The sequence below is a fragment of the Gopherus evgoodei genome, chromosome 7 (assembly GCF_007399415.2).
Source record: "Gopherus evgoodei ecotype Sinaloan lineage chromosome 7, rGopEvg1_v1.p, whole genome shotgun sequence".
NCBI classification, from domain to species: domain Eukaryota; kingdom Metazoa; phylum Chordata; order Testudines; family Testudinidae; genus Gopherus; species Gopherus evgoodei.
Window position 1 is genome coordinate 118315735 of NC_044328.1, and position 288358 is coordinate 118604092.

A 288358-nucleotide genomic window follows, 5' to 3' on the forward strand; every position below is an offset into this window, starting at 1 on the left:
TCTTTGGCAGAACTACAGATTACAGCGAAGTTTAGGGCCAACACTATATACGAAGATAGTTAATTAAGAAGAAGGAAAACAGCTTTTTACACATTACACATATTATGGCTGAAATGTATGGCAGCAGCAAAGGCTCTTCTGCTTGCTGCTTCATTGTTAGAAATTGCTTGTTTTTCCTTGTGAATAATCATAGTGAGAGATGCAATCTTGGCAATTAAATCAAAGCTGCAAGGTCAGCTTCTGATACCTTTGCTCACCATGAGGTGTTCCTTACTTTGCAAACAGTCCTATTTGATTACAATCGGATTACTCATGGAGTAAGGTACCATTCAAGGAGAGTATGACTGGCAAATTGAAGCCCTAAGTGAATAAATTAAAGGACAGTAATACCGGAGTCCCATATACAGGAATAAATGATCAAGAACTCAGTTAGAAGATAATTGCATGTCTCCTTTTATTCTTCACTGAAGCAAAATGTAAATTACATGCAGTGCACTTTACAGCAGTGTTTCCCAAACAGTGGGTCATGAACCAACCAGTGGGTCATGGGCACATTGTAGACAGATTACAGAAAGGGGTTGGTGAGAGAGCCTGCCCTGCAATCACCCCACAGCAGTGGCTTCTGTCCCATGGGACTGGACTCACCTCCCTGCTCCAGGTGTTTTGACCTGGTTCACAGGATTGCCGCTCCACTCACTCTGTTTTGGCCAAGCCATGCCTCTCTTATGACAGGGGGTGACTAGGCCAAACCTACAGCCCTGTGCAACACCCAAAGCAGGGAGATGGGTCCTGCCCCTTACGACAGTTGCTATTGCAGGGTGAGTTTGTTCTCTAAACTCACTCCCCCCAGTGACATTCCTCTGCACCAAGCCAAGATTCTGGCTGTGCTGCTGGGGGGAGGGTTCTGCTGTGGATGGTCTGTGCCCCTTTTGGCAGGGTGATAAGGAGGAAGCAGTCATTAGAGGAAAACACTGGCCTATGAGGTTGTGGCCCTGACCATGAATTTGGACCCTGAGAGGGTTGCAAAACAAGACAAAATGAAGCTATGGTGGGTCGCCTTATTAAAAAGTTTGGGAACCGCTGCTTTACAGGATTTATAATTTTGTACCCATCAAGTATTATTCAGCTGGTATCATTATTTGTCTTAAATATAGTGGTAACACTGGTGGAAGATTTTCTGTAGATGATATTTAGGTATCTTTACATGCTACGTCATCTAATACTTTTAGCTGAGCTATTGTCAGGCTGCATCTAAAGGTAATGTAATGCTAGGGGATGCCTGCAGAAGTTGGCCCCAATCCTGCAACTGTCAGCACATGCTGAGACCACACAGATCCCGAGTGAAGCCAACTATAGGAGCAAGGCTTTATTATCCAAAAATAGAAGGAGATGCAAGAAACTGTGAGAGTTGAGAGGAGAAATTGGAACTATATGAAGAGAAGGGCAATAGCATATGCTCAGATATTGCTTGCAAGAAAGGGGCAATTCCATCACAGAGATTTTTAAAACCAGGGGTAGCAGGTTGTTGTCGTTTTTGTTTTTAAAAAAGGTTGTTTTAGGATTCTTTTTATATTATTTAATTTCTATGTATCAGTAGTTTAAACTTCCAGCCTGGCAGACCACATGGAACTCACAAATGTGACCAGCACATTCAAATGTGACAAGGATGACAGCAAAGAGAGATTATTATTATTTTTCAGGGAGAAAGTTTTTAAAATAAATACTGGAGGCTATATTACTGAATTCAGTTCAGACTTTCAACTCTGCATATTTTCTATGGATATTATCGATAAAACATTTTCAAAATGGTTGTGTGTGTATTTATATATATATTATTCTAGTCCTACAGTTAGTAATTTGGGCTCTCAATGAGTGTTTCAGAGTGGGCATATCATATGATACATCATTTCATTTTAGAGCGTTCCAAATCCCTGTAGCATGAAGCTACATAATCCATTTTGCCATGATATCAGTAACATATTACAATGTTCAAAGCAGAGTCCTTTACACACACACTGTTGAATATCCCTGGCTATCCTCAAAGGTATTTAATCTTAAAATTTAGCTAGAAGATGGGGAGTGGGTTCATGTTCATATTATTAATGAATATTTCCATTCTCCAGCGAGCCACGCTTGTACACTATTTCTAGCAGGTCGGTTGGCACAATTCTACATTCTGCATTATTAAACTCTAGATGCATATATCATAAATAAATGTTTGCAGTGCTCATTCGATAATCAAACAATTAATGACGGCTTGGTTAAGGGGCAGAGGAGGACAGTTGATAATTACATAGTCTATTATAATAATTTAAAATAGCATGCAAATATACAGGAAAATGTGCAAAGCATGATTATAAGGTGTTTAGGGCAGTACCTTGTCTTTGTCAGCATTTGTGTGACAACTAGCACAGCCTCTGAAACTTCATGGGGCCTCTCCACATTACTGCAGTATAATACAATTAGTTCCCAGAGATAATGTTTAGTGAAGAATCCTAATTGTTGATGCATGTGAGACAGAATGGGAATCAATGCTTTCAGCAATAAGCAGAAGACATTTTTAATGCCACTCCATTAATTTTCTCCAAATCTTGTCCCTGAACTAGTTATAATTTTGAAGTTGGTACAAGAAAGTTTCTTTTTTAATTAAAATTATTGAGAGCTGAAAATTGCATTGAGTTTTGTCTTATTGGCCCAAAGGCACAAACTGAGCTGATCAGTAATGTGCTGAAATGAAATGGCCAGTGTCTTTCCCAGGTTAGAAGAGATCTTGAGAATCCCCAGGGAGATTCAGTCACCTGTGAACATAGAGGTAAGATCTCATCTTCTATAAGCTACATTCTTTTCTTCCTCCGCTGTCATCGGGCTGACTGGCACTTCTAAAATGCCATCTCTTCACAAGTCTTCCCACTTCCCTACAAAAAATGGCTGATTCAGTGGTATTCATAGAATCATAAACTTTAAGGTCAGAAGGGATCATTATAATCCTCTAGTCTGACCTCCTGCACAATGCAGGTCACAGAATCTCGCCCACCCACTCCTGAATCAAACCCCTAACCTATGTCTGAGCTATTAAAGTCCTCAAATTGTGGTTTAAAGACTTCAAGGTGCAGAGAATCCTCCAGCAAGTGACCCGTGCCCCACGCTGCAGAGGAAGGTGAAAACCCCCCAGGGCCTCTGCCAATCTGCTCTAGAGGAATATTCCTTCCCAGCCCCAACTATGGCGATCAGCTAAACCCTGAGCATGTGGGCAAGATCCACCAGTCAGACACCCAGGAAAGAATTCTCTGTAGTAACTCAGATCCCACCCCATCCCATCACAGGCCATTGGACATATTTACTGCTAATAGTCAAAGATCAATTAATTGCCAAAATTAGGCTATCCCATCATACCATCCCCTCCATAAATGTATCAAGCTTAGTCTTCAGGCCAGATAGGTCTTTTGCCCCCACTGCTCCCCTTGGAAGGCTGTTCCAGAACTTCACTCCTCTAATGGTTAGAAACCGTCTAATTTCAAGTCTAAACTTCCTGATGGCCAGTTTATATCTATTTGCTCTTGTGTCCATATTGGTACTGAGCTGAAATAGCTCCTCTCCCTCCTTGATATTTATCCCTCTTCTATATTTAGAGGGCAATCATACCTCCCCTCAGCTTTCTTTTGGTTAGGCTAAACAAGCCAAGCTCTTTGAGTCTCCTTTCATAAGATAGGTTTTCCATTCCTCGGATCATCCTAGTAGCCATTCTCTCTGTACCTGTTCCAGTTTGAATTCATCTGTCTTAGACATGGGAGACCAGAACTGCACACAGTATTCCAGATGAGGTCTCACCAGTGCCTTGTATAACGGTACTAACACCTCCTTATCTCTACCGGAAATACCTCATCCGATGCATCCCAAGGCCAAATTAGCTTTTTTCACGGCTATATCACATTTGGGGCTCAGTCATCCTGTGATCAACCAATACTCTGAGGTTCTTCTGCTCCTCTTACTTCCAGCTGATGCATCCCCAGTTTATAATAAAAATTCTTGTTATTAATCCCTAAATGCAAGACCTCGCACTTTTCACTATTAAATTTCATCCTATTACTATTACTCCAGTTTACAAGATCATCCAGATCTTTCTGTATGATAACCCGGTCCTTCTCTGTATTGGGAATACCTCCCAGCTTTGTGTCACCGCAAACTTTATGAGCATATTCTCACTTTTTGTGCCAAGGTCAGTGATAAAAAGATTAAATAAAATTGGTCCCAAAACCGATCCCTGAGGAACTCCACTAGTAACCTCCCTCCAGCCTGACAGTTCACCTTTCAGTATGACCTATTGTAGTCTCCCCTTTCACCAGTTCCTTATCCACCTTTCAATTTTCATATTGATCTCATCTTATCCAATTTAGCTAATAATTCCCCATGTGGAACCGTATCAAATGCCTTACTGAAATTGAGGTAAATTAGATCCACTGCATTTCCTTTGTCTAAAGGATCTGTTACCTTCTCAAAGAAGATCAGGTTGGTTTGGCACGATCTACCTTTTGGAAAACCATGTTGTATTTTGTCCCAATTACCATTGACCTCAATGTCCTTAACTACTTTCTCCTTCAATTTTTTTCCCCAAGGCCTTGCATACTACCGATGTCAAACGAACAGGCCTGTAGTTACCCAAATCACCTTTCCCCTCCCCCTTTCTTAAAAATAGGAACTATGTTAGCAATTCTATAGTCATATGGTATAACCCGAGTTTACAGATTTATTAAAATTCTCACTAATGGGCTTGCAATTTCATGTACCATTTCCTTTAATATTCTTGGATGAAGACTGTCTGGGCCCTCCAATTCAGTCCCATTAAGATGTTTGAGTTTGGCTTCTACTTCAGATGAGGTAATATCTACCTCCATATCCTCATTCCCATTTGTCATCCTACCATTATCCCTAAGCTTCTCATTAAAGACTGAGGCAAAGTATTTGTTTAGATATTGGGCGTAGATTATCCTTAACCTCCACTCCATCCTCAGTGTTTAGTGGTCCCACTTCTCTCTTTGTTTTTTTATTTATATGGCTATAGAACCTTTTACTATTGGTTTTAATTCCCTTTGCAAGATCCAACTCTACATGGCTTTTGGCCTTTCTCACTTTATCCCTACATGTTCTGACCTCAATAAGGTAGCTTTCCTTGCTGATCCCTCTCATCTTTCACTCCTTGTAGGCTTTCTGCTTTTTCTTATCCTCCTCCAGCTTGGTCTACAACTGTTGCCTATGATTTTTCCCCCTTTATTGGGATGCAGGCTTCTGATAGTTTCTGCAACTTTGACTTGAAGTAATTTCAGGCCTCCTCTGCCTTTAGATCCAAAGTCTCTCCTCTGAAAGTGTTGCCTTTGAGAGTTAATATTTAAGCACAATATTACAGCTGGCAAGGTACCTCCTGACAGAAAGAGAGACAGAAGTTTGTCAGCCATGGATAGATGTAGGTAGTAGATATTCTTAGTACCAGCATCTCTCTAATTGTAAAATAGTAACACGGCACAAAAGAGGGCTGCCATCAATCTGCTATGTTGGGACCGGTCCAGGAGCACATAAATCCTACCAGTTGTTAACAAAATTTGCAGACAAGCTTCTATGATCCATTTAAAAATGTGTAAGGTGTAATCTAATTTCCATTCCTATTAATAATTAGGGCTGATCAGTTAGAAAGACTTCCATTTTGTTACAAATTTTAGGCTAACTTTTTTTATTCCTTTTCAGGATAAGAAAAAATAGACCTTTCAAAGTTTTTTGTGAAAAAATAAAACCAAGAGAGTGGGAGACCTACCTCAGAACAGCTAATAGTTTGATGGACTACTAAGGGACTCACATGGGAGTCCCAGATTCAAGTCCTTGCTCTACCTTGTCCCTGTCAGTGTGTTGTAGTTCTGGAGTGGGGCAGATCTGGAGAGCCTATATGCACGTCACAGAGCCCAGGTCATAGGAGTGTGCTTGTATAACATTGGAGGGTGAACACATGTACCCAAAACTCCTGTGCCACTGCGGGTAGGTAGTGGCTGTGATGTGGTTTCATTGCTGTAGATTCCCTCACATCCTCAGTGAAAATCTTCAGTGCTTAAACAAGTTGCTTGGGTCACGTGGGCTCTCTGAGAAGTATATGGGCCTAAGAGCATCATTTTTGGCAGTCTTCCACCTCTTAGGCTATGTCTATGCTACAAGGAGGAGCATATTCACACTAAGTATAAACAGCAGTATAATTGTGGCAACATGGGTAATGGTACCAGAAGCACAGCAGAGACTTGCCAAGTACAAACAATGACAGCTAGTGCGAATGAGGCCTGGTCTACGCTGGGGGAGAATCAATCTAGTTATGCAACTTCTGCTATGTGAATAACATAGCTGATGTTGATGTACTTAGAGCTTCTTACTGTGGTAAGTCGACAGCTGATGTTCCCCTGTCAACTCCGCCTGCGCCTCACTCCGGTAGAGTACTGGAGTCGACAGGAGAGCGCTCGATTTATCACATCTTCACTAGACACAATAAATTGACCCCTGCTGGATTGATTGCTCTGGAGGTAATTGTAAGTGTACCCAGCAAGGAAAATCGCACTCCTACCTCATAGAATAGACATAGCCTTAGTCAAAAGCAGCTGTCCTCTATCTCTTTACCTTCCCTTCATTGTCCACCTCTCTTTTCTCCATCCCCTGACCTTTCTCTATCACTTTTTCCTTCCAGCCTCCCAATCCCTTCCGCCTTCCCCTGTTACTCCCCCTGGGCCCCTACTAGCGCATGAGTTTGTAAAGAGAACAGCTAGTTTACCATATGCTCCTGAGTATGGGATCCTGGTCTTCTAGATAAAAGGCTTCGTCTTATAGTGAAATTCGTCCCCAAAATCAGTCCACACCCCAGTGCAAAATAAATATGGTGGCTACATAACCAGTAATAAGCAGGTCTCAGTATATTACGAATGAATGTTGCCAAAACATTCCTTTTTGGGAGAGAGAACGACAGTATTAGTGGGTGAAGGTATTTAGATGCTGTTACATATTGATCTATTACTAAGGCTTGTGAAACAACATCTCAGGCACTCCGTCTCTCAAAAATGAAGTCTCCATCTGGGCTGGAGAGGGAATTGGCACTGGGAGAGCAGAAGTGAGACCTACATGAAACCGTGTCAGGAGGTGGGTCTGGAGTAGAGCGAGGTGAATTTTTGGCTGAAGCATTTTTTGCTCCCCTTCCCCCCAAAAAATAAAAGTGCAGATCCTGGTCAACCAAAACATTTTGCTACTTCAAGATGATTTCAGCAAATTGTTTCAGTTGGAAAAAAAAAAGAAAAAAATGTGAGGTTAAGTTCATGAAACTGAGGTGGAGCCCTCCTTTGCACCCAATAGCTCAGTGGTTAGGATAGTCAATTAAGATGTGGGAGACTCAAGTTTGAATCCCTCCACTAAAGCAGAGACTTGAATGTAAGTTTCCTGTATCCCAATGAATGCTGTAATCACCAAGCCATTGAGTATTCTGGGGTTGTTGTCCTTCAGTCTCCCCTCTTGAAGCTGTTTCACTTTCTATGACATATTTCAATATTCACTTGTCGAGTGAATGAGTGAGAATAACTCTATAGGCTGGTGCTTAGGGGACTCATCTTGGAAGAGGGTTCAGTCCCTGCTCCAGTGACAATACACAGGAAGTGTCACCTGACGAAATTGAGCCTAGCCCCGCTCCAGTACACAGCACAACTTGGTGGTTAGGCCGCTTGCCTTCGATATGGGAAACCTGTGTTAAGGTTTCTTCTCCAGAGCAGAGATTTGAACCTGTATCTCTAATATCCCAGGTAAGAGAACTGAACACTGAGCTATTGAGTATAAGAAACAGATCATCCTTTTCCTGGGTTCTATGAACCTAGCCCTTTGTTTGTTTTTAAATAAAGGCAAATTAAATTTGGAAACATTTAAAAATGCCTGAAATCAAAAACCAATATATTTTTTTCAGTTCAAGCAAAATGTTTTGATTGTCCCCAAATTAATATTTCCAAATTTTCAATTCACCAGCAATTTCAAACAATTTTTGGCCTTGGGTCATTTTGTTTTTCTTTTTTTTCGGAATTGGCAGTGAACCAGAAAATCTGTTATTCTGACAGCTGTAGTCTTGAGTGAGAAGTTGGAGCTAGAGTGATTCCATCCTACGAGTCATGCCCAGAAAATGCCTAAGTGAGGTATTACACCATCAAGCCTCCTATGCCATCTTGTAGGCATCATAGCGGTTATCAACGTGTGGGTGCTTCATAGGGACTTGCAGGGAACTGAACTGCAGGAGGGTTTCTGTCATCTCTGTAGGCTGGGATATTTTGGATAAGATTCTGAGAGGCAGTACTTTAACTGCATGACAGTCTAAACGTTAGGGCTTGGTTTACATTATAGAGTTAGGTCAAGGTAAGCCTTGCTTCTGCCAATGTAAGTGCCCTACTACACCGACATAATAACTCAACCTCCACTAGATGCGTAGGGCTTATGTTAGCATCTATAGGGTGACACAGTGTCCCTGTAGACACTGTTACTTGCATCAGCTGTTGGCTGTTATTCTTGTAAATTTCAAGGCTCTGTGCTGGAGACATGAAATTGACAAGAAAGCTGGGCTTTCACCAGGGAGAAGGTGGGGGGGCTCCAGCTAAAGCCTGGATGCCACCCCCTCCACCCCAGACTCTCACTCTGAGCTGGGCTGCTGCAAAGCCAGGCTGCCCCCGACATTCCAGCTCCCAGCTTTCAGCCAGGCTGCTGCCCGGAGATGCCCCACTTTCTATGGAGTGAAATCCTAAGTGCACCAAAATCAAATAGTTTTGTCATTGACTTTAAAGTGACCAAGAGGTCATCCTAAAATAATGAGTATGTATCTCTGCTACTTTGCAGCTAGTTTCCTGCATGCTCTCATTCACCCTAGAGACATGGGGCCCACATTTTACTCATGTGAGAGGTCTCACTGAAGAGTAAGTAAGGGTTTTCAAAAACAGGCCACAGCTCCCCATCACAAGCTGAAAAGTAGCCACTTCACTCCAGCTGAGAACGAAAAATAGTTTGGAGGAAGGTGAAGACATAAAATTCACATTTTGGAACTCATCTGATTTCCAGACTTTTATAACCTGGAAGGCAACTAGCAACCTAGCAGTTCTGGAATAAATACAATGTTCGGAATGAACAGGTTGTTTCAGGGGGAGCTAGCTCATTTGGAATGTGAATTTTGCTTGCTGTTGGAACCTGGGTGAGCCTGGGGAAGGGCTGGCAGTAATCAGACTCTGTGCTACAGCTGCAGAAGGCAGAAGCACTGAGAAAATGAGAAAAGTGGCAGAGGATGGAGACGAGTTAGACTGAGAAACTAAATCTGCACAAAACAAACCAGAAAACATGAGGACAGATTGGAATAAGTGGGGGGAGCTCAATAACAGGATCTGGCCCAAATTAATTCACATTTCAGTTTCTGTTGCCCTCCAAAACACTTTTTTTTTTTTTAAACGGAGGAGTTTAAAATGAAGTTCATGACCTGGCAAAGTTGGAGATCAGATTTTTATTTATTTAGTATATCTGATAGCTAGTTTAATCACATGAAGGGAAGGAGAATAGGGGAGGAAAATGCATGTTAGCCAACAGAGAGGTATGTATCCCTATGTTCACCCTTCTTAAGAAACTATAATGGATTTTGTGCAAAGTATGCCTTGTGAGGTATCATTTGAAAACTCATAATTTGCTGATCATTATTGTCCTGGTAAAATGTGTGTGGCAACACTGTATGTCAAGATATAAGATTCTATTTATGACATTACTGAGACGTGTTCAAGGTTTAGAAAAGCAGGTACAAACTAGTTCCTCAAAAACAAAAGGCATTGATCCCTCAGCCAGGCATCAACAAAATCAAGTGCACTATCACTTGGTTAAGTAGCTATTCTTCAGAAGGAAAAAGGGCATGAACGAGAAATCTACATTTTGTGAAAGAAATAGCTGAGGTTCCCCCGTCCCAGACCTTCTGTCTCCTGAACCTCAGCTGGAGGTGATTTTCAAGGAAAAAGAACTCTAAGAAAGGGGAACAGATGCTCCAAAATACTTTTTCCTTTCTCTCTGCTTATATCATCAACACCACCTGAAGGACAAGGAAGTAACAATGAACTGAGGAAGGGGTACTGGAGGAAAGGATTCCAGCTAGTAAGTACATGCTGGTAGAAACCTTTGCTTTGGATTCAGTTAGCTTGTTAAGTTACATATTATTTGTATTTTACCTTTTCCCAATTCTGACATTTATACATCATTACTTGTAATCACTTCAAATATATCTTTTTGCGATTAATAAACTTGTTTTATCTAAATGTGTATTTGGGAAACTCCATTTCAGATAACAGGATTTGTGCATATCATTTTCTATTAATGAAATGACGGTCTTTATATGAGCTTGCGTTGCCTAGAAGGGTGCTCGGCAGTACAAGACACACATTTCTAGGGGACAGTCTGGGAATGGGAATTTGCTGGTATTGCCCTGCACTGTAATTCATGAGTGGCTGGCTATAGCACTTATACAATATAGCTGGGAGTGATTTACACGCTGGAGGCTATATATAAGCAGACCAGGAGTGGTTCCTTTCACCTTGAAACAATGAATGAGGCATCCCAGGCTTGAGAATTGAGAGGACACACCTGTTCAGATTGTACCTTGGGTCAGTGGTTTTCAAATCCAATCCACTGCTTGTTCAGGGAAAGCCCCTGGTGGGCTGGGATGGTTTGTTTACCTGCTGCATCCTCAGGTCCGGCCGATCGTGGCTCCCACTGGACGTGGTTCGCCATTCCAGGCCAATGGGGGCTGCAAGAAGGGAGGCCAGCACATAGACTCAGACTCACAGACTCCAGGACTGGAAGGGACCTCGAGAGGTCATCAAGTCCAGTCCCCTGCCCTCATGGCAGGACCAAATATTGTCTAGACCATCCCTAATAGACATTTATCTAACCTACTCTTAAAAATCTCCAGAGATGGAGATTCCACAACTTCCCTAGGCAATCTATTCCAGTGTTTAACTACCCTGACAGTTAGGAACTTTTTCCTAATGTCCAACCTAAATCTCCCTTGCTGCAGTTTAAGCCCATTGCTTCTTGTTCTATCATTGGAGGCTAAGGTGAACAAGTTTTCTCCCTCCTCCTGATGACACCCTTTTAGATACCTGAAAACTGCTATCATGTCCCCTCTCAGTCTTCTCTTTTCCAAACTAAACAAACCCAATTCCTTCAGCCTTCCTTCATAGGTCGTGTTTTCAAGACCTTTAATTATTCTTGTTGCTCTTCTCTGGACCCTCTCCAATTTCTCCACATCTTTCTTGAAATGCAGTGCCCAGAACTGGACACAATACTCCAGTTGAGGCCTAACCAGCGCAGAGCAAAGCGGAAGAATGACTTCTCGTGTCTTGTTTACAACACACCTGTTAATGCATCCCAGAATCATGTTTGCTTTTTTTGCAACAGTATCACACTGTTGACTCATATTAAGCTTGTGGTCCACTATGACCCCTAGATCTCTTTCTGCCATACTCCTTCCTAGACAGTCTCTTCCCATTCTGTATGTGTGAAACTGATTGTTCCTTCCTAAGTGGAGCACTTTGCATTTATCTTTATTGAACTTCATCCTGTTTACCTCAGACCATTTCTCCAATTTGTTCAGATCATTTTGAATTTTGACCCTGTCCTCCAAAGCAGTTGCAATCCCTCCCAGTTTGGTATCGTCCGCAAACTTAAGAAGCGTACTTTCTATGCCAACATCTAAATCGTTGATGAAGGTATTGAACAGAACCGGTCCCAAAACAGACCCCTGCGGAACCCCACTTGTTATACCTTTCCAGCAGGATTGGGAGCCATTAACAACTACTCTCTGAGTACGGTTATCCAGCCAGTTATGCACCCACCTTATAGTAGCCCCATCTAAATTGTACTTTCCTAGCTTATCTATAAGAATATCATGTGAGACCGTATCAAATGCCTTACTAAAGTCTAGGTATATCACATCCACCGCTTCTCCCTTATCCACAAGGCTTGTTATCCTATCAAAGAACGCTATCAGATTAGTTTGACACGATTTGTTCATCCCTTGGCCTGCACCGCTTCTCGCAGCCCTCACTGGCCTGGAGCGGTGAACTGCAGCCAATGGGAGCTGTGATTGGTTGAATCTGGGGACACGGCAGGTAAATAAACCAGCCCAGCCTGCCAGGGGCTCTCTCTGACCAAGCGGCAAACCAGCTTTGAGAACCACTGCCCTGGATAATGTCACAAGGGGCTCCTGTAGCAAACCCTGGTTCTAATATTTTTCTCCCTCTAAAATTTAAAATAGATTGTTATAAGAGTCAGTTTCTTCAGGACCTGTCAGAACATTTCTCACAATATTTTATTTAAATGTTGAAATTCACCCATCAGTAATGAGAGTTCTGATGAAAAAATGGAAGAGAACATTTAATAGACTAACAGATGTCTCCCACTCTAATTTAAGTTCTGTACATTTTAGGGACAGATCTTCAGCTGAAATGCATGTTGCTTTATTGATTTTATTGCAGCAAGGTTGATTTACACTGACTGAGGATCCACATTTTTGAGGGTTTTTTTATTCTTAATATTCAGGCTAAGGAATGTGGTCTTGAAATGTTGTGGTCAAAGTTCTTCTGAGAAGTTCTAGTTTTGTTTTGTTTCCAGGGGACCATGCATGGTCCCTTAGAGATGGTATATGAAAATTGGAAGGCTGTTTGCAAAGGAAAGGGTGAAATCTGCCAAAGACGTCAAAACCCATAATACTGTCTATTACAGCAATCTGCAAGACAGAATCCCCTGAAGGAAGAGACTGAATGAAATCAGGAGTTGTTTCTCTGTATGACAGAGACAGGATTGACATATACCATCTTTATTAAAAAGGCCTAACTAAGCAGCATTAGTCACCCATCATCCATATTTCTTGCCATAAATGAGACTACATGCAGTTATAGCATCTCTGGAGAAAGCAATTACAATATAAATTTAATCTAAGTGACAAGTGGAAAAAACACTAACTAGTTTAAGGAGTTGAGCTCTCAGAGTCAGACTGTGAAGACTCCTTCGCATACATAGCACACCATGGCACCCCCCATCATCTTAAATGAGCTCCCTGGAAGGCACGGTGGAGAGCAATAGTGGTGAAGGAAGACATTTCAGCAGTAATGAATGTCAGAGGCTTCAACTCTGTCAAGCCACAATTTTGCAAACAGGCCAGATCCCCAAGGATGGCAACAACAACAAAAAAACAACCCACATGGCGATATCCTCCACTGAAGTCCCTGGAGCCTAGGTGTTGACACCACCTAAGGATCTAGCCTGTATAATGCAAGCCAAAGGATGCTGGGCAAAGTTTTAAAAAACCCTCATTTTTGCACTGCTATAATAATCTGGGTATGGCAGCTTCCCCTGAGTTGAGTTAGAGCAGCCCCCAGACCTCTCTAACTCACACCAGTCTTGCATGACCTTTGGGAGCAAAAGATACAGCATAGAGTTCACATGGTATAGCAGTGCTCTGGCCAGGCCTCCTTATCCACATGATTGTCTTTCCATGCTGCTGCTATTAGCCCACAGACTCCTATGTCTGCTTCACACTAATGCATGATGACACTTATGCTGGGTTGATCCTCTCTGGGCTGGTTAATTTAAATTTAGGGCCAAATTTTGCCAATGGAATGGCACAAAGTGTTCAAACTACACCAAGGTTTTGTCCCAGTGTCTGATGACAATGACAATAATAATTTACCAAAATATGTTCTTGTAAGACATTCCTCATAGCAAATAAACCTACCACAGACAGTCTCTTCTCCCTCTCTAAGACTTGTGCAGAGCATTTGTAGCTCCAGTTATACAGCTGCCAAATTCATACTGAGAAGTGCTCCTGGGAACCTCATCTAGGTCGATGAAACACTCCACCTTACTATATTGACTGTTTTTGTTTTTTATCAAGAAAGTGCTATCAGTCAAGAAGTGTGATGGTCCTGAAACAAAAGCTTAAAAGAAACACCAATCAATCAATCAATCAAAAAACAAAAACAAAAACAAACCATTGTTCTGAGAGACTTCCTGTTCCCAGCCAGCATCTTAGAGTCCCTCAGTGATGGGTAGGGTGACCAGATGTCCCAATTTTTGGGTCTTTTTCTTATATAGGCTCCTATTATCCCTCACCCACTATCCCGATTTTTCACATTTGCTGTCTGGTCTCCCTAGAGATGGGGGAATCATAAAGGCCTCTGCAGAAGCATTAAAAACAACCCCTCATGTAAGTTTTATAAGCTCATAAATCTTTGAAAGCTGCCAAGGGATCTCTGTCTCTCTTTAGAGTGAATCTCGGAAAGGAGCTACATGAAGCGTGCATGGGATATTGTGAGTCTCACCATGCTACATCTGGGAAACAAAGAGTGACACCATTTTACTGGAGTTTGTAGCATTTTCAATACTTCAACAGGATTGGAAAAAAAGTGGAAATGCTGCTTCTCTGTCTGCTGTCTTTTTTCATTGCCATTTAGTATAATACAAAAGATTATACTAACAAAAGAAGCCAAATAAGAATTGTAGGTAGAAGTTCAAGAAACTAGGTACATCTTCAAATCTGACTGATCCAAGATTCTGACCCCAGTTAAAAAGCCTCATCGCTAGACTTCAGCCAAACAAACAAATAGCTAGAATGGTCTACCATATGGTTTGATTTTCAATTAATTAAATCCCTCATTGCACAAAACTTTTCAAGAGAACAATAGTACCAAAGACAGGCAAAGCTATTTTTTGGGGATTGTTTGGAAGAATCTTATTAAACACTTCCTCCAAAGAGAAGCAGCATGACATTCAAATGAATTATTCATGCAAAGCTCTGCAAGATAGGCAAGTTTCCTGCAAGGCTAGCACAGCAAGGGGTGTTATAAAACTGAAATTGGTGTGTGGAGAACTGATGGAGAAGATTTTAAAAGATGATCTCTGTTGAAAAAACTTCAGACGTTTACATTTGCTTCTTCACAGCAGAGGGCTTCCTAAAATGTCCTGCTTCCCTGCCTGACCTCAATTCCTTCAGCTCTTAAAAATGTTTATAAAACAATATGCTCTTTTAAAATTAGATCATTTAGTGATAAGTGCAAATTGAAAGAATTGCTGCTAAAAACTTTTTTTTTTTGTAAATGATCCTCACTCTCAGCTTTCCTTCATGAAACTAATGGAAAGAAGTTTTAAACTGATGTAATTCCACTGAAGTCAGTGGAGTTACTCCTGATTTGACTGGTGTAAGAACTCAGAATCTGGCGCAGTGTTTTTAAAACTGTGAGAAGTATGTGCACTCATTGGCACATCTTGAGAAAACAAGCAACCAACTCTGAGCAGCAATTGCAAGATTTGTATGTTGAGTCTAATTCCACCACTGCCATCTGGCAGTAACACAACGAAAACTGACAGTTCAAGGATTAAAGCCTTTAAGTTTTACCCATATTTGCAGGACTTGATACTTTGAAGCAGCATTCTGCATCAGTAAATGAATAAGGCTTATGTCATTGATGGTTCATCCCACTAGGCAGGAATACAAAGCCTGGGGCTAAGATAAAAAGGAGCAAGACACTAAATATATACACATAAGAATAAATACAAACGATAGATATTATCTATCTGTTCATATACTGCAGCTCCTCCCCCCCTACAAGTTATTCAATGCCACATAACTCAAGAAAGAGACATTATACATATTGTAAAAGGCACAAGAGGGATGCAGTCATTAATGCAAAGTTACTCAACACCACAGAAAATTGCTTTGGTGACATTTGTGCTAAAATAATTATAAACATAACAGATTAACAAATTATTGTTGAGTGCATTTTAAAATTAATTCAGCAATTAATTTAAATCTATTTTAATTTCACCTTAGAGAATCATTTTTTCAGCACTATTTCTTTTTCCCTTCTCAGTGACGTGCTAGGTTCCTTTTGTTATTGAGCACTGACACTTTGGAAACATTACCAAAACAGCAGGAAAATAATGAAATACACATAGTGCTGAGATTTCCAAGATATCCAGAAGGCTCTTAAAGATCCTGCAGATAATCTTTAGAGAATATGCCAAACAACTCTGTCATATAAAGTTACATTAAAGTCTGTACTTCATGCTGTGTCTGAAAAGTCATGCCCAAAAAACCACTCTCAGCTTGATTAGACATGGATTCACTGCCAGCTACTGGGAAAGAAGAACTAAAGGGAAACGTAAATCAGCAGAGTGATCATCTTTTTGTATTTCAAGCTGAGATAGACATATTTAGCTGTGAAAGAAATGCTAAAAACATCAGAAATACATTTTGGGACCTGTGCCCCTTTTGAGCTAAGCTGCTCTGTCCTGGCTTTTCACTTCTCAGGAGTATCACCCTTGAGACTAGCATGCATCTCCATGACCAAAATTGTTCTGCTAAGCCAGAGATATACTGATACTTTGGGGAAGGACTCACCCGTTGTGACATTATGTGATAAAATATGACCATGCAGATCATTGTTGATACCACTGTTACATAATTGTAACAAATCTTATACAAAGGTTGTCAAGTAAGGTGTCTGTGGAAAGGTTATGATTTGCTGAATATAATTATGCTAGTTGTATGCACGTATTTTTTTTTATTTGAAATACAGGTATAGAGCCAATGCTCATAACTTCAAATATGTTTTCTCCTGTGGTAATGCCCACAAGGCATTTAGCCTGCGCATCTTGAAGGGACTATTCAAGTTAAGTGGCCCATCAAAAGAAAACTTATCACACAATGGAAGGCACCCATCTACACTGAATGGACTGTCCTGTGAATGTTCTGTCTGGGGTATAGGTAATGATTTCCTGCTATGACTAAGCAAAATTATTCATGGACATGTGACTTGCTCATGTGACTCCAAACTCCATCTTTTACCTGTAATTTTCCACTAGCTATGCTGAGGGCTTTGTTTGAAACAATGGATTTCCCTCCACATGGCAGAAGTTATAAAAGGAGCTGGCAACATCTCCATTTCGCCTCTTTCCTGTTCAAGCCTCTTCTGCTCAGACCTCTGGACTATGGATTTATACGAATAGGAGCATTGTAACCAAGGGATTAAGGACCTTCCAAGCATTTGGAAGAAACCAGAGACTTGACTTAAGCCAGCACTTTATTCCATCACAGCTACAAGCCTGAACCAAGAACTTTGCAATTATTGTATGTATTTAATTCCTTTCACCAATTTTAACTCTCAGCTTGCTTTCTTTCTATAAACCTTTAGATTTTATATACTAGTGGGTAAGATCTGAGTGATACAGTGACCTAGGTGTGTGGCTGGTCCTTTGGGAGCAGAAGAACCCTTTATTTGATTAAACTGTTTTTTAAGAAACCACTCACCTGTAAGTCTAGAATTTTGGTGGTGATACAAGAACTGAAATACCTAAGGAAACTGCTTTTCCGACTTCTTGTTAGCCAGTGTGGTGGGAAAAAACAAGAAAAAAGCTTACTTTTGTTGCTGGTTTGGTATATCTCATGGGGGGTAATAACCACCAGCATTGGGGTGTGCCTGCCCTCTTTCTCAGCAGTTTATCCTGAATTTGGTATTCAGCTGTGATCCACTGAGGCACAGTTACACCCATACTAAAAGAAACAGGTAGAGAGCTCTTCAGGTGAAATATCAAACGGCGCTATCAAGCTCATGTAGTCAATCCAGCTGTCAAGGCACTTTTTTCAGAAAAAGCATGGATATGAATCTCGACGACTTCCCGAGTTATAAATTTGGGGGTGAAATCCCGGGCCCATCGATGTTAACAGGAGTTTTGGTCTTGATTTCACTGAGGTCAAGATTTCCCCTGGGAGCGATTCCATTCTTCTTAGCCTCCTCATGTTGTTTTAATGTTGTGTAAAATGCTGTATAGGAACCAAGTCTTACTTTAAAAAAATAGTTCTACTTTACTAGACAATTTCTTGTCTTCAGAGTAGAGAAGGTGAAAGACTGGAGAAACATTGAAAATATTCATGAGTACTATTTCTGCACTTTCACACATTGATGTTTAGGCCCTGTAGTACCTGTGAATATGTGAGACTTCAAAACTGGTTAGCATGATTATGACAGATAGAGATATTGAACTATATGTATACATGCTCTTGATCCTGAATATGTGCATTCAATAATAAACGAAAATTAATCATGTATGGATGCTATACTCACAAGGAGACTTGAGGGATCAATTCTGGAGCTCAAGTACCAAATATTAAGATTGTAGCCATTGTAAATAATCTGTAGACCACCATTGATTTGTTTGTGATACTGTGAATATATGGAATGCTGAATTGATATACAAATAATGGGATGGATTTTCAAATATTTTGTGAATCCAAAAATATAACATTTGCTGAAAATCTTATTTAGCAAACTCTTTAACAGGTCACCCCAGCTGTCCACCAATGATTTGAATATAATTTCGCTCCAGCTTTGCTGACAGATTTTCTTCATTAAGCAAATAATTTTTGTCAGACCCTGAGGGGTTTTTTGGTGGGACAAGAGATACATTTATACTGCATGTGAACATATTTCTCTGATTTCAAATCACTTTATCATATATCATGAAAAGATTAATTTGGTATTTATGTATGGCAACAGGATCTATTATTGGTCTGGTTTTTTTTCCATTTAATTCAAATTTGATTGAATTTGAAAAGTTATGCACATATCGACTTTCTCCAGAATGAATTGTGGTCTAATAAGCCATACAGAACACATTTCTATTTTTGGAAAACAAAGATTAAAACTTGGATGTTTGGCACACTTGGATGTTTGGCACACTTCTCAGCTAGTTTATGCTCTTTTAGTTGACCATTCTTTTCAGTGACTTGCTGACCGAATTAATAATGTTTGTCCACACACACAAAAAACAAAGTAAATTTGGTTATATAGGCTTGGGCTCAAAATGAAAGAGTTTAAAAAAACATTTTCCGAGAAGAAATTGACACAATTGGTAAGGAAATATTGTGAGCTTGATTCTCCAATGCATTACACTAGTTTTATCAATATATAGTTATTATTTGCATTATCATAGTGTCTAGGAGGTCTAGTCTTGGATCTGGACACCAGTGTGCTAGGTGATATACAAACAGACCAAAAGATTGTCTCTGTCCCATAGAATGTATAGAATTCCACCATTAGAACACTGGTATAATGGATTGGGAAATTAAGCTCATTCAGTTTAAAGGTTCTAGTAGTATATTTAAAGTATTAAGGGGGTTTTGGAGGGTTTTTTTAAATGTCTACTTGACCGTGTCCATGGGGCAAAACCTTTAACGTGATATTGACAAAGTTGCTAATATACATCACAGAGGATGTACACAAAAATAGATAAAGTGCAACCTTTTGTATTGTCTCCTGGAAAGCTCAGCTCTTGCCTTCTCACTAAAATTCAGATAGCATCCCTGATATATGTGTTCCCCTAATAAAAACTGCCATAAAGTTCCCTTAAATCTGAGGCAAACATGGCAAAAAGAAACTTGGGAACAATAGAGTGGAGATGATTGACTTGATATACTGTTTGTAGTGTTGCTGTAGCTGTGTTGGTCCCAGGATATTAGTGACAAGTTTGTGAGGTAATATATTTTATTAGACCAACTTCTGTTGACAAAGATAAGCTGTCGAGCTTACACAGAATTCTGTCCTAAAGAACTCTCTCCTGAAGATCTGTGTTATTTCAAAGCCTATATAGGTGATAAACAGGCCTTTAATCCTACAGACACCAATATTATGTGTATATAATAATGCTTCAGATTTCATTCTATTTTCAAGTATTTTGTATAGCAGAATACTTCTTAGCTTTTGGTAGCCAAATGTGTTGTTCACAGACTAAGACTTTGCCATCATACTCTGAATAGATAGCCTGAAAAACATCTTATGATAGAATAATTTGTAGATTTTGTAGGTTTGTAGATTTTGTGGATTTGTAGAATAATTTGTAGATTTTAAATGGTAGGTGCTTCCAAAACCACCTCAGTGCCATGTAGGACAAACTAAATATAGAATGAGTAAGTTTTTAGTTCCTTCCAGTGACAACACATTTCTCTATGATTAAATATCCATATAAGTTCCAGAGTAAACATGCACAGTGTTCTAAAAGCCATAGAATAAGACAAAATCATGTCCTGAGAAAACCATGGCCTAGGGACTCAAAGACTAATCTTGCTCTCATTGAAGTTCATGGAAGTTTTGCAATTGATTGCAATGGAATCCAGATGAGAACCCTGATTCTGCAATCTTATTCACATGAGTAATTTTTTCCCATGCAAGTAATCAGCAGAATAACTTGTGAAGCATGAGTTTGCAGATAAAGCCCTTACAGACAAACTGCAGTAGAGGACCAAAGTTCTGGAAAAGGAAGCAGTGAGGAAATCATAGGTGAGGAGATCAATATAGAAAGAATTTGTGAAAAATGGATTTTATAGAGATTAAGTGCACAAAATCCTCTCAGTGACTGCACATGAGAAAGCCCAGACCGACTGGTTTCTGGAGGATAAGATGGTTTGCTCTATATTATAATAATAGTTACTAACTAGCAGTCTGATCCTCCGCGCACCTTCTGCAAGGGCTCAACACATGCAGCTCTCCTGCACTTTGACAGAAGTTGAGGCCACTCAGCACCAGTTTAAGGTTAAGAAATCTGGGTTACATGTTGCACAATAATAAATTGAAGCCGATTGAAGATTGGTGCAAAATGCCACAAATTTCACACTTTAAAAGCTCATTTTAAGGATAAGCTAATAATGAAGGATCACTAAAGGGAATCTTTTTGCTCATGTTTCAGTGTGTGGTTTCGACAGCAAGTGATTTCACACTTTTTTTGCACTTTGTATTCTCCATATAAGCGATACTCAACTGAATAAACTGTCCCTCAGACCAGTGTAAAACGTGTTATATGACAATAATACATATGGGAAATTTGCATTTGATATCAGTCAACTGTAAGACTCAAATGTTAATCTCTTGGGTGTGCAACAGTACTCTATTACCTGACTCTATGTTACTGCATAAATATAAAAGCTAATGAAGGCCATTATCTCAGATTAGATGATATGCCTAACTTATTTGTATATTATTATCACTAAAACATTTAATCAATATACAATGCTGCTGAACCTGTCTACTGCAAACATACCTACTTTTTTACAATGAAAGCTAATCAATAACATTTCTGATAGCATAATTCAATTTGCCTTTTAGACATGAGGTAGTTTATGAACCACGTGCTATCTGAGCCATCCCCTGCTAAACTAAACCCCATGCTGATTCTTGCTGGAGATCATATTGTACTTTAATATCATGCAGGAGGCAATTATTCTGAAAATGGCATCTGTCATAAACAGATAAGTAAGAGTTAATAAAACAAAAGTGCTTCATATCTCTTTTGCCTGGAAAGGGTTAACAAGATCAGTGAGCCTGGCTCTCACCTGACCAGAGGACCAATCAGAGGACAGGATACTTTCAAATCTTGAGGGAGGGAAGTTTGTGTGTGTGCTGTTAGTTTTTGGTTGTTGTTCACTCTGGGGACTCAGAGGGACCAGACGTGCAACCAGGTTTCTCTCCAATCTCTTTGATACAGGCTGTTATATGTCCAGAATAGTGAGTACTAGTAGATAAGGCAAGTTAAGTTATGTTTGTTTTCTTTATTTGCAAATGTGTATTTGGCTGGGAGGAGTTTAAATGTGTATATGGCTGGAAGGATTTTAATTTGTACTTATATACTTAGGCTGGGAGGGTATTCCCAGTGTCTAGAGCTGAAAGACCCTGTACCTATTCCATTTTAAATTTACAAAGATAATTTTTACTGTTTTTCTCTCTTTAATTAAAAGTTTCTCGTTTAAGAACCTGATTTTTTTTTATTCTGGTGTGAGACCCCAGGGGACGGGGTCTGTATTCAGCAGGGAATTGGTGGGGAGAAAGGAGGGAAGGGGGAGAGAGAGAGGCAAATTTCTCTCTGTGTTAGGATTACTGTCTCTCTCAGGGAGAATCTGGGAGGGGAAGAGAGAAGGAAGGGGGAAGGTGCATTTTTCTCTCTGTTTCAAGATTCAAGGAGTTTGAATCACAGTGATCTTCCAGGGTAACCCAGGGAGGGGAAGCCTGGGAAAGGCAACGGTGAAGGAAAGGGTTTACTTTCCTTGTGTTAAGATCCAGAGAGTCTGGGTCTTGGGGGTCCCCAGGCAAGGTTTTGAGGGGGACCAGAGTGTACCAGGCACTGGAATTCCTGGTTGGTGGCAGCGCTACAGGTTCTAAGCTGGTAATTGAGCTTAGAGGAATTCATGCTGGTACCCCATCTTTTGGACGCTAAGGTTCAGAGTGGGGAATTATACCATGACAGCATCTGTCAATAGCCTGATTTTTTCCCCCAGTGCTGGATGACTTCAGCTTCTGAGAATCACAGAAGGCAATTCAGATCAGCACTATCAACAAGGTAAATGACCAAAAAAACCAATCTTGCTGTCACCGTGCTTACTGTCATCATAGTAACAGGGCCCTAATCACAGTTTCCCTGTCACCAAATGAAATCGATCATTCTCTCTCTTTCTCTGGCTACAAGAAGAATTCCACCATGCCCATGGTAAGAAATGTTCGCAGTCCAGTTTAAACAGACAAAATGTGCTCCCAGTCTTCTGGGTCACAGGATCTCCACTGAGGTGTGTGTAAATATGCACTCAACCCTCTCCTAGAAGCTCCAGGCACAAGTCCCTCAAAAATAGCAGAAGTCCGATCCAGGCCTCAAGCCCACTCTACTTCCTTGAACTAGGTGTCTTCCTTCATTTATTGCCATCATGTCTCACCTTCTCTGGGATTCCTAAACAAAAATCTTAAATAACTTCTCCTGGGTTTCTTCTTGAGCCTACCCAGCTCTCTCAACAGTTAATGCCCGGGATCTTGCACTGGCCTTCTCTCACTGGAGAGACCAATGGATCCTGTCTTTTCCCAGTCTCCTACTCTGAAGAGACCCATAACTTGCACTTACCAAGGAGGAGGAAAACCCTCCAACCTTCCTTCCCGAGCTCTCTATACAATCAAAAGGAATTTTGTATACAAATTCCCTCTTTCCTATCTGTTCTTGCTATTCTCTACCACTTCTGGTTTCTCTCAACTGCAAGTTTTCAAATCCTACTGTTCTGGTCTGAACCAAAACCATGCTGGGGCCAGCAGTCAGTCTTAAAGGGCTGGCAGGGTTTGACTACATTCCCATTCTTTAAATACCTATGAAAATTATTTGCTGATAGTAACATACTTTTCTACCAACACATTTCTGTTGTAATTGTTTGCTTGGGCTGCAGTTCCTCATGTGTACTACAGTAAACAAAATATGAGGAAACACTTTTGAGCTCTGAGACCAAAATTCCACATCAAGATTCTGGTGTTTTGCTCACAACTCATTCATTTAGGCACCAGAACTCTGAAATGAAATTATAGCTCCATATAAGTCATATGCTAAGTAATGTATATTAGTGATAACACCAATGGAAGACAGCATGCTGTACACTCAAAACATGTCCTTTATAACACTGAAGCCTTCATTAGAGACCTTATAAAAAGTAACGTCCGTATGTTCAGCAAAAATTGGATGTTATCTTCTCATTGATTTTTTTCCTCAATTGTGAAAAGCACATTTACAAACATTAAGACAGCAAATGACATTTTATCTTTCTCAGAAATTGCAGAGGCAGCAGACAAGATAAATGTCAGATGGTGAACAGGACTTAAAACGTCTACCTTCATAAACTCAAATTTGGCTATTACTTGGCTTAAACTCGGTCAATAACTGTCTAATTGTTGATAATATGGTTGATCTCATTAAAGAAATTCTGCACTTTTTAATGTAACAGACCTAGTAAAAGAATAGAGTTTCAGGCATAAAGGCAAAAATATACACAAATACGATTAAACAGGCTACCAAACACTCCTAGACATTATATTGCAAATGTTTGAGACCTTAAGGTAACATTAATTGTTAACAGATAAAAAAATGGGCCAGTTTTTTTCTCCTGAAAAACATTCACAAGCCCTCTTGATCTTAGTACCACTTGAAATATTGTTTACACAGACAAAGGATCACTATAATAGCATTGGCTGGGATTTTTTTCTCTCCTTACCAATTTTACCCTGTAGAGCTTGATTATGCTGTCACTTACACCAATGTAAGCCAGGAGAGACTCCACTGAAGTCAATGATGTTTCACTGGTGTAATACCAGTGTAAGTGACCTTAGAAGCAGGGCCACTGACTTTGCTTGGATGGCAACTGATTTACCATGTGTAAAGGGGAACAAAATCAGGTCCCATATATATTTGCTGACATTCTCTCTCATAAAAATCTTGTTATGGATATGTATTACTTGCAGGTTCTTAAAGAAGCAGTTCCAGTAACCTTTGTAATAGCTTTAGAAATATCTCAACTAAATAAAAAAGATTCCAGGGCTAATCAGAAAAAATCAATACAAATATATGTTGGGGAAGGAAAATAAAATCATATTTTAGAAAAGAGGAATCTAAAAGCTGAAGAAATGAGAATTCCTGAAAGCAAATATATTCTAGGGGCAGGAGTAAAAAGTAAACTGAGGCATAGCAGGGGTTAGAAAATGAGCTGTCAAAACTGTCAGAGGCTGCACACTACAAACATAGAAGTGTGTACAAGCATGACTGTCTGATATGCGTAAGGATCTCAGCATACTAACATATGTTTAATGGTAGTGCAGTTTTATAAGTGTAACAGGGCATCATGTTGTAGCTTAGGGGGAAGACATCATTAGTCTATTGAAACTCAGCAGCGGGGCGTTATATTGCACAACAACATATAAAAATCCCTCATCATAAAATTCAGAGAACTTAGCTTGCTCCTCTTACTCTACCTCAACTAATTTTATATGTGAAGCATGCTTTCACAGTACCTTGGCTTATCCCACGGAATCTAGATGTCATCCCGTCGAATGGGCTTATGGCACCGGTTTAGCTTTTGCTTCTCTCTTCTCCATGGTACAGAAGTACTTCATTCTTGTGGGCACTCATTATATTCTCCCCCATGCTATACGTTTGTTTTTCAATAAGTGTCCCTTACTGTGAACCAGTGTTCTTCAGCTTTCATTTTACACCTCACCTATCTGCTTCATCTCTCTCTAGGAAGTATAGTAACACTGGTACTATAATTTGTGTTAGAGTGACCAGACAGCAAGTGTGAAAAATCTGGACAGGGGATGAGAGGGTAATAGGAGACTATATAAGAAAATACTCAAAAATTTGACCCGTCAATTTATTCACCGACTATTTGGATGGTCAACATCTATTCAAGAAAAGGACAGAGGCTTCTGGGATTCCCACAGATGGTGGGGAGGAGAGGAGAGAACAATGAAGGAAACAGAATCACCAGAGAGGCAGGAAAAAAACCCAAGAGGATGATGTCATGAAAGATAAGGGAGAGCAAGATTGCATTAACTGAGCATGATCTAAGTGTTAAAAGCACTTCAGTTAAAAGCGATCAGGGATGGTCATTGTTAGAGACAGAACATTGGACAGGGAAGGCTAGGGCTCTGAGGTGACACCAAGCATTCTCTCTAGAAGGTGCTTGGCTGACTGGTTCTTGCTCTTGTACTCTGGGCCTAACTGATCACCATATGTGCTGTCAGGAAGGAATTTTCCATCAGTCAGATTGGGAGTGACCTTAGTGGTGGGTTTTGTTTTGTTTTTTACCTTCCTTGGCACCATGTGGATATAATCACTTGCCAGGGTTATCTGGGTATATCTGACAATTTCCCTGCCATTTCAAGGTCTTGGGCACTGATTCACCGTGGTCCCTTCTATTCTCTGCCTCTGACGTATACAAAGTATCCTGTGGGCTGTTATACTTTGGTCTAATTACAGTTTTTGGTTTTAGTGTGCAGGGGCCAGATGGTGTTGGTGACCTGTGATATACAGAAGGTCAGACTAGACAACTAGCCCCTTCTGACTTTAAGCACTATGAATAATAAGCACGGGAGTTGAGGGCCCAAGATTTGGTCATTAAAGGTATGTCTACCCAGCAGCTAGAACTTGTAATTCCCATACATATATTAGCTCTGCTCACGTTAGTGCCTAAAAATAGCAGCATGGTTGAGGCAGGATGAGTGGCAGCTAAGGCTAAGCCATCTGAGTACATACCAAAGGGTTGGGCAGGATTGTGCTTGGACAATTGCTAGTGGCAATTTGCCACACTGCTAGCTTGAGTGGAGCTAGCTTGTGTCTCTCCACACTGAGAGTCACACCTCCTGGCTTCTGTGAAGACATACTTTGAGAGGACAGGCACTCAATGAGATCACCATAAAGAGGAATGGAATCCAGGCTGGAAAGGATCCAGGCTAGAACTGGCAGAGAGGAAGCCAATGTGGACAACTTATTCAATGCATGCAGAGGTCAAAGTAAGGAGGTAACATGGGCAATAATTAGAGAGGCAGGTAGAATCAGAGTATGATTTTATACTGGAGGAATAATAGGTGAGAGGGTAAGAAGAAGAGAGGAAGGAGTTGAATGGGTGCACAGGAGGTCAGTAGCCAGAAGGAAAAAGATTAAGGGAGCAGTCACAGATAAAGACCAAGCAAGAATCCTCAGTGGCTGACAAGAGAGTTGTAGGTGAGGATGGAAATAAGGGATGGTTTGACTGATCTTGTCAGATTGTGCTTTGAAAGGGAGGAAGGTATGGACAGAAGACGTCAGAATTGCCAGAGTGAGAATAAATGAAGGAGGAGAAATGTTCCATTTTGCAAGGAATGCGGTAGAGGTGAAGAAAGGTAGGATAACTTAATCAAAGAGCTTGGGTCAATATGGAACCTTCCCCATAAGCATTTAGCAGAGCTCTGGGAACTAATTTCTTTTCTCTTAACGATCCATTATATCTGAGTGGACATTGTACCACATGAACACATTCAATACTGATTTCTTTATTCAGGGCTCTGTGACTACCTTTCTGAGAGGTATTAGTAGGAAATGCAGAACATTTTTTTCTCCAGCAATTTTTCCGATAGGGAATGTTGAAGAGGAACAAGCAGTCAGCTCTCTACCATGAGTAATATTCGCATCAGAGGAAACAGGTGTCCCAAACTTCCTCATTTTTCACTTCCCACATTCTTATGCTTGTGGTGTTCATGTTGCCAGTGGAGGTAATTTATCTGAATGGGATTTATTTAGTTTTGTGCCATGTAGGTTTGAAAATCTTTTGGGGGTAACCATGAAGCCCTTTTTCTTTTAAAAAAAATACACAAACAAAACCATCAGCCTTTAAAACCTTTATATTCCAAATCCTGGAACCCTTTTGATACCTTCAAGCTGCCTAGACAGAGTTATTGAGGCCTCAGATATTGAAAAAAAAATGCACATGCTTAACTTTACTGCCCCAATTAACACCTGGTAGTAAAATTAAGCACATATAAATCTGTTAGCAGTATGGGGGCCATATTTTGTAAATGGTCACAGACATAAGGGAGGACTCATTATACTACACAAATGATGTGTATGAAAAATCACAACTTGCAAACTTAGAACTAAACTCAAAACTTTTACATGTGGAATCCCACTTGACTCTAGTCAAAACAGCTATTCTCAGCTGCATTTCTTTATTTTGTTTATGGGAGACCCCTAGGAGAAAAGCTACACATTAATTTGTAGTAAGAATAATTCTTGTTTACATAATACAAGTTTGCATTTAATTAGAAAAATATTATGGGTTTTGTTAAGATTTTCCCTCAGAAAAGTTTGAGAAATTATATTTTTTGAAATTTGGAAGAGTTCTGCAAATTAAATTTGTAACTTGTTTGATAAACTCCACAAACACCTCATCATTCTCCAAACACTAGCAAGGAGTAATGCAGACAGATTTTAATTAGATTTTACACAATGTCTTCACAAAATATTTTTACCCTAGGGGTGGCTATTTAGACAGTTATAATGAATACAATGGCATCTGTAGGTGTCATCTGAGAGGTCAAACTCAACATCTATTGAACTTGAAAGATCAATTTTACATTTTTTTTCTGATGTGCATTTTTCAGTTTGCTATGTTAGCAACTGTCTTCATCTGTAGCTTTGTAGCACTCTTTAGGCTTACATGGTACACTGAAAAATGCCTCCCAACACTGTGGGCTCAATTTTGCTCCCACTGAAGTCAGTTGCAGAAATGCCATTTACTACAATGGGTGTCAAGTGAAACCCTATACATTTGATCAAAGAATTCCAACAACTTATTGGAATAAGAGATCTGTCCCAAAAGATTAAAATAAAAAAAAGATTAGAATTCAAGACAACCTTGCAAACTTGGAGAATTGGTCTGAAATCAACACAACAAAATAAAAAAAAAAGCACTTTGAAAAAAATCAAATGCATAACATCACAGTGGGGAATAATCAGATGGGCAAAATAGTGATAAAACATCTGAGGGTTAGAATGGATCACATAGCGAATATCAGACAACAATGTGACAGTTCAAAAACAACTAATATTTTGGAGTCTGTAAGACATGGGAAGCAACTGTCCTGCTCTACTCAGCAGTGATGAGGCCTCAGCTAGAAGTATTGTGTCCAGTTTAGGGTACTACCATAAGAAAGTCAAACAAATTGGATAGAGTCCAGACGACAGTGACAAAAACGATAAAAGGTTTAGACAACAACATGCTATATGGGGAAAGACTGGGAATGTTTAGTCTTGAGAAAAGAAAACTAGGGCTGGGGTGTGTGTAGAGGGCGGACTCACCCCTGCGGCGCCTCCTGCTGGTGACTTCTGGGAATTAGCTCAATTCTAGCTCTGGAGCGCCCTCTGCAGGCTGGTGATCTGCCTGTCCTCTGGCCCCCATGTCCCTCCCTGGACCTGGTGCCCTTTTACCTGGGGTGCTGTGCCTTGGCAGTAACCTCTCAGTCTTAGGGTCTCCCCTCCCCAGGGAACCCCCACCCCCTATTCCCATCTTGCCTCAGTATAAGGCTACTGCCAGTAATTGTCTAGCCCCCACACCCTGGCACAGACTGCAGTATCAGCCTACTCATCACTGGCAAGGTGGGTTTGGACCTGCTGCCTTGGCCTGTCCCTGGGCTGCCTTCTGCAACCCCCAGTACCTGTTAGCTCAATGCTAGGCTGCAGCCTGAGGCTTTCCAGGCTGGAGCTCCCCAGCTCCTCTGCATTTCCCCAGTGCTGCTTCACGCAGGTACCCTATGTCCAGCTCCCTGCAGCTAGGCCCATCTCCCTCTATAGCTAGAAAGAGACTTCTGTCTGCCCCGGCTTCTGTCTTTATAGGGCCAGCTGAGTCTGTTTGGGGCATAGCCCCAGTTGCAGCCACTTCCCCCAATTAGCCCAGCCTAAAGGCTGCTTTCTTCAGCCACAGACCCCTCCCAGGGCTGTTTTTAATCCTTCAGGGCAGGAGCAGGAGACCACCCTCTTACGGGGTAGAACCTGATAGCTGTTTTCAAATACGTTGAAGGTTGTTATAAAGAAGACAGTGATCAATTGGTCTCCCTGTCCAAAGAAGGTAGGACAAATAGTAATCAGCTTAATCTGCAGTAAGAGAAATTGAAGTTAGGTGCCAGGGTTTAAAAAAAAAGACTTTCTAACTATATAAGGACAGACAAATATTGTGATAGGTTACTCATGGGGCTGTAGAATCTCCATCATTGGAGGTTTTTAATACCAGGTTAGATAAACACTTGTCACGGATGGTCAGAGTATAGTTGGTCCTGTCTCATTTATGTGGGGTTGCAGTATATGGCCTTGAGGTCCCTTCCAGACCTAGATTTCTATGATTCTATGTGGGCATTCAGTTTAAAACATGCTCATCTTTGTTGTCATTTGGTTTGTTTCCTTGTTGAATGTGTCCTATAGGCATGGTCAATTCCACCCCCATCCCGCCCATACATGTTTTATGAGAAAATTTTACAATTTTTCTACCAGCTCTCTAATAAAGAACAATAACTGGGACTTAAGGTACTTTTTGCCTGTGGATTGTAAAGTGTTTGACAAGGGAAGAAAGTATTCTTACCATGTAGAAACTGAAGCACAGAGATTGTGTGACACTGGCAGGGCTGGTGTTATACCAATTATATTAGACCAGTAAAAACCAGCAGGATATTATTAAAGGGGACAAGACAAAGATGCCACATTTATTATGATAATTTGATTTATGACTAATAACTAATATTTTAATTCTTATACACACACATTATACCTAATACCTATACACACACACACATCCATCAGATGTTCTGCAGCTGTTGCATAGTTACCAGTCCTGAAGATAGCTTAAGTTCATAGCTTGATTTTGTAGCTTGGGTTCATAGCTTGTGGCGGCTAACTGGCCAGGAAAGCCAGGCACAAGGACAAGCTGGATCTCTGTTGAGCAGGCACTGATGTCCTTCCATGTTGACAGTAGAATGTTACCCGGAGTCTCTCATCTCACCCTTCTTTTTTATAGGCTTTTAGTTTGGATTCAAAGTCTATAGGTCTTGCTGTGTCACGCTGCCTCTGGGTTTGGATTGATTACCCATCAATTGCAGGCGTGACTTTCAGCCTTGAACCTGGGTTTGATCTTCCTTCTGTTGTTCTGTTGTCCTTTTCTTTTTAGGATGGATGCTTCTTACTTTGTTTAGGGCTGTTGTCTAGGTCTTCAGCCGTTGGTATTTGAACTTTATCTCATCAGGACAGGCTGGGGCTGGAGGTTGATTCCATCATCCACACATACCTCATTCACACATCTAAACTAAACTAATAAGATTACAGCAGGGTTTGCAAAAATGAAGGTTGGAGGAACCTTTTACAAAATGGAGTGAGTGTTTTAAAATGGGATTTGAATTACAATATGGAACAGAAGTTACAGTGTAGGCAAGTGTAGTGTGGATGGTGAACAGAAGTTACATTAATAAATTAAAAACAATTTCATTTATCAGTTCTACACTGGGAGCAGAACCCAGGGCTCCTTAGTGCCTATCAAAGCCCTCTCCACTGGGCCCCACTGTCTCCTAAAGTCAAGGAAGAGGAAGGTAACTAAAGATTATGCTAAAGAATATTATAGATTAACTTGGTCAATGCAGGGTCCATAGGGAAAGTGAATTTTCAAGAGGTATTTAAGTGAGAGGGACCTGATCTTCCAGCTCAGGAAGGGTGTTTCATTTATAGAAAGCAGCATGAAAAGAGGCATAGAGGTGCCTGTAGAGAAGCAGATGAGCAGGAAATCAAGGCCAACATGATAGGAGGAGCCTAAGGCGCATGAAGCAATGCAATAAAATAAAAGGTTGATGGAATTGATCTACTGCCTGGGTAGTGCTCCATGGCCCGTTTTATTCTGTACCTCCAAAAGCTAATGATAAAACATTCACTTCTTTATTGGAAAGTATGAAACATCCTCACTTCTGCTTTTTTGTAATAGAAATTAAAGAAATAAAGTAAAAAATAAGCATCTCTTTATTTTGAGCTTATGGTTGATTTTGTAGTTCACATGGATTTACCATGACTTCTGGTAAAAAAGTCCATGAAGCCCATGGTGACCAGGAAATGATAGCAAAACTACTGGGGGAAAAAAAACAGACACTCCTGGGCTGAGCTGCACTGTATGACAATGACAGTGCAGTGTGAATTCAATGAACCAGATGCATTTATTTGAGGTTTGTGTCATCTCCAATTCACCTTGAAATTGAAGTCATCACATTTTACTCTTCATCAGAAGTGTAAAGAGAGTTTGTCTCCCTATGAAAATAGGACAAATGGGTAGCACAAAGGTAAATGATTTCTTACTCATTTGAAGAGAGTCATAAAATAGACGTGACATGAAACTGTCAAGTAAAATTCATCTAAACAGCTCTAGAAATCTCAGAGGGAAAACTTCCTTTTCTGTAAAATATTTTTTACCAAGAAGTGGGTCAGCTGTTTAAATCTAAATGTAAATTCTGATTTCAGCTTGTATAAGTTCATCAGTCAAACATCGCTACTGTGAACAATCGGGAAGCCTCCATTTACGCACCTGACTTCGTTTGACTTTAAAAATATAGTTTTGGTTTTCTATATTTACCCTGTGATTTCTCAGTTCCTTGTTTCCCTTTAAGGTGTTCATAACAATGAAGTGACTATAAGACTGTGGGCCTGATTCTAAATTCATATTGTGTAAATCAGAAGCATCTCCATCTAAATTATACTGGTGTTAGACCAGTGGGAAAGATCAGAACCTAGTTCCCTGTCTCTTACGGCAGAACTTTTCACATGAACTCTCATGCATAAGCAATGCTCAGAATCTTCCGCATTCCATACACAACTCTTTCCAGCTTAGCTTACTGGGCTGGATCCTGGAGTATGGCTCACAAGAGCCCAGTTAAGGGAGTTTTCATGCAAAGACAGTATACAATGCTTTTTTTTTTCCTGCTGCAATGAGCCTGCTGCAGCTCTCCACAGAGCCTGCCCTGTGTTAGAGCAACCTTCAGGCTGCTCTAATTAATATTGCCTGCAATAGACCACGGGGGGCAGAAATTGCCAAACAGCACAGGAGAAACTTAACTCTGGCCACTTTCTTTCTACCAAACTCCTTTACCCTGCTATGCCTGTAGCAAGGAGGAGGTTTGGTATAAGAGGCCCAATGCTGGTGCAGAAAATCCAGCGTATATGTATTTGATTCTACCTGGGCTGGTTACACTGGCTTTAGAGTATACTACGTCAATGGTAGAGCTCAGATCAACCAAACAAGAGACTCTGGCCCTGTTCCTTTTACTCCCCATAGAGGGATTCAGTCGGAGACTCAACAAAAGCTAATATGTTTCCCACTTCTTCTCCCTACTGATTGTTAATGTGTTGAGAAGTTATCATCTAGGAGCACTGTTTAAATGTGTTTTCTGTATAAAAGCTTATTTGGAAGCTCTGATCCATACCTTTAAAACAGAGCAAGTGAAGTGTGGGCAAAGCTATCGGGGGAGGAGCACCTGAAAAAAAAAAGAACCAATTTCATAAATAAATCAACCAAATCCTTATATGGTCTGGAACCTAAAAATGTCAAGACAGTGAAAACAGATGTTGCGGTACAGTTAAAAACCCAACAACCAGAGACTAGAGTGTTAGATCACATTTTATTATGGATGGGGAAAATTGTCATTTAATCTGCGGGGAGAAAACACAAAATAATAATGCTCGGGTGATTTCTTACAATCAATGTACCCTTAAAACTTTATAGATGACATAGCCAAGGAGATCATACAAGTTGTTATAAAAAATGGATCAAGCAACATACCTGGCACAATCAGTACTTGTAATAATCTTGAAACATTTTCCAGAAGAGTCATACAGTCTATTTGCCCCATGTAACTACAGTAACTCTCTTTTCTGCTGTATATGGCAAAAGAGTAGAAAGGATTTGGAATGGCTGAAATAAATCTGTGGGAACTGAGGATGACCATTAGGGAATTTGAAGGTATCAAATCATAGTTTAGTTGCATTTCTCTCTCCTTCGCAGAAGAAAACCTTCAAGTTGTTCGTGCATCAGAAACTAAGAAGCTAAAAGCGATTGCTGTTTGCATCATGAGGGGATGTTTTGTTTTGCAGAAATTTAAGTGGAAGATAGACATATGTCACACTATGCTCCTTATTTACCTTCAAAGATTTGGGTTTAAAAATGTAACCTGATGCTGCTTCAGGATTAAACTCCTGAGAAAGGCAAGACAAATGGCAGGACTTCATGACAAAGTCTGATTTAAAGAACTATTTTAAAAATATGACAGTGTCCAGGTATCTGTTCCATGCTAGAGTTTTCTTTTAATTATTTTCTCTCCTATGGTAAAAGCTGAAAACAAATCTGTTCACTTTACCCATTGTATTTCCTCCATTGTGTATGCGCATGCATGCAGACATGTAAAATGGAAGATGAAAAAGTTGAGTCTGACCAATGCCGGTCTTGTGAGGTAGGGTGCACAATCAAGCAGCACAAAGAACCATCACTCCTTCTGTCTCACACACACATACACACAGTTTGAGAGAATCAGTAGCAGCTGATGGCACTTAGCAGCACTCAATTGGGCTTGATTTCTCAGGCAGAGAGCCAACGCTGACCAGACTCAAGTGTGATTTCTTTTTCTTCTTTCATCAGTTTACTAGTATGTCTTTGTGCCTAAAATATACTCCTTAACTAAGGTCTAAGAACACTCTGATCCTGAAAAGTCTTATGCACGAGTAACTTTACTTACATTAGCGAATTCAGTGGGACTCTTCATTGCATGTACAAGCAGGGGCGGGTCCAGGCACCAGCACGCCAAGCACGTGCCAGGGGCAGCAAGCCACGGGGGGTGCTCTGCCGGTCGCCACAAGGGCAGCAGGCAGATTGCCTTCGACGGCATGCCTGCGGAGGGTCCGCTGGTCCCGCGGCTTCAACGGACCTCTCGCAGGCTGCTGCCGAATCCGCGGGACCGGGGACCTCCCACAGGCAAGCCGCCGAAGGCAGCCTGCCGTGCTTGGGGCAGCAAAATACCTAGAGCCGCCCCTGTGTACAAGGTTACTTTCATGTGTAAGTCTACAATACCAGAGCCAAGAACCAGTCTCTGAACAGGCACTTGGAGTTGGATATTTAAGCCACGGTTCAGCAGAGCATATATGCACATACTAAGTGCTTTGACAAACTGGATTCTTTGCTGTGAAAAAAGATTATACACTGTATATACACACATAGAAAATGTCACATCTAGGAAGTGATATCATTTAGTAAGACTACAATTAAAGTGGGATATAATTTTTTCAAAATGTATCTGATTGTGTCAGCCTTGCTCCAATGAGCTAATAGGCTCTTTTTCTTAAGGAAAGTTTCATTAAAGGAAGAGAGATGGGTGACTAGCCCAAGCAGCAGCATAAAGCTTGTCAATATTCACATCAAAACCTCATCAAGACAAATATTAAATCAGTTAAAAATCAAACTATCAGGCAGTCTAAGAAAATGAGCATAATTGATCAATGTTCATGGTAACTTCCCTGACCACCTGGGAGACTAAAGTGTCTTTAAAAGAAAAGGAATTGTGCTTTAAGGATAATTGAACCAATAATCAAAGTCTGTCTCTCTAAAACCTGGACTAGGCAGTCGATTACTAAAATAAATTTGACAGCAGACAGATAATTATATGCAATTACTCTGTAAAGACTTGATAATTATGGCAAGAATTAATCTGCATTTTCCATTGAAGTGAAAGATATCAATTTTTAGTGGTTATCATCTTGATTATAAGAAGAAAGATTCTTGTCAAGCTGTCTAGAACCTGAAAATATAGCGTGGGTTAAAACAGGCTGATGCAATGAGCCAAAGTTTAAAGTTTCTTTTCCTTGGCTGGGAAGTTAAATTAGAGATGTGAGAGCATTTCAGCATTCAGAAGCACTGCTGCCTGTGAGCAGCGCTGTTCAAAAGCTATTTAAACATGTAGAGAGACTAGAAAAAGTGTATATATTTAATGTGTTTTGCAAAATTGGAGCCATATTGTGTACCCCTTGCTAACGCTGCCAGTATTTTCTAGCCCAAGCATTCAGAAATCATGAGTCAGGCCCCCCTAAATCATGAGATTTAAAAAAAAAAATTCTTAGTTTTGGGTTCTTTCATATGCCTTCCAGTTTGAGCCTTTAGAGTTCATACTTGCAGTGTCTTCTCTGCAGTCATGAGAGAGACTTCCTTTTTTCTTTTTAGTATGAAATCTGAGTCTTATGGGATCACGAGACTCCAGAAGCTGGGGATTTAAGAAAACCAATTAATATTGCAAAATTTGTGATAAAACGCTGAGTGTTGGCAACAATGCACTGGTGAACCATTACTCACTGACATGAGCTTAAGGGAGAACAAAGATAAACATTGGGCTAAGATACACATTGAGGGGGCCAGAAAAAGGTGGAAGCTTCAGAGAATTAGAGTCCCTGTAGCAGCAGTAGTGACAGTGTCAGGGCTAGGAGTCGCACCATTATTGCAAGTAACCAGCTATAGAGGAGGGGGAAAGCTGTTAAATGAATTCTTGCCAATGTTTCTATAATTGTTACACATTACATGAATTAGTGTGTTAAATTATCTGATTTCACTGCACTTTAAGTTGATTTACTTACTTAATGGCATCTCAGTTCCATGCTGAGTTTGGCTAAATGTAATGCGTTTATTAGAAAATTAGCTAGCGCTCATGCTTTTTGGTAAATTACTACCACATTGTCAGTTTAAATAGCGTAGTGATTTTTATATATTACACAAAGTTTTATAAACTGCTGCTTGGAGAAAAATAAATGCACAGAATGACTACCTGAAGTAACTTCCCCCAAAAGGATAAAGCAATTGTTACACAATTGTTTATTTGACACTGTATTTGCACTTATTTAACAAATCATCATAAAAATAACTCACCCTAAAACATAAGTAACATCTTTAGACACCATGTGCCCAACCAGAGATGGTGCATGTCACTCTCACAACACCATAGAAAATGTTAACCTGTTAGCTCTGCAGTGACTCAGTCAGACAAAAAGAGCTTTATTATTCTCCCTTTGATGCCATTATCATATATTCAGGGTGGATGTTCTATGATGCAAGCAGTGCGATATAGTGCTGATATGCAGAACACAGAAGCAATCTGTACCTCCCACAGAAAATAAAGTGGCCTGGGTGGTGATAGGCACAAGTCTTGATACCTCTTATTCTATATATGGCTTCTGTGTGGAGGTCGGGGGTAAGAAGCACTCATATAGTTCTGACATGGGAGAGAAGAATGACAGGAAGGAAATTCTAGAGTAAGTCACAGGAGTTCTTAAAAGAAGAGGGAAGACTCTGGGGAGGGAGGTACACACTGCATAGATGGGGAAGAACCAAAATGGACATGAAGAATGAGGCTGGACAACTGAAGGGTTGCAGTGGTGGTAAAGTAGTGGGATGGAAGGGGACCAACCACCAATGACAATTCAGCAAATGAGGGAAAATGTATTGAGAACCTGAGTTTCAGAGTCTCCTCCCATTGTTGAGTCAGTTACCCATGAATAAAGGGGAAGGGAAGCATTGTTCAGGTGTCCCATAAGGGAGAGAGCGAAGGAAGGGCTGGACAGCCCTGACTCACCGGGGTTGCTGTGTATCGAAAGTAATAGACACTTCATTTAAGTTGTGAACCTGGAGATAACATGAAGTATATGGGATCTCAGTTAGCAACTATAGAAATATCTTTACTTCAGAATAGCAAATGATTTTGACCTTACAGCTCCTTCTACAACTATGAAGATTGTGAGCTCAGTATATAATGAAGAGGAGGAAGTGGAGGTTACAAGCAATAGAGGGAGAGGACTTATCACTGAGGGTCCCCGTTAACTCAGACAGTACCCCACTGGGTACAGTGGAACTAGAAGCTAAAGAATCAGCCAAGAGGAGGACTCCTGATGTGCAGTCAATAAGAGAGAATAGAAATTAATCAGCAGTGTGGAGGAGGCATTAAGGGCTATTTTGGTGATATAGAGGTGTGGGATGGAATAAGAAGTGATTGGAGGTATTGTTTCAAAGCGGAGGTGATTCAAGAGACACAGCACTTCCAATTATACTCAGTGGGTTCTAGAGACAGACAATAAGCAAACCATTATGGACTTCCTTAACTGAATAGCAGATTAGTATCCAGCAGTAGCAAAACTGATTTGGAATCATTCGTAATGAAAGGCCCATTTGCCACCATAGGAGTCCTGGGAAAATTGGCTATTATTGTTCGATAAAGGGTTCTCCGTGAAGATCTCTAATAAAAGATGTTTTTGTTTTTCTTTATGCACAGTTAAAAACAAAGCACAATACAAACTCTACAAATCTCTGACCACCAGAAAACATCGATGGATCTGGAATAGTTTTCTAATTGCCTTCTCTTATGAAGAATTAAATTAGATACCTGAGGGATGCATAGTGAATAGGAAGTGAATAATCTCTAACCACAGTGAATTAAGTTTAATCTCTCAATAATTTGGAATGCCAGCTGCTAATGAAAAGTTGTTTCAGCCATCTCTAAATTCAACTCTGATTACCAGGGCAATCCTATGTCTTCATCTCTTCAAAGTCAGCATGTTAAGAGTGAAACATAAGAAAGAATGTTTTTGTCTCCAATCCTACTCTGCAACTGTGTGGAACTCCATTAATTTCAACAGGGCCTGTTTTCCTTTAGACACATGCAGAATCAGGGCCTTTCAATTACGCTGATTTATATTTCTTGGGGCAGGGAGGGGATTAGATACAGATTTATTCATCTGAAACCAGTCTGGGTTGGTTCTACTGGGAATTTTTCCCCACCCAAGGTTTGGAGAGACCTGAATACAGGTTATTACATATACAAGACATTATATGCTTGGGTGAATATTTCTGTGTTACATCACTTTAATAAGGTGAGAGTTAGCCATATTATCCCATATTCACATGTGGGGAAACTGGGGCACATTAAGGCAAAGTAATTTGCAAGGCAACAGCAGGTCAGGGAATAGATCCCAGCTCTCCTACCACCTCATCTAGTGCTCAAGCCACTGAATTACAGTTTCACAGTGAGAGGAAGGAAGTGTATTTGGAAGCCTAGTTCTGGAATACTATTACCATTTTTTTCTATGAGGCAAATAATAAGGTAGATTTGTTCTAGAAAATTTAGCAATCCATTACTGATAATTAGGACCCAGTCCTGCACTCCTTATTCAGACCTTGCTCAGCCAAGCTGGGTTTGGGCCCATGCAGGATTTGGCCCCTAGAAATCAGCTGATAATTGTCTACTACTGTTCCATATGCACTGGATGATTTCACAGCGGCTGATGCAACGTGTCCTATGGAATGATAGAAAGTAGTTAACACTGTGGGCCTCTGCCAATCTGCCCTGGAGGAAAATTCCTTCCCAATCCCAACTATGGTGATCAATTAAACTCTAAGCATGGGCAAGACTCACCAGCCAGCACCCAGGAAATAATTCTCTGCAGTAACTCAGATCCCACCCCATCTAACATCACATCACAGACCACTGGGCATATTTACCTGCTAATAATCAAAGATTAATTGCCAAAATCAGGCTATCCCATCATACCTTCCCCTCCATAAATTTATCAAGCTTAATCTTGAAGCCTCATCTGAAGCTGGATAAGACAGTCATCCACCACAGCAGGAAGAGGAAGCTAGACAGGTGGGTTCTCTGTGACAGTGGGGCCTCTTTCCTGTCCCACATTAAATCACACCTCAAGCAGAGTTCCCAAGGGTGCTGTCCATTGACATCTTGGATGCCTTTGAGAAGTATGTCAGAGGGGTAGCCGTGTTAGTCTGGATCTGTAAAAAGCAACAAAGAGCCCTGTGGCACCTTATAGACTAACGGATGTATGGGAGCATAAGCTTTCGTGGGTGAATACCCACCGCATCTGACGAAGTGGGTATTCACCCATGAAAGCTTATGCTCCAATATGTCTGTTAGTCTGTAAGATGCAACAGGACTCTTTGTTGCTTTTTGAGGAGTATGAATGCTATCAGGGATTCTTTGCTCTGGGTTCCTTTCTAGTTCCCTGATTTTTAACCTTTGACCTCACACCTGTTCCTGTTTTTTCATTTGTTACCCCAAGAATTCATTTTGGGCCTGGGTTCAGTGATTCCTCCCCGTCAGTTGAGGAGGCCTAGACCCACCTTTCTCAGTATGTGCATTAGGTACACCTCGCTATCTTTGGACGATCTTGCCCATCTCTAGTATTTCTTGGGAGCTACCAAGGAAAACCCCTCAACTCTGAATGGTCTTTAAGAGGCTCAAGGGAAGGAACAACCCCATCCTGACAGAGAAGCAAGGAGCAGCACTGAGTCCATCTATTGTTTATTTTCAGAATGGCTCCTAGAGAGCACACAAAGTGCATCTGCAAAAATGAGTCAAAATGCCTCTGCTGGCTTTCCAGATCACATGGGTGGGCTCAACCAATAAGGGAATCAGGACCAACACAATCCTATGTGATTCATGTGACCAAGAGCAATCGACCCAACTTAAAATTCAAGAGTAGCCCAAAAGTTTGTTAAAATAAGTATTGCACATGCACTCTTCCTAAGAGATGAAGCAAGAAGAATGTCCCAGTGGTCTAGCACTTGGGAGACCCAGGTGCAACTTTCTGCTCTGCTATAGCCCTTCTGTTTGACCTTGGAGGAGTCACACAGGGTGAGATACACAAAAGCACCTCTCTTGTCAGAGCCTAGAAAACTACTGAGATTCACACAGCCTGAGTTAGATGCCTGCAACAGATGGAGGGTGTATAAAATGGGATTCACAAAAGCTAGCACACTAGGCAGCTCCCAAGCTAGGCTAGCCAATACGAAAGGTGTTTCCTAAATCCTGCCCCTCAGGGAGTTTGGCACCTATGTCCCCTATCTCTGCTTGGATTTTCAGCTGTGAATACTCCAGTGGAGATAGTTGATTAAGGTTTTTATTGCAAGAAGCTTGGTAAGGGGATGGAGGGGGATCTCCCTAATAACAATTAAACCAGTAGTTGGTTAAGTCCGATCCTTTATCTGATGGGTAGAAGAATCTGAATAAGACTTGGCCACTTCTCGGGGTAGTAACTTAATCACTGAGCAATAGGATAGTCTGATGTGGGATTCCCTCAGTCTCTCCTGTTGAAGCTATTCTACTTTGGATTAAATAATTAACGAATTATTGGGTCAGAGAAAAAGCAAGCATGAGAATGATTCTATTGTCTGGCACTTACATCACTTACCTGGGTTGTGGGAGCCCCAAGATCCAGTCTTCCTGTTCCATTGAAACTTTCATTATTAATCCAAAATGAAACAGCTTGAACTGGAGAAACTGAAGTGACCCCACATGAGAATAGCCCAGTGCTTATGGCACTCACCTGAGAGGTGACAGATTGCTGTTCAACTCCTTTATCTCCCCACACATTACAAAATAGGTCCCTTTTGATTATAACAAATTGTTTCACATATTCTTCTCCAATCTGCTGTCACTGTCTGCCTTGTCACCATCATCTTCTGAGGTACCAGGAAGGTAAAAAACATAAACATTATGGTGCAACGATTGTATAATGTTTGCTGTGTAACAATGTAATGCAAGAAATGTAAACTTTACAGACTAGTTTTTAACAAAAGTGAAGACTTCCCTAGTCTTGTGGCTAGACAGTGACATTACCTCCCGAGAGCCTGTGCCTTCATCTCAGCAATTAAAAAAAAAGGGCAAATAACAGGAGTTAAGAGCTAGAAGACAGGAAGATACTACAACCAGTTGCAGAATGACCACTAGAGGGCTGCTTGTCTCCAAAACTTTAAAATGCCATCTCCAGAAAGCCACACTGGGAAAAAAAAAATTCTGTATGAAGGACACTGGGGAGAGCTACTAAGGGTCAGCAAATCTCTGTGGGAGGTACAGATTGCTTCTGTGTTCTGCATATCAGCACTATATCATACTACTTGCATCATAGAACATCCACCCTGAATATATGATAATGGCATCAAAGGGAGAATAATAAAGCTCTTTTTGTCTGACTGTCACTGCAGAGCTAACAGGTTAACATTTTCTATGGTGTTGTGAGAGTGACATGTAATCCATCTCATGAGCACTGGCCCACATGTCTGCAGTGAAATGAACATGACTCCTTCAACTTGCTTTAGATCTCACATTGCTTTCCTCAGAGAACACTCTTAAAGAGTTTAGTGCACTGTGGGTGTGGATATGCAGAACCAGCCTACATTGTAGTGGAGTTTGCTCCCTTCTTAGTGTGGGGGCAAGAAGGTGAGGTCATTACCCAACCTAATTCCATTCTACCATGTCCTCTTTAGCATGATGCATGACCTGTAGTTGTACTTGGAGGGAGCAGTCCCTTCATTCCCTTCTGTGCCTGGACTACAGATGTGACCTGTCTTTGTACAGGTGTGCCAAGAGCATAAATCTGTGTGCCCTCCACTCTGCCACACACACAAGGATCAGTCACAATCTGGCCCTTCTTCATTGCCTGAGACCCACACTAAAAGAGAAACTCAATCCACAAGAGCATCGGATATGGATGAATGTTTATTTACTTGGGAGACAAGGTGGGTGAGATATCTTTTATTAGACCAATTTCTGTTGGTGAAAGAGAGAAGCCTTTGAGCTACATGGAGCTCTTTTTCAGAGCTTACTTGATTTTCATTGTTACTCTTTTCTGAAGAGCCATTTGATTTGGTCTCTCACCTCCCCCCAGTTCCCTATCCCCTCTTCCCACCATGAACTACAGAAAACCAATATGACGCTACAAAATAAAATAATATAAACAGCTGCTAACTGTTGGGACTCATACAATCCATATATAAAGTGTGATTAAGCTTTAGGGGAACACACAAAAAACTCCAGGCTTTTTATTTAGAGCCAGATTGTGAGCTCTTTCACCTAATAGGGAGAAATTAGACACACAAGGGATCTCACTGACTTCAATGAGCTGCTTGTATGAGTAACTACTTACCAGAATAAGAGGTTCACAACTTGGATCTTCCTCCTTCCAACTCCAGCTTCCTTTCCACACAAGTTTGTTATTCCATAACTTTGCCACAATTGACTTGTATGTCCCCTCTCAATGATATTTCAGCACTGATATGCATTGTCCTTTCCTGGCTTTAAATCTACTTGGTAAGTTACGAAAATAATGAACCCTAGACAGTTTGTGCTGGATCAGTGTTAAAAAAAAACAAACAACAAAGAAGACAATGCTGGCATAGGCCCCAATCCTGCAAACATGCATATAAGACGTTCCAATGAAGTTAATGACACAACTCACTTGAATACAGTTAAGAACATGAGTAGGTGCTTGCATGGTTAGCATCTTATTTAGCATTGTGCTGTGTGTTTGTTCTTCCTATAGTTATTATTTTTGCATTGCTTTGCTTCTTGATATATGCTCTAGCTACAGCACAAATTCAGGAGAGTTGCTTCCAGAATTTATTTCCTCAGTGGCTGTTTCCTTCTCTTCCTATCTTTCTTTGATAACTGAGAGCTGGCTCTGGCAAGCCTTTCCTGACTTTGAATATTTGTCCACAACTGAATGCATCATGTTTTTTGCCTGCAGCTGAAATGGAATGGGTGCTACAGCAAACAACATTGTATGCAACTTTTACAATTATTGTAATGGATTTCTACAGGAGACGCTAGTCTCTTCTAATTGGTACTTAGCACAGGGAGATGAAGGAGACAGTGGGTGATACCATACTGTGGGTGAAACCATACTGCGTATACTAAGAGGACGTATTTAATAATGTTTAATTATATAGCACATGATGTCTATTAATCAAATAGAACACATTTCATCAGTTATTTCAATAAGTATACATATCTTCATGTGGATGCTTATTGGACTAGATCCTTAGTGAGTGTAAATTCGTGTAGATCCATTTACACCAGCTCTGGTTCTGGCTGTTGGTACAGAGAAAGAACAGCACAGGACTAACTGAAGTTTGATTTAAAAACATGAGGAGCTTGCATATTCAGGGAAACTGGGATCCATCACAATGGCTTGGTGACATTTTTATCTTATGATCGACTTTTTTTCAGACTGAGCTTCTTTTCAAGACTATTAGCAAAGGGCAGTGGTCAGGAGAGGTAAGATGTTATTGAAATATTGACCATACAGAGCAATAAGGAATACATTGAACATCAGAAATAAGATTGTTGGGGTCCTTTTAGCTTGGCTATACAGGACATTGAAGGAATTGAGGTATCATGCTCTAATTTAATAGGTTACCACTCTATCTACTCTGAACTTAAAAATAAAAAAATCTAATAAAAAAGTTTCTCCTCCTTTTTCTCCTTTAATTTGTGTTAAGGACCTCCAGGCTTGGCATCGGTGGATTGAAGTGAATCGAAATCTGTAGCTTATGCATCTGAGGGTGGCAGTTGCATCTTATTCTCACTCCACTGGAGCACATGATTGTCAGGCTTTTCTTCTCCATTATGTTATTGAAAAAAAGTGTAATTCTCATTATATTGGAATATGAATAATAATAACAAAACTTTGAATGTCCTTGATACCTTCCTGAAAGGTTAATACTAGTTATTATATTCCTAGCTGTATTCATATTTGCATTGAAAGCTCTCTGAGTTTATGCAGCTGGAAAATGTGTTAAAAAACTCCTGAATTCCTCCTATTAAAATGAAATAGCTGAAAACCCAATGGGGAGAAAACAAGTGAGAATTTTGCTTTCACTGAACCAATACATTCATAACACAGATTAATGTGGAGAATATAATCTTAAAATAGTATGATGAATATCCTGGAGACTAGAACCAGTGACTATTTGTTGCAAGCAATTTATTAATCAAATTTGGCTATTAAATCTGTCATTGTTCATGAACAGATTTATTTTTAATTAATTGGTTTATTATTTATAATTGTTCGACAAATAAGTTTTACATTAATATTAGAGTCAATGAGTTTTTTGCCAGCTGTTAGTAATTAATACTCTTTTGAGTATCTACTATTTGGAATTTGCTATTTATGGTGCGTAATTGTCTAACTCAGGTCACATAGTACATTTTTTGTCCTCAGATGGGATGACCTATCCTCTTTGAGGATTTCTGAAGAAACCACTGGGCACTGAATCTTTAAAAAAAAAAAGAAGGTAAGGATAACTTTATGGAGTGGTTTAGAATAGGAGAGAATAAGGCCTGGGAAATTTTAGGATACTTTTAGTCTTTTCTGCCCAGATCCCCAAAGGTATTTAGGCTCTGGATTTCCCTTGCTAGGAGCCTGAATACCTTTGGGAATCTGGGTCTTCCTGTCCTCTTTTGCAAAGAAAGAGTGTTCATTTCAGTTGGCTTTGTACAGGGACTCAGACTTTAGAATATCTAAGTTTCTTCCTGAGTAAAGGATACAAAGATGAAGGTAAGAATTATTGACTGTCTGGTGGACTTTACATTCAAATGTCTTTTGAAACATTTACAGAAATATTTGTGCATGTGCACAGTCCTAGTGAACTTTGTTTAAGCACTGTCTAATGTGACCCATTCGCCCTACCTCTGTTCCACCAATTCTGGATGGATAAAGTATTATTTTCTTCCTTGTGTGCAGGTCTGATATGTTCTGTTAAACAGATATACTGTTTCATACTATAGATGAATGCATTTCTGTCTAGGTAAAATGACATTTCTGAATAGTTTGCTCACCACTTTGTTAAGTTAATAGGTGCTTTGGGGGACATATAACTTTGGTTATGTTATATAAGAAAACTTTTAAGATATATTATTTATATGTGCTAGGTTTGTGTGTGACAATTGATTTCTCAATACTTTGCCTGTGGACACCATTCTTGAAGCTGCATTATGAATTAAATGAGCCCACTGAACTTCAGGAGTGAACAGATAGGCTTTTTCTGGTTCAGGTTTATCTCCAGTTTTGAGTAGCTCACCTCTAGAATCAATGGAAGATGCAAGTATTAAACACCTTGAGAAATTCGGCCCAAAATGAGAAGACAGAAATGTTGGCCTGTATGCTGGAAGCTAGGAATTAAGGGCTTTATCTCCCCACACCACATCCCTGTTCACTCTCTTGATGTTCAGTTCTTTTGAAAACACTGATCATATTTTCTTGTACCTCATCATAACAACTTACAGTGCATTTATCATACTGTATAATGTACTATGATGTACAGTAGAAGTAAGGCAGAGTTATGACTTTGAATGTGTCTCTTGTTGAGACATTCCTTGTTTTTCATGGCTTGGATGCACCACTTTACACCAGCTGAGGATCTGGCCTTAATTAACAATCAACACAAAATTCCTGACAAAAATGTAAGAGCAAAACAATAAATGTGCCGATCACAGGTTAGGCATTTGAAGAATCCATCAAGTCAAACTTTTATTAGCAAAGTTGAATTCCATGTATTAATGAAAATATCTTTTAAAACCATACATGTACATAGGCATGATACAAACAGCAACTACAGTACAAACACATTTTTCTAAACCTTAATAAATTTCCATTAACATTCATCTAGTTAAAAAAAAAAAGAAATGGTGTGAACTTAGTAGCACATTTGTCTTGATCTTTTCACATGAAGTAACAAAGTATCTTGTGTAAAATAAAAAATACAGTATGCTTTGGCTCATACCCATATATTGGTTCCTGCATGAAAATGGAATTACTGCAGATAACAAAGCTTGATATGATAGGCAAAACTTTTACATGAAAGAGATGGTGCTCAAGTGTAAACATGTACCATAGTCAGGAGATCAAATGGCAAACAAGTATATGCTTTATTCTGAAACACTAAACATTAAAAAAGATGCTTTTGAGGGCATGATCTTTTTGTCAAGTTAATGGAATTTCTGCCAGCAAGCCCTAACAATGATTTCCCTTCAAATTTCTCTCTTCTTACATGGTTGTTATTTAAAATAATTGAGATACACTATATACGGCATGTCTAAATATCCTTTTTATTTGTATAACTATGACTGCATGATTGAAATTACAATGAAATGCCTCTTCAGATGTATACGAGGTTTAGAATAAAAGTACCCAATGAACTAACTTTGTTTTCCAAGACTATGTGTAAAATTATTGTCAAAAGCCTGGAAAGATGCACCCTGCTCGTTTTTATTTAATTCACTTGGGGAAAAAAATTCTGATCCTGCAAACTTTTATTTACATGAGACTCATTGGCTCACATGGTTTGTCCCATTAGGTCAATGGGAGATGGGAGTACTCATCTGAATAAAGGATACTCATAAGGGTTTGTATGATCAGTCCAAAACAAAGTGACAAATCATTGAATCACTGCATCATATTGAAAGCTGACTTACAGAAGATATGATTTCCTATTAATTATATATACTAAACAACCTAACTACTGTAATTTTAATACATTTATTAATGGAGTTATATGATGGGGTTGCTGAACTGAACTCCATGACTCAGCAGGTCCCTTTCAGTCCTATGGTCTATGTTCCAATATATTGATTTATTCATAGGGGAAAATAACTTGTCTGTTGTCTTAATTGGAAGCAGACCATGACCAAGACACTTATCTTGTATTAGAATCCAGTAGCAAAGACTCCTGGGGAATCCCACTGATGTCAATAGGGGAGTGCACAGAGATGGGAATATGGACTTTAAAATGCATTAACTACTTTGGACTTTGTGCCCTTGAGCTCATAGAGACTACAGTCAAGAGGGAGGCCTTTCCTAAGAATACATCATTATGCAAGCTTTCTTTGTTGGGTGGATTGTGCATATTTTAAAATGTATTGCTCTAAATACACTAGGGCCAGATTCTAATACGCTTACTCATGGAGTATGGCCCATTCACCATGGGTATGTAGTATTAGAGTAAATGGGAAGACCAGTAGAGGCTAGGAAAATCCAACATGCGTAAAGAATTTGGTCCCTATTACCAGGGAGTTGTAGTGACCCCCTATATTTTCTTTACCTAAGACTTTTAATTATAAAATATTTTTGCAACCTTTTCTTTGAGTTAGCGCCATCACCTCCATTGTTTAAAGTGGGCCTTTGAAATTCATCAGGGATAAATCCCTGGGGCCAGAGAAGTGCCTTTTCTTTGTCAGATGAAATTCCAATCACATGTGGCTGAGATATAAGCTTTGGAAAATCATCATTACCCTTCTGTGACTTGTGCTGTCAGTAAAAATGTTGGCAGCATGCCAAAATAATAATAGTATTAACATTCTAATCTAAGCTTGATCCCATGCCACCACCAAAGCAGCAGCAGACAGAACAGGAGTGGGGAGAGAGCGCCAAGCTTTTCTCCTTTCTAAAACCCCTTCCCTCTGCTTCCCCCAGGAATACCACATCTGGAAGGAGCTTCCCTCACCTTAGGAAGGTTGAAAAGAGGAGAGTTGTTCCACGCTCATAGTAATCTCTTCATTTTCCTTAGACCCACCCAGCACATGCCTCCAGTAATCTAGTCCCACCTTTCTATGGAATATCAGTTGTCTCTTACTGCCAACTAAAATGGTTACTGTAATTGAGTACTCAAGCTGCGCTGGAAGTTTAGTACTCAAACTGACTGGTGATGTATGATAGGGGAGCTGTTCCATTTGCATATAATAGAATTTGTTTTTACTTTTTTCCTGAAAAAGAAACTCAGGCAAAGATCTATGTGTAAAAATATTAGTTATGGTTGTAAAGTCCAAATCAGAAAATTTAGGAAAGGCCAGAATTAAGGTTGCAACCTTAATTCAGCCTTCGTGTGTGTATGTATTATGATATATATATTACACGCTCACATGGCATTTTTTTCACTAGTCCCCTATCTCATTCAGTGTGTGCAGTTTTAATAAGTAGTTAACGTAGGAGGGGTTTTTTGTATGTAACAAATGAAAACCCATTACAGATTTACAAAATGTTATTTGATTAAGAGGATTTCAAGCACTACTGAAAAATATCAGAAATACCTGTGCTCTTAATTATGGTACTGTATTTATGGTGCTAATACTTTAAATGCAACGTAAGTGTCAAAATTCCTCCCTCTCTACACCAAACCCCACTGAAATAAATGGAACTGGCCTGCTTTGAACAAAAGGAAAAATTGGCTCCAAAAGTATTTGCTTTTAAAATGACATCTCTCTTGGAAGCATATTTTAATCTTCTGCACATTCCAGGATATAAAGTAGACATAATGGTGCCTTTAAAAAAATCCCTGCTGAAAAAGAATTACTCAAGAAAGAATGGAGCTAGACAGAAACAAGTGTCTCTGGGAATTTCAGACATTTGTTTAATATTCATTGGGCAGAGTCCTAAAAAGTCGGTGCACATTTAAAAAATTTCATTGCACATCTTTTTGTCACAGTGTGATTTTTAGGCCCTGAGGCATAATGAATCACAAACATTAAGATTTAAGAGTCTGAATAAAAAAAAATTGAAAAAGTACTCATACTGACACAGATGAATAGCACATCGTAGGAATGTCGTCAGCAACTTTAAGCTGCAAAGGAGCAAGTGATAGCACAGAATGTTTATTCATTATTTGATAAGAGGACGGCCCACTAACATGATTTGAAATTTGTGTCTGTTTAACATAGATGTTTCTGGGACAATGACGCCAGTTAAACCAAACAGCCTGTAAATGCAAGAAAAATGCATATCGTTGCTGACTTTTAATGGGCCACATCGTGCCTAATGTGTGAGCAGCCATCCAAACTTGTAGATGGCAGTGGCCCACAATCCTAAAAGGTTTGCCCCTATAAGAGGTCCAAACCCTTTGCCCAGAGGAGTAGCTATGGGGAGCAGAAGGAGAAGGCAGACTCCTGTAATTGAGTTCTTACCTAAGACACTCTAACACCCTACCCTGGACCTTTCCCTCCTCCATAATCAAATTTCTCTCTGAGGATTTTATGCCATCTGCAGAAGTTGGTAGGGGAAAAGAAGAGAGTTTCTGGCTACTCAATGGACCATTAAAAACAAACTAGAAAGAACAGTAATTTGTGGATGGGAGCTGTGGTGGTTGGGAACTTATTACTCCGGCTTGCCAGATAAGGCTAACTAGGGGATCTCCTTGTCCTATTAAGAGTTTCTTTAGAGGATGGGAAGAGATAAGACGAAAAGACTAAATGTAACATTTACAAAATCCAAAGCAATAGAAACATTTCAATTTTTATTTAAAAAAATATATATCCAGTGGAAATAATTGAGAAGGCAAGGAAACTTTCCTCTACTAGTCAAACATTGCAGTTATGTGCTAGTGCAGAGCACCCTAAAAGTGAAATGGATTAGGAACAGACTAGCAACAAATTGAAGATTGTAACACAAGACTGGTCAGTTCTGATTATTTCACTTTCAGGTTCTCATGCACTAGTGTCAATGGGCACTCATCCTGTTGGGTAATTTGGAGTAATCTGGAGTCCTGAAAAAAGTCACCTTATGTGACTTGGAACAGGATGTAAGGTTTCAGTTTCCTGCTAGATGCTATGTGTGTGAGACTCTTTTTTTCCCCCCCAAAGCTGACCAGTCCCTTTTCAGTGATCAAGTTGAATTAACTGTATAAAGTAAACAAACACTGCAATAGTGAGACATTTGTCAAATTATCCCAGCTTTAGGGATCTGAGGTGCTAATAATACAGGATATTGTGCTATTTTAACCTATGACCATATCATACTCCTACAAGCCACATATAAGTAGTCCAATTGGCCTTTATTCCAAATAGATGGCAGATTTCGGGACACGTTTTCAAAAGGATTCAGCACCCAACAGCTCCATTGTTTTCAATGGTTGTTGAGCATTTTAAAACTCAAGCCACTTCATTTAAGTACATGAATGTGAGCTGGTTCCTTAGGTATTGTATAAAATTAAAACCAGTGTTATAATATAATAATGTGCATCGTGCAGCTCATAACGTTGTAATTCTGGGTCTGAGCCTGCAAACCCTTACTCATGTGAATAGTCTTTACTTAAACTATATTTCCACTGAAGTACTTGCAATGAAATCAATGGAGCTATTTGTCTAAGGACTACTCATGTATAAAAGATTTTGCGGGAATTAGCTTTTATATAGTAAGATTCCTCCTTCTAACGATGGCTGAAATGTATTGTAATTGCAGATACAACCATTCAAAAAGAACAACATAGAACTGCAAGGAACATTTGCACTGTACTGAAGTTAACAAAATATAAAAGCAAAAACCAAAAACGTTTTAAAATAATTGGGAGACAAAATATAAAAAGGCCAAACGTGCACAGTGCAGCTTTGCTGAGTTTGTAATGGGAAGAGTAGCAAAGAAAAGAACAGTTCCATTAGGAATTTTAAACCTTATTCAGTAAACCATGTAAAAAAGAAACTCTAATGTAATCCATTTTTTAAAAAAGGAACAATGCAGGATGTGAAAATAATTAAAAAAAAAAAACCTAAATATTCAGGGTTTATTTTTTGAAGAAACAATGATTTTTTTAAGTATTATCCAAAAGAAAGAGGAAAAGCTAATCTATGACTATTTTATACCCAACTTGTCCCTCTTTTTCTGCTTAGCAATACAGACTCATGCTAGGATCATTTCTCACTTCAAAATAAAACCAGTCTGTGTTTTCAGTTATGTAAATATTAATATAATATGTACAAGAGAGACCAGGTGGATTGTCTTTTATTGGATCAACGACTTCTTCTGAAGAACTCTGTATAGCTCAAAAGTTGGTCTCTTTCCCTAACAGAAACTGATACAAAACAAAGATATTACCTCACCCACCATGTCTCTCTAGTATCCTGGGACCAATATCACTACTACAAAATTGCAAATAATATGTACAATGCATTCCTGAAATGTATGTTGGCATACAAATATACAGACAGAAGGCAGACAAAAAACAGTTGTTTAGAAATGCAGCTTTCAAGGATCTTGGGAGGCAGATTAAGGTGGCCTTTTTAGTAGACCTGATCCTGCTTCTTTGACACATAGAGCAGATGTGAGATGAGCCTCGTTATCCTCTGCCAAAGGAAAACTAGTGTAACTGAACTTGTTTAAGGAAAGAGTGACAGCTACTGAAGAGAAGACATAGATACCAGATTGGAACCTGTTTCTTTTGAGAGCAAGTTTGAGATCAAATTATTTTTGGATAAAGCTGTTTCTCTAAGTAATTGCAATTAGCTCTAGCCATTAATTCTAGAATTACTTAAACAGACTTTCTTTTTCTTCATGAACATTAAATAATATATGGAATATATTTCTATAGTGTTTTCAATTATTTTTTCTTGGTGTTAATTTTTAAAGTAATCTCCCTTCTCCCACTCCCACTACCTTCTGACCTCCACAATGTTAAGGTCATTATATATTAGGGAATACTGGATGTAAATGTATATACAAAGTGACAAAGCATACATGAAAGAGAAAGTTATATAGAGAAACACGTAGGGTAGCAAGTAACTATATACATATGTAACACTGAGACGCTATGGTTTTGGTCAGACTGAGTGGTATATATTGAATCTGAGAGTATTATTCACCTGTTCTTTAAGAATGAAAACACCTGAACAATCAGGACTGAGGAGCTCAAAAATCATCTTTTGATAGCAGTGACTAATTCCCATATTACCTGGAGGTTGGGGTCCTGACTGATTCATTCTGCAACCTACTTCTGATCACATATGGTAATAGTTGATTACTAGTCAAGATAAATATGGAAATTTGAAATTAATCATTTATTTTAATATTTTATGCATGGAGAGGAAATGTTGCTGTAGAACTTCCAGTGCTTTCGACTGATCCTTTTTCCTTAGATCCAGCGTAAGCGCCAATAAATGAACCGTCTTCATTAAACATCCCTTGGTCCCCTTCTCCATAATCTACCAAACTATCAGCACTTTCCGTAGCTTTAATGTCCCCGTTAAGTGACTGGAGGCTGCCTTTGAGTGGCTTCTCATCGCTGTCACTATGAAATAAAGAAAAATCTTCCCAAAATCTAGCTTTGTATTACAATTACAACAGCAATTGTTCACTTCCTTTGTCAAAATAAACAGATATATTGAGGGAAGAGGGAATCAGATACATTTTGATTGGGATACAGTTTCAAAACATTGCACAGAACACACTATTCACTTGATTCGAGGTCAAGACAATGGATGTAGTGCAGCTAATGCACCCTGCTCTGTGCATTGTTTGCATTTTGCGTTTTTTGTAATTTTGAAGTTAGTGGAATAAGTCAAAAAAACAAAACAAAACAAAAAATGCAAACATGACTGAAAAGAACGGATGGCAAACAGTTCTTAGTTTTCCTTTTTTGTCCCCTTTCCTTTTTTTGCCATTGAAAATGGAGGAAGGGGAAAAGAGGAAACGCTGAAAACCAGCTCTACTGGTTCATCATATCTTATTTTGTATCTTAAATAGAGGCATAAAGAGACTGATTTTACAAAACAAAGAGCCATTTGTATTGCCCAATGCAGAGTCCATTTGTTTCACCTAGTCTTTGAAGTGGGATAGGTGGATTGAGGTAAAGGCCGATGTTTGGGGGTACTGGTATTTTATTGAGTCCTGCTGCTTTTTGGAAGGGATAAGCACTTTGTTTTTGGAACTTTAAATGACTGGCATGGTGCTGGGTGGGCACTGTTATTTATTCTAAGTAATAAATAAAAATGCATTTTGCACATCTATCTATTTTGCAACTGCACAGTCATAATCCACATTCACTCCCTGTGACACTCTGTTTCCATCTAGGGACGACTGGGCCACGCTATCGGGGCTGATGAGCCTCGTACAGCCTTAGGTATGAGAGCTGAATCTCTTCTGCTTTCAGATGCAGAGGTGCCAATCTGTAACGCAGCAGTTATTGCACATGCCATAATGTATGTAGATCTTGACTCACTTCTGAAATATCAGGCCCAAACCTCACTTCTTCATACCATATTCAGTACAAAAGAGCCCATCATTTCATATGCTCTAGAATTACTTGGGAAGAATCTCCAAATCTGTTTTGGGCTGCTCTGGCTTTGCACTTAATTCACCACTGAGCCTTCCCCGGTCCCATGCAGGGTTTGTGGCTGGATTACCCCCATATATGGTTAATCCCCAGTTGCAGGAATGACCCTTATGTTGGCAGGCTGTGCTCTCTTCAGCTACACCTAAGGATTAGGGAGCCACAAAGGCCCCAGACTCTAGACTTGTGCCAAATACACCCTGAGCAGCCCAGGGCTCTGTGCCATTCCCTTTGCAGCAGAGCTGGTTAAAAGATATCCCAATTTTTCCATGACAAAGGGGACAATTATTCTGCAATATTTTTCACAAAGGATCTGTTCCATTTTTCAACTAATTCCATCTTGATAAAGTGATGGAGTATATCAGAGAGAAGCCTGTGTATATCAGAGAAAAGTCTTATTGACCTGATGGGAAAGCATAAAGCCTTGTTTAATGGAACCTATCAGCATCATGGCTTAGTTGCGTATTGGTTACATTGTCACATCTCCAGCCTCAAACTCTGAATTTACATATGTATATGTGGAAATGACTCAATGAAGTGTTAAAAGACACCTAGTGTTATTTGGCTAAGCTATTTTTAACAAATTTATACTAATCTATATTAATTAACATCCTTTTTTATTAGGCATGGCAAAAATAGTAAATAAGACACAACACCTAATTACTAAGAAGCAGTCAAAAGAGGCAATTTACAATGGGGACCTTTGTAAGGCAGCTACAAAAAAGTGTTGGAAACAGTGAAGTCTAAAGGAAAGTGTATCTTCTGACTAAGGTGTTCCAGTGGAAATGGCATGGGAAATCCCAATGAGCCTATTATTGTATATTCTGGAAAGCCCAGCATTTCCTGTCTCAACAAAGCTGGCAGTTTGTCAGAGAAGTTTCCTAACTGCCACAAGATATAAACAATATTACTAGAAATTCTAGAAATGGACAAAGAAGCAACAGCATTTTTTAGTCAAAGACATGATGTTACAAGTTTAACTGGAATCCCTAAGACATTAGGCAACTGGGACATATTCCTACTCTCATTTATGCCAACGTATGCCTGGTAACTCCACTAAAATCCATGGAGTTCCACTGGCTTTACAATGAAGAAAGTGACAATAGAATATGTCCATGTGCATCTCTAGGATATCTATGCCTCCTAGAAAGAAGCTCATGTCCAATGATGATCTGAAGTAAATCATCTTATGTACATATCCAAACACAAAATGGTCAAGACTGAGATACTCCAGTTAGATGGTTCCATTAAAAGTGATGGTTCTATTACAGTGATTTAATGAGAACCAACAAATGAATCCAACTTACCGTAGTTGCACATAAAAATTGAATAACTTCTGCACAACTTCACCAAATTACCTCTCAAGATGTGAATGTAATGGCACTGCCTGCTGGCTACCCCCTCACACTGCAGCTCTAGGAGCCCAGACAGCCTCAATAACCCAGCTGTCTTCTCACTTTTGCACCGTACCAATGGTATATAGAGACTGTCACACATTGGACTGTTACAAGACCAGATATTCAGGATAGGCATTAGACCACAAATTTGCCCCTCTGAGACCAGCGCTTTGAAGTCTTAAGAATCTCCTCCAAGATGTGATCAGCACTTTTGACTGCAATTGACTTTGTGGGAGTTGAAGTTGGTAGGGACCTCATAGGAGGTGCTCGTACTGCCATAAGATCACCTGCTATTTTGTTGGGTAATGAAAAGATACTAGCCTGTTACTTTACATTAATCAGTCTCACTCTATTGACTTCAGTGGGACTGAAGGTCATTAGAATAGGAGATATAAAGATATCTCAAGTATGTTTTCATCTTTCATGAACAAAAAAATAACCAGAGAAAAATAGAAAGTGGATGTAGATACTACAAAAATCTTCCAAATTGTTGGGCTCAAGACTAGGCTTCTAAGCTAGTAACATAAAAGTTCAATTCTGCCATTCTGACTTAGCTGATACTATTACTGAAGTTATTAGTAACGTTGACTGAATAAGGACATCAGTAACTGGCCCCAAAATTTGTCTCTTCATAATCAATATTCAAAATATGTCTTGCTCATTTTCCCAAATGCAGTATTTGTATTTCTAGAAAATACAAGCTGGAATTGGGGGTGAAAGTTACTAACCACATGACATTCTTACCTTTCTAAATATCTGTCCCATTAGAAGGCATTAAAAATTAAATAAAGATGAAATTATGCAGGAAAAAACCCTTATCCTTTGTAAATAATCTAGTATACATACTGGATTTAGCCAGCAACACTTGTGTTTTAAAAGCTAGTTAACCAGTATTCCAATATGGTTCATACAACAATGTATTTTCATATGTAATGTAATGTAATTAATTAGCCTTATTAGTCTTGAATGCAGCCAAGTGTAACTATTTTACTTCTTATACAGAAACTACTTTACTAATATTTATTTGCTATTTTCTGTCTTTTAAATTTTTCTCTTCTTTTGCAGGATGAACAACCCTCATGTTACTAAGGGCCCAATCAAAACCCATTGGAATCAATGACAGTCTTTCCGTTGACTTCAATGGACTCTGGATTAGGCCTAATATAAACATTATATAACAATATATGTAAAAGGTGCTAAATAAGAAACAGATGGAAAAATAGGACTGCTCCATCAAAGATTACCTATATCATAACTTGGGTGGATTAAAGTGTTCTGGATATATCTTTACATTCATATTATCATCCACTCCCATGGGGTTTGCTTTGAAAATGAAAACATAGTGTTACTTGCATATTATAATAAAAACACATCAAACAAATACTTGTGAAGATATTAAAAAAAACCCATTTGATATAGTAGATCATATTTACCTATATTCCCCAAAGATCTCATCTTTAATTGATTGAGCTTCAGGATCTGGATGCAAATCCTCTTTTTCTTTCACTGTATATATGAAAGAAAGAATAGATCTGTTCACCATGCTGTTTCATGTATCATTTTTATTTTTGGCAAGTTCTATGGGAAATCTGTCAATCATTATCTGCAGCTGGAGGGCAACAACTGTAGTTAAGTGTTTTGCATTGCACAGAGCAGTATGTTTTCAAGAGGTGTAGAATGCAGTGGCTGCCTAATTCCCAAGGACCCTAGACAGAGTTTTGCCACTAAATCCTTGTACATTGCTTTGAAAATGTAGCTCCTACAATTTCTTTTACTAAAACACATATCTTTCCTGTTCAATTCAGGCTCTATCTGGAACCATAATGTATATTTAATTATGACACTATTTAGTTGGAATATGAATTTACAAATTGGCATGTTGGAAAAAAGATTTAAAGGTGCATCTAGTCAAATATCCTGTCTCTATCAGTGGGTAATTCAGGGTGTTTCCAAGGAAGGTGTAAAATCCATGTAATTTTTTTTACAAACCTAACTGTGCAGTACTATGTGGGAAATTTCTTCCTGATTTCTGCTGATGATCAACATACATACAGAATGGCATATTAGAGTCACTATTACTTTTATCCTAGCTAGTTTAATTGTAGTTGGATTTGAAAAAAAAAATCATCGTGGGCACACAATTATCATAACTAGGTATATAAAATAGGTAACTGCACATGCAAAAAAAAAGGCTAATTAGAGGATTTTAGTCCAATAAACATGTGCAGCTCTAGTAAATATATGGACAAGATCTTTTAAGGAATTTTGGTCCCAAACCCCCACTGAAATCAATGGAAATTATGCAGTTTAAGTAATTTTATAAAAATCTGGCCCTGTGTGTACAAGTTAGGGCCCCAGTCCTGCAAATGGATCCCCGATCATGGTCCCCTGTGTTTGTATAGTGCTCAATGAAATAAAATATATTAGCACAACTACTGTGAAACAACAACATATGGGGCTGGATTGTAACCCTACCTGAGTAAGGGGCAATATGTAGCATTTAACATTATAACCCGTGAGTATAATGAAAATTATCGTAGTGTCTAATACAGTGGTGGGCAACCTGCGGCCCATCAGGGTAACCCACCATTTCTCGCAGCTCCTGATGGCTGGGAACAGCGAACCATGGCCACTGGGAGCTGCACGGAGCAGTGCCTGTGTATGGTTAACATCAGCACAATGGCTCGTGGCATGCAATCAGATTACCCTCATGGGCAACTTGTGGCCTGAGGGCCGCAGGTTGCCCACCACCAGTCTAATACTACCAAACTACCACAGCCTTTAATTTTCACTTCCATATCTCTTATCACATTTCTAATATTCCCATTATTTCATTTGGAATACAAAATATGGAGAAAAATGGAACAGAGATTTCTAATTGTGCAGCTCCAACGACCCATGTAATGCAAAGACTAGATCTAGGCAAAGGACTTTCAAGGAGTCACAATTCATATCAAACTACTGACAACAGGTGAATCTGCCTGGGCATAATCTCAAAATTTTCATGTGAGAGACTCTGGATGAAGAGTGACCATCTATCAATATGATGATCTACTTGGTGCCCCTACTCACTTCAGTGATACAGGATCATGGCCTAAACCTTCCCTGTTAGAAGTTGCTTCCTGAATCACACGTAAAACACCCTCACTAATGAAAACAATGAAACTCATAGGGTCACTCTGGGGCATAGAACCCCTATCTTTCTAAGTAGAAAAAAATTATTCAGATGTTAACCAGTGACAAAATTGCTAGTGGCACCGAGACCACTTAGAGAGAGATTAAGGAGTCTGCTCCACAGCCTTAGCGAAGAGCCATGTGGTTTTTAGCTCATGCAGTAGAGGCTCATGCTCCAGAGGTCACAGGTTCAATCTTGCTCACCAACATCCTGGGTCTGTCAGTGTTACGCTGGCAGTACAGAGCACACCCATCAATCTGCTTCCCAATGGCCCCCTCACAAGTCATCGAGCATTCTGGGAGCAGAACTAGGAGTGGGGCCATATCCCAGCCCCATGGAGATTCTGAGCAGTGCAGCAGCACACAAAGTAACACGGGGAGGATGTTGTAACTCAGACAGGCTCCCATGGCTGTCTCAATTACATCAAGGAGTCCCGGAGCTGCCCAGGATCAGGAAGGTTCAAAGGTGGTCAAAGCCATCATAATGCCTCATCTGGAGTGAGTGTTCTGTGCTGCACCTCTTACAAATGGAGCACCGGATCTCATCAGCTGAGTAAAGATTTGCTAATGTTTCTTTAAATTCACTCAATGTTATATTTTTTAAAATTTTGTATTTCAGTTGGTATAAGTTCAACCATCGGGGACTGAAGGCAAAATATTGAGGCATCTCCACTTAAATAAGAAGTTATTTGTGTGAAGAATGACTGCTATTATCGAAATACCTCAAAAATGACAACAACGCCATTTACCTGAGTATTTTCCTCCTTTATTTCTTTTGACAAAGCACATCGTTAGCAGCACTAAGGTAAGCAAAGCGATGGCACACATCAGTCCAATAAACCAGCCTTGAGTGGAAATTCCCTCATAAATGCCGGCATAAGCTTTGTAAAAGGAGAGAAGTAAAAACATTTAATGAGAGGAAAATAGACTATCCTAACCAAAACACCACCATTTAATATTTTCTGAACTAAACCTGAATCACACCAAACTATCGCTATTTACTGCTTTACTGATTTCAGTCTAACATTTTCAATGTAAAAAAGAAAAAAAATACAGGACATAAATAATAGGTATGAGGAATAACGTTCACATTTAAGTAAATAAAGTGTCTGCAACATAACATATATAAGTAATTCCAAAGGAGTATTGGATTTAGAGGATTAATGCCAAATAGGAAAGTTGGACAGAAAATCGATAGTCTCTCATGCAAGCAGTTTTGGGACAGAAATAGAGTTAAAAGTGTTCAGGATACATGCAAACTGCTCAGCTAGCCACACTGAAGACGTAAAACGTAACAGCACCTACTCTATTAAAATGGCATAGTAGCTAAAACCTGTAAATAATATGTACTGGAAATTATTTACAGGTCATTATTTACTACTGGGAAGACAAAATACAAGGCTAAATTGAAAAATGATGGACTCATTCCTGCTCCTATTGAAGTAAATGGCAAGAAGAGGCTAAGATTTCATTTTCATTGCACCACATAATAGGTAATGTCATTATTTCTTGAAAAATTAAAAATAAAATAATCTTTTTTTATCACAATGGATTTATCACCCTAAACGGTTTCATATCTCACCTCTCTCCCTCGTCTCAATTACATCTTCAAAAATGCTATTGTTATCAACCCAATTCTTAGTCACTAGACGAACTGTATATTCAGTTCCGGGCTCAAGTGCCTCAATGGGGTGAAACTTTTGGGTGGGATTTACTGCTTCTGAAATCTTCCCGATCCCTTTACCTATGAAATGTACATAGTCAAGTCACATTAATTAATTCTATTAATTCAATAGCAGGACTCTGAAATGCACAGTTACAAATTATTTAAATAGCAATAGTAAAACAGCATACATGGATATGTTTAACATTTGCCTTTGGATAGTTTTTAAGGTAGACAAGAAAAAAAAAGTAGAAAAGCATTTTCTGTATTTGCTCTTTGATATTCTGCAGGATAAAATCAGTGTCAAACTAAATAATCCTGAGATTTATGAAGGGTTTGTTTTAAATTTGAAGGATCAAAGTAAATATTGAAGGAATGACATATAGGACTATAGATCTGCTTTAACTAATCAATGCTTAATCAAAAAAAAATATACAACTGAATACGGCCTGGGTTTATTTACACAATCTGTGGCTTGATCCATCTCCCATTGAACTGAAGTAAATGGGACAAGATTGAGGCCCATATGATCCTGAAACAGATTAACTTCTCTCATATGAACAATTACACTGGGATTTATACTCAAATTTTCCTTAGACAATAAATCTCCTTGTACCCCTTTATTTCACATTTGTACTGAAGCTATAACAAAGCTCTCTTTTAGGTATACCTGAAGTTTTCTTTCAAATGGATTTTCATATACAATCTTTACATGTTCTAACTGATATTTATTTATATGAAAAGTATTTGCAGTCAATTTTTTTCCTGTGGGTTTCCAACAAAGTCAGTCTTGCACTCCTTTTGCTTTCAGAACTCTCCGTGACACAAATAGCTATTTTACCTGAATCCAGGACTGCAGGATAAATGGTTTATTATGTATGCTTTTAAAAAAAAAAGCATTTAATGCTAATTGCAAAAGGAAGCAACTGTTATTAACTCCAGTGAAAATAGCAGGATTTGCCCTCATACTGGATACAGTATAGTATAAGTCATACTAATGAATCATAACTGTTCCTCTCTTTCAGGATTTTAAGCAGTAAGTTTTGCTAAAATTACACAAGGAATATAAAACAGCACCCACATTTAGGGCCTGATCCAAAGTCCGTTAAAGCCTACAGAAAGGCTCAGAATCATTGATGTCAATGGGCTTTCAAATCAGACCTCAGTAGAACCGTGCCCAGGTCTACTGTTAGACACCAAAGTTTGGAGGAAAGCATTAAAACATATGCCTTTTTACTTCTGTTCAGTTGCTTAATTTAGCTGGCCAGCATTCTAAAGTCAACTAATGAAAGGGATCTTATGGTTACTCATACATACAGTATAGCTCAAAAACTGCTTGACCAATTTGCGCTTATAACACGGACAGTAAAGCAATGCTGATTACTAATGAAACTGGTAAGCAAGCAAACAAAAAAGCTTTGAGAGATTAGCCCTTCTTGATAGCTGAAGGAAAAGAAAGAGAGATTAAGAGTGGAATAGACATGGTTAAAGGTGCTGTACATAATATGTTTTCCAAGGCAAGTATACATATATTACAATAAGTAGTTAAATTAGTAGACCACTGGGAATCAGACAGAACATGTTCAATTAGAATAATGCTGATGGTGAAGCACAGTGTATTAGCATAACTTAATCCATCTAGTGGTACGTTTTACAAAATGAACTACGGTACATGAGGCTGAGCTATAATTTTTTAATCAAACTGCAAATTAAGCAACAAGACATTACAGGTAAATTTTAATTACATTTTGTAAAATCAGGATGTCAGAACAATGTGTTTCATAAAAAAGCTACCCATAAAGTCACAAGAAATAAAGCTCTTCTATGTGAACTTTAATCCTGTTGGTCAATAAATGCCATAAAGCACTTAAAGATGTCAGCCAGACAAGGCAGTCATATATACCAGTGTGTATGCAGCATAGGTCTGATCTGGTAGCTCTACTCACTGAGATCATAAGCCTGCAAAGCACTTAAACTTGTCCTTAATTTTAAACATGAGAGTGGCCACGTTGAAGTCAATTTCTTTAATGCCATGACTCACTTATTTAAAGTTAAGCATGTGTTTAAGTGCTTTGCGGGATCAGGGATTGGGTGTTTTGCCTTATTGGGATGGCCTGAATGGGAACAAAGTTTTACACCATGAGTTCTGCAGGACCTTTGATATTTGGCACCACAATGTTGCATAAAGGATTTTCTGTATCCTAAAATGTAAGATAGGAGTCCAGTGGAGATTGCATGTGTGTGATTTCTTTCCATGTAAATCTGGTCTGTATTATAAAACTAAATACTGTACAATACCCATAGAAAAGAAATGATGGGTAACCAGGGAAGGATTGGTAGAGGGACTAGAAAAATCCTGAGGGTGGGAAACAAAGATATACTGGTAAGGAACTGTTTGCTCAATATACTAAAAGGTCAATGTGCAGCAGAAATTAGCTTCAGAAAACTGAGAGCAGTTAGGTTAGGTTTTTAATCTACAATACAGGAAATAAGCTTTAGTAATAAAAATATACCACCAGCATTTGTCATCTCCCCACTACTATTTATCAGCCATATCATGGGATTCACATGAACATTAAACACTGAACTGCAATTTTACAATATTCCTATTGGATTTAGAGATTTATGAGAACAATGGAACATACTTTTTTTTACTGAAGCCTATGGAATAATGGGAAAACAAGATAAACCTCCCCTAAAGACGTACTATAGTGCTAGTTCTCCAAAAGATAGCACATCTGTTATGAAACTCACTTATTAAAAAAAGAGATTGGGAATCTTACAGTTGTATAATAATTATAGGTAATATTTTTATTTATAACAGCACCTGTTTAAATACATCTGCCTGAAATAAATGGAAAGTTAAACTACACTTTCATCAGTTTTCCTCTGCTGAATGGCTATTAAAAGTGTATAAATATGCATCATAATTACACTCTACCTTCTGGGCTTTTGTATTCCAGGAGGTAGTTTGTGCTGATTGGGAGAGATCTTTTTTTAACCGGTAATTTACAATTACCGTCATATTCTTAAAATCCATTAGATGAAAATTAGTAGGCTATCCTGCTTAGCTTGACACCCAGGCCATCCACCTTGACTTTTGGGTTGTTGGACTTTTGGACAAAGCACAGAAGAGAGGTTAGCTCATTTTGTCTTACCACCATTTCTGTTTCTGTTTACCTTTTGCTCCTGGCCACAGTTTTATTAGCTGTAACAGGTGGGAAAGGTGTGATTGTATTTAACTATAGAAAGGATTCTCTAAATAATGCTTGTGATGCTTAGAATAGCAGTAGATGATCACCTGTGCCCTGGTTCAGGAAAAGCTCCTCTGTACCACCAGGGCTTGCAGAGTTGCTCCCAGTACATGTGCAGATCAGCAGTGTGGCTTGAGAGGGCAGAAGGCTGCCTGATGAGTTGTATACATGATGGGGTAGTGAGGAAGGCCTGTCAATCAGTTTGGTCATAGTACAAGAAATGATTCTCTCCATCAGGATGTTATTCTGTACAGCTAAGAAAACTGTGTTTTTAGTCTTTCAGACTGTTGGGTGGCAAAAGAGAATTGAATAGGATCACACCTTATGTTATGAAAAGCTACTATCATGATCTTGAGAGATAGCATAAGGGTTAGTATTCTCAGGCTGGGATTTTACATAAAGCCCAAGGGAAGTAGGTGCCCAGTTGTCACTGAATTATAATGAGATTGGAACATGTAATTTCCTTAGGCTCCTTTGAAAATTATAGCAATAGTTACTGTTTCATGTGCATGGATTTTTCATCAACATTTGGATTTTTGTATACAGTAATCATTGTAACATACATAATTCTGTATCTTGTCAATACTGCAAATCACTGGTAGCTCTGGATAGTATAAAAATTGGCAACAAAGATTGTTGAGTCAGATGCCAGGATATCAGAGGGGGATTTAGTTCTATTTTTGTAAGATTTTCTTTCCTTTTAAAATATATATTAGTGTTATGTTACATATCATTTCAGGTTGCTAATTACACGTATAGCAATATTGATCATCAGGTTTTCTTCTGTCAATGTTTTTGGGGCAGTTTAAGAAATGCTACATGAATAAAAAAGGCAGAAATAATGATCATTTTCTAAAAAGAGACAGCCACATTCTTTCATGGAGTTAAGCCTGAGATAAGCCCATAATATTTAATCAACTCTCACTAAAATACAAAAAAAAAGCTAAAAGCTAAACAATATTAAATCTATAAAGTCTATATCTAAATTCACAATTATCACAGCAGAGAAAAAACTGCTGATCCTAAATCACAATTTGCTAATCTCCAATCATTCATTTTAACATCAAACTGAAAATATAATTCAACTTTGAAACTTTACTTTTTTAAAAATTTATTCTGCAATGTAATGCAAATGTTACAGAGCGGCAGTAATTTTCACCATTAGTAAAAATTCTCAGATCAAAATGATCCCTGTTTTACATCTAACCTCCCTCCTGCCCCTCCCCTCAAAAAAACTCTCTAACTCTATGATGACTGATTGAATCATTTCTCTAGGTGACTGAAAAAGAAACTCGAGAACCCATGGCAACCCAAAAGCATTGGGAAAAGGATTTCTGTAGAAAAGGACCTAGGGGTTACAGTGGATGGGAAGCTGGATATGAGTCAACAGTGTGCCCTTGTTGCCAAGAAGGCTAACAGAATTTTGGGCTATATAAGTAGGGGAATTGCCAGCAGATTGAGGAACGTGATCATTCCCCTCTATTCGACATTGGTGAGGCCTCATCTGGAGTACTGTGTCCAGATCTGAGCCCCGCACAACAAGAAGGATGTGGAAAAATTGGAAAGAGTCTAGCAGAGGGCAACAAAGATGATTAAGGGGCTGGAGCACATGACTTATGAGGAGAGGCTGAGGGAACTGGGATTGTTTAGTCTGCAAAAGAGAAGAATGAGGGGGGATTTGATAGCCACTTTCAGCTACCTGAAAGTGTTTCGAAAGAGGATAGACCTAGACTGTTCTTAGTGATGGCAGATTACAGAACAAGGAGTAATGGTCTCAAGTTGCAGTGGGGGAGGTTTAGGTTGGATATTAGGGAAAAAAATTCACTAGGAGAAGCACTGGAATGGGTTATCAAGGGAGGTGGTAGAATCTCCTTCCTAAGAGGTTTTTAAGATCAGGCTTGACAAATGGCTGGGATGATTTAGTTGAGGTGGGTCCTGCTTTGAGCAGGGCGTTGGACTAGATGACCTCCTGAGGTCCTTTCCAACCATGATATTCTATGATTAATTTCAAGTGCAACTATGAGTCATCTTTTTCTAGTCATGAAAGGCCTTAATCTGAGCTTTTGTGCAAGTGGAGTGTTCCCTGTGGTTCCCCATGACATTTCCATGCAATTCAGTAGGCTCAAGTTCTGCACAGTGTTTTATCAACCACCTGTACAACCACTTGTTGTATCTCAGCTGGGTTTTGCCACTAAATATTCATTTCAGTTAGAATGCTGATTTAAGAAATCTTCCCCTCTATTGACTGTATATTACATACTGGATTTAGTTCTTAGTGCCATTGCTGTTAGGGTAGTGACATGCAGGGTATGAATGGGCGGTTACATTTGGGGCCTGCTCCTTATAGACCATTGGTTAATAGTACTGGATTTGACCCTAGACACACACATTGCAGAGGAGAACCACATTTTAAAGCAACTATCAAGAAATGGCTCCTTCTGACTCAAGAAGGCTCTGGGCTGATGGGGAATTCTCTCCACACCAGGACATGCAATGACTACAGAAAGCTCTAGCCCACTGAAGGATAACACAGAAGATTTTCCTTCCCCAGCCCAGCCTATTCTTTTCCCACTTCCCTGTGTGCTGTGATGCAGAAGTTCACCATGGAATGAAGAAACATTGGGGACCTGCCATTCCTTACAGGACAACCTGCACAACCTACTCCCCTGAGATTAAAATGCATAAATTCAATGGTTTTCAGATATAATGGAAAACAAATGAGTACTTACTTTAATACAGCTATTATAAAGTCAGGTCAAATATGCCAGGAGCCAAACATGACTGAATACGTATCCACAACCCACCCAGATATCTGTATTTCTCTGGGACAGTGTATTTTACAAAGCCCACAATGTAGCCTGTGACAGCTGGGTATGGTAGAGTAATGGGAGCTATAGAAGCCCTAAAATAGATAAGAGAGGTGCATCTTTTTTCTTTGAAAATGGAGCACATTGAATATGGGAATCACAGAGACAAAATAAAACCGGAGACTGTGATGTTATTTTATGGAGTCTCATTCCACAGTAGAACCACACTTTCAATCTGCCACTTTAAATCTGGGCAACTTTAACTGATATGCCTTGACTTTTGAAAACACTCCATTTTTGAGAGACTGCGTAACTTGTTTAATTGAGATAGTTACACATTTTATCACCCTCTTTGTATTTTGCATGCCCTCCATACCTAACCTCAAAAAAATGAGAACGTAACAGAAACATGTTTCTCAGCCAAAGGGCATAGATTTTGCATACTTTAAATGAGTCTGGACCAATTTAGCCATCAGATAATTGCATAAAATTCCTCTGGGATTTCAGTGTAAGCTGCAGAGCTGTAGCTAAGGATGGACATTGGTACTGTTAGGTGGCTCTCATTTAAATTACTTGGAAAATTTGTGGAATAGGGCACAAAAGTAACAGCAGAATAGGACCCTTAGAATTTACAGAGATTATGCTGTTCTATTTGATGTGCAATCTGCTGCTCTGACTTTTAGTAGAATCCCTTGCTGCTATTGCCAACAAAATCTTTTGAAAGAAAAGAAGGAAAACATGGGGAAAATTAAATGTCAAAATTTCTATTTATCATGTTTCTTAGCCATATGTTACTGACAGCGTTACCAACAAAGATCCTTTTAAAACCTAGCATGTTACACAAGGTTGTGCAAATTAACAACAACATCCTAAATGACCAAATGGAGAACTCCTGATCTCAGCAAAAGAATACAAGAATAAATGCCTAATGAAGTAGCACTGTATTTTTCTGGGCTCAAATTAAAATAAAATTATATATATATATATATATATATACACACACACACACACACACACACACACACACACACACTTTGTTGTCAAAAACAAAAGTCTAACCCATTTTAATCTGATTTCTAAAGTTATCTTTTTCAATTTAGCCATTAATCTCATCTAGCAACAAAAACGTCACACTTCCCTTAACAGCATAATAAACGGGGCACAAAAAGGATGCTGGAAATAGAGGCCCTTTATTAATATAGTGCCAGATTCTGCATTGCCCTAAAATAGCTGCACAGTACAGTGGTTTTGGAGGACATATGCATGTATGGTGGGCTTGACTTAGGTCAGTGAAAAGGCATCAATTCAGCCTTCTGATTAGTATAGTATATAACCACAGCCAGTTACCTGAGGGAAAGAATGTGGCAGAATAACCCAGGCTAGGGTGAGTCTGCTCACTTAAATGAAATAGGTACTGGTCTGTGATAGAAAACCTTACCTATCAGGTATTGGGTCTGGGAGGGCAGCATTATCATTCAAGCAGTTTTGATGATGGGAGTCCACATGAACTACAAAGGGAGAATAATAGAATATTTTGCACCTTGGTATCTGCCGATATCCTAAGAACTTTCCTGAATGATTTCATGAGCAAGGGAATATGTTTATGTGTGGAATTAATTAGATATGGAATCCTGGACCCAAATTTGGATGCGGCACTCTGGTCTGGGTAGGTTGATTCATGGAAATAATTTCTCACAGATTGCAAGTATGACTGGAGATTTTCTGAAGTCCAAGGACAAGTGTGTGTGTGTGTGAGAGAGAGAGTGTGTGAGTGTGAGAGAGATGTAATTAAGTGAGCTGCTGATTTCATCATTGGGAAGGCAATCTTTGACATTCTGTATGGGATGCAAAAGTGGAAAATGTGTCTTTAGATCCATGCATAGATTAGGAAGGATTCTGAGAGGTATCACATGCGCAACCAGGTCTTTATGCATAAACATTCATTAAGGACATTAAGGATTAAATTTATGTGGAAGAAGACAAAAGGAGACGGGGTGTCTCTGTTTCACAGATGGGGTCTTAACCACTACTGTGGACTGGATCATTTTTTGCCAGGAACTGTGCTTTGGCTTCAGCACCTGAAAAGACTATGCAGGGTGCAAGTCAGCTAAGATATTAAGTTACATGGTTACAATATGTCATCAGTGTTAAAAATCATGACGCCAGGCCATTTCTGTTTATCACATTCTCTTCGTCCTTTGCTGTGGTATGTCAAAAACAATCATTGTTGATTAATATCTAGGAACTTGTTTATTGGTACAGTAGAACTTTCAGAGTTGCCGAGCACAGTGGATTTTATTTCAGTTGGATGAGACAGTCTGGCTTGTTTCTTTTAATTTTCTTGCATGGGGCATGGGTCACTTGCTGGAGGATTCTCTGCAGCTTGAGGTCTTCAAACCACAATTTGAGGACTTCAATAACTCAGACATAGGTTAGGGGTTTGTTATAGAAGTGGATGGGTGAGATTCTGTGGCTTGCATTGTGCAGGAGGTCAGACTAGATGATCATAATGGTCCCTTCTGACCTCAAAGTCTGTGAGTCTATGAGGACGACAGCAAGCAGACTACAAAAGTATTTCACTGGGTTAGTTCATGGGGAAATAATGCTATTTATGGAGCAAGTGCACTACTGTTAGCCTTATGTTAATCTTCATTTACGGGATTTCCAAATTCTGCCCTCAAATGACAACACATGGCTTCCATTAATATTTCTCAGAATCCAAAATGTCCATTTAAGGGCAGAATACGGCCATATAATATTATTGAAAACAGATTTTTGTTGTTCTCCAACTTCCTGTTAGTGGTTACTAAATGCAAGCTGCTAGTTTTGGTAAAAATCAGCTAAGATGATTGGCTGGTTGAAACTGCTGTTTAGTGACATGGAATGGCTAAACTTTTTTTTTGTTTTTAGAGTACCTGGGTTCCTACATTTAGAAGTTCATTGATTGTGCTAAGGCAAAGCAAATTTAAAAGCAAACAATTTCCTCTAATTAGAGAGGAAAATGTCAAAGCTGGAATATTTTCAATGGATTTTCCATTATCATTAAAACTCATCATTAAATTATACCCCCATTAACTTACTGCCTTCTGTTATTGTTAGTCCTTCTTCTGTGATTGGTTTCCCACAGCCTTTTATAGTACAGGCCCTCACATAGAATTTATACTTGGTGCTGGAGCTCAGATTTGAAAACCTCCAGCTGAAAGTCGAAGGGTTTGTAATATTGACATCATTCAGTGCTCCAATCTCATCTGTCTCATTTACTGAAAGAGAAACAATAGAGTTCAGTCAGGCATGGCAGCTAAATGTTACCAAAATGCGAATGTGTCAAGAAATCTGATGGAAAAGATGCAGTTTACAGTAAGTAGGAAGGAGGGCACTTTAAATAAATGTGTATCTTACTACCCTGATACATTAGTGAGTCTTCAAATGGGATTTACCATGTCTAAATCAATCAGCTAAATGATTGGGTATTATGATAGTTGAAAAGGCTCTATGATTCTAGAGGTTTAGTTACTGAAAAAAGAGAAAGGCCTGACTTTTAGAGCTATGCAAAATGTTTGTCTAGAACCCTAAATGCATATTACCTAAGTCCTTAAACTTTGGTAGGCCTGCAGCCATGATGCAAGTTTATGGGGTGCTTGCAGGAAGTATTGTAGCTGGCTGCTATATAAGGAATGGCCTTTTGAACACCCATAGTTGGCCCTCTCCAAAAATGGAGAGCATCCAACCCCTATAAAAGTACTACAAAAGTAAGAGTGCAGTTGCCTTAGTAAGGATCGGTGCTGAGCAAAAAGCTCACAACAAACACATTCTTTGGCGACGTGTGTTGTATGCTCACTCCATCCTCAGCAGAATACACTGAATTAATATCCAAACTTACCCCCAGTGTTTGGCTGTACTGGTAACTCATAATCAATAATTCAACATAAACTTTCCTCCCTGAGCTTGGCTGCTTCAGGACCATATCTGTTCTATCTCCTTAGCTTCTTCTGACCCCAAAGAAACATTTCTATTTCTTTGATATCCTGGTTACACATCACTGGACCCACTTGATCACATGACTCAGCAGTAATTACTCTGACTCTAAATGAAGGGTTTTTACAAACAGGAGGAGAGCATTTGCTGAAGTGAAATCATTAAAAAATCTGAATAAATATTCACCAAAAAAAGAGTTTGCATTATTTGCCCAGCTGTACCAGTTATGTGTGTTTAAAGATTCTAAGCCTATGCACATGACTCATGCATTATCACCACAAATTATTTCTTCTTTAAAAAGTCAGGTGCATTTCTAAAAACATCTATACATTTTCTCTGCACTATTTAACTATTGGGTTAACTGTCTGTGAATTTGAAAACATTTATTACATGATTTGATTAGTCTGAGAATCTGAATGTATCATGATTGCACTTTGAGCTTATCTAGATGGGAAAAAAATATGCTGAAATCCTTTTTCCCTGGAAAATGGAATTGGCCTGACCCAGTAGGCTAAACTAACATCTGTAATTCTGGAACATTTTTTCTGTGCTGAACAAAATGTTACTTAAATTTTAAAAGGATTAGTTTTAAGTTACGGTCTATTTTAAATAACTTTATATTAAAATAATGTTTGATTTAAATATGATCTATTTGCTAAAAGTCTACATCAATGTAGAACATGTACTTACTTATCTGATATTGCAAAGTGTAGCCAGTAAGGAAGCCATTTGGTTTTCTGGGAAGACCCCATGACAAAGTGACAGAATCCTTATCAAAGTTTAGTATTCTTAGAAAATGTGGCTGTTCAGGGACTGGAAAACATAGGAATTAGCTTAGTTTCACTGAATGTAGGTCATATTTTAGCAGCTCAGTCTCCATACATTCCTGTTAGTATGGCGTATAACTTCATCCAATATATACAATTCTCCATTCTCAGTCAACATATGTTAGATGCTTAGGATCTGATAAGCAAGATGCTTGCTAAACACCTTTTGAGAGTCCTCAGCCTTGTTAACTCCCATTTACTGCATAGACTTGGACCCCTTCTGTTGGATAATTGTATTACATGCTTTTTTTATGCCAGCATAATAATTTAGAGTCACACAGAGTTCTTAGTGGAATTAATTGGTCTGGTTTCAAGGAAGATGTTTGTTTAATTTCTTCCATCCCCATATTTTAATTTTTCTTACCTCCTTCTGGAGTTTGGAATATGGTTGGAGAGCTTTCAGGACCAGCTCCTTTTGCATTGAAAGCCAAAACGGTTAAGTGAAATTCACTAAATGGCTCTAGACCAGGAATCATGCCATAGTTTCTGTCTCCTGTAAATATTAGGAAGTGTTTGTCTGGGCGATGTTGTTTTCCATCCAGCAAACTCCTTGTTTTCCACCAAATGACCTGTATTGAGAAGGGTAATTCTGTAACAGATCAAGTTCCATGGGGAGTTCCATTCCCCCCAACAGCAATTACTTTAAACTTAAACAGGATTCACCTAACACAGCATGAAAAGACATTGGATTGTTTAAAGAATAAATGATGATAACCTTATATCCTTTTAAGTGTCCATGAACGCGGTCTCTTGGAATGCCAGACCAGATCGCTTTAACTAGTGTACTATTCATCACTTCCACCATTACACTTGAAGGAGCAGCATCTGGAACTATAAATACGTAGGTGTAACATACTAAGAATACTCTCTAGGATTTATTTTCAAAGAGTAGCTCTACACTTATGGTGGCATATAAAGTACAGACACTGCATGCCCAGCTAGCATGAGTACAAATAGCAGCACAGATGATGAGTATGGTAGAGAGCCCGACATGCCTGAAATCTGGGTCTCTACATGCCAAAGCAGTGCCTCTGATTTCTACATTGCTATTTTTAGCAGTGTTGTGTCCCATGGCCTCCCTGTTGTCAGAGCCTTTCCCCACAACAGAGAAAGTCTCCAGCTGCAGGAAGTGCTGAAATCTTTCCCTGCCACAGTGAAAGTCTCTGGCAGAGGAAAAAGTCTTTGGCAGCTCCCCAGAGTCTTTCCTCACTGCCTCCCCCATGTTGGTGTCTTTCATAGTCACGTCTAGCTACACATTGCAGGCAGTGTGGATGTAGCCTTCCTTTCACTGTGCTGTGTAGGTATAAATATCCTACACGCCACAGCAAAGGTAGACAAGTGTAGGCAAGATCATAGTGTCCCCCAACTACCCAGCCTGCCTCAAGTTATAGACTCATGCTTTTAAGTCTGGAGATTTCCCCAGTTCAGTTCCAAATGGGGGCCATCACCTCTGTATCAGTGAGGATAAAAAAAAAAATTGTGATTAAGATTGTTTTTTTGAATGAGGTGTTAGAGTTCTTTCTTTAAGCAATTTTCTTTTACAATTAAATCAACTGGTTGAAGGGTAGGGTTTTAATCACCACAGAACCTCAAGAAATCTACTCCAGCACCTGAAATAACTAGACCTAGAGTCAATGCCACATCAGTGGATACAGGATCAGGTCCATAGAAAGCACATTGCAAGTGAAACTGAACACACACAGAGAAATCTCCCTTTCATTTACTGTCACTATCTACCAGATGATATGTTATCCAGTGTTAATATTGTGACCATGAAAAACCACATGTCCCTACCCCCACACTCACTACCAGAAAGTAGGAGATGGTTATTGCTTACTACCACAAACAGTCTCATTGAGACTCCCAGTAGTAAGTGTTTACAGTGTCAGTTTAAATTAAGCTATCAGAAAAATGAAATATGACAAAAATCGCTGGCCATGTAAAAGAGCTATTTTCCAAACATTAATAACTCATCTACTTAGAACAGGTCATTCAGCGGAATCCGTAAACAAAACTTAATTGAGGGTTAGTTTATTTGTATAATAACTGCTGAGCTTCAGTTCATCTGCAAATTTGACACCATCAGCTCAGGATTGAACAAAGACTGTGAATGGCTTGCCAATTACAGAACCAGTTTCTCCTCTCTTGGTTTTCACACCTCAACTGCTAGAACAGGGCCTCATCCTCCCTGATTGAACTGACCTCATTATCTCTAGCTTGCTTGCTAGCATATATATACCTGCCCCTGGAAATTTCCATTACATGCATCTGAGAAAGTGGGTATTCACCCACGAAAGCTCATGCTCCAAAACGTCTGTTAGTCTATAAGGTGCCACAGGATTCTTTGCTGCTTTTACAGATCCAGACTAACATGGCTATCCCTCTGATACTCAGTTCAGCAGTGGCTAGTGCACAGCATGATGGATTAAAGAAGGATTTTGTTTGTTTATCCATTTGAATAAGTGATAAAGTAAACAGTTGTCTCAGTTGGCTAATCTCTTGCAGGCCTTTTTGTAGGCCATTCAAGCTGTCCATCCATTTTGCTGTTAGGAAAACAACTTGAAGGTTTCAGACATGGGATGAAAACTGCCTGACTTTACATAATAAGATTAAGCTGCAAAATCTGAAACATGTACATTTGTAGACACTTCTAACTTTTGCTTGCCAGCAGTCATCAGGCCCTGCTGCTAATGACTAATGCATTGGGCATTTGTCATTTGTATCAGGGAATCTTGGCTCCCTATGCTAGCTGGCTACATTGGTGTTTACTCCCTCATTGATTTAAATCCCTAAATCCTAAAAAGATTTTTTGCTGCTCTTGCTTAACTGGGTTGCCTACTGAAGGAAATCTTGGCTTTTCATCATTGCAGCTGGGGAATATAAATCCTCCCAATGTCTTTTATACATTGATTCTATAAACAACAGAGGGGAGAAAAAATTAGGATATAGTGTCAGGGGGAATTGGAAGGGCTATTGTCTAATAGTCTAGATATTGTAGCAGGGACTTCCACAGTCTTACAGTAGCCAGAAGCATGTTTGTATTAACTCCACCAGCTTTGACCCAGCACTAGTGCTGTCATTTTTGCATTAGTGTTCACTGGAGGAACATGATTACTGAAGAGCACTGTGGTGTGAGGGATTGGCAGGTACAGGCAGATTGTTGGTATCACAGGCTGATGCTGATATTACAAAAAAAGTATCAAATAAGCTTATGTGGGAAACTGGGGCAAACATCATAACAGTCCCTTAGGGGCTTCAAATCTATGAACAGATGTTTGTAGCACAAATGCTGGTTGCTTGTATCAAGGCAGTCATTTAAGAAGAAAGACACAATACAGACATTGGAAAGAACCTTGTTGTCAATGATGCACCTGACTTTGAGAACTGGCCTCCAATTATGACAGGAACAAAACTGGATCCTCAGTTATTTGAAAGATCAACGTTGCACTTGCAAAATTAAAGACTGGTTTGGGACCCTTTTAAAAATCAGGGACTCTGTTTCTTGCAATTGTGAGAGTAGTTTCCATAAAAAGCAAAAATACTGAGTGGAATATATGTGTGGCTGCAAACTGTACATATTAGAAGCAGGACAAATAGATCCAGTTTGAAAGGGGTGATTGTGAAGGTCATTTCATGAGAAAGTACTCTTGTTTCTTGCATGATGCAGAAAGGATTAGGTGTGTTGGTATCATGGACAAAAATGTACTCAAAATATGGAATGTAAAATATACTGAGGTGTCGACTGCACATGCAGGGCTGCGACATTACTTGGAAACACTAGTGTTGTCACATTCCTCAATGTTTAGGGGGGGATCCTTAAAGATAGTGCCACCTGTTTTCCTCAGTGTGGCTGGCCCATTCTGTAAACTGTGTCAAGGAGCCATAGCCATCCTCTTTCTTGCAGCCTTTGGATACTCTACACTAGAGGGGTGTACTGAAGAGGCATGCAAAAGCTGAATGGTCTGTATGCTCTGTTTTAATTCTCAAATGCCCACAAACTGAATTTGTGCATCTACCTGTAGAGTATTTTACTCCATGTAGTTTGAGGAGAATGGGTTAGGCCCCAGTCCAGCAAAGTACATAAGCACATACTTAATTTTAAGCATATTCATAGTCCTTCTGAAGTCATTGGGGCTAGTAAAGTGCTTAACATTAAACATGATTAGGTGCCAGTTTAGGCAAGCAATTGTACACTCATTTTTTTATTTGTAAGCATAGCTGACCTTTTTGAAAATGAAGCTCTTGATAGCTAAAATTCATAATAAGGAAACTGGCACATAATACTTCTGTTTCTTTTAGTATTCCAACATGCTGATCACTAGTGAGTGACATTTAAGCATTTTTAATTGTGAACTGTTATCCATTTATATTGCAATGTAAGAATCATCTGCACCATATATTTTTTACAAAAATATTTCAGTTACTTACTATCCTCTCCTGAATATCCAGTGGTAACATTTGGTTCAGGACCAGATCCAAAATTGTTTACAGCTTGGACTTTGATATCATAAGGCACAAAGGTAGGCGTATTCCTCAATGTCAAGGAATGTTTTTTCACGGTTTCTTCGTTCCAGTCTGTCTCGACTCCCTGCTGTCGCCAGCTGACTTTGTACTCCAGTCCTGGTCCATTTTGCTCCATGGGTTTCAATGGCTACAAAGAAAGTTAAAGAGATACTCATCTGCCTTTGTTGCCATAATCATAAAATGACAGATTAAGTGGAGAATAATTTTGAAGCCATACACTAGAATATTTTGAGAGAAAAAAATTACCTTCCCTGTCATGTTATTTTTAATACGGCTGTAGGAAAAGTGTTATAATTTTTAGAACAGTACGGGGGAACAACAGCTGGATTTAAAACAGGTTAATTACTACAGCATATCTTTCTACATATAGAATGCACTAACAGGTTTTGCTGCAAGTTTTCTTAGTTTTATGGTAATATAAATATATGTAATCTTCATTACAAGTAAAACACAAAGTATATCAAATTTTTATGTAACACAGCAAGTAGGGTCATTAAAATTTAGATTAGAACATAAGAATGGCCATACTGGGTCAGACCAAAGGTCCATCCAGACCAGTACCAACAGTGGCCAATGCCAGGTGCCCCAGAGGGAGTGAACCTAACAGGTAATGATCAAGTGATCTCTCTTCTGCCGTCCATCCCCACCCTCTGACAAACAAAGGCTAAGGACACCATTCCTGACCCATCCTGGCTAACAGCCATTAATGGACTTAACCTCCATCAATTTATCTAGTTCTCTTTTAGTCCAAGCCTTCACAACCTCCTCAGGCAAGGAGTTCCACAGGTTGACTGTGCGCTGTGTGAAGAAGAACTTCCTTTTATTTGTTTTAAACCAGCTGCCCATTAATTTCATTTGGTGGCCCCTAGTTCTTATGTTATGGGAACAAGTAAATAACTTTTCCTCATTCACTTTCTCCACACCACTCATGATTTTAAATACCTCTATCATATCCCCCCCCCTTAGTCTCCTCTTTTCCAAGCTGAAAAATCCTAGCCTCTTTAATCTCTTCTCATAGGGGACCCCTTCCAAATCCCTAATCATTTTAGTTGCCCTTCTCTGAACCTTTTCTAATGCCAGTGTATGAGGAGACCACATCTGTAAGCAGTATTAAAGATATGGGGGTACCATGAATTTATATAAGGGCAATAAGATATTCTCTATCTTAATCTCTATCCCCTTTTTAATGATTGCTAACATCCGGCTTGCTTTTTTTGACTGCCATTGTACACTGCATGGATGTCTTTAGAGAACTATCCATGATGACTCCAAGATCTTTTTCCTGATTTGTTGTAGCTAAATTAGCCCCCATCATATTGTATGTGGGTTGGGGTTATTTTTCCCAATGTGCATTACTTTAGTTGTATCCACATGAAATTTCATTTGCCATTTTGTTGCTCAATCACTTAGTTTTGTGAGATCTTTTTGAAGTTCTTCACAGTCTGCTTTGGTTTTAACTACCTTGAGCAGTTTAGTGTCATCTGCAACCTTTGCCACCTCGCTTTTTACCCCTTTTCTCTAGATCATTTATGAATAAGTTGAGATTATCCTGTAAAATCTTAAATATGCACCAACCACTCTCCACCGCCCTCCCCCCCCCCCCCCCCACACTCCACCCAACTAGATCTGGACACTTAACCGGTAATAGCTATGGCTCCATTTTTTAATTTTATTTATTTATTTATTTTTTACTGCTTGGTTGAGAACCTCTTTGCTATAAAAGGAAAGAATAAATCCATAAAATGGTGTCAGCTGGGGCCGGTTGGAAAATGGTATGGCTTTTCTGTAGACATTTTAGAAAGAAATGGTTTGTTTGTTTTCCATAAAATCTTTTCAATTTTTATAGCATTTTTTTCAGTTGTTGATTGTTTTTTGGTTTAGAAATCAGAAAATTTAGGAAGAGATGAAAAGTTTCACAGAACATTTTCATTTACAAAAAACAAGCCATTTTTCATCAAAAAGCTGAGGTGTTCACCCTTATTGATAGACTAGTTCAGTCGCAAGGCCCTTTAGGATTTGATCTAGCAGCCTTTGAAGTCAATGGAAAGCCTGCCATTTACTTCAGTTGTGAGGAAGTGTATCTGAGGAGATGAATAAATGATGGGGCAGTGGTAGAGGCCTTACAATCAGATTGGTCATAGCTGTTCTTTGTCAAGATTGCCAGTAAGACTACCAGTTCTGAGCCTTATGACGTGGATACCTGCAAACTGGATTTAATCACTCAGCTTACTAGACCACCGGCGGGCAACCTGCGGCCCGTCAGGGTAATCTGCTGGCAGGCCACCAAACCATTTGTTTACATTTGCATGGCTGCCCGCAGCCCCTAGTGGCCATGGTTCACTATTCTTGGCCAATGGGAGCTGTGGGAAGCAGAGGCCAGGCTTCCCGCAGCTCTCATTGGCCGGGAATGGCAAACCACAGCCACTGGGAGTTGTGGGTGGCCATATAAATGTAAACAAATACTCTGGGAGCCCGCCAGATGATTACCCTAATGGGCTGCATGTGGCCCATGAGCTGCACATTGCCCACCACTGCACTAGACTCATTTTACATAGACCATCATATAGCCATCATATGATAACAAACCAACATGGGTTGGGTTTGAATAGAGTTGGGAAAATAACATTGATTTTTTTTTTGGGGGGGGGAAGGGGGATGGGTCACTGGCACTTCAAAAACAATTTTTAAAACAATGTTTGTGGTAGAACCACATGTTGAACAGAATAGGTTGAACAAAAAATATTTCATTAAATTCAAATATTTCAGTTTTGACCATTTTAAAATGTTTTTGAAAGGAACATTAATTTTTATCTAAAAAAATCAAAATGTTTCCTTTAGAAAAAAATCAAAATAAAAACTTTTTTTTTCAGAATTTTTTTAGGTTACCTTTACGACCAAAACAATTTGGCAAAATTAACAGGAATTCATTAAATGTTTCAGTGTCGCCAAATTTGTATTTTTTGTGAAAAAAAGTTTTGTGCAAAAAATTTTGCTCAGATCTAGATTTGAACAATGTGTTTTTATAAGTCAAACTACTTTTAGAATTTAATTGTAATGTATATAAGTCACAAAAATGTTAAGAATTCAATCAACATTTTTTTCCATATATAAGAAGCATTAAAAAACAACAACAAAAAAACACTACAGCTCCAATCCAACAAATCACATGAACTCTATATTCAAAGTATTTGTTGGATCACATTTTAAATTGACTTAATTTGAATTAATATTTAATTAACTGCACTAATAATGTAATTTATTGAATTGTAATTTATTAACAATTTTGCATAACGTTTAGGAGCACATGACTGTTTAAAATTATCATCACTATTTACACTCTGACTTCTTCATTGAATTGCCAAAGCATCACACAGGGATTTAATTTTGTAAATCCCCTTGACTAAAACACATGAAAAAGAAAACAACAAAAATAAAATTTATTGCTGGAAAATAAATTCCAGTTTAGGGTTAAATTTCAGCCCCACTCAACTATTATTTTGATCTTGCTTAATGCTGCAAAGCCTTGACTGAAAATCCTATTGCTAATGCTCATCTGATCTGTTAATCCAAACTAGGCAGATTAACATCATTTTGTAGAATCAGAGTGTATATATCCAGCCCTTGTCTGCTGGAAATAAAGCATTCAGTATGTATCAGGCATAAGATCTGCTGCAAAGCCTACAAGAAGCAAACTAAATACAAATATTTGTTTCCAAAAATAATCTAAATGAACCCAGAATCCCTGTCCTTATTTATCTAAACCTATCCAATCCCACTCCATTCTCACCTTTAATTGTTGTGCTACAACTGACTTGTAGATTGTAAGATTTTTGGGCAGAGATTATGTCGAGCTAGCAGTACAAATAATTAACAACAACATATGCTGTCTGTGTTGGTAGCTGCCTCTATGCAACTGCTTATAAACATAGAATTGTTCTCACTGACTATGGAATATTTTGTACAAGTTTCACAGTGAAGTAATAGTCAATAGACTTAGAGGGTCACATTCACTTCTGGGCTACACCAAACTAGGTTAACCAGACAGCAAATATGAAAAATCGGGATGGGGGTGAGGGATAATAGGAGCCTATATAAGAAAAAGGCCCCCAAATTGGGATTGTCCCTATAAAATCGAGACATCTGGTCACTTTAAACCCAACCTAAAATGAAAATTCAGGTTGTGGAAATTTGTATGGTTCGTTTCTGCCAGAACCAGAGTGCAAAATAATCTTTCCAAATCCAATGCAAAATGTGTTCTATTCTAGTTACACAAAATACATTCCTTCTACAATTATTAAAACCTGTTTGGAATTAAAGAGAAAATATATCCCTCTGAACTGATGGCACATAAATTACAGACAAACACTCTGGAAATCTGAAGTCTGTAATTCTGTCCTCAATACTTCTATAGATTCTTTTAACATTTGCACTAATGACCTTCTCCAGCTCTTGCTATATATGGGATTTCTTCTCCCCACTACACACTTGTGTATTACAGGCCTTCTTACATTTTTCCACAGCATTGTCACACAGGTATCAAAAATGTATTTTTGAATGGTAGAAGGAGGAAATAAATCCTTGCCCCATTGAAGTGAATAGGAGCTTTGCCCTTGACTTCATTGGTCCTTGGATTTAATCCATGGAGTTACTAATGACGACTAGAAGACAGATAGCAGGAAGAAACCCATTAAACCCATATTGAAAATGTGGGTACTCTCTTAACATGATCCTGATAACTTCAGTAATGCTTCAGGATCTTCAGCTTGAAAGGAGAAATTTCACATACAGTATCACTGATAGGAATTTTTAAATTACCTCCCATTTCATAACCATTTCATTTGGTTCAGAAGCTTCGACTCGGATGTTTTCTGGGTTCTTGTCTGGAGCTATAACAGTAGAACGAATAAAATTAGTTTACACCATCTGTCCTTCATTAATCCTGTCTTTTTTCCCGTCTTCCCCTATGCCCTACATCTTCACAAAACAACCAGATAGATGTGAAAAGTGCCAGGCTAATTTCCTTACTTGAAATGAATTGGCTTTGTTGCAACTAACCAACACGTAAATAAAGAACCCATGATCAAACATAATTACTTGACACAACAGAGGGTTAGTGAACTAATACGTAGTTTATATGGTTTGATCTGGAGCAGCCTTCTTGGTTAGTTTTAGTTGATATCTCTAAATTGACTTTTTGGATTTCAGAGTACCAGATGTAGGGGGATTATTCTGAAGAGACATTCCCCCTGTTGGGAATGAAAAACAGAAGGTGTATCATTAGTGTGTGACACAGAGCTGAAAAACTCTGGAAGAAGCTGAGACGAGTTACGTAAAAAAACAAAAACAAAACCTAAAGCAAAAATAAAGCCTGGGCAATGCAAATTACTATGCAATGCTGAACAACTGGCCTCTGCAAGTACTTTCAGGAACCAGTCATTTTGTGTTACAATGAGAAATGTGTTGTGAATGGAGATGTGTGACAAGTTCAGAGCTGCTGGGAGGCTCACCATAAACCTCGCTAAAGATCCTATCTAGTTACTGCTTGCATATAAAAGGGCTATATTGTGGCTTTAAGGAACAGAACCAGTTGAAGCCCCTGGACCATTGTGCCTGACTTAGTAAGCTGTCCTCCAGAGTTTGAGGGTGCAGGAGAGCACTGCTACTGTGCCACCCTTGGCAAATGCGTGGCATATGCTCCCTTTCGCAGGATACCAGCTCTTCTGGCTGGTGTGGGTCACAGCTCTGGCCTCTCTCTCTTTCAGAGACTATAGAATATAACTACATCTTCAGAGAGACCCCATTTGGCTTCAGTGGGACAAATCATGGAATAAGGTGTTCAGGTTTGCAGGAGTATAAAAATCTGGTCCCAGATCACTTAAACTGGGCTGAAAGCAATCCTGTCTGATTTCAAACCCTCATGGAACAAATTGGATTGAATGTTAGTCTAGAACATATACAGTCAGGAAATGAGATGACAGTATTTACCAGTGGGAGGTGTTTCATAGCGTGTTGATGATGCGCTAGCTTTGCTTCTTCCAACACCATTAACGGATATAACACGGAACTGGTAACTTATATAAGGAGCCAATGATAAAACAACGGTTGTGTTGTTCCCTGGGATTCTTATGAGTTCCTGCCACTTCCCAGGCTCCCAACGATTTGCTTCAAATTCTACAATGGACTCTGGAAGGGGAAAAATAAAAATGAGAAAGATAATACCAAAAGCATAACTCTGAATTAAAGCCCATATAAATTCAATGGAAAGTACAGAAGAGAACAAAATTTATAACAAAGGTACTTCAAAAATAAAAACCATTAAGGATGTATATGAACCTTATTTGTTTATTCTACTGGTAATGACATAATAAAGGACAAAATAAATGCAAGACTATGGTACTAGAATCCTTCATACCATAAATGGGACTGTTGTGACTGTCTCCTGCTTTCCAGGATAATCTAACACTTCTGTTCTGTTTTTCTGAGAGAAGCAGCTCTTCTGGTGGGTCAGGAACATCTAAGAAATAAAGAGAAAATAGCAGAAAGAAGGTGAGTTGTGTGTATTTAGGGTAAGATTTCAACAGTGTTGTGCATTGGCCTAACTGCTTCAATGGAAGGCTGTGGTACAACTCCCATTGACTTCAATGGCGACTTGGTTAGGCCAGCAACAATCACTTTTAAAAATCCCACCCTTATTATATAAACACAAAGTAGATCCTCTGATTTTATGAATTGCTATATTCATTTTCAGGGAAATCTCGTGTACTCTTATTATAACAACTAGTGCAATAGATTTCTTTTTTACTTAATCAATATAAAGTCTATACAACAATGAATATATATCAGTGCTGTTTTTTAACAGAAACTGCATTTGCTTCGCTTATTTATTATGGTCCAAACTGCAATGATGGGGGAAGAAGAGTGAACTTCACCAGATATTAAACCTACACCCTTAAATGTTCGTGGGAGGAGAAAATTCATTATCCCTGATGGATTCCCAGTTTAACCCTATGATATGTGAGTGGAGAAGAAAGTTCATCACCCAGCTTCTCAGTTCATGATCCGTCTAGAGGCCAGGACAAAAGCCAGTTGGATGTTTAGATGCTATGATAGTGAGTACGAAGTAACAACCTGGCTAGATCTCTCATCTAGGTGCCACAAAAATGACCTTTAATGTCCCAGCAGGGTCATTCCAACCCCAGCTACTCCTCCATCATATGCACTGTCTGTGTCGGAGCTGATTTTCAGAGCTACATATCAAGGGCTGGCTATATAGGAGTTTAGAATCTGACTTGTAAAGCTTTAATACAGCATCTACAGAGATGGATTAACCAGCAGGAAAGCAGGAAAACAGCATGGGAGGACAGACATTTTTGCAGAATGACCTTGTGTTTCTCAACAAGTTTATAAGAGGCAATAGAGGTGATCTATGGTTTGGGATAACATACGTTTGTGAAAATGCATACCCTACAGTGAATGCTTTTAATACAGGCACATTCAGACTGACAGATGTTTATCTTCATCAGTTATTAAGACTTGTTTTGTCATTTTTACCATCCGTTTTACGAAATATATATGGTCTGAGGAAAAAGAACAATTTCTCATAGCAACAGTATTGTGGTGCAACATGTTTGTTGAAATAATATCTAAATACAAACAAAAAAATCCATGAAAGAAATAAAAAAAATCATGTTAAAAATAAAACTATGTTCACTATGAACATGTTCTTCAAACCTCAAAGTGGAAATGGTTCCATCTAATCTATGGCGATGTGACATAGTAATTAAACAGATTAAGGAGTGGCGCTTTGAGGCCTTGAGCAAGTCTTCATCCTCCTTGTGCCTCAATCAAGTCACTTTTATAACTGGCTAAAACTAGGACTGACACTGCATTTTTGTAAACTAAATTAAAGGCGAAGGCACAGGATATTTTAAAAACTGAGTTTGAGCCTTCTTACCATGCTTCTGTGTAAAGAATGCTCGAAACATTCTTCCCCTCACCCTACCTCTCCTCTCCTCCCCAATTGTATTACACCTTTGAAATACACCTGTACCTCGATATAACGCTGTCCTCGGGAGCCAAAAAATCTTACCACATTATAGGTGAAACTGCATTATATCAAACTTGCTTTGATCCACCAGAGTGCGCAGCCCCACCCCTTCGGAGCACTGCTTTACTGCATTACATCCGAATTTGTGTTATATTGAGTCGCGTTATATCGAGGTAGAGGTGTATCAGAAATACCCAGTATGGCCTCCCTAAATTTTGCTGGTGGCCCTTTTCGGGTCTCAGAGCATGTCTGTTGTGAGTTCTTAGCTCTTATTTGGAGAGACAACGGTCCTCTATTTTAACAAAGATGTTCTCCAATATGTCCATTAGTCACTGATGAGTGTTAACAAAACCAAACGGTCTTAACAGTCCAACTAAAAATTCCTTCCTGCTCAAATTATGGTGTCTTGTTTTTAGTGAAGTTAGTTCTCTAGTCACCATAAGGTTTTAAGAAAAAGCTTGAATTATTAGTTTGAAAAAACACAGATTTTTTTAAACCCCCATCTGGCTATTTTTTATACATCATCATAAAACCAAAAAAGGATCAAGACCATTTTTTCTCCCAAGCAGGTCAACTTTTAAAAGGGGATATAGCCCTTCATGGAATTTTCATAAGTAGTATAACAAATAGTCAATAAACATGTTGAATTACACAGTAGTATAAAAGTACAGTACAGTAAATAAAAGGCATGTCATGTTGTTAATTTACTTTTTATTGAAAACCAGCACTCATAATTAAAGCATGAAATAAATATAAAACCATGCAGGTGAGTGATTTAAGTCCTGCTGCAGCCTCTGCCAAGAAAATAAACAAATTAAATTAAAATAAAAACAAAAGCTTGCCCTTAAAATAACATTCCTGTTAATATTCAATTCCCTTAGATAGGTATGTAGGCTATGATTCTGCAATGGATTGCACGTCAGTGCACCAGGTCGCCAACCCATGACTTCAATAGGACTTCACATGGGCAGAGCAGCAGGCAGTCCATAGCAGTGTCTGGAGAAAAGGAGGCTGGTCCAGTGATTATGGTGCCAGCATGGGACTTGGGAGAGCTGGATTTCAAGTCTCAGTTCTGTCACTAGCTTCCTGTGTGATGTTAGGTAAATCATTTAGTCTCTCTGTGCCTTCGGCCTGGTCTATACTAAAATGTTAGGTCAACCTAGCTATGTCACATTCAGGGATGTGAAAAGCTCACATAATCAGCCTAGCTATCACTTCTCAGGGAGGTGGATTACCTACACTGATTTGGGAGAACCTCTCCCATTGGCATAAATTGTGCTGCTGCAGCATTTCAAGTGTAGACAAGCCCTTAGTTCCCTTTCTGTAAAAAGGGGGTATAACTGCACCCCTTTTCATGATGGCTATGCCACACATAGTGACTGATGAACCTGCAGCTCAAAGCTGTCAGATGCAAGGATTGAACCTGGCACCTCAGGATCTTAAAGCATGAGCCTCAAATGCTTGAACTAAAAGATTCTGTTAGCCATAGCAAATAAGACAATAGCCCTTAGTAATTGACTAGTACATAGATAATAGTACTTCCCTACCTCACAAGGGATTTTGTGAGGATAACTACATTAAAGATTGTAAGTCACTCAGATACTATGGTACTGGGGGATATATAGGTACCTTAGGTTCAGGACTTTAGAAAACAAAATAAAGCTGCCTCACTATTTTTGCAGAATAAGTATTCCCAATCATAACTGAAGAGGTACATAGGGTGTATTCAAATAGCAAGGTAGACTTATGTATATATCTAAATCAAAACTGGTAAGTTCTCATGGGTGGCTCTTGTAATATCATATTCTGGAACCAGCACAGTCCAAGTGGCTAGGCTGTATGCTGGAGATCTCCATGGAAGCTAGGATGGAGGAATCCTCCCCCTGAGGTTGCAAAGTGACAGCATATCTTTTCCAGCAATGCAACTAGAGCTTCCAGCTTTCAACAGCTCCAACAGCTGGTGTGATTGCCTCTTGCACAAGAGAAAATGATGAATGGTGCTCAACAAGGACATTATTATATGTTTTGTTGTATCAGAATATTGTGCTCTGAGGCCGTTTTCACAGATGTTGAGAAAGCATAGTCCCAATCAAAATTAATAAATGCTGCAGGTGCTCTGAATCTCTGAAAATCAGGCCACTGATGTTCTATAAATTGAACTGAGTGTGTAGAAAAACTGGTCTGAATCACTGCATTGTTTAACTTTTTGGATGTAGTCTGCAAACCAGGGGGGAAAAATTTCTTACCAAGGACAATTAATTGGGATTCAGCTGTGACACTGTCCAGGGATGTACTAGCCACACAAGTGTAAACGCCTTGATCCTCGAATGTCACACTTGATATGAACAATGTATCCATTTCAGTAATTATCCTTCAGGACAAAAAAGAAATTACATAAACATGAGAGAGAGAATTGGAAGAGGAGCATATTATTGATAGACATTTTTTTCCTGAAGGCCTGTTCATGCACGCCTTTGATACCAGACTCATTTGGAATAATATAGTGGTGGTGTATGTCTTATTTAAAATTGTGTCTTAGCTGAAGATATTTTATACATTGTACTTTAGAATATTATTTTTGTAGCAATTTAGAGCTCAGAGTTAGATCCTCAGCTGGTGTAAATGCCATGGCTTCATTGACTTGAACGGAACTATGCTGATTTACCCCTCAGTGAGGATCTGGCCCTCAGCCTTTATGTATGTGCTCAGTCATATTATGTGGTGCGGGGTAGTGGGCTGAACCTCTTCCATGACTAAAAAACAAAGGAATTTAATCCTCCAGAATTGTCCATTCCAGACACTTCATAGGATTAGGGGCTCAATCTTAATCCTATCAAATTCAATGGCAAAAGTATACAGGGAGCAAAATTCAGCCCTCATTTCATTCATTCCTATGCTTAGGACACAACCACTCAAAACACACTGCTTTTCATGTATACTATTTATACTAATGTTTCTGTCTCTTGCTAAGCATCCAGCACTCAAATGTTGAACAACTGGGGTGAAATGCTGGCTCCACTGATGTCAATGATAAAACACCCAGTGGCTGCAGTGGAGCCAGTATTTCACACTTGGATTAAGCGTAGGCAGCCAAGTTTAGTACTTCACTGTGCTGTGTACCTGCCGAATGAGACATACTGCACCACGGTATAGCAAGTAAATATGAACCTACCTGCGTAGCTCGGTTCAAAAAAATCAAACTTTAAAATATTTGAAAGAACACAGGTGCAATCATAAAAATATGTGCTGCATGCACAGCTATGATATGCACAGATTTGGCTTAAAGTTATAAAAAACATCCTATCCCTAGGAAACAAAATTAACCATGCTACACATAAACATAGTATTGTTTCAGAGTCAAACCAAGGAGAGGTTTTTATCAAGATTACCTGCCATCTTCTGTGCTGTTGATTTGCAGCTCATCTCCATCTTTCCTCCAGGATAATTTAAAACTTTGTTTCAAGTGTGAGTCATATTCAGACTGACATTTCAATAAAACTGAATGTGATTTCAACACTTGAGGGTTTTCAGGAGTAACAACAAGTTTTGTAGCATCTGGTTGATCACAGAAAGATATTCTGATTAGCAATATACAGGTGATTGTACTACATTTCCACCAAGCAATTCAAATGCAGAAAATGATCATACGAGCAATGTACTGTAGTTTTTCTCCATACAAGTCAAATTAAGGAGGAATATTTTTGATTTGAGGTTGTGCTAACATTTAGTATACTATAAAAGCATTTTCCTTTGAGTTCAACTCATATCAAAGAGGATCATACAGCCAATCAGAAGTTTATAAGAAAATATCACAGGTGAACATCCTAGCTAAGGGTGTGCCAGAGTATATGACAAAATAAATGAGATAGAAAAACTTGACTATGATTTTATGCCCAATCCTATTTCAAATAGACTTTGGCAAGGACCCAGAGAAAATGACAAAATAATTAAAGTCAAGTGGGGAAAAACATCACAATCAAGTTTGTTATTTTAAAATCAGTCTGAATGAAGAAACAGAAAAATAAGTAATGGAAAGCAATTGGCTACACTGCCATACAGTGAAAAGTAGCTTTGTGAACATTTCATTGCGTGTTCCCATATTTAATGTCTCTCATTAATTTCTAAACAAGTAAAAGAAGGGTTTCTGTTTTGTTTTGTTTTCTTCCCTAACTACAAAACCTGCAAAATCATCTTTGGCTCAGAGTCAAACTGCAGCCTTTTCTACTCATGCATCATTAGTCGTTCTTCAGGCTACACTAAACCCTCTGTAACATGTGCAACCCATTGACTTTAGATTATGTTCTTAACTGTATCTGTCCAGTCCCATACTCCATTTCAAGACACAAAACAAAAAAAAAAACCCCAAACCTGTGTTAAAATGGAGTTAAAGCTGAAAGTATATATCAGTAATTTAAAGGTAACACACATTACTGGAAAGCTATAATTATCCCCAAACCCCATATTACAAACCCAGCATATGCACTAAATCTCTGGGCTGTTGAGAGGAAGCAAATCCTCCCACCTTCCCCCCACCCCCGCCACCATGGTGCTCAGGCCAATATAGGAATATGGAAAAAACTCCTTCCCAGTCTCAAAAAGGCTGCTAGCATAATGGCCACAGCAAGGCCCCAAAACTCAGATCCTACTCCAATCTGAGAGAGTACAGGGGGTGATCACTCATGTTGTTGAAATTCAGCAGGTGCCCAATGCAGGTACTCATGTACTAAGAGGTCCAATCCCCTGAAAAATTGAAATTAGTGGTAGAGATTGGAGAAGACAATCCCCAAAGAAGTGGGGAATGGGGTGGGAAGTTCCTAATGTCTGGTACAGCAAAGGCCCAATTCCCATGCCCTCAACATTCAAAAAGGCAGATGGCAGTGGGGTTGCAGCAATGCTGCTGGGACCAGGTTAATGGTGTGGAACGGGGTGGGATGAAGGCAGTCCTCCCTAAGGTGGTGTGGATTACAGAAGGAAGTTTGATCTGCTCTGGACAAGTTACTGCCAGATAGTTCCCAGATGCATTATTAAAGCTGTGACCTAGTTAAGCCACATTTCTTGTGCCTTGTCATTCTTTTTGCAGTGCCCAGGACAATGTGAGGATCATGGGGGAAGGACCATGCACTAAATATGCAAGAGTGCATACCTTGCCTTGATTCTTTCACGTTCCTTGCATTAAACATTGAATAATTGTCCCTTGCATCATCCATACTTGATACTGCTTCTTTTGCTGGACTGGGTCCTTCTGAATCAAGGATTGTCCATAAACCATATAATAATTTTTGAAGCAATTACAAGAAGCAGAATATACCTCTGCTTTGGAATACATTTTCTCTGAAGACTTAACATGTTTCAAAGAGGTGTCTATTCATAAAATGAGAAGTTACCTCTGATACCCAGATTGGCAGTGATTGCACTTTTTCCACCCAAATTTGTCACCCAACAAGTGTACGACCCAGAATCTTCTTTCTTTGTCTCTCTGATCTCCAAGGTGCCATTTTCATATACAGTGTACCGCAGACCTTCAAGTGGCATGGTGCTGTCGTCCCTCATCCTAGCAGTATAATAATGGTTACCAATTATTTCCAAGAGTCTTGGAACCAGGCTTTCACACCAGGAGGAATTTAGGTTTAGCGATTATTGCAAAGGAATAACATGAAGATTTCTGGATTCTGTTCCCAGCTATGTCACTGAGTGACCGAATATCTCTGAGCAAGTCACGTTAGCCACACCACATCTCACTTTACCAGCCTATTGGATATTACAATACCTTTCTCAAACAGATATTGTGGGGTTTTATTAATCTTTGCACAGCACTGTGCCTTGAGATCCTTGGATAAAAAGCTTGTTTAAGTCCACCACACCGATATTATCTTATTCATTATTAAATTTAACTCAAACATGATGACTGAAAAGTTTTAATGTGTCTGTACAGTTAAATAACATGTTCAATATAAAACCAGTGATTTAAAACAAGCAGCAGGCAGGCAGTTATATATGGCTTACCAAATAATGACAGCGGGAGGTGAAGCAAAAACTTGACAGTGCAAGAAAGCATTGTAACCAACAACTGTGGCGTAGTCTTCACTGTCTGAGGTTAGCACTAATGGAGCAATATCTGCAAAACAGAATGTAAATCAGCTATGTTATGCTTTGGAGTGAGAATCAAACACGTTATTTCTCAGATCCACTTCCCAGTGCCCTCCCCGCCACTAGCACAACAATGAGTTCAAGTAACTAGGCTGGTGCAAGAGGGAACTGCACAATTTCTGGAGCCTCCAGCTGTCCTACCACTGCTCAGTGCAACTGCAGTTCAGATGCTTCGACAGCTACTGCCACCAGCTTATGAGGATCAATGGCTGGTGTATCTACTTAATGAGAAATTCATTTTCATACTCTATCTTTATACCATGCTCCTTCTCTGGAGTTAGTCGCTGGCTTCCCTGTCAAGCCTCCTGTGTAAACGCATCAGGAAACCTTGTTGTGAAAGACAACAGGAGGCTGGTTCTCTGACATGCTGGGGCTGAAGGGCCTAGGACACGCTCCAGAAATCTTGGGCTGGATGGGGAAACTACACTGGTTCTGCTGCTGATGGGGACTCCTTCCACTAAGTCAATTCCCAGCATTATGATTGTTTCATAAATGAACAAGTTGGTAATAAAAACTGAAATTCCAGATTAATGATCTGTGTAACATAATTGTACAGTTAAGGGCACAATCCTGGTTCCACATCATCGGTCTCAACTGAACTATCTGTTATTGTTTTATTTAATAGAAGAAGTCCTTGAGCGAAGCACAATTCTTAAAATAAAGTATACACACGAGTCATTGTGTGCTTACACTAAACATATAATACAGTGCACGCGATGCAAGGCTCTTTGAATCAGATTACACAATAAATAGCATCTCTTCAAATTTTGGACCAATGCAAAGTTACAATGAACTTGTTACAATAGTGAGATTAATGATGAAAGCCATAGAACAACTGCCAGCTTTGGTAAGCATTAGCAACTGTGGGCCTAATCGTGCAAACTTTTACTCCCATGATTTAGCCTCAACCAGTGATGGGTGAGCAGGATTGGGTCCTGTGGCAACAGCATCCTTTCCATAAGTAATCTAATGTTGTGAAGTACTTACTTAAAACATTCACATTGGCAGTGGCAAGGATGGTGCCATGCTTGTTAGTTGCCTCACACTGATACACTGCGCTGTCCTGCAGTTGTAGGTTGGTAATGCTGATCTCCCCGGCAGATACTCTGCCCCTATAGGTCCTTTCTGAAAGGAATCAAAGCATGTCAGTAGGATGAGGAATGAGCATTTCTTTGAGTTCAAGAGCATCTCTGAACTGCTTCCATTTCAGATGCAAGCCAAAAGGGCAAGCCGCATATTCAGTATTAGGCTAGCAGTGATGTACCCCAACCACCAGAAAGCTGCTCTAAAGCATTGCACATGTCATCATTCCCAGGGAGAAAAAGAAGTGGATAGCTTGGCTTCAGTAAAATGTTTATCTACAGAGATATTTTACGTATGACAGAAATAGCATGGTTTATATTTTGTATATGTGTATGCTGATTTCCAGAAGCACCTAAGGCATCCGACTATCCAGTTCTCATTAAAAAGAATGTCCAAATCATCTACAAAACTTTGAATTTGAGCTGTATGTTCTTTACAACTATTGGTATGATGGGACAGACCAGGGATCGGCAACCTTTGGCACGTGGCCGGTCAGGGAAATCCGCTGGTGGGCCAGGACTGTTTGTTGAGCTGTGGCAGCCATAAGTTTGGCTGATTGCAGCTCCCAGTGGCTGCACTTCACTATTCCAGGCCAATGGGGGCTGCGGGAAGCGGCATGGGCCTAGGGACACTTCCCGCAGCCCCCATTGGCCTGGTACGGTGAACCATGGCCAGTAGGAGCTTTGATCGGCAAAACCAGATACACTGCAGGTAAACAAACTGTCCTGGCCTGCTAGTGGATTGCCCTGATGGGCCGCGTGCTAGAGGTTGCCGATCCCTGGGCTAGACGGCGTCCTGAGTAACTTGGAGTGAGAATGGAGGGGCCATGCTGCAGATTGGGTCGTTGAGAGGAATTCTGATTTTCTCAGCTAGAATTCATTAGAGGGGTTCAGCGTACAGCCTGCTGTGCTGGCTGGTTCAGGTGTGTCTGTGGCAGAGACAGAGAGAGAGAGATGGCCTAGCCCTTCCCCACTCTAATTCAAGCAGATGGTGCCAGGGGAGGAACAAGGAGGGAGCAGGGCCTTTACTCTTCAGCCATTTCGTGGCTTATCTCTGTGCTAGTTAATGAGTCCTAGTGGGGCCCTAGTATTGTAAGAGTCTGATCCATGTTCCTAAAGATGAGAAAATTACACTGACTGGCCAGAGGCTTTAAATTACAATTGTAGCTTCCATATTATTGTTACTTTAATTCTTCTCCCTTCATTATCACCATAAAGTATTCACTTTGGCTAAACCAGACAAATCAACTATCATATGATGCATTTGGAGTTATGTGCCAACGTTTGTGCTGAGAGTACAGTATATGCTAATCTTGTCCAGCTGAGTGTAACCCACACACCTTTTGGGTGTGGCGTTCTGTCCCATCTAATGGCACCGAGACCACTCAAAGAGAAAGTCAAATGAGTCTGTTCTACACCCTTACCTAACAACCAGTTGGCTTTTACCTCATGTGGCAGAGGCTCATGTACTAAGCTCCAGAGGTCCCCAGTTCGATCCCGCCCACCAACGAACTAGGGTCTGTCAGCATTACAAGTGGGGGCTCATCCAGGATTTCAACTGGGAAGACTGTGAAAGTCAGGACGTGCTTCCTCAGCTAGGGGAAATATGTAACCCACACACCTTCTGGGTGTGGTGTCTGTCCCATCTAGTGGCACCAAGACCACTTAGAGGGAGAGTTAAATGAGTCTGCTCTACAGCTTTAGCAAACCGCCAGTTGGCTTTTGGCTCATGCACTAAACTCCAGAGGTCCCCAGTTCGATTCCATCCACCAATGACCAGCGTCTGTAGGCATTACATGAGCACACTATTTTATATACTGTACTTACTATCAATAGGCATTCCATTAAGTCTCCACTTTATAGTTGGCTCAGGCTTGCCAGTAGCTTCACACAATAGCAAAGCACTTGACTCTATGCTGTAAACATCACTTGTGGGTTTCTTTATCCACCGAGGAGGTTCTGTTAAGAACAAAAATAATATATTAGCAGACGTTACAACTAGTAGGGATGAAAGTTCATGAAGATGCTGCTATCACTAATGGCTTCCAGCAGATGGCACACTCTATCAACTATTGCAGAGCAGGTTCTCTCTTAAAGGATAAATCTATTCTCTTATTTTATTTTGATTTATAAAATGATTCTACCAGAGACATTAAAATAATATATACACCATTCTCCTCTGTTTAGATGGTATTTGTTGAAATGCAAAGGAGAGGCTGTGGGAAGTGGACAGTGTTTGAGTGAAAATGCCCAGCTGTAAGTGCAAAGCTAAATGTTTTGGGATAGGAAAGCTGGTGAAAATGGGAAGGTTGCTTCGTTTGATATTTTCAGAAAAACCCTCAATATGGGACTCTTTAACAACAGACATCTAATGTAACCAATGTAACCAAAATGCAAATATCTATTCAATCCAAATCCTCCCCTTGGGTGTGACCATGTGGCTTCCATTGACTTCAATGGGACCTGGATATAGGTCTCTGACAGAAGAACCTGCAGTGTTGAGAATATATTGGTGACTCAGGGAATGCAGGGGCTGCATCCAAGCTTATCTCTTAGCCATAGAGGTTTCTTGTGGTTTCTGACACCTTTGCATCATCCTCACAATAGCCAGACAACTGAGATCCCAGGGGCCCGATCCAAAGATTAATGAAGTAAATGGGAGTCTTTCTATTGACTTCGGTCAGCTTTGAAACAGGCCCTAAATGTTCAAGATAGAGCAGTCACCACTCAAAAGTCAATGGTGCTAAAAGTTGTTCACATAGTGGTGCCAGAGATGCAGTGCTGTACTGCCATATTTCCTTGTTCTTAGAACAGGAAGTAAATACGATGTCTATGTTAATGAGGAGAATTGTGTGTGTAGTGTTAGTGTTTGTTTTTGTAGGGTTTTCCTCTTCTTTCTTAAATATGTAAACACTGCTATTTGTTCACATTAGTGAAGGTCAAAGCAGCACGTCTTGCACTGGAGCAGAAGGTGGGGAGATCCTTCGTTCTTATAGGAGTTTGTTCCACAGTATGGAATCAGTCAAAGCTCTGTCTCTTGCAAAGACCAGCTGTACCCTTGTGGTAGAAAGTTCCACTGTGACTGAGAAGTGGAGTTGTTATCCACAGTCCTCCATCCTGGAGCTTTAGGCAATCTTTTAGATATTCTGGGCCCAGGTCATTAAGGGTCTTGAAGATAAGAACCAAAACAGAAATGAGATGGTGACAATACTCTAATACAATGGTTCCCAAAATATATTCCAAGATCACTCGCTCTTTACGGAGGACTTCTGATTATCCAGAAGAGGCTGCCTGCCTGCCACATGGTGCTAGCTCCTTGTGTTCAGTTGCTCAGCTGATTCAAAGGACAGCTAAAAATACAAAGCCTAAGTACTTTCCTAATGCTTTTCAAATAAGAAACTCCTAGAGTTGCCTCATCGATGTTATGTAATTGTGAGTCTATAGGTGTCCATTAGATAATCTCAGTATTAAAATGTAGTCTACACCATGAAGACACTAGAGAAGCCCTTCTCTGTTAGGAAGGGGTGCAGTGCTGCCTATTAATATATCAAATGCAATGGATGCAGCATCAAAATATGAACATGTACCACTTGAATCTGTAAAATCCCACATTTATGCCATCAAGTTGCTGATTTGTGTGAGCAAGATGAGTAAAGGCAGCCACCTCCAGGGGCAATTCCCTCTTAAAAGGGCTGCGAATGTGGGGGTTGGGATTAAAATTGGTTTGTTTTTTTTTTAATGAAGCCCCTAATTATTATATTATTATTAATTACTATTATTCTGACAATACAGACCAGATACCCCAACCAAGATCAGGGTTATGATGCCAGGCATTGTGCTAGTTAAAAGATTCAGGGGTTATAAGCAATTTAAATTTGAGAGAGATTATATTTAATAAATAAAAGTATTTAAAATCATGACAATTTGTTGTTGTTGTTTTTTAAAAGAACCTCACTCTGCTCAAACAGAAAAAACAAGCTTTTTCTGTCCCCATTCCAATATTCCAGGCTACATCAATTTTCAAAAAGAGAGATTAAAATGTTCAAGCAGTCAAACAATTTGCTGGTTGAACATTTTCATGTTTTGTCATAATTGCCTGAATCTTGGCCTTCAAACTATTGTAGGATTAGTAAATAGGCTGCATGCAAATGCCATTGCTAGAGAATGCTGTTATGAAGACGAGTTTTGTTTTGACATGCTTAAGTATCAGCAAGAAGAACTGCAGGTATGACAGTGTGGAAATGAGAGCTAGATCCTGATTTATACTGTAGCAATAGGAGAGAGAATGGGCAGAGGAGCAGTGCCAGTTAATATTATGGAGAGTAATTTTTTTTACTTGTTTAATTTTCTCTCCCTATACACATTCTTAGAGGAAAATCTGTCATATCCTCAGATGCTATAAAGTGGCATGACTCCACCAAAGCCAATGGAAATACACTCATTTACACCAGCTGAGGATCTGACCCTGTCATGTGCCCAGAGAGAGAATGGGACTGAATAGGTGGCTCGGTGATGGATGTTAGTGACATTTACTGGTTTGAAACTCTAGAAAAGGAGACTATTTAGGCTCAGTTATGCCTAACGTGATACATGGGAGGAGACTCCTAATAGATCAAAATCCTATTAGTGACATCAACAGACATTAGTTAGATGCAAGAGAGAGGAGCTTAATAGCTCTCATAAAAAGCATTCTTGACATGGCAATAGCAGTTTTAGGTTTTTGGGGACTGGCTGGTTAACGAACAGAAACAATAATTCATCACAAAGCTTTTCTCCCTGTGGTCAACATACTGAACAATTTAATTCATGTTATTTTCCTTGTATTTTACTATTTGAAGCTCCTGCAATTGAGAAAACCATGACCGGATTGTTAAAATATTCAGCTACTGTAGAGACGTTCCATACCATCTGGAATGATTTCTAAGAGTCAGCAACTTCCACGATAGGAGCATTTGAAACCTCTCCAGGTCGTGCTGTCCCATTCCTCCCCACATTCAGGAAGAGAAACAAATATTATGCAAAACAAGGCTGCGTCAAACGAGAGGGTGTGATCAGTCACATCATGTGACAAAATGCTGTGTAGATACCTGAAAGGCTGTTCTTCCTCTTTGGTTGCCTGCCTATGGAGAAGTGAGGAGAGATGGGGAACTGAAGATTAAAATCGAGCAGCTGGCAGATGTGGATGGCTTAACAGCGCAGAAGCATATTTCTCTCAGCAAAGTCTCTTTTTTACTCATGGCAAGTGAAAAATGTTTTTGCCGAGTCTTTCAATTATGTTTCAGTATCTTCCTCCCAGAGCTATTTTGGGTGTCTTACCCGAAACAGCAGCCTCATTAGCACAGCTGATAGTAACATTACCAAATGATAATATCACTAAATGTTGTACTCTGCTCTGTGAGGGGAACTGTGAGTCCTGTTGTGTGCCTGGACACAGCAATACAGGGGAGTGAGGAGTCACCACACACTCCTGCATGGGCTACCCACATTTCTGGAGCTTTCCCAGTGATGGAAGGAGGAAGAGCAACTGCCAGCAGGCTGATAGTCCCCCTGTGAGCAGTTGGTGGGTGAGTGAGTCCCCCAATGCACACATGGAGCAATAACCTGCTGCAGAAAGGGGGATGGTGAACATCCCTGTGCCCTGGAGCAGTGGGAAGCAGAAATCACATTGTGACTTTCACACTCTGTTGCTACTCTTTTCCTGAAGCAGCAACATTATATGCTACTCGGTCCTGGGGCTGGATTGCCCTATCAACTCTGAAGAAGAGGCATTTATCTGCAAACTCATTCTGTTACTCATCCTCTGTGTAACTATGGGGCAATGCTTTTCTAGACTTTATTTTGACCCTAGATTGTTTCTCATTTTTTATTTAAAATGGAAGTGTTTTGCATTGTTACCTAACCCACTCAGTTTGCATGATGCCTATTTTAAGATACTACATTGGCTGATTTTATGACTCCGTTTCCCTCCGCCTATAAATAAATAAATAATAGATAGGAAAATGTACATATCAGTGCAAGCTCCATTGATTTCAAAAAAGAGTCACCCTGGAGTAACTAAGTTACTGTGTTATGCTTTGTGCTATGTTATGCTATTATGTGATATGATACAAGTCACTATTTATAAGATTGAATCTCTGACATTATGCCTACGAAGCACTGCTGGCTGCCAATGGCTAGGTATGCGGTGAGCTGAGACTTCTGTTTATTATGTGATAGTTTGCTCCATTAATGTGTGCTCCACCCACCACTGTTTGTTTGTCTCATCCAAATGGTACATCTCGTCATAGCATAGACTGCAAGCTAAACTGCATGTGAGGGAACTTCAAAGCCACAAGCCTCTAGTTCTTGACGTGTACCGGACAAGTCAGTTTCTGAGCTTCCTGACTTTTTCCTGGGTATACACCGTGTCGTACATAGTGGTGTCCAAATTCCTGATGTGTGTATCTAGGTGCTATCATCATGTTATTATTTGCCTTGCAAAAGCAAAGAAAGGCATTGTGCTTTATTATTAATTATCGTTTAAGAGATGACAGTGTCCTTTGGAGTCTACCACCTAAGTAAATCCAGAAAATACACTGGCAGAGTTCAAATGTGATGTTCCTGTAAAATGATTCACGTGGGCAGGAAGGGAGATGTTTCTGTCCATGGGGATAGAACCCCAGACATGTGGGTCTAAAAGCATGAGCTTCTATGGCCTGTGCAGAAAGAACCAGGTCTCTTAACCAAAGGCTGCAACAGACTCGTAAAAACCTTCATGTGGTTCAGCCACCACAAGTCAACAGAGCCATCCAGAGTCAGCAAAGGTGACACTAAGAGCAATTTTTCAACAATGTATTATTTTAGTGAAGGGCTGGAGACAGCAATTTGTGATGGCATCTTTCTGGCAGGAGCTGGCCTCACTAGCCTTTGTGGAAGCAGAGATACAGTTTGCAGATCTAAAGTTAGACAAGCCCGCAGGCTAACATACACAGATAGTACAGGAGTAACGATAACATTAATGAGTGAGGATGTCAATAACTGCTGGAAGGCAAATTAGTAGGAGTTACAAAACAGAGCAAATGGGGAAAAGTAAGTAGATAGTGAGTTCCCTAGCTCCTACAGTCAGAGTTATAGTCCCTTAAATTGTCCTGTTATGTTAACTTTGTTAGGATTTTATTAATATTACAAGTTGTGAATGTTTGTCATGTGAGACACTGGCTAAGTGTGCATGATCATGTCACCTTCGGCTACTTCTACCAGCTAATGAAGTTACTCCTTCATGCCTGTGCTTTTGACACTGAAGATCATGGACACTCAATCCCTTTCGATGACCCAAGGTAAGTTCATTTAGGGATGAGAGTGTCACAGGGAAGTGCTCTAGCGAAGATCAGCGATGGCAGGAAAAAGCAGGCATGGGTGAGGGATTAAAAGAAGAACAGTGTCACTAGTTGCACTGGAGAGGAAGGAGTGGTTCCAGAGGCGTGGGATGGTGTGACGGTAGAATTTGGGTTCTGAAGAAGATGAGGCTAAGGGATCATAAAGATAAGCAAAATCAGCAGAGTAAAAAATGAGCACTTGAGTGTACAGTGGCAGAAATATAGGTAGCAGCAGTGTCCTGCAAGTGAGGCTGAGAAGTTTCAATACAACGTAGAAGGAGCCAAAGAAAAGATCAGAGTCCTATGGTAGGAAATGAAGCAGATTGTTCAGCTGTGATATTTTGAAAAACCTGGAAGGGAGCAAGGCAAGGAAACTGCAGTAATCTAGCTGAGACATCACTGACACCTTTCAGACGGTGGCAAATATAATTAAAAACACAGAGATTACTCTTTGTGACTATGTTATGTTCCCATTATTGAGGCCAGGAATGTTTCTTAATTTCTCCTTTCTGTGCAAGATGCTTTGGAATTAACAGACAGACCTTATTCTATAGATTAGGAGTTATGTTTGAATAAAGCATGCAAAGTTACTATATTTCCCACATTAAAAAAATAAGTAAAGCATACCTCTGCTAGTTTCGTAGATTGTAAGGCCAAAAGTGAACATTAGATTGTCTAGTCTGAAGTCTGCATAACACATGCCACAGAATTTAATCCAATAACCTGTGCTTGACTAAAGCATAACTTTATATTTTAGATTACTGTTTTTGCATATATTACCATTTTTACTTCCCATGCTACAAAATCTTCATGGTTTGTGGAAAAAAATAATCATTTTACATGAAATGTAATGCTACAGTGTGCAAATATAAAATCACTGGGGCAGATCCTCAGCTGGTATAAATCAGTGCAGCTCCATGGACTTCAAGGGAATTGTTCTGATTTACACTGGCAGAGATTCTGACACCCCTGCTTGTTTATTATTCAAAATCTAAAACCCATTAAAATGCAAATAGCACCTTCCACGTGAACTTGAAACTCATGTTTCGCTCTCCCCACAGAATTGCTTGCTGTGCACTCATAAGTGCCTTCATCTGCTGCAGATACTTGTTCTATCTTCAAAATCTTTCCAAAACTTTCTGTCACTGCTCTGTCCTTGGGCAAATCTCTACCAACCTTGATCCAGTTAAGATGCGGAGTTGGGCTAGCAGAAAAAGAAAGAAGACATTGAATTTTAAAAAAAAGAAGTTGTAACATTTCACATCAGTATAACTACAGAATGTTGAAGTTTATACATTGCCCTTTGCAAGATCATGATTTCAGAATTCTCGAAATGGCCCTCCGTGCGCATAGCTACCCATTTTACTTATTACAACATCCTGGCTGGAGGTTTGATATTGTCCATAGCTTGTACTGCCTGTTGGTTAAAAGGGCCCTGTGTACAATAAATCCTTCATAGCTGACAATGGGCGGCAAAACAGGTTTGCATCCCTTGTAAACATATTGGTATGAACTGCAGCAGAGGCACTGAAGCTTGTTTTGTCTTGTTCCATAGGGACTTCTTGCAGACAGAGGAGGGGGTAAAGACTTCATTAAAATAACTCTGCTCTGTACTTTGCCTGATTAGACAGGGCTAACCACATGTCACTGATGGCTGAAAAAGCTACTTTATATTTTTAGAAAGTTAGGAGCATGCTCAGAACCAGAGACAGGACAGATTGCTGTCTGAACATTCCCAGCTGGGATTCCTGACCCCAGCACCACACGTTGCACATACACAGTGTTATATGTGCTTACTCTTGTGTCCATCTGTTAAGATGGCAGAATGCCCAGGCACAAGTTACTCAAAGCCGCAGGTACTGAGAAATTATGTTCTTTTATGAACAGCACGGATAATAGTTCAAGTGTCAGATTTTCTGCAAGAGAGTTCATCCCTGATATATCCTGAAACAGAGACACTATGAAACCCCTTACATTTCATCAGCACCAGTTTAGATCTTTGTACCATCTAGAGAAGGTTGCCTGCCATTTTCAAGATCAGGGTAAAATCCTCCGAGATGACAAAGTGGCAATATATTTATTGCTGTTAATTATTTTTTGATAGACTGGTCCTCGTTTTCAGAGTTTGACACTAGTCTCCATCTAGACAATCTAGTTCCTCATTGACAGCTGCAGGGATGAACTGCAAGGGGGGGTAGGTTGGGAGAATATACTTAAAGTCCATCAAAAAATTTCATTTTTTTTTCCAAAGAAAAGTACCTTTTTGAATACAAGATTTTTTTTTCGTTTTGTCCTAATTTGTTCATGTTTTGATGTAAATCTTAAAAACCAAAAAGATTGATTTTAAAAAGCTATTTATTTTGTTTCAGTGGGGATAACTCCCCCACATTTTGTAATTCAACCCCACCCCCTTTTTTTTTTTTATACTTGAAAAAAAGGAAGTACTTTTTCTCCAAGGTCATGGGAAATTTTGAATGAAATGTAAATGTAAAGTTCATTTCTCTTTAACATTTTTATGAAGCAGACTTTCCTTTCTCCTACATGCTTTAATTATAATAAGGGGAAAGTTTTATGAGGAAATGTGCAGAACAAGTCCCCATACTATCCTTGTTTTAACCAACGTGATTGGTTCCTTACATTCCTGAGCATAAAATTTACACACAACTTTTTTTTTTTTAAATTAATCCATCTACTGGGTAAAAAGGAAGTTCACAGGCAGAGGTGGCAGTGAACTAGACATGGATGTATTGCAAAAAGGAACAAGAACCCATTACAGTTACTTGGAATTAATCCAACAAAGATGAGTTGTTCACATGCTCTCAGAAAATGGCAACCAATTGCAAAGTCATAATCTTTTCTATTCAAAGAGTGAGTGATGCCCTTTCAAACAAGCATGGACAAACAAGATGCTCTGAACATGTTTGCTCAAGCAGATAAACACCCTGATTTTGAGGTTTATAGTGGGAGATAATTGCACATGCTTTAATATGGATCATTTATCTGCTAACCACAGTGAGCACACAGGGATGTGGAGTTCAACTATACAGGTTGTAAACATGATGATTTAAACATCCATTCAAAAGAGAGCTCTATCACACATCACCCAGGAGCAAATGTGTTTTCCCTGTTAGGTTTAACGGTTGGAGGGCTTTAAAGTTTTATCTAGTTTTTCTACGGCAACTGTTTTTTGGGAGAAAGTTGCACGCATAAGTACATGTAAGTACAAGAAAGTTGCACGCATAAGTAAGAAATGGTGATCAGGAGGGAGGGCATAGGTAAACCTGATCCTATGATGATGAAAGTATTGCTGTATGGTTGCCCAGTTACCCCTGCACACTCAGAAATCTGGGCTTAAAGGAGTATTCACAGCTAAATGCCACATCATCATCATGAGGATTGCACTTCAATCATGTCTGCTTAGACTTTCCCATTCCCCACTCATTTTCCATCCTGTGCTAATGGCAATAAGAAAGATGGCACACCCTTGCCTGTCTGTATCTATTTGTTGCATCTTGTCTTTGACTATAAATTATTCGGGGCAGGAATGGTCTTTTTGTACAGTGGCAAGCACAGTGGGGTACTGGGCCAGGACTATGCTTCCTTGGCACTGTGGCATTACCAATACTAGTAATTATGCAGTCTGAGATTTCCATTCAATGCCGTGGGCTACACCTAGGCCTAGGGATTAGTTATACCCGCATCCATGAATTGAAATTGGCCCAAACTAAAACATGAACACTCCCAAATATGAATCTATATCTCATTTTGCAGATGGCCCCTTATCTTTATCATGAGCCAAACCAAAAGCCCTGATTCATAGAATCATAGACTTTAGGGTCAGAAGGGACCCTGCACAACGCAGGCCACAGAATCTCACCTACCCACTCACTCCTGTATCAAACCCCTAACCTATGTCTGAGCTACTGAAGTCCTCAAATTGTGGTTTAAAGACTTGAAGGTGCAGAAAATCCACCAGCAAGTGACCCGTGCCCCACACTGCAGAGGAAGGCGAAAAACCCCAGGACCTCTGCCAATCTGCCCTGGAGGAAAATTCCTTCCTGACCCCAAATATGGTGATCAGCTAAACCCTGATCATGTGGGCAAGACTCACCAGCCAGACACCCAAGAAAGAATTCTTTGTAGTAACTCAGATCCCACCCCATCTAACATCCCATCACAGGCCATTGGGAATCTTTAACGCTAAAAGTCAAAGATCAATTAATTGCCAGAATTAGGCTATCCCATTATACCATCCCCTCCATAAACTAATCAAGCTTGGTCTTGAAACCAGATATGTCAAATGCCCCTAGTCTTTTCCTCCGTTGTTGGGTTTGTTTTTGAATGGGCATCATGGAAGGTAAGAATCCTTGTACGATGGTGCTCAAGAAATTGAAATCTCATTGAAGGTGGAAAAGCTCAGGAATTTATTGATACTTAATCAATATCGTGAACTGGACAAGTTAGAAAAGAAAAATAGGGTTTTGTTTTTTGGGTTTTTTGTTGGAGTCCAAACTGCGGAAGTTGAATCAATTCCTAATGCACTCAAAAAAGAAGAATAATTTTCAGTGGTCACCATACTGGAATATCTGCAAAATCAGTGATCACAGGATGGATAAATAACTGTGATACGCCAGTTACTACGGTAAATGGTGATTCTTTACTTATACTTGTCTATAACCTGTACATTACTCATTCGCCAACAGGGAAAACTTTCTCCATTGTAACTCTATGCCAGTTTTCAATAAGTACAATTTATTTAAAGAGAAACTGCATGAAGATTTGGTATAAAATTATATACTTCGTTGGAGAATTATTAAAGGTGCTTCCATTTACTCTAACTTTATTTCAGAAGGTTAAGTGGGTCAATACTCACAGCCCTTCAGCAATGCATTCAAGCAGAAGAACTCCCCCTTTGATGACAGTAACTGCTGAGCTGCTACCAGAAGATTCGGGTGGTATCAGTATTTTGGGTTTTCTTTCCTTGATGAAATTAGCTAAGAAAGAGAAAAGAAAAGGGTCAGACCTTGTGCACTAAGGTAATCACATATGGCCCTGAATCATTCTGTACCCTCTAACAGTGCTAAAAATATTGCTTTGGTCAGAAGATTTCTGGAATATTAATTCATTCATTTTTCTTTATATTTGTGGTATTTTTCTAAAGGACCCTACCTAGGGCTCTGTTTTTTATTTACATTCAAAACACAACTATAGGAACAAGAATAAAATTAGAAACTGCTTTCCCTCAAAACCAGAGTCCCGAACCTGCAAACCCTTAAAGAGATACATAACTTTACCCTCATGAGTAGTTCTTTTCCATCCAGCTTTCAGGGCTGGGAAATGGCTAGGCTAGAGTCATACAACAGTGGGGGATTCTTTCTCTGGCTGCTATGGTTGATGTCTTAAAGAGGCAGACCAACCCAGAAGACGTGCGGGGGAGGGCGAGGAGTTATGTTGCCACAAGAGCTCCTGGTTGCTGATGATGTTGGTTGGGAGATGGACTCTTAAAAGGCATGGATTTACAGCTGCACCAGTATGACTCCCAAATGGTATAGGATGAAGGGGTATGTTACAGGGGAGCTGGTCCCTCTGAGAAGAACTAGGCCCAGCTTCCCTGGGTCAGAGCAGGTGAGCCCAATCCAGCCAATTAAAGGGGCCTAGGCCATCCCTGTGCCTTTAAGTGTTACCAGAGGGGAGGAAATGGGAGATGGAAGGGAATGACTGAGAAAGGCCATGCTTAGGGAAAGGAAGGAAAACCATGGTAGAGTGCAGCTAACTCCTGTGATGGATCTCTGGAGCAAGAGGCTCAGGGAAGCAGCCCTAGGGCTACTGCTCCAGGGAGGGAGCAGAGCTGACTAGAAGTCGGATGCTGCCAGGACAGAAGCACCAGAGACGCCTGTGAGAGGTGACTTGGAAGCCTGAGAGAAGAGGAGAGTTAAAAAACTGGTCTCTGTTTTATTTGCCTACAGTGAGAGGCTAAACCACCCTAAAAGAAGACTGGGTGTGGCAGCGAGCTTTTGGAAGCTGGGGAGAAGCCAGGTGACAGAGTGTCTGGGCCAGATGCTCTGTTTCAACTCTGCTGAAATCTCTTCTAATCCCTCCAAGATCCAAGTCCCATTTCTCCAGGTAACAGCCTAAGAAGAACTCAGCTTCCCACCTCACATGCCCTAAGAAGTATGCCTCATCCTTAAACAACCTCCCCAGTTCCCAGTCAGTTTTAAGAACCAATTCAGAATTTCCTGCCACGCCTTGAAAAAACTCTGGGGATTTGCTCCAGCCCCTCTCATGGACCGTTTTTTCTATTCTCTTGCCTGCTCAGCTAGTACTTGACTCCTCTCTGCTTCCTTATTTCTCCCCTCACCCACACACTCTGATCAATGACGGTGAATGAATCTTTCCTTGTCTGTTCTTGCCATCTGGAACAGTCTTCCTAATACCTTTCTCCTTCACTAACTTTACATTGTCTTCTAAATCTCAGCTGATATCATATCTTTTCTCCTTTGCCAGCTGCTTTGAATTCTCCTTCCCTCTACAGTTGCAGAATTTACAACAACTCAAGAATGCATTTGGGAATACAGCTTGAAAACAAGCCACTGTTCATCACAAAATTCCTATTTACTGTATTGGGTTTCAGATAACCATTTACTCTAGACTGCCAACAAAAAAATCAATTGTTTATTTGACAATACGTTTTAACAATTTATATTGTTAAATGGCTATTCACTAATAATTAATAGCCAATATGTCATTCAAATGTTCACTGATTCTTCAAAAAAAGCGATTTACTGATAATTTGGTAATAGATCATTTCTATCTTACAAGCCAGCTTTCTTCATCCCTTCTTTAACGCTTTGCGTCTCTTTGTACGGTGTGCACTACACATACCAGTGAGTACATATGCTGTATACAAATGTTCGCCCACACATGCCTAGATTTTCAGATATCAGTAGCACTCTTGGGTGTCCAGCGTGAGACACCTGAAATGGGCCTGATTTTCAGAAACTATTCAGCAATAGTCCTGAAAAATCAAGTCCCTCTCAGGTGCTCTTAGTTGGGAACTCCAGAAACTGAGGCACTCAAAATCACTAGTTAGTTTTGGAAATGGTGGACTTAATTTTAAAATATATTCTCTCTTAATAACCATGTTTGGCAAAAAATAAGGTATTTGGTAGAACTGGATGGAAAATAGATTTTCCATCTCATGAAAAGTTTTTGTTTTGTACCTGAATTGGAACAAAAAGCCATAATTTTGAATTTTTTCACAAATAGAAATACTTCTCCAAAATATAATTTTGAGTCACTTGAAACATTTTGTTTCGCTAAACTCAACCCTCCTTTTTTTTTTTTTTTTAATATTGAACCCCTTTATGGTTCAATTTGAAAAAAAAAAGTAAATTTAGGAAAAAAAGCATATGATACGTAAAGAAAAATCAAAATTTCTAGATCCAAAAATATCAAAACTAGACATTTTAATAGCTTTTTCCTTTAAAAAAAGGAATAAGATTTCCTCAAAATCAATCCATTTTGTGAAAATGTTCAGTTTTGTCAAAACAGCATTTTCCAATAGAAAACTTTAATCTAAAATCTTCCAACAAGCTCTAGTATTTTGGTTGAGAATCCAAATATATGCAGTTAGCTACACACCCTTATCAATCCTATCCATATTTTCTGCTATTGTTACATTAAACATCACAGCATATTCTAACACTAGCTGGTCACCATAATTCCTTCATGATTTTTTTTCCATCTAGCTTGAAACTCCTCTCCTTGAAATCACTTTCTTGATCAGCAGAACTGCCTATTCTAAAAATAGTTTCTATTTGTAAGGGCCTCTTCTCTGACCTCTTTATTTCACACGGGAGAGATGTAGTAATGTGAAAAATCCTTCAGACCTCAGTCAAGCTAGTAAAGACTGAGTCAATATTGATGCATGTGCTGCTTATACCCAGCAAACATGTTAAAAGTTTCTTCCTAAGCAGTAACAGTATTTCATCTAAATTGATAGAATATTTCCTTTTACTAACATTTCAGATTACCCAACACATTAAGTGGCTCTCAAGTATTCTCATGAATTCAAAGGCAAAGAAACAAACAGGTACATTCAACTCACCTTTAGTAACAGCAGCATTAGGTGAGCTTGAGTCATTAGTATGTTTAACTGAAATAAACAAAAATGAAAACCAAATGCAAATGGAATAGTTGATAAAGGTTAAAAGGTCAAAAACAAACAAAACATCAACTAAACCAAAAAAAATTAAAAAGCCTACACAAAATACTTCCTTAAAGGAAATGTAAATATATTTTCTATAAAACCACCAAAAGAATATAATGCAAAACAACACGGACAATGAATTTATGTATGTATAAAGAGTATTAAAAAGGTGTAAAACTCAGGAAAAGATTCACTAAAAAGTGATTTTATCAGAGTTGAATGTTGAATAAGATTGGTAGGTTCCTAGCATTCATTAAAAGAGTCTATCTTTAACCTTTTCTCCTTTGTTATTTATCTGCTCCTGACTCTCTCTAATTTGTCCACATCATTCTTCAAGTGTGGCACCCAGAACTGGACACTGTACTCCAGCTGAGGCCTCAAGCTGGATTAACCAAGATTAAGGTATATGAATTTAGTATTAATAATTATTGATCTGTTTACTCCAACAAGAAAATATACTACTTGTAAGTTAAATACTGAGGCTTTCAATTGGGAAGAAAATATCCCTGAATTTTTAGGAAACATAAATCCCCAAAAGTCAGATATTATTGAAACCAGAAGGTGACTTAAAGCCAGCCTAAAATAATACATATTCTCAATTGATTTTTAACACATTTATTCTTGCAAGTGACACTTGAAATTACTGCAGCTGAATGAGTCAAGCAAAATGAGAAAGATCTTCAGCTGGTGTAAACTGTCATAGCTCCACTGAGTTCAATGAAGCTTTGATTACCATAGCCTGAGCATGTGGCCTATCATATTCTCTGATTTTCTTTTTGTTTCTTTGTTTGACTTCTTTCAAAAGCACAGTCTCACTGTTTCTTGTACATTCTGTACATAAAGTCACTTTGTTTCCTTTGTTGCTTGGTTTGAACTTTGATATAGCAAAAAGAGTAAGAAAAAATAAATATATAGGAAAATGTAATTGCAAAACCATGAAATTGGCAGTCGGACTCAGGTGCAGAGGGTATAGTACCTGAACCTACCTTTTTCTCATTTTTGGAAAATGAAAAGATTTGAAGTATCTGGTGTTCTTTTCATCTGCAGAAAACTGGGTAGCTGCAATGCCCATGACTCAGAAAACAAACAGTTCCATGTCTCCTACTCGCCCTTTAAGTCAGGAAATGCAAAGCTCCTTTCATGACATATTATGCTCAATTCCTCCGTGCTTTTTACTTCTTACTAGAGGCAGCCATGCAAACTAGTTTTCCTCTTGCTCTAGCGTAGGAGTACATTTCCTATGACTGGGAAAGCATTGACACCCAGTTCTCCCCAAGATTATGAAAGTTGATGCTTTTGTAACTTACAAAATAATGGGGTTTCTGAGGCTTTTTTCTAAGTGACAGGTGATTTTGTGCATTCAGAGATGGAGGGACCATTCATGACTTCAGTTGATTTCTACCTTCTCTTGGGCACCTATCAAAAGTGGGCAGGGATAATCTTCTACTGTTTGTTCAGTTCCTCTCACAACGGGGCACCATCCTTAGCTGGTGCTTGGGCACTACTGTAATATACTGACTACTATTAATAGAAGTGAAGGCAAATGGTACCATTGGCTCTTCATGGCTGGGCTCAGGAAGAGACTTGTCAGGTACAAACCAAGAACTCTAAGCTATGGCCATTTTGAAGTTCTCTAATATCCAGTCAGCCAACAAGAACTTTGCTGCATAATAGAACATCTGGAGGACTCCCTGATCATGTTAACTGCAGCTCCCTAATGTCATTCTCCAGAGCCCGATTGCCATATCCAGGCAAACCCAGGCTGGGGGGAAGAGGTAGTATGGAATGCCTAATGATCCACTCACTGGCTGAGAAGGGAGTTGATTTCCCCGATGCATCGTGATTAGATTTCGTAGCAGTGGAGAACAGGAGGCAGATAATAGCGCTTTTGCAGCCCAGCAACTACAGAAGCTTTTTGTCGGTTGGATCTAGCTCTCAGAGTAAGGCTTATAATATACGAATAAGCATTTTAACACGTATTTTCTTCAGAGAGAATCATGTTAGACACATGGCACACATTTTCATTCAGTGACAAGGGGGAGTTAAAACAATTTTTAAAAGACTTACTACGTGTAACCATCAGTGTCATTGGCATTTTCTGTACAATTGTCCGCAGCTTGGGAAATGCTGCAAAGCAACAATAATCACTTCGACTGTCATTTTCTTCCACATTTGCAAAGTACAGATCTCCCTGAAGGCTCATGGAGACCCTTTCATCTTGTGGAATGTGTTGTAAATCTAGCAAGAAAAAAATAATTATAATATGGTAATGATATCTAGCCACCCCCCCAATATGCCTATTTGCACTTCCTGTCATGTGTTTGCTTTCAGGTGCCGAATAGAACTTTGATGCAAAAGAGGTGCAACATAACCATATGTTGTCCTTTTACAGCCATGGGAATGGGAGTTTATGAAACAAGAACCTAAGTAAACTTTCTACGGAAACAGCATGAATTCTCTGAAAAGTCAGTTTTGTTCCTGTACTTTAATTCTGTAATTACTAGGGGATGATGCAGTGAAAATTCCAGCAAGTTTCAGTGCTACAAAGGCTTGCAGTACTGCCATGGATGCCTTGATTTCTAGGTTTCCACTGTGCAGAACCCAAACTTATTTTCCCTGTAAGTACAACTTACAGTATGTAACTCCTAGACATGCAAAGGTTGTATTGGCTCATTGTCAAACCAGCCAAATGTGGAATGAGAGCAGTTTTCTATCTATCTAGTCTGGAATCCTGTCTCCGATAGTGGTAAGTCCTAAGGGTGAAATCTGAGTCCCACCAAAGTAAGAGGGAGTTTGCCATTGATTTCTGTTTGGCCAAGATTTCACCCTAGACATTTAAAGAAGAATGTGACAGAATCCCCAAAATAGCAAATTATGCAATAACCGGACAATAGAGGAAAGTTATTCATAATCTTGTCAATTAATGGTTGGCTTCCCTTCTCATAGACTCATAGACTCTAGGACTGGAAGGGACCTCGAGAGGTCATCGAGTCCAGTCCCCTGCCCTCATGGCAGGACCAAATACTGTCTAGACCATCCCTGATAGACATTTATCTAACCTACTCTTAAATATCTCCAGCGATGGAGATTCCACAACTTCCCTAGGCAATCTATTCCAGTGTTTGACTACCCTGACAGTTAGGAACTTTTTCCTAATGTCCAACCTAAATCTCCCTTGCTGCAGTTTAAGCCCATTGCTTCTTGTTCTATCATTGGAGGCTAAGGTGAACAAGTTTTCTCCCTCCTCCTGATGACACCCTTTTAGATACCTGAAAACTGCTATCATGTCCCCTCTCAGTCTTCTCTTTTCCAAACTAAACAAACCCAATTCCTTCAGCCTTCCTTCATAGGTCATGTTCTCAAGACCTTTAATCATTCTTGTTGCTCTTCTCTGGACCCTCTCCAATTTCTCCACATCTTTCTTGAAATGCGGTGCCCAGAACTGGACACAATACTCCAGCTGAGGCCTAACCAGCGCAGAGTAAAGCAGAAGAATGACTTCTCGTGTCTTGTTTACAACACACCTGTTAATGCATCCCAGAATCATGTTTGCTTTTTTTGCAACAGTATCACACTGTTCACTCATATTAAGCTTGTGGTCCACTATGACCTGAAGCAGGATGGTTTATATTATTGGTATATTTTACTCACTTTATTGTAACTGAATGTTCTGATTATCTGTGTGTCTAACCCTTTCTAAAATGCTGCTGAATTCTTGCACTCAGTGTTATCTTGTGGCAATGAGTTTCACAGGTTAATTATGTGTTACGTTAAACAGTATTTTATTTCGTCAACTTTAATGTTTTGCCTTTCAGTTTCATTGTATGTACATCATGAAACGTGCAGAAGACGACCTGATTCACCCTTCTGTACTATTACCACCAGTAGCTTTCCATATGTCTAACCATTCTTGCTACCTATCTCTTAAATCCCTCTACAATATCCTTTTTTTCATATGGAGGGACCAGAACTAAACAAAATATTCATATTGAGGGTATACCTTTGATTTATGTAATGGCATTATAACATTTTAAATATTGATTTATATCCCATTCTTTAAAAAAACTCATGGGACTTTTGCCATTGACTTCATGGGGTCTGAATTTCAGTCCTTATAATATTGCTTGTGCTTTTGATTGCTGTTGCACATTAAATAGAGGCTTTCACTGGGTTGCCTACAGTGCCACCCATATATTTTCCCTTAGTGCTTACACTTTAATTGATGAAAATTATTGCATTTGTAATAAAACTGATCTTGACAGGCATTTTAAGAAAGGCCTGTTATGTGTTGTGTCATCAAATATTACTTACCAATATTCATCCAATAGATATGCAAAGGTGGAATTCCTCTGGGAGGATTACAGTGCAAAACCACAGCATCACCATACTCAACCTCAATTGGCTCAATGTTTTCTTTTGGGAATTTTGGTACACCTATGACAAAAACACATAAAGAGTTTCCTTCATTTTCTTATCCTTAGTCCCCTTTTATACAAACGGCACATCTACCTCATATCCTTCCTTTTGTTCTCTGCATTAAGTATTATTACTATGTGCATAAAAGCAAAAAGTAGCTAGGCATTTTTTTCAAAAAAGAATAAGACAACAAGATCCCAGCAAAAGAGTTTGTAATACACAAAGAACAAAGGAATTGGTATAACGGAAAGCAAAGTAATGATGTTAAGAGGAAGTCTGGCATAAATTCTACATGTATGACTCTACATTAACCCATCTTGGTACACATTTCTCCTCTATCCTCCACTACTCTGGGGGCTATGCTGGAGGCTAGCAAGGGCAGGACTGTGGTTTGATGATCCTAGCTGGCGTAATGGCTCCCAGAGAACTATAAGGCAATGCAACTTAGAGCAGCCTTAAGGCAGCTGCTATAACTTGAACAAGGGGCTGGCTTGGTGCTCAGTCAGCCCCAGAATTAGAAGAGGTAGAAAGGTAGCTTAAGGTGATCTTTGCTTCCCTTTCTCTCAGGTGGGCAAGCTTTGCTGTGGCACAGCTGCAGACTGACCCTACATAATCTTTAGGGTCTGATCTTGCTATCCTTATACATATAAGCAGTCCTTTTGACTCACATGCACAAAGGCTAATGGATCTGGCTCTTAAATACAGACCAGCTGATCCAATAGTTTAGGACCCGATTCAATTAACAAAATTCACTGAAGTCAATGGAAACCCACAAGGACTGTGTATAAAGGATGGGAACAGCAACCAGCCCAGCTGCAAACAGAAACAAAGGACTTTATCTTGTTTGCTGGTCTCATGCAAGCGCCACCACCAAAGACACTACATCCACAAGTAAGGGGAGCAAGATTTTATCCTGGAATGAGCATAGAGAAGCCACAATGCAATGAACAAATCCATTTGTTAAATGTAACCACTCTTTAAGCAAACCAAGTTGAGACTGTTTCAGGGCAAGCACTGAATCCTGCTTACATTCGAGGCAAGTTAAAACTGGTGCAAGGTGTAATGCTGTCAGTTCAATGCATAGTTAAGCAACAGTAAAAGAATGAAATATCAAGAGCCAAAGGGAAATACTAAAAAGTGTCAGCTTTGCATACCAGTTATTAATGTGAACTCCAGTGCAATGCAACTGCACATTATAACACGTTTAAATGTCAAAGCTCGTCTGTGCCAGATCCTCAGCTGATGTAAAACAGTATAACTCCACCAAAGTCAATGAGCTGTGGTGATTTACACCATCTGAAGATCTGGCCCATGGTCTAGGAGGAGGTTACAATTAAGGAACTGAATGATTATTGGGGATTTTGCATACAAATATTACGAGATAGATTAAACTGTGGTCTGTATAGTTTCATAATGAAGCAAGATGCAGGACCTACCTGCAACTGAAGTTTGGGTGCAGAGGAGAAAACAGAGGCTGTGTGCCTGATACTCAGAGTGGGACAGGAAGTAAGTATCTGGGAGGGATTAGGGGAGAGATGCATGTGGGTTTTGCGGGGCCACCGCCCTACAACATGTATGTCAGCAGAACTGGCATGCTGTGACTCTGAGAAGTGTTTCTGAGTTAGTTTCTTCTTAAATTTCCTTCTGTGGTAATACTAGCTAGTCTGAACTGGAACAATTACAACATGATGTTGATTGCTTGAGTAAGAATTGTGTATGGATATCACTGGCCTAAGGGAAGGCATTACTCTGCCATAAGATAAAATGGAAGGAATGTTCTCACACCTACCATGGATTATGAGAAATTATATCTACCAATCTTCTATTGGCAGAGAGATTAACAATTTTTTAAAAATCTTCAGTTTATAAACAGAGTAGGGCTCCCTAACAAGCAATAAAATGGAGATCCCATGAATCTCACCCACTTCATGAAAGACAATAGAGAGAAACAGATACAACTTCAGATAATGTTTTCACCCCTCAGCCATAAGGCCGAGAAGCTAGCTTCCTTCCAATAGCTTCTTCACTCCTTAAATCCTGTAAGGTACACCCAGTGACAATTCCAGCTCCTGAGTCAACCTGCCAGATAAGCAGATTAAATTGGAATTTAGGTCAGCTTCCAATTGATTCTCTTGCTGGGGCCCACTCTGCCTAATCAGCTGGAAGGCAAAATTCTCCTACATTCTGTGTTCGGGGAGTTATTAAAAACCAAAAAAGCTGATAATATTATTACCCCTTTGTGACCCAACCAACTACTCAAGTTTGGGACACTGTGGGTTGTTTTTATTAAGAGACAGTGTTGATAGTTATTTCTTTGATGCAATCCTTATACAAGAGGAAAACAACAGGCTCACCATTCCAGCACTTAAGCCAGCTCTCTTTTTTCCTTTTTCTCAGGGACACACTATCAGAGGTTTTCTGTCTGGTGCACGCACACATGCACAACCCTACCTCAGTCAGTGTCCTGCCCCTGTGTTTGTTATCAGCTTTAGTCAGCATGGCCAGACCACTGCCTAGGCTTGCCATGCTGGTGCAGACCATGGCCATTGGTTTCCATTGTTTTAGTTATCAGTATACCCTGGGTATGGAATGGTTCCCACAGTTAGCCTGAATAGAAGTTGCTTAGTACACCCATCAACCCAACCAACTCCGTGATCTATGCAACCACCAGCACCTCTGAGCATAACATTATCTTAAGAACTGGCTGTGTGATATCACTCCTAAGTGCATAGAGGTGTGTAGCATTTTTGCAGTATTAATCATTTTAATTCTTGGATATTATGTAATTGATTGCTACTAATTTGTGGCTGATCACAGAATTTATAATAATTGATCTAAGCTGGTAAGTGGTTCTGAGCTCTATGCAAGACGTACTGCTTGATGATAGATTTTCAAATTGCATGGAGTTATCCATACGGCACATGGATAATGTGAAATTGGAAATCAATCAATCAGTTTGCCATGACAGCTACCAAAAAGGTCATGTCGATATTACAGGCAACTGCCTACATACAGACATAAAGAGCAGGACCAGACAATCATTCATAGTTCAAGGTATTCGATTTCATATTTTCATTTCACAGGGGAAAAACAAGCTTGTATAATGGGCCTCAGAATGACCTGTTGAAATGCCAGCAGGTGGATCCTATCATGGCCCAGACAATCCATTGGCAGGGAAAAAAAAAGGCCACAAGATGAAAAATGTCCACCTGCATTCTGGCTCTTATGGAAACATTTCCCAAAGCACACTGTGATATATAACACACACAGAACTGTCTTGGGAACGGTTCCTCATGCCACATTTTAATTCCTGCTGAAGTAATATCTTGAGTTCTCTAATATCAGCGTCATTAAACTGTGAGACACAAAGGATCAAAATTGGTCTGTGCCCAAGTTCTCTGCTTGTGACTGATGGTGACCCAAGCAGTGACAGATTGTTGCTCTCACTGTGGTGAACCTGAGTATATCCAATCCCTAGAGTGACTTGCAATTTAATGACCACACGCTACTGGAAAACTAAAGATTAGAGTTGAATGTTTTGAAATACCATTGATAAATGGGGAAAGGGAGAGGAAAAGTTCAGCAAATGTCTTGTGGATCCCGCCTCCTATTTTCCTATGTTCAGAAAATTCAAAATCTCAGCGAAAAATGAGGAGGAAGGGGGAATTATGTAATCTTATGCTAAAACTAATAAGTGTTTTTAGTATAGATTCTGGTCCTGAATCTGTTCTGTTTCACTGGTATAAACGGTCCCTGAAGTTACATAGGTCACTTCACTGCACTCTAAACTTTTGTGGGATTAGTCCAGATTTACTCAAGCTTAGCCTGCACTTAATGATATGTCAGCATAGTTTCATTGGTCAGGGGTGTGAAAACAACAAAATCCCTAGTGACAGCGCTATGCTGCAAAAATCCCCAGCGTTGGAGCAGCTGTGTTGACAGAAGAATGCTTTTGTCGACTTGGATAATGTTGTTCAGGGTGGTGGCATTCTAACACACACACACACACACACACACACACACACACACACACACACACTTCTGTTGGTGCAGGTGCTGTCTAAACTAGGGGCTATACTGGCATAGCTATACTGACACAGGCTCCATGGTATAGACCAGTGTTTCCCAAACTTGGGACACCACTTGTGTAGGGAAAGCCCCTGGCGGGCCTGGCTGGTTTGTTTATCTGCCTCGTCCACAGGTCCGGCCAATTGCGGCTCCCTGCCAATGGAGGCTGCTGGAAGTGGTGTGGGCCGAGGGACATACTGACCGCCCTTCCCGCAGCTCCCATAGGCCTGGAGCAGCGAACTGCGGGCACTGGGAGCCATGACTGGCCAGACCTGCAGATGGAGCAGGTAAACAAACCAGCCCAGCCCGCCAGGGGCTTTCCCTACACAAGTGGCATCCCAAGTTTGGGGAACACTGGTCTACACCATGGAGCCTATGTCGGTACAGCTATGCCAGTATAGCCCCTAGTTTAGACAGCGCCTGCACCAACAGAAGTGTGTGTCTGTGTGTGCGCGCACGCACATGTGTTTGTGGCATCCCGAGTTTGGGAAACACTGGTGTAGACAAATTCTCAGTGTAACTGGCAGCAGAATTTGTTCCACTGTTTAAAGAAGGATGTAATTAAGGTGCCAGATTCTACTCTCTTACACGGTTATCACTCCACTGACTTTGTGAATTGACACCAGTGTGAGTAGAGAATCAGAAAAGCCCACTGTGTTTTGTTTGTTTGTTTTGGGGGGGGGTGTTATATTTGTGTGGCGTCTGGGAAGGTAGCACTGGGAAGCTGTGCTGGAGAAGCATGCACTGAGGAGATTCTCAGATGCAATTCAGCCAGTGAATGAGTCTTTCTAGGCAGGTATATAGTTTTATATATTCCCTGCACAGAAGGGCTCATCCATTGGCCGATTCATATACCTGCATAGAAGGACTCATTCACTGGCTGACTCCACCAGGTTTATACCAACTTTGCACCAGCAGACTAGTGAGAGACAGACAGAGAGCACACACACACTGTTGTTGCCCAGTCTTGAATAAGAACTGCTAAGAAGATAGTGGCCAGGAGATCTCTATTCCCTGGCAATCCCCAATACCCAGACCATTCATTGGCCATTGATAATCAGCAGTAAGTAGAGAAGCCCTAAGGTTGATCTTCTTTATGCCAGGGATCAATCCCATGGCCAGCAAACCAGAAGTACATAAATGTGACTTATAACTTCCTTCCACCTGCACAGTGCTGAGCATAGCTTGGACACAGTCTGAGATCTGTCTCAGTGTATCAATTTCAGTTCTGGCTTGTGCAGTTTGGAGTTAAATTAGTAATTCTCATTACAGTCTTTGAACTGTTTACAAAGGATGATTCTGCTAATTTATGGAATGATTTCTAATTTCCACACTAAACTGACTAAGGTAATTGCTGGCTGTCAATCTAGGAAGACATCTTACTATGGCGTAGATGCCAGTCCTTGCCTACAAGATTTTTGCTATTACCATTTCCCAAGAAGAAGGGCATTTATCCCCATAAATGACTCAGTGATGGTCAAAATAATCACAGTGAATTGGTTGGTAAATTGGGTGACCAACAGAACTGGGTTCTATTCTCAGCTCATGCACAACCTTCTGCGTGACTTTGCTCCATTACTTTGCCACTCTGTCTTCTCATCTGTAAAATGAGGATTATTCACCTTTGTAAAGTGCCTTAATGGCTAAATGTTATTTTAGCTCAACTCAAGAATCCTTTTGGTCTCTTCACTACTGAATTCAGTATGCCTTTTCAAATTTTAGATACAGGCTCTGCCTTCTAGGTAGACTGTGCCATCGATAATGTGAGATACTATCAGTGATTTTATTTCTTGGTTAATTTCTTTTCATGCTATGCTTTCATCCTGTAGTTTTAAGTGTTTTAAGGAAAGTAAGGATAAATATACTGTAAATGAATGTTGCGTACATTTCACCAAGGAGGTGGTGTTACCTTGTGATAAATTAAAAACAAGGTTTAACGTTCCAGACCTAATTCAATTTCTCCTTCTGACATTGGGCACATTCAATAATTAAAGTAACAGAATTCTAAGTTCAGTCGCACAGTGGTTGTTGTCTGCATCCTTGTCTTTTTATGGCATTTAATGTGTGTCACACTATGTAGTAATCTCTACTTCCTTTTTTTTTCACTTAATTGTATATGGACACTACACAGACATATATGCTTAGATAAAGATGCATTGAGATTCTACTACAGTTCTTGGTTAATTCAGTTCAATACAAGTAAAGGGAATGGAAATCTACTTCGAATATAAGCACCCTTATTAAAGTGAGGGAAGTCTTGTTCAGCATACATCAAGCTATCAACATGTCCTGCCTCAATTACAGGTTCCAAAATTCAAGAAACAGGCATTGACTAAGAAAAGTATTCACTGGTATATTTAAGTACCTCTTCTTTTGGAATCAGAGTCTGGATCACCAGAATATCCGAAGACTTTGTACTGCTGGAGGTGACATACTTTAGAAGGGACATAAAACTGATGTCCTCACCACTTTGGGAAATTAAAGGTCCCCTGGCACTTTTCTTATGAGTAGTGGTATCAACCCCAATGCCCTGGCCAGATTCCAAAGTGAATAATTGTGTTCTGCCTAGAGCTTTGAATGGCAATGTTGCTCTTTTCATCCTGCCCAAAACTGTTGGATGACACTGAACAACTACTGTGTCCCCTCCAGTAACGACTAGGTCATTTTAACTCACACCATGACATTCAGTTCAGTTCAACTGAAAATACAATTTCGAGTCAAACTGTTGTGCAGTGCTGATGACTTACACTCCTACAGGCAGCTGCAATTTAGTAATGAGGGAAGTAAATCCTATCTATGCACACCTGACCTTTGTGACCAGGGTATCATGAGGCTTAACTGGCTAGTTAGTGTATACAGCACACCTCTCAAGAAAAAAAATATTCATAAAAGCTGGTCAGTAAAAAAGAAAACCCTGGGAGACTACTTTCATGGATTTCATTTTGGAGTATTCAATCAGGAAAGAATCTCGCTGAAAAGGAAGAAGTTCCACAGACTCCATGAAGGACTTCACTGTTGTTTCTAATTTCAGGCAGGAGGTACTATGGATAAAGGCAGCAGTATAAAACCAGAGATAGATAGAGATTGAGACAGAGAGAAATAAATGTTTTGGCACAGAAGGATCACAGAAAGATCAAGAGGTTCTGCCCCCTGTGTATCTTGGAGGATCTGTCCCAACACAGAAAAGTTTATGGGGACTCTCTGGGTCTCCTTCTCAGACTCTTCTAAGCTTCTGTGACCAATGAAGCCATGTTACCAGGCTTTTCCCTATTTATAGATGCCTTTAGATCACTTCTCAAGAGATGGTCCAGGGCACAGAAAGAAGATGCTAGAAAAATAAATAGCCTTAGGCTGCATAAACTTTTCTACAGAGCTGGGAGAGGGATGATGCATGTTCCCTATTGTCTGCTACCTCTGCACTCAAATGGCCAGAAATACTACCAAGGAGATAGGTGACCACTCTTGTCCATGGCAGAGGCTGAAATCAGCATGTGGAAGGCCTCTATCACATGCAGATCTCAGCAGGACCCACTGGCCCTATGTCTGTCAAGTGCTTTGGGATCCTTTGATAGCAGGAAGCTATAGAAATGCAAAGTACTATGACTGGTGGCATTGAATGAGCAAAACTGCTGTTTTAAACACAGAACAAAAAACGTCTATGACTTCTATGAAAAATGAAAAGAAAAGGCATTAAAGAGGTGTTTATTTTCATAGCCTGAGTAGAGAAATAATAGTCAAGTCAAAGCAAATCATTTTCTGCCACCGAACACTCAATTCTCCTGAGGACGCCATTAAAAAGGCGTGTACTAACAGCCCCGCTGGCTTATTCTCTAGAGATAAAACATGGTAAATTGTATTCAGCAAGTATCAGTGAATAATAAATGCTCTCCAAATTAATATAGCTATGGAAATATGTACATAATTTATCCAGTTCCTTTTAAATTAAATTGTTTTGAGGATGTTCTTCAGCTTTTGTACTAGAAAACTTAGAAGGTACTGCGGGTTCAGTGGTAATATCTTGAACTTCCACGCTATTTACTCAGACTTGGTAATTAATTCCTAGCAAACAGGAGCTGGGAATGTTGTGGAACAAACTTAGTGAGTCAGTGGGGGGGGGGGACAGAAGTGCCTCAAAAGCAAGTGGTTGGAGTGATTACGAAGTAGCTAGAGATATGCTGGACTACCACATTGGGATTCCCAGATCATAGGTGTTTTTAAGTGACCCACTATTGAAAAAGTCTGAAATCAGTTCTGAGGCCTGTGAAAAGTCATCTCATCTCAAGAGGACAATGATTTGACCCTATGTAATTATGCTGCAACATGGTGGTGCTTGGACACAACATGATGACAGCACTTTAAAATGTCAGAATGCTGCATTGCAAGGACCTGTCAAACTGACTCACAAGTGTGGCAAACAGCACCACAGAAATTCTTGGTTAGGAGGACAGTAATTTCTAGAACACGAGGACTTGAGGATATTGTGGTAAAAGAGAAAAAAAAAACTTTGATGGTTTCTTAGGGCCCCCTAATAGATATGGAGGACATTAGGAGAAATATATGACATTCTGAAAATTAATAACTATAGCTTTCAGTTTCACTTTTTAGACTGATATCACCATGCACACTAGAATAAATAAATATCATAGCATGCCATATAGACAACAACCTTCACTGTTATACTGAGATAGCATCTAATATTATCTCCCTTCATTAAAATTTTGACTAATATATGCTGGCTATGCATACATACATATATAAATTCATTAACAACAACATTAACCACAAATACTGGAACAGTGATACAGCTTAAACTAGCCTGTACCATAATCCTGTTCACTTATGCTAAGCACCCAATAACACCTTGTATTTGCTGAAGTAAGCATTTGGCACAAGCAGCTAGGAAACTTGTCAAAATCAAGATACATCTATTCTATGTCTTAGTACAAGCGAGGGATATACCTTCACAGATTAGTAACTGGAATGTAAAATAAAAACAACAAAGGAACAGAAGAACAGGTTAGGGAACTGTAACAAACTGATGAGTTGGACTTTAGTGACGTGTAAAGAAATATGTAATGTATAAAATCATATAAATGATATCAGCTGAAATGTGTAACTTGGGGAACACACCTTCTGCATAAGGTGAATGTAGCATCACTGCATAGGGCTGTTTTTTGGAGACTGGTATCATATCAAACCTATCTCCTGTACCATATTAATAAACTTGACTGACGTTGGTTATTTGGTTTCAAGTATATTTAATGAAGAAACAATTAACCAAAGTATGGTCAAGCAATTGACTATGCAATTTATCAACAAAAAAATACCGTATTTCATTTGAGAAACTTACTCGGAACAATTATTTCAATTTCTTCTGACATGGCAGTTCCCAGTTCATTTGAAGCATAACAACGATATTTCCCTTGAAAATCAGCTATGATCCCCTGATTTTGGATCACAAATGTTCCTGAATTTTCAGATGCAATTATCCTGGGATCAGATAGCAGATTGAATGGTTTCTCATCTTTAGTCCAATTAAAACTGAAAGGTAATACAAACATTAAACATAAGGACTTGGAAAATTATGTGCTGTACTACAAGTATAATGGTAATCAAAGACCCAATCCTGACTCATTAAAGTGAATGGCTAAATTCCCTTTGACTTTTACAGTGCTGGATCCGGCCCAAAGAGAAATGTAGCTAACATTAGCTATGGGGCACATCTCTCCTATTGAGCACACTACTTTGAGATAACTGACTGTGACACAAAACATTAATCCGCGCTGAAGGCAAGGACAATAAATGAAAGTCACAGTCTTAAAATACTAGCCACAATGAAAGGAACTACAGAATTTGGATTAGAACCAGAGCTGTGAGAAACGTGGTGCTGTTTGTTGGGAGGGGTCCATACAAACAAACAATTTTACTGGTTCTGGCTTGTGTAGATTTGAAAAATTTAGTTGAATCCACTGAGTTTCCCTTGGTTTGGCACATAAACATGAGATGTTTCAAGTGGCCTTTGATTTTGACACATACTTCAATTTGGGTATGATTTTGACACAAACCCATAACTTTATCATCTTATTTACCCATAACTCAATCCAAGCTGGTTTGAAACTGGGCCAGGTGCATTCAGAAGTAGAGCTGGTCAAAAAATTTCCAATTATACAGGTTTTTTTTAAATTGGAAAATGCAGTTTCTTTGAACATTTTGCAGAAACACGTTGATTTTGAAGAAATTGTTGGCTCTCAACTTTCTCATTTTGTTTCAATAGTGTTAAGAACTAATTGAAATTATAAAGTGGAAACGAAACACTTATCAAAATGAAATGTTTCGTTTAGACATTATATAATATTATGTGTAGAGATAGATCTATTCATATATCTATATAAATTTATACTATTTTTGATATTATTGAAACAAAAAGTTTTGATGGTCCCAAATCAAAAACGTTTTGAATTTTATTTTGTGGGAAATTTTGACTTTTTACTCCCATTCAGAATGAGCAATAAAATATGAGAATGTCTTAGTGAATGGACATTCTGTTTTCTGACCTGTCCTATTCAGAATGTTAGGAAACCTTGGCAACGGTGAACCTAGGATGACCTTTCAGTTAGTAACAAAACATGAAACAAGGCAAGTTAGTTGTTAACTTACTGCACAGCTCCAATCAGAGCCATCTTGAAAATGACTGTCTTATTTAATATAAAAATGACAGTAATCTTTAAAAAAACAAACAAACAAACAAACAAAACCAAAAAAACCCACCAAGTTATAAACTTTGCTCACTTTGTGGAGTAACGAATATCAGAGTATTTTATTACAACTCCCCTCATAAATTTATCTTGAAAATATTTGATGCAAAATATTATCCTGTGCTTATATTTGAGAAAATTATTGTGATATTAGGCACATACAAAATATCAAATTAAATGTAAATGTGACTACTTAGCACTTGGTTTAATGAGCTTGGTATTTTCATGGGGGAGAGGAGGCTAAGCAGTGTGAAAAGCATGTTGACAGCTGGTACCCTTTGATTGCCATTACACACCTCAGATGTCTTGTAATACTGCTGAGTCAGCCTTGTGTGAGCCTGAGGGTAAATTTAGCACACACTTGAGAAATGAAATATTTCCAAACAGGAAAAGGCATATTAATCCCTATTCATGGAGTGAGTGGAAGAGATCAAGCAACAAAAGTTGGGTGGCCTAACAGGGAACACAAAACTTAATTTATCCCCCGGATTTTGAGAAGATTAGTGTGCATCAATTCTCCCTTTCCCTGCCAAGTAAGAACAATGTTTAGGCAACAGTTAACAGGTAGAAAAGGAAAACAAACTTTTGATTACGCCTCTAGTTTAAAGAAACACTTACATGGGTTGTGGATTTCCTTTAGCTTCACATTTAATTGTAAAGTCTTCATCAAAAGGGTATGCAACCTGGGTCATGGATTGCTCTGTAATTGTTGGAACCTGTGCAACTGAACAGAGGACATTTGATTAGATCAAGTGCTATTCAAACAGAACTAAATACAGTTCAGATTATTTAAAGGAATCAAGGTTGCCAGACTCTATTATATTATCCCGGCAAACATTTCAGATTCACTTTTATACATATTCTCCTAACGATAAAAACACTGTCAGCATTCTGAAGTCAGTGCTTCAAGTGTCTCAGTACCAAAAGGGAGGTTGGACAGCGCTTGGCTGCAGCACTCCATGACATGGAGGGAGTATAATGAGATGGACCCATAATTACATGGCTCTTGTCCTACCCTCCTCAGGCATTGATCTTCACGTGGAGCCTGATCCAAAGTCCACTAAAGTCATTTAGTGTTTTTCCATTGATCTCACTGGGCTTTGGATCAGACTCCTGTAGAACAGTGATGAGGGCTGCAGGAGCAGAAGAAATTCTGCTCTGCCGTCTGTGTTCTCCCCTCTATGGCATCCTAACTTGTTCTCCAGTCTGAAAATACAATGTATCAAGAAGTTGCAACATAGTTGGTGTTCCTGCTTCCATGTCCCTGCATGGCTCCAGCTCATAGAGCCATAATAGAGACCACAGTCTCTTCCAACATAAGCTAAAGATAGCAAATGTGGAGGCCGACGTTCTAATGCTCATGACTGTACGAGTTCTGATTTGTTTTATGAGAGTTTGAGGATGATTTTTTTAAAGCCAGGTGACTAGAAGAAAATGAGTCAAGCAGGTGGCAAATACACAGATAAATCAAATATGTGCAAAATACATACGGGTTTCAATAAAATGGAATATGGAGGATTATACACTTCCCAGATCATGCCATCCATTTCATTTCTGAACATCACATTGTTTGTTATATACTTTTAAGTCAACCATGCCATGAAGCTCAAAGCTCAAACAAAATGTAGTATCTTGCTGCACCATATCGTATGGAACCCTTGCATCTCTACTGTGTCCACCCTTTCCCACTAGCTTATAAATATTCACACATAATTCCTTTTTATTAAAATATAAAATGCTTCATTCAAATAAATTAAGGGACAGATGGTTCCCCAGAGTTGATGCTTATGTTTAGGTGACTGCACAAGGAACCTGTTCTATCCTTGGCTACAAATGCAATCTTGTACACAGCTGAGTACCAGGACTGCTCCTGGCTATCCACTGGGGCTAGCCACTTACGAAGGAAGGAGGGTACTGCCTCCCTGCACTGGTCTGTAGAGCTAGCTAGCCATGGAAGGGACTGTATGCTGAAACTCCTAGAAAGTGCATTTTCCATTGCAGATGGAATTGCTGGGAGGCATAGGGGTCACTGAGAGTTCTTGCTGTGGCCTGGAGGAGAGGGAGAGATGTGCCCTAAAGAGGGCCAGTGCCTTACATTTATAGCTGAGCCCTAACATGTTCTGAAACTACTTATAAGACTGGATGCAGCATCTGAGGCACAGATCCCCAAAATGAGTTTAGGCGCCTAAATCCCATTGAAATCAATGGGACTTAGGCACCTAAATATGTTTGAGGATTGGGCCCTGAATGCCTAGGAAAAAAGGCCAGGTTTGTTCTTTTTTTATGAATAATTGATGAGACAATTCATATAACAAAAATATTAATGGGATAAGTTTTCTTTCCAAAAGAAAACTAGTGATTAATCAGCCTTATTTATTTCCCTATGATGAAATGTAGTTTGGGGAGCTAAATCTTCTTCCCCTTGCTCCTTCAGTCAGCTCTACTGACCTCAGTGGGATTGGCCTTTTATGAGGTTCATTACATATTTTACACATGTACTGAAGAAGAACCAGCTATGTGAAATATGCCGTTTGATGTGTACCGGGGCCAGACACGGGTAAAGTAGGAGCTCCTGCAAGCGGCATTCAAGTGATGGGAAATATTCTCCTGTGATAAAACTATTCCTAGAGATCCATATATGTTTCCTTTTGAAAATGAAACAGCAGGTTGCAAGGCATACAAATAAATAAATTGGTATGTATATCAGACCAGCTGCAGAAAGACTCTCAGCCAAAAGGAGAGATTTATGCACACGACAGAACTGAAACTTCTGAGCGGAACAGAGAATAGGATCTCAAAGATCAGTGTGTGCTATCTAGATAAGTTTACTGCAGCATCTAAATGGGTCTGAAGAAAGTAAATTATAATTTTATCATGTATAAACTCTCAAAAGGCCATGTTAAGGCAGAATAAAATTCAAAATGGAACATCTGAAACGGGGGAGAAAGCAAAATGTTCTTCAGGGGGGAAGAAAGCAGAGTGTTCAGTAAATAGCTACAACTCACCTGATAATGGTATTTCAATACCTGCTGCCAAATTTAATACAAAGAAAAGCAGACATATGTTGATCCTTTTTGTGCTTAATAGTATCTCCATCCCTCCTCTGTAAACAGGGAGTCCAAACAGAATGAAAGAATGTTTTTCTCCCACCTTCAGTTCAACGCAGACGTAAGGATGTGAACTTGCAACTCTAGTAAAGAGGAGAAAGAGCCATGTTAGCTCACAATATTAACTTGACTTTAATGAGGTTATTAAATTAAAGCAACACTCCTGTGTTCAGAGATAAAGCAAAAACATAAGCACATTAAAAGGTGTATTAAACTGTACAGTTCCCCCCTTTGCTTCTGAAAGGTACTATAATAAAACTATACCAACAGAAAAAAATTATGCACATTAATTATACCACAAAAATCTGATTACTTTTTGCCTTGAGTTTAAGAGCAGGGATGGGTATATTTGTAATCATTCCAGTTCATAAATTTTTCTAATTGAGAATAGTGCTAGTTGGAAAGCCAGTGTAACAGATCTAAATGAGAAAGATTCTGTACTCCAATGACTCTATTCATAAATCTCATATGTTCATCATCTTTCATGTATGCTTAAAAAAAGGCATTTAAACAAATTTGATTCACTACTAAAGACCATCCTAGGAAACCTTTGCATTTCTTCCATAATCCCAATACTACTATATGCAAGCTTTACACCCCCATTAGCCATTTTAGGGTAATATGTTACAAGGCAAAAACATCAGGAGTCTGCCAAAAGGAGAAAATTTTCATCTCTAATTAGCATTTAACTGCTATTCACAGAAGAGTAAAAAGAGACAGTTCTGAAAATGCAGATTGTCAGTAGTATGGAAAATTCTGATTGTCAGTAGTACTTGTGGTATCTCAGTTAAATATTAACCAACACAAGGCTGATATATTTTGTAGCTATCTATGTATCTCTATCTGCGGTATTTATAGGGTATCAATCGCCACTGTATGCCAGATATCATATGTTAGCATTACCTAGGCAGGACAATTTTCAGGCAAGAAATGACCAAGAATGAGATAAAAGCCAGCTCAGGGACCAGCAGCAGCTGACTGCCAAGAGGCAGGAAAGTCAGACAGCCTTTTTCCCCTGCAGAGGTTTCTTCTATGTGGAAGAAGCTGACAATCTGTTTCCTCCCTTACCCCAAGAGAGACGATAGTGAAGAAAGCCAACCAGCCAGCCTTAAAGGGCCCAAGAGGGAAAAGGGGAATAGCTGACTGACCTGCAATGCTTGTGGGCAGGTGTCATAAGCCATTGGTTTATAACAGGGTAGGAACTGTGGCTTTGTAAGATTCTGACTGAAGCCAGGTGGAAAGTAGAGATTTTTGACTGAGTTCTATTTAGAGGGAGGAAAATAATCTGGAAGTGAAAGTCAGGGGGTTTGAACGTTGGTAAAATGAAAGTGGAAACAAAATTTACAAGAGACCCTGAAAAATCAGAATTGCAGTTTCACACTTCAAATAATCTTTGAGAACTCTCCAGTTTATCAGCAGCATGGGAGAGACAAAGGAAGAGGCTGAGTGATAAACCTCATGCCAAAATCCCAGTCTCACTCTTCCGCAGGAGAGATCCACTTTTCCGAGGATGTGCTCTATTCAAGAAATGCCAGAACACCAGTACCAGAACAGTTGTAAGACTCTGTTGTGGCTCCCCAAAAGAGGGCCAGAACAGTGTCTCGGAGCATTCCAGCAGGACTCAAGTACTGCCACTTTTAAATATTTATGAGACAAGGGTTTATATTATATTCACTAACTGGTCTTTCCAGAGACTTATTCTAACTATCCAAACCATTGAGAAGCTTCAAAAAGCCACCATATTTTAAATCAACATGCCACAAAAATGTCTATTTCTTCTCTCAAATGTAAAAATTAACCTCAGATTACACGGTCTTTAGCTCAGCATGAGCAATGCTAAGTCTTCTGTTAGCAGCTGTAAGATCTGATCGCTCATTGTCTATTACAGCTAGGAATGGAATCTTTAAAATCAGTGGAAAGAGGAGACTCCCACCAGTCTTTAGGCCTGGAAGGCTCAAAAATGTTGAAATTTGACACTTTTGTGTACAGGAAGTTATTTTAGCTATACTTAAGAGGTATATGAAATGTGTTATTCTGGTTTTCAGCTCACTTACACTGGTTTTACACCAGTGTAATTCCTTTGACTTCAAATGAGTTGCTCATCACTTACCCTTGAGTAAGTGTGAGGAAAGTGAGGGTCATTATTTTCCACCTCTCTTCCTACTACAGTGGGACTTGCTGTAGAAAGGATGCCTCTCTTTACCGGTGAAGGAAAGGGATGCATTTAAAGGGGACAAAACCCCCTAGAATTTTCTCATAGATTCTCCTCTTGGACCTTGCATGGTACCAATAGAACAAGTGCTGGTGTGAAGCATGAAGGCTTTACCAATTCCAGGTTTACCATCTGTAAGTAGCACAGTCACCAGACAATCAGTGCAATCAGCCCTTTTATACCTCATCACATCATCAGCTATGCTGTATATACAAAGTACATAGTCCTTTCTTAGGTGACAGTCACTCGACGGCTGCCCAACACTTATTTATTCAGTGTCAGGTTCTCCTCTGTTCACTGCCCTGCTCATTGTTGTCTGACTTGTGCTTAAAGACAACAAATCAAGACTTTTATCTGTGCTATTTATAACAAATGTATACCCTGAATGCAACTTCGATAGTCAGAGGAACTGTAGTTTACACTATGACGTGGGACTCAGCGATTAGGGGGAGGGCGCTGTAGTAAATCAGTCTCACTCTAGAGAGTTTTTATTCCTCACTCAGGTTTATTTTTCAGGATTTACAAGATTGGTCTGGGGTGGGCCCACAGAGTACTCTTCGGCCAAACAAAAAGAAACAAGTTCATAACACAGAAAGGAAATATCTTTCCTTGCCCCCTCTTTGGGGTTTTGCCCTCTTATGCAGGCCTCGGATTCCAGCCCTCCCCCAAACTGTCCATTAGCTCAGCTGATTTCCCCGCATAGGAAGGAAAGCAGCCATCCACCCAGGAGAAACCTTTTCTCCCAGCTGCCACTAGCCCTTCTACAGTTTCTCTCTCATTTCTCCTCCCTCTCTCTCACACCAGAAGGGATAAAAAGGTCACAGACAGCCCTTAACTGAGGTAACTTCTTTCCAGCTCATGAGGAAAAGGGCCTTTACCATTCTAGGGCTGATATATCTGCCTTCCACCACTCTGTGGTAGCTCTCTGGTATGACTTTGTCACAATGCTCACAAACATCTGACCAGAGAGTTGCTTGCCAGTTGTATGTTACTGGTAACAAAGCCCAACTTTTGCATATAGTGCTCTCAAGGTCCAGTATTCATACTGACAAACTCATTGACATCTGGGAGAAAATTCAAAGTAGAGGGAGCCAAAGTTGCAGAAGCATACTGAGGTAGCATGTTCGGAGGGAGACATGGAAAGGAGGTGTCCCTTTATCTGAACTGTTTCAAATCTAATCGAATTTCAGGTTAAATCCAAGGAAGATGCTACGGTTTAGGTGGCTTCCGTTACCTAGTCCATTAGCACACCCATACTACTTTTTATAGAGACAGACAGACAAATGTTTAGAGTGGAGACATGATCTTTCATCACATGACTTGTCTCTGCAGACCACTATAATTAGTTGGTTCGTTTAGCTCTCACTCTCTCTTCCCGTTTTGAATACTAATGCAGAATGCTGCCTGTACCAGCACTGTGAACTAGTGAACACATTGAGATGGATGATGCTATATTTTCTTAAGCCAATTGCAACTGTGTTGAGCCCATTGTCATTTCTGTTTTTTGTTTTGTTTTAAGAGGTAAAACCCAGCTGAGCTGTGAATTAAGCAATAGCATCTTTCAGGAGTATTTACCTACTGATAAGTATCTGCCAAGAAACTTGAGAGGCAATAAGTGTAACACATCAACAGGCAGAGTAACAGTGACATTATTTTAGTTGTGCAGTGTGTGATTTCTATAGAACTATTATGACCAAACTGTTTCCCATCCTTGTAAACTCAATTCTGATTTAGATCTGGGAGTGTGTCAGATTCTCAAGGCTTATCACACCTTCACATATAGGAAGAAGTACACTAGGCTAGACTGTCACTATCTTTATACATCCACACAAGGAAGTAAACGAACATAGAGTGTCCCCTGCCACTTTTTCAGGGGAGCTACTCACACCAAAGGGCAGAGGGAAGGAGATGTAACGATGCCGCATCCTGCACCGGTTGCTTGGGGAGGGAGCTTAGGAATGGGCACAGCCTTGGCTCCATCACCTCTTCAGTGTGCTGGCTCATGTACCTGACCAACATGCTGGGTGCAGGCCTGGAACAGGTTACTTCTTCCCCAGAGCAGGCGGGGGAAGACTGGGTGGCAGGTTGTGATTTTCCAAGTAACAACAGACTTCCTGGGCTGCTCCTGGGGCAATGCAATTGCCTTGCCCCTTGCTTAAGGTAGATTTCAAAGCGCTGACCTAGCCTTGGGTGAGGTTCTCCTTAGGGGTGAAGAATTTGACTTTGTTCAGCTGCCTATTTGCAGCCGTTCTTGCACAGTAGCAGGTGTCAAGTCTAAGAAAGGATCAAGAGCTAAGTACCTCAGTGTGACAGGGCTGGCTCTTCAAAGCATGTCTTCTCAGACATGCCCGTCTCCATCATTGCCAGCTCCCATTCATCACTAAGCTCCGAACAGTAAGATTGTGGTCAAGCAGGGAGGTTAGGACATATGTCTGCTCAGCGAGAGGGCAAATGATTCACCTTACTAAAGCTGACAAGTAGACCAGGCTGTCAAATATTCGGCAATTTGCATGGATGTCATGCAGTAGGCAGCCCTGTCATGTCTCAGGCCCACAGCTAAGCTAGCTATCATCAGCCCCTTCCACCTACCTTCTAGCATCCACTAACCCAAACACTCCAGCATCCATCCATCTAATTTAGCAATCCACATCACAGAACACTCATAGAAACTCTCCAGCTTACTCACACGTTTTGTGCAGCACCGTGTCTGACCCATGTCATAACTTGGGGCAGAAGTTTGTGTCATATGCAAATTATTAGTAAATGTGTAGATTATCTCATTAAATAATTTGCATAACATAGCACACATATAGCTGCACAAAACCTGGCAGCTGTGTGCAGGGTTTTAGTCATTCTTGTGCTAAAGTACAACAATCTCATGCTGTCTGCTATGTGCCAAGCAGGGATCTGCAAAATCTAGGACTTGGTAAAATTAACAGTTCAGTTCACCAAGCTGGTAACTAGAGCAGCACCAAAGTGTTTGCCTTGGAAATATGCTTTTGTCCAAGTGGTATAGTGCTACTTTTTTTCCTTGTGATGAGTTTTATTCAGGAGTTTGCATTGAAGGGGCTGAGTTGGAGGAAGAGAAACCCATTGTGTTACAACAGAAAAAAAAGGGCTAAATCCACCACAGCTACTTTTCTTCACAACAAAATACAATATGAATGCTCTGTATATGAATTATCTATATTCTATGCCTTATCCTCTTCTCTGTTTCTCTTTATTTTCTCTTTTCTCTGCCTGAGGCTTAAGGCAGATAATTTGAATTCACTTCAGATAATTATCCATAGTTCCTTACCTGCAATTCATTATTTATTATGCTGTTCAGTTAACAGTAAATACTGATTGCTTTAAGGACAGCTCATTTGTTTATTTAATGAGATGTCCTTTACTTAGAGTGAACAAATCTTTCAACATACCAGTTTTATTAAGGAATCATGCAGTGTCAGTTTCCTGTACTGTATATGACCCTTTCCAAAAGCATGTAGTAAAAATATTGGGCAATCAAATAGGAGAGAAAATATTAAATTTCCATTTGTCTCCTAAACCTAGGGAGCAATTTTCACTACACGTAATTACTGTATTGAAATAGTTCATAAATACCAAGAGTGACAGCCAAAAAACTCAGATTACTGCTCTACAGCCACCAAATGAAATTATATTGTACAGTTAAATACATCATCAGCCCAGCAATTTTGTTTCCTCTTAAAATATTTAAGTTTCCATCTCTGAGTAAGTTCTGTACAGTCCAGCAAATATTAATGAAACTACTGGACTCCCAGAGCCTAGTAATGGTTAATTTCAGAGATGACCTTTTTGTTAGCTAGGTTCAGATTCATTTTACCAGTAACTTATATGTTTAAAGGTTTATACATAAAAGTCATTGGTAATTAGAAAGTACAGCCTTCAGGCATGGCCCCAGATATGAGATGGGAGAGTAATAGAAAGGAAGAAATTTGATTATTTAGTCATACAATATGTGGAAGGGTAAAGGGACTGTATACCACAGGGCTTAATGAGCTACTGTCAGAAGAGAGAGAAATACTGCTTCAGTCAACATTTGTGCACATCACAAAACAGTAGCGTTCTCTGCTCAAAAGAAAACTAGTGCTGAATTTCAGTTATGGCAAATACAGTGGCACAGCTGTGCTGGGAAATCATACACGTGCTGGGAAATCATACACATATCCTGTCCACTCTGTGACTAGTTTTAGAAGATGGTTTTATATTTAATCTCCTTCTTGTATCTTTTGGGTTTCTCTGTGTGACCCCACCAATTTTGGGATCCCCTCTAAAGGGTCCTGACTACCATTTAACTCAAATCTCATGTACTTAAGGAGAATAGTCCCAGAGCACACTAGATTTGAGAAACCTATTAGAATAAATTAAGGATAAATGTTCCCTCTTCATGGCTTGTATCCTCAAACAGAGTCACTCCTGTCCCCAGCCTTCTAGTTCTTGCTCTATTCCTCACCTTAACAAAAGAGCTCCTCTGCCTCCATTCCCTCCACAATTCCCCTCAAGAAGTGCCCGAAGTATCCTTCTGCTCCACTCCACCCATCAAAATGGACTAATTGCCCCACACTCCCTGCACTTTGCACTGCGACTTGTTCTGCCTCTCAACTGACCTCTGCCACACACTATTCAATGTTGGTCCTTCCCCAATCACGTTTGCCCCTTCTGTGCATGATTCCTGGCCAGAGGTTAGCTGAGAACTAACAACAGGGGGGAGTGGGTCATGCTTGGTGAACAGGCTGGGGGAGGAGGGAAAAAAAGGCCTCTTGGAAGAAGTCTGTTGTATGGAAGGTGGTAGGAGGAGGGATGAATCAGGTCTTGAAGACAATCTGAATGGTTTGGATAATTTCAATAAGTCAAGAAGTTTGGATATTTACACTGGGCAAGATTTTCCCCTTATTGGTTCACAGACTAGCTGCTTGGAACAAGTATATTTAAAGACCATGATTCAGGGGCACACACAGAGCTTAACTCTACTGATAATGACCCCTATTGGGATTGGGCCTTTTGGAAAAGAGAATTCCACTGAGCATGTGTAGGTCATTAAGCTGGCATTTTTCCATGCAGTGAGCAGGTGAGATCTCCTGTGTTACCCTGTGAGCTCCCATTAGCTCAGAGAGAGAGAGAGATTTATGCTAGTGAAGCCCTGGCTGCATTGTAATGCAACAGCTGAAAGGATTTTACTGTATTCTGTAGCTACAATATTTAAAAAAAAAAAAATTTGGCCAGGGTGGAAGGTGAGCTCCATGCTGACTCTTTTTCTTTAACTATCGATATCATAGGGATCATTTCCCCTGAAAGCTTTAGACATTCAATATCAGTGTTAAGGGAAAATAACCTTCACTTGACACTATACCCAATGCCTATTTTGGCTATTGCCAGTCATCTGAAAACAATCCATAGTGTAAATGCTCATGGAGGTTAAAATATTCCTCTAAATCAGAAATATAGTCCAATGTGCGAGTCAGAGAACATATTTTCATAAGCACCAAGGATCCTCTCTGTCATTGCTGGAATTAGGTATTTAAGGGACATTTTTTTCTCCTAGTGGCCACTGATTTCTCACTAGATTTGGAGCTTAGAGTCAATGCATGACTTAACCATCAGAAAACTGTTTTGCCAGGTGACTCTATAAACTCCATCTGTCTCCGCCTACATCATAGCATTTTCAGAACAATTACCCAAACAACATTTAAGATTTAACAAAATAAGCAGAATATAGTTAGAATATATAAAGTTCTTATGTTTTCTATATTTTTTTAATTTTTGTACCATTCCTTTTTTAATATAAATTAATAAATTCCAAGGCCAGAAGGGACCATTTCGATCATCTAGTCTGACCTCCCATAGTTCAAGCAGTAGAACTTACCCAAAGTATTCAGAGAACTTATATTGTTTAGAAAAACATTCAGTCTTGATTTAAAAAATGTTCAGTGATGGAGAATCCACCCTGACCCTTGGAAAGTTGTTTCAATGGTTAATTACACTGTTAAAAAGTGCATCTTATTTCTAGTCTGAATTTGTCTGACGTCAGTTTCCAGCCATTGGATACCTTTTTCTGCAACTATGAAGAACACACTATTAAATATTTATTCTTCATGTAGGTACTTTTGGGCTATAATCAAGTCACCCCTTAACCTTCTCTTTGTTATAACTAGATTTAGCTCCTTAAGCCTCTCTCCATAAGGTATGCTTTCTAATCCTTTAATCATTTTCATAGCTCTTCTCTGAACTCTCTCCAATTTATGAACATCCTTCTTGAATTGTGGACACCAGAACAGGACACAGTATTCTAGCAATGGTTACACCAGTGCCAAATACATAAGCAAAGTAACCTCTCTACTCCTACTCAAGATTATCCTCTTTATAAATCCAAGGATTGCACTAGCCCAGGGATTGGAAACCTTTGGCACATGGCCCGTAAGGGAAATCCGCTGGCGGGCTGGGACGGTTTGTTTACCTGCAGTGTCTGCAGGTTCGGCAGATCGCAGCTCCCACTGGCACCCGGTTTGGTGTTTCAGGCCAATGATGGCTGCAGGAAGCGGTGACCAGCACATCCCTCAGTCCACACCACTTCCTTCAGCCCCCATTGGTCTAAAACAGTGAACTGTGGCCAGTGGGAGCTGCGATCGGCCGAACCTGCAGGTAAACAAACTGTCCTGGCCCGCCAATGGCTTTCCCTGATGGGCAGCATGCCAAAGGTTGCTGATCCCTGCACTAGTCATTTTGGCCATTACATCACACTGGGATTTTATGTTTAGCTGACTAACCCCCAAAACCTCCAAATCTTTTCCAATCACTGGTTCTCAAGATAGAGAACCTCATCTAAGTATGGCCGACTTTCTTGCTTTCTAGATTTATACATTTATATTTACCCATAATAATATTGTTTGCTTGCACCTGGCTTACCAAGCAAACCAGATTGCTCTGTGTCAGTGACCACTCCCTCAATTTTTGTGTTGTTTGCAGACTTTATCACTAATGATTTTATGTTTTTTCCTCAGGTAATTTATATAAATGTTAAATAGCATAGGGCCAAGAGTCAATCCTTGCAAGACCTCATTGCAGGGGTTGGCAGCCTTTCAGAAGTGGTGTGCCAAGTCTTCATTTATTCACTCGAAGATAAGATTTTGCGTGCCAGTAATACATTTTAACGTTTTTAGGTCTCTTTCTATAAATCCATAATATATAACTAAACTATTGTTGTATATAAAGTAAATAAGGTTTTTAAAATGTTTAAGAAGCTTTATTTAAAATTAAGTTAAAATACAGAGCCCCCCGAACCGGTGGCCTGGACCCAGACAGCGTGAGTGCCACTGAAAATCAGCTTGCATGCCGCCTTCGGCACACTTGCCGTAGATTGCCTACCCCTGCCTCATTAGAAACACCAGTTTAATGATAATTTCCTGTTTAGAATTACATTTTGAAACCTATTGTTTAGCCAACTTTTAATCCATGTAATGTATGCTATGTTAATTTTATATCTTTCTATTTCTTTAATCAATATATTATGTAGTACCAGATCAAATGCCTTACAGGACTCTAGATATATTACATCAACACTATTACTGTTATTAACCAAACTTTTAATATCATACAAAAAGTTATTTTCCATAAGCCCATGTTGATTGGTATTAATTATATTACCCACTTTAATTCTTTATTAATCGAGTCTCATATCACCTGTTCTATTAATTTCCTGGGATTAATGTCAGACTGGCATGCCTCTAATTACCCAGGTCATCCCATTTACTATCTTGAAGTATTGGCACAACATGAGCTTTCCTCCAGTCATCTGGCACTTCCCCAGTGTTCCAAGACTTATTTTAAATCAGCATTAACAGTCTAGCAAACTCCTTATCCAGCTCTTTCATTACTTACGCATTTAAATTACAAATGAGGAGCTAGACAAATACTGGGAAAGGTATGCAAAAAGTGGATAAATATAACTGAATATGTGTATAGAGGAGCAGAACATTTGCTTTAATTAAAAGAAGGTGGTCATTTAATTTCATTATGTAGGCCAAGGTTTTCCAAAATGACTAGTGATTCTCAGTGGCCAGTTTGAGATGTCATAAAGGGGCCTGGTTTTCACAGAGTGGATGCTCAGAATTTAATGGAAAATTCGAGTTGTGTCCAATTCAGCATTAAAAAGTTGAGGCACCACTATTGTTTTTTGGAAAATCTTGGCCTTAAATTGCCATTCACCAGACCTGTATGACCTAAAACATTCACCCTTACCACAAATTTCCATCTGAGAGAAAGCCCATAATCAGAGGCCTTTGCCCTCCCTCCACCTATGCCCACTCAAAGAGACAGGCTTTGCAACATACCCAGAGAATCAATGACTTTGGGATCTTTTGGACCAAGGAGAGTCAGCATTTCCAAAGGAAGGGACTCGCTTGCAGAGCATTATCTAAGAAACCTTCTCTCTCTTATGTCAGAGGCAGCCCAGTTCAAGTCACCTTGCTGATCTTAGCTCAAGTAGAGTGCCATAGAGAGACAGAAGGTCTCTGAGGTATGAAGTCAAAACTAACACTTTAATCTCTACCAGCAGTCAAAAGACATAGCCCATGCAGATCCCAGAACACCACTGCCATATGTTTACAGCAAAAAATATTGCTTACAAAGATGGCTGCCACATTCCTCACTAGCTTCAGCTTCCAGATGGATTTAGGTTTAGCCCCAGCTAGGTCTGATCCAAAGCGCTTTTAAGTCAATGAGAGAGTTTCCCATTTAAGAGTGGTCCCTCCTCAAAGAGCTTACAATATAAATAGTAATACCTCCTTTCTCTCATTTGCTGTCTATCTCCATTTGACATATGGCAAACAGAGGCACAGATAGAATAAGAGACATGTCCAGAGTCACAGAGGGAATCTGCAGCAGAGCTCCGGTGGTAGCTAGGGGATTCTTCATGATGGCTCTCCCCTTTGCTCTGTTCCACCCATTAATATATATATTTTGCATAAGGCGGGAATCCTTTGTCCTTCTGGGTTCCCACTCTCCACTGCTCAATGGAAAAGCACTAGGTTAAAGATGGATTCCAGTTGAAGTGACACGATCACATGTCACTGTAAGACCCCAAGCCTTCATTCCTCCCAGCCTGACTCACAGGAAGGCTTGCCTGCAAACAGAGCCATCCACAGTCAATTGTCTGGGTTGATGGGAGCCATCAAGATTTCAACCAACCATTAATGGTCCACACTTTGCATAATTATAATGGGCCCTCAGAGTTATACTTCATATTTCTAGTTTCAGATACAAGAGTGATACATTTATACAAATAGAATGACCACACTCAGTAGATTATATGCTTTGTAATGATACCTTACAAGAGACCTTCTGCATGATGCATATTCCAGTTACATTATATTTACTCCTTAGCATATTTTTATAAAATCATATAGACTGCAACGTCACACACAGTTTAAGCCATTTACTTGTAAGTAATAGCTTTACATTGACTTCACTGGGGGCTACAAAGGCCACAGCACATTTGAAAATCTGGCCATCTACTGAGGTGCCTAAATATGGACTTGGGAGCCTAGCATTAGCCACTACGGTTGCCAGGAATCCAGTTTTCTACCGAAACGCCGGGTTGAAAAGGGACCATAGAAGCTCCGGTAGACACTGCCGACTGGGCCGTTAAAAGTCTGGTCAGCAGTGCAGTAGGGGTCCAGGGTTAAGGCAGGCGCCCTGCCTGCCCTAGTTCCACACAGCTCCTGGAAGCAGCCACCAGGTTTCTGCAGCCCTGAGGTGCATGGGCAGCCAGGGAGGCATCATGCACTGCCCCCACCCCAAAGACTAGATCCACAGCTTCCATTGGCCAGGAACCGCAACCCATGGGAGCTGCAGGGGCGATGCCTGTGGGCACAAGGGCAGCACACAGAGCCTTCCTGGCCGCCCATGCATCTAGGGGCTACAGGGACCCAGCAGCTGCTTCCCAGGAGCCATGATAAGTGCCACCAGCACCCCATGCCTCAAACCCTCTCCCGCACCTCAACCCCCTGCCCCAGCCCAAGTGCTCTCCTGCACCCAAATTCCCTCCCAGAGCTCTCTTCCCCTCCAACATCCCAACTCCCTGCCCCAGCCCCTCCTGCACCCCAAGCTCCTCATCCCTGGCCTCAGCCCAGAGCCTGCCTTCCCAGCCGGAATCTTCCCCCTGCCCATACCTCAACTCCCTGCCCCAACCTGGTGAAAATGAGGGTAGGGGAGAGCGAGCGACAGAGGGAGGGGGGATAAAGCGAACAAGGGTGGAACCTCGGAGAAAAGGTGGGGCAAGGATGTTCAACTTTATGCTATTAGAAAGTTGGCAACCTTATTAACCACCCATTTTTGCACATCTTGGCCTTAAGATATCTGTGCCAATCAACTTTGTTCCAATCAATTAAACTACAGGCACAAAACCAGAGGCCTAGTTAGACTGGATTAGAAAATTTGGGCCTATGTCCATAAATAGTTATAATTTTACCACAGTAAATTCAATGCTTTTTAGTGTGTTTATTAGTTACTTCAGATAATGTCATATACCACTCCTGAAGTTTTTTCACTTTGCGACTGCCTATGCATCTCAAGTCTCTAAGAGAAAAATTATAAATATCTTGTTGATCGTCATTGACTACGTAATGGAGATGTTTGGGTATGTTTGTGACTTGTTGCTGTGCATTTAAATCCCTTCATTGCACATAATCCTAAAATAAAGTCTTACTAAAGGCTCACAATATACTGCAAGCTATGTTTTCAATCTACTAAAAAGCTATCTACAGTAGCTGATATTTTCCTGTGGTCACTATTCTGCCCTAATGATTGCCTCTGACAGCCTCTGTGATTTAATTTGTTTGGGACATCTATGAGCTGAATCGCTGCACTGCTAAATTACAACCTACAAGGGGCCTATTTTTTAAGGCCTTTCATGCCTTTTACACGCCCGTGGTGATTGAAATGACTCAGAAAACACAGATTCTAACGGTCACTAATGGACTGGTTTTTCATATTTACAATAATTGATAATACATAGCCTCCTCATTAGCGACTAGAGTGTATGTTCCGAAAGGGCATGCAACCTTTGGTTTTGCCAAAATAACTCATTTCTCTTTACAGGCCTGATCCCAATCCCACTGCAGTTCTTTATACCAACTTCGACTAGGTTTGGATCAAGTCTTAAAATTACAAAGGCTTGGAATATTTTTCCAGTAACTTAAGTTACCCCTTCAGTGGGAAATCATCCCCATATTTTCAGCTTGTTCACTCTCAGCGATGCCATGCTTGCTCCTCTTAAGTCAATAGGGTTTTGTGTCTCTAAGAACTGTAGCAGTAGGCAACACTCCTGGCAACACATGATCACTGCTGAGATGATAATTTTATAAAGAAAACCAGTCTCTATTGATGTGGGCCTCTCAGTCTTCTTGACCAAGCAATGCTATGTGTATTATGATTATATCTGGGTCAATACCGCTAAGAATAATACATAAGTAGTCATTCAATCTGATTTTAAATAAATTCCCCCATTTTTATGTTTACTTTCCATGAATATTCTTGTGAGCAAGGGGTTGGCCACTGGAATGTTTGAAAAGCAGTACGTTTTAACCATGTATTTCACGTAATTCACTGAATGCAAATGTCACATTTTCAATCATGGACATTCACGCTGGAAATCTAATTCTAAGACAAACACTCATGCTATCATGGATCAGAAGAATAACATTTGACTTACTGAATCCAGTCACAACAGCTTGAGTTTGAAGCATCATCTCGTAAAACCAAATTCTCCCTGTTGCTGCTATTAGAGACACCTATTCAGAAAGGTACTTAAGCATGTGCATAAACTTAAGTGACTAAATAGTCCTGTTTAAATCAGTTGGACCATTGAATAAATGGGACCTGTGTATCTGTTTCAGCTTCTAATATATATGTATATAGCTGATTTATATTCAGCTGATTAACACTTATGGTACCTGAAGCCAGTTCAACTAAAGACACAGTGTACAGGAACTGTGAGATATATTAAATCATAGCATGGAGGCACAATATACATTTTATCTGTACTAACACAACGTATTATAAAAAAAACTACTCCATGCCAAATATATACATGATTACTAATATAATTCTCAGCTGTAAATTAATTATATTATACACAGAATATCTGTTGTATCACATTGTTTAAAAGATATTGAGATAAGTTCATTTTTGGTATAACTCTGTCAAAATCAGTGAAACTCACCAGAGAAGAATTTGGCCCATTAGATTTAAATGTACAGGGGTCGAGTTTTTAATTTTGTTTGAAAAATATAGTAAGTGATGGCACAATATTTTTTAAAAAGTAATATTATCAAACTGATGTGACATTCTATACCTTAGGAGAGCACTCTGTAACCCCCATATTCCTCATTTACATATAATTGTGATATTGACTATAAATCATGCCATGTGAAGTATCATGGGAAAGGTTATGATCTGCTGAAACCCATTGTTGCATCTAAATATGTATACTATCAAGGCATATGAAGTTATGAGAATGTGTTTTATGGTTGTCACTAAAATATGCTGTGGATTTGGGAAGCGCCCAGACGCTAGCTCTCCAGAAACAATGCCAAGGAAAGTAACTAACGCCCGGGCGCATATCAGACAACCATCAACAGCCATTGTCCATCATGACTCACCTGCATAAGGCCACATCAGGGGAATTACTCAACCTTGTCTGGGGACCCAACAATGCCTGGAGTGGTGTTCTCCAAGCACATGGACTACGGGTATTAAATGGAACGCAGGGGCCAGACGCTTGGCCTTACTCCTGTCCCCATCTATGCTGCAAGCAACAAGGAGACTCTGAAGACTCCAACAGAGGGGACTGGCCCAGGTTTCAAGGGTGAAACCTGTTTACTGTGAACTGAAATATCCAGTGGGGTGAGAAAAACTGTTTAATCTAGATGTTGCCCAGTCTAATATGGTTGAGAATTTAGACTGTGTGCTTATATTTTATTTTAACAACCACTGACTTTTTGCCTATCACTTATAATCACTTTTGTAGTCAATAAACTTCTTTTACTGTATATCTTTACCAGGAAGTTTACCTGAAGTGTGTGGTAAATCTGCACAGATTTGCAGAAGTGGTAAACTAATTAATAAATTTGCACTGCTCATCTTGAGCAGTGCAAGATGGTATATTCCTGAGGTACAAGGCTGGAAGCTGCAGGGATTTGGCTAATGCCTTTCTCTGTGTGATTCATGAGTGGCTCTGGGAGCATTCATGCAATCCAGCTGGGTTTGAGGCTCCACACGCTGTTGTGCTGAGTGATAACAGCTCCTGGAGGGGTTTGCTGCTTGTCATTAGCAAAGCACTGAGAAAGACAGCCCAGTTAAGGGGATTAAGGAGGCACAGTGGTCCCACAGTCCCAGGTTGCACCCCGGGGATCCCGTTAGGACCCCAATCACACTTGGCTTTTTCACAAGCCTACAAATAATGGACAGTCAGATTGTGCCTTCAGTGATACCAACACAGCCTTAATTGGAGCTCTGTGGGTATAACTGAGAGCACATTACTCCTTTAAAAATATACATGTGTTCCATTACTCTCTTGCTATTACTTTTTGACTTATAATATGAGATCGAGGAAGTGAGCTGACAACATTTCTGGCTGAAACTAGTTTTATGTTAATTGAAATTTCAACAGCGATTAGCATTTTATCTCATAAGTCAACCGTGAAGTATAATACAAAGTAAAGTATCAACATGACGACTACAAATGATGGAATGTCAACAGCACACAGACAATAAATGCAGTTTGCAGTTTGTTTGTTTTCCAGCAGAAATGGGTAACAACAGATTTTCCCAAATGAACTTGATGCAAACTGTCATGATCGGAAAATAAATTTCTGTCAAGGGCATTTTCTCTTCTTGTCCACTCCTGCTCCCCAGTCTCTCTGCTTTTTAAAACACAGTACATTTACTTGCATTGAACTATGACAATGCAACCTTTCTATTGTTAAAAATAAATATATTATATTGAAGTAACACGCTGCTTTATTTGGAGTTGTGCATGAGTAAGAGGACCAGGTTTTAAGCTCCCATAGTTCGTTTTAGCCATTAAGACCCATACTCTACAAAATGCTCACTAGGCAGACAGACATGAAGCGTTCCCGTGTCTTCACAATGTAGTGATAACCATAAGTGCCGACTTCGTGGGTGCTCTGGGGCTGAAGCACCCACACGGAAAAATTGTGAGTGCTTAGCACTCACTGGCTGCCCCCATCAGCTCTTCCTTCTTTCCCCAGTTCATCCCACCTACTAGCGGACCCTGCCAATCAATGCCTCCCCCTTCCTCTGAGCACCTCCCATCTGCTGTGGATCAGCTGTTTAGTGACATGGAGGAGGCACTGACAGGGAGGAGCAAGGGCAGGGTGCACTCAGGGGAGGGGGCAGCGCAGGGGCAGGAGGAGAAGGGGTGAGTAGGGGAGGGAACAGGAAGAGGCATGGCAAGGGTGGGGCCTTCGGGGAAGGGGTGCAGTTGGGCGGGGTCTGGGGCAGAACAGGAGTCAAGCACCCCCCAAGAAAGGACCAAGTTGGTGCCTGTGGTGAAAAGGGTCTACCTGTGCATAACTCCTTGCAGGATTGGAGTCAGATTTAATTGTTCATCCAGTGTAAAGTTTGGGTTCAAATCTCATACTTTCTCCTCCCATATGCATATATGTTATCCATTGCAAGTTAATCACAAGATGAACATTGTACTTTATCAGGCAGCAAATGAGAAAAATAAAATAGCAAAGAGCAATCCATAAGCTCTCCATTTAAAATACACAGCAAGTCACAGCATGGAAACAATTCTGAGGCCATGAAAATCATTTGACTCCAGTGGTGGTAACCACTGTACTGCAATGAGGTTTCCATTCTATGTAGTGATTTTCACAGCATGGGGCTTGTGTTCATTCAAGATTACTCTGCATTTGCAACTAGACGACATTGCCTATAGGAGAAAAAGGTATTTAATTACAAATGAATTACCTTTATAAACCATAGAAAATAGCTATTATTCCCATGTGATCCATTAGATATTAGTTGTTTCTGATGTAACTCAGGAAGGCAGACTTATCTGAAAGGTGCATCGCTCTGGTGGCAGCAGGTTTTGTTGCCTTTTATATCAGAGTCTTGAGTCTGAATTTACTGTCTTGTGATATGAAAATAGCTTTCACAACATTTTTCCCCCCTCCCCCACAACGAAATATATTTATAAAACAATCCCAGCACATTCCCCGAGGATTTTGAGAGGAAAATTCTGGCTGCTTTTAGTTCTGAAGTCTTAAAACAAAGCAGACCTTAACATCAAAAATCGGCACAAATCTCTGCTTATACAGATACCACTCTTATATCTAAAGACAGTGCTGCTACTGGAAAGTGAAATCTACCAAGACATTATGTGGATCTAATTTAAACTGCATTCACTCACTCATAATAATGGAAGGTTTCATGACAACAGAGTCTTGTGTATTTACTTCTTTCCTCTAATTTTTCCCTTTCCCTATGTAATGAAAGATTAGTTCTTCCAGCTTCATAGAAGTTTTTAGATTGCTTGCATTTCCTGATAAGTCAAACCCATCAAGCTTCCATCATTTCTTACACTACAAGAGCTATGAGGGATTAATTCAACAAAATCAAGTGGAAATTAATCATTTAACCATATAAATAATACGAAAAATATTTTAACGGTGTAAGTTAAATTTCAGATACATCACATTAAGCCAAATACTGTGGTCTGTACTCATTTCTTATTTAGGCTAATCCCAGTGATTTTTGTCTGAATGAGGAGCAACCCTAAGCAAGCATCCCCTTCCCCATCAACACTTCCACCAGCCTCAAATAGTATGTCAGAGCCCAACTCAGAGATTCTTGTTCTCTTTTATGAGTGGCTCTCCTATTCATCTCAATGGAGCTGCACTATACAGAAATACAAGGAATTTTACCTTGGGTAAAAAAATGCAGAATTTTGGCAAGTTTCCCCAGGTGGTTTCAACTTCTTAGGTATGAAATCTTTAATATCTACATGTAATATTGTACTGAATGAAGGATGGAGTCTCTGCTTTAGCATTTCCTAAGTTAGAGGCTTACGTTTTTTTTTTCTAAATTAAGAAGTATCTTTAAAACTTAAAAATAAAGGATAAGGAAGAAAAATAACCACACATAATGGAAGTGCATGACACTATTCTATCACATTTATCTTCTTTTAGCGCTATTATGATCTCAGAGGAGGTATATGAGGAAGTGTTATGTTACAAGAGACATCTCAGCAGAGTACAGTGTATACAATCTTAATGGAAGAGTCTGAGATATTATATTAAGTAGTATACTATTACAATTTATCAGGTCAACATCTCGTTTCAAAAGCTGATATTAATGGATCTATTTTTTTTTTTTTTGAGGCTTTCAGGGGAATTGAATAGTTGATAAGAGAAATTAATTCTGAATATCAGCAGTAGTAACTATTTGTTTAGGCTTATTTTATTGTTTAACACTTTAATGATGAAGGTATCTTCCAAAACTTACTCTAATTTACCCACTACCACCCACATTGCTCTGCATTAATGCCTTTGCCCTCAGAGTACTGTATCAGACATCAATCAATTGATCTGAAGGGGACTTCCATGCAATATGAACACTGTATCTTTCAGAGAAAGGAAAAGGACTTGCTCATAGTTCTGCTTCTCTAAATAAATAAATTTGACTGGATCACTATTCATTTGCCCCCTTCCACTAAGAATTGGAAGTGAAATGTTTTCAGTGACTGATTTGTTTTCAGGTGCTGTTATCCTGTATACGTGTGTGTTTATTTGAATATTCATATACAAGGTATTTTATGCTAATTATTAAATTTACTACTAGATTCTGACTCAGACTACTTGCCCTCACAAAGGATTAAGAGGAAGTCAAATGCACTATACAGACTATCCAGTTATTGAGTCTAGAAGCTTTCTGAAATACACAGGGCTACACACTGTGCGTACCCGCTGCATGGATCAGATGGGTAGGGAAGGGAAGACAATGGGAAGGGACTTGACAGAGCTTTACCTCTACTCCCCTACTGGTTGGCATGGGGGATTGGTGCTGCTAGGGGCCAGTAATAAACCCTTGGTTCTCAGGAGAAAGCAAGGATGGGATTGAGAGTCAGGCTACACCTAAAAACTTAAGTTGACCTAGCTACGTCACTCAGGGTGTGAAAAGTTAAGAGAGCCTAAGCTCCAGCAGAGACACTGCTAGGTCAATGGAAAAATTACCCTGTCAAACTAGCTATTGCCTCTCAAGGGGATGGATTTATTACAGCAATGGGAAAACCCTCTCTGTCACTGCTGTAGTGTCTACACTGCTGAACTACAGTGACATAACTGCAGCTGGGCCACTACACCACTTGTAGTGTAGACATACCCTCAGAAGGAACTCAGGGACTACTCCACAGTTGGTGTAGCTTTCACATCCCCTTCCTCAGGACTTTTCCAAAAGTCTGAATCTAGTCCAGGGATCAGCAACCTTTGGCATGTGGCCCATTAGGGAAAGCCGCTGGTGGGCCGGGAGAGTTTGTTTACATGCAGCATCTACAGGTTCGTCCGATCGCAGGTCCCACTGGCTGTGGTTCACTGTTCCAGGCCAATGGGGGCTGCAGGAAGTGGCATGGGATGAGGGATGTGCTGGCCGCCGCTTCCCACCGCCCCCATTGGCCTGGGATGGCTAACCACAGCCAGTGAGAGCTGCGATAGGCCAAACCTGCAGATGCTGCAGATAAACAAACTATCCTGGCCCGTCACTGGATTTCCCTGACAGGCCACGTGCCAAAGGCTGCCAGTCCCTGATCTAGTCCTTAGAGTGTATCCTATTCTGATGTTATCAGGAGCTTACATTTGCATAATGGTGTTCTTAATATGCAGTGTGCACTGAAATGGAAGGAGGGAGATTAAATGGAAAAAAACTCTGGAGCACTGTCAGAGTCAGGAATCAAGGCCCTCAGCAGATCTAGTCTTTGGGCAACATCATGAGTGCAGCTGGCCTGCATTAGGCTGCCTGATTGGTGGGAAGGTAGTCACACACCAGCAAACCAGATCAGCATTTGCCCCTCACTACAATAGCTCTTGTGCCTGCTGATTTCTAGCCCTGCTCATGCCTTGATTCTCTCCCAGTAATCCAGCTCCTAACCGTAATGCTGTCAGACCCCTGGTCATCAGCGGGTGGGATCAAACCTGGGACCTCTGGAGCAAAATGCATGAGCTAAAAGCCACGTGGCTCTTAGTTAAGGCTGTGGAGCAGGCTCATTAGTCTCCAAGTGGTCTCAGTGCCACTAGATGAGACAGAACACCACACCTAGGTGGTGCGCGTTTTACATAAGCTTAGCTCCAATTCCTGACCTCTGACTCCAGCTCTGATCCTAGGCACCAATTCCTGTTTATCTGACTCCTCTTGTAACCCCTAGGCATGACTCATGCGCTACCACTGCCCAAGTCCCCAAGTTTCTGACAATCGGACATTCAAAGAACCTCCCTAATTCCAGGGAATAAAACAAAAATAGGATTTAAAAAAAACCGCCTTAAGACAAAAAGACCTTTAATTTAGCTCTGGTCTTGAGAGATGTTGAATGCTAACAACTCCTATTGTCTTCAAAGGTGCTGCCGGGGCTCAGGTCCTCAAAGCATCAGGCTGCAAGGTTGCAAATTTAATCCCAACACATATCCTACAAGGTGATTAGCACCTTCTGGAAGATATCAATCACCCTCTCTTCTATTTGGATTCAAAGGACATTAAGGGGAATGGATACACATCCAGGAGGTGCTGAACAGTTTGGAGGGTCTGGCCCAGAAACACTCTGAGCATTAGGTACATTGAGCAGCGTTGCCAACCCCAAATGTTCAAAAATCATGAGTCAGGTTTACAAAAAAAATCTTGAGATTGGCTTTAAAATCATAAGATTTAAAATCATAAGATTATGTAACAAAATAATAGATTTGGTGTTCTTTTTATTTGCCTTATGCTTTATGGGCCTTTAAAAAGGACTGGGGTAACATTTTGAAGCTTTCTGCACAGCCACAAGGGCTAAAAACTCATGTTTTATTTAAGTACGAAGGCTGAAATCATCACATAATCCACTTGACTCCAGGAGTTGGGACTTTAAGGAAAGCAAGAATTATCATGAGACTCACGACAAAATCATGAGATTTTGGCAATGCTGGTGAGTTATAAGTAGCTATGGAAGTATGTTGTTCACGGGAGCTTGTACTTAACAAATGGATTCTTTTTATGTAAAGATTACACAATAGAGAACACAGCCTGCAGTTCACCACAGCATGTAGCTCTCTCCCTGCAGCCCGGGGCCCCGCCTTCCAGTACAGAATGAAAGCAGTTGGTGAAAAAAGGAGCAATTGACTGCTAGAGCCATTGCCACATGGGCATGAAGGCCAGACTCCTCCATTATAGCACATGTCCTTTGAGCTTTTCTATCTATACCCCTTTTTTTCTCCTTTTATTTAACTGAAGTTATTTAAAGGACAAATCTCTGTTTAAGCAGCTGCTGCCATGACTCGCCAGCACAGGCAGCAATTTTAATTAAATATTTGCTGCTGTGCGAGGTCCTCTCTCTCACCCTCTTCCCCATATCCCCATCTTCATTGCAAACAGCATTTGTTCTTGTGAAGATAACAGGTCTGTCAAGTATCCTTTGGCTTTGCTTTAAAGAGCTCTCTCTTATGATATGCAGTACGTCAAATGCTACCAGAGAAATCTATCAACACAAAGGACAAGAAACAAAACTCATCTGAATTCAATAATGATAAATGCGACTTACATAATTAAACTTTACTAATTTTTATTACAAATCATTTCTACAGCTCTGTACATTTTCACAACTCTTCACAGAATAAGATGTGTTCCTTCTCCCCAGTAATTTATGATATAAAATACACCAGACAAACAATTCAAGACAATACAAGGACACACGCCAGTTTTGGGAGCAGGATGGTGTGGAGAGAAGCGTAGCGATGCGAGAGGAAGCTTTCCTGGGAGAACTGGATTTCAAACGTGGTTCTACTCCTGAAAAGTGACTGGGCAGAAATAACTCACTCTTACTCAGCAGATTGGTGCCCTGTGTGTATTCAAAATCATCACATCTGTTTAAATTTTAGACAAAGACAGGTTTGCACTGTCTTGTGTTCCTGTTAGGCCTGCAGAGCTAACCCACCTACAAATGATTGAGCTGACTACCACATGCATCAGCAGAATTGTTTACTATGTTCCAGTCAGTTATACCTCTGGATTGACCAGGTGTCGATCGGGCCCTAATCTGGCCTGCAGACGGAATGAGAGAATGAAGGAAGGACCTCTTCTTGTCTCTTAAGAGCCCAGACTGTCTGCAAGATAGAGAGCATGGATGTTTTCTTGTGTTTTGGTTTTTCGTCTTTTTACTAGTAAAATGACTGGTTATGGGCACTGAGAGATGACTAGCAACCCATGATGCCATTTAACGGAGGAATCAGAAGTAGGAAATAGGATGTGCGGCACACTGAAGTATGGAAAGTATTCCCAAGCAACAAAGCAGCAATAATGAGTGCATGATTCAGAATGGGAAAAGGCGGTGAAGGTAAAGAAGAAGCCAGGTGGCACATAGGAGGAAATGAGAGCAGAGACCACAGAGGTGGCCAGGGCTGCTGAGAGCGGGTTTGGGCCCAGGTGAAAAAATTTTTTCAGGGCCCCGAGCAAGGGTGGACCGGACCGACAAAACTAGGGAAGCCGGGCCCTGGGCCCTCTTCCAGACTGCCAGGCCCTGGTAATTTGTACTGGCTTCTCCCCCCTCTCATCAGCCCTGGAGGTGGCTGCTACTCTGTAGGGCAGGGCTAGGCAACCTATGGCATGTGTGCCAAAGGCGGAATGTGAGCTGATTTTCAGTGATGCTCACACTGCCTAGGTCCTGGCCACCAGTCAGGGGGGCTCTGCATTTTAATTTAATTTTAAATTAAGCTTCTTAAATGTTCAAAAAATCTTATTTACTTTATATACAACAATAGTTTAGTTATATATTATAGACATATAGAAAGAGACCTTCTTAAAATGTATGACTGGCACGCGAAACCTTAAATTAAAGTGAATAAATGAAGACTCAGCACACCACTTCTGAAAGGTTGCTGACCCCTGCTGTAGGGCTTTGAAGTAGCCTTAATTAGATGTGGAAAGACAGGGGGCTGGTGAACAGGTCCCAGAAGCTGAAGTGGTCAAAATGGCAGGAGAGGAGATTCATTTAGAACCATGGGACTGTACAGACTGAGTGAGGGAGAGGAAAAGCAGTGAGGTCAGAACAGCAGGTAAGTCACTTGGAGGGAAAGGGGCAATGAGAGTCATTTGGAGTTGAACTAAAAGGAAATTAAGAATCAGAGAGAAGCAAGGGGCTCAAAGTGACAAGATCCCCAACATAGCTGCAGGAGTCTTCCAGGAGCCAGAGAATGAGGGTTCACTGAAGCAGAGCACAGCAGCAGATTGTTTAATACAGCTGAGCATTCTGCACAGGTTAAAGCTCTCCAAATTGACAGATATATTGTATTATCATTTTTGCAAGAAAGGCTGAGTTGTAGCAAGCAGGAATGCGTGTATATATAAGCAGGCTACATGAAAAATACAAATGTATACAAAATTCACATACAGACAGAATAGATTCTGCTCTCAACTATTCTAGGTTTATATCAGCCCATCTCCTTTGATTTCAAAGTAGATACTCCTGACTGACACCAACCATTATGAGAGGAGCATCTGATCTAGTGCTTCCATGGGACAACTGTATTGTTGTACCAAACGGCTACCATCCCCCCACCCCAGTAAGTGTCATCAGGCAGCATAAGCAAGTAATGAAAATAATATATTGTTCTATTTATTATTTTAGCATTTAATACTAATTTAGACAAATATTTACACTTTTAAGACTTGCCATAGAAATAACAATAAAATTGTAGGTCACTTTTCATTGTAAAGGAAGCTAGCACATGATAAAAACTTACATTTAAACTATGCACAGGGAATCACATCATCAAGGAATGAAATCGAAACATGACAACTGGTTAGCGGCACACAGCAATGCTCCACAAGAGAGAAGAAAGCGAGAGGAACAATGTAGCCAACTGATACTGACCTGTGCTGGAATTTGGCCAGAACTCTCATTAACCACCATACTTGCAAAGAATGTCATGTGTTCCTTAATTACAACTAGTCAGGACCTTGGTTTTAAGTTTCCTCCTAAAGACAGTCTTGTCTTTGCCCCTAAAAGTCTCACTGGAGCACTGGTTCAGAACTGATTCACAAGGAAGAATGACACCTAGGGAAACACAAAACCACTATGAAACAACTAGGTATGGCCTTATAGATCTGCCATCCAGGTACCAAGCCCAAGGTCACTTAGCTCCTAAAGCTGAGATGATCACAGCATGAAGCGGTGTGGCTGCAAGCCTGCATACTATTCATTTGAACAGATTTTCCAGTTAATGTTTTACTAATCCTAAACCACAAAAAAGGTTTAAAATACGTGTCAATCATGCCATCCTCCTCCCAGCATACTCAATCACATTGGGAAAATTGCTATTCAAACTGCTGACACACTGACTGTAACACTGTAAATGTTTGGAGAAGGAGAATTAAATTGCATGTGTAAAACAACTACTACAAAACAAAGAATCAGCGGGAGACAGAATAAATGCTTATAAACAAAACCTTAGAAAAAGTCAGAAAAAAACCCCATTAGCATAGCTTTCCATTCGTTATGGATTAAAAATGCTTATTTTTTGCATGGAGAACATTAATATTTAGCTGCCTTACAGTTTTCTTCTGTAACCACTGCACCATTACTTTATTTTATCAGTGTAGTATCATACTAGATAGGGCACTAATATGTGGTAAAGTCAAGTAAAAGTTTGTAGTAATTACTCGCCCAGGAGATTTGATAATATTCTAGAATTATCAAGTAGTTCACAAAATTATATATCACTTAATCTGCAATTACGACTTCTCAGGGAAACAATCCGTTTTAAATTACAACAGTGACCACATAGCACATCAATGCATATTGCAAACCTGTAGAGTCATTGTTCTGCCTTGAAATTAGTTACCATGTAATCTACTAATTGGTCTTTGCGAAAGATGCAAGGCGCAGGAAAGAATTTCCATGAGCTTTTATTGTAAAGGAGCCGTTTTCAAAATTTTGATTTTAGTATCTGCTAATTTAAGGGAATTTGTTAATGAATGCAAGAAAAGACAGTTCAAATTAGTAAAAAAAAAAAGAGGCAGTTTACTCACATCATGCAATTTGCACTAGAAATCACTTCCAATTTTTCTTCAGTATAGAACAGTTTTTTTAATGGACTGGCTCAATTCAAGGATGACTAAGTCCTAGCTTGAAATAGGTAGCTTGAAACATTTAAAGGTTAAATTTATAAACTAAGCAAGGAGATAGTGCTTTCCTGCTGAAAAATACTATATGGCCAACCAGCATGAGTAAAATTTTTTTTTTTCCTGGAGACATATGTTACTAAAGCTATTCGTCTGGCATAAAGCTCATTAAGTTCCCTGACAATCATTTTGACAAAGCATAAGCCAAAAGCTACTGCATGTTCTTCATCTGCTGTCAAAATATTAAGCAAACAGAATGGGTTTAGAAGGTTTTATATACAGCAAATGTTGGTTTTAGAAGTATTACTCTAAAGAATAGCTTCATGAATCCAATGTAATCAGGAGCAGGGCTGCCCAGAGGGTGGGGGGGCAAGTGGGGCAATTTGCTATGGGTCCCACAGAGGCCCCCAAGAGAATATAGTATTGCAACTTTTTTAAGGAAGGGGCCCCCAAAATTGCTTTGCCCCAGGCCCCCTGAATCCTCTGCGCAGCCCTGATCCGGAGGATCTCTTAATGATCTATTTGATTAGCTCTATAGGCACTGCAAAGTGCTGTTAAAGCAGCTACTGCATTTCATCTCAGAGGTGGCTGCACTTCAGTATTGGGTAAAGTGATTTCCTACAAACTGTATGTAGTTTGTCAAGTCAGCTGATAAAGCATTTTGGAGTCTCTGACACCAACCACGCAATAAAGGACAATTAAAATGAGACAGAAAGAAATGTGTTCCAGATTTAAGATAGAGATATTGGGGCAGATTGTCTCCTGCACTAGAATGCACAGAGTGGTGGCCCGAACAACAGAGAGCGGTTTCTCAGAGCCAGTCATTCCTGATGTGACTCAGGGCAGCTGTTGGGCTGCTCTAAGTTGTACTACTTCTTTAATGTCCATTAAGAAGCTTTGCTATGCCCCTATCCCCACCCCACCTCACCTCAAACAGAAGAAAGGGCAAAGCAGAGATACAGATCTGGAGAGTGGCACAGATACACCAGAAAGAAGGTTCCTTTATGAGAAGGGAATTTTTTGCTGGCAATTTTCAGCCGCAGTCCAGCCCTTTTATGCCAGCTGAGTGATGCAGAAGAGCTGGATTTCAGAAGAGAATCTTCAGTTATCTGTGGTTTCTTTTGACCTAAAGTAGTTTAATTTCCTGGTTTTATAAAGGGCTAGAATACTAATTCAGTGGGCAGTTTCTAATAAGTCTACAATAAGGTATAAACAATGTGTTGTAACTTAGTGAATTACCAGTCTCGCTACAGCTGACCTGGACAACCAGCAAGTAGGGAAATTACACCTATCATAATTTAAAACCTTCACCTAAGCATATAAAACTAACCAGATCACTCTGAGATCCTGATTTATACCTTTGCAGGTTTCAAGATACACATTTGGGGCTAGAGACTTATAATTAACCCTTGAATTGATCTGGTCTTTTAAAAGATCAGTTCTGTAGCAAACTAAAATGAAATCGTGAAAATAAAATGAACATCCTCCCAGGTAAAAATTCTGCAAGAAATAGCACATACATGCCTCGCCCCATTACAAATCACTCCACTGTATTGATCAAAAGACCAACAGGCTGTGAGACATAAAACTGTAGAAAAAAGGCACTGATGCCCTAGTGCATAATAGTCTGGAATGGTTTATGCCTGATCAAGTATATTAAAACAGAGGTAATGAAACATTCAGGTGGAATATGTAAGGAGACCTGTGGAGAGTGGCAAAGCACCTGATGTTATTAGTGTCAAGTGACAGAAATGTGGAATAAATGTCAAGACTCTCTAATCTAATTGGCTAACATAATGCTTCCTTTTCCAGTGCTCAGAGATGGTTCCCATGTTTAGTTCAAAGTCCTGGGCACTTGGCTGGGTTCTAGGACCCCAACTCAGCAAGACTTAAAGTTAGTACTTGTTTAAGTATCTCGTTGAATCAGGGCCTAGAAGAGGAACCAGATTCTTCTTCCACTGAAATCAACAGCAAAACTCTTTTTGACTTCAATGGGAGCAGTAGCAGGCTCTGAAGGACTTTTTCCAGGGTGTCCGAGCCCCCCAGAAGTGTGATGAGGGAGCTTACCATTTTTTAACTGGAAAAATATTTGGCCTGATATTGATGGGATTTGGACACCCAGTTCCCATTGAAATAAATGGGAGCTTGGGCACCCAAATTGCAGAGGTGCTTTTCAAAATCTCAGCTTATTTGTTTTGTCCTCTGTATTTTGTCCGTGGTGTGTGGAAGCAGAACCATGAAATAAAGCATTTACCAAGCTCTCTCCATGGTCCCAACAACAGTTTCCTGCTCAGCTCTTTATTGTATAAAGATATGAGATTGACAGAAACACCCCTCACCCCCAACCCGTGCAAAACTGCATTAAAAAACAGTGTTCAGTAACAAACTTTTAAGAGCCACCCTATTTCTTCTGAAATTAGAACATGCAATTTAACTTTACCTCTCTCACACTCTTTAAATTATACTATATTTACCTTTACAACAGGAAAGTGCTAGTATCCCAATCATACATACAACACAGAGACTAAGGGCTTGTTATTCAGATCAGCAATGTGCAACACTGCTGTAAGAAAGAGGCAACTAAAAGCAATGCCCTAAACAGCCCAATGCTGGCACAAGTTTGCCAGGTTTGGGAGTGGCTGGTAAGACCATGTGCTACGTCTATGTTTTTTCCAGCAGTAAATGCAAGTGAAAGTCAACACTAAAAACGAAAGCTGCATTTCCTCTTTGCTGTTCTTTCCTTTCTCCTTCCAAGTGTAATTATCTTGTTTTTTCCTCTTAGAAAACAGAATTGGTCTGTAACAACAGCAGCAACAATGACTGTGCCTGCCCATCTCAACTAACTACTTCTCTTTTTCACAGAACGACTAATGTTATCTTTTATACCATCTTAACAGTCAGACAGGTTTAAAAAAATAAAAATAAAAAAAACTCTGCACCTGAAGGAAAAGTGAACAAAAGATTGTGTCAAAATGAAAGCCTTACTTGATACTTTACATTTTAAATGCTTTAACTATTTTTCCTTGTTCCTTATCTTTAATAAAATATTAAAAAGATGTTTTAATGGTGTGTTTGCCATAGTACCACATAGGCTGAAATCTCTATATCAAACCCAAAACTTCATTTAACACTGTTTAAAGCTGGACAGTGACAGGCTCACATTAACACCTCTGACTCTTTGGGTCCATATATTCCCTCTGAATTAATACCCACCTTAATCACTAGATCATCCTTCCCCCCTTTTTAATAAGCTCATTTTATTAATATCTCTGTTATTCTTTGGATTCTGTACCAGCATCTGTCACCATAGTATCCAAGTGCCTGCTCTGATAACTAGAAAAGGCTCTATATTGGAGACTCGTCCCAGAAATGGATAGCACAGGAGCCCATCTTCCCTGGGAGCAGAACGTTTGATCAGTGCGTCCAGTAAGCTGGTTTAAGTGGATCTTTACACATTAAAGTTAATCTTGTTTCACGCAGCGATTAGCAATTAGACTGCATAGGGTGGATATTTTAGTGACTTGGAGTTCAATTCCTGTAACTGCACCCCAATGTTGACCTTTCACTGGAGTAAAACATGGGGTAAGGAGAGATTCTGCTAGCAAGGAGTGTTCAGAATGACGCTAGCCACCAAACTACATTATTGATAAAGAAAAGTTAATTCCCCTTTACAAACAATGATCCTGAGAATGTTTGGCTGCTGTAAAGGGGAGCTAATATCTAACAGAATTACATAAACAAAAGTCAAATTCTGCCCTGCTTTAAGATCTTGCAACTACATTGAAGTCATATGAGGATTGGGGGATGCAGAGCACAACATAGTCTAAGATGTTTCTAACTCAAGCCACTGTTAATATATGCTTTCTTCAATTTGCAACTGTCCTAACTTTTGCGATGGGGTATGAATACTTACTGTTCTTTAGTGCACATATACACCTACTTTTATCCAAGCTCTTTTTGGCTTGTGCAGTGGCTGGCTTCCTAAAGAAGATATTAGGAATAAATCTCTGTGTTTTAGCCCTGCCCAATTACGAAGACTGTCTTAGTCCCTATTGATACAAAACTCTAACTAGCTTTTGTGGGAGAGTGACCAAGAAAAGTCTTGGTGTTTTACAACCAGTGATACAATACAAATCCATCTTTGGAAAAAAAAATTGGTTACAATATACGCTTAGCCAGCTAATGTAGGATGCACCATTACAAGGCATATTTAATTCAAAATGTGCATCAAATCTAACTAATGCCAAGTTATAGAAAACATACAATTTTATTTTTATTTCTTAATTTGGTGAGTAAATGTACTGCTTACTAAAGTGAGAGAACTAATAGTACTGCCTTTAGGCACACACGCATAAAGTCATTGCATAGACTTGCTAGCACAGCTCTAGGCTACTAGAAACTGCCAATCAAGTCAAATTTGTGCATGTGTGTGACTGAAATAACCTGTTTCATTTTCATTTGTGAACAAAATTAAGGATTGATCTCAACTTTCAAAAGATAAAAGGGATAGGGCACTACTGCATTTTGCCACCTAGCCCTGGCCCTCACGTAATAAGCAACGGCTATGATGGCGATAAACTAAACTACATCTGAAAAGATCAAATCAATATATGAAAGTTCAAAGAAATTGAAGAATCTATAAGTAGGCACATCTCTGCACACGTCATGGCCTGTTCAAGGGAGAAGACTGTTTATAAAAATGGAAACATTTTTTTTTCCTCTCACCAAAGAACAAAAATGTAAGGTGAAATAAAAGGACTATTTTCTATGAGTTTGCCTGTCAACAGCTTTCTGCTCTTTTTCTGATTAGCAGCTCCTGCTGTAGCACCACCATAGTATGGGACTCCTTAAACTGCTCTATCCTGATAAGATCATATTTCACTGATCTCTTCCTATCTAAATGTCAAATATGAATGTCTTTTTAGCAATATGGGTACAGTCAGGAGACACTCTGACATCAGTGAAAAGCACAGCCTGCTTTTTTGATAAAGCAAAACCAAAAAGAGATACACACTTTAATGTGCAACTGTCCTCAGAACAACCTGGCATGGTTTTCATAATGTCAAAACTTTCTTTGATGAAATTTCAAGTTCCTGACATTCCAGACCAAGAAGAAGGCAATTTTGACATACAAAAATCCCAAAGCAACAAAACAAAACAAAAAACCCAAAACATAAGGATATCTTCACCAAGGGCTCAACAGCAAATCCACTGGGAGTTTGCAGGACTGGATGAAGATTTCCCTTGACTAATAAAAGGTATTACTATGATATTACCGATTTGTTTGAAATAGGCGATTCTTGGATGATTGTTAATTTATTATGATTTGTCTCATCATTGACTAAGCTGCCTATCCAGTCCTCTTGCCACCATGCCATATATTAAATATACGGAAATAAACAGCTGCATTCATCTAAAGAAAAATAAAATAGCCCCTCCACTAATTCTGGCCGTCAACTGACCCCTGCAGAGCTACTGAAATCTTGTCTCTTTGTAGTGCTGTTTAAATGATTAATTGCTTTCCTGTGCACCAGAGAGGTACTGCAAGTGCTCCACTTGCTTAAAGGGGATTGGGAAATTTTCCCCACACATCTGTTTCCTCCTTAGAAGGAAACTTGATTAGGACTCGTTATATTTTTACATGGAGGTGAGAGGGGGCATTCCACTGTTTCATGCCATTGGCTACTTGTGACTCTCTCTGCCTCTCTAACTAGATCTAGTGAGCAGTGGCATAAAATTCTGAATTATTTGTTTTCAATATTCCAATTATAAAGAGACTTTTGCATTCTAATGCTGTGGTGTGTACAGGCAGATACAAAACAACAACAAAACCCACAGACTTTGGGTCAAGTCCCTTAAAAGCAGAAGAGAGAAGAACGTTGATCTCAAAGAAAAAAATATTTTTGTTTCTTTTCTTTTTGATTTTAATAAATCCATCTCTTGTTTTCACCACTCTCTCAACACGATCGGTAATGAGGGCTGTTGCCTGGTTTTGAGAATCTTCAAAATGCAAAGCATAAACTTTAGTAAATGACAGAAGTGATCATGAGATTTTATTAATCTAATTGCCATTTAAACCTAATTCTTCATATTATACATCTAATTCTTCATATCTTATTGTACACTATTCCATTAATGTTTCCAGCATGTAAGCCAATTACAAATCAAAGATATGAGAAATTGCTTATCTTTATCTACTGTTTATGTATGCATAGGCATGTAATTTCAGAATAAATTAGCTTGTCTGATAGCCAGTTATGTTAATACTGCATTGCATTCGAGTACTCTAAGGCTCTCTCTACACTAGGAGCTGCGGTGTGATTCGTTTGCTCGTGTACACACATACGCTAGTTCTCATTGAGCTAGTGCAAGTATAAATAGCAGCGTACTACCATAACATATGTGCCAAGTACAAACCTGCCTGAAACCAGTGGGCATGTACTTGGCATGGCTCAGCCATACGTCCGCTGCCGCTACCAGCAAGCACGAGAATGTGTACACAAGCAGGGGAATGACACTCCATCATAGTGTACTGTGCTTTATCAGGCTACATGCTTCCACTTTTCCCATCATTCACAGTTTCAAAAAAATCATTTCCTTATAGGACTCTTATGCAAGAAAACCCTGAAATAAAAGTCACTTTCCTCTAACACTGAACAAGGAACATTATTAGAATAAGGAAAATAATATTATTCTCCAAAGCCATCTCTGTGTTTCACTGCATCTTCTCCCCAAACCGTCTCCACTTCCCAATGACCTGATATCCTGCTACAGTAAAAGAAATAGTATTCACAACCTCAGAGCAAAAGGGTCTTAATTCTAGATGATGGAATGTTAGATGTGAGCATTTAGAGTTACAGTGATCCAGTGTGTGTTTTGCAAATGATAGATAACTGATTGCCACATGAGCTGCAAACAAACAACATACCAGTCACGTATCCCCATGACCAAGCTAAGACAGAAAACGCAGATAATATAAAGCATGAAACATTTGATGCCAGCAATCAGTGGCATTTGAGTACAAGCAAAACACTGGAGTCTCTTTGGATCTTCTCACAAGTCCAAATTTTCTTCCTGGCCTGTTTTCAGGAATGTTTGGGCAACTGCTGAATAAAAGACTCAGTTTTATGTCTAAAATGTTGCAATTCTTCCTTAGAGTTGAAATAAAGTAGTAGTGGACATGAGGACTGGAGTGAGGGGGGAAGTCTGTTTGAAGGTTTGGGGCATAAAAATCATGTTTTCAAAACGGAAGTATGTCTTCACTGATAGGAAGATGGATTTAAAGGGAAAGGGTTGAAATATCAGTTAAACATACATGTGAAGCAGTCTGGCTCATATAAAAAAGGGGGTTCCCTCTGCATTTATTACATTATTATTACATTACCATGCAGACAAGTTAACTAGGCCAGTATGAACATCTGCCATGGTGACTTATCACCAGGGATGAGTTAATCATATAGGAAATTTACCCCAAAAGCTCAGATATTATTTCTACGTAGTCAGCCAAATATTACTTCAGGGATATTCCCCATCAAGGAGTGCAGGGGTGCCCAAGCTGCGGAAACCGGGGAATCTCAATAGGAGTACAGAGGTTATTTTTACCTCTGTAATTGGCATCAGTGCAACTGGTTCTGGAATACTGAGTCCAGTTCCAGTGACCACAATTCAAGAAGGATGTTGACAAATTGGAGACGCTTCAGGGTAGATCCATGGGAATGATTAAAGTATTAGAAAACATGTGATAGCCTCCAGGAACTCCATCTATTTAGCTTAACAAAGAGAATGTTAAGGGGTGACTTGATTATAGTTTGTAAGTACCTACATGTGGAACAAATATTTAATAATGAGCTCTTCAATCTAGCAGAGAAAGCTAGACAAATTCAGATTGGAAATAAGCTGTACATTTTTAAGAGTGAAAGTAATTAAGCATTGGAGCAACTTCCAAGAGTCATGGTGGACTCTCTGTGACTGAAAATGTTTAAATCAAGATTGGACGTTTTTGTAAAAGACATGCTCTAGGAATTATGTGGGGGAAGTTCTGTGGCTTTTGTTATACAGGAAGTCAGACTAGATGAGATAAATCAGACGTGTTACAAAAATTCCAAACAAATGCTAGACTCAGACTTAACTGTGGAGCTGCTATCATGTCTCCATAGTATATATGTAATCACCTGATATATTGTATTAATGTCACATTATTTAATATTAATTCTCTGTCTCTGAGAACCCTTAACTTAATACTTGATTATTTATTGTATTTTTCATCAAATGACATAACTTATTTCAAGAAGCACTGTTAGTATGGCTTAGTACCTGACACAAATGCTTACTACCATGCGTAGTTCCACTGAAGCCAACTTAATTTGTCAATAGCACCACTTGTGGTAGTAAACACCTACTTGCTGCTTCTGTCTATGTTAAAAATGCAGACGTCTGTGGATGATCAATTTACTTGGAAAGAATATAGGCTTCATTCTACATAAAAGAAAAGTCTAAGGATGTATCAACCGTGACAAGTTAATTAATTTTATCATTTGATATACTAGTATGCAGAGAAACAAGTCAGACCATTGGAATAAAGGAATCAACTACCTAGTTAAGTGTCTGCAGTAGTGCAGCTACAAACCAGATTGTTAGTTTGCTGTACAGTAGCGACATATTTCACTGCAGAAGGCAATATGTGCAATCTCCCTACGTGGAGATCAAAAAACTAATAAGAAATTCCTTTTCACTTTGACACTAGGAAAGTGAAGCTCAGATATGCTTAGAAAAAAGTGTGGCATAAAAAAAAATGTTGTAAGACCAATGTTTTTAATGTTATAGTTCCAGGCCACAAGTTGTATTTATATTGATCATTTATATTGATCTTCAGGCATTAATGTTTAATTATTTCTTGCATAGTATCAGTGGACAATATTTTCCCCTGACCATTTGTCTTTGGATCAAATCATTAAGTCTTTACTCAATTTTTATTCAGCCCTTTCTCTAGCAAAATTCCCACTGAACTAATGCTGGAGAAAGGGTTAAAAAAAAACTGAAAGAGAACTTCAAAATGTCACGCTTTATTTAACTATCTATGGGAAATAGCCCTCTGTTTATGCACCTGATTGTCCTCTCATGAACACAGGGTTTACTTCAATGTAATGTCACTGATTTCAATGGAGTTGCTATACACCAGTATAACTAAAAACATAAATAACACAAGATGTGGCAGCTCAGGAAATGAACAATCACGCTATTTTACTTTCAAATAGCCAAGAACTAGTTATGACGGCGTTCTGAGTAAGGCTATTACAGAACTAAGACTGTGATGCATTTGATTATATGGTTTTTGCTTACATCTTGTGGAAACATGCCTCAAAAATGTAGGTAGCATTTGACTATACTTTGTAGTGCAAATCATTTTGTACTGACACAGTAAGACAGTCCGTTCCCCTACACTTACCTACAGACAAATATGAATACCTCAAATCAAACAACATTCACAGTCTGATGGGAAGGATTTAAGATGAAAAGTTAAATGAAATATGGCTATGAAGAAATGAAGGACTGAGATAACCGTCCATAGATAATTAAAGGGTGTGAACATCAGGCCCAGAAAGTCATTATGGCACTGCACTGTCTTCCCCATCCAATGCCACTATCACTCCTGTCCCATCTATACATATGTTTAACCCACTGGTTAATAGGCAACATGGCCCTCTCGTGTAAGGCAAACTGATGAATTGATTACATATGCACATAGAAAATGATATGTTCTGCTGTGCCAGGTTGTCTGTTCACATTCATATGTCACCAGACTTGCTGCTATAAGCCCCATCACATAAGCTATTTAAATTTATGCTGGGCATAGTTCTCAAAGATATATTGTAGGGAAAAGCCCTGCAGCTGGAGGAGGTTTGGCCTAGGTGACCACATGAGCCCTCTTCGTCTAAAACTCTAATTATATGCACAAAGTATATGATCATACACAAGCCTATACATATCTATATATTGACTTCAGTAAGAAAGTAGGGGACTGAATGGACCAGAAGTGACACCCACTGAACCCTTAACTTGTAAATCAAATTCAGAGAAATGTGGAGCAGAAAGAGGGTTTTTCAAGTTACTGCCTATTAATAGCTAGGAAGTTGAATATTCATTATTTCCAATCTATTTAATGTTTTATTGCACAGTCTATAAAGAAACAGGAAATTGGCCCAATAATTCCTAATCACATAAGCGGTGTGCAAGCAGAAAGTCTGTAAATTGGACCAAAACAAATGCTCTTCTTGGATTGGGTAACTTTATGTATAAGCATCCAGCTGTGGTCATTCTCAAGTGCAATTATCCAATATACATGGGTAAAATTTTCTTGTATGCTCAAGACTACTACAGAGAAGGATGATCTAGGGTAAAATTTTCAAAAATGCCCAAATGAATTAGGAGTCTAAGTCCCATTTAGATTCCTAAATAACTTGAGTGCTTTTGAGATTTTGCCTCTTGTGTCTAAGGCATAGTCTGTGATTCAGGAAGGCTGAATTCAATTCCTTGCTCTTACCCAGACTTCCTATATGATCTTGGGAAGTCTTTTAATCTCCTAGTGCCTCAATTTCCCATCTTCTCCTTGTGTGTTATAGACTTTTCTCCCACCTTTTGCTTGTCTTATCTATTCAGACTGGTCACCTGTCTCTTACCATAGGTAAGTCTATACTAAAGCAAGGAGGTATAATTCCTAGCTTGGGTAAATGTACACATGCTAGCTATGATCAAGGTAACACTTTAAAAATAGGAGTGTGGCCAAATGATGCTAGATATGTACTTGAGCAGCTGGACTAAGCTGCTGTGAGCACGCCGCTGATTGAGCTAACACATATACTTCTAATCAAGCTGTGAATTACACTTCTCAAATGCAGGGTAGACATACCTTATGTGTCTGTAGAGTATCCAATTCAATGAGGTCATAATTTCAATGGGACACTTAGGGGCCTTTGTACATAATAATAATAATACATAATAATGCCACAAGTCCCACTTCAGCCTAATTTGATTAATGAAATGGGATTTAAGTGGTGTATAGACCTCATGAATTTCATCCTGTGAGCCTACCATTTCTGAAAATCTGGCCCTTTAATGTTCAAATAAAAGGATGACATTTCATACATTTATTAAAATATTGGCATATGTACCTCATGACATCATTCTTGCCACAGGCAGTTAACACTACAAGGAGACTTAAAGAAAGGCCGGTTGATGTCTGTGTTCCTTTTGTGATTGTAAACAGATGGGTCTGTAGAAGAGCGTACTGACTTGGAAGCAATAAGAATTAAGAATATTCAGTAATGTGTATTTTCCTGGAAAAAGAGAGCAATACAGCTCTTATTTCCAGCATGTGAAGTGGTACCTCAGTATCATTCCCACTTCCCCAGAGACCAGCATCCATCATATGAGAGCGTAGACTGTATAGTCTTGATAAAGAAGCAACTGTGAAATGGCTATAATACAGCATTCTGTGGAGGAGTAGCTTTTGAAACTTCATCACTTTCATGGGCCAGCAGCCCTTAATTTGTACTGGGCCTCTATTACAGCAAGTGTGACTGGAGGTGCTTATCAAAAATCATTTTAAAACTAGATGTACATGACCATCCACTGGGGCCATGGCTACACTAGAGAGTTGCAGCGCTGGTGAGGGGGTTACAGTGCTGCAACTTAGGATGTGGCCACACTTGCAAAGCATGACCAGCGCTGCAACTCCCTGGTTGCAGCGCTGGCTGTACATCCGGTCCAGCCTCGGGTGTAGCGATTCCAGCGCTGGTGATCCAGCGCTGGTCAGCAAGTGTGGACCCCACCAGCGCTTTTATTGAACTCTGGGGTATAAGGAGGCATCCCAGAATTCCTGTCCACAACAAACTGGAAGAAAGGGAGAGCTCAGAGTTCAGCCAAACTGCTTATTTAAAAAACAAACACAGCTCCTGTTTGCTGAGCGATCGGAGGCAGGCAGGGGAATTACTTTGGAATGTTCACAGCTGTTTGCTTGAAGAGAGAAACAGCACGCTCACACGGCAGAGGGGGAGGGGGAAGTCCGTGTTGAGCAGATGCTTATCTGGTGGCTATTTAGGAGTGCATAATTTGCATTTAGTGAATGAGAGAGGGGTGGGGGTAGGGGGTCAGAACTTTTAAAATGATTGAAGGTAGGCACTGTTCAGTGTCTTCCAGTCCTTAGAATTTGCAAGGCAGGGAGCTGAGAACAGTGTCAACTCCAAAAATCCACTCTCTCTGTCTCCTCCACGCTCCGTCACATTCTACCCCACCCCCCTCTTTTGAAAAGCATGTTGCAACCACTTGAACGCTGGGATAGCTGCCCACAATGCACCACTCCCAACAGCGCTGCAAATGCTGCAAATGTGGCCACACTGCAGCGCTGGCAGCTGTCAGTGTGGCCACACTGCAGCGCTGGCCCTACACAGCTGTACGAACACAGCTGTAACTACCAGCACTGCAGAACTGTAAGTGTAGCCATGGCCTCAGGCTCCCAATACTTATTACTGCTAAAGGATGACTATGAATCCACATGTAGCCTGACACTGCTTAGCTGAACGTCTTGGGGGTTCTGATTTCTAAAGGAGTCACTGATGCTGAGGAGACACGAGGGAAGTATAGAAAATCAGGGGGGATTGCAGGAGCTCCTCTCTTCCCTACCTAACATGTTCTTCCTCAGAGCCACATGGTGGTACTCACATGGGCCTGCACCTTACTCATTGTTAAGTCCCATTCATGTCAATAGGCTATTCATGGATTAAGGTACTACCAAAGATGAGTAAAGGTATCACTCTCTGGCCCTCAGTCAATAGCTTTATGGGAACCTTGATAACGCAGCAATTCCTCACTGTCTCTTTCACCCTCTGTTCTGACAATCAAGCAAAGCGAAGATTTTTGCTGTTCCTCAGTTCTTGAGCCTTTTCTCTGCCCTTCCTCTCCTACCCAGGCCCCCAGCAACAAAAATGATATGGACCTGATCCAAAGAGCCATTCAAAAAGCAGAGGTTATGCTGATAAGAAAGCCTTGTGGGATATAAATGAATTTCAGATTAGCAAGAATTTTAGTAACTTTGGTTCAGACAATCAAGGTTTTATGGTACTGTACTTCTGTTCAGCTATAGTTCTTGATCATTTATTATGTGGCACAACCTGGGAATGCAGATCTATTTTGCATATACCATTAAATGCAAGAGCATTTAGTAATAAGACTCTCCAGAGAGAATATTATCAGAGATTATGGACTAATTTGGCCAAAGATGTCCCTTGATACTCTCATTGCTTCAACAAAGGAGACAGGCTTGACGAGCATAAGACATAGTAATAATAGAATTCAAGAAAGCTTTCTACATTTGGAGTCTATATTTACTAAACTGGTCTCTAATCCCTAATAATTTATTTTATTTGTATTAACAGACTATTGAATCAATGTTTGCTTTTTTGACTGTGCATACCATTTCCTTAATGTTTCTTTTAAATGTAGTTACATTGTATTTCTTAATGCTTATTTTTCTCTTAGAAATACTTCTTAATACATTAATAGCCTAATTAACATTTTTACGCTAATTAAACCCAGGTCCTGCAGTCCTTACACCAATAAAACTACGAGAGGTCACATAGGTTTGAATCCTTAATCTCTCTTTTAAATATATATAGATAGATCATATTTCATTTAATCGTATGAATATTTATGTTTCAGCGAACGTTCACTATCAAACTGAAAAGCAGCATATTTTAAAGACAATTCAGCACTGTCTCTGAAAAGTAGGTCTGTAATTACATAAAAAAGGCCAAAGGAAGTAAACTTCTAGTTTACAAAACCATTAATAGGGGGAAAAAAAAGAATTTATTAATGTATAATAAAGCCTTTGGTAGATCAATGTTACAAATCCATTTAGATACACACCTATTTAATACAAAAGAAATAATAAATAATATATTATATATTTTGTTTTAAATGGATGTGTGTCTAGCTAGATTTGTAACATAACTCTATCAAGGTCTTTATCACAAGTTAATTTCTTTTTTCCTATTTTCCTCATGGAGGAATATTTCTGGAAATGGAGGCTCAAGCCAAATCCTCACAAAACAACAGTCACTGCATTCCATCTTGAGAACAGGAACGCTAAGGGCACCCTAAAAGTGACCTTTGGCGGCAACAATGTATGACACAACCCCACTGCTACCTATCTCGGTGTAAAGCTGGTTTGCTTGCTAACCTTCCGTGACCATCTGAAGAAGGTAGCTGCCAAGATGAAGACAAGGGTCAACCTGGTCCAGAAACTGGCAAGCACAATCTGAGGAGCATCAGTATCAGTGTTATGGACACCAGCAGTGACCCTTGTATACTGTAGCCGAATATTGTGCACCATTATGGATCAAAAATAGCCATATTCAACTTGTTGATGTCCAATTGAATACTGGATTGTGGTGCATCACTGGAACCCACAAGTCAACCCCAACACCTTGGTTGCCAGTGTTGTTGCCATGATACTGCAACCCTTTGGGAATTCCAGAGGATTGTAGAAAATGAACGTCTTCCCATCCACCAGGACCTTAACAATATCCCTCACCACCGCCTGAAGTCACATAAGTCCTTTTGGACCCATGCATTTAACCTGATGAAGTCTGGAAAGCCGAATAGTGTTCAGAAGAAGTCACAAATAAACACCTCGTGAAAGACCTGATGGCTTCGATCTCCCACAAAGCTCATAGGCATCCCTAAACCATATCTGCATGGTTTTATATTACACAACAATCAAAGAGAAAAAAAATTGCACTCAAGCAATGTTAAATTTATAACAAAAGATGCCAATAGCCAAAGGGGGATTTTTGCCTTTTTTTTTTTAAATCTAGATTTGGATTGCATTAGCTATGTCCAGATCTGTCCTAATCCAGGAATTAACTCAGAAAACCAACCTGAATATATACATATATTTTTACATTATTGTTCTGTACATCATTAATTTACTGTGCTTGCTTAGTGTGTAAAAAAGTGTGAGGATTCTACATTACTGTAACTTTTCTTTATGACTCTATGTTTAGATGACTATGTTCATAGGTTTCTGGTGGGGAACTGAGAACCCTGTTGCGTCAAGCACTGCCCCCATGCCATATAAAATATACCAAGCATGAATATCCACACATGCAAGCTTAAATTTGCTTTCTACAAGCAGTCATGTGAAGAAAACCCAATTGTCCCAATGTTCATGGAAAGTGAAACAAAGTTATTTAAGAATATCAACTGAATAGTCATGGCATTTTTTTGTGGTATTTCCTTAGCCATACGACTTCATCCTACTTCCATGGAAGTAAATGGAAAGACTCCCACTAATTCAACGGTGCAGGATCAGGCCATTAGCATGCACACATATATGTGCCTAGGCACAGGATTTTAAAGAAGCTTCTTATCACTTGCATCTTGTTGTCTCAGTGGAGAATTGTCAACATAGTATTAAACTTATAGGAAAAATAGAAAACTAACTGAAATATTTTTCCACGGAGAAATATGCACAATTCAGTGTTTTCTAGAAGTGCTATTACAATAAAAAGCAATTATGGAAGATAGGTTTATACGTCATCCAATTTCATAAGAATGCAAGTCAGATTTTTCAGGCAAAGACAAAGGAAAAAAAATAAATATATATATATATTTAGTGTCAAAGTGGTCCCTGTATTATTCATCATCATATATGCACTGACAGATCCAAAATAATTAGTATTACTCACATTAATTAAGTTATGCAATTTCCCTGCCTAAAAGAGAAACACAAAGAAATGCAAACTAATTATACACCGATCACACGCTCTTCTGTCGAACTGTATCTGTAACCTCAAATTTTTCTCTCTGTGAATGTTGCATAAGAAAAACGAATGTCATCCAGGTGCTTAGTTGTACTAGAATGCTGCATTATGCCCTACATCTAGGAAGTTTGACTTCACAGAGAGATACTGCATATCAAAATGTTAATGCAGAGAAAGAGGTGATTATTCTCTTAGATAGGATGTGAGGCTGCCTGCTGAAAATGTCACAGAAATGTACAATCCCTAGCTCACAGAACAAGGACTCCCCTGAACTGTGCCAGAGACATACTACATAGACTAAGAGAGAAGATCAAAGATCATTTATAGTGCATAGTGATTAAAATTGGCACTGACAAATTAAAAGAAAGTGATGAAATTTTTGGTTGATTATTTACAGCTTAGCCAAAGCTCAGAACCTGCAAAAACCACTTCACTTCTTCCTTCCAGCCCAGAGTCCCCTCAATTGTTGCACCCTTTGGGAACCCAAATGTGATTCCAGTGGATGCAGAACCTATCTCACACTCAAAAACCATCGCTATTAGCATGCCTCTTCCTTCTAATGCCAAACCCTATGCCAACTCACATTTAACCACTTCACCACTTAGTGTGTGCCCAAGAGGGGTATGAACACCCGTCACAAAACTCTGAAATCCCAGCTACTTGATAGCAGTTTGCACTGCAACGTTCAAGGAAATCCCCACGGTACCCAAGATTTCCCACCTGGCCTCAGGGATTGCAGCTGTGTCTTGGCACACTGAGAGTTACTTTAAGTGGTGTATTCTGGCCAATAGTGAGGCTTCCAAACCTGCTGTAACACTCTTGTTCCCAATCTTTTGAGGCCAAAGGCAGAAAGAAAGAGACTTAATAGTGAGTGGGGGGCAGTCCATAGGGATTGGGTAGGGAGGTCCAGCAAGTACTGGAGAAGATGTGATCCAAAGGTTTGGCTTCTGTTTAGAGGATTGGAGGTTTGTTCAGACACTACCTTTGCCCAAACTAGCAAAATAATGCAGAATATTTTGTGCATAGATGTTCTTATGTTCTCTTCAGTTTCCTATAAAGTGAAATTATTCTTGCTGATTTTGCTTTCAGTTCTCCTAAGACGTGAAAATCTACTGACATCTAACCTTTAGAAAAGATTTTTTATCTTGAGATTAAGGCCCTGAAGCATCATTTAATGGGTTTTCCATGAAGAAGAATGTATCTGAAGCAATTTTCTCTGCTTGTAATTCTCTGCTTGTAAGACTCTATTAGTACTATGGTAAACATACATCTGCAGAATGTAGAGAGATCTTCTGTATAAGTATCTGAATCCCAGGCTGTGAAATGGGGAAGTGAAATATATGTTATCAGAGACAGATGTGATTTGATATCTGAAAATATAAAGAATTCTACAATGGCTATGGAGATTCCGCCTTTCCCTCCCTAAGTCAGGGCAAAATAAAAGATATTAGATGAGTCTTGTATTTTTTCTATTCAAACATTTCTGTTAATATATACAATATATACTGTCTATTTCATGTCCTATATTACACTGCCTAAAAGGTCTGATATCTTGACTGTAAAGCCATACCCACTTAGACCTGGGTCTTAAAATTAGATTTCATAACTTAAGAATGGTGGGTTCTGGTCAATATTTGGTTGAGTCACCTATAAGCAAAACCAAACATACTGATAGAAGTGTTGATATTGATTCTGCAGGTGTCCCTCCTCCAGCTGAACCAGCACTGAACCTATGATGACAGACTAACAATAACTTGCAATATCCTGAATGAACTTTATCTAATTAAGTTTAACATCTTTGGAGCCCATAGTATTAAGAATGCAGTTGTGTAGTTCATTATACCTGGACGGTATTAGGAACTCCAAATGAGTTTTTGGAACAATAGCTGTGAAGTGGATTTCCCAAGAAGTACCCAGGGAATGCAAATGACCCACTTCAAATCCTCCCTTTTCAAGCTACCATGAGGGGAGGAAAAAACTCATTGTCTATTAATTCCAGGAGCAGGTGAATTCCAGATCAAAGACCCCTGAACTATATAAAGGGTGGAGTAAACATGAACCTGTGTTTATCAGTTCAGAGTTTGCTTCAGACTATGGGTTGGGGGCTGGGGAGATGCCTATGTCATCCCAGACCAATCTTTGTTTCTTGATATCCCATATACCATCTTTAAAGGGCACCTTTAATCTGTGTCATACAACTGAATTCAGGGCATTAATTGGGTCCTCTTATAACCTAAGTCCTTTACTCTTTGTGCCACTATTAGCATGAAGTGAAAATATCTTTCAATCTTTTCGCAAAAAAAAACAAAACAAAACCTATATACATTCAATTTCTTTAACCTTTCCTCTTCAAACATATTCTCTAGTTCTTATTACTTTGGCTGAGCAGTGATTCTTTTTTGATGTATTTTATAGAGTGAGGGCACAATAAGTATGCACTTCCTCAGGGCACCCCCTTGCTCCCAATGAAGGCAGTTGGACTTTGGTCACTGACTTCAATGGGAATGAACTCAGGCTCATTCATTCAAACTCCCTACTCTGAAAAGACAGTTTAGTTGTTTTCAAAGTGTGAGAACATAAAATAGACCAGAGTGAGGAGGAAAATTAAGCTCAAGTTAAGTCTAATGCTGAACAATCCCCTCCTAACTCCCCACTCCCCTCCCCACATTTTAATACTTTTTGCACAAAGCAAAAATAAAGTTTCAGGTCTACGAATTGCCAGTAAACTACAAGGAGTCCATTGGCTACAGTCCTACATGGGAACGACAAAAAATATGCCAAAAGCATTAACATTATAGAAGGAGATGAGTGGCTATGCTTGTCTTCAAGCCCATTTGCTAAAGAAAACATTTAATAGTGACTGGCATCTAGAGCTGGTTTCCCTTGTTAATAGTGGCATAAACTGTGCAACAAACGAGAGTTTTGGAAGCACTTTCTTAACATTGCCATTTTTGTGCCTCTTAATGTTTCCTCTGTAATAATAAGAATTGTACTACATGCTTTATTAAACTGCACTTTCTAAAAGATTATTTTAAAGAGTAATCCCATTCCTGTTGACATCAGTGGCAAAACTCCCATTGTATCAATAAAAGCAGGATTGGGCTCGAAAACTTTACTGCTGGGCTCCTTTAAACCAATACCTAATTGGAAAAAAGCTTCCAGTTTTTGGGTTTTTTTTTTAATAGCCAACATACCCATTGTACCTTCAATTCATTGCTTCTGTGGTCTACCAAAAGGCAGCAAACTCCTAATAAATAAAACCACTGAAGAAAACTATTTTCAGTTATAATGGTAATTTATAATAGAGCACGTTGGGAATGATTTACAAGACATTAAACACAACGCTTTATTAAAAACCAAAGGCCAGATTATGTTCTTCATTTCCCCAGTGAAAATCCAGAGTAACTCCTCTGAAACCAGTTGATTAATAACAGTGAAAGTGATTTGATTTAGCTTTCTTTCATATTAGAAGAAAAGTTTTATAATTTAGTAAACTCAAATCTACTCTCTTTCTTGAAGGACGGTATGTCTACATTGCTTGCAGCTCATCGACACATACCTAAGCTAGCTTTAATATAGCTAGCTCCGGTATTGGAGCAGTGAAGCTGCAGCAATACATACTTCATCATGGACCAGCCCCCGTAATTCATCACCCAGAATTCCAGGCAGGTTTGACCAACCTGTGCTGAAACACATGCTGCTGCAACTTCACTGTTCTGGCATCCAAGTCAGCTAGATCAAAGTTAGCTCAGCTATGTCTACACAAACCGCAATCACACCCTGCGATTCCACTGTAGACATACCCTGTGGGGAAGCACTTTCATTCAGCTTGAAAACTGAAGCTAGTGCAGAAGGTGGCGGTTTGCCTGTTAAATGGTGTGTCATGCCATGAGCACATGACTCCAAAATCTTCACTGGCTGTCTATTAATTTCCAGGAGGAGTTTAAAGGGTTCTGACTCATTAAACCCTATGGGTCTTCCAACTCCCACTGAAATCAACTTCAATGGGCATTAGATCAGGCCCCAAGGGTAAGTCTATATGCAGCTGGGAAGGAGTCTCCCAGCCCAGGTAGATAGACTCACACTAGTGGGGCTAAGGTTAGTAACTGTGTAGATGGTTGTGGCCCATGGGGCAGCTCGGGCTTGAAAGTCAACCCAACTCTCTGGGTCTGAGCTCAGGTGGCTAGTCAAAGTCTCTGCTGGAGCCACAATATCTACACAGCTATTATTAGCTCACTAGCTAATGCCCCACCAGTGTGTGTCCATCTACCTGGGCTGACAGGCTCTCTCCCAGCTGCAGTGTAGACATACCCTAAATGACAAAGAACCTGGCTAACTGAAAGCTGCCGCTCCTTTGCTTTAGGAGGACTCCCTACTCTGGAATTCATTCCCTGTGTTTGCTCAGACTAAGCTCAAATTCGTTGACTTTTAGAGTAAGCTGAAAATCTTATCTATTGGGGCAGGTAAGTGGGAAAGGCTGGAGACTTCTCTTGGGAATGTGGATCTTTATCTGAGGAGATTTCTTTTTGGGGAGTTCGGAGATGGGCAAAATTTGGTTTCACTTAAAAGGGCTTCTGTGGTATAGAGAAAATTGGGCTTTTTTTTCCTGTTAGTTGGACTGTGTTATTAATTATGTTGAGGGCTCCTACAACCTGCTATTGCTTTACTTTATGTCTAAATCAAAACAAAACAATATTAATAATATATTTTACATAAATATAAGTTACAGAAATGTAAAGAAATATCAACATACTGTAAAGAACAATCCTACAGCGGCAGGCTATTGACTGGATGATCACCTTGGTCTTTTTCATCTCTAACCCACATGAATTTATACCACCTTTAAAAAATTAAGAGGAAGTGAAAGACTGAGCACATTTTATACTATCTTCATAAAGCATTTTTCAAAGGGTGCATTTCCACAACTAGTTAATCCATAGACAGTGTCCAGCAACAAAGATTGACTCAGATTTGAGACTTAATCATTAACCAGAAATCACTTAGTGGGAAATTATGAAACTTCTCATATTAGGCTAGCATTAGGCACCATGCTCATAAGCCCATATTTGTTCATTAATATTCAAACAACAGATTCTGAGCAGAAACAGTATGCCTTTGTTTTCCAGTATGGCACACTCAGGATACAATGCTGAGTGCTTTATTATGGGGTGTTTCTCTCACTACTAGCAGAGAGCCAAGATTTCTCTTATGATGACAGGGAGAGTAGCTAAGTGGTGATTTTCAGACACTGGAGATTGTCAGATGACTGGTTACCAGAAACTATTCATTTCATAGCAGCCTCATCCGAGTTCCCAGCACATGCACACATCTCCTTTGTACTAGCTTTCTGTTCTCACATCTCAGGGCTTTCTCAACAGTCCCTCTTTTAAATTTAGCAAGGCAACAATCCTGATGACATGCAAGAATACCCGGAGCATCCGTCAAGTACTTCTAAATGTTATGCAGCAGATTACAGAAAAACAACCCCTTCAAAAAAAGCCCACCTATTAGAGCTGGAGGAGTCATAATAGTATTCAAGTTCTTCAATTTAATGAGTACAATCACTTAGGGCCGACTTTTAATACACATCTATAAGCAAATAATTCACTTCAAATGTATTCATATGGAAATTTGGCTTTCCCTTTTAGTATATTAGATAAATTGTATCTAACTTCAGCCATTAAATGGTTATAAAGCTGTATTTTCACTAAACTCTATAACGCAGGACCAAACCACAACCACACTGGAGGGGAAGAAGGTAGGTTCAAACCACTTTTATTAGTGGCTCTCTCTTTCAAGCTATCATTTCCCCAAGAGGGCTCAACCAATAATTCACTGGTACTTTATAAACCTTTAAACCCAGCAGAAAAGTGCATAGAAACCGTAGGATGAGACTAAAGAAATACACAGAGCAAGATATCTGTAAGAGTGCATTTTCTCTACCCACTCAGGTTTCAGAGTAGCAGCTGTGATAGTCTGTGTCTGCAAAAAGGACAGGAAAGCCCACGAAAGCTTATGCTCAAATAAATTTGTTAGTCTCTAAGGTGCCACAAGTACTCCTGTTCTTTCTACCCCCTCAGTAATCTTATTTTATACGTTCAAGAAGGACTATCACATTTTTACACACCAAATCAATGAATAAACCTCAAATACAAATGAACCATGATTCTTTCATATAAAGAATAGGAGAATACTTTTTTATGTAGGCTCGCAAGAAGGGAATTTGTTTAAAGAAATATATGAAAATGATGACAACTTTGAGAAAATGCCTGTCTTTAGAGTGAGACAAGGTGGATAAGGTAATATCTTTCACTGGACCAACTTCTGTTAGTGAAAGAGACCAGGTTTCAGGCTTCAGGTCAGACTTGCAAAAGAGTTCTGTGTAGCTCATAAGCTTGTCTCTCTCATCAACAGAAGTTGATCCAATAAAAGATATTACCTCATCTACCCTGTTTCTCTCATATCCTGGGACTAATACAGCTACAACAACACTGCAAACAACAATGGAAAATATCTTAGGAGCCTAAGCCCCATTTTCAATGGTACTTAGACATCAAGGGGCTAGATCAGAGGTGGGCAAACTATGGCCTGCAGGTCACATCCGGCCTGCAGGACCATCCTGCCCGGCCCATGAGGTCCCGGCCGAGGAGGCCCTGCTCCCAACAGTCTCTCTTCTCCTCAGCCTCAGCTCACCGCAATGCCAGCGCTATGGCCCATTGCTTCTGCTGGGCAGTGCGGCGGTGTGGCAGGCTCCGGCCAGACAGCGGGGCTGCGACCTCCTGCTGCTCTGAGCGACATGGTAAGGGAGTAAGGAGTGGGGGGGGTGGATGGGGTGGAAGTTCGGGGGGGCAGTCAGGGACAGGGAACAGGGAGGGTTGGATAAGCATGGCAGTCCTGGGGGTGCTCGGGGCAGGGGGGTGGATAGGGGTTGGGGCAGTCAGGGAACAGGGTGGGTGGGGTATGGGCTGGGGTCCTGGGGGTGCAGTTGGGGCAGGGGGTCCAAAGGGGGGGTGGTCAGGGAACAAGGAGTGGGGGAGGGGGTTGGATGGATGGGAGGTACTGAGGGGAGCAGTTAAGGGGCGGATAGGAGGCAGGGGCTAGGCTACCTGGGGAGGCACAGCCTTCCCTACCCGACCCTCCATACAGTTTTGCAACTCCAAGTTTGCCCACCCTTGGGCTAGATCCACAAATAGGACTCAGATGCAGAGTTGCAACACTTCACTTTTAGGCCCCTTTCCATCTAGGAGAATCCACAGTCCTGAACTAGGCTCTTAGGCTCCCTGTGCAATGCATAGGAAGAATTAGGAACCTAAGAATGGGATTCACAGAAGCCAGCATGCCGAGCATGGAGTTGCCTAAACTACAGTAGGAAACGCTGAGGAGAAAGGTGAGACCTAAGCCGCACCCCAAAGGGAATGAGGCATCTAAAAGAAGGTGTTCTGCCACTAGGAGTTAGGCTCCAGGCCAGTCCTTTCTCCCAAAAAATGGAGGAAGAGCAGCAGCTGCTGGTGATGCTCACCCCTTATACCCCAAATCTCAGCATACCTGGAAGGCAGGAGACCCAGGTTCACATCCCTGAGGTGGAGCAGAGACCTGAAGCCACATTTCCCACCTCCTAGGAATGCCCTAACCTCTGAGCTATATAGGATTCAGGGGGTGAGATTGCATCTCACTCTCTCCTGTTCCAGCCCCTACTCCAATCAATATTTAAGTATTTCATACACAGCGGAACAGCTTCAATAGACGAGCTTGAGAAAGACTCCTCCTGGACTTTCAGTAAGACTTAGGAGCGTAAGTGCCTGAGGGTTACATTTACAAAGGTATTTCAGCACCTAGAGAGACAAATATGAGCCAAATGGAATTGACAAGGGTGCGTAAGCATGTTTGGTACCTAACTCCTATTAAGTTATTGGCCTTCACGCAGATGTGCAGTGGGAAGTGTGGGACAGAGGAGTGGAAGAGTATAAGGAGCTTGCCCCATCCCCAATCTGAGTGTTCACCTAATGGCCAGGCACAACTGCAGTTCATATTCTCAGGAGAGCACAGGGATCCTATGTCCCTCCTCACCTGGGCACGCTTGGTGTCCCATAAAGGGCAAAGAGGGGCATGTGTAAGTCAGGGTCGTAGCTCTATTCCCTAATGCACATGAGGTGGTGAAATAAACTACAACCCACAAAAGAGTGTGGCAATGAAAGAGCAGTCTCCATGCACCTGGGACCCTCTTCGCTCCAAGCATCCTGGATCTCTGGATGCTTCAGCTGGGTCAGGGCTATCATTAACCCACAGGAACAAGCAGAATTCTTATAAAGGGTAGAGGATAAAGGGTCAGAAAAACAAATGCCTTTTCCACGTTTTCCTGCTGTCTCTTGCACCTACATCTTTCCCTCTTCTTCTCCAGGTGGGAAAGCAGAAAGGTAATGGTAAATCCTAAATGCCTAATCCTGCATTCTCTATGCACCCATAAATACCTGTGTAACCAATGGGAGCTTTGAGCATGCAAGGAATACTGGGCCAGATTCTAAAGGACAAATCCTCCTTGCGTGGAACTCTTACAGTCTTCACGGGGGGAACTCTGCACACACAGGCAGCTTTGGATGACTGGCTCCTAGCTGCCGACTGTAGGGCCATTTCTATAGAAATGATAATATTTGACTGTACTGATGGACATGCTATGTTTGCTTTCAAAAGAGTGAATCTCATAGCATACATTGCATGTGAATGGACATTTTCTTTTTATTAGAATTACAAAGACTTATTGGGGCTTTTTTGACACACAAGTTTGCACCACTTTAACGAAAGATATGTTTTTAATGAAACTAGTGCATGTTGGTGAGTCAACTTCATCCAATAAAAGCTGAACTGACACATGAGTGTATACACAGGGTTTAGCATCTGTTTAAAAACAAAGTTAAACTGCTGGAACATCAGTACATGGACAAGGCCTTAGATTGTTAATTATTGCAGATGTGACTTTTTGTATATAGGCCATTTTTTGTTAATGTACACTAGTCACAATTACCACAAGACAGCAAAACCTTTGTCTGCTTCTATCTATGGATTATTTATTATTATTACTAATTCTACTGCTGTAAAAGCCGACTATTTGGGGTGAGGAAAAAATGAACCGTGAAAAGATGGAGGAAAAATATGTCCACTTATACACACATTAAGCCATGTAACTTTTGTATAAAATCCTGATTTAATTTGCTGTACATGGAGTCAGGATTCAGGAACACTTTGGCAAAGCACAAGTGATTTGAAAGGAAAAACTGAGGACCGGTACTAAGAAGAGTTGGTATACTGCCACAGTCCAGGTTGGCCACAGTGCACAGGGGCTGGAAATATGAACACTGTCTGTAGTGACACAATCCGATTGACGCAGCAGGTTTTGTTTGTTCATTTCTGGAAAATGTCAGTTCAACTAATTCAATCAGAAATGGAGCAGGCAGTTAGAATGGGTTTTCAAACAGTCAGAAAGACAAAATTTCCCATAATTTAAAGATTAAAAAGCTCCTGATGCATCATGGAAAAATACTGAAAATAATAATAGTAGTTTAGTTTACAAAACATTTTGATTCATATAATCAAATTTCTTATCTAAGTCTTTTTCTTGTTTATCATCATCATCCATAGAAAATTATAGTATCTCGTTTTCCAGACTGTAGCTTGCTCATTTCTCAAATGGTTTAACAACTCACCATTTGAACCATAATTTTGAGGAAAAAACTCCAGCAAACCTTGAGATAAAATTAGTGGCGCGGTTCTCAACCAGAGGCCCCTGGGGGGCCATGAGCAGGTTCCAAGGGGTCTGCTAAAATAAACCAGAGAGCAAGGCTGGCGTTAGACTTACTGGGGCCAGAGGGAGAAAACTGAAGCCCAAGCCCAGCCACCTGGAGCTGAAACCGAAGCCCAAGCAACTTAACTTTGTGGAGCCTCCTGTGTCTTGAAGTCCTGGGCAATTGCTTTGCTTCCTACCCCCTAACATTGGCCCTGGCTTTTACTCTACTGGATATGCAGAAAAACAAGTGTTGTGGCATGGGTGGGCTGTGAACTTTTTTATAGCATGTTGCAGGAGGGGGGCTCAGAAGGAAAATGGTTGAGAAGCCCTGAATTAGAACATACCTTTAAATAACCTTCTGAAGAGACTTCAGTCTGTCTTTAGGTTGAGTAAGAGTTGCATGAATTGGCCTCAGGACTTATCTAAAATAATCGTGAAAGGTAAATTTATTAGTTAATTCCTTTAATGACATAGGATGCAAATCATCCAGATGAGCCAATTTGTATATGTAAATGTTCAGCTTTTCCAAGCATTCACTTTCTTGCTTTTTAGCACTAGTTATTTTTAATGGTTCTTCATTATTTCCTAATTGTACAAACCTCTTTCATTTATTTTTCTACTTAAGGACGGATTTACAAACACAAAACAAATATGTACAATCCAAAGCAATGGTTAAGCAATGGCTAAGAGGTTTTCTGGGCTTTGCCAATGTTTAGTCTATTATTTATATATACACACACACACACACACACACACACACACACACACACACACACACACACGTGGAATGGGCAGTGCTTGACAAACAATTATAGATGATGCTATCAGCCCAGTCTATTTTAGGTGTATGCACACGCGCGCGTGCACACACACACACACCACTTCCCAATATAAAACCCTGTTTTCAGTTGCTTAAATCTTTGCAAAAGTAACAGTTTGGATTGAAAATTTTCCATGCTGCTTGTCTACCTCAGATTATTATTATTATTATTAGAAAAGTTCAACCAAAACAGGTCAGTCATTTCCAAGACTAAGAAAAAGCTAGGAAAAAATGTTGTTTTGCCCATGTTGCAAATGTTCTTTGAAATGCTCTAGCACCCACATATTTTGAGAGAGAAACTGTGAATGGGAGGTGGAGGAGGGACACAGACTGGCTGGCAAGTGGACTGGGCCTGGTTAGGCGAGGAAGCTAGGACTGGGAGCTGGTGCAGCAAGGAAAGACTGCACAAGGAGACTGGAACTGGGGGCTTGGAGGGAGGGTAAGCTGGAACTTGGAATAAGAGGATGAAATGAGGAGCACTAGGAGCCACTTGCCTGGTGGGGAGAGACAGAGATCAAAGCTAGGGGAAAGGTGGAGAACTGGGACTGGGCAGGTGAGGAGACTAAGATTTGGAACCAGTGCGGGGGATAATGTGAGTTGAGGGGGAGGGGAGGGAAATCTTAAAAGTAGCTGGGCTGCTAGGAAAGAACTGCAAGTGGGTGGGCAAAAGACTGGGACAAGGAACTAAGTGGAACATGTGCATTAGACAGATTGGATGAGAGCACAGAGAAGACGACCAGGACTAGGAGACAATGCAGGGGAAAGAAAGAGAGGCATCAAGCAAGGGAGCAGGAGGGTGGGCAAGGAGATTGGGGACAAGGAGCTGGTGTGGAAAGGACACTGGGGCGGGTTTGTCAAGACGACTTGGCCTGGGTATTGGGAAAATGAGATGAGGAGTCAGTCTGGAGAATAGAACTTTAACCATGAGCCTGGGGAGGGAGACTCGGACTGGCTGGACAAGGAGACTGGGACAAGAAGCCTGAGGAGTGGAAATTGGGACAAGAAGTGCGGGTGGGGAAGAGACAAGACTGGGTCAGAGCCAGGTTGGAGAGGATAAAACAGAAGGGGTTGAGCTTGGGAGGAACAGCCAGAAGAATTTGTGCCCCCTCCGGAGCCTGGAATGAGAGCTAGTATTACATGGATCCCATACGGGTTTCTCCCCATGCCCCCCACCTCATTCAGTGCCTCAGGAGGGCCTGCTCTGGGGGGTGAATTAGGGTTGTGTAGTGAAGGAGCCTGTTCCCTGTAGGACCCCTGTCTCATTGTTGCAGAAGCTGGAAGGTTTGTAGTAAATAAGGCAGGAGACCTAGGAAGAAAGGACATTCTCATGGATAAGACAACTGAATGCTACCCTGGAAAATTGGCTTCTATTCCTGCTTCTGCCACAGAGGTCCTGTGTGATGTTAATCAAGTCACTTAAATTTAAACCAAGCTTTTCTGAGGTGGTCACTAATTGTGTGTTCCTCATTTTCTGGGAGCTCAACCTGAGATGCCTCAGGCTTGATTTGAAGCCAAGCTGAGCATTGAAAACTGCAAGTGAAATCAGTGGGAGCTGGGCTTGAATATAAAGATTGCTATAGCACTAAGTAATCCCAGGCATCTCAAATTGGACACCCAAAATTAGTGGATACTAATTACCTTAATCTCTCTGTGCATCAGTTCCCCATCTGTAAAATGGGAATATCATCCCCCACAGCGATTTTGTGAAAATAAAATAATCCTTATGAAGTACTCAAATAATGATGATGATCACTATAGACTGAGGAAATTAATAATTCTTTCTTCAGAACAGGGTTTGAATAGCAGGCAGTAAGTAAGGGCCACATAGAGATCAAGAAGGATAAAACAAAAAACATTGAATAACTGCTTGTTAACTGAGTACAATTCATCCTCTGCACTGAATGAGGCAGAGGTCCTGTGGAGAAAATAGTATTATCATCTCACTGTAGGATGACCAGATAGAAGGGTGAAAAGTCAGGAAGGGGGTAGGGGTAACTGGCACCTATATAAGACATAAACTCAAATATTGAGACTGTCCCCATAAAATTGGGACATCTGCTCACCCTACTACACTGAATACTGTGTCATAATGCATATACATAAGGAAGCCAGACTATGGCTGCAAAGGTAGCCTTAATTCCAGTATTTTCTAATTTTTGAGCACTTGACTTTTCAACCTCAATAACGTTGTTTTAATGTAGTTTGTGTGTTTATACACACACACACACACACCCCCTCAAAACCTCATTCTAATTCAACTAATTAAGGTCAATTAAGAGATAAAAAGCATTTAATATAAGCCTTGTGGTGGATGAATTAACTATAATTTAAAAAAAGATAGTAATTTAGTTCAAAGAATCATTTTTTCGCAGTAAATTTAAAGAAACTACCTTGAGAACTGCTACACGCGTGCGAACACACACACATCCCCCTGTGTACTTTTTTGCAAAATGTTTTAATTGGTTGAAAAGCAGTTTTTGTACAAAAATACTGATCAAATTTTTTTGGCCAGCACTAATATCTAAGTATATAGACACAGCTATCCATAGGTCATTTTTATGTCTCCTATCAATAAAAAAATTCTATTTTATTCAACACATTCAGGTATAAAAAAATGTCTCTCGTACCAGTTGAGAAAAAAACCCTGGTCTTCTAGGAAAGGAGAGTAAGTACAGCAATAAGAATAAATTCTTCTGCCTCCTCTGTGCTCCATGAAACAGAGCCCTCTGGAGTTCCACAGAATAGTCAAATTCCATTGTCATAAAGCTCAACTGGAAACGGGGTTGCAAGGCTTCGTTATTCAATGGTTGCTGTGAAATGACTACATGGCCCTTGAATACTGCCTTTCCCCTTTGCCACCAAAGGAGATTAAGACAACCGAGTGAACACAAAGAGCCACTCCAAGTCTCTGGAGCTGGAGGAAAGTCACTGAAATTGTCAGTCAAATGCCCCTAGACGCTTATGAGTTAAATAGAAATAGTGGCCAACCAGTACAGAATGGAGCTTTCAGCTCAAGTGAGGAATTTCCCCAGCCCTCAGGAAAATGAAGGGCAGCAGGCACAGCAATGCCTCTTGCCCACCTTCCACCCAACCTTCCCACAAAATCACTGGGTATCACCTTGTTCCCTACCCCTACTTTCTCTCTTCACTCTCCAACAGCGTCACCTCAGACATGCTTTCTCCAGTCCCACATGACTTCCACAAGAAAAAAGGCAGGGAAGGACCTATAGAGCATGTTTGTATTCGTTAGCACCCCCATAAATCAGCTCCATGGATTGTGACCACGAAGCCACTGTTGAGATGCTCTGTGTCTTCGTCTGCTGGCACTAGTCTGTTAAACTTCAAGACAGACCAGGTCAATGCAGAGCCTACAAAGAGTTAAGGTGCTAATAGAGCCCACTATAAAACAAGAGCAGGATCTAGTCTTTTAACCATGAAGGACCAAATTCTGCATTTATTGAACCCTATATGTGCTCCAGTCCAGCTGCACATCAGCACAGAGCCGAGCACAAATTCTAATTTGTGACTGAATATTCAGAAGAGACTGATTGTTATAGGAGGAGAAAGTTAGGTGCATTTATCATGTACAGCAGGGGCACTTATAGAGTTTCTCGGGGGGAGGGAGAGAATATAAATGATACTAGCAGTATTTCTCATTCTAAGTGAAGAGGGAATATCGTACCTAATTGCTAGAAAGGAACCTAAGGGCTTCCACTGGAATTTTTCTTTATGGGACAGTCTGCATATTTTTTTTCAGAAGTGGATACATTCCTTCATAAACTCATTTCTTTATGGAGCCAAGGCCTCATAATGAGCTATTTTGATCCAGTTAATTAGCAGCTTCCATCCTCACCACTTTGATTAAAACAAGTTTGATTCTAGGGTTGATAGGAGGCAGTAAGCCAATGCATTTGAGTAGCTTTGAGCTCATTAAAAGTTGGGCTGAAACATGCCCAAAGTCAGAAAGAACAAAATCTTGGTGGTCTCATCAAGACTGTCCCTAGTGCCAAACTTAGCATTAAAAAAACAACAAAAAAATTACATGAAGCAAAACTGGACATCTCTGCTCAACATAGTGCAAGGTTTGTAATGTGGTTGGTGTTTTGCAGCTCAGATAAGAGATGTATTATTATTAGAGCTTTGTGCTTGAATTTGCTCAGCACCTGTGTACAAAATGTCTCTCTTAAATCAATGTTGCAGCAGCATTGATTTAAGAAAGACATTTTGTACACAGGTGCATTGCCAGTCTCTTTTTACTGATACTCACATTCAAACATTAAAAAAAGAAAAGAACATTTTTCATCTCTATTTTCACTGCCTTGTATGCAATACACATAAGCAAGAGCAATATGTGATGTGTTTCTCAAAGGCTGCTTTGATGTATATATAATATATATTTCATTTATACTCTCTTTTGTTTGGTGCAAAGATACTTAACTTTGATGTTTATCTCCTTCTACCAGTGGTTCATTGAGGAAGGATGTATTAGACTTTGATCAGGGGCTTTGATTTATTATAGTCACTGTTTGATTAGTTACTTGCCCCATGAGTATTTGATCTACTTGGTAGCCTTTCCTATTTCATTTAAATTCTTTGTTATACACACAAACACCCCATTTTGTTTGTTTTGTTGTTAGGGTTTTGAGGGCTTAAAGACTCATTCAGCTCAACAACAATTTTTTTTTTCTAAAAATTGATTTAAAAAAAAATTTTTGGCAGAGTTATAAACTGCTGTTCTTAGGAATTTTCCATTAGCATGGCCTGCTCTGGATTTCCTTAGGGCAAAAAGTCGTTCCAGTGGCAGGGTATGTAATTTGCTTTCTTCATTGACTTTTCCTCTGGTGATTTGTATTGCTGTGTTGCATATTCTTACAGATTTTTCTTGGTTAACCCCAATATATTCAACATTTCCATATGGTTCTTTAGAGACATGCTTATTTCAGAATCTAAATAGGATTTCAGGTTTCAATTTTTTGAAAACGTACAGACTTTGAGGGGATTTGTTTCATATATTTTGGCAGTAGTATTTTTCTGTTATTTCATGAACATCTATGTATTTGATTTATAGTATATTAGCAATCTACTCTCTGTCTCTCTCTACGTATCTATCTGGTGCAGATCTCTATGGGGAAAAAAAAACAACACAAAAATGCTATTCTTTCATAGGTTCCAAAGGACCATGGTGATCATCTAGTCTGACCTTCTGTATAACACAGGCCATAGAACTTCCTCAAAATAATCCCTAGAGCTTTTAGACAAAATATCAAATCTTGATTTTAAAAAAATGTCTATGATGGAGAATCCACCAAGACCCATGGCAAGTAGTTCTAATCATTAATTACTCTCACTGTTAAAAATTTACACCCATTATGTACCCTAATAATGAAATATATAAAAAGCATTAATATTAATAAAACTTAATAAAAATAATCATATAAATGCCATTTTATAATTGATTTTATAGGCATATTAAAAACTTGCTAGCTCAGGAGATTGGTAATGAGATAGAGTGTCTTTCTTCTCAAGGTCATCAGTTCAAACTCAATTCAGGCTAGTAGTGACTAAAAGTTGCTTGGTGGTGGATGTTAGCGATCCTAGCTCAGTTTCTAATGGACAGTTGCTTGCCTCAGCACAAAATTCATCATCACAATGGTGCTAGCTGGTACCTGTGTTGGAATTCTCAGCATAGAGACTGAAAACTGAATGGGGTTCTGGACTACCCTCATTAGTCCCTTCAGGCCTGGCTTGCTGGAGTAGTGTGGGGAAGCTTGGACTGACACTGTCTGTTCCATAACTGTTTGTAGCTCAACAGAGCACTTCTCTCACTCATTTGACAATGTACTTTTGAAACTGTTGTGTGTCAAATTAAAGAATGTGCCGAATTCAGGCTGTATATTGAGTAAGCGGAAGATACCTCCTTTCATAACTTGAAATAACTATTTGCTTGCACTCTATCATGTTTACCAGCAAATAAACTATGTTACTATGCCAGCCAAATAAAACCTTGTCCTAGGGATAAAGCCTCTAGAATGCTGATGAGTATAATGCCCCTTGTCCCAGTATAATGCCCTTGAAATGTTATATTCAAACTTGCATGCACAATTTGCATTGGGTGTAGACCTTGCCTGATGCAAATCATTGGTAAGCAAATATTTTATATTGCCCTTAAGTTTGCCTTTTAAATGCCAAATGAGGTCTTTTGTTTTTAAAAAGCAGCCCACTGAGCCGAATTTTCAAGTTCCTCCAAAAACGCACCCTCAATATTTCTTTTGCTCTCATATTTTGCACATGCAAAAGCCAACACTTGCACGTGCAGGCTGGGTATCTGTGCATACATCTACTGTGAAAGCACAAACCACTTGTTTGCAGGTGCATATGTGAAAGGTCGACAGGTGCAAGTGGGAATGAGTATATAAGATATGTGATTCACAGATTCATAGACTCTAGGACTGGAAGGGACCTCGAGAGGTCATCGAGTCCAGACCCCTGCCCTCATGGCAGGACCAAATATTGTCTAGACCATCCCTAATAGACATTGATCTAACCTACTCTTAAATATCTCCAGAGATGGAGATTCCACAACTTCCCTAGGCAATCTATTCCAGTGTTTAACTACCCTGACAGTTAGGAACTTTTTCCTAATGTCCAACCTAAATCTCCCTTGCTGCAGTTTAAGCCCATTGCTTCTTGTTCTATCATTGGAGGCTAAGGTGAACAAGTTTTCTCCCTCCTCCTGATGACACCCTTTTAGATACCTGAAAACTGCTATCATGTCCCCTCTCAGTCTTCTCTTTTCCAAACTAAACAAACCCAATTCCTTCAGCCTTCCTTCATAGGTCGTGTTCTCAAGACCTTGAATCATTCTTGTTGCTCTTCTCTGGACCCTCTCCAATTTCTCCACATCTTGCTTGAAATGCGGTGCCCAGAACTGGACAAAATACTCCAGCTGAGGCCTGACCAGCGCAGAGTAAAGCGGAAGAATGACTTCTCGTGTCTTGTTTACAACACACCTGTTAATGCATCCCAGAATTACGTTTGCTTTTTTTGCAACAGTATCACACTGTTGACTCATATTAAGCTTGTGGTCTACTATGACCCCTAGATCTCTTTCTGCCATACTCCTTCCTAGACAGTCTCTTCCGATTCTGTATGTGTGAAACTGATTGTTCCTTCCTAAGTGGAGCACTTTGCATTTATCTTTATTGAACTTCATCCTGTTTACCTCACACCATTTCTCCAATTTGTCCAGATCATTTTTAATTTTGACCCTGTCCTCCAAAGCAGTTGCAATCCCTCCCAGTTTGGTATCGTCCGCAAACTTAATAAGCGTACTTTCTATGCCAACATCTAAATCGTTGATGAAGATATTGAACAGAACCGGTCCCAAAACAGACCCCTGCGGAACCCCACTTGTTATACCTTTCCAGCAGGATTGGGAGCCATTAACAACTACTCTCTGAGTACGGTTATCCAGCCAGTTATGCACCCACTTTATAGTAGCCCCATCTAAATTGTACTTTCCTAGTTTATCTATAAGAATATCATTCGAGACCATATCAAATGCCTTACTAAAGTCTAGGTATATCACATCCACTGCTTCTCCCTTATCCACAAGGCTCATTATCCTATCAAAGAACGCTATCAGATTAGTTTGACACGATTTGTTCTTTACAAATCCATGCTGGCTATTCCCTATCACCTTACCACCTTCCAAGTGTTTGCAGATGATTTCTTTCATTACCTGCTCCATTATCTTCCCTGGCACAGAAGTTAAACTAACTGGTCTGTTTATATAGTAGAAAGTTTCATGAACATCTATGTATTTGATTTATAGTATATTAGCAATCTACAAAAGGCCTCATTTGGCATTTAAAAGGCAAACTAAAGGAAAACATAAGCAATGGGCTTATATAGTGTTTATAAAGTAGAAAGACATTTCCTCAGTATGCTGCATATGAAACCAAAAGGATCTTGCATATTTAATCTAAAAATGACTTCCCTAATGATTTCTAACTTAGACAAACATTTCCATTCACAGAACTCCTGATAACAGGTATGTTCAGAAGCACCTAAGTGACTTATGAACCTAAGGTAAAATTTTCAGAGGTGCCTAAAGTCCCAGAGACATAGGATCTCTAAAGCCTAAATCACTTTTGCAAATGCAACTTACGTGCTTTTGAAAATTTTGACTCAACATCTCTGATAGTTACAGGTGAAAATTGCCCTGTACAAATGATCTACACAAGACTTAATGTACCGCTATAGCCCCACATTTCAGGCCAGTTAGGGCACAACCGTGGACAGGTGACACTCATACTTGTGCTACTCCAGGGGTAGTTTGGGAGGGATTTAGCCTCCCTGGGGAGTGCATTCACCACACCATCTTTTAGGACTGTAATTTGTATGATCACCACTGTGGAGAGAGTCATGATCTTGTGCAGGTGTGAATTTCACCCAAAAGCTTCCATCTTCAACAGCCTTGTGTTCAAATCCAAGTTAGTGGAGAGATCTGTGTACGATGAGGCAGATAAATTTTATCAAATTCCTTCAGATCCACATATGCATCCCCATTGTGATGATGTAGCTGAGGATAGACAATGGCATCAGATAGAAAATCTACTTTTCCCTAGCATGTAGTCAGGTGTTCAACCAACAGATAGCTCAGTACCTGGGATTATAAGGAAAACTGGTTTGTTTGTTCAGAGAACCTCTTCTTGGGTTGCAAACACTAAAACACCCTAGTCATTTCACTACTGTCTTAAGGCATCCTCATTAAATCCTCATTAAATACTGATCTGGATTTAAGCAGATTTGCAAATGTGGAAGAATCTTGAATGCAACCGTTAAAGTCGTTAGCCCACGTGATATACTTCAATGAGGTCAATTTTCAAAGATAACTGTGTGAAGAAACGGCTGAAAGATTTTTCCCTTAATGCCTTAATAAATTTCCTATTAGTGTTGTTATAACCTTTATGCAGGATACTGAAGCTCAGTTTGTCCTATATCAGTTAGGATGGGGAGGGTGTTAAAAAATGAGCCATTCCCCCCCCCACCCCAGACCAAAGCTACTCACTTTCTTGGGCTAGTTGTTTGCTTTCTTAAGTACGTAGAAAAGGACATATCAATATTTCATATCCATAAATATGGTTACATGATTCATGCCCTGATTCCAGGGTTCTCAATCTTTTTCTTTCTGAGGCCCCCTCAACGTGCTATAAAAACTCCATGGCCCACCTGTGCCACAAAAACTGGTTTTTTGAATATAAAAGCCAGGACCAGCATTAGTGGGTACCAAGCAGGGCAACTGCCCAAGGCCCCATGCCACAGGGGGCCTCGCAAAGCTAAGTTGCTCTAGCTTCGGCTTCAGCCCTAGCTCCAGGTGGCTGGGCTCATGGCCCTGGACTTCAGCCCCATTCAATGGTGCTTCAGCTTTCCGCCCTCAGCACCCATGAGTCTGATGCTGGCCCTGCTTAGAGGCCCCCCTGAAACCTGCTTGTGGCCCCCCAAGGAGCACTGGATCTCTGGTTGAGAATCACCACCCTGATTTAGAAAGAACACTAACTTTTAAGCTGGCAACTATCTTTTGAAAGAGATTAGCATCATGAACTTTGAATAAAAGGAAAACTGTTACAATCACACCTTTGTCTTAGTTATAATGCATCAAAAGCCCTGTTATAATCCTACTAAACTACTGTGAAATAGTAAAAAAAACCCTAAAGAGTTTGTCTGAACATATATATCCCTATGTGGCATGGTTTTATAGCATATATTAGCATGGGTTCATGCTGTGCTCATGCAGTGCAGAGGGTCACTTATCAGATTGTGCATTGAAAACAGTATAAACACAATTTGGGGAATCGGCACATAAAAGAGAGAGAGGAGCAATGAAAAATGTAAAATGAGAGAAAAAAGAAAAGTGGAGCATTCCCTGAACATGTTTCTGACATTCTAAACCAAGTTCATGGTTGGACCCAGGTGACTGATTGGGTACATGGACAATAAAGTTAGGTAACATTTGCAATTACTTAACATTGAAAAAGCTACACCACCAAAAAATATAGCTAAGGTTACACTCAGAATTCTTTCCCAATGTCACCTGCTCAAATTTTGTAAATATGTCTCTTATTCAGATGAAGCATTCTAGATTGGGCTTCGGTTTCATGGTCAAGGGTTTAGAAAAATCCATTCATACATTTTTGAGTTACATGAGGAGGAACAGCATATATTTTCCAATCATAAAGACTGAAAAAAAAAAAAGAGTATGCTCTTTATTCTTGCTTAACTAAATTATGGCCAGCCTTTACAAACAGACTTTTCCAGGCGGCTAATCCTGAATGAGGATTTATTTGCAGGCCAATTTACAAACAAAGAAAGGAAATGTACTTCATTGCTGACACCTATATTTTTTTATAATGATCTGAATCAAGACCCAGAATTGGAACATACCTAACCTTCGTGGAAGTCCAGTTTCAGATAACATTTGAAATGAGCTCTGTAGCTTTGTCCGAGATCTGCTATGGTTATCTTGGACTTATAACATAAAGGGGTAGCTTTTATTTCGCATGTGACATTTATTGGCTGGAAAGAACATCAAAGATTTGTCAATAGGTTGACTCAAATGATGAACACTTGTTTCTTTTTAAAAAGACAAAGTGCAATTTACCAGCATATGTAGTATTTTGCAGTTCACTAAAGTAGGGAAAATGAGCTTTAAAACAGACACAGAAGAATAGAGTTCTCAACCCTCATTCTGTGTGTGTTATTGTTTGCATTAGCAAAGACTGGGGAGTTGAATAAAGAAAATCCCATGAATGGCACTTCAAAAGAAAGTTAAGGGGTAAATTATCAGCATGATATGTGAGGATTTTGCCACATAGCTTCCATTAAGGTGAATAGGAGTTACACAGTTAAGTCTCCACACACTGAAAAATTAAGCCCAATTTCTTCTTTTTTATGTTATTTAATTGGTCAAAATATAAACCTCAACAAAAATATACATTTAAATTCAAAGCTAAGACAGAAATATATCTTTTCGTAGCATGGATGTTTTGCTCAGTAGCAGATCTAGCTATATTAAGGGTTCCTAAGTGCTTAAATCCTATGATAACGTGGTATCCTAGAGAAGCCAAGGACAGAAATAATTCTTTGGCTTCAGCACCTTCTTTCATTAAACTACAGTTGTTGGCAATACCATCACTAAGGACATTGCTTTTGACTCTTTCCCCTTTCAGCACGTCCCAGAAGCCCTTTGTAAAATCCTAAAGCCACCACTTCAGGTCCAGTCGTCTTGGATGTTTGGAATAATGTTATGTTACTCATTTGCCTACATGGCAACCATTAGCAGAGTTAAAAAGGAGAGAACTGAGTTAAAAAAGGAGAGACTTTTTTCAAGAATTACATCAAATCATGTTAGGAATCAGTCAATCAAACCGCAAAAATCTGGTTTTCAGGGAAAACCCCCATCCCTTGACAAATTAGAAGCCATAATAGGGTGGAAATCCTGACTTCGTCATTTAGCCTCACAAAGGTAGCTGTGACTTGTTTGGTTAAAAAAAAAACTTGTGAACTAGATTTTGGCAGCATGAAGCTTTTTATTTTGAAATGATCTTTCAGACACTGAATGTCAATGCTTTCCAATCATTTTAAATTATTTGCTATTTATGCAAGAAGTTTTATACATGGAGAGCAAGCAAGAACGAGAGCGCAAGCACACTACTATACTACAAGTATAGAATATGTCAAAGGCAAATTGTTTCAATGAATTTAGAACCATGTATTTAGTATACTCCAGAAATAAATATTAGCTAAATATATGCAAGACACAAATCTTTATTTAAAAGAAGTCTGCTAACCAGTCAATTCAGCTCCTTCGTCAACTCCTGCCACAATCTGCAGTTTTAAATCGGGATCATTCTTCCCACTTTACTGCATCTGGAGACAAACACACAGTTGTAATTTAAATTAAAAAGGACTTCAAAAACAAGCAATCCCACAAATAGGAATATATCAGTCTTTGTCTCTATGTAGACAGCTTTTATAGTGAGAGAACTTCGCTTTGTTCTTGTTCTGTTTCATCAGATCACTGAGTTTGTCTCTGATCTCGTCCTCTTTTCTCCTACATTTAACTAAAAAGGAAGGCTGATTTTCCATGTTACAATAAGAGCGATAACATGGTCCAGTAGATAGAGAACTGGAGGGGGAGTCAGGAGATCTGGATTCCAATCTTGGCTCTAACACTGACCTGCTCTGTGACCTTTGGGCAAGTCATTTTTATTTGTGCATTGGTTTCCCTTATTAACTCTTAACCTGCACTGTCTACTTAGATTGCAAGCTCTTTGGAGCAGAGACGGCACAATGGAGTCTCAGCTTTCATTTCATACATGCTTTTGCAATATAAACAACAAATCATCATACTAAAATGCAATAATACAGTCTGAAGCTTTGAATCAAAATGTTACTTTTGTTCTAATTCCATCCCATCACAACAAGTAGCCTGAACAATATTATAGAACATGAAGTTTGATTCCAAGAAGCTTCGCAGGTAGAGTTCAAAAAGACCTGTTAAATCATCCTGACCACTGTAGTTTCACTGCATTCCCTTAGTAGCCACAGGAGATGATTGAACCCAGTAATGAAATCATAAGCATTTTGGCAAAAAAAAATAGTTTCTACTATTCATCCAAGACTGCTTCAAAAAAAAAAAAAAATCTCCTCTTCCCTCCATTCTAGTCATCACAGTCAGTACCACTAAAAATCCAAACTGTGAGGCATCTATCTATACTCAATTTGTTACAGTTATTCCAAATAGAAAACCTCTCTCAATCTTTCTGATATTGCTAGAAAGGTGCATTTTCAGGGAGGATTCATGTCAATCACCCCAGTGTAGAATTTCCTTTTTTCATGCTTCTATCCTTCAATCTACACAATAACTTTTTAAGATATCTAGACTTCAAAAGGGTCAAAAAGAATGGTTTGGAGGACCTGTGATCTTCTGACTAGGATAAAGTATCAAAAAATATATTGTTCCTGTTTCTCCTACTTCAGTTCACCAATCCGGAGCAGGCTTGAAAGGTGTTCCATTTAAAATAATAGATACAAGGTGCTATAAAAGAAGTATATGATCAAGAAAAAAAATAAGGGAATATTTCTTAACTATTTTCTTCAGTCATGTTCTCTCCATTTCAAGCATATCTTTAGTGATCAACCTGTTTGTATCTCATATACACACACACACACACACTATACTCACGTGTGATATTTCTTCACTATTGTGCCTATCTCTTAGCATTTATACTACTGGGCTCTTTTTGAAGAGCTATTTCACACATTGGGCCACGTTAACAGGTGTAACCACCGCTTTGCACCCTCAGGCTTCTCTGACGTGTGCTGGACCCTGGAAATGGGGAGAGTAAGGTGACTTAAAACCACCTCTCCCAAGTCCCACATTTTAATCAGGGAGAACCACCACAATACACATTTCAGGCATTAATTTCCAAATACTAGTAAAGAGCAAAAGAAGGACATCAGCCTATTTTTTTTTCTATGCAGGTCACCTTTACCAGTGATTTACTATCAAGAATCTTTGCATGAGTGACAAGACAGTCAGTGAAATATTTTTAGGGAAAAAAGTGATGAAGGGAAATTCAGCTAACCTTTTTTTTCTTCCTTGACACTACTCGATAATCTCTTTATCTGGTCTTATTCCAACAGAGTTAGAGGCAGACTGTTATTTCCCCACAGACAAATCCCACCCCCCAGCCTACACACACCTTAGTACTTCAAACTGACAGCTACATTTTTAAATAGTGGTTAGCTCCTTTGAGATGCATGGCCAAATTCTGTGTACACATATACTTCAGTAAGGCACGTCTAGCTAGCAGGCCTCACTTGGTGCACTGCAGGTCCATGCGAGAGACCAGAATTTCGATAGTTCCAGATGCACTGTGGATTTTAGTTCAAAGCCCTGATGGTCAGTGTGTTGCCTTGTTATTTAGGAGCTTGATTCAGTCAATGGAAAGTTTTAAAAATAATCAGACACAGAACACATACATCAATCTCTGCTTCAAAATGAAGAACGTAATCCTGCTCTGACACAATGGACTGACTGGTATACAAGCCCTTAAATATACATGGAGACTTAGTACATGGCAAGTTCGGGTGCAAATCTGCAGAATACTAGACTAAGTTCCTATATGGACCCCGCTATCACACACTAAAAGTTCTATCGTTTGCTGTGAGGTACTCCTGTTTGGAACCCAAGTACATCAAAGCATGCCATGGAACTTTTAATGCATAGTAGGAGGTCCATATGGCAATTTAATGCACAACAGGCTAGAGTGACACAGATTTACACCCCAGGTTGTTGGTTTCAGCCTATTGCTTGAGTCTGTTAAGGTTTGTTTTTTCTTTTTCACGTTACTTGTAATTCACACAGGAAAGTAACTGAAATGCTTGATAGGAGACCATAATTTAAAAAATAAATAAAATAAAAAAGGCATCGTCAAAAATCCTCCGCTTCCTTTCAAATCATGTGAGGTGCACCTGGACCTATCAATCAACCTTTAACTCCGAGCCATCCATGACAAGAGTCTAAAAAGGCAGACAGAAAAGGACCAGAGAATGATATAAAGGAACTCTGTAGGAGTATTCACTTTTGCTGAAAGAAGGCCTTAACCTTCTTTTCTCCAGCAAATTCACTTAACAGATAATAGAAATGAAGGAAAAGATGTTGTTAGAGAGATAATGAGGACTGCCAAGGAAGGTTTCGGAAAATGACTACTCACTTTGTGACAAATTTATACCAATGGAAGATTCCATCAGAGGTACAGGTGAGAGGCCATCACTTCCCTTTAGAAACTCACTCCTAGCACCCTGCTTTCCACTTCGAACCATCTGCTCCTGCTTATTGAAAACCATAAACTATATCATTTCATACCAGCTGAGGATGTGGTCCCCTGTATATGGAATGATATGACACGACTAAAATGTAAGAAAAAAAAAAAGTGGCAACAAACCACATATCCAGACACAGCCAAATAAAGCACTATGCTTTTAAAATAGGTTCTTCCCTCCTTAGCAATTCTCTGCAGATTATGAGTGGCCTCATATCGATTGTAGTCAACATTGCAGGACTTGGATCGATGCTGCTTTGTACCCCGTGTAGTCCAATGTAATTCAGTAACATTTTATCACTTTCCATAGGTTTAAATGGCTACCCAAGGAGCAGGGCAATCTAGTGTTAGGCCCCTACTCTTTTGTGCTGTGTAAGCTCCAGGTGTGGAAAAGCCTGATTCACATACATCGTTCTGTTGGAGCCATGTTACCGGTTGACGCTCCCATTATGCCTTTCATGCCTCCTACTGGTGATGTGGATGTAAGAGACAATGAGTACATTATGTACACAGGGTCAGCGTTAACCTTGCTGCTACATCCTGTAGAATTTGAGGGGAAGGAATGCTGAAGAAAGCAGATAGGCCCCTAGTCTGCCTACTCCTACACAACAGAGCCCAGTGTGGAGGAGCTTCCATGGAGTAGGGGACAGGTAGAGAACAAAGCTGCAGAGGTGGATATTCTCCTTTTTCAGCATCATCTCAGTCCACTCTAGGACTCTGCTAGGTTTTTGTTTCCTCTGATCCCTGAAATGAGGGGAGCACGTCCTATGACTAATGGAAAAAAATAAAAAAGTGAAGTTGTCAATTGCGAGCTTCCTTACATATCAATGCAAGGGAGTAAGGGGGTGTAGTGAGCATCCTCACGTCTTTGCTTGGGCTACTTGCTTTGCTAATCTGCTCGCAGTGGGGAGAACAAGAGCCAATATTTATTATCCCATTAAGTGAGTGGGGGCCTTGGCTCTGTACCCCCAATATGCTGTCTAATCCAGCAGAGTCATAAGCTATAATTAGCTTAGGGTTGGTGAAGCCATTCACACCTGTGCAAAGTGCGTGTAAAATTATGAGAATGGCACCAAAATGCACCCTCTTTGCTTAGGCATAAGTGACTATTCAAGATAAAAGGCAGTGGAGAATCAGCATATAGGAGTCTAAAGTAACTCTGAATAATAGTATAGTTATTACGCTTTATCACCATCAATGATGCTCTTAAAAGGGGATAATCATTATCATTAATATAAAATTAGGTTCAAATGTATGACAATATATGAGGAAAATATATCCATTATTTTATTGTATTAGATCTGCAAGTATTTTGCTAAATGGCTTTTGCTTAATGTTCTGATTCTTTTTAATTTGTGTTAGGTACCCATATGCAGAGGCCAGAGACACCACTAAAAATCAGTCAGTGCTTCTCTACTATTACAGTACACTGAGTTTACTTTCAGAACGTAGGGAAATGAATGTGGCTTTGGACCTGATCCTGCATTCCCTGTGCCTCCAAAAACCTCACACATACAGCAATGAGATATTTAGAGGAACAAGGAATACAAGATTAGGAATCGATTCTGTAATGATAAATTTATTATTTACCATATTACTTAGTCGTGCCTATGGGCCAAATTGAGATTGGATCCCCATTGTGCTAGCCTTTGTACAAACACAGAATGAGATAAACATATTTAGAGCCTAACGTTAAGGGACATGATTGTCCATTGATATAAACCAGCATAGCTCCATTGATTTCGAAAGAGCTTCTCCAATTTACACCAGCTAAGAAATTGGCCCAAAGATTTTTACAAGGGTGTCCATTTTAAGACATCCTCAGGTTTCAAGCATTCCTACTTCACACAATACCTCTTGCCCACTTGAACCTCCCTGTGAATCTAGTAGCACTTGATGGAATATGGGACTGTGTATTATTCTATTTCATTGGGAAGATGACTTGAATTCCTGGAAAACTGCAAGGAATGTACCGGTCTACAAGAATGCACCTGTCTGCAGCCCAGACTGAATTATGCTTTCCTGTGTCTTTTTTGTCATCCAAATATGGAAATGTTATTCTGTGATCTATTTTTGAGACTCTTCAGTGTCAAATGATGCTTTCCACAGAAAAGCACTATTATTCCTGGAGGCATGGGTTACCCAGCAGGCATAAGCAGGCTGCTGTTTTCCCTTGTTCAGGGAAATGCATAAATATCTTTAAAAAGCTGCTTGAGTTTAAAAGTCAAGTGTCTATTTTACAGAGGGCTAAAGAAGATGATTTGTGAGAGACGTGGGCTATGGGCTTATGGTTTCTTAAATGGGGAAAGGACAGTTATTATTATAACTGTTCATTGTGTGTATTAGTAGCCATGTGGCTGATTCAGAGCTGCAGTGAGTTCACAGCTGCAAAGTCCAAGTGATTGCATTTAGTGTGCAACTAGAAGGGGCAGTATTACTGGAACAATGTATTCCTTGATGGAAACTAATGTCTGCTGTATGTGCTAAAAAACTTGTGTTGGTATTTGAACCCCGGTTGCTAAAGAGGAGGGGAAGAAAGACTTATATTTTAACCATATCTATTGTTCAAGGATTGCTGTAGTAGAATATATTTTTAAGGGGTGAAATGCACCTCTCTCTTAGATCTGCAGGGATTAAATAAAAACAAGAGAGAGAGTGTGTGCGCGCGAGAGAGAGACACTAACTATATTTACATGCCACTTTTGCTCCCTGCTTTGCAACTGCATCTTGTCATTAATTATTACTACTGCTATTAGAATTGCTTCATGTCTTCCAATTTTCCAAAGGGCTAAAGGGGTTAGATTTGTTTTCAAGCGGGGGACTGAGCATTTGAGGATTTTACTCATATCAGCTGCTCACTCACTGAGTGTTATTCTCTGTTCCAGCTGAGTTGTGCTTGGTGCAGAAATTGAAAGAGGAGGGGGACAAAGGTGGCTTGAAGCCATCTTTGTATTTCCCTTATTCTTGGGGGCTGGGGTTTGACTGACCTGCTGTGCTGCAACTTAAATCTAGCCACTTGTGGTCTCAAGGCGCAATTCCAGCAGCCAGGAATAATGGGAGTGCAGCTCTGCTCTGGCCACACCCACTTTCCCTATGCCACATCACAGATGGCAATAGAGCTGTGTTACTGGATCTCTGCCACCTTGAGAAACTTCAAATGGTGTTTTATTATTCCACAGATAAGTATAGACTCACATAAGATACATTATGCTAACTGGAATCTGAACATTTAAATGGCGCTTGTATTTGGTCTGCTGTGGAACTTCGTGGCATTGCATGCTCACAGTCTCTCACGGCTGCGAGAGTCTCCATAAAAAAGCTAACGTTCCAGGGCAAAGCATCACTGTTCTGAGTTATACTGTTCTTGATAGCCCCAACACTGCCCCTGCATGCCCTTCCTATTCTGCCAGCTATTGAGCAAACAAGGCAGGGACATAACTCTACTTTCTTCCTGGCCCTCTGGGGCAATGGATGCTACCAGGAGTTCATGGAGGGAGTAGTCCCTCTGTCCCTCTCAGCTTTGCACACAGGAGACCAGGCACAAAGTTGCTTTGTATTATTGAAGAAAATGATGACTACGCTTTGGCACTGAAGGGTTAACAAAGCGTGAAGATGTGAATAGGGGTGTGGTAGCCAAAGGTAAGATCAACCTGTTGCTTAGGCCGCAGTGAACCACTCCTATAACCAACTCACTCATGCAGCCATGTATGTCTGGCTCCTCATACCAGACACTCCGAGACCAGAGCATGTTCTACAGGGCAGACCACAGAAACTTTTGCCACTGCTGTATATTTAACAGGCGAGTGAAGAATCAAATCCTGCAGTCCTTACTTGATCTTTACTTTAGTAAGAGTTATGGAGTAATAAAGTAAGGAATGAGCCTGCTACCTGCATATTAATACAGAAGTTTTTTGGGATGAGGGTGTAGTCATAGAAGGAAACTATTTATGAACCAACTTGGTAAAAAGTGAAGCATCACATGAATAAACCATGGTCCTTTCAAAAAAAAAAAAAAAATCACTGTCCTTGAAATGACAAAGCATTTTAGTGGTGTTTTGTATTCCACGTATGCGGGAAATGAACTGGAGAGCAATTCGTGATTAAGTCTCCAGTTTAAATCAAAGGCCATAAATTAATATGTGGAGAGGGGAAAAAAAGAAAATATGCTCTAACTCTTAAAAGAAAAACATGAAACCTAAATTTTAGAAATGATCATCATCCACTTACATAATGAAGGCAAAACATGCCATAACTGCAATGATGACATAGGTGGTAATCCAAGAGTAATCCAAGAGTAAATATTTTCACATTTTTTAATTATTTTAATTATTTAATCTTTAAGAAGTGGAGTAGAGCTAACTTTACAACAATGGAAAATGAACACATACATTTTAGTTGACATGCAATGTAAAATTAGTGATGGATTATGATTCATAATTGCAAATCCACTGCCAAAATGCATTTTTGAGTTTTACATTTGTCATGCTACTTTTATACAAAGTCATGAATATTGAAAAAAATATACTTCATAATAAAAAAAAGTTCTTTTTAAAGGTCTCTCTTTCAATGTAGGGTTTGGCCATTCAAGTCAATATAAGCAGAATGTAGTAAAAAAAAAAAAATCAGTAGATTTGCTTTCTACTCATTTTCCATTACAAACTGTAACAGAACAAATCAGACAAGAAGTGTTCTCAAAGTCACATATTTAACTTAGACATAATAGTCTTATAAAATGTACACACTGAATGCATATTGCTACATGCAAGTGCTGTGATGTTTCTGTAAAATATTTTGAGAAAAAGGTTTAAAATAATGACATGAAACAGTTGCTTGGTAATCTATTAGCATTGACTGGAGTCGGAAAATGAAGTCTGTGGATCAAAATCATATAGCAAGTGCACATTAATCCAGGGCATATTAAGGAATAGGGTTGACTATTTCATTTTTGTTGAAGGCTTCTTCGTAAATAAAGAACCCTTTGGTAGGATTCTATCCAAGACCCACTTATTTTTAATTTACTGCTGAGGTGAAATATTCTCTTCTACATCACTCCAGAAGAGCTAGTTGGGAATATTCTGTTGCAATGGTTTTTCAACAGAAATTGTAGATTCTGCTAAATTAAAATATTCTATGGGAAAATGTCTATTCTGCTGAAATGTTTCAATTGTCATCTTAAAAAAAAAAAACAAACAAAACAATGTTTTGGATCAGTCCAGAATCAATCTGCCTTCCTGAGCAGCCAGTGTACCTCATATGCCCAATCTCCTCTACAGACCAGACTCCCAGGCTGGACTACTTATACTGTGATATACCTCAGACTCCACTCTGTTTCAGCCAGTATGGTGAATCTTAGAATTCCCATGAGTGACTCATGAGAGATGTAGTCTGACCAGGTTGCTCTGACCACAGAGGACAATGATGGCATTGGATACTCAAACTATCGTACATCTTTCAAGAGGCACCCTATAGCTCAGATGGATGCAGTTCAAATGTTAAACAAAGCCTAAATAAAACATTTCAACTTGTTTCAACAAGCTGAAGTGAAATGTTTCAATTCAGGAATATTGGAAACTTTCATTTTTATAAAAAATGTTGAAGTGAAGCATTTCAACATTTTCCAGTTTATGTTTTTTGGAACTTTCTATTCTGTGAAAAATTAAAATTTCTTCTTTTTGTTCCAATTCAGGATGAAAACAAATTATGAAATATTGAAACTTCCCATGGGACATAAATTCCTATTTTCAACAAACTTTACCCTCTAGAGTGTACAAGTCACCAATTTACTCTTACCTAAACTGAACTGAAAGTTGATATATACTGAAAACTCCGATATGTATCAAAATAATGAGAATTGAAAATACAGTAACTTGTAATGACTGTGGCAAAAAAACAAAGCAGCTAAGTATCAAAAATCTTCCACTTATTACTGTCCAAGAGCATTATTAAAAATGAAGAGGATCTTGACGTGCTCAACTTAGCTGTACAATCAGTAATAAGGGCATAAGAACATAGAATGACCCTACTGGGTCAGACCAAAGGTCCATCCAGCGCAGTATCCTGTCTACTGACAGTGGCCAATGCCAGATGTCCCAGAGGGAATGAACCTAACAGGTAATGATTAAGTGATCTCTCTCCTGCCATCCATCTCCACCTTCTGACAAACAGAGGCTAGGGACTTTCCTTATCCATTCTGGTTAATAGCCATTAATGGATTTAACCTCCATGAATTTATCTAGTTCTCTTTTAAACCCTGCAATAGCCCTACCCTTCACAACCCCCTCAGGCAAGGAGTTCCACAGGTTGACTGTGCGCTATGTGAAGAAGAACTCATTTGTTTTAAGCCTGCTGCCCATTAATTTCTTTTGGTGGCTCCTAGTTCTTATATTATAGTAACAAGTAAATAACTTTTCCTTATTCACTTTCACTCATGATTTTATATACCTCTATCATATCCCCCCTTAGTCTCCTCTTTTCCAAGCTGAAAAGTCCTAGCCTCTTTAATCTCTCCTCATATGGGACCTGTTCCAAACCCCTAATCATTTTAGTTGCCCTTCTCTAAACCTTTTCTAATGCCAGTATATCTTTTTTGAAATGAGGAGACCACATCTGTACACAGTATTCAATATGTGGGCGTATCATGGATTTATATAAGGCTAATAAGATATTCTCCTTCTTATTCTCTATCCCTTTTTTAATGATTCCTAACATCCTGTCTGCTTTTTTTTTTTTTAACTGCTGCTGCACACTGAGTGGACGTCTTCAGAGAATTATCCACAGTAACTCCAAGATCTCTTCACTCAATACATGGTTCAATTTAACAATTTCAGTAGCTCTATGATTTATAGTACCAATAAAATAAGGCAGGGCAGAACGATATTTTGTCAGTCCAATACACTGGATCAGATTCTGGCTGATAAAATAAAAAGACCAATAATCAGAAATAAGGCTGTACTGACACATACCAGAAGTAAATCAGGTGCAATATTTATGTAAGCATATGGTCACTTAGGCTTCTTACTTGCTAGGTACATGTGTTTTTTCCCCCTCCATGTAAATTAGGTTTAGGCAAATAAATTCATGCCCTATATGTAGCAATATTTAATGATCATGGTAAGTGTTCAGCAATTAAACTCAATTTATGATACCTGTACATACATTGACTTTAAATTTCAGTGAACACCAAGATTTATGGTCTCTTGAGGAACATTCTGACTGGTAGGAATCACCTCTGACAATATTTACCTCCTGGGTCAATAAATCCTGATAGTCAATACAAGCCAGTAAACTCAGTTAACAGTACTAGGGTGGGCTGCGTACACCTTAGGGTAGGATTTGGCACACTTAGTATATGCTTATTAGTTAGAATGATTTTGCATTTAGAGTCCCTGTGGTATAGGGCACACTTCCATTTGCTTTTTACAACATATCAACCATAAGTCATTTCTACTGTTGTTGCTTTGCTACTACCTTTCCTTGAACTCCTTTGGAACATAAAGTACATGCAAATTGAATGGTATGCATTTTCTTTTATATAGCAAAAAGAGGATTCCCTCTGGGCTGGTAATATAGAGTCACATAATGCTGTATGCTACAACTTTATATTAGATGCTGGAGCACAATTTTTTTCCACAGTGCATATGTATTTATATTCAAAATGTTGGGATTTAAGGGAAGAAAATCTTCATACAATCCACTCTTGTATTTTGAACATCTAGTCGTGGGTAGATATTCTGGGCCAGATCCTTAGCTGGCATAAATCAGCATAACTCCCTTGGACTTCAGTGGAGCTATACCAATTTACACCAGCTGAGGCACTGGGTCTCTAATTTCTCCCATTTCTTTAAAAACAACAACTAAGCAGAACTGTATGAGTTTGAGCTGCCCTTTTCCATGTCTCCAACATAAACGTAATTCAAATGACAACTATTTCACACCTGTTATATAGTAGCATTGAAGCACCGTCCCGTCTTCCATTTACAGTATTTATCAAACTGCAATCTTACAGGAATATCTAAAAAGGTTATTCACATGTTTTTTATTCAAGTTGTACAACTAACCTGCTTTCACTGGGTCAGCACCCTTTTCATGTTCACTTGAGTGGTGTTTCTAGTGAAGGAACAATTTGTGCTAGTTCAAGGACTCAAGCAAAATGAACTGTAAGACTGAATTTTGGATATTTACTAAAAGTGAATTCCAAACAGCATCACTGACCACTGCAAATTTTCAATGCTGAACTGAAAATTCACACTGGACTACACAGTTGTAACTTAATGTAGTTGTTGGTCAGTTACACAAATGCCCACCCTGCACTTTTAAGCGGATGTGTGCGCACACGCACGCTTGGCTGGCTGGCCAAGTCAAGGGAACAGTGCTTTACGGCTGGGAGGTAGGGACGAGAGAGGAAAATTGCTGCAAAAAGGGACAGCACGATTGCTGACTTATCCTCTGGGAATGCAGGGTTTAAAAGAGGCAGCTGTGCACCTAAAGCCTTCCTTTTTACATGGACCAAGGCTGAAGCAGGACCCATCCTCCCTCCCTTTTAGGTGGTAAAATGCCAGGTTTGGTCAACACCTGCTGTGGGCATTCCCTTTTTAGGAGGACTGGGAAGGCATTTTTTCCCTTACCACCATATTGGCTTGGGTGCAGCTGGGGCTTGTTCACCTTCCCATACCAGGTTTCAGGAAGGGCTCTGTTCGAGCATGGCATGACAGGTGGTAGGCCATAGGTCACAACTCATTATTTAAGTGTAGGGTGGATGTCCAGGGCAAGTACTCCAAAGGAAAGGTTTACAGTGAGCGGATAAATGGCTTATAGAAGGACTTTAAAAGAGGTGTTCATTAAAGAAACGAAAAAGGGGGGTAGTTGGGGACTCCTATAATTGGTACAGCAGGGAGCCAACCCTTTCATTCTTATAGCCCACCTTATAGCAATGGATTTGTTGTAGGGACCTGGAAAAAGCTCCCCAGGTAATTACAGAATAAACATGGGGTTACTTTCATTGTACACTTATCTGCCGGGTAGTCCCAGACATCTAATAATAAAAGTTGCGGCCTGATTACACCCATGTCAAATGTCTCCTGTCCTTCTTTCGGCATAACCAGACAATAATTTATCAGGCCAAAGAAACTGTAATATGTAAGTTAAGTAGTGAGTGTGAATTTTAGAACATTTTCAAAATACTACTGGCAAGGGATTTATAGACTAAAAATTACCCTATGAGGACAAATACAGATAATTCAGAAGAATAAGGAAATTTGAGATTGTCCATGAACAAATTAAAAACAATCTGCAAAGAGAAAAAAGATGAAATACGTTGAATAAAATTGTTTGTTATGAATCATTTGCCCAGCTCTGAGCGTGATGTGGTAATCAGATCCCTTCTTATTAACAAGAAGATATGCTCATGGAGAGTTTTGCTACCACAAAATGTGACACTTGGTAAAGATGGACCCTTCAGCTTTGTAATTTTTGAACAGCTGGGGGAGAGAATAGTATGAAAATCATCTGAAAATCCTTGAAACAGCAGTCCAGTGAGTGGCATTATATTTCCCTTTATCACTGCAAGCATATTTACTCTTTATATTTCAGCATAGGGGTGAATACATATTTTATAACCCAATGAAGCAAAGCATTTAGGCACATGCTTAACTTTAAATATGGGATTATTCATATGCTTAAAATTCAACACATTGTTCAATATTATCTTGGATTGAGGCTTTATAGACTTAAAAAAAACCTATATATGTTTACTGGTATAATCATTCCATAGGATTACAAGCAGGTAAAATGTTTGACCAAACTGTTTATTCTGGGCAGACATCTCTCACTTCAATGGCGGAAAGACTAATGATTCAGATTGCTTTCCAAAGAACTGGTGCTAATGTGCTTTCCAATCACCTGTCCTGATCAGAGGGCATTCAGTTGTAAGGAACAAATTTAGAAGTAATTATTTTGAGTTTGTGTAATGTCTTCAAAGGCAATAAAAACCCCATACATTTTTGAGGGGAACTCAACTGCAGGTATAAAATACCACAGCCTATGGGAATGCCAGTTAGAGTCAATTAAAACCCGATCAACCTTCTATGACACTAACGTGCCTATTTGAACTTTGCTTCTCTTTGCAAGATGGAGATATTTTGCTTCTTTGCAGAAACCCGACTTGGGAAATGCAATGGATCTGCCCATTGTGATCATAATACAGATTTAATGATCAAAATAGAAGATGCCCAAATTGATTCTTGTAACTGGATTCCACTGTATCAAAGAGTCACTGCTGCAAGAAAAAAACCTCAGCTCTTTAGTCACAGATATGCATCTTCACCTCACTATAAAAGTAGAAAGTGAGAGAAAGAATGATGCACATGCATATTTAATATAAACTTCAAAAGCAAGGGGCTCATTAGGATAACGCAATAAAAAAGTAAGCTGTTCTTGAACGAACGGCTACAGTTTAATAAAACATGACTTCAATTTTTAAAAAAAAATTATGTTGCAGACACATTTGGACTGACATAGGGAATATAGAAAATGATGATAAAAATCAATTACTCAACGGATATGTATAGATACTGAATAATGCATTCATTATTATTCATTCATTCTCATTACAATTCCCTCACATCACAAAGAAACTATGGAGGATGAGTGACAGCTTTAGGAACATATCTACCAAAATAGATGAATCTGGAGTCCTGAGCACATTTTAAAAAAATAACTGGTATACTGTCAATATTGTGTTATTGGGAATTTAAAAGAGCTTAACTGTTTTGCTGTTATTTTTAACTAAATTACAGCTCCACTAAATTATTAATCTGAATCTTCCCTCTCCCCTCCCCTGCTCTGAAACAACCCAAAATTTCAGAATGTGTAGGTTTCATTTTAGCTCAATTTTACTGAGCTATAAAAATGTCTGCGGATCAAAAAAGGTACAACCAACAAATATCTTCTTAGACCATGAAATACGCTATCTTTTTTAATGATTCAAATAGAGATGTCAACAGAATGGGAGAATTGGTAATAAATGTAAATAGAAGGGCTGAGAAAGACATCCAGTTGAATAGTTTGCTAACTGCTACCTATAGCATTTTGGCCATTTATAAGGCCACATTTCAGACAAGGTAGGTGGGCAAAATAGGCATACTTAATTTGTGTGTAAAATTAATCGGATTGCACACATTACAAACCTGCACTCCTAGTCACAGCAATTGTGCATGGGTTTTGCCCACATATACATTTAAGAACCTAAAATGTGTGGGAAAAAGTCAGACCCAAATCCTCAGCTAGTATAAATCAGCATAGCTCCATTCCAGTCAAGGAAACTCTGCCAATTTACTCCAGCTGAGGATCTGACCCTAAATCTTTATTCTGCTCAATTTTGCCGCTAATATAGTCCATTTCCAACATCCATAAAATAAGAAAACCCTTTCTGTCTTCATGGAGCAGTAACCAATATTATCACCTACTCTAAGATGTCAGAGAAAGAGACTGGGGTTTTCACTTTCTGTATGACTCACTTACATTGTTTTTTTGACAGCTTTCCCTACACTTATACTTTTACTACTGTGTTCTGTGTAGGCAGTGCGAGGAGACTCTGGTATCAGTAGCAGATCTGGGAGGGAGTCCTCTTTTTCAATTCAGCCTTCCAGCAAAATCAATAAACTCTTTGAGGAAATCTCTCAGCGTCTGACCTTTGGGGTGGCCTCTTTAGGCCCCAAACTATAGTAACAGCAGCAGTTCTCCCAGGCAACCTCCCAGTGAAAGATTCAAAAGGAGATTGTTGCCTATTGGAGGCACCAGAATCCTCCAAGCAGGCGATCTAAGAATGGAATTAATCAGCCTGCGAAGCTTTTAAACTCAACTTATCATTCACCCAGAGCTCTACATATATTCTTTGTGACCTTGTGTTCCTCCATCTCCTTTGATCATATATTGAAGTACTTTCTTGTTTAATGCATAAGTAACACCACTTCATGGCACCATCGAAACAAAAGAGAACATAAAGAACATGAAAGAATATAGTGTCCGTCACTTGGCCTATCACAACACATACAAAGACCTAGTAAAAAGCCATGGTATTACATAACTCTATTTATGCTATTACAGAGCAGAACTAACAAAGCTAAATATGGCTTTAAGACCAAACATGATCTCAAACACTTAACTAGAACTACTGTTGATTGTTTCTCTGTTTTCTATGTGAATTATTGCATAGTTAGGGGCAACTCTTTGACCACAGAGGCAATTACTTATAAAGTGTACCCAACCTTGTCCCTCACTCCAGCTGGTTTAACGAATCAGGCTGAGGATCCAGCCCTCAATGTGTTGATTTCAACTGGTCAACTCTAAGTTCAGTGCCCTGTTTGAAAGAAGTGATTCATAGATTGTAGGGCATGGAAGCTGCAGAAGGTCATGCTACATGACACCTCACCCTTTTGACTTTCACATTGTCTTTCTGGCAAAATCAAAACTATTTCATAACCAGTTCCAAAGGTCCATTTGACAAGCCAGAAGGGGATGCAATGTTCATTTTTATACCACTCGGACTTCTCTGCAGAACACTAATCACAGTTCAACAGAAGAAAAACTTGGTTTTGTTTTCATTATGATTGCCAAAGTTAATCCAGTTTTGTCTTTAACTTAAAACCATATAGTAGGTGTTAGAGGCCATATGGACTCTGATTTTGATATCTGTTGTCCACAATTCATCTTAAACTTGGTTTTCATACTTAGTTTCTTGGCTGCCTAAACTCATGTTTATCCATTAAGACCATTTTGCCCATTCACAAGGTGACATATTACTGGTACTTAGTTCTCTTATGCATCAAACTACCAGGAGAGGAGTTTAATATCTCACTGTTAATTATTATTTACCACTTTATTTCAGACACAATTACATTTTAATCAGAGATTTACTTTTTGTATAAAATCATGGGGTGTAATGCTCACCCCATTGCAGGCAATGGCAAAACTGCTATTGATTTAAAAATGGAGCCAGGATTTCACCCCTAGAGTTTAGAGACAGAAGAGACCTATTAGATTATTATGTAAATTGTCGGAACACCTAAAGATCCCAGCTGAGATGGCTGCTTCATTGTGCTAGGCAATATACACTTACTATTATTACTGTAACACCTATTACTGTACATAGCACCTAGGAGCTCCATTATGCTACATTAACAGATAACTCTGCAGGGCAGGGACTTACAGACTAAATAGATCAGACAGAGAGTTGGGAGGGGGAAATAAAAACAGAAGTGAAGGTACTTGCTTGAAGTCGGACTACACAGCAGTGGTGGAAATAACCACTAGACCACCCCGACAACTGGATTAAAATGTGCTAAGTACTTTCACACAAAAAGGCACGACCCTTGCCCTGGAAAAATGTTTAATCTAAAAAGTAGACAGATGAAAGACAGGAGAAGAACTTGCAACATGTAAGCAAGACGACAGGGGCGGTGATGGCACATCTTGTTAATTCTATACTTTGATTTCATTAAATTATTATTATGATATAAACTATGCCTAACTGCTTGCCTACTTGGGCATTATTAGCACCAGACTCAGCCATCACCTAAAAACTTCAACAGCTTTAGCTATCTATTTTCAAATCCACTAGAATCCTAGTTAAATTATCACCTTACCCATGACTCCTGTCCTCCTTGAACAAAGCAAGCTCTGCCTCTCACGCTACACCTCTTTTATGAAAATCTACTTTCCTCTTCTGCACAGTGCTCATCCCCTGCCACATCCTACAGAGACAGGCAACATTTTAAAAATAGTCACTGCTGACATCAGAGGAGATGTTATGACCGTGAACACCTTCTTCCACCCCTCACCACACTGATCTGATAGGTGCTTAGGAAACCAAGGATCTTTCCTCAAACCCACACCCCAGTTATGCTCAATCTCTGCCTATTATTTAGTCCCCTCTTCAGAGAGTCCAGCCCATCTCCAGTCGAGCTCCTCCCCGATGCAAGCAATCAGATGAAGTGATTAGGATTTCTTTTATACTTCAGTGAAGTCTCCCTTTAAGAAAAAAAAAATCAACTTTCAAGGCACTGTGTTTCGCTCTCTTAGGCTACATCTACCACTGGTAGCACCATGTAGGGTACACGTAGCTTCAGGCCACAGTGAAAATCTGGCAGCCTCCACAACACAGTGTTTGGCTAAACATGTCAGTGAAAGTCTCTGGTGTGGGAATGAGAAGGGGAAAGGCTCTGGCAGCAGGCCCATTGCCTTCCTCCCTACTTAGGCAGGCCACTCAGCCAGTTTTGAACTGGACAGTCCTGTTTTCTGTAACTTTTGTACCCTATCCGTTACTGAAACAAAACCAGATGTCTCCCCCCACCAGTCTGATTCACACCATAATGGAGAGTGCACCGGCCCAGTCCTACTGATGTGAGCTCACACACACCAACAGGGGCAGGATAGCATTGCATAGTCTTAAAATGGCACACACACAGCATGCATACAAAATCATGCCAGTGGGAGCATGGCTATGCTATTCCTAGAAGCCGCAGAATGTCCGATATTCCAGGAATAAGACAGTGGGCACCTTGCCCTTGTCAGAGCCTTTAACCATTGCCAGTGTCTTTCCCGGAGGATTCAGGTGTGTCTTTACTGGCCTAAGTGTAACCCACACACCTCCTGGGTATTCGGGGTCTCTGTGCCATTAGATGGGAAAGAGACCACAAAGAGAGAGTTAAATGAGTCTGTTCTACAGCCTTAGTTAACAGCCAGTTGGTTTTTAGCTCATGCTGTAGAGACTCATGGATTGAGGTCCCCAGTTTGATCCTGCCTGCCGATGACCAGGGTCTGTTAGTATTACTTAAGCAGTGAGTCACCATCTACACTGCAATTTATACCTGTGCTAAGGAGGCATACAATGTGTGTACTCTATATGTCACTGTAAGGCGTGTGCAGTGTAGACATACCCTTAGATGCCACACACTACTCTTAATTGAGTCTGGACAGCAACTCACACTGCTAACTCCCATGGTGTTACACCAGTTGAGGATGCGGCCTGTAATGTCTACAAACAAGGCTGTGTTTTCAGAGCTGAATCACTATACCCAGCAGTTTGTGCCTTATGATGGTCCACACATAGTGGAACCCTTTCTCGGTATAGCTAGATGCCAACTGTGAAGTGGAATGAAAGTCTATAATTAACATGCAAAATTGGAATTCCATGACTCTACTTAATGAGCCCACCTTTGCAATCCTTGTGCACTCAAAAATCCCACCATATCCATTAAGATATTGTTCTAGATGGATTCCTCTGTACTTCTATCCAGTGCCTGTCTGCAACAGACAGCTCTATTGTTTTTTTTGGACATTTTCAGTTTTCTACAACACTACAGAACACAGGAATCTGAACTCTCAGAACAAGTGAAATCAATTGTGTTGATTCCTTGATCAACACTAGGCTACATGGCAGCTAAGCCACATAAGCCCATGAAAGTTTGAATTTGTTTTTCTGCAAAAGGTCCTTTGCCAAATGATGTTGTTCATGCACTTATGCAAGAATCCTCTAAGTTAGCCAATTTCCTCTGAAATATTGAGAAAAAAGAATAAACGGTATGAATAAATCATACTTTATATGCAATTCATGTTCTGACAAAGTGATATTAATGAGAACTGAGAGCCAAAACTACCCTAAAAATAGGAAGCAGAATTCATGAAAGCAAAACATAAGGCTAATGCAAAAATCAATGTTCACTGCACTGGTTGTTGGCAAAATTAGACAATTAATTCTGTGTAAACTAACCTATCAGGAAACCACACTGTGGGGATTCTGATAGCCGTTATTGCAGTACATTATATTAAGGAGAGAGCACTTTAATGAGATCCCTGGAGAGTCTATACAGACTTGGATCATCTTCTCAAAAAGAACATTTTACCCCATTTAACTGCCACTATGTTATATCACATATACACATGAACAAAACAAGCTATTAAAACAATTATCAGTACCAATCAGCATGGTGCTTTTCAGGATCAAAAAGACATTATGCCATTTTCAACATATATGATCCATCAGAAATACCATGTGCATATGAAAAAGAACAGCATTTCACAGTCAGAGCAGCATTTGACAGCGCAGCAGCACAAAGAAGAGCATAATGCACGAGGACAAAAGATCAGATGTTGCCTACATCAGAACCTGTAATTTATATTTTAAAAGGTTCTAATTTCTTGCATACATGAATTGGTACAGTATGCCATGTGCAATAAAGGCCCTAGCTTGAAATTTAATTTTCCAAACAGATGTTAAAATGAACCTTTTACACTGTTGACTTCAAAATGGCTGTATTTCAAGTTGACTATATGCTGTAAAATAGCAGAGCAGAATATCTTGACTGTACTGTAGTGGTAATACCAGAAATAGCAGCACTAAATCCCACATTTTCATCTGCTTCTATCTGCAACTTCTGCATCAAATATGCAAGCACTAAATTGACCCCTGAAATTAAAACAAGCAGCACTCTGAAGTTGTGAAAGGCTAGTCAATTTAAGCCTTATTCTCTTTATTTTCATATTATCTTTCTAATAAAATTTTATTAAGTGATGCCTTGGAAAAAAAATTTTTTGGGGGGGGAAGCGTCACAAATGAAATAAAATTAAATTATTCTGTCCCTTTAAAAAACAGTAATGAAATGTTTTGGTTTTTTGTTTTTAAAAAGACCTATGCACCTGTAAGGGATATCTGTTTTAGATAGCCGAGTACTCCATATTCCCCCTAGACGTACATACTGGAGGAAGGTTTGCTATGCACACTTCTATTTATTAATTAAATTGAATCAGAGCCAGATAGCCTTAGTGATATTAAATAGTATATGCGTGTCACATTCGAGTTAATGGAACAACTCATAAATTAAGTGACTATTCAATGTGAGTAATAATATCAGAATTTGGCCCATTATAGAAGATTAGGGTTGGAAGAGACCTCAGGAGTTCATCTAGTCCAACCCCCTGTTCAAAGCAGGACCAAACCCAACTAAATCATCCCAGCCAGGGCTTTGTCAAGCCTGACCTTAAAAACCTCTAAAGGAAGGAGATTCCACCACTTCCCTCGGTAACCCATTCCAGTGCTTCACCACCCTCCTAGTGACACAGTGTTTTCTAATATCCAACCTAGACCTTCCCCACTGCAACTTGAGACCATTATTTCTTGTTCTGTCATCGGCCACAACTGACAACAGCCTAACTCCATCCAATATGCCATTAGTCTTCTTGGCAATAAGGGCACACTGTTAACTCATATCCACCTTCTCGTCCACTGTAATCCCCAGGTCTTTTTCGGCAGAACTGCCATTTAGCCAGTCAGTCCCCAGCCTGTAGCAGTGCATGGGATTCTTCTGTCCTAAGTGCAGGACTCCGCACTTGTCCTTGTTGACCCTCATCAGATTTCTTTTGGCTCAATCCTCCAATTTGTGCAGGTCACTCTGGACTCTATCCCTATCCTCCTGCATATCTATTTCCTCCCCCAGCTTAGTGTCATTTGCGAACTTGCTGCAGGTGCAATCCATCCCATCATCCAGATCATTACTGAAAACATTGAACAAAACCAGCCCCAGGACTGACCTGTGGGGCACTCCACTTGATACTGGCTGCCAGTTAGACATGGAGCCATTGATCACTACCCGTTGAGCCCGACAATCTAACCAGCTTTCTATCCACCTTATATTCCATTCATCCAATCCATACTACTTTAACTAGCTGGCAAGAACACTGTGGGAAAACATATCAGAAGCTTTGCTAAAGTCAAGGTATATCATGTCAAGGTATATCATGTCCACCATTTCCTCCATAGCCACAGAGCCAGTTATATCATAGAAGGCAGTCAGGTTGGTCAGGCATAACTTGCCCTTAGTGAATCCATGTTGACTGTTCCTGATCACCTTCCTCTTCTCCAAGTGCTTCAGAACGGATTCCTTGATGACCTGCTCCATGATTTTTCCAGGGACTGAGGTGAGGTTGACCATTCTGTAATTCCGCAGATTCTACTTCTTTCCTTTTCCAAAGATGGGCACTATATTTGCCTTTTTCCAGTCATCTGGGACCTCCCCCAATCACCATACGTTTTCAAAAGATAAGGTCCAATGGCTCTGCAATCACATCAGCCAATTCACCCAGCACTCTCAGATGCATTGCATCTGGCCCCATGGACTTGTGCATGTCCAGTTTTTCTAAATAGTCCTTAACCTGTTCTTTCACCACTGAGGGCTGCTCATCTCCTCCCCATACTGTGCTGCCCAGTGCAGTGGTCTGGGAGCTGACCTTGTCTGTGAAAACTGAGGCAGAAAAGGCATTGAGCACTGCTGCTTTTTTCACATCATCTGTCACTAGGTTACCTCCCCTATTCAGCAAGGTCCCCACACTTTCCCTGACCTCCTTCTTCTTGCTAACATGCCTGTAGGAACCCTTCTTGTTACCCTTCACATCCCTTGTGAGCTGCAACTCCAACTGTGCTTTAGCTTTCCTGATTACATGCCTGCATGCTAGAGTAATATTTTTATACTCCTCCTTAGTCATCTGTCCAAGTTTCCGCTTCTTATACGCTTCCCTTTTGTGTTTAAGCTCACTGAAGATTTCTCTGTTAAGTCAAGCTGGTCACCTGTCGTATTTGCTATTCTTTCTGCACACCAGGATGGCTTGTGCCTGCAACCTCAATAAGGGTTCTTTAAAATAATCAGCTCTCCTGGACTTCTTTCCCCCCTCATATTAGCCTCCCAGGGGATCCTGCCCATCAGTTCCCTGAGGAAGTCAAACTCTGCTTTTCTGAAGTCCAGGGTCTGTATTCTGCTGCTCTCCTTTCTTCCTTTTGTCAGGATCCTGAACTCTACCATCTCATGGTTATTACCATCATGCTAACTGGACAAACCTATAAGAGATCTCACTAACGGAGGAAAAGTGCTTCCAAAGGGGCTGGCGTTCAACAACAGGGCAACCAGAAGTGACAACAGGTGAATTTTAGACAGTGGGTCAAATTCAGACCCGCTGTAAGCAAACTGCTCTGCATGTTAGATTGCAGTACATACATACATACCTAGGACGTGTTTCTGTGAATATCAGTTCTCAATATTACAACACATCTTAACCTGTATAAAGTGACCCTAATTGATTTCATGATACTTGGAAATAGAGAATTCAAGTAGAATATCTAAATCTTAAGAGTTACACTGACAAACATTTGTTTACCTGTTAACCACATTGTTTAATGAGAAAAGGACTTGGGATAACCTGTACTTAAGCGTTCTCTACATTTCTGGTTAGAGGACTCTGTACCCTGTCCTATAAATATTCTTAACATTCTCACCCAATGGACCAAGTATTATTTCAGCAGACTAATTGGTTCACAACCTGCTAAGTATCAGCCATATCATTCCTAACTGCCATAGGCTAGTATCATCATTAGCTGAGCGACAATCTCCTAGAGCATTTTGATTCTTTAATCTCCATACTCCCCCAGGAATACAGGCCTATTAAGGGTTAAAGCTCCCTCTTTAATTCCTTTCTTATCCTGTACCTCTGTGTAGAAAAGCAGGGTAAGGTAGTGACACAAAGGAAACAGAAGACCATGTCTCCCTAAGGAGGAATAGTGAGAATCAGATTATAGGAAATTCTTAATAATGCAGAAAAAACAGAGGTCCTCATCCTCATCTCAGCTGACTTCAAAGAGTCAGTATGTGATCTCACATTAGTGTAAGTCAATAAAGTATTTCAGCGTCAATGAGATCAGAATTTGGCCATGATTCTTCTTATTAATATTTATTATTAGCACCACTGTAGCACTAGAAGACTCTAGTCAAAATTAGGAACCTATGGCAATGGGTAGTGTACAAATGTGTGGCAAGACACGGTACCTGCTTTGAAGAGCTGAATATAAAATGCCCTGATTCAGCAAAGTACCTAAGCACATGCCTAACTTTAAGCACATGACTAGTCCCATTGAATCTGACAACACTCTCCCAATTCCATCGGGAAGTCAATAGGATACTCACATGCTTAAACACTTCTCTAAATAAGGCCCAAAATAGGACACACAAAAATAGCGTGAGAAAGGGAAATCCTGTAGCAGTAAAAAGACCATAGTGGTGGCTGGCAATCAAGTTCGTTTCACAGTTATGTATTTTTTGTATGTTGGGGGATGTGTCCTAGGGCATGATGTGAATTGAGGGGAGGAAGGGGATGAGTTAAAAGAAGCAAGGGATAGGAAATGAAATGAACAGAGTGAGGGATACTGAAAGGGAAGACAGGAGAAGAAAAACTAGGAAAAGGATGGAAGGAAGGCTGGTAAGAAGCATGGTGAGGAAAGGTGTGGAGGAGAGTGGGAGGAGGTCAGAGTGAATCAAAAATACATCCTGGAGTCTCAACTCAAAAACCAGACAGCAATGCCCTCACCAGAGAGGAAAGGAATAGGAAGGTGCTAGTGCTAAGCCTACTAGCCTGCCTGGCTTTAAGGGCTTGCTCAGTCCCTGTGAGTTCTTGCTTTTCCCTTCTGTGAGCTCACAAGAGCCTCTCTGTCACTTCACGTACAGAGTACTGACTTAGGGATTGCTGAGGCTCCAGTATAGCCAACCACTATCCATTTGCCCTTTTTGTGCCCACGTGTCTCAGTTGGCACATATGACTTCTTTGTTGCCAAGCCCAAATACTTAAAAATCAAGTCTGGCCTTGAAAAAATTGAGACCGTGTAATAAAGTAGAGTTCTTTTTACTTGGCTTCTTTGCCTTTACAGTTCATGTTTTCAGGCTGTTCTCTTCACCATAGGTGCTCGACTCTGATTTTTTTTTAATGAAAGCTGATTTTATCACAATCACTCATTTCCTAGGACTTTACGAAAAAACGTGAAATATAAACAAGATATGATAAAGTTGTAAGAATTGAAAAAAGTGATACTTTGACCAGTGGGAAACAGCTTTGCATGAAAACATAGCCAGCTTTACTGTTGCCTTGTCTCCCTCTTCATTTCTCTGTTTTGTTTCCTCTTAAAATTCTAGACTCTGAGCTCACAGTAGCAAAGGCCATTCATGTTTTACTTCATTAAGTGCCTGCTATAATGGGGTCCTGAACTCTGATTGTGGACTCCAGGTGCTACAGCATCAGAACTAATAAACTATGTCTACTACTAGGTATAACAGAGGTTTTAGAGCTATGTTATGTACAAGCATAAAAATATCCAAGATGTTATACTTTGGGCAAATAAGTCAAAATTCTTCAAATATAATGTGTTCTCATTGAAAATATCCTTTTATAAAAAAAAATAGTTCTTGAAAAAGTGGAGGTTTTAAGCACTCTCTCTTTTTTGTAAGATTTTTCACATAATTTTAGTTTTCACATAAAACAGTTTTTGAAATTTCCATATACTGAAACCCATTTTTAGCAAACACAACACTTCATTAATAAAAATGTTGATCAAAATGTTTCACAAAAACAAATAAAATAGGTCTATTTTGAATCCTGTGAAACAACTCCCAATTCTGAAAATGTTTATGATTTTTTTTTTTGGAGGGGTCAGCTCTAATGTTAATAGTTGGACTTACCACAGGTGAAACCTGATAGCTAATAAAGCTAGCACTAGTGTTCAGACAGAGAGAGGACTACCTTTTTTTAAATTGTCCTGAGATAAGGAAAAATCTAACTAGACAAGAATTCTTATGCACATCGCATCTCTCAAACCCAAAAGGTAAAAATAATTGTCTTAATACTGACAATAACCTCATTATGCCATTTGGAAAGTTTTCCAGACAGAACCTCTCATGGAAATTGCATTGCTAGGCTGGATTCTTTGCCCTGTTTAAAAAAAAAAAATCATGCATTTTAAATGGTATTATAAATCTCTAACATGAAAGAAGATGTATGGAAAATGCAATTTCTTATCACTGGTCACAATCTCAACCTAGCTGAAATCTTGTAAATTATTGACAAGCTACTAAGTCCAGTTTGACACACTTTGTTCTTTTATTTGGATACTGACACTTTCTTTTCTAGGTCAGTCAGTCACCTGTTTCTGGGTGATTCTTTGTCAAGTTTCAGGTCTCTTCTTTCAGCTGTTTCTAGACAGGAGGAGAATTCTCCTTTTTTGGAAAGATTCCACTTCTAATGAAATCCTGAACTGTTCAGGTCAAGAAATCCAACACTGGCCACAGATCTCAGATAGTAAAAATAATAAACACAGAGCAGAAGGAGCAGTCTCTTCTGTGTCCCTGGATCTCCAAGCAGGTAGCCTTTGACCATGCTCCAAATAAAGTCTATACACTATATGAAAAGCCAAGCCTACCTCCTTCCTGTGTTTTGCTTTACTGCTAACTAACGTTAACAGAACATAAGCCTCAGCCTAATCTTCCTCCCCAAACCTAATGGTTTCAACAGTTTCTTTTGAGACCTCCCTGTCTCACACTACTTCCCTTCCACCAAAGGGTCACACCAGCCTCTCATATCATTAACAAGTCATGCCTGCCACAATGAGTCAGCAGTATTTACCAAGTAGCTTTCCACTGGGTTCTCGCTCTAGTTAACAGGGTTGGTCAACAGAAGCACTGTGCATCCCTCAGAGACACTGACTCTTACTGGGCTTCTCACTCCCTATTTGACTTCTTTGCCCCCATACAGTTTTGAAGCTCTTCTGTTTCTTACACACGCTTCTTGCTCTGTGCGCTGTATTTGTTGCCCAAATACTTCCAAGGATCTTGTTTGAGTTGGTTAAAAAAATTCCACTATATTCCCTATTTTAACAAGCAATATTAATGAAAGTGGCCAAAGCAGTGAGCTGTTTAAATAAAATTATCCACAATGGGTGGGAGAGGAGGCTGTGCACTGGTAAACACTGTCTCCCTTGTGGTCTAAATTTTGGCTTTCAGATCAGAGGGCAAATCATGTTCAAAAGTCAGTAGCATGGCAATAAACTACTTGTTCTAATGCCCACAATCACACAGACACAGCAATACCGTACTACTACAGAAAATGATCAGCAAGCACAAGATTTATTTTCCTTGAGTCATGCTGAGAAATCTCTGCAATTTGTGGCTATGGTTTCTAGCCCTTCACATTTCCTTTCTAATTTGAAATCATATCCTCCCTGTCAGAACATGCTTGGGGGCAAGCCGCTTATGAAAGGAGAAAGCTTGAATCTCAGTGTGTCTAGTCTGAGTCATAACATCTGCCACAATGAGCGTCTACTGCCAAATGCAGGAGTGCTCTTTAGTGCAGTCCCTCTCATGAGATGGTCAGAAGGCACTTATCAGCCAGCAATGCCAAAATTGAGGTTATAGTCTTCCACCACTTCTTGGAGTTTCTGTACAAGAAGGACTAGCATATTTTTTTTCCAAAAAGGAATACACATGTATACACCCGGATTAGATGTAAAAAAAATTCATATGCTTCCACATCAGGTTTCTTCATTTTTGTTTGTTTTGCTTTATGTAGAAAACTGCCAGTACTCTGATTACTTTCCAGGAAGGTAAGCTAATATCATATGTGGGACCCTGAGGCAAAAGCCAGGCCACTGCGCAAAACAATCCAGAAATATATATATATATATAACTAAATTGAGCTAAATTCACATAAGGATTTAGGCACCTAAATCCCAGAATCAGGCCACAGTGAGAGTCACAAAACCCCAGCTCATCTGCAACCAAACTGGTTGATGCCTAAATTCACTCAGTGCCTAAATTTGTGCTGCAAAGATTCCCTGGGTGCCTATGTTTCTTCCTCTGAGCAGGCCTCCAGAGGCCGAAGCCTCAGAGCTAGCATTGCCAGGCGTCCGGTTTTCAACCAGAATGCCCAGTGCCCTCTCCTGCACCCCAGGCCCCTCATCCCCGGCCCCACCCCAGAGCCCTCACCCCCTCCTGCACCCCAACCCAGTGAAAGTGAGTGAGGGTGGGGGAGAGCGAGTGACAGAGGGAGGGGGGATGGAGCGAGAGGGGGTGGGCCTCAGAGAAGGGGCGTGGCAGGGGTGTTTGGTTTTGTGCAATTAGGAAGCTGGTAACCCTGCTCAGAGGACAAACAAAGAAAGGGACAAGCCTCTATCTAACTTGCCCAGGAGGCCTGAGCTGGCAAGCATGCTCAGATCTCACCTACCAGATAAAGCCCGTGTAGGTGAGCTTATATAGCTGGAAGAGAAGGCAGCTTTCCCTCATAACTTTTAGGGCAGTAGTTAAGCTATTCACCTGGGATGTGGGAGCCCCGTGTTCAAGTCCCTGGGAGAAGGGATTTTACCTCCCTCGCCACTGATCTATAGGATATTCTGGTGGGGAGGGGGAGGTGTTATGGGTTCCTCCATGCCTTCTGTGAAGTTGTTACACTGGCTAAATATGAAAGCATTAGGGGGAGTGGGGGGGGGAGCAGGAGAGAGACAGACAGAGACTTTGTAGCCTGGTAACTCAGAGCACTCATCTGGCAGACCCAGAAGCCAGCACCCAGGCTCTTTTTTTGTTTGTTTGTTTTTAAATTATTTAGCCACAGTGGAACAGCTTGAATTAGAGAGACAGAGGGCACTCCACAATCGAATATCCGATAGCCCAGTGGTTAGGACGCTCACCTGAGAAGTAGCAGATCCCTATTCAAATCCTTTCTCTCACCTCAGATGTAAGTGGGATTTGAACCAGGTGTCTCCCTCCTCCCAGGCAAGTACCCCAAACACTGCTCACGAGGGAGGGCCCTAACTGCTCACCCCCCCACACACTGCTTTTTGTAAAAACTGCAGTTGCCTAATGCTAAGAGAAAGTTTTTCCAGCTCAAGCAGGTGGGCTCCCTGCAGTCTGGACTCAGCAGCGAGGCTTAGCACACCCCCCTCAGCTTACATCTCCCATTTGCTGCCTTAGTCAGGGAGACTCCTAGTGTGCTGGCTTTTGTGCTTCCCATTCGGAGGCACCCGTCTCCCTCGATTCGTTCAACAAGGAGCCTAGGCTCCAAACTCAGGCTTTGTGATGCTCAATGTCACCATGCCAAAGTTTCTTTAGGAATCAATATGTATTGCTTCTGTTTTCCAACTACTTTTCTTCTGGGAAATAGTGTAGTTCCAACCAAAAGAGCCACACAATGTAATTGTCAAGCTACTTTAAAATATTAATTTAATACAGAAATTGCTGTATTTTATTAGGTCAGTGGTCCAGCTAATCCAGTATCCGCTCTGTAACAGTGGTCATTACACTTTCCTCTGAAGCAGCCAGTAAGAAACCTTACAGGAGGCAGTTATGGAATAATCTGCCAGAGCAAAATTCTTCCCAAACCCCCTTAGTTAGAGGTTGATTTATACTCTAAAGCATGAGGATTTTAGAGGACTGTATTAGATTCCCTTAACTATTTTCAGTTGTATATAGGGTCAGAAGAACCTACACTATTCAATGGCTCAAAGCCACTGTTTCTATGATTGAAATTTCTTAAACTTCACCTTCAGAAATATCTGTCAAACTTTTATTATGCTTTCAACATATTATTGGCAATTATAAAATGCAATAGTTCATACTTCTAAAAGACTGAATTCGCCCAACAGCATTGGGTCCCTGGAAAGCTGTCAGTGCAGCAGAAGCACGGATTTTATTGGTTTTAAACAGCAAAACCTATATTTTAATGTAAAGTATCAGCTCAGTGCTCACTGATGGTCCAGAAAGCAAACAAGCTGATAGGCTGCTCGAAGAACGGGTTAGAGAAGAATAAAAATTATGGTATTATATGTACTGACGATAGGCCCTCACTTGGAATACTGACTGAGTTCTGCTGTGTTCACCTTACCACCATAATGATGGAGTAGAAATGGAAAAGGACTAGAGAAGGATAGCAAAACATGACTGTATACAAAGATTTCTGTAAGAGGCAAACAATAGGATTAGGACCAGTCATTTAGAAAGAAAAGCCTTAGAGAAGTCCCATGATTGAGGAGTATAAAATAATACATGGTATAGACAAGGTCATATGGGAACTCTGTTTACACAGTGAAATTAGAAGATAGCAAATTTAAAGTGGGAAAATAAATTCACACTAATTAACCCACTGCACGCACTGCCACAAAACATTACTGAGACAAACCATAAACAGTTCAAAAAGAAAGAATTAGCGCTTTATATGGATAATCAAAATACCCACACTCAATAGGATAAAAACGTAAAAGAGTTATAACCTGTTTGTTTCTTAAGGCAAACACTAAGTGGTTGGAATTAAGGTGAACTTCCTCCATAGGCATGTTATTACATGACTGTCTATTGGGCTTTACACTGTCTTTGAGTAACCTGGTATTGGTTACTATGAGAAACAGGACACTGGATTAGATGGTCCACTATTCAGATCTGTTATGGTAATTCCTACCTCTACATTCCCAAAGCAGTTCACAATGTAATGAGTTTAAAAACGGGTAGTGCAGTTTTGTGCTAAGCAACCCCATTCACACAGGTTTAGATGCTGTAACCTGTCAGAGAAGGGATATTGGCCAAATCATTCTATGCACTTCAAAAAGTACTATAGGATTAGAGCTCATCTTGGGCCTAATTTTAAAGCTCGGCCCACACCTAAACCCAACCCAAGCACCCCTGGCCTCAGCCTAAGAGGGTCGAGACGTTTTCAGACTCACCCCAAACCCGAGTCAACACTCCCACTGTCACCTCATCCATGGCGCTCAGCCTGATGGGGGCTTCATGCTCCCCATGTCCCTTGCCCATGATCGGTCTCCAGCCTCCTCCAGCCAATGGGGTTCACTGCAGGAACCTCTGCATACCCCACGCCCACCAGCCACCGCCTCACCATGCTGTGTGCACTATGGAGTGACGGGGCTGCAATTCTGTCACTCTCCAGCACACAGAGACCAGTAAAGTGGCACAAGCCGGCAGAAGCAGGGCATCCACTGCTGCACAGACCTCAAAGGCAGGAAGAGGAGGAGCTCAGAGACAACCCATCCCCGAGAGAGTTGGGTTGTTTTCAGACCCGACGCTGACCCTTGCCGTCAGTTCCCATCAGGTTCCAGTTGGGTTGCAAGGCTCCACATCGGATATTTGCCTGCCAGCTGATCAGATACCAGACATGGCCAGGAATGTTTCTCATAATGTTTCTTCCACAAAGCAAAACAACAACATACCATTTCTGCAAAGGAGTATCATCATCATGAGCCCAAGCTCTAGCATGGTACTGAAAGCTACCACCTTCTGGCCCAGAGCTATCAACCAACACATTTATACTTATACCAACATCAGGCACATCATTTGCCTTTTCTGTGTATTCCAAGTATATTCCACATCCTATTTAGTCACAAATGTTATGATACATTACATGCCATTTTTGGTAGCCAATTCACACAAAACATGTAACTTATTTCCACAGAAAAGGTCCTGCAATAATTCCATCTTTAAAACCAAAAGCTTTCATGTAGGAAATATAACAAGTCACTACAATCTTTGGCTAATTGCTATGTTTTAGGTTTATGAGAAATGAAAGAAAGCTTCTAGTTATTTTTCTCTGCCGAGCTGCTATAAGAATAAGTAGGCAATAATGCTCTCCTTCACTGAAGAAAAAAAAAAGTACAGGTGAAAAATGCCTAGAGTATCCATGTCCACACTTTGGGAAGGGGAACTTTCACAGTACAAGCCCTGATAAAGTGATATGGTTTTCTTAAAGGACTTAATGGGCAACTGCCTATGTGGAAAAAGCACAAGGACTGAACCAATAATTAGCTCTGTACCTTGCATCTTCACCTAAGCATTTTCCTTTCTTACAATCTGGTTTCCAAACACAGAAGCAGCTCTGTAGCAATTTTAAGACAACGATCACCCATCTGAGACTATCATTATCTGAAACACAGTTGTGCTTCTGCCAAAAACAAGTCAAGGTTTCACTGTTCATGTGAAATTATTTCATAACAGGAGCTGGACAATCATATGCCACAGAGCAAACAGACGAAACAGCATAGATTTCCTTTCTGGGTTCTTCAAACAATTCATTCTTAGTGACTTCAAGAAGTCACATTCTAAAGAAAAAAAATCAGGAAGAAGTTGCAATATTTTATGGTACATAGCATTTCTGTCAATGGAATGAAGAGCACATCAGAATCAGCAATGGCAGCACACAGCAGAAAAAGCAACATGTGACAGATTCCAGGCAATGCGTGTCATGCCCTTCAGTTCTGGTTCATGGAGGCAAATGTCACATCCTACAATATGATGCAACCCTCCCCTTATATTATGTGCAAGCAATTTTGATTCCGCTGCCTTCTTTCATGCATGGCAGAATCTAGAAGTTAAACAATGGGAAAATATGGTTTTACTTGGGATTCGTTTCAGAAGTTTGTCAAACTGGGATATGGTCCATCGTCATTAACAAAGGATAGGGTCTAAAACTGCCCTGGTGCTTTTTACTTAGCACGAAACAGGAAATTCAGGCTCCCTCAACACTCTTGCCTTTACCTAGAACTAGTTTTTCCAAAGCAACTATTTTCCATATAACAGTGACAGGAGGTGTTGTTCCAGCAAGCCAGTTTCTACCTCTTTTTCCCCCTCCTCTGCACTTCCCTTTTTCCTGTCCTTTCCACGGTCACCTCTAACATCTTCCACCACCCCCTATATCCTCTTACCCCAGCTATTCTGTCACTCTCCTAGCGGTTCTTCTAGCAGTAAATACTAACTGCAAAAGCTCTCAAACCTGACACCTAGAAGCACTAGCAAATGCAAGGACAGTCACCAGATATTTGGTCACACCACGAGGCTGTATATGAAAGCTGATGCTAGTAGAGTATCATATTTTCATAAGCACTCATCATTGGCCAAAAGATTTCTATTAGTATAAATCGTAAAATTCCTAAGGATCTGAATGGGAGACGAGTTAGGCCAACGATCAGTACTTTAAAAATATCAGCCTCAAACTGCTCTTAGCATGAAACACTAATAGCTCTTGTGAAATTTAACAGAAGTAGCAACACTCAGTGAGCCTGAAAGGACAGTACATCATCCTCTCCCAAAGGGATAAAACACTGGGAGATGAAGGATATGAATTGTGGAACCAGGGTGCAGTCCCGTATCCTGAAATGAACTTGGCTTACACCACATATTTGTACTGGACTTTAGTTCATTTATTTACACTGTACCTGACTCAGGCAGAAAAAGAAACAAAACACTTGCACATGAACAGATGAGTTTCATGCACTGAATTTTAGTTTGTGTACCTAAAATGTTCCAGGAACCATCCCCTTTCTCAGGGAAATTTTGAGTTTGGAGTTTTGAGTTGAAAGATGCATAAAACTCTAAAGGCCAAACACCTTGCTATTGACTAGACATTAAAGGAGTTTACATGTGCATTGTTTATTCCAGTAAGTACCTGGTATAAATAACAAAATAGAAAAAAGTAGTCCTTTCTATGGTAGTATTTGTATAAGGCTAAAATATTTACAAACATGCTTAGCATACATTTTGGAGGAAGGGAGGATCCTACTAAAGTGTTTGGGTTTTTTGTTTTTAATTTAGGCTGTTGCTGGCCTTGTGAATACACAGATATTTCAATATATTCTGATACAGAAGGTCAGACCTCAGAGGAGAGCTGAACATTTGTTGTTTGTTCTCTCTCACCCCGCCCCCAAAAACATCTACACATATTTATGATACACAGAGAATTAAATTGTCATCTTGCTGTGCAGTTGGAATTACATGAGGTTTCACTGCATAGTAATGATGAAGCAGACTGAAATACTGACAATGAAAACTGGCTGTACCAATAAAGATAATTAGATACAAGGCTTACATGCTCTCACTGACGTAAATCAGAGAGATCCCTTGGACTAAAGAAGGTGCAGGACTTGATTTTACATGTTTTTTTTGGGAGTGCAGTGTATTCTGTAGTTATGCTTCTAATACAGCACATAGATTGATTCTGATTTCCAACAGTTCACTAGGATATAGCAGGAAATGAAGCTCAACTTTCCAATTACAGTACCTCCCAGCAGGTGCACTCGGTTTGGGGTAGGTATTACCATAAAAGCATCTTCCAGCAGGGCATGTAGCATATTATTCAGATACAAACAATAGTATAATCAGGGATAATACAGTCCCAGATTTAGGTAAGTCTGAGTGATGGAAATGTGTGTTTCCCACAAATGTAGTAAAGACTCAATTTGTTGAGCTCCTGTTGATTTCAGTGGGAGTCCTGTGAATACTGGGATGGGTCCTGGCTTTGTATTAACTATGGGAGAGCGATTTAATCGTTACCATTTTTACAGGTCACACAACAGTAGTGTAGTTACTTATCTGACTCAGTAAAAAATTGCACATAAAACATTCACTTTGATTTTTTTTTAATTTTCAGTCAGAACAGGATGCAAGTTTAAACCAAAATAGGACAGACATATCAAGCTTTTTATTTAAAAAAAAAAGGTCAGTCTACAATAAGAATTCAAATGCAGCATGAACAAAATGCTTGCAGATGTGATGAGACTAATGTAGTATCCATGATACAAGTGGGCAGATCTCCAAATGGTGTAGATCAGTGCAACTCAATCAACTTAAAAGGTGCTATCGTGATTTACACTAGCTGAGAGTCTGGCCCACTAGATTTATTTTTCAAACTGCTCAAGTTGTAAGTTATATATTGTCACTGGTCTTGGGGTAAAATCCTAGCCTAAGTGATAATGGGAGTTTGGCTATTGACTCAATGAGACCAGGATTTCACCCTTAAGGTACATATACACTGGAATGAAAGGACCCAGGGCACGGCCGCGGCTGGCCCTGTTCAGCCGACTCAGGCTCACAGAGCTTGGGCTGCAGGGTTAAAAATTGCTGTGTAGATGTTTGGACTCAGGCTGGAGCCCAAGCTCTGGGACCCTGCCCCATTGTGGTTCCCCAAGTCCAAATGCTCATGCAGTAATTTTACCGCCCCTCAGCCCGAGCCTGAACCAGCTGACCTGGGTCAGCTGTGGGTGTTTAATTGCAGTGTAGACGTACCTTTGGTTTCCATGTGTAATAAGTATTGATAGAAGTCATATAGATAAGCCACTGTTACATTATACCGACCACACTTACGACTGCCACATCTTCATCTCCCAGGTGTGCTGGAACTATGGGTACTGCTACACCCCCCAGATTGAAGTAGTAACAACAGACACCAAATACATGGTTTCCATCATCAGCACCCTCACTATAAAAATTATTCCAGCACCCCTGCCATCTCCCCTAAGTGTCTGATAAAATAAACATTCTACATTCTATGGAACTGGGAACAAGCATCCAGTTACTTCGCCTCCCCTCCCTCCACCACCTATTCATAATTAGAGTTGCAATTTAAGTGAATGACTTTATAAGTATTATTCCCCCACACCAAATTCAGTAAACACCAAAGCAGTGATGCTCCTTGTGATGGGTTGGATCACAGAAACCAACTTTGGGATTGCTACTTGATGCGTTAAGACAACCCCAGTCTGAGCCAGTTTTCCCTGGAAGCTTTGGATTTCAGAACCCTGCCTGGTTCTGCCAGACATGCTAGCCTGCTATAGACCAGAGTCTGTGTTTGAACTACATCCCCTAAAAGCTGCAGACTTAACTAAAAACAGCTTAAGACATGTTCCTGTCTCCAACCAGATGCCAAGTTCCCAATGGGGTTCAAACTCTTAATAAATCCATTTTACCCTGTATAAAGCTTATACTGGATAAATTCATAAATTTTTTCGCCCTCTATAACATTGATAGAGAGATATGCACAGCTGTTTGCCACCCCAGGTATTAATGCATACTCTGGGCTAATTAATAAGGAAAAAGTGATTTCATTAAATACAAAAAGTAGAATTTAAGTGGCTCCAAGTAATAACAGACAGAACAAAGTGAATTACCAAGAAAATAAAACAAAACATGCAAGTATAAGCCTAATAGAGTAAGAAAACTGAATACAGATGAAATCTCACCCTCCAAGATATTTCAATAAGCTCCTTTCACAGACTAGATGCCTTCCTAGTCTGTGTACAATCCTTTCCCCTGGTACAGCCCTTGTTCCAGCTCAGGTGGTAGCTAGGGGATTTCCCATGACTGTCCTGCCCCCTTTGTTCTGTTCCACTCCCTTATATATCTTTTGCACAAGGCGGGAATCCTTTGTCCCTTTCTGGGTTCCCACCCTGCCTTCTAAATGGAAAAGCACCAGGTTAAAGATGGATTCCAGTTCAGGTGACATGATCCCATGTCACCGTAAGACTTCATTACCCACCTGCCAGCACACAGGAAGTCTTACAAGTAAACAGAGCCATGTACAGTCAATTGTCTGGGTTAATGGGAGCCATCAAGATTCCAAACCACCATTAATGGCCCACACTTTGCATAATTACAATAGGCCCTCAGAGTTATATTTCATATTTCTAGTTTCAGATACAAGAATAATACATATAAACAAAGAGGATGACCACACTCAGATTATAAGCTTTGTAAGGATACCTTACAAGAGATCTTTTGCATGAAGCATATTCCAGTTACATTATATTGAAACTCATGAGCATATTTTCATAACATCATATAGAGTGCAATGTCACACTTCTGATGGACACTTCAGCTAGACTGACTCAAGATAAGTCACCCGGTAGCACAGGTAGTAGAGTATTTTCAGTAGCAGAACTTCATCTTACCAGAGAAGATCAGATGAAGTGTAGTTTGGAACATGTTCAGGTCAAAATGCAAGACTCATAAGATCATCCCCCAATAAGGGCATTTTGGATGGTCCAAATCACTACTGGAGAGAGATGAAGAAATGAAGCAGAATGCTGAGAGGAAAGAACTAGACCCTAACTGAGCAAGATACTTAAGTACATGAGTAGTCTTGATAAAAATCAAAACAATTACTCATGTGCTCACATATCTTGCTGAAGCAGGATCCAGAGAGGAGAGAAAATAAAAACCTACCGAAACATTCACTGGGTTGTAAGCACATTGAGCACTCTGTTTAATTGCCATGTACCATTTAGATAGAACAGTGCATCAGAGTTATCAATAATAAATTATTGAAGAATTTTACAGTTGCTAATTCTTATCAGCAGCAACCCACACGAAAAATTCTGGATGTGAAAGTCTCTGTTTTGTTAGCCGTTGTAAGTTAGCCATTGATTTGTTCTGGCCTCTGAGGGCCAAATCCTGCTCTCCTTGTCTTTGGTCTTATTTGAACAGACCAATTCTTCATTAAAGCTAACACTTTTGGGTAAAGTATCAGAGAGGTAGCCGTGTTACTCTGGATCTGTAAAAGCAGCAAAGAATCCTGTGGCACCTTATAGACTAACAGACGTTTTGGAGCATGAGCTTTCGTGGGTGAATACCCACTTCTTCAGATGCATGTGGTGGAAATTTCCAGGGGCAGATATATATATGCTAGCAAGCAAGCTAGAGATAACGAGGTCAGTTCAATCAGGGAGGATGAGGCCCTGTTCTAGCAGTTGAGGTGTGAAAACCAAGAGAGGAGAAACTGGTTCTGTAGTTGGCAAGCCATTCACAGTCTTTGTTCAATCCTGAGCTGATGGTGTCAAATTTGCAGATGAACTGAAGCTCAGCAGTTTCTCTTTGAAGTCTGGTCTTGAAGTTTTTTTGCTGCAGGATGGCCACCTTGAGGTCTGTAATAGTGTGGCCAGGGAGGTTGAAGTGCTCTCCTACAGGTTTTTGTATATTGCCATTCCTAATGTCTGATTTGTGTCCATTTATCCTTTTCCGTAGAGACTGTCCACTTTGGCCGATGTACATAGCAGAGAGGCATTGCTGGCATATATTACATTGGTGGATGTGCAGGTAAATGAACCAGTGATGGTGTGGCTGATCTGGTTAGGTCCTGTGATGGTGTCGCTGGTGTAGATATGTGGGCAGAGTTGGCATCGAGGTTTGTTGCATGGATTGGTTCCTGAGCTAGAGTTATTATGGTGCGGTGTGCAGTTACTGGTGAGACTATGTTTCAGGTTGGCAGGTTGTCTGTGGGCAAGGACTGGCCTGCCACCCAAGGCCTGTGAAAGTGTGGGATCATTGTCCAGGATGGGTTGTAGATCCTTGATGATGCGTTGGAGGGGTTTTAGCTGGGGGCTGTATGTGATGGCCAGTGGAGTCCTGTTGGTTTCTTTCTTGGGTTTGTCTTGCAGTAGGAGGCTTCTGGGTACACGTCTGGCTCTGTTGATCTGTTTCCTTATTTCCTCGTGCGGGTATTGTAGTTTTGAGAATGCTTGGTGGAGATTTTGTAGGTGTTGGTCTCTGTCTGAGGGGTTAGAGCAGATGCGGTTGTACCTCAGTGCTTGGCTGTAGACAATGGATCGTGTGATGTGTCCAGGATGGAAGCTGGAGGCATGAAGGTAGGCATAGCGGTCGGTAGGTTTTCTATATAGGGTGGTGTTAATGTGACCATCACTTATTTGCACCGTGATGTCAAGAAAGTGGACCTCCCGTGTAGATTGTTCCAGGCTGAGGTTGATGGTGGGGTGGAAGCTGTTGAAATCGTGGTGGAATTTTTCCAGAGTCTCCTTCCCATGGGTCCAGATGATGAAGATGTCATCAATGTAGCGTAGGTAGAGAAGGGGCGTGAGTGGACGAGAGCTGAGGAAGCATTGTTCCAGGTCGGCCATAAAGATATTGGCATATTGTGGGGCCATGCGGGTGCCCATAGCAGTGCCACTGATCTGGAGATATATATTGTCATCAAATTTGAAATAGTTGTGTGTAAGTATAAAGGCACAGAGCTCAGCAGCCAGTTGTGCTGTGGCAGCATGAGGGATAGTGTTCCTGACAGCTTGTATTCCATCTGTGTGTGGGATGTTTGTGTAGAGCCTCTACATCCATGGTGGCTAGGATGGTGTTTTCTGGGAGGTGACCAACGCATTGTAGTTTCCTCAGGAAATCAGTGGTGTCACGGAGATAGCTGGGAGTGCTGGTGGCATAGGGTCTGAGTAGAGAGTCCATATATCCAGACAGTCCTTCAGTGAGAGTGCCAATGCCCGAGATGATGGGGCGTCCAGTATTTCCGGGTTTGTGGATCTTGGGTAGTAGATAGAATAACCCTGGTCGGGGCTCTAGGGGTATGTTGATTTCTTCTGGTGTTAGTGTAGGGAGTGTCCTGAGTAGATGCTGTAGTTTCTTAGTGTATTCCTCAGTGGGATCTGAGGGAAGTGGCCTGTAGAATTTGGTATTGGAGAGTTGTCTGGAGGCCTCCTTTTGGTAGTCAGACCTGTTCATGATGACAACGGCACCTCCTTTATCAGCCTCTTTGATGATAATGTCAGGGTGGTTTCTGAGGCTGTGGATGGCATTGCGTTCTGCACGACTTAGGTTGTGAGGCAAGCAATGTTGTTGTTCCACAATTTCTGCCTGTGCACGCCGGCGGAAGCATTCAATGTATAGGTCCAGACTGTCATTTCGACCCCCAGGAGGAGTCCATGTGGAGTTCTTCTTCTTGTGCTGTTGGTGGGAGGGCACCTGTGTATCAGTGCACTGTTCAGTGTTGTCCTGGAAGTATTCTTTGAGTCAGAGACGGCGAAAGTAGGCTTCCAGATCGCCACAGAACTGTATCATGTTGGTGGGGGTGGCAGGGCAGAAAGAGTCCCCAAGATAGGACAGACTTCTCTTCTGGGCTGAGTGTGCAGTTGGATAGATTGACAATATTGCTGGGTGGGTTGGGGGTACCACGGTTGTGGCCCCATGTGGCAGGTAGGAGTTTAGACAGCTTGCAGTCCTTTTTCCTTTGTAGAGAGGTGAAGTGAGTAATGTAGATCTCCTGTCTTATTCTAGTGAAGTCCATTTGTATAGAAGTTTTGTTATTAATGAGAGTCTCCAGGTTGGAGAGCTCTTTTTTGATGTTTTCCTGTTTGCTGTATTGGATGCTGATCAGGTGGTTCCTCAGTTTTTTTTGACAGAGTATGGCATAATCTCAACCCAAGGTGAAGTGTTTTAAAGATGCATCAGACTTGTAACAATGCAACATGCTGGAGACAAGCTGCATGATGCATTTTAAAAAGTGCACTTTCAAGCTACAGGAATATGCCCCAGGAGGCCAGCCCTTTCTTTTCTCTCTTTTAACGTGCCATGGAAGCACAACATGCAGCATTTGAGACTACTTCTTACGCGTTACTGGCTGAAAATCTGACAGTGAAATGCTATCAAACTGTAAACGCAAAAGGTGTGGGAGAGATATAGCTGGGTGGGAGAAAGAAGCAGAGTGAAAGGGAGGTTGGCCCAATCCTGCAACTCACTCAAGTAATCTTACAAGAGTAACCTCACTGACTTTGACTGAAATTGTAGCTTGAATACATTGTAGGATTTGACCTGTGGAATGTGCATGCTGAGACAACTAGCTTTTAATGATCATTGGTAATTATAGGCACTTGGGGTGGGATTTTCACAAGCTCCTAAATTACTTAGGAGCACCAGTCTCATAGAAAACTATTGAAAGTAAAGGGGACTGGAGTCCCTAAGTCACCTAAGTGCTTTGAAAATCTCATCCCTGTCTTGCATTTTACCACCAAGACCAAATATTTGAAGATTTGGGCTTGAACTTCCGTGCTATGTGCACATCTACTTCCTACCCAAGCAACCGCCAGTGAAATGCATACCGTTAACGTGGAATCACCATGTCCCCCAAGAGCTAAAAATTTGGCCACCTCTAATCAAGATCAAAGGTTACAAATGAACTTATTCCATAAACGTGTGACCCTTATGTAGCCTCCTGCTCCCAGAGGATGGAGCAAGTTCCAGCAGCTACAGAAGGGACCGTCCCTGAGCAGTCAATAAAAGGCAGCTCAGAAAGGAAGCCACAGCTGCAGAGATGAGAACACCCATGGAGCAAAGGAATTTCTTCCTCCTTACTATTCAGAATTCCCAAGCAGAGACACATTGAAGGAGAGGAGAAGCAGGAGGCAGGATGCCTGAAGAGGCCTTAACAAGGCTACAGCTCACCTTTTCCCCTTTCCTTTCTCACAAAGCTTAGGTAGGAAAAGCTATTGAGGAGCTCGTCAACACTGGCTTGACTTCTGCAATTAGGGCATTAAATTTTCTCAGTTCTGAGCTGTTCTTACATCAAGCGAGTTTCATGCCTTTCCTCCCTGGTGAGAATAAACTGCCTGAAAAAAACAGCTGCTGGTTTCTCATCAGGTAGAAGGAAGAGCCCAGAGACTGAGTGTCAGGAAACATTCTGAAAGTTTGAGAATCCTAATGACACTGTTTTTGGCCACTGGCACCCCTTCACAGTTCAGGAGGTTGCTTCCCCTTTGTTCAGCAATTGCTGTATAATCCCATGTCTGGTTGTTCCTTATTATAACACCAGCCATCCATCAGGATCATTAATCATCTCTCACCTCTTGGGTTGGTAAAAAGTCTGGTAGGTCAAGAGGCTGGTAACCCTAGCAAAGGACCAACAGTCTCTACCTTGAGATTAACTCTGCCTGGAGTTCAGCTGCCTTTCTCCTTCAGGCTTTACTAACCCCTCTGCTGGGTTGGTAGGGGAATCCAGGCCCACCCCCAACTCTGCATGCCAGCCCAGGGATCCTGTGGGAAGCTGTTAGAACTGGTTTCTCCTGTTCCCTTACTACTTTCCACCATACCTCTCTTGTAGGCTTTCCCAGACACACAGTCTATGATCCTTTTTTTCTAGAAGTCCAGTTACCCAGGCAGCTTCCTGCCAGTCCATTGCTGAAGGAGCCTGCTTTCTGTGGTTCTCAGCCTCTTTGGCAGTCACCCCTCCCTTCCAACCTGCAGCCTATCGCCTCAGTTGTTGTAGGGCCACCATTCAGCCCCAGCTGAGGGGGCAACTCATCCCCCCTGTTAATGCTTTAGCAGATGGGACAGCATGGGGTCTGTACACCTCATGACAGAAGGCAACATGCCCTTGGCTCTCAAATAAGCACTAGCCTCTCTCTCATATTTGCACTGGGTAAATAATGAAAGCTAAGATTTATCAAATATTGTATTCAAAAAAAGTGTGCCAAAATTGTTCAAACACATGATTCAGCCACTATAGTCACAAATTATTCAGCTAATTCAATAGACTGGAAAATATTAAAAAGTTCTGTGTCATCATTTAGCCTAACAGTATCACAAACACAAGGGAATTCATATGAACAACAATGAAGTCACCGTACTACTCACAGACCTAAAAACAGCTTCTAAACTAAAGCCTTGGTAATTCTGTCTGCATCTATGCAAAACCCTAGTGACTTCCATGAAGCTTTATGAGGGTCCTGCTGGATGGAACAGCTTGCAAGATCGGGGCCTGAGTTACGCTGATTAATATTAGCACAACTATAACACTGTATAATGATATAAACAGTAATGCTCATCTGGTAGCGAACATTTATAATGTATGGCTTCCCCCTTCCCTCTCCAGTTTCAAACTCCATCTCCTGTATTTGGGGATGGGGTGGAGAAAGGGAAACAAATACTTGGAAGCCACATCTACAGGGCAGGGCACAAAACGATCTTCAAATATTAAAACCCCATAAAAGTCCATTGTATTTCTAATTGTGTTGAATGTCCGGTACATTTACCCGGAGGAAGCAAGGGAAATAAATTGGAGATCTTGAGTCAACACCATTTTTTACCATGCACATTTACCTAACGTACACAGGCAATTACTGCCACTACATACACACATAAGGCATTTGTGCATGCAAGTGCATGCAAAAATCAGGTGCAAAAAAAGAGCAAACAACAATTCTTTTTGTGTTTGGGCCTCAGCTTCGTAGGAGAAAATAAAAAAATTCAAACCTTAAATGATGCTCAAATGTCAGACAGCACTAGCATTAAAGACAGAAATGCTTGTAATAGGCTTTTCCTAGAAGGTAAGTAATACTTTTTTCTCAATAAGTGTCAGGAATCAGGGCCTGCAGCAGAATCAGTCTCCCAGCAACCTAAGGAGTGCAGCAGGCCATCTGATTGGATGCACTGCCAGATTGGTTGGAAGAGTCAGCAGACCAGCTCTCAAGTTGCAGTTCAGCAGCTACTCAAAGCATTTGCCTATGGCCATAACAACTCCTCTGCCTGCTTGTTCCTAGCCCTGCTCCAGTTTTGCCTCACTCTGGGTAACCTGGTTCTGACCACGGACTCAGATTCTTGACTCTGGCTAGGACCCTTGGCTCTGGCACCTGGCCTCTGACTCAAGCTCTAACACTGGCCTCTGATTCCTGGCTACCAATGCCTGCTCCAACCAGCAGGCACAACTGTCCATGTCCCAGTGATTGACAATAAGGACTAAATGCCTTCAGTGGTATTGTACCTTCCTTTACTACTTTAGGTACTGGGGCTATTCTTAATTTCTCAGAGGAATGTATACAAATGCCTTGCTCTTTGGTTGTCACAAAATGATATATTAGGCATTATGTGCTACCTCCTATAGTCCACCAGATTCCATTACCACACCCAGCCCATTTGGCTGCATCAGGTTCTCGACAAGGACATCAAATGTGCTTGGTCAGGAAGTCACATGAGGGATCGGAATTGTTCCAGGAATGGGGAGATAACAGATACAAAGTAACAGACAGCAATTCCGTACATTAACAAGGAATGCTCTGCAGATGAGACTGTCATGTTTTGAGGGGATTTTTCCCCCTTAACAATAAAGATAAGGAGACTTAATGAGCTAAAAATATCCATATCCATCCACATAAGACTACTACGATCTGAGGTCTTATGATTTTTCACTGGTTTGGAGCTTTAAGTTGTTACAGCAGTGTTTTTGTGTGTGATTATTTTTAACTGTGGTTTTATTTTGCAGAGTTCAGATCTGTCAGTCTACCTTTGAAATTCCCACTGACCTTGATGGGAGAACTAACAGCAGAATGATGCCAGAATCTAGTCCAAAGTTTCTTGCTATGCATACACCTAGGTTGTTTGAAAACATGACCACGTGTACATAGTTTGTAATACACTCCTGCAAGAATGGTTTTATTAACTCTTATTTACACACTCTGGGAGTTAATCACAGAAGTGGACCCAAAACATGTGGACATTAATGTGATTATTATGTATACTGTGAAAGCATCTGTGAGCACCAGTCATGGACAAGGATCCCGTTGTGCTAGGTGCTGTAAAAACACAGAACAAAAGACAACCCCTGTCCCTAAAAGCTTTCAGTCGAAGCAAAAGAAACATTATTGTAGCCACCATATCTCTGATTCTCACCTCAGTACACCCCCACATGGATTATTTTTACTAGGAGCAAGAATGATCAGCAGGGGTGCTCAAAACCCACAGGGATAACAGCGACATAAGTATACAGATAAATAGTGGGGATGTACAATTCACATTGAGATCAATGGATACATACATACAGATATAAACACTACCATCCAAAATCACTAAGGTCCACCCTGGAAAATCTCTCCATGATTCCAGCCAGGGGCCACACGTGGAGAGCTCTCTCCACAGGTTTTGATTTTAGCCTGAATCTAAACAGAAGTGTCTGCCCAGCCTTCTACCCCATACCAGGTGGTTTTGGCATTGTTGATCAATTGAATAGTCAATTGCTTGACCACACCTTAGTTCATTATGAAATATATTTGAGACCAAATAATCTCAGATAGGTTGATTGCTATAAGCTGACAATATAGTACAGAGAAAAGGTTCAATACAATACCAGTCTCCGGAACTCTGTCTCATAAGCAGCATTGTTACATTTGCCTTGCACAGAAGGTGTGCCCTCAAAGTTACATCCCTAAAGTCATCTTTTTATACCCAACCTGTTCACAAAGAAAAGGTTACTGAGTGCAACATCTGAAACTAAACTTAACCAATCAGCTTTCCATCTTGTTTTTGTGGTACCGTAGTGTACCCCTTATCTCTTCGTTATGAACAAATACATTTCTAGTACCAAGGGGCATGAGGACACCTCCTAGGTTTGTACCAGGGTAGAATATTCATATATCTTGTCCTTTTCCTTTGGGACATTCAAATGCTGTCCTAGGAGACTAACTCCATACCCCTTCCTATGGGGAAACACTTTTTGTCCTGATCCAGATCCATTTTTCTATTTACTTAAGCGAAAAGCTTACGGCAACTAATGCAAAGTGTTATGGGATACCTGATGTGGGTGAACAGAATTGTAGGGAAAGTATTATACATTCAATTAACGTCCCAACACTTTTATTAATAAGATGCCCAATATCTAGGGATTGGCTGACGGGGTGTGCAAAAGCACATAGATAGCCGCAATCAGGCCATATACCATATACAGTAGAACCTCAGAGTTACCAACACCTCAGGAATGGAGGTTGTTCTTAATCGAACAAAACGTTATGTTTTTTCTTTCAAAAGTTTACAACTGAGCAGTGACTTAATACAGCTTTGAAACATTATGCAGAAGAAAAATACTGTTTTTAACAATCTTAATTGAAATGAAACAAGCACAGAAACTGTTTCCTTACCTTATCTATTTTTTTTAAATTTACATTTTTTTTTAAAAAAGTAGTTTACATTTAACACAGTACTGTACTGTATTTAGAGGGGGGAGGGTTGAGAGGGGTTAAAGTAACTTAAGTCTTACCAGTACAGGGGCCCGGCTCTGGGCCCCCATAAGGGACAGGACCTTGGGCAGAAGGGGTGGTGCTAGGGGTCAGCCTCGCCTAGCCACTGCCACCTGGAGCTCCAGCGGCGATTTAAAGGGCCCAGTGCTCCAGCTGCTGCTGTGGTAGTGGCAGCTGGAAGCCCCGAGTCCTTTTAAATCACCGGACCCAGGGCAGCTGCCCCTTTTGCTCCCCCATCTCGGTGGCCCTGGGGAGGGCAAAAGGGGCAGGGATATTAAAGTGCTGCTGCGACAGTGCTTCAAGGACCCTATTGGCAGGGCCGCCGATTGGGGGGAAAGGGGACAAAAGGGGCAGTGACGTCAAAGTTTAACATCGGCTGCACACAGGCCTGTACTAGTGGCCCCTTCTTACCAGTACGCTGCTCACTTTCACCTGGGGCAAGGGAGATTGTGTGTTTCTCCGCTGCTGCCTGATCGCATACTTGTGGTTCCAAATGAGGTATGCTGTTACGGGTCAGTTCATAACTCTGAGTTTCTACTGTATCAATACATATAAGGAGGCAGAAATATTTTAGTGAGGAACCCTTCACACTGAATTTACTGACTTCTCTTCAATCAAAATCTGAACTTTAGTTTTACATTGAATCCCTTTTGTTTTGAATTCATAATATATATTCAATTTGGATCTATTTAAAAATGATAGACACAGCAGTTTTCTACATTCCATATGAAGGAATTATGCATCTAGAGTATAAGCCTGTATCTTGCCATTATTTCAGATGCAGGAACTCCAAGTGGAATTATGGGAGTTTTGATTGCCAAAAAACAAAAACAAACATTGGATATTGTCTTCAAGACACTCTTCAAAAATAATGGCCCAGATTCTGAGTGTTATTGAGAAGAACTATATTATAATATCTTGTTAGATGTTGAGCAGAAAGCAGTTCTTTAGTTAATCGTACAATACATTTTAAAAAATAGGTTATATCTTTGTTACTTGCTGTAATTTAGACTGTCTACGTTTATCTTTCTTTCACTTTGCTGAATCCTAAATCTGTTATTTCCTTTGGACAAAGCAATACACAAAATGCATCTTAAAAAACAAATTTCTGCTACTGGGAACTGCCAAGCAAAGTTCTCCAGTCATATGAACTACAGGATGTGCCAAACTGCCCCGATATAATTTAGATAATCATCAACCTGCATGTTGCATGTTATGTTCCATTTAGTCATAATGAAGTATGATGTAACTCAACATGACCTATCAGGACCTCACATTTCAAGACAGCATGACAAAAAGCATTCAGTGGATGAGTTTCTTTGTTGGGATTATGCTTCCCACTGATTATTTCCTTTCAACAGATGTCTGACTGAGAAAGGACAAATATTTAATTGCAACTTATAAACAGTGAGTATATCAAATTCTGAGTTTCCAAGTAGCAATGGTAGTAATGATTTTTTGTCCCTTCCCTGCTTTTTCATACACATTCTGCTACCCAGCTTCAATACTAGAGTAAGGCACATCGTTTTCAGTAACAGATCATCTGAATTAGTTATGGTGAGGCTTTTGTACTGGCAAAAAATGATGCTTAACTAAAACAGAATTTTCTAGTTTACTGGACAAATACCAGAAGAAAATTGTGAAATCATGTGGGGTTGCTAAGCAACCAATAGTTCCAGTGTCACTTGTTTGTAATCAATTCAAGTCATTCATCAGGCTCTGAAGTACCATGCTAAGGAATTCTAACAAATTTGTTCCTTGGGAAAGCCAGAGACTTCCTGCAACACAACAACACTTTCATTCTTAGAAGATAAATTTAGATGTTCTTTTGATGAAATGTGATATGTTAATTCATTATTCTTAACATACTACTAGTGGGCAAAGCTTTAATTAACTAACCACACCATTATAACACATGCAAGATAAAATGGAGTAATTAGTACTGCTTAAAGTAGTCACTATACTCTCCCACTGGGAAAATGAAGACGAAAGCTTCCTTATCATGCAAACAGTTGTCCACAAAAATCACTATATGTAATTTGCAGCTAGCTTTTGTTGATTTTTTCCCCCAGTGATATGTGATAAATTACATTTTTAATAGCAAACAAAATGGCTGCAGTCCAAACCACACTAGGTAGACCTAAAATGCTGTGAATAATATAATCTTCATTTAAAGAGAATGCTCATCTCTGGGCTTTCTGGAATAAAGGGACGTACTATTATGGCTTCACTCATTAAGTTTAATTACAAATGTGGCACATAGTAAATGCCCATAATAATTGCATTCTCTATAGACAGCCAGTGAGTTAAGGATAAAACTGCTATCAAAATGCACATAATTGAAAACATTGTATCCTTACTGTCTTGTTTCAGTCTCTGGTTCAGAATTCAATGCCTCATATTCTGATTGTTTAAAATGTATTGTATTATCAATTTCAAAGTGTAAATGTAAAAGCTATGCTTATATTTATGGTAAAACTTTTACAAGACCAAATTGCTTACTTTTTTTGGACATGAGCATTTTCCAGAATTTTCATACAAATCCTGCAGTTTTTTTCTCTCCTGTATTGCTTGCATAAATTATTTTGTCCCATGCTTTGCCCTTATCATAGGACCTGGTCTTGTAATCAACTTACTCAGGCAAAACTCCCATTGACAATAAAAGGACCCATGCTTGAGTAACTAATACAGATTCACAAGCCTTTTCAATGCCATTAAAAACAATTTGCCTTTCTGAGAACAAATCATTCAGTAATTTTGAAGTCACCACAAAAGGTCACATTAGGACATCAATGATATATCACGTTATTCATTTTAGGGAGGATTTTTGTTTTTATTCTATATTTTTCCTTTACAGGATGCTGACCAAATTTGGAAACAACATTTTGTTAAGTAAATAAAATCTGCATGCAAAGGATCATGGGTTATAATGTGCCAATGAGCAAATGAACAACTCCAATAAAGCTATGACACCAATGTTTTCAAATTTGGTCAACATCTTTTTAAAAAAATATATAGAATATTCATTTTAGGGAGTGTTTTTTTTTAATGTATAAATCACTATCTTTCTGAGTAATACTAGGGGGTCAATTCATTCTATTTATTCAGTAGTGCTCAGTGGTGCTTATGACATTCTTCCGAATCCAAGTCCATTAACACTTACTTTCAACAACATAATTTAACTTTGCCAGATAAAATAGAAATCCAGAGTCAAACAAAATGAGATTCGTCAAATCACTTGTGCAATTTCCCAACAACGTGTATCAGACTCAACTACTTCTAATTACTAGAAATAAAAACATTTGCATATATATGGTTTACCTGTTAATGATGTATGAAAAGGTACTGCATTTTCAGACATGATTTTACAACTTATCTGTCCACCTGCCTAAAACATGTCATGTCAAAAACTTGAACCAAATAATGTTAATGTTAGTGATGAGCTGTGTGAGAAAAGGCAAAGGCTTGTGTGTGGGCCGTTGGTTAATTTATTCTACTACATTGCATAGAAGCCTACTGAAATTATGCAATCAGAAAATGTAGGTGGAATCACTTAATAAAACTTTGTGGTTATCAAAATTATTATAAACAGGTGCATCTTTTGATTAATGGTATTCTCATTGTACAATCCAAGTTATTAAACTACCACACATCACTAATACCTATAGGTTCTTGCATTTCTCCCTACTTTGGGTGAATTCATCTACATTTTACTGCAAAGATGAATTACCACAAGTCTAATGAAAGATGCTAAACGTTTGTAAGAAAAAGAGATGACCATGAGGGGGTGAGAGAGAAAAACCAACATGTCCCTCCCACCCACCACTACCAAAATAATCTGAAAATATATATCCCCCCCAAGGAAACTTAAATTGAGGCTTTCAAACTTGAACTTTCACAAAGAAGTGTGAAATTCAGAAGAAACAATCCTAAAACTAACGGTCACTTCAAGCTATTTGTGTTTGTGATCTTGGATACATAGATACAAAACTGATCTTTTCTTCGCCTGCTATTTCTGCTGAAAGTTTCCCCTTGTGTTCTAGAGCTCTGCAGTGCAAACTTTCGCTGGGCAACAGTTTTGTACAGTGTCACACAGCATGCACTTAAAAAAAACTGCATTAAAAGAGCCTGGACAATAAGGACAGACCATCTCAAAATGCCTCCGACTCAGGACATGCGTAATTGGTGTCTTGCTCCCCACAACATGTGTGAGGTGACGATCTCTGTCCTAGAGCCACCCTGAAGCGAAGCCAAAGAGCAAAAAGACTCCAAAGCCCAAATAAGTCCTGCCAACCCAGCTCCCTCGCACAGCGGTACAGATCTGAGTCCCCTTGGTACTTTCCAGGGCTCCAGCGAGCGTTAAAGCGTTTGCATCCAGCTAATCAAGCTACGCCGCGGCTGGGGCTTAACTCCAGCCCAGCTGCTCTGTTGCAGGGAGCCCCGGTTTAACACACACACACAAGATGTTTCAGTGCAATCAGCTGCTTTCCGAGCGCTTTAAACCCTCTGCTTCAGCATCCCCCCCATCGGATCTGATGTTTCCCCGGGCAGATCGGCTTCTTCGCAAGAAAAGAAACCAACTGACCTCAACCTCCTGTCAAAGACAAATGCCCCCACCCCACTTCCCACCCGCGCCCAGCCACACCTCTACCCAACCAGTACCTGGGCTTGCTGGTCCCCCGCCGGGAAGAGCCCGGAGTTCGCAGGGCAAAGCGAGAGGCACCCGGCTGGGGCTGCGGTTCGTGGGCAGCAGCTCCCCCGTCCCAGCGCTCCGAATTAATCACTTCACCTCCCTCCCCCGCAGCCAAAAAACGGGGAAACGCGCTGAAAGGAAGAAGGCTCCCTCCGTGACCAGCATCAATATCTCCTTCGGCGGAGCTTCCCGGGAGCCATGGCAACGAGCCCCGAAACCTCCCAAATCTCCCCCGGCTTCGCGCACACACACTGGGGCGGGCCCAGCCGCTCGCGCTCCCCCCCACCCGCACAGGCAGGGGAGGGTGGCAGCCTGCAGCTCCCCAGCACACGCCCCTCTCCAGCAGCGGGAAGCTGTTGCCTTCCTCCCGAGGGATCTGGGGCAGCCTCAGCAAAGCCAAAGCCAGCCCCGCATAAAGGGGGGCGGCGGGGAGGGGGCAAATTCCTCCCCTCCACCCGATTCAGCCGCAAGGCGGGGAGCAGTTTGCAAGGCAGCCGGAGCCCCCACTCCCACTCTAAGGCAGGTGGGGAGCTCCCCACCTGATGCAGCCGCTCCCTCGGGCCGCGGCAATCCGGATCAGCGGCCGGGCTGAGCCGCGGGAGGGCAGCGAGCCGTACCTTGGGAAGATCGGGGAGCTCCTGGCTCTAGCGCTGGGTGCCTCTTCCCTCGGCTGAGGCTCACCCCTGTCTCCCGGCAGGCTGTGACTAAGTGCCTGTCTCCTTCCCCAGCTGCCAGAGGGCGAGGAGCGCAGGGCGCCGTCCCAGCATGTTCACACTTTCCACTTCCTCCTCCTCCCTGGAGGCTTGGGAGCCCGTGGAGAGCGGGGAACAGCGAGCCCAAACTCCCTGGGTGCTGGCACAGTTTCTACAGCGAGGGTGCTGCTACTGGAGCCCACCCATTTGGTGTCTGCTATTACTATTCCAGCCAGGGATGCAGCAGTACCCCCGGCACCCCTGTGGAGATGGAGATGCCCGAGGACCCCCCTGATAATCAGGGGCCAAGAGCTGAGAGCTACAACAAGGGACCTTTGGGGCCTATGTTAAGGCCCCAGCTTCAGAAGCCCCGGAGATGCAGTGCCTCAGAGCCCACCACCAAAAGACACAATGGCATATTCTTGACCGCAAGTGGTTTGATCCTCTTCAATAACTGTACCCATGGGTGGCACAACCGAAAACCACAGTTTACATATAACTGGAAGAAAAGGGGCAAAATCAAGAAAAGGAAAATAATGGCTGAACTGGGAGGGGGGATGACAAACCAACTGGCAAGACTCTTCAGATAATGGACTGAACTACCAAGGGAGGCGGTGGAGAGCCCACTACCTAAGTTAATTAAATCACTGGGACTAAATATAACACCAGACTCTCTTCTTGCATCTAAATCAGACCTCTCCCTTTTCCACCAGAGACAAAACTTTATACCCTCCCCATACAAGGCAGGTGCTGTAAGCAATTATTATCATAGCAGATTCGTTAAATTCAGAGTGTTCTGAAAGTTAATTAATCCCACATCATTTGAGACTCTGTACATAATCGTTTTTCTCCACCTCCCTCTACATTTCTTTTCCCCACCTAGCCAAATTAATCTCTTTTGAATTAGTGAGCATTTGGAATATCTGGAACACATTGAAGGAGTGGAAAGATTGGCTTTTACCTCTGTGTATTTTCCTTGAATAACATTGAATTTTTCCCTGTGTTAGGCAGGCAGGCGAAGACAAACTATCACCAATCTGTCAGCCATGTTCTTAAAAGATTTTACCCAGGAAAGAGGGGAGGGGATTTTATGAGTGCTTAGACATCTCTTACAGTTTCCTACTTCACCGCTGCCTCAGAAATGTGACCTTTCCATTTTTTCCCTCTCTGAGCTTGGTCTGATGTGATGAACAAAAATGATTATAAACGCACATTAAACCATAAAACTAGACTGAGTGGAGGGCTAGCACTCATGGGGATTATTACAACTGGAGTTACAGATTTTTAAAATAGTAACAATTAGAAAGTGTTGATGTACCAGGGAACCATTGTTGTCCACCTCAGGCAAAATTGTTTAGGTGAGATTATTTTTGGACAGGAGGGGAATAAAATGGCACATTAGGCTGAGGAAAAGATGTAATAAAGCAAATGAGGTAGTAGGAGAGAAATTCTGCAAGCCAATAAGAAAGATGGTAATATAATTTATTTGTTCTAGATAAGGAAACTGAATGGAAAAATCTGTACTGAGTCAGCGCTATGGTTTACATTTCAATCACATAAAATCAACCAATATACGGACAGAATTGTCTCAATAACTGTAACTCAGCCAATTTGTGACTATAAGGTTGCTGAAATTTACAACCAGATGCAGAAGGGAATAACCTACCTCTGTGCAAGGGAGTGAAGTTTTGGTTGCTTGTATAAGTCAAAATATTGAATTCCTTGATTTATCTGCAATTAGGGCCTTACCCAAAGCCCAGCAAAGTAAACAGGAGTTTTTCCATTGACTAAAGTGGACACTGGATCCAGCTGTCATAGCTAAAGCCTGTGTCTATTTGCTGATTGTGGGTATATTCAGCCCAAACAGAATGAAAAAAATGCCACATTTACATGGCACTGCTCTCCAAAGCATCTGAGAACTCATGCAATGGGCCTCCACACCTTTATGCGCAAGAAACCTCCACAAACTAATGTGAATAGATAATGGAGATATCAGTAAAGCAATCTCCTATCAGTGTTAGGGCCCTTAATGATGAATGCACTATACATCCAAAAGGCCCAGCATCAGCCTTGGGGTCAAATAGCAGACTACACCCATTATCAGCCATTTCCTCATATACACAGCAGAAGCCAGGAGTGGGCTGATTCTCTGACTTCCCAGAGCTTCACCTGCATGGCTGATTAATCTCTAGCCCCAGCTTTGCTGTGTTAACTCACAGTTTCACTGAAAGACTGGCTCCTTTGCTCATTTTTCTGGGTTTCAGCCTATGTTTCTCTTGCCTGTAGAAAAAAAAAACAACAGATAGATAGATGTAAAACAATCAAGAATACTTCAGCCAAATAAATAATTGACTTACAAGTATAACACAACCTATGTTATTAATACTAAGATAAGACACTAGTGAAAAACTTTTCTATTTGGAGGCCACAGTTTTTCTGAGATGTGGTTTAAATAGATGTATTCCATCATCCTTCAGACTTCAGCAGATAATGAAAATGACCAAGCATTACATGCACTCAAATCATTCTTAATATGGGAAGAAAACAAAGACAGTTCAGTAACATGGGTACTTCTAAACAGATGGTTCCTCTCTCCCTGAATTACTTGCCTGAAAATAAAAGTTGTGCTTCAAAATATTATCCATTTGGCTAGAGACACACAGATAGGAACATTGGCCAAATCTCTCAAACCCAGGTGCCTAAATATAGGCTCTTACATTCATACTTAACACCTACATGAAAGTGGCTTGATTTTCACAGGTGCTGAATTTTTGCCCATTGATTACATTTTAAAAATATAGTACACATTAAATATGTATTGTCTTCCCAAATCAAATGCCAGAATAAAAGGTTAGGTAATTTAGCTCAAGCTTTTGCCAAAGAGAGTCGAGTTATATCAGACTTTATTTTAAAAAATAGCTATTACTTTCATGTAATAAGTTATCATTCAAAAAGGCCATTTTCAAAGTCATATATGAGGGTCAGAGGTTAGAACCTGGATCTTCAGGCTCCCAATATGAGTGCTCAGTACTTGAGATAAGAGAACAGCTGGATAATGTCTTCTTTGGAGGAAGAATCATTCTGCCCATGATTGTCAATACATGCACAACTGTCATGTATAGTTGTTAAGAAAGATTATGTATTTCTGAGTGCAAACAATCTCCGAAACATTTAGGTGTATGAGTAGGTAGGAACACCAACAGCTGAATGCATTTTGTTACCGATAACATAGCCACAATTTGATGTAATTCCTAGAAGTATTACTCCCCAAAGCAACATTTCTGAGAAACACATAATGGTGATGGAGAAGTTGATCGGTTGGCTTAAGTAACATCATGCCTACAAACATTTTATGAGAATGACTTTTTTTTCTGACAATTGTATTTCAGCCCAGCATTTCAGAGTGTCACATGAATTACAGAATTTTGAGAGTAACCAATGAAGCGCAGTTCACTTGTAGCCATTATACCAATTCAAATGATGATTATTGCTCTTATTAAAAATATTACAGAAGCACTCAAAATATTCTAGGAAGTCTGTAAACACATATGAAGACACATCCCCAGTCCCTAAGAGCTTTTAATCTTAAAAGGAAAAGCAGAGATAAAGGAACAGGGAAAGAGATACAACGTAGAGCAAAGAGGGCAAGTTGATGACTGGTGCACATCTTATGAGTTCCTTTTAAAAATAAATATGTGTACTACTATATCACCTTTATCTTTGAAAGGCAGAAAGCTTTAAGAGTCTTGACTGGCGTAGTGAAAGTTACAGTAGGGGCATAATGAAAACTGCTTACTTCCTGTTTCACAATAAGAACAAGGGGAAAGTCAATGAGATTAAAGGGCAGCAAATTTAAAACAAATAGAAGGACATGCCATTTTACACATTTACAATCAACCCTTGGAATTTAGTCTTCAGATGTCATTAAGTCAAATGCTGTGGCCTTTTAAAACTATGCTGTTTTTCTAAAGGCCGGATAATTTTATGACTGCTAATAATATTTGTAGCCATGCAAGCTAAGACAATAATGAGGGTAATCAAATCTCATGCTTCAGGGCATAAATTGATTACTTGAGGGGGTCATGAAGGATTTTTTTTTTAAAACACTGAGTACAAGATTGCACAATTGACTAGGGGCATAACAAGAGGGTTTTGCTACTGTAGATAGGCCAATGATCTCATCTGTCTGACAAATCTGGTGCTCCTTCAGGGAAGTTAGAAACTTAAGTTCTAGTCCTTCTATTGACTTTGATTCAAAAAGTTGGATTTTTACTGATAGGGACACCATCAACTTGAATCTAGTCAATTTTAAAATGAGTTAAAAGTAGTTTCAGGTGATACTACACCTACTTGAGTCCGGGTGCCAATATTTTGTGATTTTACAGTCACATTTTCCTACTTTTAAAAACGTTTAATCTCTTATGAAAAACTCACATAAACAATAGAGGCAAAGGTTAATTAACTGATTATATAAGGGAAACAGTGAAGTTGGCTAAATGAAATTGCATAAAGAATTGCACAATGTATAAAGAAAAAAAGAAAAAGAAACAAATTATTTTTGTCATCTCTTCCAGTTACAGTGATTCTAGGTGTCACTTGTAACAATACCAAGTAGAAAGAATTGTGACTTTTAAGCTGATGGTACCCCCTTAATTAGAAGACATATCTCAAGTAAAATCCATTTTCTCAGAGAACTTAGTCATGGCACTAGAATTGTCTGTAAGGCTCTTCTCTGCATTAATACAAAAGTCTCTGGTTGTAATTTACGGTACATTACATTACTTGCTTTTGAGGGGGGTTAAGTGAGACCTTTAACATTCTGGGGGGTAGCGGGGGGAAGTTTGTACTGAGTATTAGTGACATTCCCAACAAAACACTTCAATACAAAATTGTACGGTACAGTAACTCCACAGTATGAGTTCCAAGTACATGCATGTGTTGAAAGGGTAGACTTGCTGCCTCAGTGTAGTTAGTCCCTCCACGCTAGAGTCCTTCTCCTTTTGGTGCATTGCCCAGTTATCTAGTTGGTGTTTGCCAGCTTTTAGCATGGAACTACAGAACCAAGGGTTTGATATGGAAATAGAGATTCCTGGCAACCGTGTGCCAGAACAGAGTGTGCCTATTCATATGTCTCTGAATGAGCCAAGTTCACTTTATAAAGAAAAGCCATTATGGAATAACACAAGATGAAAACACACACACACACAATCCGAAAAAAGTCTCTGTTGCCACTTTATAACTTCAGAGGAATCAGGAAGATTTTTTTTCTGCAATGTAAAAAAACAGAATTACCCCAATACTGTATCCTTAGGTGATTCCATTCTGAAACCAGTTTGGACAACTAAACTACAGATTGCCTCCTTCCCCAAAAAAGCTTTCATACCCTTCAAAAAACAGCAGTGTGGATACTACCAACAGAATACAAAACCTGTAATGTGATGGCCAACTAATATTGTCATACTGTAATCAGAACACTAAACTGGTATTTTGCTAACGTGATGCATTTGGATACAGCATTTTAGCATAATATTGGCATTTCATATTGTTTGATAGTAAGATTCTAGTTCAGAAGGCCAATTAAGTACAGCACTTTTTCACAGTGATCAGGCCAGTTAGATCAGTCTGAGAACACTTCTTTCAGATCCAAATTTTACTATCATTACATGGCTGAGAACAGATAATTAAAATTATAGTTCACTCACTCCTTGCTGGTTAGAATGCAAAATATCCAAAATTAGCACCTGAAAGCAAAGAATAATAAATAAAGCTACATGTCTTAAAATATAGCACTTAAAATGCAATTTAAAATGTAAAATAACGTTACTACTACTAATATGGTGGAAACAGCCAAGATGAATGAGTCTACTATTCTATTCTGAAAGCTGAAAAGAACATTGAGGCTAATATTTCAGGGTTTCATATTACGGCAGCTTGGAGAATAATAAATATAAATTGGTAAATACAGTACTATTGAATAATATTTTGTACCTGTAAGATTCCTGTTGAGAAATGTTCCTTATTTCAAAAGAATACATCTGACTGTTATATCTTAAACACTTTATCAGATGATGCAAGATTTGATAAAGCCCTAAGTTTAACAATGATTATTAATATCATATGGCATTTTCAGGAGGCCTGATCCAACTTACAATGAAGTAAATGGAAAAACTCCACTGACAGTAATAGGAACTGGATCTGGCCCTAGACGAATTCCACTCTTTTTTTTTTTAAAAAGCACAGCCTGACTGTACTTGAAAGTTAAAATACAATCCCTGTACAATAAAGATAAGAGGCGGAGTTCTGAACAGAGGTGTTTCGTTATGAAACTTGCAAAATGATCTTACATTAAAATAGATTCCTAAGAGCTTTATAAACTGTACGCACTGAAGCAAAAATTTAACACTGCTTCTTCAACCACCACAGAAATGTAGCCACCTTTCAGGTGAAAGCAGCAAAGAATCCTGTGGCACCTTATAGACTAACAGACGTTTTGGAGCATGAGCTTTCGTGGGTGAATACCCACTTCCTCAGATGCATGTCTTTCAGGTGAAAACACTAATAGTATCACATGACTATGTAAGGAGTTCTTCATTTTCTCTCTTTTTTCTTTTCTCTAACCAGCACTACCAGGGAATTGTACAAAGTCAGAAGATAGCCAGATTCCCAGATGTGGATTAAGGCACAAGAGCTCTTAGTCTTGTGGAAAAAGTACCCTTGGATATGTCATACCACATGAAGTCAGAACCTTGTTTAAAAGTCTTATCCAAGGCAGCATCACATTGGGGGACTAGGGCGACTATTATACCTTCAATGTCACTTCCCTTGTAAGGGTCTTCCTCCTGACAAGTAATGATCCAGCTAAATGATGCTTTGTGGGTGAAGACAGACAACTTCAGGTGGTATGGCTACAGTCTATAATTAGTGCTCCCATTTGTAAAAAGAGAACAGAAATACTCAAACACTGATTATTACCTGGCCTTCCCAATGATTAATAGTTTTCAAACCACGATAGTTAAAACAGACATCAATTTCTTACCATTTTTAACCATTTAATTAATAGCACTTACAAACTAAGTTATATGGAGGTTTGAACCCCATGAATAAACTTGAGGTCAACACGCCGTCTCAGGAAGATCAGATGCATCTGCTGGACAGATTTATGCCATTCCAGGAGGCTTAGAATGCTGTACAGGAGCACAGTGCAGGAAAAGTTCCAGGTGAAAGTGCCTTTGGAGCTGCCTTTGCTAAAACATTCCAAGCACAGCTGGTACTAATCCTAAAAAAAGTGATCAAGGACATTTATCGAAAAGGAATCCTGTCTCATGACATGAGTATGGCATTGATCTTACTTATAAGAAAGATAAAAAGGGGAGAGCTATGAACATTTACAACACATATTCCTTCTGAACTTGGAAGGTTAGACACCAGACAAATTATAAGGGACAAAACTTATTGAGGTTACTCCTATACTTATATGTGGTTTCCAGGTGGGGGTTGTAAAACAAAGGCTACCAAGGCAACACATGAAAAATATTTCATGGACCAGGTACAATGTTTAGGAATTCTGGCTGAGATTCACAGGGGCCCAAGGTGATTAGGCTTTCAACTCCAATTGAATTTCAAGGATTTGGGTGCTTTTTTCCTTTAGGCCCTTTGAAAATCCCAGCCTCCAGCTATAACTTTGTTTCTTGATGTTGACGAGGCCTTTGACAGGATCAAACAATATTATTCAATGTAAGTGCTAAGAAAATTTGGATTCAGTCCAGTCTTCTTAACATGCATAGAAAATTTTCCCCATTTGCATCAGTCTTAATGATGGGTATTATGATATCACCCTTGTGAATAAGACAGCGGCCAAAAATTAAAGGCATCTCCATCAATAAACATAATTTAAGATCAGTCTCTGAAAAGATATTTTCCTTCTACCAGATAATCCAGGCTCTTTAATTTCACTTTTATTGGCTTCAAATGATCCATTTTCCTCTATATTTGGGATTCCTTCTAAATTGGAATAATTCATACTGAACAGATACATCCAAAAGCCAGACTTATACCATACAATACTCACGTCTACTCTTTCATATACGCAAAACAATTATATATTTGGGAGAAAAGGTGTGGGCACAACATTCCGCTCAGAATTATTTGAATTTGGATCACATCATAATACAAAACCAATATGCAAAGATGGTTTCAGCTATCACTGTCAATAGTGAGTAGGGTCACAACTGTAAAAAAGGAACATATAACCTAGAATTAATACCAGTGAAGACCCCCACTAAGCATTACAGACAACTGGCCAAGATCATTATTATTTTGTTTTTCTATAGGAAATTAAACAGCCTCACCGATCTCATAAGGTGTTAAGAAGAAAATAAAATAAATAAAAACAAAAAATAAAACAAATGTGATCACCTGTACCATTTAGAACAGGAGTACCTGTTCTTTTGCGGATACAGACTAACACGGCGGCTACTCTGAAACCTGTACCATTTAGCTTTCTGCACCTACCCTCTCACAACGTGGCTTGATTTTTTTTTTTAAAACTAGCTATATCCCAGTTTGGATAAGAATAGATAGAATGTTGACTGAACCATTTGGAGCTCTTGCATTCACATGTCTACTTTCCCTGACCTCCATATCCAGGATGTCAAGAACATAACTAAATTCAATCTAGACAACTTGCTGTTAGCTACTACCTGAAACAATCCACATTTTCCAATTAAATTTCAAATCACTTGCAAAGACTACTGGGTAGATAAAGATATAGAAAAAAAAAAGACCTAATGATATTCAGGAAACTGGCAGCCTTCAAAATCTACATCATAATTATGAAATGTCTTTGTCATGCAGTCCAATGTATCAACAGTCATGTAAAGTTATTAACACAAGCAGGAAATCAATAGCGCACAGTAACTTGCTTTCCAATAAAGCATTACTTTAAAAAAAATATTGGCAATTCTCATGTAGCAAAGAACACATATAAATGGCTTAGCTCTTTTCAGAGCCCTTTGAACCTTAGACTCCAGAGAAATAAAAAGAAGAACTATGAATATCTCTGACAATAATTGGAAAACATTTAGCAAAAAGTCAAGTATATTTCCAATTCTTTACCCAGGAGATTTTACCAAAAATGCAACTCTAAATTGATATTATTGGAGCCCAGAGAAACCCCTTAAAGCTAAATTAACAAAATATAGCAAATACTGGAGAGGCTGAAAATAACATGCCAAATGATGCCGGAAATTACATCTGTTAGTCCTGATACAGGTTCTGAATCTGCCACTCAGCAATTTTTAATGGGGTCCCACAGAAATTGGTTTGCGGCCATATGTTATTTAACATTTCTATCAATAATCTGGTGAAAACATAAAATCGTTATAGCAGATGACACAAAGATAGGAAAAGTGGTACATAAGTGAGAAGATGGGTCACTACTCCAGGGCAATCTGGATTATTTAGTAAACTGTGTGCAAATAAGCAATATGCCAAATGTAAAACCATACACCTCAGATAAAGAATGTTGGCCATACTTACAGAATGAGGGATTCTATCCTAAGAAGCAGTAACTCTGAAAAAGACTTGGGGTCATTATGGGTAATCAGCTGAACATGGGCTCTCAGTGTGAAATTGCAGACAAAGGGACTTGTGAAGTCCTTGGATGTATAAACAGGGGAATATCAAGTAGGACTAGAGAGGTATATTACCTCTGTATTTGTCAGAGATGCAACTGTTGCTGGAATACTATGTCTGATTCTTGTGTCCACAGTTCAAGAAGGATGTTTAAAAAATCGAAGTGGGTTCAGAGAAAATACATAAAAATGAGGAACACAAAGGATCAGAACACGTGCCTTATACTGAAAGATTCAAAAAGCTCAATCTACTTAGCAAAACAAAGATACATAAACTGATTTATTAAAAAATCTTGTAACTATGCAACAGCAATATTGATTTTGTATTAGAATCATAGAAGATTAGGATTGGAAGAGCCCTCAGGAGGTCATCTAGTCTAATCCCCTGCTCAAAGCAGGACAAACCCCTTTAAATCATCCCAACCAGGGCTTTGTCAAGCCAGGTCTTAAAAACCTCTTAAGGATGGAGATTCCAACATCTCCCTAGGTAACCCAGTGCCTCACCATCCTCCTAGTGAAATAGTTTTTCCTAATATTGAACCTAGATGTTGCACACTGCAACTTGAGACCATTGCTCCTTGTTCTGTCATCTGCCACCACTGAGAACAGCCTAGCTCCATCCTCTTTGGAACCCTGCTTCCGTAGTTGAAGGCTGCTACCAATTTCCCCTCACTCTTCTCTTTTGCTGACTACTTAAGCCCAGTTCCCTCAGCCTCTCCTCATAAGTCATGTGCCCCAGCCCTCTAATAATTTTCATTGCCCTCCACTGGACTCTCTCCAATTTGTTCACATCCTTTCTGTAGTGGGAGGCCCAAAACTGGACGCAGTACTCCAGATGTGGCCCCACAAGTGCCTAATAAAAGGGAATAATCACTTCCCTCTATCTGCAGGCAGTATTCCTACTAATGCAGCCCAATATGCTATTAGACTTCTTGGCAACAAGGGCACACTGCTGACTCATATCCATCTTTTTTGTCTACTGTAATCCCCAGGTCCCTTTCTGCAGAACTGCTGCTTAGTTATTCTGTCCCCAGCCTGTAGCAATGCATGGGATTCTTCTGACCTAACTGCAGGACTCCGCACTTGCCCTTGTTGAACCTCATCAGATTTCTTTTGGCCCAATCCTCCAATTTGTGTGGGTCACTCTTGACCCCATCACTATCTAACTCAGCACCCAATTTAGTGTCATCTGCAAACTTGCTGACAGTGCAATACACCCCATCATCCAGATCATTAATGAAGATGTTGAACAAAAACCAGCCCCAGGAGAGACTCGTGGGGCATTCTGCTTGATAACAGCTGCCAGCTAGGCATTGAGCCATTGATCACTACCCATTGAGCCTGGATCTAGCCAGCTTTCTATCCACCTTATAGTCCATTCATCCAATCCATAGTTCTTTAACTTGCTGGCAAGAATACTATGGGAGACCGTATCAAAAGCTTTGCTACTCTCAGCTCCCTACTCTCCTCCTCAACCCTCCACAAACCCAGCCCCCAAACCCTTTACTTGGCTTCCCCTAGCCCCCTCGCTTTTGCTCTCGTAGCCCTGCCTCCTCCTGTAGCCACAGCCTTCTCTCTCCACCACCAGGCCATAATCACTACCAAACTGCTGTTTGCTCACTAGTTCCATCTGCTTACTCTGTGCTGCTGCTGCCGGGACCCCAATCCCCATGCCACTGTTTGCTGCACCAGACCAGCAGAAGTGACAGTGCAGGGGCAATGCTTCTGGGACATGCAGGGACAAGGAGTGACATGGGGAGAACCACCCAGACAGTGCTCATGGCTCACTGGTGGGTTGGAACCCACTGTTTGATAAAACACTGGAGTAAAGGGTTATTTTATCACAAGCTGTAAATACCTATATGAGGAACAGAATTTTTGTAATGAAAGAGTTCTTCAGTCTAGCAAAGATAGAACAAGGTCCACTGGCTCAAATTTGAAGTAAGATATATTTAGGCTAGAAATAAGGTGCACATTTTTAACAGTGAGGGTAATTAACCACTGGAACAATTTACCAAGGAGATTTTCCATCACTGGCAATTTTTAAATGAAGATTGGCAATATTTTAGCTCAGACAGGAATCAATTCAAAAAAGTTCTATGGCCTGTGTTAGGCAGGAAGTCAGAATAGATGATCACAAAAATCCCTTCTGCCCTTATAATCTATGAATCTTCAAACAAAGCAGATTCCTGTGGCACTGATAGTGGATATAGTGTAATGACTGGTATTAAGAAGATGTAGGTCCGAAGTATTTATTGGAAATGCGGACGAGTTGGATGAGATCTTTTTCTTTGCTGTTGGGTTTGATAATGCTCTCTGGGCTGTCATGACTGAGCTATATTCCATAGTGCTTTAAAGCTATGGGGCAGATACTCAGACAGTCTAAATGATCATAGCTCCAATGAGTTCTCCTCAAAGTCAATGTAGCTATAATAATTTACACCAACTGAGGATTTGCCCTATAGACTTTCCCAACAGCTTTTCTAATTTCATTGCAATTGCTCTCTCAATCCTTCTGTGATCTGCTTTCTTGCTGTGCTCATCTGTATTACCCTGACAGTGCTTTTATAAAATATATCACTATACTGAATGGTACACTGGACTGTATACTTTTAAAGTGTCTTGCTTCATTTATGAGCTAAATGTATTATATAAGACAAATGAATAGAGACGTAATGGCAAAAAAAGAAATAGTACATCTACTTTCGGCCGCAAGTTCCTCTGCGAGATATTCATGGTGATTGCTGACAAAACCAACCTCTTAAAAGGTCTGTGAACACAGCCTAGCATATGATCCATGCTTGATGACTTGCACACATCCATCGTATGACCAATAAAGAAAGGAATCCCCATGCCAACATTGAAACTCTAGACAGGAATGCAAGAAAGCCATATCTCTGCTCGGATGACAGTTGTGCACCAACAGAAAATAGGGACCTTTCCTAAAAGGAATTGTCTATAGATGGGATATACTCTTTCTCATGTACAAAGCTGTGTGGTTATCCTTACCATTTTTTATTCCTTTTATGTTTCTTGGAATAAACATCCTTTGCTAGTGTTATATGATTCCCTTGCCACAATGTGCTTAAATATGTCAAAGAGCTTTGGTTTTAATATGTGCCAGTTAGAATATTTTCAGAGCACAGATAAAATATAGACTCATTAAGTATTTTGTTCTCCCCCACGTGATTACAACCCTTTCCAGAATAAATAAACCTCCTGCAGGGTTCGGTGGTTATATTGTCCTCCCATTTTGCAGAAAGCATCACAGTTTCTCTCCTTGCTGCAGCCAGTAGATGTAATCTTGTATATTTGTTGAAGATGGATGACTTTGTTTTCAACCCTGATTCCCAAGAGATTGGATTCAAGTGAAAATTCAGAGATAGGGATGTTAAATGCAGCAATTGCAGTAAGATCAAAGTCATACAGAAATAGGTACAAGTCATTAAAAAGGTATCCTCCGCAAGATAACCTGTTTATCCAAGGGGGAAGGGGGGAGGGATGGAGAGACAGAGAGAGATTATAGTATATAAAATTGCAGCTGGTTTGAGTTTGTGTCCTTGTTAAAGTTTGGGTATCTACAGGTGAAGTAGCGCTTCCATTTCTAAGCTAAATCAGACACAGGTATCAACTTGAACAGTCTCTGAAAATAGCCCTTGTATTCTGACTCCCTATCAACTGCAAATTAATCTGCCAGTGTACATCAGAGTAATGAGGTTCCCCGCAGATGCAGGGATGGGCTATGACCCTGCAACTGATGCACCCTGATGAACTCCTCTGACTGCACAAAACTGCACTGAAGCCAGTGCAAGACCAATGCTTTGGCTAGCATCTGACCCTATATTTCAGACTTTAAATGCTATTTGATCTGCTGATGTCACTAACATATTCAATAAGGGACTAGATTTACAAATGTTGTAGTACAATCCTCATCAACTTAATCTGAACCAGGAACTGTCCACAAACATCTCTGGCATTCATCCAGTCATTAATTATTATTATTTTATTTATTACTAATTGACAGTTTATTTAGTGCTGTGTAAGATACAGAAGAAGACACGGTCCTGCCCGGGAGAGCTTTCAGTCTAAAGAGAATGAGAATAGATTACAGCTCACAGAAAGATTTTAGGCAAGCACTGTGATAATATGATGTTTTTTATTTGTGTACATGATTCCCAGCTTGCATAGACCTACTCGTGCCAGCTCCCATCTGATAGCATGATAAAAATAACAGTGCAGCCATGGAAGCATGGCCAGCGGCAAGTGATGGCAGGGGCTAGCCATCCCAGGTGCATACCCATGGGGTTCAGGAAGGTGTGTATGCAGGGCAGCTAGCCTGTGATGCTGTTGATGCTGCCTTTGCTCTTGTAGCTACACAACTAGTTTTAGAATGCTAGCTCCAATGAAAGCTTGCATGAATACGTCTATGCAAGCTGGGAATCAGGCTCCTAGATCGTGGTGTAGACATTCCCTTAGCGAGACAGTCCCTTCCCTAATAGCTGACAGTCTAAATAAGCAAGATGGATACGGGGTGAAGTGATTTGCCCAAAAGCGTACAGTTGGTCAGTGGCAAAGCAGGGAATAGAAGCCAGAAGTCCTAAGTCCCAATTCATTGGTCCATAACACAATATATCCCATTCTATCAGACATAATACAAGTAAGAGATCAATTAAAAATAATCAAGTTTAATACAGCTACACTTTCTTTCCTCATATCACGCAGGTAGTTTGGCTCACATATAGATTCAAACGATAACCTCTTTTTGCTGCACATACACCCAGTGGGAATGTTTCTGTTTACATCACTGGGCTCTCTGAGAGCAACTGAGAATAGATAGGCCAAGCAACCCAAAGAATCAAATGGGTTTTTTTATATTTCTTTTTACTTTAGTTTTGGTGAAATAGATCCTAGTTAATATGTATCTAATAATACAATCAGTGTGTGTGTTTGTATGGATGTGTTGGTTGCATGTTTTATTTCATTTACATACAAATCACGATGATACATAACCGAACAATTATATTCAAATTTGATGTACAGATTAATATTATTATTGATTATTACAATAATTTTGTTTTAAGCTTTATGAGTTAGATAAAAGTTTTGTACCATACTTGTATTCTAGATATAATATATATATAGCAGTGAGAACAGCGTACCATACACATCTGAGTAGCTGATAATGAGTATGAAAGATGTCCCAATGCTTCTGATTTCAAATGAGAAATGGGTGAGAAAACTGTGTGTGTTAGAACAGTTTCCCTCATCTTGAAGTACAAAAAGTTTTCACTGGAAGCCTCTAACCAAGAAATGGGGTTATGAACAGTCTCACTGGTTCATACAAGTTTATATGGAATACTCTAGGGATGACAAGTGGACTAATAACCACATGGGAAAATGCCATCTGATTGGACCTGTGTGTTTTCTCACCAGTGAACATCTTTTGAACTTAAAATTCACCAGTAAACTGTAGCTTCAAAATGTTTGTGGATAACAAGATAGAGCAATGAGTTTATAAAAAGCAACAACGGACACTTTCTGGACACACAGAAATTCTAATGATGAACCACTATTGGTCCATGAGTGGTCAAAACAAGGCAGATTTTGAATATTTTTGGATTTCAGGTTGAACATGTCAGAAGGCTCTTATGAGCGTCTGTAATGATGAATAAAGTACTATCTATTTACACATTGTAATAAGAGAAATAGAATGACTATATTATAAATGTCAGGTGCTGTCTCCTTAAAATATCTTTGCAGTGTACATTATTTCAGTACAACAGCCATGAATATTACAATATTGATACAGATTAAATAATAGTATATATTCTCCATTATATTGGTTTACAGAAAGTATTCAGATCTGGGGATGTGCTGTTAATCTGTATCCCAATTGTAGGTCAATGTGCCATCCCCAAGAGAATGTTACCCTTAATGTCCCCAGGAAAGTAGTACCTCTACTGTGCAGAAGAAGACAAGGTTATACAGAAGAAATATGAAAAGCCAGACATTTCCAGTAACTGTCTGGATTGACAAACCTGCTACTCAACTGAGATGTATGCAAGCCATTGTGATAAGTTCTGGAATGCAACAATGAAATTCATGAAGTGCATTCCGAGTGCATGCTACTGAAAGGTAAGTGAGAGCAAAATATGGCTTGAATTGTGATGAAGTGGATAAGGAATGATTATGGGTGTTTATTCTGATGAGTTTAGTAGCTTGGATTGTGACCAAGGTAGTGAATAAGATGAATTGTTATACTAGCACCTTCTTTATCTCATGAAGGAGTGATGACGAATAATGGTCCTTAATTAGCAAAGCCCTTTTCACCTGAAGTGCATAAAATACCCTTCTCCTCCAGGAACTGCAGATCTCTAAAAGGACAAAGTCAAGCTGGAAAAAAAAAGGGGGGGGAGGGGCTGTGCCTGATTCTCTGTCACATGTATTGGTGTAAATCAGGAATAATTCCATTGAAGTTACACCTCTGTAAAACTGGGACAAATGTGATCAGAATCAGGCTGTTTGCAGCTTAAATGACACATACCTTTTGTTTCAAGAGGGAAACAAACAGCCCTTTAAATTTGCCCAAGAACAGACCCAATTTTTCAAGTGGCAATTTACATGATTTCATTTTACACACAAAATTAGTCATTATTATTATCAGTTATATGACCATAGACCCCAGTGACCATTAGGGCTCTGTTATTCTAGGCAAGTGGTGCCAAAACTTTTCCTCTCTTGCCCCTCATTACCAGTAATGGAATGGGACCATACCCCCGCCCCATCCCAGCCAGGAGCAGAGTCATGATGGGTCAGGAGTGGAGCTGCGGATGGAGCCAGGGCTGTGGCCAGGAGTGGGTCTGTGGCCAGAGGGCCAGGAGCCAGACCACAGTCAGAGACAGGGCCAGGGGGTCATGGCTGGAGATGGGGGCCGTATGCGGGGGCTGAGCTCCATGCCATGGCTGGGGCCCAAGCCATGGCTGCAGCCTGAGGCCTAGGAGATGGGCTGTGGCTGGAGAAAGGGGACAGGGGCTGGAGACGGGGGCCAGGAGTCAGCCTGGAGCAGAGCTGGGAGCAAAACAGGGCTGGGTGGTGCTGCCACCCTAACCCCCAGGAGGGCTGGCCTTGGCCTTGCCATGCCCCCCGCCCCAGGCATTTCTTTGTGCCTCCGTGGGAGCAGAGCACGTCCCAACATTTGGGGACCCCTCTTCTAGGCACTGTACAGGAGTTTAGGAAAACACAACCCTTGCCCCAAAGAGTTTATAATTTAGAGCTTGTCTCTCTCACTAACAGAAGTTGGTCCAATAAAAGATGTTACCTCACCCACCTTGTATTTCTAATAACCTGGGACCACTACGGCTACAACTACACTGTATATACTCTAAGAAGACAAAACATCATGCAAAGAGTGTGGGAAAGAGAGATAACATACAAAAGGATCAAGGTGGTGAAGATACATGGTAGGTACATCTCTAGATCTTTTTAAAATATATGAGTTTTTCACATATTGCTTGTGTTACCAAAAAAATGTACCTTTAGTGGGAGTTTCTTGGCTGTCTTCTGTAATGGGGATGCCCTCAGGTTGCAAGAAAGGGGCTCACTACAGTAAGATAGAGGAGTGATTAAGTGGGGAGGAGACTGGGGAAAGAGGTAGAGCAGAAAGAAAGCAAAGAGAGGGAGGCGAGAATCAGAAGCACAATGGGTAATGGGTAGAGGGTGAGGCTGGGCATCCGGAGGGCGGCCACCCTCCAGTGACCACGGCCTGATAAGTCTGTTTTGAGGGCACTGGAGTCCACTGTCATGCCATAGCACAGCAGAGGCAGGATGAGCTGTCCAGCACCATCCTGCTAATAAGCCACACACTATGTTAGTGAAATGAGAGTGCCTGTCGCTCATCCTCCAGACCAATTAAATCCTCAGCCTTTCTGCAGAAACTGCTCATCAGTGTGACAATTAGTGTCAGCTTTGAGGGTGGTTTTGTTATGTGAACACTTCTCCATGATGAGTTGGTCTGAGAGAGTGATGTCAAGTCACACCGGGCCCTGGGGAACTATGGTTGATAAAAATCTTTCAGGGCTGGATCCTCAGGTATGTCTGAACTCTGGGGACCACACACACACACACTTCTACCATATGCTCCCAAAGCAGTCTTGGCTTCTAATGCTTTCTCCTGGTCCCAGGAAACCATGAACCTGCCTCCAACCAGGAGAACCAATAGTATAGTTCTGGCTAGCCAGCTTTATGCCACCTGGAAACACCCTTATGCCACTGGAACCTTAGTTAGCCTTGAGGGATGTCTATTTTACATAGCAATACTTGAATATCTGGTAGTGGCTCTACTAAGTAATAAAATGTGCATGTATTAGCAATATACAGGTAGACTTTTTAAAACAACTTTTTTTAAAAATTTATTTATAGGCATTTCTGTGATACTCCTCAGCATAGCATCTGCACACCTCACTCACTATGTTAGGGGAGACTAGTGACTGGAGATTAGAGGGGACCTCTTCATCAGAGGACACAAAGTGCTTTATGGCCCCATTCCCTTCCACTTGGCCTCACTGACATTGGTGGGACTGCTTGTGCAAGTAGCTGCTCACCAGTATGAGTCAGGGGTTCACAGTCTGGCCTAGGAGCTGTTCCCAGTTTGGGGGCTCTACCAAAGAAATGAGCCTCTTGTTCATTAGACTTTTAATTCAGGCATCAGTGACCTGTCTAAGTGATAGAGAAGCAAATCCAGGTAGCTTAAAATGCTGGTAATTTAGTGGTTCCTATGAGTGCAAAATTAGAAAAAGCCTTTGAACCATAAAATGATACTCACAGCACTGACACACCCTTCTATCCCTAACCTCTGAGTAATCCCCTTACTCACCTAAGAGAGGAAATTAATAAAATCTTAAAAAATAAAACCCTGCCCAAAGCAGGTTTGACTCCCGAAAGTTAGAAAGGCCAGGGACACCATGAAGATCCCTAGGGATTCACTATTGCGACTTAATGTACGCGACTGGCCCATGCCTGGATTCACAAAGGGACTGATGCATTGCAAGGCTCAGTGTCACAAGGCCTAACTTTTAGGAGGTTAGAAAAATCACAGGAATGCCACCAATCCACAAAACCTGAGTTAGGTGCCTAAATTCCCTATACAATGAATGTGGGGAGAGAGGCACTTTAGATTGTGATCTACAAAAGCCATCCTGCTAGGTTAGGAGCTGCCTAAGATAGCCAATGGGAGATGTGTGCTAAGCTCTGCTTCTCTCAATGAAATAGGTGCCAAAGTGTGGGCTGAAGGGAAGTGCCTATCTCTGCTAGCAATCCACAACTGGTAACCCCTCTCCTAGGGCCAGGCAACCTAAGTCATTTCTTGTGAGAATAAGTTTGGTGCCTGCCTCTCATATACTGGGCCCAGTTCACTACGCATGCTCAGAGGTCACCCGCTGGATTGGATCCCATTCCAAATCTGGCAGGAGGAAGAGATATCACCCATCTCATAGTTCAGTGGTTAGAGCACTTGCCAGGGATAGGGGAGAGCCAAGTTCAATTCCCCTCTCTGCTGGAGGGGGAGAAAGGATTGTGAACAAGGGTCTTCCAGTTCTAACCACTGAGCTATCAGATAGCTAGCCTGACCAGATCAGTCATTGGACCAGAGAGAGTGAGACTGTCTGGAGGTCCAGTGCAGTGGTTAGGTGACCAAGGTAGGAGACCAAGGATCTAATTCCTGCTTCTCCAATCACTCAGTAAGTATTTATAGAAAGCTTCAACAGGAAAGAGAGTGAGGAAGCCCAACATCTGAGTATCCCAGAGCTCCACAGTTAGAGCACTCTGCTGAGAGGTAGGTTTTGAACAGGGATCTCCTTTCTCCCTCTCTGTCTGAATGGACTTGAGCTTGGGTCTCCCACATCTCAGCTGAATGTGATCACCACTGAACTATAAGGTATGTGGTGGCAGCATCACCTGCTCCTGCCAGATTTAGAATGGGACCTGATCCAGTAGGGAACCTCTGAGCATGCCTACTGGATTGAGCCCTCTAGGTGCTAGGTAGGCAAATATCTAACTCAGAGCTTAGACAGCAGGTAGGAATCTGGCCATCTAGAGTGAGGCAGCCAGTGCACATGCCCAGAGACAGAAACTTAGGCACTAAGGGAACTTTAATCCTGAAAACCTAGGATACGCTTACATGGCAATAAAAGATCTGTAGCACCAGGTCAACTGACAGAGGCTCATGATGTGGGGTTAAAAATAGCAGTGTAGATGTTCAGGCACAGGCTGGACTGACCCCATAAGGGGGGAGGTTCTCAGAGTCCCAAGCCCAAGCATTTATTGCAGCATAGACATACCTTTAGGTGGTGCATGAATTTTGGTGCATAGAGGGTTTGGGGGGATTGTGGATCACAGTGGAGCCTAGGTGTGGATATAGGTGTCTAGGTACCTTTGTGAATTGGGGTCTGACAATGATGTGATGGGCAGCAATATAAAACTCTAAGGCTAAGAGGTGGTACTCTATTGCCTTACAGTAATAACAGGGCTTGAATTTCATTGCAGGATTGGTGAAATCCAATATTCTTAACTTTGCCTCTAATCTGAGAAGGAAAACCTGACTATAATTTTCAGCTGTGTAATCTTGTGTTTGCTCCTGAAAAGTAGCACTGTCCTAAATTAATCTGAATTGAACTGGAGGATCCGTTATATTCAAAGCCAATTTCACACGCCAGCCTGCACCTTGGAGAAAAGATTATCATGCAAGAGCAAGATTGTACTAATTGCAGAAATCAGTTTTCAACAGCTGGTGTCTTGGAGTAAGGAGATGAATAAAAATAGACTGAGCTGAGGAGAGCGATTACTGATGAAAAGAGCAAAAGCCAGGAAGAGAAAACAGAGTTGTGTGAAGGTGAGGACAGCAAAGGTAAGGCTGGGTTTTGTTGTTTTGTTTTCTAACCTATAAACTAAAATTTTTGTACTTGTCTATTTGTTTAAGGAATTGTATGAACTGTGAGGTACTTGGACATTTATTCACTTAGCTGGAACCAATGGGGAAAATAAGAGTTTCCTCTGCTGTTCATTAAGGAAATGACATCCAATCTCCTCTCTCAGTGTTCCCAGTCAACACCTCCTACTGGGAACCATTTTTTTCAGGCTTTTTAAAATTATTTCAGCTTCAGTTTTGTTTCAGGCTCAGCAAGACAAGAGATTCAGTCTGGCACAGCAGCAGCCTAAGGAGCCAAGATGCCATTAGCATCTTAGGGTTCCCCAAGTTTACAATGTATATCCCCCAACCTTTCAACTGGCTACAGCAGGACTCTCCACCAGTCAGTTTGGCCTGGCTACCTCTCTATCTCCACTTACAGAGGGGACAATGGGCCATACTGTTTGCATCCAGTAGCTCTAAATACAGAAGTTACCCTTCAACCAGCACAGAGAGTTGTGGGTGTGAAAGCAGGACAGCCCTGAAAAACCTCATACTTTTGTGAGATATGGCAATGGGATGCTCAAGTTCTCTGCAGCAGCTCACTGGGGACAAGCCACAGCCATCTACCAGTGGGAGCCATAAGGGGAATACTAAAAGGGGAAACTCATTACCAGAGCAACTCTTCAAGCCAGGATTCTTCCACCTGCTTTTGTCAGCTAATCTGGTTCTGCAGCAGCCTGCATTTTCCACTGCCCAGCCCTCCATTCAGCTCACCCTTTCAGTTCAGTACCCTTCCAGCTAAGGAAAGTCCGACTGAAAATCCCAATAAACATCTAAACAAACAGTTCTTCTTTTATCTGTCTTGGGCCACCCTGAAGTTCCCTGCTCTTTGCCCCTACTCCCAGGCTCTGCAAAATCAGCCACTGCCTCTTAAGATGTCTGCTACCTCCCAAGCTTTCTCCCTGGAGACTCCTTCTCTTCTGAGCAGGTTTCCTACTGCCTCCACTCAGCAGGGACTCTTAGCAGCTTCTCCAGGGAGCTCATACATCTTACAAACCTTCCCTCTGGATCTCCCACAGAACCCTATAGGTCCTCACCCTGCAGCAGCCTTCTGATCTCCACAGTTTCCTATTCATGTCCTCTCAAGCCTGTTTATGAGGCTCAGGTATTCACCATATTCTCACTGGACCCCATTAGTCCCAACTCCTCACGCTAAGAAGCAGATAATCACGACACAGATAGGGTTAACTGCAGAGTCCTTGATGGCCCAAAAGGGACAGATTCTCTGTTACAGGCACAAAATGGTTAAACACATAACTGATCCTGCTTGGGCCAACAACAGGAGTTGAACCCTAGCCCGCCACTAGTAGTAGTATGAGCTGCTAATACTTGATCTAAAGGACCGATTACTAGAACTAGGAGCAGTTAGTACATGTGGAACAGCCAATAGAGGTGGACAAAGACACACACTCTCCTAGTATGAATTACAAGTGCACCATTATGAGCTGCTTCTACCTAGGGTGACCAGACAGCAAGTGTAAAAAATCAGGGTGGGAGGTAATAGGTGCCTATATAAGAAAAAGACCCAAAATCGAGACTGTCCCTATAAAATCGGGACATCTGGTCACCCTACTTCTAACCAGCAGGGGAGAAAGGCAAGGTGATAGTGAGAACCTAAGCAAGCGACCTTTTCCAGCACAAAGATTGCTTGCCCCAGAAGCCAGGGCCTGGACTTAAGAGTTAAGCAGCAGTCTCAGTTTACTTAAAAATTTTATATCTGTTTTGCGTGTATGCCTGTGATTGATCAGTATTAAACTAACATAGGTAAAGAAACCAGTGTTAAGTTTAAATGAATGTCATGTTCATAGTAGGGATGTGTGTGTGTGTATGAGTGCACGCACAACAGATTATTGACAAAATAAGGATTACCACAGAGAACTACCCAACATTTCTTGAATTACTTTCTATATCCTGGTTCTAACCTGTTCATCATATTAACTTTCACGCCTCTGGTGCTGCTGACAATAGTAAAGGTAGCTAACATTTAACTCAGAAACAACTGTATTGAAATATTTATGACTGCCCTTGATTCCATCAGAGACTTACATTTGAGGGATTTAGGTGGGGTAAAACTGGAACTTGGTGCTAATAAATTGGAGGGTATTACGTGAAAATATTGGGAGGATAACACATTGTGGGAGTAGAGATGTTCTCTGTTATAATCACTCATTTAAATAGAGGAATAGTCTTTGAATAAGGATTATAATGCCTGAATGCCTAATTGAAACAAGGTTCTGTAGTTAACATAGTAACAGCTTAATTTTGAACCTTTTTATCATCCCCAAACATGAATCCAAATTTAAATATGGTGAGGGGGGGGAAGCCTCACATAGAATGTATGTAGAAAATAACAATGGCATTGTCTCACATAAGAAGCTTATGTAAATATGGCACAGGAAAACTTAATTTACTGTAAAGCTTTCAAATACCCAAATAAATTATGGAAAATGCTTTCTTTTAATCTAGGTTTGCACTGTGGGATTTCACCTCGCCACTACCGAAGAGGCAGCATTATTCAGCTAAATAAGAGCTTTGTTTAGCACCTTTCCTGAGCAGCAAGTCTGCAAACCTGTATCTTTTTTTTTTTTTAATGATTTTCATTATTCATCCAATATCTATAACCCTAAAGCAACATCTTTAAAAGACAATATAGACATGGGACATTTTTAGATTAAAGTAGGAATAAAAATCCATGTGATATTTGTTTAGAGAGAAAGTGCAGTCCAATGGATAGAGCACAGCACTGAAGGGCCAGCATACCTGTATTCTATTCCTACGTTTGACTCTGGGTTGCTGTGTGACTTCAGGCAAGTTATTTCTCTGTGCTTCTATTTCTGCTCTCATCTTGTGTCTGTCTTTTCAACTTAGAACGTAAGCTCTTTCGGCAGGGACCGTTTCATACTACGTATCTAAACAGGGGCTAGCATGATGGTGCCCTGATCTCAGTTATGCTAGAACAAATAATTATGTGTGGACAGGTTTCATATGAATGGATGACTGAATGGCAAAAATTGAACATTTCTTTGCTCAGGACAATCATCTTAATTCTACTGTTGGTGAGATCGCTCTCACTTGTAGGGAAATCCATGTGTGCAGCCAAAACAGCAGAAATCAATCCTAATTCTTCCCTGCCTGTAAGTAGGGTCAGCTGTGAAGCTATTTCAGGGGCTACGGGAAGGGAAGGAATGGGATGGGTTGGGTTGGGTTAGGTTCGGATTGAGAGCTACATTGGTCAAATGGATGGTGATTGAGAAGTTACTTCATGCAGCCCTTTTGTAAATAGAGGGGCTGGCACAGACTGAGCAAAGAACACAAAGATTGTTAGAAATATGATAAATGGGTTGTTACCAGGACTAAAACACTAGCGGAGCTCAGGCAAACCAGTTCACAGAACCAGGATGTTCTTTGTTGCAATATGAAAACAAGTTTTAAGGGATGAATTTAATAATAAGGTGAAAGTATAGAATAGATAAGGTCAGAAAGGATCACAATCATCTAGTTGTGCCTCACAACACCACAAAGGGCTAGCTTCTCAGCCCCTGTTAAGCCTCCTTTACACTGTTACAGATGCATTAAGTGGTCATAAAGCAGAGACTGTAGATTCACCCACCACACTCCCATCAGGGTACAGAACATTCCAACAATGGAGGCTGGAAGCTAAGGCATCTCCGTGCTTGGAGAAGAGCAGGACAGGGATCAATGTTATTGTGTGATCCCAGCCAGATAAGTGATTATTTTTGATGCTATCTGCTTGTGCAATCTATAGCAACCTCAAGGCTACTCTAATGTGAGCTGGAAGGGGTGGGTTTCACCTCTGTAGCCCCCAGGAACAAGAAAATGGAAAAAATAATATCAAGCCACTATGCTCACCCATAGAGCACCTAAAAATTGTGTGTGTAAGTACTGTGTTGGCACCCCTAGAGATCAAGCTCATTGTGTCTGTGTACATTAGCTGAATTCATAAGCCAGTGGTTTCAATATTTTATCAGATCAGCTTTATTTTTATATCATCTTATCACTGAATGTGCCCCTCTATATATCCTAAATAAGTCAGTTTTAGTTACAAGTCTCTTTTAACAGCATGTACCCAAAACACAGATATAAATTCTAGGCAACACAGATGGCCGATGGTTATCACTCCCTCATTTAACTGACGAGGTGCACCTTGCCACATAAGCCATATTTTATTTTTATTTTCATTGAAACCTGGTTTCAGTTTGTTTTTTTTTAAATGTCTGGTATAAAACAATGACTTTGGTAAAGTCACACAGGAATTAATGTGGACCATTGGGAGCCATGTGCCCATTTCTGGGAAGGCAATTTTCGTCCACATTGTTAATAAAAACTCAGACATTAATTAAAAAATTCCACACAGCTGAGAAGGCAGAGAAAGATACTGCAACTGACAAACTCAGAAACATTAAAAATAAATTAAAAACCTGATAGGACAAAATGCCTCAAATACAGAGGCTACTGCCCGACTTCATACACACCCCCTAGTATATTACATATAAGCTAGAAGAGATGCTCTGAGATTTTATTTCGAACCTGCTGTCTGAAGATCAAAAGTCAGTTTCAAGTTTCCAGCTCTTCTTGTTTTAATGACAGACTGAATTATGCTGCTCTTCTCCAGAGCTATATTTGGAACCAGATATGTTCCTTGTTATAATTTACCACTGTAATCTCTCCATTGGTGGAGTTCTATACTTTTTGCCAGAGTGCTATTATATACCAGTTTCCATGACATCCTTCAATAGGTCCTATTGCTGAAAGATGGTAGGGTGGGAGAGGCAGATGAAAGTTAGTGGGAGAGGGAAGGAAGAAAAATAATGACAATACTAGTGGATGCACACATGAGAAAGAGATGCTAGAACAGGCAGGCATGGGTCTCTTAAATGGAGGCTCTTAATGAGAGAGAAATAACAATCTTGGACATTTTCTTTCCAAGAAAATGACTTAATATTCTCAGTTTGCAGGGGAAACTAAGGACCGATACCTCAGGCACTACAAACAAGTCTTAGGTGTCTCATTGGGAAGCTGGGCATGTCCCTTTTCCAACAATAAAAAGGTCTCGTTATTTGAGCCCTGATGATGTCTGACTTTAACAGTTAATCACAGCTCAGTGATGGGTTCACTCATATTGGGCATTGGGCCAGTATACTTTTGGGAGGCGAATATCACAGATGGGGTGAGGGGGGAGAGAAGGAAGGGAAACATGCAGGCTGTTGTCTAAAAAGACAAGCAAAACTACAGCAGCTGCTCAGAGCTTTGGAAATTTAGAAGTCACAGGTTAATTATGGACAGAACACATATAAGATGGTCAAAGGTGCATGATAAATACAATTTAACACAGTTCTTCGGTTGAGCAGGATTCCATTTTTTATCACAGGGCTCTGCAGTTAGTCATAGCTGGGATTTTCAGAGGGGCCTAAGGAAATTATGATGATGATTTCTATTATTGTGGTGCCTAAAGGTCCTAGTCAAGGGGCAGGGATCCATTATGTTAGGTTCCCAACCCCCATTGACTTTCAGTGGGAGTTGGGCAGGTAACTCCATTAGGCTCCTTTGAAAATCTCATTCTACATGGATACAACTACAATATGCTCATCTATGCAGAATTTCACTGGGGACCACAGTAGCACCTGTTATAAATGGAGCTTTCTTTTAGTGACACAACATGTTTTTAATCTACATAGCAGTACAGTCTGCTGCAGACAAATCACTGTACTGGCCCTAATTTAAAGAAAAACAAACTAATATGTAAGTCTAAGATGAGAAACCTTGTTTTTAATAACCCTGTGCCTTTTAATCCCAGCACCACTTATGTAAGGAACCAAGTCTCCATCTTAAAACCCCTTTTGCACAAAAACTCCCATTGACTTGTGGGAATTTTGGATATACAACAAATGCATAACCAGTCTAAGAATGTACAATGTTTTAATGAACAGAGATCCCTAAGTATTTCATTTGTCAAAGTTCTTTATACATTCCCAATCTCAACAATTAACATTGAGCTGGACTTTTGAAATGCTATTATTCCTACATTTGATCCCGCTTATTAGGGGTGTGCAGTGAGGTTGACACTCAGCAGTCTGACACCTCCTGCTGGTCACTTTTGGAATTAGCTCTCCAGCATACAGTGCACCTCCTACTGGCCCCCCATGTCCCTCACAGATCCCAGTGCCTTTTACTTCAGGGTTCTGCCCCTGCAGTACCCTACCACACTCTAGTTAGCCCCGAATCCTCTCACCCACCTTGCCTCAGTGGGTGCTGCCAGTCATCATGTAGCCCCCACTCACTGGGTCAAACTGCAGTCTGTCATGGCCACTCATTATTGGCAAGGAGGTTAGACCAGTTGGACTGTCTATCTCTGGGCTGCAGTTCCCAGCCCCAGTGCCTGCATAGGCCTTTACCAAGTGCTCAGTCTGGCACTCCTCTGGCTTCTGCCCTGCCCTGCCCTGCTCCAGGTACCCTTTTCTCCCAGGCAGCCAGGTCCTTTTCTCTACACAGCTAGAGAGAGACTGGCCCAGCTCCTCCCTCAGCCCTTATAACAAGGCCAGGTGTGGCCCCAGCTGTGGCTGCCTCCCCAATCAGCCTACCCTTTTCTCTCAGGAGTGGAGTAATTGCCCTGCTACAGAGTGTAATACTCTAATAATTGAATGTAATGCTCCTCTCACTTATACTTTTCATTCACCTCAGTGGAGTTATTCCTACTTCACTTAAGCATGAATGAGAGGGGACTCGGGCCCATTTTCTTTAGTTATGCTTTTTCCATCCAGTCAGTTGTTCTGGCCAAGATCTTCAGAAGTGACTAATAATTTGGGGTGCTGGTAATTTGCGGGGGACGGCTCAACTGCAAGCCTAATTTTCAGAGATTGATTGTTCAAAATCAGGCAACTTCAAAGTATCTCAAGCTTGACACCCAAAAATTAAGGTACCCCAAAACCATTAGTCACTTTTTAAAATCTTGGCCTCTCTTGCCTTTGAATACAAAACTATTGTCATCATTTCCTTTCACCAGGTGTGTTTTTTAAGCCACTTACCTATAAAACCATTTTGTGATTTTATATATAAACTGCTAAGCTACTTTTGGAATATTTCCAGCTTTTTCATTCATTCATTCTGATGCACATATTTAAAAAGTTTCCACTACTGCAGTTTTCTTGGCCAAGCAGAAATATTCATCATACTTGTTAAAGTTTATATTACCCCATAGCATAGCAATTTATCATTACTATACATGAATGACTTTCCTGATTATTAAAATACTGTTATAGTGAAAATTGTTCAGAATATACCACACTCCATCTAATTTATTCTTGTTGTTGTTTGACCTGAAGCACAGTAAAACCACAGAATAATACATATGATTCAGAAATTGAGGTAGTCAGCATGGTGCAGTTGGCATCTGGGGAGAATTTGCTGGCATTACCTCTTGCTGAGAAATTTGAGTGTAACCTGTTCTCCTCTGCAGGCATTGACCAGGGTCATTTTTTGCTACTGATGTCAAATGGGCATGAAAGGTAGATTTTAATTGAGAATTAATCCATTTTAAACTTGGATTAGTGGTGCCATATCCCTTTAACTGGAGGCAGGCAAGCCAAGGATGGCAGCTGCTGTGACATTCCCAGTGGGGAATCCATCCTCAGTAAATACATTTGATGAACACAGATTTTTTCCCTTTGCTGCTCACACTCATATCCATCTGTTAGGATGGCATTGTGCTTTCTGACAAGTTGGTTGTATCCTGGCCTAAGGGTACAAGTGCAAAATATGATGGTCTTAAAGAAGCAACATGCATAATGTTACAACTGCTAACTCTACTGCAGGATGTTCTACCTCTGTACTTTACTGAAGTTGCCATGTGAATCCTTAAGGATGATCATATCTGATGTCACCTATATCACCTCCCTTCCCATTCTGGTGTTTGTATTTGGTCTAACTAGGTTGTAAAATCATGGAGGGCAGGAACTTTGCATTCATATTTTGTAAAATACCTGCTATATTGCTGGTGTTATGCAAATAAATAATAAAATACAGTGAGGAAATAGCAAAGCAAAGGAGACAAGGAAAGCACAGAATTCATCGCACTTAGAACAGCCAACTTGATAAGTGATAGCATCTGAAATACTCTGAAAGAACACAAGGGATGTGAAAATCGATGCTTAAGAAAAGTATCATCTACAAAACTAGGGCTGCTAGGGGCTATGATAACACAATAGTAATAAAACACTGTATACATTAATTTTATTTATAGAAGACAAAGGCAACCAGGAGGACAGTGAACTAACAAAAGAATGAGTCTCCTCTGGAGTCAGAGGAGCTACACCAGTTGAGCATCTGTTTCACAGTACTGGCCTCAAGAAATGGGAGCTCTTCTATTTTATGGAATTAAATTTTGACTGTTAACAATACCACTTTTGCTGCCAATTCACAGGGTAGAAAATACCAGATGGAAATATTCACGTACTGAGTGGGGCATAGCTGAAGGGAAGCATACAAAGGCAGAGGAGATCTCTCTTAAGATATGTCTGTAGTGGAAATTATACCTTCCTGCTCCAGTGTAGACATACCCTTAACTATAGTCACCCTATGGACACAAGTATATTGATATGACAGATAGCCCCAATCTGAAAATGTAGCTCCAAAGTCTGATTCTAAACCAGAACTATGTGGCAGAATGAAAGTGGGGGAAACAATGATGTTTCCTGCAGCCAAGACTGCAAAAATGGAGCTTCTGTCCAAATGAAAGCATTTGTTATTTCTTTCAGTGTATACTTTTGCAGAATGGGAATTATTATGCATCTGTCTTTACATGTTTTGTAACTAGAGCTGAACGAATTCTTCATTATGAAACTGGAAGCCACACAATAGTAACCTGATTTCAGGTTTTGTGGCTAATTTTAAATCTAGCCCAGGTACTGGTGGTCAGCTACTAGAGTGGGGAAGATGCTATATAATGGAATGTAGCTGTTAGACAGAATGTTTCACCAATAGATCTCAGAGCATTTTGCCAAGGAGGTAAACATCACCTACATTTTACAGATGGGGAAACCAAAGCACAGGAAAGTGAATTGACTTGCCCAAGTCTCCCAGCAAACCAGTGACAAAGTCAGGATAGAACCTAACTTTCTTCAATCCCAATCTAGTGCTGAATCCAGTAGGCTATGCTGCCTCCCTCAGTGTAAATGCCTAGATAAATCAACAAAGGCATAGTATGGTATATGGACAGTAACTAAGGTTAATGAACATGGAATTCCCATACTTGATCGGAGTGGTTGATCATCGAGTACAGTATTCTGATTCTGACATTGGCCAATGACAGATGCTTCAGAGGAAGGTGCAAGTAACCCTGCAGTGGGCAATTACAAAAAACCCTGCCCACAGAGAAAGTGTCTTTCTGACCTCCATTAATTAGAGGTTGGTTTATGCCCTGAGCCATGAAGGTTTAGAAAACCTTGACCCAGTCTCCTGAGAATCTGGGGGATTTATGGTGATACTAAACAGTTTTGACAGAGTTTTGGGGGTCAGTTGGAATGTAACTCACAAAGTGTAAACCAAAGTGAATTTAAATAAAAAACAAGGGGCACACAATCCCTATAAACAGTGGTGCCTAGGCTTTTTACATCTCTAGTGTAAATTAAAACTAATACTTTTACTGGAATGATGAACATTATCCAGTGAACTGCATTGAAATGGACATATAATATTTGAGGTGCCTTTTAGCTTCCATTTAACTAGAGCTCAATGCAGGCTTGGGTAGGGGAGGGAGAAATGAGTCTTTCATTATATAGAAAAATTTCCCTGGTATCTAGAGTTTGGGTTTAAGAGTAAAAATTATTAGATCTAGGTATTCTCCTGGATATAGCTGGATTTAATAGGAAAATACAATGAGATTTTAACCTTTCATAAGGGATGATGTAAATTTACACTGTTAGTTTAAATTAAAATTTAAGAATTATTTCATACATCTTTATCAATGCTGGTCATGTGACTTTCTTCTAGAAATGAAGCTTACAAACCAGTATTTTAGTGGTAGTAATTTATTATGGTTGAGTTTTAAAATCTTGAAAATAGGGATTCATCATGAAAATGCTGATAGAACACAATCTGTAGAAGCTGCAATGCGTTTTTCTAGAAAACTGTCATTGCTCTTCTGCTCTTTGTGGAAATCCTGTAAGATTAAAACATGGAAAAACTGAAATGCTTTTAACAATATAAAACCACAGATCTCATTATGACTTCCCCTTTCCTTCACTTGCAATTACATTTTTCTCTGTGCTTGCTTTCTTTGTATCAATAACTCATTTAAACATTGCTTGAACTAGTGTGAAATACGTTTTTGACCAAAACATTATTTTTTTAAATCTGAATCACCAAATTTTAGATGATGCGTCCACTTTTCTACCCTCCCCTCTTATGCAAATAGAACTCAGGTCACGATATACACCATTGTGCAAAGCATCTGTCTAGTCAGGTTATAGGTTTTACTTCTTCCTAATGAGCTGAAATTCTGTCTTTTCAGCTATGTTATCTTAAATTGCAGAAGATGGTATTTTGGTTGCCATACAACAAACCACATCCAGTAGCAAATAGGTTCTTCTGAAACTATAGTGACCAATGGCAAATAAAGTCTAGCTCTTTAAGTAATGTCAAAATGATGTCTTATAGTTACAATGCCGGCTACTTTGATTTATACTGCCCTCCTCTAGCAATACAATCCAGCATTCTGTTTGCCCTTTTCACTGCAGTTGCACATTAAGCAGAATGCTTTAGAGATTTTCTACAACTCCCAGATCTTTCCTAATCAGTATTCAGCAGCATCTTTCCTTTTAGCAGATGCGCTATTTTTTCCCTTTGTTCCAAGATTCATTGTTCTACATTTATCTGCATTAACTGCAGTTGCATTTATTAGTCCAGATGCAGAAATGATGCAAAGATTTTGTGTGTGTGTGTGTGTGTGTGTGTGTGTGTGTGTGTGTGTGTGTGTGTGTGTGTGTGTGTGTGTGTGTGTGTGTGTTTGATGACACTGAATCAACACACTGTTTACATGAGAGCCAGGATGCAGCATTTATGAACAGTTCCTTGGAACAAGAGATGATTCTCAATCTGCATATCAAAAAAAAAAAAAGGTAGAATTCTGGACCAGCAGAATTGAGCCTGTTTCAAGCATAGTCCTAACCACTCCCTTTTCTCTGCTTCACAGAAGATACAAATATACAGGGCCAATCCTCCGCTGGTGTGAGGCACGCCATTGGCTCCAGATTTACACCAGCTGAGGTTTTGGCCCATTATTTCTTTGCTGCTGAATGTACCTCTTTGAAAGTGTTTCAATTTAAAAAATAACTTGTAGCCCTGGACCATAAGTTATTTTTCTGAAACAGGAAAAAATGAAGTATGGAAAACTTAGGGGGAAATATGCTCAGAATAGACAAAATCATAAGGAAATGGAGAGAGTGATGTTTATTCAAAATATTGACATACAAACAGATGGCAACAATAAAGTATAAAGAATATTCAGCTGGAATCCTGTGCACACTTTGGAGATAGGAAAATAGGATTTAACATACCATACTGGTTCATTGATCTTTGAAATCCTGTATCCTGCCTTCAGGAATGGTGAACAGAAAATGCTGTAGAGGAAAACAACCTCTCCCTTCATAATGTGCCCAGGGTAATGTGAAATACTATTAGACAGGGGAAATGAGAGAAGCCAGTGACTTAAAATTTTAGAGATGCAAAAGAAAAGAGTCTTAGATTTAACAAAGAGGAGAACTGGCTAAAAATGAAATCACAGTGGAACTGACTAGCTCAGGCGATATTAGTGGGCTAGAACTTTTCACTGCTAGGTCACAGCTGAAATCATGCCCTGGTCAATGGTGGGTAAAATTTATTACCATGGAACAATTGTTCAGTGGCCTGTGTGAATTGAGCTGGTGATATCAGGCTAGTTTCTGTGGACAGGGACATCACAATTAAACACTAACTGGGCTTGTCGTCCTGGTAGGAGCATAGGGGACAGAGATTGAATAAACCTATTGACACAATGGGTGGCCCAGCGAGAAAAGCACTGAGAGTCATTGATGAGGTGAGGTAGTAAGCTTGTAGCAGAATTACCCATGTTATATCTGCCCTGGTGACTTCAGGATCCAGAACTGTTACTTCTCTCTCTCTCTGTAATAACATTTAGAGACCTTACTCAGGGGATGAGATCTCATTGTATTACGCATTATACAGATGAGTAAAGCAAAACAACATTTCCTGTCCCCAAATGCTCACAATCTAGGATTTTAACAAGGCACAGTACGTAGATAAACAGGCACAGGGGATGGAGTTGGAGTCCAGCTAACCAGGAATGCCAACTTCCCCAGTTCCTGGGGGATGCTTGAGCCCTGGTCAACTCCTTCCCGCAAACCCCCACCCCCACCCTTCCTCTTCCCACTCCACTGCCTCTCCCACCTCTTCCTGCCCTCAATCCTCAGCTCCTCCTACATGCAGTGGAACAATTGATCGCAGCAGGCAGGAGGTGCTGGGAGAGAGGAGGAGGAGCTGATTAGCAGGCCCTGCTGGTGGATGGGACGGCTGTGAGGGAGCGGGAGGAGCTGATCTGTGGGCTGCCGGTGGGTGCTGAGCACCCACTATATTTTTTTCCATGGGTGCTCCAGCCCCAGAGCAGCCACAGCATCTGCACCTATGCAGCTAGCAGTAAAGATGTGAACCTATGTAGAAGGATGTGCTGGTTATGAAATTTCGTATGTTCTCTTAAATAAACTAAACTGTGTATTAAGTACTGTGAAGCAGGAGGTTGTGTGATGGATAATCACTGTGATGTCTCACACAGGCCTAGGTCAGCAGAAATGGGGCAGGTTCCGCTGCAGTTGAAAGGATGGTTCCTTAAGAATGGGTCTGTCACTCAGGCAGGGGGCCTGACGGGAGTGTGGCATTTGGAGTCAGCAGGATAAGGGAAACTTCTACTCAAGCCTGCTGCAGCTCAGTCACTGTGGAAGAGCTAGTATTGGTCCTTTCAGGGTCCATTTCAGTAAGAAACATTCCCCCCCCCCAAGAAAGAAGTTGGAAAAGTAGGAAAGATGGTACCTTAATTCAGACATATCAGACAAAGACATGGCCATAAAGATCAGCTCTGTGCCATGTTCTGAAAGCTAACGTATGTGGGCCAGGATGGACTGTGAGAAGGAGGGTGTTCCACACTCAGGGTTCCTGCACTCACAATAGAAAAATCTGCTGTTAGACACAGCAATGGAAATCAGAATAGTGATGCTGATCTGGTGGAGTTTCTCCAGATTTATACTGGTCAGAGCAAAATTTGAACCAAAAGGCCTGACCAAACATTGAGAATGCACAACCAGGGAGTGTCAGCAAAGTGGCCCACCTGGGTGCACCTGCCCCAAAGTCATTAGAGAGAAAATGTAGTCCAATATAGCCTGGCCTCAAGCCACTTAGGGCGTTACAGTTTAAAGTGAGACACTAGAAGCTAACAGACAAACAGTGCAATGTGTGGGAAACATATACAGTATATTGATACAGAGCCACTCTTCTGCCTAAATGGGCTGCCCTATAGTACTAGCTAAAGCTTCTGACGGAATTTCAAGATCTTCCCATTCAGAGCACTTTGCAGTAATCCAGTCCAGAGGCGACAAAGGCCTTGGTAACTGGCAATGTCTTCACAGTGAAATATAGTGAAACCAATAAACTGTGCTGATTTCAGTGACTATACCAGAGCTAAGGTGCATTTCAGATAAACTAATTCAGATGGACTAGAGTTAGCAATTTCAGAGAAGCAGTTTCTCAAAGCAAAAACAAAATATGTGCATCTAGCTGTGCAACTTACATTAGTGCTAGGGTGACCAGACAGCAAGCATGAAAAACAGGGACAGGAGGTGAGGGGTAATAGGCGCCTATATAAGACAAAGCCCCAAATATTGGGACTATGCCTATAAAATTGGGATGTCTGGTCACCCTAATTAGTGCTGCCATTAAAAAAAACAAAGTGCAGATATAATGGAAATACAGATCCATTCAGATTTAGGCAGACAAATTTAAACAAAGAGAAAATTAAGATGAAATGAAAAATTGAATAGTTTTCTGAAACTCATTGACCACAAAAATTATGCCCCTTGCTCACTTCTGGCATCTATGTATCGGATTTCTGTACTGAATACGTTTCTGGACCATTTCTCCCCTAGGACTGATAAAACCACTGCAAATGCCATATTGTGCAGTGCTGAATCAACTACAACAGAAGCAGGGCCTGTGTCACTAATCTGATGTGCCTCTGCAGTGCTCCATCAGAGCAACATTAAGACTGCTAAGCAGGGGTAGGAGAAGTTGGAAGGAACTGGAAGGAATTAAAACAAAACCAAACAACCTGTTCAGCGAACAGAAAGAGGTGAAGGGATTGAAAAGGAATAGGAGCCACTTCCAATGCCCAGACAAGTGAACTGGACCCATTCCATGACTTTAAATGGGCTTTGGAAGAGTAATTCACAACTTATGGGGGTTGGTGACCCCTTATTTGAAGCCAAAAATGTTTGTAACCCACTTGCATTTACTATAAACATATGAAATTAAAAAAGCATCAGTGCTAAGCCTATATAATTTGTTTCTGTGTGTGTGTTTCAAGAGGTTGGTAGAGAACACTTGATCTTGAAGGGGACATGTGTCCAGAGAGTAGGGGGGAGTGAAACAGTGGGAGAGAATCACCTGCACAGACATGAAAGACAAAGAGCTACTACTACTGCATTTAACCTCACAGACTTTGAGGTTAAACAGCCCCAATGTTATTTTGGAACATTTATTATCTTTGCTTTAGATTGTATTAAAATGGTCAGTGCCACATACCTTTCATAACAGCCCCACCCCAAAGATTGCAATCCACCAGTTTTTCTCTTTCCTGCCTCTCAGTCTTCTGCAAGTGCACTAGAGGTAATCATCTGCTTGGTCATCACGTAATGTGAGTAGGAGATCACGTAGCTTTTATATATATATGCTCATTTTAGCAATCTCTGTTTGTTACTGGTAGTGTTATTATTTACACAATGCCATAGAGGTGCATGTCATGATATGTCAAGAGATGTGCATATATAGACACATATGACATGTAACATACATGCCTGAACAACAGTCATGGGCCCAATCAGTCTCTGATCTCTCTGGTATTCCTTTGACTGGCATATCTGGCTCCCCTCTCCACATTTGGACTCATGCTCCCCCCCCACAAGCTTCCTCTAAGTTGATTTGCACATATGGGTGCACACAGAGAAAGGAGTCCTTGGACTCCTTCAAGCAATTATCCCTGGCTCTTGCATGTGTCTTGCAAGCGCCTGGGGAACAGAGCAAAAATATCTTTGTGTTTTCTCCTCCCCTCTGAGGTATCCTCACAAGGGTCAGGAACAATCTGGCCTCTTCTGTCTGTCCATAACTCTTTCTCTCTTAAGGTAACATAAATATCTGCATATATTCAAGAGCTGAAGTTGCAAGGAGACACTGCAAAAAGAGAACCCATTGCAATGTAGATAACATTAATCTGCTGTGGATTGCTGCAAGGAATGTGGCCAGAAACATTTCAATAATGCTATTTATTTTCATGAGTTTTGGATAAACCACAGAGCTCATCTATTACCAAACAAAGAGAAGTCATGGGATGGTTTTGTTAGATCCTCCCGAGCAAGTCAATATAAATTGCTTATTGCCCTCCTATTGTCAGCACTTTTAGAAATATATTTATACACTGAAGTAGGATCAGGGAATATTCAGATTAGGATGCTATGGAATTTATTGGACTCCAACCACGCATACATATTAACTGGTGTTATGGAAAGGTCATTTTTGCCTTTTTTTTTTTTGCAGTGAATGGCAATAATATGGCAGTAGCATGAGACAGTGCCCTATTATATTGTATCTCGCTCATAATGAGGAAGTTATTCTCATTTATAGGAAGAATAACAGGTTTTATTTTTGGGCTTTGGCTCCTGACTCATGTGAGTAAGTATGGAGAGGCATTCATTTCTGTACATGTGCGCGCGCGCACACACACACACACGATGAAACAGCCTTGGGTTAAACTGCACGTGGGTGTTTGGAAGATGAGATGGCTGTTTTGAAGATGAACAAGAAATTAAGGGGTTTCCTAGCAATGATAATAACACAAACACTCTAAGAATGTCAAGTTTCCCCACTCTGCTTTCATTTTCTCTGTACTCTTTGTGGCAGTTCACACACCAATTGACACGAAGAACCACAAAACTGGAGCCTAGGGGAAGTATTTTAAGTGACCTGAACCAGAGCTAAATTATTTCATTTTGTTTACAAATTTAGCAAACACCAATTCATTGCTAATGCTTGATATGGATACTTATTAAACAGCAAGGGATTCAGTATTTTTCTTTGTTTCTTTCCAAATGGCCATCTTGCTAACAAACACTGACAAAATGATTGTTCATATGAAGAAAAGAATAAGGTAAAACTAAAAGCCATTCTAAGTGCTGAATTCAGGGAGAGACTGAGGATGCAATAGATTCACTAGACCATAAATTGGCGAAAAAGAGTGTCTCAAAAAAAATAGTGGCTGATACCTTTTTTCATACTTTGGATGCAACAGTACACAAAGCGGTATCAATTGATATACTAAATGATCCATCTTGTCATGTTATGGCTTCATTTGACATGATAAATCACTCTATAGCATGCTATTCTGCATTTTAAAAAAATCAGATTGCAATAAATTATCACCTTATCTGTTTGCTGCTTCTTTTTTGTTTTAAGCACAAAGGCTGAAAGACCATTGTTAAAAAAAAAAAGAGACGAGATTTGTTTCCTAATCATTGGTAGCTGGTTGTCAACATGAGCCATAGGAGTCTGACATGTCTCTGGATGATAGAAAGTTTTCTCAGCAGTGTAAACTCAACATTTGACCACTCTCCTTGAAAATCTTATTGATATGTGTTAGCATTAAAGTGAGTCTCCATCCCTCTCTGAACATGATGAGCGAGTCAAAGACTGTAGATACCACTGGAGGATTTTAAAGGCAGGAAGTCAATGGGAGAAAGCTAATGAATGCCTATCTGTGCCTTGAAAAATCTCCTCCACGATACTTACTGTATCCCCAGCAAATCTACCTAAAGATACAGGGCTTACTCCTGAATCACATTCTGGTCCTTTTAGCATTTCCCTAAGACAAGGAAGCGGAAAAGCATTTGGATCTCCTCAACTGAGTATTCCTCTTGCAAGGGTGAGAGTTCCACTAGCATAAAGATGCCTGCTATGCTTCCCCTACCATTAGAAGCTTTGACAACAGGAAGGTCACTTAGTTAGAGAGCATTGCACTCCATTGGTGCCTGGTGGACAGAATGCCCCTGGGGATCATAGCCTGACAGGTATAGTTTAGAGTAGCCCTGGAGATGCTCTGAACAATGTGCCTTGGAGACACACTAAACTACTCCACAGGGCAAAACGAGTCCCAAGCTGCCCCAACATTGGAGCTACAAACTACTGACTATTTCATTTGCTAATCCTAGGTGCAGCTGAGGAGCAAAGCCATAATCTCTTGCCTTTGGGAACTTGTAATAGGGGAGGGATAGAAGATTTACAAGTGACTGATATCTGTACTAATGTTTCTTATTACAAATTGTTTAGATAAAATAGATAAAATGTAAGTTAAAACAAAGCCAAATTATTCCTACTAGATTCAGTGTCTAAAGTACAACCCCCTCCCAGTTTAAAGACAGTTATATTTCAGATTGCTTTTAGAAATTACGGAATTTAATGGATGTTATGGGTTTTTTCCCCCTCAGAGAATTTCTGCAAAATTCAATTAGTTTTTGGAGCCTGCCTGAGTTTATATCTCACTGTTATGATGAATTACCTATTGTAATACTAGACTTAAAAACAATATGAAAAAAATCAAATGTTTGACAAAAGGGAAGACAAAGAAGAGCATAGATTGGCACATTGGCATTGTGTTTGGAAATGAAGTAATTTGAATCATTGACAGGCTCACATTTGGTAGCAGCATCTGATAAATATTAAACTGAGTATTTTATGCAGGCTGATTTTGCCACCAGTGTAATTAGACACCAAGAAATTGTAATTAATTTAATGAACTCTGTCTTTGAAACAGTTGGATTTTAAAGCTAAGAATAGCCATTATCACACGAAATAAATGGTTTTGTTTAAAATATATGTATTCTGTGACAGCCTTGAACAATTTGTATGCAAACCTTTTCACAGGCAGTTATCTCTGCCTACATGTGAATGTGGTATTTAGAATTACAGATCATCTAAAGTAAGGATAATATTATGGCATGAATAATAGTGGTAGTAATAACAATAAATATTATTGACATGGCGTTTTAAGTAATGCCAGTTAGAACAAAGGTCTTTATGACTCAAATCTGTTTAGAAAAAGGTGAAGCATACTGTATTAAGGGGATCCAATCAGTGTCCTTCTACAAAGCCATAGGATGCAGTTTCAAGCCAACGTCTTTATAGTCACACATTACTTCAGACACTTTCGGCTTGAGTAGCATATACATTGTGGGGGCAGGGGTGAGAAGGAATCGTCAGCCTGACGCTACCAATAAAGATGGTTGTACTGCCAATGGTTAAATTCCATTTACAATCATTTTCATGTTAATCTCATGCTAAACAATTTTTTTTTAAAAATGTTGTTCTGGTGTTTAGTCTGTAATAATAAAAATCTTTTTCTTAGCTGTGATGTGATCTGACACACAGAATACTAGATTTCATCTCATCCTTACATGATCAGATGTTACATTTGACTTGTGCCAATAACAGTTAGGGATAGTAGATCCAAAGAGTCTATAAAAAGATCTCAACAATATTCCAAAATATTTCAAATTATTGGAGGACAAATCCTCCATGCCTTTGACTCTGATACCCCCATTGGTTTGTGCCTTGCGCAGTTATGGATATCTGTTCTTTGGATATTGTCAGGAGGAGATGAACCACTAATGCAACCAGTACACTCTCCACTCCATACCTAAACTAGAATCCAGACTGATAAGATTTCAGGAGATCTGCAGCAGTTAGATATCTAAAAACTATCTTGCCTCAAGCTTTTTGATAATCTTAACTGAAAATGGAAGATTAAACTAGGGTAGTAGCTGATTACTAGTATCAAGGGCTTTTATTCTGAGCAGTAGCCACACAGATGTTTCTTTAAGAGATGCAGGCAATCTGCTTTCCTTCCAGGAAATGTTGACAGTTCACCACAGCGGGTCCAGTACTTTTCAACTGTCCTCCACCAGCTGGCAAGGACATTGATCCTGAACATAGCTTGTCATACAAAGAATTTCCAACATCACTGGTAACTCAGAGAGTGACACTAAATGAAACTCAAGCAGTGAAAATGTTAGGCAAAATCTTGAAGGGACAAATGCTTTCTCCTACTGTATCAAACAGTCAGAACTGTCTATGCACTGCTCACCACAATGGGACACTAATCCTGACTGAGGCCTGGGGGTGCCATTGAAAAATAAATATTGCATAATAATTTAATAATTGAATAATGGGTATCTTCCTATGAGGAAGGCATGCAAGGCCTACATTTACAATATGGTATGATTTTGCCTCCATTTTGGGGTGTTCAATTCACCTTGAGTACTGAACATAGTTTAGGCTGAAAGATTTGGCAAACAAATGTGCATTTGTTTTAAGAGCATAACTTGATGGCTCAAACTTCTTTTTTCTTATTCCTTTTTAAACTTTTCTATTTGTTGAAATGCATTTGCTCTCAGTTAGTTCCTAATTTGAAAGTAACTCCATGGAATTCAGATTAATACAGCAAACAATGATATTGTGCTTCAGAAGTAACCAGGGTTCCAGTCTGGAAGCCCTTCCATGCATGAGCAGTCTTACTGAATAAGGGCTGCAGGATCAGGCCCCTAATTACTTAGTATGTGCCTCTGAAGAGTATTATAATGATACTAGACTCTGTCTCAGAGCTCCATTGGAGTCCATAATGAACTTCTCACTTTATAAAAGACTTTGCTATAACTCATGAAACACTAACTATAACTCCCAAGAACAGCTAAACAGAAATCTCTGTTTTCACAGTTTGCTTCATCCCTGCAGAGGTGATTTAAAAGCCACTGCTGAGAGCCTACTGTTCAAATTCAACTTTGTTGTAAAGCTTTTCCAGATGTACGTTTCCATAGTATTTTTCACATTGGTGGCTACAAAGGGGAAAGGCACGGAAGTCAATAAAAGTTTTGCAATTGACTTCACTTGATGCAGGATTGGGCCATTCTATATGTTGTATTGAATGGCATTTGCCTACAAGTCAATGCCACACTCTCACTGTATCAAGAGAAGTTCTTATCTAAACTAGAAAGGGGTTGCCAGTGTAATTTTGCAGGTAAATACACAGTTTACTTACAACAACAACAACTTTTGCTGTTATATCATTTCCCCAAATGAAGAAAGCTATACTGGCAAAAATAACTGGGTCCACACTAGGGCTTTTGCCAGTACAAAAATGTCCTAAAAAAGTAGTCCCCTCCCTCCATTTGATACTACTGTACTTACAAACATTTCTAGTGTAGGCCAAGCCTAAGGAGGAAGGAAGAGCTTCTCAACCATTGTGACCAAAAGTCCATTTCAATGAATGATTTCAGTATTATTTCAATTATTCACAATATTAATTGGTTCCATAACCAGGGTTAGGACCAATTTCTGATGGCAGCTTTAAGAAAGGGGAGGAAGTATAAGATATCCAGAAAGAGCTACTTACCAACAGAGATTAATCTAGCACACTCCTGGCTTGGCTAGAGGATTGCTTCATTTCAGTTTACATGGCAGGATTCAAGCTAAGATTTACACATGTATTTAAATTTATGCACTGAAAGTAGACCCATTGTCTCCTCTCAGTACACAAAGCATATGCATAAGACTTTGAAGGATCAGGAGCTTAACTAGGCCACTCCCAAATAAAAGAATTTTGGTGGTAGCAGTGCTAATGTCAGAATAAGCTCACAGAGGATTCAGCCGCAAGACGGGGAATCCATGGATAAGTCTGCCTCAGTCTCTTTCTGGTCATCAGTGGCAAATGCAGCAGACTCCATCTTGATAAGAGAAAAGAAGAACATAAGCGCAGGGAATTTAAATATTAGATGGCAGATTTGCACAGTGAAGCAGGAATGGTGGATCAGCAATGAGGTGCCAGGACTCTGAAATCACTGGATAGCAGGAGATGCATACAAAGTCAGCCTGTGTATTAAAATCTAAGGTTCTAACTACAGCTGTATGTTCACAATCTTGTTTCTAATGTAGTTAGGAAGGGTCTGATAAATGTAAAAACTCCTTCCTTCTAAGATGTAGATTCTTATTGGTGCTAGGAAGATCCTTTGGTTTTGCACTGGGGTGTTTAGCAGCAGTTCAGGGTGTTACAAGTAGAGATGGGTGACTTCTTTTGCTGGCTATTTTTCTGACAAAAATGCAGATTTGGGTCCACTGAAACATGAGTCCATGTCAAATTCCCTGAGTTGTTAAGGCAAGAAAAAAAGTTGAAACATTTTGTCTCAACATTTTCTAAATGTAACATTTTGATTTTTTTAAATTTAGAATGACTTTCTTTCAAATTTTACTGTAGTTAAAAAGAAAAAAGGTTAAAATAAAAAATGAAATGAAACATTTTGTTGAACCCAGAACAATTTTTTTTTACTTTTTCAGTTCAGCCAGTGAACTGAAAAAATCAGTTATTCATATGGTTCTAGTTACTAGCAAATTTTCCCTGTGTGAGTGGCATCTTTCAATAATCCCACTGCTTAAATGGATTCATACTGCTAATATAATTACAGTCATAGGAATAGAAAAGTCCCATTGCTTTATTACCAATAGGATTGTGGGTAATACTGATCGATTCTTTAAATGTAAACTATGTAAAAGCAGTTTTCCTAAAAGCTGGTAAAAATGGCAAATATGGCCTAGTGTCTTAGGGACCTCAGTCCCATTTCCAAAAGTGACTTAGGGACCTAGGAAACTAAGTCAGATTTTGGGCTAAGTGCTTAAGTTCACTTTGAAAATGAGACTTAGGCTTCTAGTCACTTAGGGCCAGATTTTTTAAAAGGTATTTAAGCACCTAAATATGCAGATAGGTGACTAGTGGGATTTTCAAAAGTGCCTAGCTGCCCAACTCCCGTTGATTTAAATGGGAATTATGCACCCAGGCACCTTTGAAAATCCCACTAGGCACCAATCCCCATCTTTAGGTGCCTAAATACTTTTTAAAATCTAGCCTTTAGGCACTTTTGAAAATGTTGTCCTAGAGCTGCTATTGGTAAACTCTGAGACACAGCATAATGGAAACTTTCCCCAATGCTGTGGCCCAGAAAGAGAATGAGGCTATGTCTTCACTGACAAAGAAAGGTGTGCCTTGACCATGGAATAACACATACACACACACACACACACACACATTAGCTATCACACTGTAGAAACATAGTGGAGCCAAGGTACTGTGATGTTTACCCCAAGACTAGGACAACCAGGGGAGGGTATAGTGAATCTCAACTAGCTACCTCTCAGTGAACACTACAAATGTCTTGTCTCCACTTGAGGATGTATAGCAAGAACACTAACTCATAAAGTACAACGTAAAACCTATTTCTCACGCTATTTTTCCCCTACTGTTACTCACACCTTCCTGTCAACTATTGGAAATGGGCCATTCTGATTATCACTACAAATGTTTTTTTTTCTCCTGCTGATAATAGCCCACCTTAACTGATTACTCTCGTTATAGTTAGTATGGCAACACCCATTTTTTCATGTTCTCTGTGTATATATATATATATCTTCCTACTGTATTTTCCACTGCATGAATCCAATGAAGTGGGTTTTAGCCCATGAAAGCTTATGCTCAAATAAATGTGTTAGTCTCTAACACTAGTACTCCTCGTTCTTTTATTTCACATTTGGTTTTTTTTTTCTGTAAAAAACAAACAAACAACAAAAACCCCTTTATGTCAGTTGAAGACAGAGCCTGAGACTGCAGTATATGATGATCTGATAATGTTATCAGACAGATACCTCAGAAGCAGAAGTGAGTTGCACTGGCTGGATGCACCTCTAAGTAGCATTTATGCACCTAAATTCAAAGCAAGTCTCCTAGTAGCATTATTTTGGTAGTCTCATTAAGAATCGGTGCAGAAGTGACTCTTGGGTTGCGTTAATTTTGATGAAATACCTGAAAAATGTCACTGGCTCAATTATTTCGATTGGGACATTTTAAAAATCTTAGTTTACTATAGAAGGTCATCACAGGGCATTGGGTGTATGTGGTATTCATTCAGAATACTTACTAGCCTCTTTCTATAAATGCAAGTATTCAAACTGTACACCTAATTTATGGGGGCAAGCAGATGCATTGCAATTCAGCCATGTTACCACTCGAGTTCAATGCCTTAATGGGCTGAAATAGGAGAGATCAAGAGCTATTATGCTTGGGTGGATGAGGACATTGTCATCATTCAGTATCATTCCCCTACATTGCCAGGGGCATATACATTTCCATACAGCTGGTGACATTAATTAAGGTTGCCTTTTAGGAAATTCCTCAAGGGTCCCATGCTAGTCCCATAATTAAGTACTGTCTAAGCATAAACATGCAATCCAGGGCAGTTTTAATTCAGTGAGCCAGATCATCTCAGCTACACTGAGATAATAATGGAATAATAGTGACAGGAGAAAAGTAAAACCAAACCTACAGAAAACAAGAATAGGAAAAACAATCCCATCCTTTTAGTGCCATTGTGCCTATTGCACACAGAATGGTCCTGTCTATCCACATGCCAGCACTATCGTTTAATTGATTTTTTAAAAACATAAAATGCTAATACAGGGTGAAATCCTGAAATCAGTGGGAAAACTCCAATTGACTTCAATGAGGCCAGGATTCCACCCACCGACTGCATGGGACAAAGTCATTTTGCAGAATCAGAAACCTCTCTCTTTATATTTCTCTCTTCATTCTCTGTCCTTGCAAAGATTTTCTGATGCTCCTTCACTGTCCTCCTGCTTGGACTCAGTAGTGCTCATTTAATGGCACTGAAACAGGGTTTTAGTGAAAATGCATTAAGAGCCCCCAGAGAAGGCATCACTGTTCTGCCCTGCCCTTTGCTGCTTTCATAAATAACATGGGTAAATAAAAGGCAGAAGAGGGTAAATCCCTTTCCCACAGCCAAGGAGGCTGCCTATATTAGCCTGCTTAGCACCACCTACATTCTCCACCCAACCTTCCCCAAAGCTTTATACTTAAAATACTAACATTACAGACCAGACCTTTGGCATATTGGTGGCACACAGGGGATGTATGGCTGCCTTAACTGGCCAGCTGAGGATTCCTCTGGTATAGGGAATCCCCAAGAAACATACAGCCAACTCTAGGTCATCCTCATCCAGCCCCGGCCCCCCCCGCCACTGTGTTAGGATGGCATGTTGGGGGGAGGGGGGCGGGACACATGACTGGTTAATGACCACTAGGGGGCTGTTTCAGGCTGATATAAGTTGGAGCAGCTCAGTTTACTCTGGGCACCATACCAGTGCAGGGCAGCATACAGCCACTTTTGCCCTTCCCCTCACCTCTTATCTCTGCTGAGCTGTGCTCAGCTGGATCCAAACACTGGAGCTGTTAATTGCCTATTTTATGAAGCTTTCCGCTCGGTCTCTATCTCTCTGGCTCAATGGTCCGCACAACCTGCTCACATCAAAGACAAAAACATACTCTGAACTAGACGGCAATGCCTCCCTTTTACTCTGAACGCAACTGCCATTTTAGTTCCAGTGCTCCTCTATCACTTCCCGCTCTCGGAAAGCTTGATATTTCCCCAGCCTTGTAAATGGCACATAACCTAGCTCGCTACATTTGGGAAGTGCCCCCAGAGGCTCACAAATAGTTTGCCACAGCTGTGATTTTACACACACTTTTCTCACAGAGATAAACTGGAAATGCAATGTGTTAATTGTGGCTAATTCATGACTATCAAAGGGAGTGTCTGCTCATTTTCTTATCACAGCCCCACTGCAAGACACCTTCCCTGTCTTCTTACTTATTTCAAAATCCAGATCAAAACTGCCTTGCTTAAAACTCTCCATGGACTTGTTCCAGCCAGCCTTGCAGAATGTCCATACCACTTCCCACTGAAGTCAATGGCAAAATTCCCACTGATTTCAATGGAACAAGATCAGGGCTTTTTCCTTTGGCTTCTGAAACAGGATTGCAAGCACACCACAAATGATGTGAAATTCACCAGGTCTCCTGTTTCATTACAAATCTGAAAGGTTTCTGCCATCTAAAGATATTTTCTAAGGTTTGGAAATGGGCCCAGTTTTAGGCAATTCTGGCCCAGTTTGTGTGTGTGTGTCTCTGTTGAAATGTACAGCTTTTCATGGTTTGAATGTGAAACAATATGACTCCCCACTGCAGGCTTGAGGGTTGCTTGAAGAGGACTTTTTAAAACTGAAGAAATCTTACTTTATACAAGTAGTCAAAACAGTGTTTTGGGGGGTATATCCTATGTGGTGAGTGTATTTACTAGTATTTTCCAGACAAAAACAATTACTGAAATAGTCAACATATAATTATAATATAGGATTAATTTTAAAATAAAATTGGGATTGAGGAATGGAAAATTCATATCTATCTATCTAAGGTAGTCATACATGCCCATTTACCATAGTATCTGAGCACCTGCACAGATGCCACCCACTCACATTAACAGATAAGGAAAGTTGATGGGGCCGATAGTAACAAAAGGGACATTCCCAGTAGTAAGGGAGGGAGACACTCACCAAAGGACAATAGGCAGATGCTCCCCCTAGGAGTCTCTGGCACCCGTTGGCCAACAGGGGGAGACATATGCTGATTGGCCAGAATTCCCCAGCATTCCCCAGAGGATTTAGCCCAGAACAGGGACTACATGGAGTCTCTTTCAGCTCTGTTCCAGCATCCCAACCTACCCACCCAAACTAAGAATGGGAACCCAGACAACAGATGCTGAGGGTTTTGCTGATTGCCTGTTTAGGGGATCAGGAAGGAATTTTTTCTCCCATATGCCAACTGGCAGAGAACCAGGGAGTTTTGTGGAACTTCTTCGCAGCACCTTCAGACCACTGTAAAATGTTTTTTCATCAAAAAAATGCTGATTTATTGAAAGTGAAATGTTATGTAAAAATGTATCATTTTGATGAAATCTTATTTTGAAAAAGCCAACAGAATGGAGCATTCTGATGAGACTGAAACAGAACATTTTGACCTTTCCTCAATGGAACATTTCAATCTCAAAAAAAGACATATTTCATTTTTTTGTAAATATATAATACTATATAATATAGAATTTAAAATGTTAAAATGAAGAAAAATGTTTTGGAATGGAAAAAAGATCAAAATTGTGGAATTTCCCTCAAATGGAAAACCTGGTTCCGAAACTGCTCTAGCTCTAATCACTGCTCCATCTTTCCTCTAAAAAAGTCTGCATGAGCCACTACAATATGAGACCACCAAGTTTCAGACCTGTGTCTCAAAACACTTACCTTTAACCTCCCCTCATCTAGCACTGCCCTCTTCTCCATCCTTCCCTACAATCTCTCCACTGTTGGTACAAGATCCTTGCTCTGATGGGTTAGTTTTGTCTACCCTCTACGAGAAAAAGGAAACAGCAAAAGAAGACAGCACAATGAGCCCACTCCCCCTTTTTGACTAGGCATGAATAGAAAGCTGCTCTAATTTGCCTGCAAAGTACTGGAGTGCTGATCTAGCAGTACTCTGTACCCCAAATGGGTTACAACTGGGTAAGAAAGGGGCATATGCACTGGTGAGTAGATGCAGAACTGGGCCAGAGAGAATGATTGGATTCCTATAGCGCAGGCTATAGAGAGTACTGGCTGCAAGAGTTTCCTGGTAGGCCCCTGAGATGGATTGTGCCTTATTTTAGCTTCCACACACACCACAGTTATAGGGTCCTTCCAGGGGAATACTGTCCCTCCTTACCATGATAATGTCTCAGCTGGAGTACTGTGTCCAGTTCTGGGCACCACACTTTGGGAAAAAGGTGAAGAAATTGGAAAAAGTCCAGAGAAGAGCAATAAATATGATAAAAGGTCAGCAGAAAACACAACCCATGAGGAAAGTTTGAAAAAAAATTGTTTGTTTAGTCTGGGAAAGAGAAGACTGAGGAGAAGCAGGGCAACAGTTTTCAAGTACAAAAAAGGTTGTTATTAAGAGGAGAGTGATAAATTGTTCTCCTTATCCAGTGAGGACAGGACAAGAAGTGATGGACTGAAATTGCAGCAAGGAAGATTTAGGAATTAGGAAAAACTTCCTAACTGTAAGGGTAGTTAAGCATTGGAACAAATTACCTAGGGAGGTTGTGGAATCTCTCTTGCTGGAGGCTTTTAAGAACAGGTTAGACAAACATCAGTGATAGACTACATAATACCTAGGGCATCTAGTCCAATCCCTTGCACTGAGGTAGGACTATCAATGTCCTTTCAAGATCTGCATTTCTGTTATTCTATGTTCCCTGCGCATCTCAGACTGTAAGGGTGAAATCCTGGTTCCATAAATTCAGTGGGAGTTTGGCTACTGATATCAGAAGGGCCATGATTTCACCCCAAGAGCCTTAACATTAAGGCTATTATTATTATTGCACTAATGTTTATTACAGTAATGGTGGCAATAAGAAGTCTTACGTGGTGACCAAAAAGAAAACCACAGAAACAAGAAGTCAGAAAAGTTCAAGTCCATCTTGTGCTGCTTGGATTTCTCTGGCACACTTTGATGCTATTCACTTACCCACACTAAAGTACTGCATAGCTCACATAGTTTCTGTTTTATGTTCATTTCTATTTGCAAAACAAGGCTGATTCAGTCTGAGAAGCAACCGAGAGCTAGTTCTCTTTTGTTACTTCCAAGTACCCTAATAACACAGAGACCATGCACATCCACAGCTCAGCTAGATTCATTAATTACTTGGGCTGCTCATGAAACAGAGTCCTGTCCTAAGAACATAATATTTCAGAATTCTGGCCTCAGCCAGCAAAGCATAGGCAAAAAAAAAAAAGTCCCCACAATAACCAAGAGAAATAGGCACTGCTTAATTATTTAGATTCTCAGTGCAGCAGTTCATTTTTTGTGGAGTCTGTTGTGATAGGAACATATCTGGGAGACTAGATTAAAGAACAAAATATCTGTAAACTGAGCTGAGTATTTAAATGTGTGTGGGGAAAATGAAGGCTAAGAACTGTGGTGAAGTGCATCAAGAATACTAATTGAATATAGTCACTTGCTTCATCAATGGTAAAAGAGAATGAGATCAGGTCTAGTAACATAGCTTTTCAGAAAGCAAAATATTCCCTAAGAGCAGGTTTCTGGTTATTTGTTTTGAAATGGAAATAAATAGTTAAGATTTCATTACCACAAAGAATCAGCCACTGGTTGGACTATAATATTTACTGCTAGTTTAGAAATACTGGGTGTCCTCTGGCCAAATCCCGAAGGGTATTTAGGCACATAACTCCCATTGATTTCTATGGGAGTTCACACTAAATACCTTTGAAGATCTGAGTCCTAGCGTCACCATTTACTTCTCTACAAAGCCATTTTGAGTCGCAAGCCTTTCTCTGTGCCAGATCCTCCAGTCCAGCCACGTTTCACTGAGTGCAGCTCCAGGGACATGAGGTAGCAAAGGTGGCTTTACACCCCATCCCAGGACAAACCACAATTTATAGCAGCATCAGGGTTGTTCTAAGTTGTACCCAGCTGCATATGTTTCAAGGGGCTGTTCTGGCAATCACAGTTCACCAACACACAGCAGCACTCTGGCCTAGCTTCTTTTTCTTCAGTCTCTACTGTAAGCACAAGGTCAGGTGGGTACAGCATCTGGGGATTTCTTGTACACCAAGAGAATCCTCAGAAGGCCAGTTAAACTATCTTTATGACCCATGAGTTAGAGTGCCGCAAAAGGACAACAGCAGGGTCACAGTTCAGGCTCTCAGTCCACCTCTCACTGACCAACATCTGTCAGGTATGGGAAGGTACATGAATCATAACTAAGAATGCAATACATAGCATACGTATAGTGAGAGAGATCAGATGAGCTCAGGGCCAGATTTCTGAGGGCATGTAGCAGCTTCCATTGTGACAATTATGGCCAGATCTCAAAAGAGTTAGCCCCCAACATGCTGAGCAAATTCGAAATCTTGCAACTTATTATGATGCCTAATTGAAATACGAATTCTTTCAAAAACCTGACTTGTCTTCTAGGTTCTGAGCCCTTCTGTAAACTCTGACCCTACCTCCTTCCAATCCTGAAGCATTTTACAAACATTTTTGAGTGCAGTACTGACTTGTGTGTTCCCTGTGTGCATTCCAAACCACATCAGCTACTTATCAGAAAAATAAAAGGTTGAACTATATGTTACTCCTGTTAGCCCTCTAAAGCCCGATCTTGGAAAGTAATGACACTTTCAATCTGGTTTGCACATCTGTACGAGAATTGGTAACTAAGTTCCAATTGCAAAATCTTTATTACTGGTGCTGATGCACAAACCAAAAAGAACCAAGCTTGTCTTTTGGGTTTACAGTGCTGGCTGTTAGACAAAATATACTTTTCACTGGTTCTCATTTCTATCAGATTACAAGACAAAAAAACCATTTTAACATTTTTATGGAGGCAATGTCCAGCGTAAGCTGCTCAAGCCGCCTCCCATTAAAGTCAATGGAAAAAAGGTCTATCAGAGTTTGATGAGGCCCTCACTGTTGTTTTCAAGGTCACACAGAAATTCTGTAACAAAGCCATGAATAGATTCTCCTGACTCTCATCCCTGTGT

The 288358-nt window shown here is 40.1% G+C and overlaps 1 protein-coding gene across 18 annotated transcripts; it reads right to left on the reverse strand.

Moving 5' to 3' along the window:
• Window positions 1-45674: 45674 nt before the first annotated feature.
• Window positions 45675-237999, reverse strand: CHL1 (cell adhesion molecule L1 like). 18 transcript variants are annotated; one of them, XR_004001318.1, is made up of 31 exons: window positions 237176-237564; window positions 188059-188137; window positions 124071-124255; window positions 121684-121789; window positions 119661-119851; window positions 110138-110260; window positions 107894-108064; window positions 105725-105772; window positions 102491-102611; window positions 98637-98821; window positions 95350-95382; window positions 92090-92221; window positions 90168-90305; window positions 89037-89148; window positions 88418-88584; window positions 86423-86588; window positions 85280-85404; window positions 81399-81500; window positions 80972-81169; window positions 79802-79872; window positions 74891-75113; window positions 71178-71293; window positions 70827-71031; window positions 70326-70448; window positions 68741-68920; window positions 59519-59680; window positions 58686-58817; window positions 56196-56268; window positions 56007-56085; window positions 55507-55518; window positions 52251-52324 (listed from the first exon to the last, which is right to left on the reverse strand). XR_004001318.1 is itself a non-coding variant. In XM_030570016.1 (30 exons), the coding sequence occupies exons 4-30, from the start codon at window positions 124159-124161 to the stop codon at window positions 52108-52110; spliced, it is 3711 nt and encodes a 1236-aa protein (XP_030425876.1). In that variant the 5' UTR covers window positions 124162-124255; window positions 188059-188137; window positions 237176-237337; window positions 237824-237999; the 3' UTR covers window positions 45675-52107. The 18 variants fall into 18 exon arrangements, 16 of the variants coding, with proteins under 16 accessions (XP_030425876.1, XP_030425877.1, XP_030425878.1 ...); XM_030570016.1 differs by lacking the exons at window positions 55507-55518; window positions 56007-56085 and adding an exon at window positions 237824-237999 and having other exon boundaries at window positions 45675-52324; window positions 237176-237337; XM_030570017.1 differs by lacking the exons at window positions 55507-55518; window positions 56007-56085 and adding an exon at window positions 175731-175808 and having other exon boundaries at window positions 45675-52324.
• Window positions 238000-288358: the final 50359 nt, after the last annotated feature.

Excerpts from the sequence above, each read along its gene's own strand:
- CHL1 (XM_030570018.1), bottom strand. The coding sequence starts at position 124,161 with ATGGAGATACTATTAAGCACAAAAAGGATCAACATATGTCTGCTTTTC. Across the intron at positions 90,306-92,089 it reads TAATGGAATGCCTATTGATA|AAAGGACCTATAGGGGCAGA; the intron begins GTAAGTACAGTA and ends GATTCCTTTCAG. Across the intron at positions 85,405-86,422 it reads AACAGCACAGAAGATGGCAG|GATAATTACTGAAATGGATA; the intron begins GTAATCTTGATA and ends TTTGTCCTGAAG.